Raw genomic sequence first — 288,358 nt, forward strand, 5'->3', positions numbered from 1 at the left:
TTCAGTAGTGAATAATGTGGTCCCTGACTCTAATACGGGGAAACGAGCAAATACAATCAAGAGAACAAACAAATGAAATAATGACAAGCCATTTTAAGTGCTCCATTAAAAATGAACAGTGATAAGGTAGAGAGTAATTGCCACTGGGAAGGTGTGTGATTGAGTGGAACACTTCTAGATAATGGGACTAAAGACTACCTCACTGATGAGGTGATATTAAACTGAGACCAGCATGAGGGACAGTCAAGCCTTGCAAAAAGCAACAGCCTCTGCTATGGACCAGAGACTGGAATGAGCCTGGAAAGTGTCATAGAAACTGACAGAAAGTCAGTGTGGTCAGAGGATGAGAGGGATGTAGATGGAAAGAATGACAGGTCATTTTAAGCAGGGCAGTGGCAGGATTAGATTTACGATTTAAGAAGTGCATCCTGGCTGCCCTGTTTTTCCAGGCTACCCATCTTAATCCTAAGAAGGGTGGGAAATGGACTTTGATCAGGGAATTCTGTGATTACATTTGCGTTTTAAAGCTCCCACTATCAGTGTGTGAAGAATGGATTGGAAGGGCTAAGAGTAACAGGGAGGAGACCACTATCATCTAGGAGAGAGGTGATAGTGGCCTAGTCCTGAGTGAGATGGAGAGAAGTGGGAGGCTTCGAGATGCATTTAGAAGGTTAAATTAACAGGTGATGGATAGTATTCAGTCCCCGGTTTCGTGTGACAGTGGTTACGGGTGAGTGGGGACTTCGTGTTCCGCACCCGGGAGCCGGCCTGGTTCCCGCGCGTCAGGACGGTGGGCGTGGCCCGCGCGGGCCGTGGCGACGGTGATCGGGCGGGGCGAAGGGCGGGGCAGCTGGGCCGCTGCGTCATTTGGTGGTGGCGATGGTGCGTGTATGTGGGGGGCGGGGGATACGCTGGGCGCGTCCCAGGGTCACGTGGTGCGCAGCACGCAGAGTCCTTCTGGCGGTTGGTCCTGGAGCGGCGCAGCCGGAGCGGGGCCGTGAGGTGAGCTCGCGGCTAGGCGCGGCGAGGCGAAGCCGCCTAACTGGGGCCGGGTCGGGCCGGGCCCGCGCCGCGCGCGTGCCGTGCGGACGGGAAACCGTGACGGACTTCACTACTGCTCGGGTCCCCTGCCCGGCCCCGCTCCCTGCCTGGCCCCGCTTACCCAGCCGGGAGGGAGGCCCGGGGACCGCTGCTGAGAGCGTGGCGGGCGTGCGAGCGGTGCCCAATCCCTGGTGCTGCCCGCAGGAGTGACGGCAGCTGCGGCCAATCAGGGCCGCCCGAGGGGGCTGGGCCGCGGGGTGCAGGCCCTGGGCGCGGAGCTGGGCCGTGTTGGGGGTGGGGGATAAGAGCTAGGACACCAAGGTGGGCTGTGCGGACCTTGAAGAGCCCCACCACTGGTCGTTTCTCTTGCCTTGTGCTTTGCGAACGCGTTTTCTTTTATTGACTGTTTTGTTCTATTTTGGGGCGCACACCCCTTTCTCAAATCCCCTAATATAAGAGTGCCCCCTTTTTGTAGAGCTTGTATGGGCGGCGCAACCCTTTTCTTAAGCTCCAGCCCTTGGTGTTTTATCTCAATTTGGAAAGCTCCCCCAAATTGAGAGTATACCCTCTTCCCCCTGACCTGAAAGGGAGCTTACTGCCTTTTTTTGTTTCCAATCTGGATAGCATTCCCTTTCAAATTTGGGGGTTCGCTTAATTAACGAGTCCCTCTAATCTGGGGTCCAATAGCCAGTTTGGGGGTATTTTATATTCTAAGAAATCCAAGCAAGAATTAACGTTTTCCAGGCCCTGAAATCTGGAGACATGCTTTCCCGAGTTTCTTAAATTTGGAGGCCACGTCCTTCTGCCCTTGAAATTTAGGGGTGCACCCCGTTTTTAGAGTCTTCCAAAAATGTCCAAATCTTGAAGTTTAGGTGCACATGTTTCCAGTTCTACAGGTCTGGGAATTCACTGCCTTTTCCAGCCACTCCATTCTTGGGGTTGCGTTCTTTTCAATAGTTCTCCAAATCAAACTACCTTATTTCATGGGAAGACTTCTCATTGTCACACTTGAGTGTGTATATGCTTCCTGAGCTCCTACAGTGTACGAAATGCACCTCTCTGGGTTGCTCAGTTCTTGAGGTGCAGCCACCTTCCTGAGGCTTTTTAAATCTGGGGAACGCACCTTATTCCTGAGTCTTCTCATTTCTGGGCTGTGGTCCGTGATTCTTGAGCATGCCTCCATTCCATAATTCCCCATCTTTTTTTTTTAGCTTTTCTGCCATCCAAGGAAGACATTTTCTTTTGCATTCTCTTCCTCTGCAGAACCGTATTTCCTTTTAGATGTTCTGCCTGTGTGGTCCAGTGCACCCCATTTTCTCTCCTCTGGTGAGTGCATATCTTTGTTCAGTACACCACTTTCTCTGCTTCTTTGGCCTTTTTTCCAGAGCATACTTCCTGTAGTCACACCTCTTGAATTCCCCTCCCTCCTTCCCAGTGAGGTGTTAGCACCTTGTCTTTTGTTTGTCTGATTTATCTTTTATCTTTCTGCTTTTTGCAAAGAGGAACAAACTCTTCTCTCTTGGCTTGCCCTTACCCCGAGCGTTTTTCTGGTTTCTAACTCCGTTTGGGCACTATTCTGCTTACACGGTGGCTGTAGAGATTTTCCCCTTCCCTTTCCTTCTGCTTCAAATCCAGGACTGTCTTCCCTCTCCCTTCCACCTCCAGCTTTAGATTCATAATGGAAAGGAATCCCCCTGCATTTCTTTGGTTATCCACAGGACTCTTAATACTCCTGGTGGTTTGTTTCCTGTAGGATTCTGGTTAGGTGGGTTCTATTTTCTCCTTTGCTTTATTTCTCTGTACTGGAAAAAAACTCAAGAGATTTTTGTAGTCCTGCTCCCAGCCCATAAACTTCTTCCTACATTGCTTTTTTCCTTCTTTTTATTAAGAAAAGAGGACATTTGAAATCTTGTGGTCACTCTTTATTCTTGTCCCTGGGGTGGTGGGGTGGTGGGATATATGTCCCCAAACATCCTCTCCCAAATCTGTCAAGCCTCCTACTTAATCTTCTTCCCCCCCACTTTAAAATCTACAAATCAGGGGCCCCTTGATTCTTAAGTGCTTCTTAGTAGGTTCTTTTGTATTTCCTTCTGCTTTTCCAGATCTTATTCAGGGCTTCTCAGCCTGAACCCCCAACCAGATTAATTTCTCCACAGCTGGGTTCCCAAGTGTTTATGGGATAGTGATGCCTCTGACCTTTCTCCCTTTTGGGAAGTGCTTGAGTATGCAGCTGTATGAGGCCTCCGTGGGGGAGAGATTGTGGGTCTGAGAAGCGACATAGGCAGGACAGGACTGCATTTTCAGGACCCAGTCCCTCTGAATCTCATTTGAAGATTGGATGTTTGTCAAGGATCTGCTTCTTAGGGATGCTGGGAGATTTAATGATACTCCTAGGAACCCTAGGAATTAATGGAGCTTGTGGAGAAGCGCTCTGAACTCAGTGTTGTAACTTGAATAAAATTAACCATTATTGTATTTTCAGAACAACTAAGCTGTTTTATATTTTATGTGCATGAAAGCCCTAGAGCTACGTTGTGTTATTTCAGGAGGTGAAATAGATCCCACTTTTAGATCCTGTGGACATTAGTAAATAACAAATTCTCAAAAATATTGGAGGACTGTCTGAACGGTACCTAATAAAATATGGTATACAGAAAGTTAAGAAGTACTTTGTCTCTTTTTTCGCCTATTTGGTACTTTCTCTCTGTACTGCTGAACAGTGCAGCCTTAAAGTATTCTACAGCAGTACTTCTGGAACTTGCATATGCATACAAATCAACTGGGGGATCTTGTTAAAATACTGATTCTGAATTGGTAAGTCTAGGGTGGGGCCCTAGTGGTATCCCAGGTAATGCTAATGTTGCTGAACTACTCTTTTAAGTAGTGGGGTTCTAAACACAGAACCAAAGTTTTCTCTGTAGAAAACAGGAAGGTAGGGGTAGGCCTTATTCCTGGGTGTTGCTTTCTATTTTCACTTTATCCAGATACACATTCCTTAATGTTTCTATGTGGCCATCGTCCCCTTTTAATTTTTCTCAACTAGATTTAGTTTAGCATTTAGCTCTTTAAATCATAATGAAAACTTCTCCAGGAACTTGGCTTCTGTTTGTATTGTCAAATTTGAATGCTTGAATATTTCTTGCTTACATGTGAACATAATTCTTGACAGAATTATTCTAGTAAGCACTACATAGTTGATGCAGTAATCAGCCAGCTTGTCTCTCTGGTTCCTCACCTGTCATCTTCCTCTGGGTAGGGAGTCTAAGATACTCCAAAGCAGCAGGGTTACAGGTGTTGGAATTTCCAGAGAGTCCTTGGTTTTCTAGGTTCTGGAGTTGGCCTGGGAAAGGGTAAAGGTAGGTGTTTGAACCCTGAATGGAAGCTGCTGGCTTGTCTCTATGTGGGTACTCCAGAAAGGCAAATGCTGGTGGGAAGATGGTGTTCTTTGATGGGGATCGTGGCTTGCTGTGTCCGCTCCTTTTGTAACCACATGTCTAATCTGTTCCAAAATCTTAATGAGACTTGGTCATCTGTTACCTGTTTCCCTGGCTGTCACCTGTCACGGCCCTTTCCCAGCATGATCCTATTCCAGGCCCTAATCAGGATAAACCGGAATGGCTAGACTATGTTGTGCCCCTTACCACTTCCCCCTCCATCCCGCACATGAATATCAGATCCTCTTCAGTAACTGATTTGATCTGGATTTGGCTCTAGTCCCAGCTCTCCCACTCACTGTCTCTGAGACCTCTGACAAATCACATAATGCTGCTGGGCCTGGTTCTCCCCATTTGTAAAATGAGGGGCTGATTATCTCCAAGATCTACCCTGCTCTGAGTCTTTGTTAGGACCTTGCTTAGAAACTCAGTGTCTGTGGGAGCCTCCTGTAGCAGATCTGATTTCCTCCTTCACATGCTTCTCTGGGCAGTCTGCCAGTCATTCCCTTGTCCGCGTCACTTCTGCCATTCTTTTTTTTTTTTTTCCTAGTAGAGGCAGCCAGCTTGTCCTCACACCCAACTTCAGCATTCTTCTGCCTCCATGTTTTCTGTCAGTTCCGTGCTGTATATTCATTCAAAACTGCCTAAAATTCTCAAAGAAATTTTCTCTGAATTCTCCATTCATGTTAGCTGCTTTCCCCAGCCACTAAGAGAGAGGCTATAGTTTACATATACCATGTTTATTTGTAAGTTCTCTGACTGGCTATAGTTTATGTACACCATGTTTACTTGTAAGTTCACTGACGTATATTTTAAAAATATTTTCTTCTCTTCCCCACCCCAGCTTTCCTTTTTGCTTTTAATTAGCAGGGCAGGTAGCATGGAATTTAAAGGTGAAGCAGGTAGTTTGCCTTTGGCTGAAGTTTGGAGAAAGTTAGGGGTAATGGTTTTAGTGTCCTTCCCCCACGGTCTCCCATATTTGTGGGGAACCACCTATCTGGTACTTCTTCCTGATTTTAAAGGTGCTTACACTTCTTTTCTGAAATTTGAAAGTATGTCCTAAGTACAAACACTGTTTAAGAATTATTTCCAAGTGTTGTTCTTCCTAGAAACACAGTCATTGTCCCAAAACCCCAGAAAATTAATTGAAGACTGATAAGAAATCTGGATTTCAAATAACTTCACCAATAAGTAAATTAACAGTTCTTTGAGAATACCTTGTTTTTCTTAAAGTCAGTTTCCATGTTACCTGGAAATCAGGGCCCAAAGGTGTACATAATCTCCTGACCGCTTCCTTCTTTATCTTCCTAGGAAGTAATATGGGGGAAGTTTACATTTTTCTTGATAAGCACTCTTTAAACCAAAATGCTTAGTCTGTTTGATTAGGTTGAAAGCTTGGAGAAAGGGTGCTGTCCCTGTCTAATCCTTCTCTTAGCAACTGTCTCTTTACAGGTTGTTGATTAATGGGGTAACCTAATGGAAATTCAAACCCTGATTTTTAATCCTGCTTTGATTGTCTCCTTTGCTAGATCTGGGATTAAGTTTCCAGCCATACCTTGCTTTGGCTAAATAATGGAAGTATTAAACTTGCAGAAATCCTGTAAAATTTTAGGGACTTGGTATGAAGTCACCAAATATAAATAGGGAGGTTGTATGAAAGGGAGGTGGAGCCTGAATGAGTGGACTTTGGGGAAGGAGGGAGAGGAGAGTCCTGGGGAAGGATATGATGACATTTTATCCCATGACAAGAACATAATACCAGGATTTTAAAGACTGACTCTCAGGCATGTTAGATGGATATATAGACTCTCTATCCTATTTTTCAAGAGGAGCTAATACCTGTTTTTCACGAGGAGCTAATACCTATTTTTCTCATGGAAAAGGTGTATGGCTAGGTAGATTGACATGCCTTTCTTGGTTCTATAGGTGCACAGATGTTGAGATTTTTAGGTTGTGGAAACCTGGCCTGGAAGTGTGGGCTTGTTAAAATAATAATTGCTAGCATCTTCTGGAGCACTCTATTAGATGTTATTGAAGCCTCACAATTGATCTGTTATCCTCATTTAACAGATGAGGAAACTGAGACTAAGTAACTTTTTCAAGGTCATCTAGCTAATAAGCAGAGCCTGGACTGGAGTCCAGGTGTCTTTGCCTCCAACCTTGGTGCTCTTACACCCTTCTCTCTAGCTTTGCCTTTTCCCCCAGAGGTTTAAATAGTTCATTTTAATCACAATATCCAATGAGTGGCAGCCTGGAATTGTGGCCTGAGGCATTGCTGAGAAAGGAATGACCTTGCCACCCTTCACCCAGATTCCATTCCCAACCATGCAAACATCCCTTAATTGTAGAAGCCCAACTTTCCCTGCTCAGGTTGCTTTTCTTGAGGCTCCTGGGCATGGCTATGTGGCTGTCCATTGGTCCTATGGAGTGGTGAATACTTTCCAGTGTGCTTTAACATGAAGTTAAGTCCATCATGCTGTGACCTGTTTGGGAATTAGATATCTACAGTTCTGGAAGGCAATACATATCTTCTACCTTTCACTTCCGGGCTGCGCAGTGTGGTGGCAAGGACCCAGGATTTTGAGGTAGAAGGCTTGAGTTCAAGTTCTAGCATCTGCCACTCTTGGGGACACATGTAACTTGGGCATGTGGCTTAATAAACTTGGGCCTCTCATTGTGGTGTGGAAATTGACGGCAGACTTTTCAAACATGGCTTGTTACTTAACCTATCTGGACCTGTGTTTCCTCACTCAAGTATCATAACCATCTCACATGGATTATTGGGAGTATCGGTAATTGTTAGCCTTTCCCTCTATTTCCTCATCTGTCAAATGGGAATAAGAAAATCTAATTTATTGGGTTAATAAAAGTTGGTGAACTGTGAAGAGTTGAAAATATGTTACCATTATTACTTTTGTTTTGTTCCTCTCAAAATGTTTTTAAAATCCCTCATGGGCCTTGTTTGCTAGTTTTTATTTCATCCATAGCTACATTAGTAGTATATATAAGAGATAAAGATTCTCAAAATTATTTTTCTTTTTTCACACGCACAAATTTTAAGTATTCCCTTAGTTTCATTAATGTTCAACTATCCCAAAGGCCTTTTTTTTTTTTTTTTTTGTTAGAGCAGTTGCTAATGTATAGAGAAATGATGCAGAAAGTACAGACTTCCCCTATACACCCCCTCCCAATCCCTATTACTAATACTTTGCATTTGTATGGTCCTTTTGTTACAATTGATAAACCAGTAGTATTGTGATTAGTCTATTAATTATTATTCATAGTTTACATTAGGGTTTGCTGTGTTGTACACATCTTTTTTTTTTTAATTTTTATTCTGGTAACATAGACAACCTAAAAATTCCCATTTTAACTACTTTCAAATGTAAAATTCAGTGGTATAATTTTCACAATGTTGCGCTCCCATCACTGTCATCCAATACCAGAATTTTTCCGTCACCCCAAACAGAAATTCTGTACTACTTAATCATTAACTCCCCATTCTCTTCCCCAACCCCTGCCCCTGATAACCTGTATTCTAGTTTCTACTCAATAAATTTTCATATTCTAATTATTTCATATAAGTGATATCTTTCTCCTTTTGTGTCTGGCTTATTTTATTAAATATGATGTTTTCAGGGTTCATCTATGATGTCACATGTATCAGAACTTCATTCCTTTTTTATGACTAAATAATATTCCATTGTATGTATATACTACATTTTATTTATCCAGTCATCTGTTGATGGATACCTGGGTTGCTTCCATCTTTTGGCAATTGTGAATAATGATGCTGTGAACATCAATGTACAAGTATTTGTTCAAGTCTCTGCTTTCAGTTCTTTTGGGTATATACCTAGAGGGGAATTGATGGGTCATATGGTAATTCTATACTTAACCTTTTGAGGAACCGCCAAATTTTTCCAAAGTGGCTACACCATTTGACATTCCTGCCAGCAATATACATGGCTTCGAATTTCCAGGCTCTCCAACACTTGATATTTTTCATTTTTTAATTACTAGCCATTCTAATAGGTGTGAAATGGTATCTCATGGTTTTGATTTGCATTTCCCTTTTGGCTAATGATGTTGAGCATCTTCACATGCTTATTGGCTCTAAGCCTTTTCCTCCTTTGTAAGATGGGGATGATATTGCTAACTCCTCTGAATTGTTGGGAGTGAGATATTTGTCAAGGACTTAGCAACAATAAATACTCAGTGTTAGCCATTTTCTGGTGTTGGTAATAAAGGCCAGGAATAAAAGGTAATTTATTAGTTGACTGTTAAATAATTTATGTATCTTTAAAACTCCATAAGCACCAAAATGGTTTGGGGTTTTTTACATTGTAATTCAGGAAAAGTCTTTGAAGGCCCCATTTGTAGAGTAATGACTCTATCTTCAAATTGTTTTCCTTTGTAATACAGTGATATCTTAATTAAGGAACCCTATTAAGAATGGCTTAGTCAGATGTGTTTTAAAAAAGAACCCTTCATTCCTCCCGAGAAAGCCCACATAGAATCTGCTTCAGAGTTACTGACATTTGCAGACCGGAGCCTCCAGTAACTGACAAAGCGATACAGATTTTCTTAGGCCCCAGGGGCAAAATTGTCCTCAATCTTTTGGTCCCTTATTCCTTAGGCTTTGCCTTCATCCCCCTGCCCCCAAGGAACAATAACAGCTCCTGCATTTACCTGTGGATAGAAATTTTCAAAGAGCCTCCACCTGATTCTCTTTTTGAATCCCTTCAACCCTTGAGGTGGGTCATATTTGTCTCTTTCCTGTTTTCAGTCTCATTTTGCCAGTGAGGAAGCTGAGGTTATCTCATTTAACAACCATCTGATTGGCCACCTAAGTGCATTGCTTGCTGAAGCTGGGGCTGCATATGAGGAGTTTATGTCTCACCAGAGAGAGGAACTTAGAAACAGGCAATTTCAGTGTAAAGTGGTAAATGCTGTGTCTTAGAGGGCCGGCCAGGCTGTAATGAGAGAATAGAGGAGTGGGATGCTGGCTCTTCAGGGAAGTGCCGATGGCTGCGCCCAGTCCTAAAGGACCAGGCAGAGGAAGCAGTTTGTATAAAAGTCTTGGAGGTTGGAAATGCAAGGAAGTTTGGGTGTGACTGGAGTGTGAGGTGCAAGAGTGGTGGTAACCTTGAGAGCTTGTTGTGTGCCAGGCTCTGTGCTGAGTAACTTATCTTCACACCTGTATGAAGTAGGTACTTGTGCAAGGTTGTCTGGAAAATGGTGGAGCTGGCTCATAATCACTCTGCACCACCATCCCTCTGCAAGCTTGTCTGCTTCCCTCCCTTTAAGCTCCCATTTTCAGAGACTGTAGGTTTGGTTTGGTATGGTCTGGTAATGGCTAACTTACAGATGGCCTTACTGCTGCACTGGGTAGCTTGAACTCTGCTCTGTACCTGTGCCATTGAACTGTTTTAAACAGAGGAGTTTTATGATCAGATTTGCATTTTAGAAATACCCCTGTAGTAGCCGTGTGGAAGATGAACAACCATGTGGTAGTTGATTCAGACTACCTGCGCTCGATTCCTTGTCCCACTACTTGTTAGCTTCATGATTTGGGCAGCTTACTCTCTGGACCTCAGTTTTCTCATCTGTAAAGTGGAATAATAACAATCCTCATCACAAATCTATGAGATGATGCTTGTAAAGCACTTAGAATAGTATCTGTCATAAAGTAGGCACTCAACAGATGTCAGCTCATAAGGCAGTATAGATTTGGATCTGGGGAGGGTGTGGCTGGAGGCTTGAAGTGCCCTGGAGAGCTGTCTCAGTAAAGGGATTGCAACTGATGAATCCTGAACCTGGCAACCACTTGGCAGTGGGAGTGACCTAGAAGTAGTGCTATAAAATGGGACCAAGAGTGTGAGATGAGGAAGGGAGGTGAAGTAGGTAAGAGCAGTGCTTAGGTTTCTACCTTGGCACACTGGCCAATCTGGGGGCCTTAAACTGTGATGGGAAGAAAAGGAGAAGGAACTTGTGAGGATAAGATGATTAGCTCAGTAAGACTGAGTAATGTGCTAAAGGTCATTCAGCAGATGTGTTCTAGAACCAAGCCTGGGCTCCAGGCCCTTCCAGCTGCTTTTGGGAAGATCTACTGATTTAACCAACTCATTCTAAGTAATTTCAAGTGAATAAGCTCAAGGCATGTTCATTGTCTGTCTGAATTTTAATTGTGGAAGGGAAAGCTTGGCTCTGGAGAAAGCATTTCAAGTATTTGGGAAGAGGGAAGGGAATTTTGGGGGTCTTATTTCTTCCCTCCTCTTTTCCCCTCCCTTCTTTACTCACCCCCCCTTCCTTCTTGTCCTCCTTTCCTCTTTCCTTCTCTCTTCCCTTCCCTCCTCCCTTCTTTTCCTCTTTCTCTCCTTCCCTCTCTTCCTCTCCTCACCCCCTCCCCCCATGAAGTAAAAGGGACTAATTAAGCTCTTTTAGGGAGACCTGGAAAAGGGCCTGAAGGAATGGAAATTGGCCTTTTGCCTTAGACCCCTTCCGTGTCTTGTCAGTTTAGACTTATTTCTGTGTCCTTGAGGAAACTTAAGGATGATGGTGGAGGGACCCTTTCCCCTACTTAAACCAACTTGTTACTCTGTATGACTAAAGATATACCCTTTATGTTCTTCAGCAAATTGGATACTATTTGTTAATATTTTCTAGTCTCTCGGGTCCAATGTCTTTTTTTTTGTTTGTTTCTTTTTCTTAAATGCAATTTTATTGAGTTGTAATCACATAACATACAGTCATTCAAAGTGTACAATCAGTTGTTCACAGTATCATCATATGGTTGTGCTTTCATCATCACAGTCAAACTTTGCACATTTTAATTACCCCAAAAAATAAAATAAAAATTAAAATAAAAAAGAGCATCCAAAACATCCCATTCCGCTCCTCCCCCCATTGTTCATTTACCTTTTTTAAAAATACAGTTTGAAATATATTCATACACCCTACAGTCATCCACAGTGTACAATCGATTATGAGTCTAATGCCTTTTTGCTGGTACTAGTACAGTGCCATTACCATCACCAATACTGAATATTTAGCATTTATTTTGCTAAACATTTGATATCCATTAGTTCACTTATTCCTTACAACAACCCCAGAAGGTGGGGGTTATTAATCCTGTTTTATAGATGGACAAACTGAGGCTTAGTGTTTTTTCTCATCACACTCAGCTATCAATGAATTGGAGCTAGAAGCAGCACCCTCTAAGGCAGAACATTTGGCAGAGAATCCCCTTGGAAGCTTCCTCCCAGGAGAACTAGGTGTCATTGTACCTGCTGATATTTTTTATGTTCTTCTGAAACAGCAGGATGGGCTGCAGGGAGAGTCTACCTCTTGGGCTCCAGGCTCTCTTGGGGAAAGTTCATTCCTGCCTGAGGATCTCGGCATCTAGAATTCTCTTCCCCCAGTCTCCTTGTCATTTAGGTCTCTGCTCAGATGTCAGATCCTCAGAGACCTTTCTGATGGCCTGATCTAAAGTGATCCTTCCAAGTCTGTGGTTCCACATTATTTTGTTGTTGTTTTCCTCCACCGTACTTATCACTGTCAGAAATGTCTTCTTTAAGTTTATGTTTATCTTGGTTATTACCTGCCTTCTCTAGAGAATAGGGTTCTTGTCCTTCCCTTATCTATTGCTAGCATCTGGCAGGCACAGAGCAGGCACTTAGTAAATATTTACTGAATAAATGAGACGTAGAGATTTAAGCTGGTCTTTCATTTGAAGTGTCCCTCACTTGAAAAGGGGTTGCATTGGGTTTAAAAGGCACCATCACCCTTTAATGAAGGTTGAATGCAAGCCTGGTAGTAAGCGCTATTTGGTTAACTGAAAGCCTGTTCTGTTGTTTGTGGTGACTGGCAGTCTTTCCTTGAGCATCCCAGAGCTTATTTTCCCCTAAACCTGTCCCAGAACTGACTCATGGAAAGGTCTTGTTCCACACCTATCTATCATTTTCAATTCTCTATTGCTTTGAACCCTCACTTCTTTCTCCCAGAGCACAATGGGATTGCTGAGGGCAGGATCACCAATTACTATGGTGACTGTATTCTTTGACCTCTCCCTAAATAAAACCCAGAGTCCTTTTCAATACAACATTAACTGTAAATGTATTATGAATTCAGACAATTCTGCTCCCATTTATTGAGTATCTTTTTTGTGCTAGACATTTTAATAGGGGCTTTGCAAACCTATTCTCCTGTAATCCTTATAGCATACAGGTTAGGGGCCATTTTCCCCATTTGCTGAGTGAAGAAAGAGAACTCAAAGATGTAGCTCATTATAAACAAGTATGGGGTAGTGATTAAGCATTTGGACTTGAGCCACTGTGTAGTCTCACTATACTGAGTTTTGCTTAAATATTCTTTTGTTCTTAAACATGTGAACTATTTCCAGTTTCCCCAGAATCATATGTAAAGAGCTATTGTCTTTTTTCTCATTTTCACAAATGATTTATTTTTATCTTGGCTGTATTCTTTAGACCGAAATTACTCAGTCCAAGTGTACAAGTAATTATACAGCTTGTTCCTTGCTTCCAGATTGAGGTATAAAAAGATGGCCATGGTCAGAAACCCAGGCAGTGTCCCAGTGTTCCAGTTTCCCCACTGCCAGGCCAGTGTTGGATTGTCCTTTCTGAAAGATTAAGAATTTAATTTTTTTAAATTTTTCTTTAAGAAATATTTAATTATTTCGGTTTGTTATATAATGGAGTGATAATTCTTACACAACATTTTGAAAAGTCTCCAATTACTTTATCTTCTTGCATCCAGATTAAATCTGTTTATGTCTGAAGGCATGAATATAAGCATAGCAAGACTTTGATAGGGAAAAGAGCAGGAAAGATTGTGGGCCTTCGAGAAGTGGTTTGTCTACCTATAGGAAAATCCTGTTACCTTTGATAAGAGGGACCTCTCCTGCCTTGAAGGACCTTGAAAGCTGCTAGTGCCTTTGTACCCCAGTTTCCTCTCTGCACTTCACTTTCCTGTCTGTACCAAGTGAACATTGCAGCTAGTCCTAATATTATCACCTAGCAGTTGTGACAATCCAGTGAGATGGTATAAGAATGATGGTATGAGAATTGCATTTTTAAATAAAGTTTAAAAAAATGCAAGGAAATATAAAGAAGTAATGCACAGTAAAATTTACTACCTAGATAATCCCTGTTGACAATTTTTAAAAAAAGATTGCTTTCATAAGATTAGATAATTTTAACAATACAGAAAGGTAAAAATTAAAAGGTAAATTTTCATGCCCTATTCCTCTCAATATGGACATTACTTAAACAGTTTTTCAGTTCCTTCCAAAAAAATAATTTTTTGCATATGCTATAATAGATCTATGTCTCTATTTATGTCTTTGTTTACATTAAAGGGATAATACCAGGCACATGCTTTTTTAAATTTTTAATTTTAAATTCAGTTTTATTGAGATATATTTACATATCGTATAGTCATCTGTGGTGTATAATCAACTGTTCACAGCACCATCATATAGTTGTGCATTCATCACCCCAATCTATTTTTTGAACATTTTCCTTATACCAGAAAAAGCAGGAATAAGAATAAAGAATGGAAGTAAAAAAGAACACCCAAATCACCTCCCCACCCTGTTTTTCACCCAGTTTTTGTCCTCATTTTTTTACTCATCCGTCCATACAGTGGTTAAGGGGAGTGTGATTGACAAGGCTTTCACAATCACACTGTCACCCCTTGTAAGCTACATTGCCATACAAATCGCCAGACACATGCTTTTTTACTTAACATGCAGATGGCTTCATATCAGCATGTACAGATTTCCATTATTCCTTTTAATGGTTGTACAGCATTCTCTTGTATAGATGAAACATGATTCATTTCTCTAGGCCTCTTTTTTTTTGAATATTTCTTGTAACAGTTTTATTGAGATATAATTCATATACACAGTTGACTATCTTGTAGTGATACATGTAATAAAATTACATAGAGCTATACACACAATGAGTGCATGTATAACTGATGAAATCTGAATAATCTCTAAGGATTGTACCAATGTCAATTCCTTGGTTTTGATATTGCATTCTAATTGTACAAAATGTGAACATTGGGAGAGGTTGGAAGGTACATTGGACTTCCCTGTACATTTCTTTGCAGACTCCTATGAATCTATAATTATTTCAAAATAAAAGGTTTTTAAAAAATTTTAAAAGCAATTTTAACTGCCTCATCCAAAATACCACCCTTTCCACCACTTTGTCTTCTTAGCCTGCTTTATTTTTCTTCAAAGCGTGTATCGCTACCTGACATTATAGTTATATAATGGAATATATAAATAGTATTAAGTGTAAGTAATACATAACAAGAGATAGCATATATTTGTATAAATCTGTCTCCACCGATAGAATCTAAACTTAGGAGGGCAGGAACTGTTTTATTTCTCTACTATATCCCAGTGCTAGGACGGCATCTGGCATGTTGTATTTACTGAGTGAATGCATAAGTTTACCTGGCTTCCTGTAATAAATTGGCTTTTACAACCCCCTGCCAAAAACATCTTTATCAAGGTATTCACCTCATGCTTTCAGTTCAGAGATTTCAATTGTCTTCTCCAGTAATTACATTTTAATAAATGCAGTTTTTTAATGTGAATATTCATTTTATCCCATTCTGTCCATTCCTCTTTGGCTCCAATCAGACAGGCCTTTTGGAAATATGACATCCTTCAGTGTCTTTCTGGTAAAGCTAAAGCTTCAACTAGGAGAAGGCATCTCAATAAAGTCCTTGAATCTGACAGGGTTGACTCTTGTTCCAGCTGCCATTATGCAAAATACCAGAATGGATTGGCTCTCATAAAGGGGATTTGTTAGGTTACAGATTTACAGTTCTAAGGCCATAAAAGTGTCCAAACTAAGACACCAACAAGAGGATACCTTCAGTGAAGAATGGCCAATGGCATCTGGAACACTTCTGTCAGCTGGGAAGGCATGTGGCTGGCGTTTGCTTGTCCTTTGCTCCAAGGTTGCATTTCAAAATGGCTTTCTTCAAAATGTTTCTGGGCTTGTCTCTTTTAGCTTCTTCAGCTCCCATGCATCTAAGTGTTAGGGGTCCTCTTTTAGCTTCTCTGGAGCAAACTCTGGGCTCCAAGCGTCTCCAAGCATCTCAAAGCGTCATCAAGCATTTCTCTAAAATCTAGGCCTCTTTTGATGGTCACTTTGGTTGGTTTCCAATTTTTGCTGCAGAAACTGCAAAGCTGCATTGATCATACTTACAGATAATTTGGTAAACTTTGTGGGGGGCAGGGCATATTTATAGGATAAGTTCCTGGCAGTGGGACATTGGACAGAATATATATATTTTGTAGTAAGTGCCAAGTAGTCTCTAGAAAGGACTTTACAGTTTATGCTTTTACCAACAGTGTATGAGTATGCCCCTTTCTCCTCATCCCTGCCAACACTGGGTATCCTCCACCTTTGAATGTTTTTGCCAGTCTGAAAAGTGAAAAATTATTATTTTGATTTGCATTTCTTTTAATTTAGAGTGAGGTTACATGGCTACACATGCTTATTAATTAGACCTTTGTTATCCACCCCCCCGCCCCCGTAATCTGTCAATTCTTGTACTTTGCCATTTTTGAGTTGTTTTACTTACTTGTTTTTGGTTTGTATGAGCTCTTTGTTAATAAATAAAGATAGTTCTTTGTTGTATGTGTTGCAGTTATTTTTCCCAGTTTGTTGTGAAAGTGCCCTTTAAACTGTACTATACAATGTACATTTAAAGCTTTCATTATCACTGATACAGGGAGCATTAACTGTCAATACTGCATTTAAAGAAATAAACTAGGCTTTCTGTCTCCTGGGTAGCAGAGAGCACCCAGTGTAGGGAAATTTGAATGTAAAGGAGTAATTTGAATTCCTGCCAAGGTCTTTAAAATGGAATCCTATGTAAATATAGATTGCATCAGATTTTTCTCTCTTAGTTTTCCCTGGTGTCCTTATTGAACATATTCCCTTTTTCTCTTATTTTGGAAGTTGGAGATTTTTGGAAGGAAAGGCTAAGGCCCTGAAGAATGGATAAGTTAAAAGCTACAGAATATTAGTTCTTTTGCATATTCAGAAAAATGATTTGCATTTAAAACTAAATGCAAGAAGGAAAAATATACTTTTTATGTGACCTTTTTTCTTTTGAAAATTCTTTTTCTGTCTTGAACTCCTTTTGTATTTTTAATTTTTTTATAGATGTCTTCAAATTAAATTGAGATTTTCAGATGATTTCCCCCAGTGCCCCTCCCTTTCGCCCTTTGTTAGAGGTAATTCATCTCAGTTTTGTTTTTGTCTGTCTTCCTGGGTGGACTAGAGCAAGGACTGGGTTGGATTTCTTATCTCTCATTTTCAGCACAGTGTCTTGGTGACAGCAGGTACTCACTAATGGTTTGTTGAATGAATTAATATGAAATTAAAAAAATGAACTCTGCTACTCCAAAGGGTAGAGGGAGAAATGGTGAATGGGCTGAGAAAACCATATTAGCCCTTAGTCTTTTTCTGTGTGATACCAGAGAAGGAAATGTCAAACAGGTGCGTCAGAGTTACAGGGGTTCATGATTAGGAAGAGCTTTTTGACAGTTCAGCCTCAAGAGCAATTGATTTTCTTGAGCCATTGGGAATAATTCATTCAATACCTTGCTCCCTCAGCCCTGTATTTTAATGGAAGGCCTAGAGTGTTTGGTGGGTAGGCATGCGGTGGAAAAAATGGATTCTGCAATCTGGCATATCTGGGGTTTTTGTTCTGGGGCCTGCCACTTAGCAGCTGAACTATAGTCAAAATACTTTAATCCTAGTTTCCTTACCCGTGATACTACAATTATGAGTAGCTTCTATTTATATAGTTCTTACTTTGTACTGGCCCTGTACTAAACACTTTAAATGGATTATCTCATTTAATCCTCACAGTCACTGCTTGCAGATAGGTACTGTTATCCTCATCATCCTCATTTTGCAGAGAAACAGGTTCTGAGTAGTTAAATAACTTGCCCAAATTCATTCAGGTAATGAACTGAGGGGTGGAGCTGGGGATTCAAGCCAAGCATTTAACCCCATTACATTATCCTATCTCTGTAAAAGGGGGCGTTTCCCTGAATAGAGCCTGACAAATAACAGCAGCTTGGTGAGTGTTCAGTTCCACTCTGCCTTTCTTCTTGTCGAGCATCACCTTTTCATACAATCTGGGAAGCCAGAATACTCATCAGAATATTACATGGTGAACACAGGGCCAGAGATGAAAGGGTATATAATTTGACTTGATATTCAGGCAGTCCAAAATGAAGACTTTTTCACTGATTGGGTTATACTTATCTGTCAGATTTGATATCTCATTTTCCTGAAGAGTGGTAGGTAAACCCAGTCAAATCTCTTTGACTCCTCCTTTCCTAGTGTCCATGTCTTAGCAGTGTCCTGCTATCACAGCTTTTCAATTTGTTAGGGTTCATCTTTCTTAGTTATAAGTGCCTGCCCTTCCTGCTTCAGTTTGATTTGCTTTGTATGTTTTCTAATATTGTCATATCAGTCTCTCAGAATGTGTTATTCAATGGGTCGCTCATCCATTATATTACATGTGTGTTTTTTTTTCCCTTATGGAAAATTTCCATTGTGAAAAATATTGTAAATTTAGGAAACTATTTAAGAGGAAAATGGTGCACATACAACCTTTTTTTCCCTTCTAGTGTCTCTTTTAAATGTATGTGAGTTAAGTGAGCTCAAAGTGGTGCAGTTTTGCAGCCTGCAAATTCTTCATAAGATGTGATGCTTTTATTACTTATCAGATATGAGGACCTACTTCTGTGAATTTTAATGTATTCATTAATTGCAAAGATAGTACTCATGGTATGTGGCAGGTGTTGCCCTGGCAGTGCTCTGGCATTGCTTGGGCAGTCTAAGCTGTCAAGAGGCAAAGTTTAGTGGGAGAGACAGAGTCTGTCTATATCCTGCTATATGGAAGTGGCCTTTTTGAGTTCCCTGAGAGCTCAGAGGGGCTGGGATCTCTACCAGAACTACCACTAGCCCCTCTGATTGCATTTAAGCCTTCACAGATTACTTCAGTGATCCCAGGAACTTTTGTTTTGTGTGGGCTACTTTTCAGATACATGGCCTCATCCAATTTTTTTTTTTCTCAAATGGAAAATAGCTTTACTGTTTAATTCTGGTCATAAAAATAAATTTTACTTATATAGAAAATCACCACTAAACCTGGTACCCAAAGGCCTGATACAAGAAAAAAGGGAAGAGAGCACAAATACACAAGACAGGATTGAGAATGGGGAGATGACTTCAGATTCAGACAGTTAGAGGAATGAAAAGAGACTATTTTCTCCTATTCTTTTGCTCCATGCTAATAAAATTGAAAATGTAGATAAAATGGACAATTATTTGGGAAAATATAAAATGCCAGAATTGACTCAAGAAGTGGAAAATATAGATAAAAGAAAATGGACTCTTCAAAATTGAATACTGCTGTGCTTCAGAGGACTTTGTCAAAAGATTGAAAAGGCAGCTAGCTGACTCAGTGGGGGAAAATATTTGAATATCAGATAAGGGTTTGATATCCAGAATATATAAAGAAATCCTACAACTTAACAATAAAAAGACAAACAACCTGATTAAAAAATGGGCAAAATACATGAATAGACATTTTTCCAAAAAGGAAATACAGATGACTAAAAAACACATGAAAATATCCTCATATTCTCTAGCTATTAGGAAATAGTATGAATAACTATTAGGGAATAGCTATTAGGGAAGTGCAAATCAAAACCATAAATGAGATATCATTTCACACCTACTAGAATGGCCACTATTAAACAAACAGGAAACCACAAGTGTTGGAGAGGATGTGGAGAAATAGGAACACTTATTTCCTGCTTATGAGAATGTAAAATGATACAGCCACTGTGAAAGACGTTTGGCAGTTCTTCAGAAAGCTAAATATGGAGTTGCCTTATGATCCAGCAATCCCACTACTCAGGATATACCCAGAAGATTTGAAAGCAGGAATGTGGACAGACACTTGCACACTGATGTTCATAGCAGCATTGTTCACAATTGCCAAAAGAAGGAAACAACCCAAGTGTCCATCAACCGATGAATGGATAAACAAAATGTAGTCTATACATATGATGGAATGTTATTCAGCAGTAAGAAGGAATGAAGTCCTGAAGCATGCAACAATGTGGATGAACCCTGAGGGCATTATGTTGAATGAAATAAGTCAGACACAAAATGACAAATATTGTATGATCCCACTAATATGAACTAATTATAGTATGTAAATTCATAGACATAAAATCCAGACTGTAGGTTTCCTGGAGATAGAATGAGGCTAGAGAATGCAGAGCAGTTGCTTAATATGTACAGAATTTTTAACCAGATTGAACTTAAACGTTTGGAAATAGATAGAGGTGATGGTAGTACCTTATTGTGAATATAATTAACAGTGCTGTATTGTGTGTAAATGTGGCTGAAAGGGGAAGTTTAGAGTTATGTATGTCACCAGAAGGAAAGCTAGAGGTTAAAACATGGGAATGTGTAATACAGTGAATCTTGCAGTGGATGATGACTGTGATTAACAGTACAAATATAAGAAAGTTCTTTAATGAACTAGAACAGTTGTTCAACCGTATTTACAAGAAGTTAATAAAAGAGTGGTATATGGGAAAAAATGTACCTATTGCAAACTATGGACTGTAGTTAACTGTACTATCTTAAAATTCTTTCATCAGCAGTAACAAATGTACCCCAGCAATACTAGGGGTCAATAATGGGGAGGGGGATAAGCAGTATGGGATGTTTTGAGTTTTCTTTTTCTCTTTTCTTTTTCCTTTTTTTTGGAGTAATGAAAATGTTCTAAAATCGATTGTGGTAATGAATGCACAACTATGTGATGATACCTGTGAACCATTGATTGTATACTTTGGATGGATTATATGGTGTGTGAATATATCTCAATGTAATTGCATTTAAACAAAAGAAAAAAAATGTGACTAGATCTTTTTGTCCAGCCTTCCTAAATTGTAACATTTAAAATTCATAGCAATTACAGTTTGCAGTTAGTTCTTTTATCTGTTTATTGGCTAAATTTTTATCTTTCCTAGCAGACTGAAGGCTTCATGAGGGCAGGAGCTATGTCTCTTTTGGTTTGGCCGCTAGCCCTGTTGCCAGACCCTTAATAGGCTCTCAGCAAATATTTGTTGAACACATCGGCAAATGATTGAATTGAACCATGAGAATAATTGTATTTTGAAGTTCTAAGGGTGCCCTTGTTCATGAGTCTTTGGTAAGCATTGTTGAGGGATGGTCTTCTGACAGCTCCAAAGACTACGGGGTGCTGAGTAATAGAGGAGGAGCAGCCAGTGGAAGGCGCCCCTATGTTAGAATGAAGACAGGCATGAAACAGGGTATTGACAAGGTTTCTTGTAGCTTTGGGTTTTGAATAATGCCTGTTTGTCTTTATGTGTAGTGAGTGATGCTACACTCTGGGCATACTTTGCCTAAATTTCATAAATATTTAATTGGCTTTTTCAGGAAAATAAAGGCAACCCCATTGATGACTGAAAATGACAAAGCATCCACCTAACAGACGAGGAATCAGCTTTGAAGTGGGAGCCCAGTTGGAAGCCCGGGACCGATTAAAAAACTGGTATTTTACATTTTTCTGTTAATTAAAGCCCTTCAGTAAAGGACCTTTGCCAGCAGTGATAGCAGTGATAGCCTAGGTTTTTCTGTGGTGGTTTCCTGCTTGCTGATTCTTCGAAGATGGAAGGAGACAAGTCTAGAACCATGGAGATGTCTTTTCTGTTTGGTTCAGGGATCCCTGTGTCAGGGGGATCATTGTAGATCCTTTGTTCATACTTATTTCCCCTTTTTGCCTGTTCATCTGAAGGCATTACAGGAAAAAGAAACATGAGTGGCTAGAAGGAATGGAAGAGTTAATAGTGGCGGCTCTCTTGCTCTTGGTTGTCTGTCAGGAAGAAAAGAAGAGAGAAAGATCAGGGATAGAAGAATAAAGAGAAGGGGTTAGATAGAAATAGCTCCTTTTCTATCTCTTCTCTTTTCTGGGTGTGGTATAACATGGTAAAAATATAGTCATCACACAGGGACCCTGTAGGGGTGATTGGATTCAGAAGTGGAGGGGTTGCATTCCTAACTTTGTAATTGACCTGTGACTCTGGCTAGTAATTAGCCGCTTCAGCATCAGCTTCATTTATAAATGTGGGCCCTAGTAACATCGATCTCATGTTCTGAGAATCAAATAACAATATATGGGCAAAGGCCGTATAAACTGTAAAATAATAGTCACCGAGGATATTCTAGAATTTGCTCATTTGTTAGTGCTCAAGGTGACGGTGGGGGTTTTAGAAGTCAAACTTTTTTTAGTTTTCATAAGGAAAGTTTAGCCCTTTTGGGGGTTATCTCAAAATAGACTGACCAATTCCTGGGGTGTAGAAAGAAGACAGGGAAAAAGCACATTCTTACAGTGTGCATCTGAATTCCTAATCAAGAGGGCTGGACATTTAAGAGGGCCTTATTGTTTTGTTATAGCTTTGACTTTGAATCTTCAGCCAAAAATAACGGAAGGTTTCTTTTATTATCTCTAGAATGAAAGTGGTTGTGTTTTCACTTTGATAAGTAATTCATTTACATTACAATAAATAAAATTGTATTTTTACAGGGGGAGTCATATTGTATGTGAGTGTGTGTGTTTTCAGTCCATGAGATGAAATGGGTCCAGCTCTTCGCCATCTATTTCTTTGTGATTTTTCACCTCTGAATCTTTAGGTTATTTATTCTTACTTTTGGGATTCTAAAGTAAATGATTTCTAGCTTTTTATTATGAAAATTTTAAACCTAAAAATTTGAAAGAATGTTATAATGAACAGCATACCAAATGCCTATATTCACTAATGGTTAATATGTTTACCCCATTTGCTTTATATACGTATTGTAATAGAATCATAGTTGACAATAGTTCCATGATATCTAATATCTGGACCATATTCAGATTTTTCTGTTGTCCCAAGAATATCTTTAATACCTTTTTAAATTTCCAAACCAGGATACAATCAAGGTTCACACATTACATTTTTATGTCTTTTTGGTTGCTTTCATTCCACAACAATTCCCCTCCCCTTCCCACTCCCCCGCATGACATTTATTATTTATCTAATTGTTTTTAAGAGTTTCAAACAGTTGTCTTATAAAATGTTCCACATTCTGGTTTGGTCCCATTGTTTTCTCATTGTGAGCTTAACTTGATTCTTATATTCCCTTATATATCCTGTAAACTGGAACTTAGGTCTGCACTTCAGTTGTTTTTTTTTTTTTCCCCCCTAATATCTGTATGATGGAAAGATTATATAATGATGTGCTACTGAGCATCTCTGTATTCAGTGTCAGTGTGTCAGTCGTTTGAAAGCAGCCAGAATAAGAATATTTTCACCACATAAATTGACCACCAGTACAAATCAGTGCCCTATTTGTTTGTTTTTGATTGCCTAAACTTAAGAAAGTTCTTTGGTGGTGATGTTATGTATCACATCATGGGGCACATAAAGTTTGTCCCACTATTTAATGTGATCACTTGGATGAGGTAATGACTGCTAATTCTTGCCATTAAGTAGGCATATTTTTCCTTGTGTAAGTTGTAAATAGTCTGTGGGGATACTTTGGTATGTGTCAAAATTCTGTTACCCACCCCTTCTCCCGACTTACCTAATGATTATAGCATCCATTGATAATCCTGGCTGATCTTCCCTAAGAAGAGCTTTTTTTTTCTTTTCTTTCTCCCTTTTTTGAGGTCACTGAGCACTCAGATTATTCAGCATCTTGTTACAGTCAATTACATTCATTATTCTCTTTGGTACTAAAGTTATCCCAAATTTGGCTGGTGGGAGGCCTTTTAAACTGTCTTCTTTTTTCTTTTAACTCACAACTGTTATTCCTTGAACATTTTCTTCCTTTCTGGCACTACTAGAAGACCTAGATTTATCTTGCACTTGTCCTGCCCCAGACCCTAGAGTCAGCTATTTCTCCAAGATTCCTTTTAGTAGGAAGTGGTATTTAGAAATAAAACTTTAAGCATTAGCTATTTTTATTGCTACTGGAATGTCGTTGATTACAGGCCCTTTCAATGAATGGAACTAAGAAATACATTTTCTAAAAATTGTGAGTTCATTTTGATATTTCCAATTCAAATTTTACAGTTTGAAATTTGTATTTTGATTATTTTTGTCTTTTTTTTTCTTATTCTGAAAATCTGTTCCTAATCACATTTGTAAATTTACCTATTTATGCCTTATCCTATATCAAATATAAAATAATTTCAAAGTTACAATACCGGTATTACTACTGACAAATCTGCATGAAGTTTAAAACTTTCTGGACATTTTTAAAAGTAGGTAGCTCACTAAGGATAAATTGTATTTAACTTATATCATAAGTAGAATTCCAAATTAAATGAATTCTTTTCTAATACCGTTACAGTTTATAATTTTATTTCTGCATCTTTAAAAATTATTTTTTAATATACATAAAGTAAACTTCACTTTCTTTTGTGTTGGAGAGGATGTGGAGAACTAGGAACAATCATTCATTGCTGGTGGGAATGTAAAGTGGAAGACAGTTTGGCAGTTCCTCAGAAAGCTAAGTATAGAATTCCATATGACCTGGCAATTCCTCTACTAGGTTTATACCCCAAAAAATTGAAAGCAGGGATTCAAACAGATATTTGCACCCCGATGTTCATAGTGACATTATTCACAATTTCCAAAAGATGGAAGCAACTCAAGTGTCCATCAGCTGATGACTGGATAAATACAATGTAGCATATACATACAGTGGAATATTTTTCAGCCATAAAAAGGAATGGAGTCCTAATACATGCAATGACATGGATAAATCTTGAAGACATTATGCTAAGTGAAATAAGCAAGACATAAAAGGACAAATATTGTATGATCTCATTGATATTAAATAATTAGAATAAGCAAACCATAGAGGTAGAATCTAGAATATAGGTTATTAGGGGCTGGGTTGGGGGTAGAGAATGCGGAGTTAATGCTTAATTTGTACAGAATTTCTGTTTAGGTTGGTTGTAAAGTTTTGGAAATGGATGGTGGTGATAGTAGCACAGTATTGTGAATGTAATTAACAGTATTGAGTTGTATATGTGAATGTGGTTAAAGGGGAAAATTTTAGCATGTATATATATGACTAGAGTAAAAATTAAAAGGTAAAACATAGGACTTTTTTTTTTTTTTTTTGGGTGTACAGTCCTATGAGTTATAACACATGTGTAGATTCTTCTAAACATGGCCATTAATAGGATTAGGAACAATATCAACACCCCAAAGGGTTCTCTAGTGGTACACCTTTGTTATTATTTGATTTGATTATTTTGTTTACTTGTTTGTCTGTCTTCTCTACTAGAATGCAAGCTCCTTGAAGGCTCGTGTTAGTTTGGGTACTGCAAGAAGCAATGGAGGAGATTTATTGGGGGAAAATGCCTGTAGGGGGAAATGGGGAGGGAGCCAGAAGAGGCTGGGAGAACTGCCAGACTTTCATATAAGTCTGAATCTTGTGGAGGAGAGAAAAAGAAGGAAGGCAGGTTGGGGAGAAAAAAGCTTTAGACTGCAATACAGTGCTAAGGAAATTTTGGTAAAGCAGATAGGATGTCCTCAAGCCAGAGTTGCTATCAGAAGAGTCTCCTCTCCTAGGAATGCTCTTGCCTTAGTCTCCCTGTGCGCAGTCATTGGCTGGGAGTGGCCTGTGGGAAGCATGGCCTTGGCACAGAGGTGGTGATGGATTTAGAACATTGCAGCTGGGTTGAGTTATCTGCCCTGCACTTAGGGATATGATAGGCACATTTTTATGACCACCACAACTGGGCTGTCAGTTTTGTTCATTGGTATATCCTGAGTGTTTCAAAATTGCACTTGGCATGTAGTAAGTATGCAATAAAATATTTGTGGAATGGGTTCCAAATGACTGTAGGAAAAGATTTTCCTAGGTTGTTTTTTGCTTACCTCCTAATCCTGAGGGAAAATATTTTTAGTACAGCAAAGATAGGTAGCAGTTATCTAAAGGACCTACCAGTTTTCAAGGGCTGACTCTTTGCCAGGCTCTCCACATGCAGCTTATCCATTAAATCTCCACAAGTTATGAGGTTGTTCATTGTTCCAGTTTTTAAATTGAGGAAAGAAACTGAGGCTCAGAGAGGTGAGTCCCAAATTATGGAGTTAGCGAATGATAGAGCTGGGATCCGTTGATCTGATCCAAAGGCATGTCATGCCTCCTAGTTGATTCCTTTCCTTGGTGATATTTTTCTGGATGCTCTTACATATTTTCTGGATTTGCTGTTAGTTGCCAAAACAAAAACCAAAAATGCATGAAAAGGGTTAAGTACATTTCAAAACTCATGTAACAGTAGAAGTACGTGGAGACACAAATGTGACCTAGAGTGGGTGCTTGGGTCCCTCTGGATTAATGCTTCATATTTAAAATAAGATTATGTTGTTGATTTATTTTGTTTATATTGCTCATACAGAAGTCTGTCTTTTTCCTCATCCTTTTATACTGCACATACCGTACTCCTGTTATACTAACAGTGGCAATGACAGCTAACATTTATCAGGTATTTGCTATGTGCTGATATGTTGCCGATTGCTTTAGTTGCTTTACATGGGCTATCTCATTTAATCCCTAAAGCAATGTCCATTTGGAACTTTGGCTCAGAGATAAAATGACTTGCCCAAGGTCACAAACTAATAAGTGGTGAATCTGAGACTCACCCAGTTCTGTTTAACTACAGCGTTCTGTGTTCCTTACCAGAATTTATTTGTAAATCAACAAAACCAGCCTTTCTCAAAGTATAAGCTCCCATAGAAATCATGAAATTAGGGTTTTGATTTTTTTAGAGAGGGGAATTTGCTAAATACAGATTTAGATCGTCCATGGAGATTGTTAGTTCTGAAAGCAGTTTTTCTCCTGTCATCTCACCAAGCTGGTTGTGGAATATTGTTAAGAATTCAGGTTTTAAATTTGGATCTCTCACTTTGGGCTGAACTTTTCTCATATCCATTTCCTGCTCTGTAGAGAGGGTAATCCTGCCTGCCCTGTTTACCTCCAGGGCTGGGTAGATGAACTCAAAATCTAATATGTGAGAGGCTGTGGTTTTCTCTTAATGATGCTTGGTGGTAGAACGGAAGCTGCTTGTTCTCCCTTGTTTCGCCTTCTCCCTGTCATCTGTCAGGAGTGCACCATCTGTCCTGAGCAGTAGGCCTGGACCTGGCCTTCCCTGTTCTTGCTCTGAACATAGTGAAAAAACTCCTTCTGTCTGTTGCTTTCCTGATTATTTGGCACACTTCTGCCACTGTGTTTCCACTTGAGTCGATCATAGATTCCTTCCGTTTCTTGCACAAAGAATTTTGAAATCTGAGATTTGTAATTTCCTTAGATCTCTCTTTCCTGTTTCTTTTTCTTTAGAATTTTTTGCACTGGTCAAATCTGAGTTTCTAATTCAGATCTCTTCACTCCTTGGATGACTTTTATTTTTTTCTTCCAAGTAAACTTTCTTTTCTGGCATTCTACAAATGTGTATTGCATCTCTTCTGTGAAGTCTGGCATTACTCTAGGTGATGTGGAATTAAGAAGGTCCCTCAAGAAGAATATTCTGTGTCCATGGATTGGAAGACTAAATACTATTAAGATGTCAATACTACCCAAAGCAATTTACAGATACAATGCAATCTCAATCAAAATTCCAACAACCTTCTTTGCAGAAATGAAATTTCATCAAATTCATGTGGAGGAGTAAGGGGTTCCGAGGGGTTCAAGCCACCTTGAAAACGAAGAATGAAGTTGAAGGACTCATAACTTCCTGATCTTAAAAATCATTACAAAACCATAGTAATCAAACTAACATGGGACTGGCACAAGGACAGACATATGGACCAATGGCATAGAATAGAGACCTCAGAAATCATCTTCACACATTTATGGCCAACTGATTTCTGACAAAGTGGAAAAGACCCCTCAATTTTTATTTTGAGTGGTCTTTTTATGTCTTCTTATGTTGAATAGTCTCTTCAACAGATGGTGCTGGGGAAATTGGATCTCCATTTGCAAAATAAAGGAGGACCTCTACCTCACACCATATACAAAAATCTACTCAAAATGGATCCAGACCTAAATATAAGAGCTAGATCTATCAAACTCCTGGAAGAAAATATAAGGAAGCATCTTCAGGACGTTGTGGTAGGCAGTGGTCTCTTAGACTTCACACCCAAAGCCAAAAATCCCAAAGTACAAGCAACAGAAAAAAAAATAGATAAATGGGATCTCATCAAAATTAGAAACTTTTGTGCCTCAAAGGACTTTAACATGAAAGTAAAATGACAACCTACATAATGGGAGAAAATACTTGGAAACCACATCTCTGATAAAGGATTAAGTATCCAGAATATGTAAGAAATCCTTCAGTTTAACAACAAAAAGACAACTACCCTATTAAAAAATAAGCTAAAGACTTGAACAGATATCTCTCCAAAGAGAATATACAGATGGCCAGAAAGCATATGAAAAGATGCTCATTATCATTAGCCATCAGATAAATAGAAATCAAAACCACAGTGAGATGCCATTTCACACCCATTAGAATGGCTGCTATTAAGAAAATGGAAAATAACAAGGGTTGGAGAGAATGCAGAGAAACAGAAATACTCCTTCATTTCTGGAGGTAAAGTAAAATGGTGCTGCTGCTCTGGGAGACAGTTTGGCAGTACCTCAAAAAGTTAAGTATGGAACTACCATATGACCTGGCAATCCTATTACTGGGTATATACCCAAAATAATTGAAAGCAGGAACTCAGATATTTGTGCATCGAACTTCATAGTGGCATTATTCACAGTTGTCAAAGATGGAAGCAATCCAATTGTCTAATAACTGATGAATGGATAAATAAAATGAGGTATATACATATAATGTAATATTATTCAGCTGTAAGAACGAATGAAGTCCTGATATATGCGACAACATCTTGATGCCAGGGTCAGGCTCATTCCTGGAATCCAAGTTCCACGTCTCCAGGAAGGCCATTCATCTTGGGGGTCCTGTCCTATGTCAAGGGGAGGTGATGAATTTATGAGTTGGCCTTAGAGAGAGAAAGTCCACATTTGAAAAACAAAAGAGGTTCTCTGGATGTGACTCCTAGGCATAATTATAGGTGGGCTTAGCCTCCCTTTACAACCATAAATTTCACCCAAGCAAACCTCAATATTGAGGGCTTGACAAAAAGTAGGAGGTTCCTAGGTTCACATAGCATATGTTCTGTGGGCTTTCATATAGTCCCTTATTCATTGAGAAAGTTTTCTGTTGTTCCTTGTATTCTAACTAGTTTTAACAAGAAAGGGTGCTGTATTTTGTCAAATGCCTTTTCTGCATCTATTTAAGATGATCATGTGTTTTTTTCCCTATTCATTCTGTTAATGTGGTATAATATATTAATTGATTTTCTTATATTGAACCAACCATGCATACCAGGGATAAACCCCACTTGATCATGGTGTATAATTCTTTTTTTAATATGCTGTTGGATTCAGTTTGCTAGTATTTTGCTGAGGATTTTTTGCATCTGTATTCATGAGATATTGGTCTTTAGTTTTCTTTTCTTGTGGTATCTTTATCTGGCTTTGGTTTGTTTGCCTTATAGAATGAGTTAGGGAGTGTTCCCTCCTCTTCGATTTTTTGGAAGAGTTTGAGCAGAATTGGAGTTAAGTCTTCTTGAAATGTGTTCCAGTTTGCTAATGCTGCTGTTATGCAAAATACCAGAAGTGGATTGGCTTTTATAAAAGAGGTTTATTTGGTTACAAATTTACAGTCTGAAGGCCAGGAAAAGGTCCAAATTAAGATATCAACATGAGTATACCCTCACCGAAGGAAGGTCAATGGCGTCTGGAAGACCTCTGTTAGTTGGGAAGGCACATGGCTGGCATTTGCTGATCCCGGGTTGTGTTCCAGCACCTCTCTCATTTCCTGTGTGTTCTTCAAAATGTTGCTCTTGGGGTGTTTTGTCCTCTCTTACCTTCTCCGGAGCAAAGTATAAGCAAAAGTCTGCTTTCAGTGGCTGTCTCAAATGTCTCTCTTAGTTGCTCTCCAAAATGTCATCCTCCGCTGCTCTGAGGTCCTTCTGTTTGTGAGCTCTTTTATAGGACTCCAGTGATTAAATCAAGACCCTCCCTGAATGGGCAGGGTCCATATAGCCATGAAAATTATCCAGTCAAATGTTTCACTCACAATTGATTGAGTCACATCTCCATGGAAACATTCAATCAAAGGATTCCAACCTAATCAACACTAATACGTCTGCCCCCACAAAACTTCATTAAAGAACCTGTTATTTTGAGGGGGCATAATACATCCAAACCAGCACAGAATGTTTCAGAGAATTCCCCTGGAAAGCCATCTGGTCCTGAGCTTTTCTTTGTTGGGAGGTTTTTGATTACTGATTTTTGATTATCAATCTCTTTACTTCTGATGGTTTGTTGAGATCATTTGTTTCTTCTTGAGTCAATGTAGGTAGTTTGTGTGTTTCTAAGAATTTGTCCATCTAGGTTATCTAACTTATTGGCAAACAGAAGTTCATAGTATCCCCTTATAGTCCTTTTTATCTCAGCAGGGTCAGTGGTCATGTTCCCCTTTTCATTTCTGATGTTTTCTTTATTCTTATCTTCTCTTTTTGTTTGTCAGTATAGGTAAAGATTTGTCAATTTTATTGATCTTTTCAAAGAACCAACTTTTGGTTTTGTTGATTATTGTTTTTTGTTTGTTTGTTTGTTTTCTATTTTTGTTAATCTCCTCTCTGGTCTTGTTGATTTCCCTCCTTCTGCTCATTTTAGTTTAGTTTGCTCTTCTTTTTCTAGTTCTTCCAGTTTTGAGGTTAGGTCTCTGATTTAAAGTCTTCCTTCTTTTTTAATGTAAACATTTAGAGCTATACATTTCCCTGTCAGCACTGTCTTTGCTGCATCCATAAGTTTTGGAATGTCATATGTTCATTTTCATCCACCTTAAGATATTTCCTAATTTCACTTCTGATATTCTCTTTAACCACATTGGTTGTTTAAGAGTATGTTGTTTACTTTATGCATATTTGTGAATTTTCCGTTTCTCTCTGTTATTGATTTCTAGCTTCATTCCATTGTGATCAGAGAGTATACATTGTATTATTTCAATATTTTTGAATTTATTGAGACTTGTTTTGTGACCTGATGTGTATTGTGTCCTGGAGAATGATCCATGTGCATTTGAGAAGAATGTATATTCTGTTGTTGTTGAGTGTAGTGTTCTATATCTGTCTGTTAGATCTAGTTTGTTTAGTGTATCATTCTTTACTAAGTCCTGTACTTAATTGTCTTCTGAGTAAATGTTCTATCCATTATTGACAGTGGATAATATTAAAGTCCCCTAATATTAATGTAGAACTGTCACTTTCTCCCTTCAACTCTGTCAGTATTTTCCTCATACATTTTGAGGCTCTGCTTTTAGGTGCTTATATATTTACAATTGTTACATCTTTCTGTTGAATTGTCCCCTTTATCAGTATGTGATGATCATCCTTGCTCCTCATAACTGTTTTTGACTTAATGTCCATTTTATTTGATATTAGTTTGGCCAACCCCAGCTCTCTTTTGGTTATTACTTGCATGGTATTTTTTTTTCCTCCCTGTCACTTTCAACCTATTTTTACTTTAAGGTGAGTCTCTTGTAGACAGCCTATAGTTGGATCATGTTTTTTTTATCCATTCTGACAATCTCTGCCTTTTGACTGGAGAGTTTAATCTGTTTACATTTAAAGTCACTGCTGATAATATAGGAGTTTCTGCTGCCATTTTGTTATTCAGCCTCTGTAAATCTTACACCTTTTTTGACCCTCACTTCCATTAAAGCCTCCTTTATATATACATGTGTGTGTGTGTGTGTGTGTGTGTGTATATATTTTTTTTTTTGTTTTACCGTATTGAGTACCTTCTCAATTCTTTCTGGATATTTTTTCATCTGTTTTCAACAGAAAGATGTAACAATTGTAAATATATAACAGCCATATTTGGTTTGATCCCAACTTAACTTCAGTAATATGCACATATACTTTTCCTCTACCCCTCTGTCTCCACAGCATGTTTTGTACCGTTATCACTTGTGTCTTGTACATTGTATATTCAAAATCACAGATTTATCATTAGTTTTTATGCATTTGCATTTTAATACCTATAGGAAGTGAGAAGTGGAGTTACATACCAAACAATGCAATACAATACAATACAATACAATACAATACAATACCACTGGCATTTGTTATTACCCAGATGGTTACTTTTACTGCAGGTCTTTATTTCTTTATGCTGCTTTTAACCACTGCCTAGTGTCCTTTCCTTTCAATCTGAAGAATGTCTTTTAGCATTGCTTGTAGGGCATGACTAGTGGTGATGAACTCCCTCAAGCTTTTGTTTATCTGAGAATCTTAATCTCTCTCTCTTTTTTGTAAGAGATTCTTGCTGGATATAAAATTCTTGGCTGGCAGTTGTTTTCCTTCAGCGATTGAAGTATTTCAACCCACTTCCTTCTTCCATAGTTTCTGATGAGAAATCGGCATTCAATCTAATTAGGACTTCCTTGTATGTAACATATTGCTTTTCTCTTGCAGCTTTTGGAACTCTCTCCTTGTCCTCTGCATTTGGTAGTATAATCAGTAATTGACAGGGTATATTTTTCTTCATGTTTATTCTGCTAATTGTTTTTTGAGCTTCTTGGATGTGCACATTTCCTTCTGTTGCTAAGTTTGGGAAGTTCTCTGTTATTATTTCTTTGACATTCTTCTGCCCCTTTCTCTCTTTCTTCTCCTTCTGGAACTCCCATAATGTGTATATTGGTGCACTTGATGGTGTCCCAGAGGTGTCTTAGGCTGTTTTTGCCTTTAATATGTCTTTTTTCTTTCTCTTCCCCAGTTTGACTCATTTCAAGTATCTGATTCTTTCTTCTGCCAGCTCTAATCTGCTCTTGAAACTCTCCTAGGCATTTTTTATTTCAGTAATTGTGGTCTTCAACCCAAGTAGTTCTGTTTGGTTCCTTTTAAAAATTTCTCTCTTTAGTAGTTTCTCATATTGCTTGTTTGTTTTTTTCCTGATATCCTTTAGTTCTTTCTCTGTACTTTCCTTCATCTCCTTGAGCATTTTAAGATGATTTTTTTTTAAAGGCTTTGTTTAGTATGTCCACATTCTTTTCGTCTTTGTTGGTGTCTTCTGGATTTTTATCCTCTTCCTTTGGATGGGCCGTTTCCTGTTTCTTTGTTTGTCTTGTACTCTTTTGTTGTGCACTGTACATTTTAATATTTTAAAATATTACTCCCTGGGGTGTCTGTTTCTTGGTTTTGTAACAAGTTGGTGATAAGACACATGTTTTCTTGAGCTTCAACCCTCCTGTCAGGAAAGTTTGCCCATGGAAAATGCAGTGTGCAGGGTTTTCTCTGCCTTTCTGGGCCTGTCTTGTCCTGGGCTTTTGCTGGTTGGTTGTTTTGGCTATCCCTCATTTACAGGGGTTTCGTTGTCCCCTCTGCTTCCAGGAGACAGACCTCCCTCTTCCACATATTTGAAGCTGACAGTCCTTTATCCCAGACTGTCCACCTCTATAGTTTTTTAATACTCCTTTTGTTGTCTCATGTTGGGCTTTTGACTGGGGGGCAAATTCTGGGAGAGGGTCAACCTGGTGAAGACTTTCCCAAGTTGGTCATTCCCAGCCAGTCTAGGGCCAGGTACCCACAAAGAGGGCACAGACTTTCTCCAGAGTGCCCTGGGGAGGGGATCAGGTAGGGTGCCAAAATCTTCTCCTATGGCTTCCCAAAGCTGAGCTTTCCTGACCTGTCCAGCAAATGCAGCCCCTCAGCTAACTGTCCCCTGCAGTCCTGAGGAAGTACTGTATCTCTAAATCTCCACTGCTTCCTCCCCTGTCCAGGGAGGGTTGAAGCAATGGTTGCTGCCACCCCTGTCAGGGTTGAATTGAAATAATGACTCCCACTGCCTTTGTCTTGGCAGGTTAAAACAATAGCTGCCCTCAGAGCCAGGACCCAGCAATCTATATTCACTAATCAAAAGCCATGGTCAGTGATTGGCCCATCCCTGTACTTGGGGAAGAGGAATTTTACATCCTTTTCTGACACGAGTAGCTAGCCAGTGACTGGACCTTGTGGCGGCCTGCCATACGGGTAGGGGATGGATTCCAATAGCTCTGCATGGAGAGAGCAGTTTACAGTTTTTTTCAGTAATTTATCAGTCTCTTCTTCCTACTCTTCCCTGGATGTGGTACAGTGTTCTTCTGACCACTGGGCTTTCAAAATAGTTGTTCCAGACAGTTCTTGTCTGTTTAATAGTTGTTTTGGTGGAAGGACTGAGTCCTGGCACTCTCTACCCTGCCATCTTCCCCAGAAGTCTCTTCATTGTGCCTTTGATTTGCATTTCTCTAATGGCTAATGATGTTGAGCATCTTTTCATGTGTTTATTGGGTGTTTGTATATCTCTTGGGAGCAATGTCTGTTCAAGATTTTTGCCCATTTTTTAAATTGGTTTGTATGTCTTTTTGTTGCTGAATTGTAGGAGTTCTAATTTTATATATTCTGGATATCCTGCTTATTGTCTTTGCTGATAGTTAACATTTATTCAGTAGTTACTCTGTTCCAGGCACAAGTCTAAAGACTTTAAATGTTTTACCTCATTTAGTACTCATGACACTATAAGGTAGATATTTGTATTATTCCCATTTCAAACATGAGGAAACAGAGGCATAGAGTGGTTAAGAAGCCCCAAATTACACAGGTAGTAAGTGGTGGAGTCTGGCTTTTGAGCGTGCATGGGTATAGCTTTGATCCCTGTGCTGTGTCCTATACCCAGCACAGAAAGTAAAATGCCTGAAATTAATTATATCATGAAGAGATATTTACCCTGTACAAAGTTCAAGTATACATTTCTGGGGAAAAACAATTAGTTTCACTTATGGAAATTTCAGAAGACTTCATAAAGATGACTTTTGATGAATGCCATTCATTCAGTGCTAGATGCTGGAGATATGGTGGTGACTAGAACCAGCATAGTCCGTCATCTTTTGGAGCTGACATTGCACTGGAGAGAGGCAGGCCATAAGCAAACAGATGACTACATATAGAAAATGCTAGGTTATGAGACATGCTAGGGAGAGGAATGAGTACTGGAAAGTGGATAGACTATGACACTGTGTGTGGGAGGTGCTGTTTTATAGAGGATTGGCAGGGGAAAGTCTCTGTGACGGAGAGACATTTAAGCAGAGCTCTGAAGTGAGAGCGTGAGGATTCCAGGCAGAGGCAACTGAGGCACAGGGAACAAACTGGTCTGTTTAAGCAACACAAAGAAGGAACATACATGCAGCTGAAGGGTAGAAAGAGGGGCCAGAGGTAGGAGGTGGGCCCAGAAAGATCAGCAAGGGCCAAATTGGCCATAAGAGGGAGTTTGGATTTTATTCTGAATATAATAGGAAGTCACTGAAAGGTTTCAAACAAGAAAGTAACATTATCTGATTTCAGTTATAAAATGTGGCTATGGTTATTGTGTAGAATATGCTGTAGGCAGTCATGAGTAGAAGCAGGAAGAACAAGTAAAGGAGTCTCTTGTAGTAGTCTGCATTAAAAAAGTGATAGTTTCTTGAACTGAAGAGCAGTGGTGGAAGGGATGAGAAGTGATCAGAGTTGGGTATTTTTTGAAGGTACGTCTGACAGAGTTACTGATGATGTTGTGAAGAAGAGAATAGTTGAGGATGACTCCAAGGACTTTTGATCTGAGGACTAGTAGAATGGAATTACCGTTTACTGAAATGAGATAGCCTGCAGTAGAACCAGATTTTAAGGGTAAGATCGGCAGTTTGGTTTTGGACCTGTTAATTATGGGATTCCTTTCAGAAGACCAAGAGGAGGTGTTAAGTGAATGATTAAATAGATGAGTCAAGAATTCAGGTGTGAGCTCTGGTTTAGTGATAGGAATTGGGCAGTTAGCAGTTAGTATATGGGATTTAAGACCATGAGACTGGATGAGCTTATGTAGGGCAGCACTCTCCAAAATGGCAGCTACTAACCACATTAAATTAATTAAATTAAATTAAAATAAATTAAAATAAAATAAAATCTTGAAAAATTCAATTCCATAGCTGCACTAGCCACATTTCTAGTACTCAATAGCCATATGTGGTTAGTAACTACCATATTGGACAGCACAGCTATAGAGCATTTCTATCGTCACAGAGTTTCTATTGGACAGTGCTGATCTGGGGAATGAATGTAGATAAGTGAGTCTAGTTGCTAGGTCTCCAGCATTTAGATGTTGAGCAGATGAAGAGAAACCAGCAGAAGAAACTGAGAAGGGGTGACCACTGAGGTAGGAGATCTAAGAGGAGTGGTATTCAGAGGCCAAGTGGAAAAAGTATGTCAAGGAAGCGGGAATAATCACTTGCATCTTGTGATGCTGGTAGATCAAGTAAGATGAGGATTGGCTGACTATTGATTTGGAAACATCAAGGTTATGGATGACCTTGACAAGGGTTGTTTAAATGGAGCACTGGGGACAAAAACCTATTGGAGTGTGTTCAGTTTGCTAAAGGTGATGAAGTGTATGCAGTATACCAGAAATGGACTGGCTTTTAACAGTGGCTTACAAGTTTACGATTCTAAGTCCATGAAAATGTCCAAATTAAAGTTCAGTAGAGTGATACCTACTCTGAAGAAAGGCTGCCGGCAATACAGACTCCTCTGTGCCATGGCCAGGCACGTGGCGAAGTCTTGTGATCCTTCTTTCCCAGGTTTCATTGCCTTCAACTTCTGGCTTCTTTGTCTGTGGCTTCCTTCCTCAGCTTCTGTTTGTGTGTTCTTGTCTCTCAGTTTCTCTTAGGCCTCTCTGAGCTCTCTGGACTTTTACTGTGAGTCCTTTATCCTCTTATAAAGGACTCCAGTAAGGGGGTTAAGACCCACCTTGAATGAGGTGTGTCATATCTCAATTGAAGTAACTTAATCAAGGTTCCCACCTACAATAGGTCTGCACCCACAGGAGTGGATTAAAAAAATATGGCCTTTTCTGGGATACATAACAGCTTCCAACTACCACACTCCACCCCCTGGACCCCAGAAAGACCTGTTTTTTTTTTCCATATGCAAAATACATTTATTCCATCACAATATTACAAAAGGCTTAAATCATTTCAGTAGCAGTATTAAGTACACAGTCTCCTCAAAATCATTTACAGGTATGGGCTGTCCAAGGGCAAAACCCCTCCGGCTGTGGACCTGTGAGACTTTCTTGTGAGACTTTCTTCTAGTTATCATGCTTCTAGTGTAAAAGGAGGGACAGTCATAGAGTGAATGTTCCCATTTCCATAGGGAGAAATTGGAAGGAAAACAGGGATCACTGGACCCAAACAGTTTTGAAAAACAGGAGGGCATGCATCATTAGATTTCCAGGTCTGAAAGTCATCCATAGAATGACGTTTTTTCCTCAGGGCTTGACAGACAAGGGCTTGTGCAGCAGCTCTGCTCTCTCCAAACACTGGAATGAGGGTTCCAGTATCTCCAAACAATGGGGAGATGGCTAAGCTCTTGGCTACACCCTCTTCAAGCATCTGGGAAGCTGCCAACCTCTAGGCCCCACCGTCCTCAATCATTGGGGTGGCAGCCGAACTCTCTACCATCTGGAGGACACAGTAGGATGGTGGCCAGACTTTCCCCAATCCCTGGGGAATGTGCTCCACCCTCTCTGAAGCTTGTAGCACTCTTCCTGAACAAAGGGGTGGAAGACCTGCCCTCTGCAAGCTCTGGGACACACTCACTCTTCCCCTATACAAGGATGGGTTCACTCTCCTGGCCCAAGGTGTGTTGGCTCTGGACATTAGCCTGCATGGTTCTTCTGCCTTTGAAGTCATTTTTCCTTCTATCTTTCCCTTTTCTTGTCCCTTATAGTCCGGGCTGGCAGTTACAGATCTCACAAAAAATGTGGCAGTTTTGCATGCAGCACACAGGGGTCCCAACCATCAGACAATAGGAGTTTCCACAAACCCTTTCTGGATAACTCCATCTCCATTCCTTTTGTGCACTGAAATAACTGACTGGTTCTGTGTTCAGTTAAATTCTCACATGGGGCACTATTCTCTGGGGACTTACTTTCTGGAAGCCCAGGATTTTCCAAACCATCAATTTCTGGTTTCTTTGTACCCAAGACTTCTGTTCTCAGCTTATCCCTTTCCTCCTGCATTTTACTATATGCTGCAAGGAGAAGCCAGGCTGCACATTCCACATTTAATTTGGAAATCTCTTCAGCTAAGTATCTGTGCCAGTTTGAATGTATTATGTCCCCCCAAACGCCATTATCTTTGATGTAATCTTGTGTGGGCAGACTATCAGTGTTAAATAGATTGTAGTTCTTTGAGTGTTTCCATGGAGATGCGCCCCACCCAACTGATTGGATAATTTCCATGGAGGTGTTGGCCTGCCCATTGGGTAAGTCTGAATTAAATTACTGGCACACTATATAAGATCAGACAGAAGAAGAAAACACAGGAGCTGCAGATGAAAGACAGTTTGAAGATGCCCATTGAAAGCAGGCTCTTGCTCCGGAGAAGCTGAGAGAGGACAAATATCCCAAGTGCAACTAAGAATGATATTTTTGAGGAACTGCGGCCTAGAGAGGAACGTCCTGGGAGAGACATTTTGAAACCAGAACTTTGGAGCAGATGCCAGCCATGTGCCTTCCCAGCTAACAGAGGTTTTCCAGACACCACTGGCCATCCTCCTGTGAAGGTACCCAATTGCTGATGTATTACCTTGGATGCTTTATGGCCTTAAGACTGTAACTGTGTAACCAAATAAACCCCTTTTATAAAGGCCAATCCTTCTCTGGTGTTTTGCATTCCGGCAGCATTAGTAAACTAGAACAGTATCCAAGCTCATCACTTCCAAATTCTGTCTTCCATCTGACCTCAGGACACAATTTTGCTGATTTCTCTGCCACTTTAAAACAAGGATCACCTTTCTTCCAGTTTGCAATGACACATTCATCATTTCTGACTAAGCCCTTTTTGAAAGTACCTTTAGCATCTATATTTCTAGCAACAGTCTCTTCAAAACAATCTAGGCCTTTTTATCATGTTCCTCACAATTCTTCCAGAATCTTCCCCTTACCCATTTATAAAGCCATTTTAGTATTTCTAGTATTTGCATATAGTAGCACTCTTCTCGGCACCAAAATCTGTTACAAGTGGGTTCAAGAGAGATTGGAAGAAAAGAGACTATGATGTGGTGTGCAAGTGGGAGGCTTGCAGCTTCTTCACTGTAACTGCAGGCAGCTTCTTCACTGTAACTGGGGAGCAGGGAGACAGGGTATATAGATAGAGATGAAGGTTGACTGATAGATTTGGTGATGCTAGTGTATGGGTTGTTGTGCTTTTTTTTTTTTTTTGGTTTAAAATTGAGGTTTTATCTACATACAGTAAAATTCAGACTTTTCAAAGTTCAATTCTGTGAATTGTTAACAAACTCATAGTGTCATGCACCCACTACCACAATCATGATAAAAGCACTTTTATCACTCCTCAAAATTTCCTCATGTCCCTTTGTAATCAACCTCTCTTGCAACTTCCAGCTCCTGGCAATTTCTTTTGTCTGTCTAGTTTTGCCTTTTCCAGAATGTCAAAAAAATGGAATTATACAGTATGTAGCCTTTTAAGTCTGGCTCCTTTCAACTAGTATAATGTATTTGTAGTTCATCCATGGGTTTTTGCATGGATGTACCATAGTTTATCCATTTCCTATTGAAAGACCTATGTGTTTCCAGTTTTTGATGATTATGAATATACATTCATGTATAAATTTTTGGGAGAAAATAAGTTTTCATTTTTCTTGAGTAAATACCTAGGAATGAGACTGCTTGATCATTTGGTAAGTATAATTTTGTGATAAACTGCCAAGCTGTTTTCCAGAGGGGCTGTATCATTTTGCATTTCCACCAGCTATGTATGAGTGTTCATTTGCTCCATGTCTTCCTCAGCTCTTGAAGGGATTCTACCCCCCTCCCCAGTTTTTTATTATTGTTAATTTTTTTTAATCGAGGTAGAATTCACATGCCATAAAATTCAATGTTTTAAAGTGTACATTTGGAGAACCTAAGATGGTGGCTAGGTGAGACAGGGCAAAAAAACACCTCGGTGAAAAATACTAGATAAAAACCAGAAAGTGGCCCAGAACACCACTTCCAGCGATGCACCAGCCAGACAAGGTCTGTTAAATCCACAGGGAACATGCATTTGGTGAAACCAGGAGCCTGCATTCTGAAACGAGTGAGTGAGCCGGCTGAAAGTCCCGCTGCCGCACTGCGGTGTGGGGAAATGGTGGGCTGGAGGTTGGAGACGGACTAGTTTTTTAATAAAAAAAAAAGCCCAGGAATGGCTACAGATATGACGGGGAGAGCTGCGCAGTGAAGCACGGCGGGAGCGGGCTGGGCTAACGCCTCGGTGTCTGGCGTGGAGGATACCCCTTCGCACACCTGCTGCTGATTGTCTCAAGACCAGAGGAGCAGAGGGGAGCCAAAAGGAGAAAAAAACCGCATTCCTTGCAGCCATCTCCCCAGTGGGCGGGGGATGCTCCTGCCTGGGGCCAGACCCACAGCCCAGAGCCGCACCAAGAAACCCAGTGTGACGGGGAATCTTTTCCGCAGCACTACACACAAGCCACAATATCGGCCATGGACAGAGGCCTTTAATACACCCACGGCTGATTGTCCTGGAGCTGGGAGGGCAGAGCTGTGCGAAAAGGGAGAAGTCAACGCGTCCCATTCAACCATCTTTGAAGCGGGCTGGGAGCACCCCTGCATGGCCCAGCGACCCAGGGCTTCCCTGGCGGGCCGGCGTGCACTAGTGACGTGGTGTGGCCCTCCCTCAGCAGAGGTCCTGGAAGAGCACAGCTGGTAAGGAGGAACCACTTGGAAATCCCAGGGACCCATGCGAATACCAAGGACTTGTGGGTCAGTGGCAGAGACAGTCGGTGGAAAGACTGACATGAAGGCTTAGGCTCCTGCAACAGCCTTAAATCTCTGGGAACACGTGGGAGGTTTGATTATTAAAGCTGCCCTGCCTGCCTAACGACCCAGACACACGCCCCACATTCAGGGCGGACAGCACCAGCAACATACTCAAACTTGGTGCACCAATTGGACCCCACAAGAATCAGACCCCCACACACCACAAAGACAAAGTGGGGGAGAACTGACTTGAGGGGAATAGGTGACTCACAGACGCCATCTGCTGGTTAGTTAGAGAAAGTGTATGCCACCAAGCTGCAGTTCTGTCAAATTAGGGATCAAGTAAAGCAAATGCCAAGAGGCCAAAAAAACCCAGAAAATCTTAAAGCATATGATAAAACCAGACGATATGGAGAACCCAAACCAAAACACCCAAATCAAAAGATCAGAAGACACACAGTACTTGGCACAATTAATCAAAGAATTAGAGACACGCAACAAGAGCATGGCTCAGGATATAAAGGACATGAAGAAGAACATGGCACAGAATATAAAGGACATAAAGAAGACCCTAGAAGAGCATAAAGAAGAAATTGCAAGAGTAAATAGAAAAATAGAAGCTCTTGTGGAAATAAAAGGAACTGTTGGCCAAATTAAAAAGACTCTGGATACTCATAATACAAGATTAGAGGAAGTTGAACAAACAACGACTCAGCCTCCTCGAGGACCACAGAACAGAAAATGAAAGAACAAAAGAAAGAATGGGGAAAAAAAATCGAAAAAATCGAAATGGATCTCAGGGATATGATAGATAAAATAAAACATCCAAATTTAAGACTCATTGGTGTCCCAGAAGGGGAAGGGAAGGGTAAAGGTCTAGAAAGACTATTCAAAGAAATTGTTGGGGAAAACTTCCCAAACCTTCTACACAAAATAAATACACAAAGCATAAATGCCCAGCAAACCCCAAATAGAATAAATCCAAATAAACCCACTCCGAGACATATTCTGATCAGACTGTCAAATACTGAAGAGAAGGAGCAAGTTCTGAAAGCAGCAAGAGAAAAGCAATTCACCACATACAAAGGAAACAACATAAGACTAAGTAGTGACTACTCAGCAGCCACCATGGAGGCGAGAAGGCAGTGGCATGACATATTTAAAACTCCGAGAGAGAAAAATTTCCAACCAAGAATACTTTATCCAGCAAAACTCTCCTTCAAATTTGAGGGAGAGCTTAAATTTTTCACAGACAAACAAATGCTGAAAGATTTTCCTAATAAAAGACCTGCCCTACTTCAGATACTAAAGGGAGCCCTACCGACAGAGAGAAAAGCTGAGGGACTTCACCACCAGTAGATCAGTCCTATAAGAAATGCTAAAGGGAGTTGAGCAGTCTGAAAGGAAGGGACACTAAACAATTGACTGAAACTACATGAAGAAATAAAGGGTATCACTAAAGATCACATGGTGAATATAAATACCAGTACTACTGTATTTTTGATTTATAACTTCACTATTTACTTCCTACAGGATCTAAAATACATAACCTGTAATGATAAATCAGTGGTTTTGGACTCAGTGTAAAATATGTAATTTTTGACAAGAGCTACATAAAAGTGGGGGAATGATGGAGTATAGGAACATAGTTTATGTGTCATATTGAAGTTGAGTTGTTATCAAAGAAAAACAAGATTGTTATAGATTTAAGATGTTAAATTTAAGCCCCACGGTAAACACAAAGAAAGTATCAGAGAATATGACCATAGAGATGAAAAGTAGAATAGGGGTTCTGAGAAGTGGGGGAAGGGGCAATGGGGAGTTAAGAAATGAGTGTAGGGTTTCTGTATGGGGTGAAGGGAAACTTCTAGAAATGGATGGTGGGAAGGTGATAGCATTGCAACATTCTAAATGTGATTAATTCCGCTAATGGAATGGTAGGGAGGGGGTGGAATGGGAAGATTTAGGCTGTATATTTATTTCCATAATTGAAAAAAAAAAAAAGTCTAAATAGATGACAATTAAATGCCAAGGATGATCCTGGATGGGATCTGAGGATGGAGGAGAGGAGGCTCAAAGGGACACAGATGGGACATTGAAAAAAAAAAAAAGGAAATATAGAATGTAAGCTTTGTATGAAGGTTGAATTTCTTGAACTTGTTAGCTGTGTTTAATGGGATTGCATAAAAGACTGTTCTTGTTCATGGGAAATGTGTATGTGAATTTTGTTTTTTCAACGATGTGTGCAGCTTACTCTCATATGTTCAGAAGACAGAGCAATAGATGAGGGATGATAGGGAGGGAGAGAGGGAGGGAGGGAGGGAGAGAGGGAAAGAAAGAAAGAAATGGTGTGACAGGATGTTAAAGGTGGTGGATTGGGGTATCGGGGGAGGGGTTCAGGGTATGCTGGAGTTCTATGTGTGGGGTTTGTACTGTTTTTGCAACTGTTCCTGTAAGTTTGACTTTATCTCAAAATAAAATTTCTTATTAAAAAAAATAAAGCGTACGTTCATTGATTTTTATTATATTCATAAAGTTATGCAACCATCACCACCATGTAATTCCAGTACATTCTCATCCCCTCCCGTATGAAATCCCAGACCCATTAGCAGTCTTTCCCAGTCTCCCTTTCCCCCAGCCCCTGACAACTACTAATCTATTTTCTGTCTCTATTCTGGATACTCTATATAAATGGAATCATATAATAAATGGCCTTTTGTGCCTGCCTTCTTTCACTTGGCATAATAGTTTCAAGGTTCATACACATCGTAGCATGAATCAGTACTTCATTCCTTTTTATGACTGTTATAAACAATGCTGCTGTGAATATTATGTACAACCTTGTGTGTGGACACGTCTTCATTTCTCTTGGGCAAATAAATATCTAGAAGTGGAATCACTGGGTCATATGGGAATTCTATGTTTAACTTTTTGAGCAGTTGCCATTCTGTTTTCCACAGCAAACGCATCATTTTACATTCTCACCATCAATGGGGATTATGTTTTGTTTTATTTTCTTAGTGAAATAATAAATAAAAATCTAGCTGAGAGTGAAGATCAGGAAGAGGAGGGTTTGGGCTTGAGAAGAGAGGATATGATATGAAATATTCATTTCAGAGAATAGGAAAGGGATTGGAAGTGAGAAATGGGTAGAGCTGCTTGTGCCATGAAGTGCTATTAAGGGCCCACTGGAGGTTGATGGTCTGGGATTTTTTTTTCCCAATACATTTTAAAATTTTAGAATACTTTTAGATTTACAGGAAAATTGTGAAGACAATACAGAAAATTCCATGTATCTCACACTGCTTTCCCTACTGTTAGCATCTTAAATTAGTGAGATACAAATGTAAGGTACATTTGTTAAAATTAATAAAGAAATATAATGAACTAATCTGTAATGTACCCATATAGTATTATTAACTGAAGCCCATATTTTATTCAGATTTCCTTAGTTTTTATCTGATGTCCTTCTATTGTTCCAGGATCCCATGAGGGATACCACATGGCATTTAGTCATCATGTCTCCTTAGGCACCCCTTGGTTGTGACAGTTTTTCAAACTTTTCTTGAGGAGTGCTGGTCAGGTATTTCGTAAAATGTCCCTTAATTAGGATTTGATGTTTTTCTCATGATTAGACTAGGGTTATTGGTTTTGGGAGGAGGACCACAGAGGTAAAGTTCCATTCTCATCACATCATATCAAGGGTATTTACTATCAGCATGGCTTATTACCGTTGATGTTGACCTTGATCACCAAACTTGGGTAGTGTTTGTTGGGATTCTCCCCTGTAAAGTTAACTCTTTTTTTCCCCACTTCCCACACTGTATTCTTTGGAAGGAAGTCATTATGGGCAGCCAACATATATGCATTGGAGAGTTTTGGTCTGTCTCTTTGAGGGAGGAGTCTCTACATTAATTGCTATTCTTTTGCACAGGAGATTTGTAAACTCTTCCACATTTATTTAAGTATACAGTCATTGAAATATATCAGTATGGATGCATATGTATTTATTTTTTGCTTTGGATTCTAATCCAATACCACTTGATTTATTTTGTTTCTCAAATTGTTCCAGTTTTGGCCATTGGAGGCTCTTTCAGTTGCCTGCTGTATACTTTTGACATACCCTCATCATCGTTGTTTTTTCTTTTTCTTTTTTTTTTTGTAAAGCACTTCCGATTTTTGGCACCATAAAATACTCTATATATGCTATACTTTATAGTATACTAGAAAATATCTTGTATATTTCCAGTCTCAGTCCTGAAATCGGCCATTTCTCAAGGAGGCCTGGTTCCTTTTATTGGAGACTGGTATTCGAAACAGATCTAGGTATGCCTGTTGCTACTGGGGTATTTTTGCTTTTAGGCCTTAGATTTAAAAACAGAACAAACTAATTTTCATGCAGTTTAAGAAAGGTAGGACATTGAATTGGGGAAAAAGCAAAAACGCTTTTTAAAACTTAACTAAAAAACTTTATTGAGGTGTAATTTACAGTAGAGGACACAAGTCTTAAGTATGTAGCTTGATGGATTTTTACGTATGTTTCCACCTGTGTAATGACTACCCAGATCAAGATACAGAACATTTTGAGCACCCTAGAAACCCTTTTTTCCCTCACCTATTCAACAAGCCCATTCCAAAGGGAACCACTATTGATGATTTAAAGTGAGACCCGCCAGCATGAGGAGTGTTTTCTCCAGCCACATTCGGCTGCCTTGATACAGATATGGAGAATGTGGAGTCTAATTTAATCAGGGCTGGTATTTACCCAGGAAGAGACAGAGGGGCTGGAGAGCTGATGGTACTCGTAAGGAAGTGGGCTTAAGGGGTGGAAAGATTTCCAGGATGAGAGTGAGGGTGGAGTAGGTGGAAGAAATAGCGTGAGCAAAGGTATTCAGGGCTGAAAGGACATGGTGTGTCTGAGAATCCAGAGAAGGAACAGATCAGGAGTGGTGGGAGATTCTACTGAAAAGAGATTTTAAGCAAGGGAATGACAAAGTGAGATCTCTCTTAGGAACAGAAAAGTGGTGGTGTTCATTCAGTCAGCAAATGTTTACTGAGTGTTTCTGTGACAGGCCTTCTGCTGAGTATTGATAGGAGGGTGTGGGTGTGTGTGGATGAACTGGTTGTACAGTTGTTGCTGGTGTGAAATAATTGGAATAGAGAGGAGAGAGGAATTCCAACGTTTCCTGAGTAGAAGTATCAGATGTTGATTAAAGGAAGTAGTGGGGTGGTGAGGAAAGAGTTAAGGCATCCAAACAGCACAGTTTTTCCGCAGCTTTATGGTCATCCTTCTGTTTTCTACCAAATACATCTTCTTTCCCAGCCCTTCTCCTGCAAAGACTGGGAATGGCCTAGAATGTTAACTTTTGTGCATAGAAGTCTTTTGCTTCTCATGTGTGCCCTAAACCAGAAATAGAGCCATGCTGAGTCTTGCTGTATGTTCACAGAAAGGCTATTCAGGGAAGAATCAGGAAGTTGCCTGAATGCTCAACCTCTGGGGTAAAGTTTAGGCAAATTCTGGGCTACCAGCCAGGTGGACTGTTAGTTGGCTAAGACAAAAGACATCTCTGTGGATTTGTGTCACTTCAAGGACATTTACGTGCGAAGTCAAATTAAGGGCAGAAGGCTCTCTACTGGGTTTAGAGTCAGAAGATTTGGATACTAATTATGATTACGTCTCTTATTAGTCATTCTTTTTGAGCTGCCATTTCCTCAAATGTAAAATGCATATAATAACTCCCTTTGGGAGATACCTTATGTAAAGGTAGTTTATAAGCCTTAGAGTGAGATATATACTTGCTGGATATCAATGGCCATGTGAGTGAACACTGACTGGTGGATGGGAATTCAGAGGGAAATGGTTCTTCTTGTTTTTTTTCCTAAAAAATTTCTTTGGTTCACAGTTTTGGGATGTGTGTGTGGGTGACCAAACAGATTTCTGCCAAGCCCTGTCTGACTGCTCTAATTTAAGCATGTGCAGTGTGTGCCATGTTAGGCAGCTTAATTTTAATCTGAAGAATTTGAGCAGCAACCCTTCCTGGGACTTGGTGGTCATATACTGTGGACAAGTCAACATGTATCCACTGCATTATGCCTGGACTGTTCTCTACCTTTCTGGACATGCAGGTGGAGTCATTCTCTCCCATTTGTTGGGAATGCCAATCTCCCACAGCCCTCTTCTTTCCTTGGTGGGCCTCTAGGGTAGGGTGGCTTCTCTGGGAGCTTAGAACAGTGTTTCTCAAACTTGAGAATATAAGGACTGGTTCCTCTAGCGCCACACTTCCATTTTGAGAAACCACAGCACTGGAGCAAAATGCTTCTCTGTTAGTTCTCCAAAATTTAATGGCGTAAAACAGTAAATATTTATTAATCTTTTAGTGTCTGTGGGTCAGGAATTCAGGGACAGCCTAACTGGGGAGTTCTGGCTTGGGATCTCTCATGAGATTGCAGTCCAAGGTGGCTCATTCAAGTGGCTGGTAAGTTGGTCTGCTTGCTGGCAGAGGGCCTCAATTTCTTGTCATGTTGACCTGTACATGACATCTTGGGTATCCTCATGGCATTGCAACACCTGGCTTCTTCCACAGCAGGGAATCCTAGAGAGTGAAGTTGGAAGCAGCAGTGCCTTTTATGACTCAGCTTTGGAGTCCCATACTTTCATTTCCTCCACATTCTATTTTTTAGAAGCAATTCACTAAATCTGGCCACATAAAAGGGGAGGAGAATTGGGCTCCGCTTTTTGAAGGAAGAAGTGTCAAATTTGCTGACATGTATTAAAACCACACAGCTACTGTTTGGACCCATTTGTGACACTCCCCCTCTCCCCAACCCAGATGGGAAGCTCTGAACAGATGACCCCGATTATGGAAAAGCCTTAATAAAACATTCCTAATGGAGACCTTGGTGGACACCCAGTTCTGTGTGTACCATTGCACTATCTTTGGAATCACTCATTTAGGGCCCAGCTGCCCATCCATATAAGGTTCCTGCTCAGCTCTCTACGCAGAGTTGCTGTTTCCTTCCCTACCTTCAGTTTCCTGCACTCCCTTGCCCTCTTTAGTGCTTTCCTTCTTCTGTACCTATGTTGATTTACTCTGTACCTATGTTGATTTACTCATACTGCACCCCCTTCCAGAAATATTCCCTAACCTCACTGCCTCTTTGATCACCTGGAAAATGCCCACTCATCTTTCAGAATTGGGATAAAGTGTCTCCTCTTCATGAGAGTCACTCTTGTTCCTCTCCCTTACTCTCCTCGCTCTGCCCCAGAACTGGCCTTTTGCTCCTCTGTACCCTATTCTAAGCAGTCGTCCATTATTGCACTTGTGATACTTTATTACAAGTATTTGTGCTTACAGACACGTGTGTTAGGCCCTGGGGATACTGTAGTGAAAAAGAGAGACAGAAATCTTGCCTTTAGAGGCACCTGTGATCTCCTGGGTAAGCAGCCATGAACATTAACAATGAGAAACAAATGAAATAGTTACAAATTGGAGGAAATGCTATGAAGGAAGCTAGGGAGAAATTGACACAGAATGGAAGGGGATTCCTTGGGGTGGTGTACCCAGGGAGCCTGAGCTACAGGAGGATAATAATGTTGCCTGGGAAGAGGGTAGTGGTAGTGCAAATGTTTCAGATAAAGGGAGCAGCCCAGTTATGGAAAGAAGGTGTATTGTGTATCTGAGGAATTGAAAGGCCAGAGTGGCTTGTAGCGTGGTGTCTTCCTCTCTATGCTGCTGTGATTGGACATCTTAACAGATTTGATTCTGTATTTTCAACATCTACCACACTTTCTGGTTCCCAGAGTAAGACACTCAGAAAATATCTATGGAATCAGTGATTTCTTTTCCTCTATTTTTGTGCATTTTCCTTGTCCCATTCCATTTGACACTGGCCACACTGGCCTTCTGTGGCTCCTTGGTTGGCTTAGCAATGAGTCATACCACTTGCTTAAAAATAAGGTCCTCATAGTAACCTAGTTTACTGTGAAGTTTTCATCATTTGTCCTTTCCAAGTGGAATTTTTTATAAATATGAGTTTTTGATAGTTTTTGGCCTTTGGAAGAAAGCTGTTTTGTGACTAACTTAATTTTCTCATAGTGATCACAGAAGAGGTGCATATATCCTCTCAAAGTTGACAAGTTTCATCTTCAAGTCTGTTTGTCGTCTTGACACCTACGAGATAGATATCATTTGTTTATTTTGATGATTCAGCTTGGTTCGTGGGTCTGTTTCTATTACTGTACTCGGGATTAAATCCTTTTAAAAAGTGTATTTGGTGAACATTTATTGTATGCCTTATATGTACAGGACACTCTGGGAGAAACTTAAAAATTTGGCAGACCCCTCTCATCATCTAAGTCTAAATGCAAGTTTTCACTAAAAGCTGCTTCCCCAACCCTCCAGTACCCTACATTTGTGAAAATGGAACTTCAGTGAAAAAGTTTAAAGTAGGCTTCTCCTCTGAGGAAGTGAAGCAGAGAAAGTGGGATAGGTTAACAAAGGAAGAGGTTCGGAAGTGAGTGGTAGGAAACATGCTTTAGAAAGAAGAAGAGCCATTCAGGTACTTTAACAGGGGGTAAGAGAAAGCATGCAGAGACCCAGATTCTTGAAGGTCCTGGAAAGACCATCCCTCTCTTCCATCTGATCCTGGTTATGGGGTGTATAGGCAGGCTGGGTAATTCTAGAGGTATACTCTCTTATTCACTTTTTTTTTTTTTAATTAGAGAAGTTGTGGGTTTATAGAACAATCATATGTAAAAATACAGGATTCCCATATACCACCTTATTATTAAACCTTGCATTGGTGTGGTACATGGTACCATTGATGAAAGCACATTTTTATAATTGTAGTATTAACTATAGTCCATGGTATACATTAGGGTTCACTGTGTTGTGCAGTTCATGGATTTTTTTAAAATTGAGATTGTTCACAAACCATACAATTATCCAAAGATCCAAAGTGCACAATCAGTTGTGCATGGTACCATCATACAGCTGTGCATCCATCACCACAATTATTTTCTTCAATTTTTAGAACATTTTCATTACTCTGGAAAAGAAATAAAGACAAAAAAAGGAAACTCAAATCCTCCCATAACCCTAACAACCCCTCCTCCATTACTGATTCATAGTTTTGGTATAGTACATTTGTTACAATTGATGAAAGAATGTTAAAATACTACTATCTGTAGTATATAGTTTGCAATAGGTGTATATTTTTTTCACTATATGCCCCTCTATTATTAACTTCTAGTTACAGTGTCTTACATTTGTTCTAGTTCATGAGAGAGATTTCTGGTATTTGTACAGTTAATCATGGACATTGTCCACCACAAGATTTACTATTTTATACATTCCCATGTTTTAACCTCCAACTTTCCTTCTGGTGACACACGTGACTCTGAGCTTACCCTTTCCACCACCTTCACACACCATTCAGCACTGTTAGTTATTCTTACCATGTGCTACCATCTCCTCTGTCCATTTCCAAACATTTAAGTTCTCTTTGAACATTCTGCTTGTAATAAGCAACTGCTCCCCATTCTTTAACCTCGTTCCATATCCTGGTAATTTTCGTTTTGTCCTTAAGTTCCCGGAGACATTGCTCATATTTTTCCATTCTTTTCTCTATCTGTTCTTTTGTGTGTAGTCTTTCAGGTGCCAGTTCCTGAGTGTTTTCTTCTGCCTCTTGATATCTGCTGTTGTATGTTTCCATTGTGTCTTTCATCTCTTGTGGTGTGCCTTTCATTTCCATAGATTCTGCCAGTTGTTTTTTCAAACTTTCGATTTCTACCTTATGTATGCCCAGTGTTTCCATTATACGCTTCATCTCTTTTGCCATATCTTCCCTAAACTTTTTGAAATGATTTTTAGTATTAGTTGTTTAAATTTCTGTATCTCAGTTGAAGTGTAAGTTTGTTCCTTTGACTGGGCCATATCTTCGTTTTTCCTAGTGTGATTTGTAATTTTGGTTGTGTAGGAATCTGGTTTTCTTGATTACCCCAATCATATTTTCCCAGTCCAGACGGCCCCCGGTCTCAGGAGGAGGCTGTGTTCAGTATTACGTTTCCTTGAGGGCGAGACCCATTAGATTGTCAGACTTCCCTGTAAGGCCTCTAGGCTCTGTGCTTTTCCTGTCCTGTCCAGCAGGGGGTGCTAGTCAGTCTGCAGCTCCCCACCGGTGTAAAGAGATGCAGTCCCTTTAATTCTTAGAGGGCCCTGTCCTGGCCAGGGGTGGAGGGTGTCAGAAGCCAAGCTTAAGTTGTTTCTGGTTCTGCCTCCCCACCCCACCCCAGTCCTGGGGTCTGAATTCTCTGAGGGAGAGCAGACATTTGAGCTGCCCCCCCCCCCCCCCTTTTCTAGGGAAGATATACCCTTTAGGGAGTTAGCTTCTACACTGGAATTCCTCGTTTGTCTCTCTGACTCTGTTAACTCCACCCTTGCCTTAGTCAGTGCTGACTATTGAAAATGCCTGAGGCTTTCTCTAATGAGCTACTTAGAATGAGAGAAAAATAAGGAGAAAGAGAGAAGGCTCCTTTTCAGAGCCAGCCCCCAGCCCCCCAGTTTATCCGGTTGACCAGTGTTGATACCCAGTTCTCTGTGCCCCCTTTCTTGGGACACAGCCGTTTTCCCGTATTCTGAGCTCAGCCATCTCCAAAAGTCTCTGTTTCTGTTTATTTATGTATTTTTTTCCCCATCAGTCCAGCCTCCCTACCCAGAGGAACCTCAGGTTCCTTTCCTGTTTGCTCAGGGTTTATGTGTGCTTATTGCTTGTATTCAGTAGTCCAAATTTTTAAATTAAAACTGCAATTGGAGCTTCCCCCCCCCACCCCCGTAGTGCTCCTGGGGCTACCGGTCTGTGGAAAGCCGCAGACGCTGGTCTCTGATCCTCAGGATGGGGTTTGTTAAAGTTGTCAAGAATAAGGCCTATTTCAAGAGGTACCAAGTGAAATTTAGAAGAAGATGAGAGGGTAAAACTGATTACTATGCTCGGAAATGTTTGGTAATTCAGGATAAAAATAAGTACAACACACCCAAATACAGGATGATAGTTCGTGTAACTAACAGGGATATCATTTGTCAGATTGCTTATGCCCGTATAGAAGGGGATGTGATAGTCTGCGCAGCTTATGCTCACGAACTCCCAAAGTATGGTGTGAAGGTTGGTCTGACAAATTATGCTGCAGCATGTTGTGCTGGCCTGCTGCTGGCCCGCAGGCTTCTCAACAGGTTTGGCATAGACAAGATCTATGAAGGCCAAGTAGAGGTAATAGGAGATGAATACAATGTGGAAAGTATTGATGGTCAACCTGGTGCCTTCATCTGCTATTTGGATGCAGGGCTTGCCAGAACTACCACGGGAAATAAAGTTTTTGGGGCTCTGAAAGGAGCTGTGGATGGAGGCTTGTCTATTCCTCACAGTACCAAACGATTCCCTGGTTATGATTCAGAAAGCAAGGAATTCAATGCAGAAGTACATTGGAAGCACATCATGGGTCAGAATGTTGCAGATTATATGCGTTACCTAATGGAGGAAGATGAAGATGCTTACAAGAAACAATTCTCTCAGTACATAAAGAACAGCGTAACTCCAGACATGATGGAGGAGATGTACAAGAAAGCCCATGCTGCTATACGAGAGAATCCAGTCTATGAGAAAAAGCCTAAGAAAGAAGTTAAAAAGAAGAGGTGGAACCGTCCCAAAATGTCTCTTGGCCAAAAGAAAGATTGGGTAGCTCAGAAGAAGGCTAGTTTCCTCAGAGCTCAGGAGTGGGCTGCTGACAGCTAAACCAAACTGCAATTTTTTATGAAGATTTTTGAGATGAAGACAATAAATTTAACAGCCTTCTAAAAAAAAAAACAAAAAAAAACAAAACTGCAATTGGAGTTTGGTTGAGTTACTTTCCCTCACTCCAGGTAACCAGTTTCTTTTTTTTCCAGAGGAAAGTGTTCCAGCTCAGCCTGCCATTCTGGTGGGGGAGGGACGCCAGCTCTGCAGTTTGGGGAGCTTTACTTATGGTTCTTATACTGAGATATCAGCCGTTTCACCCATTCCAGACTGATGTACAATGTTTGTTTGCTCACATATGTCCCCCAACAGTTGTTCCAGACTATTTACTAATTGTTCCTATTTACTAGTTGCTCGAGAGAACTAACTAAATTTTACACCTCTCTAAGTTGCCATCTTTCCCAGCTTCCTATAATTCTTTAAATGTGCTGTTGGATTTGTTTTGCTTTTATTTTAATTATTAATTATGTAGTTATTGGTTGCTGTTGGCTCACTAAATAATTTTTTAACTTTTAATTTACAAGTATTCCTCATAAAAATCCTCATAAAAATTCAAACTATGAGTAAACATTTTTTGATCATTTCCAATCCCTCCCCGCTCCCCAGAGCTTTTATTATCAGTATGGTGTTTTAGATCTCTTCCTACTGGCTAATACTCCCATTGGTTAGAAATGTGACTCCCAGCTGCAATATTTGTTTGGAAGGTAAAGTCACTTGTGGCTGTAACTGCATGTCAGAGCTGGAAATTCTCTCTCCCCTTTGCTGCATATACAAATTCAGTTCATATCTCTGTATCTTCTTAGCTCCCCCCTTATAGCTTGTCCAAATATTTGGGTTGAACTGGGTAATACTGCTATTTTAAGGCTAAAAAGCAGTTTAATATCCGCAGTTACATGTGTTTCAACTTAGCTTAATCGGTTTATGTGTCTAGTTCTCAAGGGCAAGGGCCAGAGAACATATGTCTTTATAATCCTTCTAAGGCCTGGAATTGACTGACCGGACCAAAAGTATTTAATAAAGTCCTGTTGATTGACGAAGCTGAGCTGTCTCCAAGGCAGCCAGCAGTTGTGATCCATCAAGTCTTACATGTTGATCTCAAGATGGTGTTTATTGCCTCCCTTTTCTCTGAAATGCAGTGGGATACCTACCTTCTCTCCCATGAGTGTCTTGCATCCTTGTCTCACTTTAGGGAAGTGGGGAGGATCACCTCCTCCTTAGGAAGCCTTTCTGACTCATTACTGTTGAGCCTCCTAGAGAGGTTTGTTTGGGTCTGCAGACAGTGGGACACCCATGGCCAGAGAAGTTTTTTGAGCAGGGGAGATGCGTCAGGCCAGTTGAGGATGCAGAAGTCCCACAGAACCTTAGTGTATAGTGTAGTCTTTTGCCAAGGATTCTGGCGTTGATTCTGTGGATCCGGACTTTCCAGACTGTTTGAAGGCACTGACCAGTAAAAATTTCTGAAGAATTTTGGGATTTATCCTGAGTTTGCCAACTTTTTATTTTACCAAATAAGGATATTTAACACAATTATCTAGTTATATAGTTTTTATATGCTCATGGTACAACATGCAAACCATATGGAAAGGTATACATTGAATAAAATAAGTCTCATACTTCCTCTCCAGTTCCCTAATTATCCAGTTCCCTTCCCAAGAGGCAAACTGGGTTGCTTGATCATCCTTCCAGGGATAGCCCATGAATTTCCTATCAGGTATGAATGTATTGGTTCTATCCCCTTCGTAACATAAATGTTAGTGCATTCAAATACCGTTCTGCACCTTGATTTTTGTTCCCCCCTGACCCCATTACCTTAGAGATCTTTTTATATCAGTATATAGAGAGTTGCCTCATTCTTTTTAATAGCTGCATAATATTAGTAAGGGTATTAAAAACAATTACTATTGTTTTAAATTAAAAAGTATATTTAAACCCCCAAAAGTTAGGAAGAGTGTGATTTCAGTATCAAGAACAGTTCTATAAATTAAATAAATTTAGCTCTGTGAAAAATCAGTTCTGTGCTTTGACCCAAAGATCTGAGTTTGAAAACTATTGATGGGGATAGCCATTAAAGAAAGGGCTTTGAATAGTAGTGTTAGAACAGATTGTGCTATTTAGGGAAGTTCACTAGTTTCTGGTAGGCTGAATGAATGAGAGGGGACAAGAAACATTGTAATTGAGATATCTGCATCCTTCTCTCCATTTTATGGAGATGAATGGATTTTGGGATTCGTTTTTTGAATCCTACTATTGTACTACTCATTCTTCAGATTGCATAATTAGCCAGTCTGCTGTCAAGACATCTTTTTTTTTTTTTTTTTTTTAAATAGCAGCTGTATTTCAGTTGGATTGGAGCAGGGAGACTAATTTCACTGCTGTTTATTTCTTCTGTTAATATCTTCTGGGTAATTCCTCTATTCCTAACACCATGAGGAATTTTGGAGAATACTGTGTGGAGAATGTCTACATGAAGTGATGGGGGCCTGAACTTGCCTAAAATTGGAAACAGTAGCTGGGGTCTGATTGCTGTGGAATTGAAGAATTGCCAGGATATGTGACCTACTACCTTTGGGAAGAATAGGGAGAGCAGAATTCATTTAGTGAACATTTATTGGGTGACCACTTTGTGCAAAGGTAGGTTAATGCCAAGCTACTATGTAGAAACTGTTCATTTAGGTAGCACATATTTATTAGGACAGCCCTGTACTAGATGCTGGATACATGAAAGCAAAGAAATAGTGTAAATCCAAGTTGAAGGGAGAAAATATAGGCAGAACCCAAACGTTCTCAATTTAAAATAGCATTCTGATCAATACAAGTATATTTAAAGAAACAATTGCGTACAATATTAGTTGTCTTTATTTTTAACCTTTGATTAATTTTTGGAGTGAATAATACCTTTACATGGCTGAAAAAAGTTTTTTAAAGGTATATTAAAAAAAGTCTCTGTCCCATTTTTTTTTGATACCCAGTTCCCCTCTTGTATCAGTCATGTTTCAATGCCTGAAACAGAAAACAATTTGGGTATTTTTACCACAAAGGGATTTAACACAGAGAATTGGGTACTCAAAATTGTCGGAAGGGCTGGAGGAGTACTGGAGTCTTGGAGCAGGTATTGTTCCTAGACTGTCAGTTTGAATGGCCTACCATTGGAGCTGTCATCTGGAGGTCAGGAAGTTCATTGCTGCCACTGCCACTGCTACCACTCTGCTGATACCCACTAATAAAATGACTAGACATTGGACCCTTGCTATTGCTGACTAGTATCATCAGCATTACCTGAGAGCTAGTTAAAAATTTAGAGTCTTAGGTCCTAGCTCAACCTACTGAATCAGAATCTGCATTTTATCAAGATCCCCTGGTGATTTGCATGTATGTAGAAGTTTGAGAAACCCTGCATTGGAGCTCTGCTTCTGGTTGGCCACCACAGTTGCCTCTAAACCTTTGGTCTCCATGACCTTGGTTGCCACTTGTAAGGGAGTCATGGAAATATAGTTGTTGGTTTTCCTACCTGTTAGTCTGGGAGGGTGGAATGGAGATTGCAAGAACCCGTCTACTGAAGTGACCGCACTTTCTCCTGAATAACCATTGTTGCTAGTTTCTCATGTATCCTTCCAGATATTTTATATTTAAGCAAATATGAATGTCTTCTTTTTTATCTTTTAAAAAGTAAACAGTTGCTTACCACACATAATGTTCTGCTCCTTGCTCTGTTCATTTTTCAGTACGTTATGGGAGAGCTTTCCATATCATGACATGTAGAACTATCTTGTTCTTTTTAACAACTGCATACTATTCCACTCGATGGATTACAGAAATTGCAGTCAGTTTAATTTATTGGCACTGTGAAATCTATTGTAGTACATGTTGAATGTTTGCTTTCTGCCTTCTCTGTGTTTGGGTCTTGTGTGTACATTACTTCATTAACCCACACTGTAACCCAGTGTGCTGAGTATTCTACCCCTACTTTGCTTGAGGGAACTCAGGCTCTGAAAGGTTAATTTAAGAGTTCATAACCTAAGGAATAGCCCAGTTGGGATTTGAACCCCACGTCTGTTAGCCTTCATAACTGTAATTTGACAGTATACCATGGAGTCTCTAAATGGCAGACCATTACTTAGTACTTTGATAACCTGCTCCTGTGGAAAGAGGCTTGGAAATGTACCATTTTAGGTATTTTGGGTGGGATATTAAAGGCATTTTAATTTTTTTTTTCTGACTCAGGTATCCAGCTCATATAGAAGACATTGACTACGAAGAAGGAAAAGTACTTATCCATTTCAAGCGCTGGAACCATCGTTATGATGAGTGGTTCTGTTGGGATAGCCCTTATTTACGCCCTTTAGAGAAAATACAGCTGAGGAAAGAGGGCTTACAGGAAGAGGAAGGGTCTTCTGTAAGTATCAAATCTGAGAAGTTCTTTAATGAGCTGGATAAACCATTGGGCAATTTGTTTTCTAGCCTTTGATCTCAGTGTGCAGTAGCATTTAGAGACCAATCCTCATTTAGGCCTGTAATTTCAACCCTGAAATCTCTATAGCACCTGGGGCTCTTGAAGAATCCCTGTTTTCATCTGTTCAGATGATGTGATTGATGTGACAGTTCATAAACTAACTTAGTTGAAACTGCATTGATGGTGGATGGGGACCTTGTGTCACTTTTATCCCTATATCCCCAGCTTCTAGAACCGTGCATGATAGGCGGTAGGTCTTCAGTAAATATTTGTTGAATAAATGAATGAATGATTGAATTCTAGCTATCCACAGTATCACGAACTTGCCATTGTTGATGTCTGATCATTTATTTAAATAGTCATTCCATGTGAGGCACTGTGCTAGCCTCATATTCAAGATCTTTTATAAGTCCTCAAAGAGCTTGGAATTGATTGTGTGCATTTCTGTTTTCTAAATTTCAGCACTCTGCCTGGATCTTTTATAGACTTCAGAATGAAATATAAAGTCTTAGTTTTGAGTTTTTTAAAGAGGCATTGAGACATCTGTAGTAGACCTGTTGTCTTTAGAACGGACTGTGTTCTTGAGTCTGTTTTCCAGTTCTAACCCAGATCAGGGAACTTGAACTCCTGCTAGCCTCCCCCTACCCCCACCCCATTTAGGATGAGGTTTAAGATATTTGTCTCTTCTCAACTTTGATTGTTTAACATTCATTCTACAAAATTTATCAATGCAAACTGTGTTCTGGATATTCTACAGGGTGCTGGGAAAACAGTATAAAATATTAAAGGTTAGTGGATGCTTCCCTGGGAGAAAGGCCTTTTACAAGTGTGGGAAGCACTAGGTGGCATTAATTCTGCTTTCCTCAAGATGATGTAGCCTCATTCCTTTCAGTTTATATACCGGGTGCTCCTGGTGGTCCTGGGCTCTTAGACTTGCTTTCAGTGCATATCCTGGACAGAGTAGGGTTATTATTAGTGCTGTGCTTTACCTGTCCAGACCTCCCTGGCCAGTGGGGCCTGTGACCCAGCCCTGTTGTTTTGACTCCCAGTGCTCAACAGCAGAAACATTTCTTCATCCCAGTAGCCTCCTCCTCTTCCTACTCTCTCTCAGCCTCCTTAATGAATTATGGTATAGTGTGTGTCTTGTGAAATTGGATTTGTAACAGGAGTTTTTTTTTATGTTTTTTAGGAATTTCAAATAAACGAGCAGGTCCTTGCTTGCTGGTCTGATTGTCGTTTTTACCCAGCCAAAGTTACTGCTGTTAACAAGGATGGTAAGGCATTTGAGTTGTTTTTACTCATGACTTACAGGGGAGATGGTCATATTATAGTTTGATGGTATAGTTTCAGAATGTATTTATTGCATAGGAATCCTCTTTCTTCAAATTTATCACTGTGTTAGGACTTAGGAAAAGATTATAAATGGAGAGAAAGCTGGATAAAGAGGAGGGTTTGGCTATTTTCCCCCTTAGTTTCAGTCACTGTCTTCTAAAACAATCACCATTCATCTGTCATTCTGCTTGGGAGTATGCAGGTTCTTGCTATTTAGGAGTTCTAATATAATTGGTGAAATAAACTCCTAATATTCCTTTTACCTAATTGTGAATAACTTAGAAATGAAATGAACACCAATAAGCATTTCTTAAAACTGTGCTTTGCGGATGCAAAGTAATTGAGGGTGGTTTTATCAGAGTTGCTAGTGAAAATTGGGGTGCTAGAATTTAGAACATGTATCGGGGATGCCTTTGCCAGATTTTAGAATATGCAGAGACAGGACAGGGAGGTTGATCAAAAAAGAGGCTCATTTTGCTGTTACTAGGGCTGGAGAAGGTTATAAAGATAGTATGTGTGGTCAGAATCCTGACACTCAGAAAACGGACTCTGGGACCAAGTGATACATTTTTTAACATTTTCTACCAGGATAATTTTTTTTTTTTTTTAATTTTTATCACAGCTTTATTCATATATACTTCACATACCATAAAATTTACCCCATTGAAGTGTACAATTTGGTGGTTTTCAGTATATTCACAGAGTTGTACAACCATCACAACTATCATAATTCCAGAATATTTTCATCACTCTTCAAAGAAACTCCATACCCATTAGCAGTCACTCCCCACCGAATTGGTTTTTTTTTTTAATTCAGTTTTATTGAGATATATTCACATACCATACAGTCATCCATGGTGTACAATCACCTGTTCACAGTACCATCATATAGTTGTGTATTCATCACCCCAATCTATTTTTGAACATTTTCCTTACACCAGAAAGAATCAGAATCAGAATAAAAAATAAAAATAAAAATAAAAAAAGAACATCCAAATCACCCCCCCCATTCCCACCCTATTTTTCATTTAGGTTTTGTCCCCATTTTTCTACTCATCCATCCATACACTGGATAAAGGGAGTGTGATCCACAGGGTTTTCACAATCATACTGTCACCCCTTGTAAGCTACATTGTTATATAATCGTCTTCAGGAGTCAAGGCTACTGGATGGGAGTTTGATAGTTTCAGGTATTTAATTCTAGCTATTCCAATAAATTAAAACCTAAAAAGTGTTGTCAAATAGTGCATAAGAATGTCCATCAGAGTGACCTCTCGACTCCATTTCAAATCTCCAGCCACTGAAGCTTTATTTCGTTTCATTTCATATACTAGGATAATTTTTGGTATGTCCATGATCTCTGAAGTGGATGTTTAGGACAATCAGACTTCTTGATGATACTGTTAGGGGTGACTTTGAGGCCAAATTGACTTTTCATTCAGTAAAGTCATTCAAGTTTTAGCACTGTGCTAAGTGCTGGATCTTGGGCTGACCATGAAGTTTTGTCTGAAATGGTCAAAAATGAACATACATTTGCATGTAGCAGAAATTTCATTTTTTCTGTTGCTACATTTATCCCACCCCACCAGCTGTTAGACTGGTGAGACGGTAAGATACACCAGATGAGGGTTATCCTTGAAAAAGTCCTTTTGCCTCAGTCCTCCAAAGCAAGTTTATATCTTCTAAGTTATCTAAGCAGTTACAGTTCCTGCAATATATGGTTGATTAAGTCTTTTTGGATAACCCCTTGTTTCCCTAAATTACTTTTAGAAGCTTGGGCTCCAATGAATATCCTATGTTATTTCTTTTCATATGTATCACAGTAACCTAAAAATCTTACTTTAAAGGAAAACTTGCCTGTTATTAAATTGCCTCATCCTTTTAGTAGAAGACTTAGTTTATTTTTTCAGAATCTTATTTTCATTAATCTTATTAATCATTTTTTTCTGCTTTGATTGGCTTTTGAAATGTAATATGAAATACAGGGTTCTTCATGCACATAGCTACATCCCGAAAAGTCTGTTAGGTTGATTTATTCTGATTGAGTCATATTTTCCCCTTGAATAATATCCGTTGGAGGTGTGCTCCCTTAATGAAATGACTGTCCTTTAGATCAGATGAAAGTTACACAGAGTAACATGGGTTAACTGTATAGATAAAGGAGGAGATAGCAGAAAGTAAGGAACATTTCTCTTGTTTCACTGTGGTTCCAAGGTCCCATAGGAGGAGGGGAGGAGAAAGGGGAGGCAGGAGATTGGGTGGAGTGGCAAAGGAGGGGCAGATTGAGTAAAAGGCATTTTGGGAGCCCAGGGAGCTGTCTTTAGAGGGGTGGAGAGTGTCTTGATGGAGGCAGTGAAGGCTTAGGAACCTACTGTTTGCATCTAATATGTGCAGAGTCCAAAGCTTGGCATCATAGATTAAAACAAACAAAAACCAAAAAACCAACCCTAGTTCAGGACTTAAATAGAGCTACTACATCCAACCACCAGGAGGAGGCAGGGCAGGGACAGGATGGTGCAGATAAATCATTAGGGGGCTGGGGAGGCCCTCACTGCAGTTACTGGGATATATGTGTTGGATGAATTCTGAAAACTTTGAAATCATTGTTTAAGGACTAAAAGTCATTGGCCACAATACTGGCCATAGTTAATTAGGGTTTTAAATGTCTTTTTAAAATGGGGCAACTAGAGCTTTGCAAGATGTTCCAAAAGTTTTTTTGATTGTGTTTCCCCCATGAGCTAAAATTAGAGAGGGGAGAGTCTTGTAGGCAATGGTTGTTCCTAAAGTTGTTCATTGCTGCCCTTATCATTTGGTTCTATAAGCTCAGATTCTGCCCAGAGAAGCTAAATTTTAGTTAATTGAAGGACATTGAAAATGAATGGAGATTTCTGCTAAAAACCTATTTCCCCAAAGTTCTTGAGTTTGAAGTTCTGTATCATGCTGCTACCCTTACTAGTTTTTGAGATTAATTGGAAGAGGGAGGAGAAAATTTGAGGGAGGAGAAATCCTGAAATGGAAAGTTAGTAGAACAGGCTGTTAGTGGAACCGGCTGGGTGCTGTCATTGCCACATTGTAGATTGGGAAGGAGAGCTAGCCTTTGTGAGAGCGCAGACCTGTGCCTGATTTTGAGATGAAGATACTCTTAGCTCTGACTTTGGGGTAAGATTTATCCGTAGGGGCCGGTTAGCAGTTTCATTGTGATTCATTTCAGTATTTGCAGGATTGGACTCTCCTTTCGCTCTTCTCCTGCTATTTTTCTGCCCTGCCTTTTCATCTGCAACTGGGACTAACACAACTTGAGAGTGCTCTGGGGAGGAGCTCTGCTGGCAAGATGTCCCCTTTATTTCCTGTGAAATTCACTTCTGTCTTGTTAGCACTGCTTGGAGGAGGCTAAGGATATAGCGAAATCACACTCTATAGATTCTTCTTCAGGATGCTTGGTCTGATTTTCTTTCCACTCTTAACCTCCTTGATGGTTAGCTAAGGCTGAGCATTGACTGAGCAGGCTGGTGGGTGGGGGCTCTAGCTGGAGTGGGGAAATAGTGGCTGCTGGCACTGGGGAGTCTGCATGATTGATTCAAAACTAAACAGGAACTTTAAAGTCTCTTAAGGGAGTTAACACTTGGAGAATGCAGAGGGCAATGTCTTTGTTATTTAGCCCTTTTCACCTGGAATGGCTTTCTGTCAATGGGAATTAAACATCACTTAATGTAAAGGCAATCACACCTGGTGGTCTTGTTAGACTTCCTCTGTCTCTGTTCTCTTTCAGGAATCTTTGTTCAGAAGCCGGCTCCTTTGAGTTGACCTTAGCCCTTTACTGGGGCTGCTCAGCTCCCCTTTTTTACACAGGGGATGGCAGAGCCTCTTGTCTGGCAGGACTTTGTATTTCCAGGAGCCAACCATTCTGTTCTGCATTGCATTCTTTCTGGGGAAACTAAAAGTAGTTTAGTTTTTACAACAGAGTGAGGAATTGTTCCTTTCTGGTGACCTGTGGTTCTTAAACTTGAGTGAGCAGGTGAGTTAGGTGGGCCAAGTCCCTTCTCCTTAAAAATATGCATATTCTTTGTTCTCATGTTCCTCCCCCATTCCTGTGCACCCCCATATCCCCACTTTGTCTCTTTTGGCCAGTTCCAGAAGTCTGCATTTATCCAGGGGATTCTGTGGAAATGGTTTTATTTCTAGAGTCTGGTTGAAACAGTTCCTATTTTTTCATTTTCTTCATGCTGTAACTGATCCTACTTTTGAAATGTGGGCAGGTTTGGCACTATGTGAACAGCTTTGCACAGGGATAAAAGGAAGAGTCCGGCCCACACAGAGGTGCTTGATGCTTATCTTCTAGTCTGGGGGAAGGGGTTGGTGCTTCTCTTTTATAATGACTTGGTGGATAATAATAATTAAAATCACTTATTGATCTTTTGCTCTGTGACAGGCCCTATGGTAGGCAATTTCCTTATCTTATCTCATTTAGTTTTCATACAAACATGTAAAGGTTATTGCCATCAACCACATCCTCATTTTACAGATGAAGAACTTAGCTCACAGGGAAATCTAACATGTTTGAGGTTACAGGACACATAAATGGTAGAGCTGGGATCTCAACAAAGGTTAGTGGGCCTCCAAAGCTCCAGAACTGCAGGCAGGGTTTTCTTCAGACAGCAAGAGTTATGAATTAGGTCCAGGTGTTTACCAGTGGGGAGGAAGAGTACCTGATATGATGTGTGGGTATAGGTGGTCTGCACTTTCTGGAGCCTGGGGATGTGTTGAGAATCCTGACTGGCATACAGGTTCTGGCCCTAGCTGCTGCTTGGTGATTGCTAGCAGTTGACTGCCCTTGCTCTGAACTCATTTAGGTGATTAGAAGTCAAAGAAGGTATTGGAATAGGTGAGCGTTTTTGGAAAATGTTGGCCACAGAACCTATGCCCAATATGTAAGATTGCTAAGAAGGAAAGACTTACGGGGGAGGTATGCCTGTCCTGCTACTCACTCCCTGAGGCACATCCATGGAAACCTGGACTTTGAGAAACCACATTTGAAAACTTTTGAGTCTCTCATCTGTGGCATTTTGGAATTCTCCCTGGAGAATGAGTTGGATAAAGAAGGGGCCCTGGAGTTTTATTTGTGATAAATTTCAGAGCAACAGAAATCTGTTCTATACAGAGTCATCTGTGTATTCCTGTTTCCTCAGTCCTAGAGAAGATGCACTTGCTAGCCCCTCTTATTCTGTTCCTACATCCCTTCTGCTATTGCAGTCTGACATGCTGAGTTCTTAACCCTCAGAGGGGCAAGGCCAGGAAGCTTTGTTTCACCTGGCATGTGTAAGGATTAGGTTTTTCAGGGAGCTTGAGGCAGGTAGCCCTTGGGTCAAGTTAGAAGAGATACAACAGGATGAACTTATTTTGAGCTCTGTCATTCACATATTATTTAGTAGATTAGTTATATATATTTTTGTGACCATGGGAGATCTCTGTTAGCCACATATGGGAGGATTCTATGGGAAGATATTCTTTTAGTTATACATGAAACCATTAAAGTAGATTTGGGGGCCTCTCTCCAGAAGTGGATCTAGGCCACTGTTGTGGGGTCTGTCTTGTTCCCTCTTAATTAATTGAAGCCCAAGTTAGGCTGCAATTAGCATGATCAAGGGAGAAAGTTTAAAGGTGATCCCTTGCAGTCCTTTGGAAATAAAAAGAATCAGACACAGGATAATGCTATATAAGGTCAGTGGTCTTTAAGTTATTGTTTGGGTCATTTCATAGTGGGCAGTGGTGCTCTGGGTCTGTGGTTTGGACCTAGGCTGAGGGGTTTGGGAAATATGTTGTGTGGGGTGGCGATAGAAGAATTGATTGGAAGTTAGCAGACAGGCTTGGGTTCTAATCCTGGCTGTCTTAGACTTACCAGGGAACTGAGGTTCACCCCTTCATCTACAGACGTGTTTTTTGGACCTGCCCTCCAGGATACCCTTCAAAATTTACTTTAAATAGCTGAAAATGTTTGACTGTTGGATAGCATTATTTAATGTTGTCCTTTTGGATGTTGGATAATGTCTTTTTAAATGACCATTTTTGTTTTGGTTTAACTGATGCTGAATTTTTCTTTGTTGATAAGATAATTAAAAGTATATACTTGTAGCTTATGGGTCTACTTTAATACTTAAGATTCTATGAAAACTGGATTGTGGCCAGAGCTGCTCCATGGTTGCTTGAAAAGGGTCTGTTTAGAATTCCATAGCATTGCTTATCGTTACTCCTTTTTGGTGTCACCCTCACAATAGAGGGAGGGGAGGGAAGGACAGGAACCTGGGCCTTTGTTGTAACTACTTGTAAGTTGTTGCTGAGCTGCCTTATGCAGAATTACATTCATCCCTGGGCTTCCCTTGTCATAGCATGTCATTAATTGCTGATGTTTTAACCAACCAAGAATAACTATATATGCTTATATTTTGTTTGCTAGCCAATTTCTTTCCACTTTGGTAACACCTGTGACAATTACCTTTATTTTGTAATTACAGGAGTAAAGGTCAGTAGGTAATTACTAGTTGTCCATGACAGTGGTTCTCGGACTTCAGTGTGCATCACAATCACCTGGAAAGCTTGTTAAAAAACATTTCTGGGCCCCATTCCCATGGTTTCTGATTCAGCATATCTAGAGTAGGGCTGGTAACCTGCATTTCTAACGAGTTCCCAGGAACTTGCTGCTGTTCTGTAGTGAGTCAGGTACTGTGTGTGAGAGAAACTGGCATGAGGCATGGTTTCTGGCATTGAGGAGCCTGCCTTTGAGTTGTGGTCTATACTTAAATGAAGGTAGACCTAAATGTGTGAGGTTTTGCTGGACAGGTGCCAAATGAGTCTTAGCGGTTCGGAGCTGAGAGAAGTCTCCGGTAGCTGGAAAGTCAGTAAGCTTTTAAAAAAAACTTTTATGGTCATTTGATCTGGGCATTTTAGGATCAGTAAGATTTGGGTAAATCAAGTGGATGAGAGGCACATTCCAAGTAGGAAAACACTTTGATGAAGATGTGGAGGTAGAAGTGTTCAAAGGCAGCTTCCGGGGGTGGCATGTAACTAGTCACTTAGAGTTGGTGGGTGTTGTATGGTGGTAATGAGAAATAAGATTTGGAAAATAATTGGGCACAGATTGTGTTGGATTTTGAATATAGAGAAGGGAGTCTTTTGGACTTTAATCAGTAGAGGTGGCAGGCCATTGACAGGGGTCCCATTTAGGACTGAGGAGTGCTGGGCTGGGGGAGAGAAGGAGGATGAGGTAGCCAGCTAGCAGGTCTTGGCTTCTTGCATCATTCTTCTGCTCCCAGCCCTCAGGGATTTTTCTTTTTCCTTCCATGTTGGGTGGGAAGTTGATACTGAAAACTGAACATCTCTTCACTGGTAATCTTGACAAGATTAACTTTGATTCTGCTTTACTAATCCTTGGGACCAAAGGTATACATACATATTTATTTATTTATGGAACATGGATGGGTTCTAAGGTGCAAAACTTTGGAAAGTGTTCATTTGGGTGCAACTAATGAGAATTTTTGTTGTTGGATGCCTTATTAGATTCACAGTTTCAGTTTTCCAGCAGGGAGTGATCCTTGTTGAACATTTTTTTCTAGTGGAATAAAACTGATGTTGTAGAAGGAAGCATTTCTAGTGTTTTGGCAAAGTCTCTAATTTTAAATATTGTAACATTTGAACATAATTCATATGAATATTGAGATTAATGTTACTGTTTTCTAAAAAGATACCTTTTGTAATACGGTAATGTTTTGGTTAGAGGTTGAATGATATTATTAACAGCACTGAAATATAGATCTGAATGTGATTACAAGGGGAAATGTTAGATTTTATACATGGTAACAGAATTAAAAAAAAAAAATCCGTGGAACTACAATACTCAGTGAACCCTAAGTTAAACCATGGACTTTAGTTAATAGTATAGTTATTAAAACATGCTATCATCAGTTGTAACAAATGTTCCACACCATTGCAAGCTGTTGGTGATAGGGTGGTATATGGGAATCCTGTGTTTTATGTATGATTGTTCCACATGATTGTTCCATAAACCCACGTCTCTTATAAAGGAAAAAAAAATGTTATTACTACCCCCAAACCCAGAAAATAAGGGTTAAATTATGAAAATTAATAATTCACCAAGGAATAAATAAATCTGTATTTTCCTCACATTCTTAATTGTTTACTGCCCTTTGCTCTTGGTCTAAATTCAGTGCAAGTTTTTTTATTTTAATAAAGCATCATAAAAAATGAGGGTTTTTTAAAAATAGATTTGATCCATATAGATAAAAAGAAAAATTAATGTAATGTTGACTAAGAAAGGAAGGCAAGCCTTCCTTGAACAAAAATAAGATGTGATTCTTAAATATTTTTTAATTCCCATAAATTTATTATGTGGTTGGAGTTCCCTTGTATTTATAGTTTGAAAAGTTGCTGCTGTCATGTAACTGCAAGTTGAAATCATGATGTCTTCTTGAATTTTAGGTACTTACACTGTGAAATTTTATGATGGAGTAGTTCAGACTGTCAAACATATTCATGTCAAAGCTTTTTCCAAAGATCAGGTGAGAAACATGGTTTTGTATTTTGTGGTATAATTAATGCTAACATTGTAGTTTTGTTTCTCAAATAAAGACATTACATTTGTTTTTGATGGCAAAAGTCTTATTTCCTCCATCTTACACAATTTCACCAGAAAGAAAGACCCAAGTTTTCAGAATTTGTAAATATTTGTCTCTCTCTGCCATTTCCTTTTAATACAAATTCTTTTAATTCAGAAGCGCCAAATACTTGAATACCATTGCCTGTTATCTGTTTTTCTCATCTTTTTTCCAAAAATGTATGGTTATTATTTTTCTGTCTCTCTGCACCCTGCCCCCAGGACAGTCAACCATTACAGAGAACTTGTTGAAAAGTTTGAGGACACCTAGAACAGGTGTTTCTCTTCATCTAGCTTTGTCCTCCAGCTTAGGACCATGACTAGGTGGTTTATAGACCTACTGTGTGGTGTGTACTTGGGTTGAAAATATTTTATCTTGTTGCCCCAGTATAGACCTACTGTGTGGTGTGTACTTGGGTTGAAAATATTTTATCCTGTTGCTCCAGTCACCATGCATGTACTTGCCCAAGCTTGTGGTCTGATTTTTGGTACTGGAAATATGGTCCACACAGATATGCAACATCTAGAAGTGTTGCCAACTTTCTTCATTATTTTTTTCCCCTCTAATCATTTTCATGTTTATATTTTAATGAGCTAGTTGAGGGGAAAGTAGAGAACAAAAATTTGAGTATTGGTGTTTTTAAAAATTTTGATTGATACTAGTTTTAGCTGTTGACAGCTGAAACAAGTTAAAAGATTTTATCACTGAGGCATCATAACTGATTTCTTACCTCTTTGGGTAGTTGTTGATATGACAGTATTTGGTGATCCTGTAACCTGTTTTTCTTTTCATGTGTTGATCAAGTTTGCTTCTATTTAACACAGATTTTAGTAAATTCTTATGTATACGTGTTTAGCAGTTTCAAAGGATCTTGATGCACAATACCTTGAAAAGCAGCCTCAAGAATGTGTTTGCCTTTTGCAGTTTTTACTCTTCAGAAAATTGACAAAAGTACAAATCTTTGGTCCTGAAGGTGTTTTCTCTTTGATCATTTGCCTCTCAGGCATCTAAGGAACTATACAGAACTCTAAAATGTTATTTTGGCATTAAATTTGGAAATTTTTGATAGGCATGTGAAATAAGTTAATATAGCTGGAGACCTGTATTATGAACTTGTCCTGAGCTGTCAGATTATTTCCAGAGTCTTCCCAAATGGAATTCTAGGGCTCCAGATGACAAACATTCAACTATTTACTTATGTTCTGCACTCAGTAAATTGATCGATAGCACTCGTGGTGCTTTACTTGGTGGGAGCATCTTCCATGGGAGTTTCAGTTCTCAATTCCCAGCTGCTTCTGAGAGTCTCACCTCATCGCAGGCTTGGCTGGTTGTCAAGCCCAGGCCCACAGCTCCTGGACTTTTTTTTTCTTCTTCCTTCTAAGGGGGTGTGGTGGTTTGGCCAACTGACTTCTCAAGTCTTTCCAACCCTAAGAATCTAGGGTTCAGTAATGGCCACTCACAAAGGATAATTTCTTAAAAATATCTGACTTGGACAGTTTTTAAACTTTTTTATATAGTGTCAAAATAAATTGAGCCTTTTTTCCCTTTAGGACCACACTACCCTAAATGTTTTGATAATCTTGTATTTTGGTAACATTTATCTTTTTTTTTCACTTATCTTTTTTAAAAGTTATAAAAATAATACTTTTTACTGTAGAAAATTTAGGAAGTATAGAAAAACACAAAGAAAGTAAAAATTATAATTCTGTCATCCAGATACAATTGTGTGCACATTCTTCTGTGTTTCTTGTTAAACGTGTGTATGTGTGTATATATATATATATTTCTTTTCAAAACTGGGGCCATGGGGTGTATTACTATTCTATAATTTGTTCTTTTCTTTAAACAAAATAGCATTTTTCCAAGTTCCTTTATATTCTTTGAGAATATGGCTTTTAATGACTATGTTGTGTTCTGTAATATATATTTAATCATACTTTGTGTAATGAGTCCTCTAATGGTCATCAAAACTATTTGTAAATCTGGGTGCACAAGTCAGATTATTCTGTTAGCAAATTTCACTTTAGTTCAAGGTCTAAACTTTTAAGTCTTTTAACCCAAATTGCTAAGGCACCCCCACCCCAACCCTCTGCTTCCAGAAAGATGGTTTCAGTTTGTATTTCTAGCAGCAGTGTCTGAGAGTGACTATTCTCAAACCTGGCTGCTTTCAGAATAATTTTGGGGACTTGAAAAAGTAATTTTTTCTGGGTTCTAAACCCAAAGACTCTCCTTGTTTATTATTTTTCCCTGTGGGACAAATTAAACTTGCACTTGCTGTATTTAGGCATTCCTCCCTGCTTCTGGCAAAAATCTTTGTATGTACCTATTCTGTGGTAAGTACTAGGGATCCCGTATGAATATGATATGGTGGCTCCTGTTCTTCTGTAGAGGTCTTGAAGGAGATGCATATACAAATAAACTTAATTGTAGTTTTGGAAATTCCAGAGCTTTCAGAGCTGGCTTTGTTATGAGTTAGTCACAATAGAACATGTGATTTTTAGATTGAGTTTCAAAGAAAGTAATTTAGGAGGAAAGAAACTGAGACGTAATACTTCTTTCCAGTGGGAGAAGATTCAGATTTGCTGAGGGACAAAGTAGGTAGACTTGTTGGACTAAGGACAGTCTTTACCCAGTAGAGAAAGGAGAGGCCCTGGTTCTAGATTGGAGAGTCTTTACAGCATCCTGTTCAGCCTCCAGTTACTAGTTTGGGTCCTCTTTTACTTAGGGTATCAGGATACTTGCGCAAACTTGGCCAGGCCTTCGAAAGGCCCTGAGACAGTATAGTCCTGGGGGCAATGAAAAGGATGCAGCATGAATACATTTTCTTAGGACACCTTTGTCAGAAAGATTGCCTTCCAGAAAAGGTAGTTATTTATCTGTCCCCTTAATTATTTCCTAGTGATTTACTAAGGGAAGTTGCTTTGTTTCAGAAGGAATTGAACATGGCAGTTGTTTTCTTTAAGCATAGAATGGTTCTCGAACCTTAGCGTATGGGTGGTTGTGATCAGTGGTACTTTGCATTATATGACCTGGTGTATGTCCTCTTTTACTTTGTTTGTCTTCATAAGTTTGCAAAAATCCTCCTGATTTTATATTTGCAAGTAATCACAAAGTGTGTTTCATCGCTATTTTGCTCATTTTAGAATATTGTGGGTAATGCTAGGCCTAAAGAAACAGATCACAAAAGTCTTTCATCGCCTCCTGATAAACGAGAGAAGTTTAAAGAACAGAGAAAAGCCACAGTCATTGTGAAAAAAGGCAAAGAGGACAAAGCCTTAAAGACGGAAAAGCGCCCCAAGCAGCCTGATAAAGAAGGAAAGTTAATGGGCTTGGAAAAGGGGAAGGTGTCAGAGAAAAGCCTTCCCAAGAACGAGAAAGAAGACAAGGAGAACATTTCAGAAAATGACAGGGAGTATTCTGGAGATGGCCAAGTGGATAAGAAATCCGAGAATGACATTGTGAAGAGTCCACAAGAAAACTTGAGGGAGCCTAAAAGAAAACGAGGCAGACCCCCTTCCGTAGCTCCTACTGGTGAGTTTCCTAAGTGGGCTCTGCAATGGGCAATGCCAGAATGTTCTTCCGTGGCCCTTTGTGGTTCTTTATAACTTCTGTACTGCAGCCCTTCATTTTTGTGACTGATTTTGAATCATCTTGTGATCTGAAAACAAGTCATGTCCATGGAGCTGAATTTTAAGTGAGGCGTGTCACCAGATGAACATAAGTCGGGAAGTGTGTCCATGCCTGAGCTTCTGGGTGGGAGATAACTTTCCATTAGATACTTCAACTTATATGGTAAAATATAACCTCTTGGTTTTTTGATTTTAATAAGCTAAGTACTTTTGCTTCTGCCTGTTCAAATGATCTCAGTTGAAGTAAGCTTAATAGAACTGAAGGAAATGTGGTTTTAATAAAATAGACATAAAAGAAGAAAGGAGAAGTAAACAGGGCATGGGCATCCACACTGAAGGAGTCAGGGCCAATAGAACACTGGCTCTAGGGAGGCTTGGGCACATTCTGAAATTGAGCTTTCTGTAATTGTTGATCAGAAGTGTTTATAGTTCAAATAAAACACCGAGATGGCTAATTGGTGAGAGTCAAGGGTAGAGGGTATAGATTTAGGGAAGAATGCTCAAGTTATTTAAAAAAATTAAAATTCTTCTAGAATACTCCTAGAATAATCAAGAACGAAACAAATCCTGAATTCTTTCCTAAGCCAAACACTCATTCTCCACCTGGGTTCCAGGACATGAAGAGCCCCGGGGTGTCTGAACTGAACTCTGCCCATGGCTGTATTACAGTAGTCTTCAGATATTTTGCTTGCATGTTCTCTTAAATGTAATGAATATTGAAAAATTATGAATTCCTTAGCACATTTTAAAGTATTGTATAATTTTTTTTTCTTAAGTTTACTGCAAAAGATATATTTAAAATATAAAATATATTTTCATCCAAACTGTGGGGCTAAAGATTTAGCTCATTCACTGTTGCCTTAAAATGTAGAATGCCGAGCCAGTCCTCTCTATCAAACCAATCAGCTACCTTAAACTTAATTTCTGTGGAATCAAGCCTATCTTAATTTACTTCAAATAATTGTATTAGTACTCACTCCCAACAGACAACCTTCTTTCATTTTAATTCTAATTTTAAGATAAGAGAATTAGATAGTAGACTTATTTTTCCCTGGATGAAATAAGACACCTCCCCCTTCAGAGGCTGTAACTCGATTTTGCCCTCAAGAGGTGAGCATGCTGGAATTGTCCCTTTATTTAGGGTCTAGACCTGCACTGTTCAGTGCTGTAGCCACAAGCCCGTTGTGGCTACTGAGCGCTTGAAATGTGGCTAGTCTGACTTGAGATATATTGTAAATGTAAAAAACACACTGGATCTCAAATACTTAGTACAAAAAAGAACTTAAAATATATTAGTTTTTTATATTGATCACATGTCAAAATTATGTTTTTGGATGTATTGGGTTAAATAAAATATATTCTTAAAGTTAATTTCACTTTTTTTCTTTCTTAACATGACTACAAAAATTTTTAAATTACACATGTAGCTCAAACTGTGGCCCTCATAATATTTCTGTTGGATAGCACTGGCCTAAATTCACTGGCTTTCCAGTGGTGTTCTGGAGAAAATGAAGCTCCAGTGGCCAAGGCAGCCACAATCTGGGATGAACTGACTTCTCTTCTGTGCATCAAACTGGTTCTGGTTATTTACCATCCTTTGGAGAGTTGAGAAAATAACTTCTGTGTTCAAATGAGAAATCCCAGTTGAGAAAGGCTGGCGGTTTTAACTCCCTGGGCAGTGTGCAATGTTGAGATGTAGGATAAGTAGGAGGTGTGCCTTTTTATGTAAAGTAGGAGAAAGGCAGTTATGAATGGAGAGGTGGAAAATAAGGACTGGCAGAATTCTGATGTGTCCTCAGCTCAGTTTAGGAAATGGTATGTATGGGTATTGAATGTTTAGAAACTGATTCCCTTTAACTATTCATGCCCTGGTCTGTACCCTCTGGAAAATGTGTTCTTGGGGTGGTTGTACCCAGTTTGCAGATTGTTCCTATGAGGGTCACATGACTTTGCTCAGATTTTTAAAGGGGAGCTTTCAATTTATTGCTTTTATTTTGTAAGTGTAGGATTTCACACCAGATAGGATAAACTAATAGAGAAAGGGTATTTTCCAAGCTTATTGTTAACTCTTGCCTGAAGTATTTGTTAATAATACAGATTCCAGCGCTACCTCAGTCTTTCCAAATCAGTGTCTCTGGGGCAGGGCCTGAGCATGCAAATTAACAAGTTTCCCACATGATTCTTGCTCAGAAACACTCCGTAGTCTGTTTTGATTTGTATATGGTATTAAAGGGAAGATAACCCGTATATCGTTCAAATCCCCTTAAGAATTTGCTTGGAATAAATTCATTGACATGGTAGAGCCTTGAGCTCCCAGATTAAACAGACCTGATTAGAGGAGGAGCTGAGCTATTTAGAGAGGGCTGTTTGTGTTTGCATTAATTTGGAATGTATGTGATCTCCAAGTTCCCACACTTGGAACAAAATAATGTTGGCACATTGGGAAGACTGAATTTAGGAAGAGCCAAGAAAAAGGATTTAGGCTTCTGATCAGGCTTACCTCCTCAGAACTTAGCCCTCTCACTTGTTCTGCATTTGACCTGGCACATGTGAAGCTACTGGTCTTAGATGAGTCTTACCTCTCTCCCTTCCCGTCTCTTATTCCCTTCCATTCCCTGCTCTTCTCTTTCTCCACTTTCTCACTCCTTTCTCTCCTCCTCCCCTCTTTCCTTAGACTGCTTACCCTTGCCCTCTTCCCATGCTTCTTGGTTTCTTTTCCTTTGTTCTTTCTGCTTTTTGAATTCTCATCTTTTCTGATTGGGGAGGGCTTCTTAAGTTTAGGTTTAAAGATGAAGAATGAGTACTGTGCAGGAGTTTAGCACATACACTGCTAGATTATGTTGGAGCTGGATTTGTTAGGGATCAGCAGCTGTGCCTGGAACATTGTCAAACACTGAGGTTTTTCTGGAATTGTTTTTATGAAGAGACTAAATATTGATATCTTTAAGGGTCCCTCAAAACTAGGACCAGTGTCAGGATATATAATTTGACTAGTAGAGATTGAGACCAGAAATCATGTCCTAGTCCCAGAGCATACATACATTCAGGAATTAACCTACATGGAGGATTTCCTGAGTCCTGGATAGGTAAAGTTTTGATAAGATTTGATGATGATAAAATGACTTCAAGGTTTTTTGTTTCATTCTTGATATTGCCTTTGCACCTTCATATTTTAGAGCAGTCATATTGGGGCATGATGTTTTAAAGAGAGTTTTGGGAGAGAAGTGTATAACTAGAATTGGGTCATAAGAGAGACCAATAAAAGAGATTCAGGAAGTTGATCTATAGGATATGCGCATCTCTCATAAAAAAGTGGTTTCTTATTCATTTTTTTTTCCCTTAAGTAAGAAAGGCCTTTTGAGGGTCTGTTTATCACTAAAGATGTCTGCATATATGTATGTTTTTTTAATGTATAAAAATGAGAGATTGGACCACCACTAAGAAATTACATATTTTTGTGTGTGCGATTTCATATCCATTGTAGCTGTGGATTCAAACTCTCAAACTTTGCAACCAATAACACTGGAATTGAGAAGACGGAAAATATCAAAAGGAACCGAAGTCCCATTAAAACGTCCTCGGCTTGCCAAAAATTCATGTGAGTCTTCAGTTTGTGTATGTGTGGTTAGAGCTTGACATTGGTTTTTTTTTTTTTTTTTAATACCCTGTTGGCTCTGAAAAGGATTTGTGATGGCTCTAAGTAAGGATTTATAAACCTTATTGACTTTGGAAATTAGTACATAAACTTTTATGTTGGGAAGCCCCAAAATAGAACTTAGTTGCCAAAATTGGGACATGACTTTGGCACAAATTTTCAGACCATGAATCAATCCTTAAAGATTAAAATGCTATCCTAACAAGAGATTGTGCCCTTACTTAAAACGATAAACTAGGAAAGGATGTTTCCATTTGTCAGTGACCCAACATTCCAAAAATCTTTCTGTAAAGCCCTTATAGAGGCAACTAGCCCCGAAATCTGTAGTTGTAGAGTTATTTCTTGTTGGTCTCTTGACTACAACTCTCTTAATGGTTTATAGCCCAGGAAAAGACAAAAACCTATTCGGAAAACACTGACAAAGACTTATTGAGGAGACGGTCTTCCAGGCTGTCCACTAATGGGACCCATGAGATCCTAGATCCTGACTTGGTTGTATCTGATTTGGTTGGTACAGTTAATACGGATCCTTTGCAAGACACATCATCTAGTGCCAAGGAATCTGAAGAAGGTGAGTCAGAGTCTGTCTGGAGTTGTCTTGCCAGTCTGGTGCCTGTCTAGTGTACTGCCTTCTACAAGTATGAAATGGTCTTAAAAATCAAGTAATTGAATAGGCTACAGTGTTTTCATAATATATTGTACTTCACGATTAAACAGATAAACTTTCTGTATGTATTTATTTGTGGTTGGTTTTGCTTATATACCTCTGAATGTTGGTTTGGAGATGCAGTGCTTAAAAGTACTGCTACTTCGTCTCTTTCTGGTGCCATCTCATTTCAGTGCCTCTCCCTTTTTGTCAACACTTAACAGAACTTCCTCCCTTTAGTTAGCCTCTTATTAGCTTCTTTCTTTGAGATTCTCACAGCCCTGGCCGTATGTGCTAGAACTTATGAATGTATTCTTGTATATGGTGCGATGAATGGCTTCCCCAAAAAGCCCTTGGCTTTCTTAGTCTGTTGTGCGACTCTTGGTTCCCAGACTATATACATGGATATGTTCCCCAAGCTTTTTTTTTTTCTTCTAGGCCAGTTGAAATCTCCTTTGGAAGCTGGCCAGGTCTCATCTGCACTAACTTGCCACTCCTTCGGGGATGGATTGGGGGCTGCAGGCTTGGAGTTGAACTACAAGTCGATGGGTGAAAACGCTATGAAAACGGAACCGGCCTCTCCCCTTGCTGAATTACAAGAGATTTCGACTGTGTCAGGTTCATATTTAGAGTTAACATAGTCCTCTTCTATTATATATTTTTGTTTCTGCTTTGATTGTAAACCTAAAAAAATGACTTAATTTTTCAAATGATATTTTTTTCGTCTTTTATTAATAATATTCACTTACTTTAATGCCTGAAGTCCTCTACCATTCATTTCTGATATTGGTAATTTATGTTCTTTCTCTTTGATCAGTATGGCTAGAGATTCATCAATTTTGTTGATAGTGTCAAAGAATCAACTTTTTACTTTAATTTCCTATTAAAAAATTTTTTTTATTAATTTCTGTTCTTAATTATTTTCTTCAACTTTTTCTAGCTTCATAAGGAACCTCAGGCCTTTGATTTTTAGATCTTTTGTCTTTTCTAATATGGGTGTTTAAAGTTAAAGATTTCCCTCTAATGTTTAGAGGATGCTTAGCTGCATCCTACCAATTTTGATATGTTATTGTTTCCCAAAATATCTTGTGATTTATTTCTTGACCCTGGGTTACTTAGTGTGCTGTTTCATTTCTAAATATTTGGAGATTTTATTGATACCTTATTATTGATTTCTAATGTAAATTTATTGTTGTCAGAGTATATCCTTTGTAGGATTTCAGTCTACTAAATTTTGTCAGGACTATTTTATGGCCCACCAAGTGATCTATCTTGGTGAATGTTCTATAAGCACTTGAAAAGAATTTTATTCTGCCATTGTTGATGTATCATTCTGTATCTGTCAGTTAGGTCAAGGTTGGTTGATAGTGTTTTCTGATCTATATCTTAATGGTTTTGCTTTTTACTTAGTTCTATCGGTTACCTAAAGAAAGGTATTAAAATCTCTAACCATGATTGTGGATTTGTCTATTTCTTTCTTTAATTAAGTCACTTTTCCTTAATGTATTTTGAAGTTCTGTTATTAGGTGCATACACATTCATAGTTATGTCTTCCTGATGAATTTCCTCTTTTATAATATGAAGTGTGACTCTATCTTTGGTAATAATATTCTGACTGAATTCTGCTTTATCTGTTGTTCATGCAGGTACTCTAGCTTTCTTTTGTTTACCATTAGTATGGAGTATCTTTCTCTTTTTTCTTTCAACCTAACTGTATCTTTAAATTTACTTGTCTTTTATAGACAGCATATAGTTGGCTCTCGCTTTTAACTGGTATGCTTAGTTTAATTTTATTAAATGTAGTTATTGATATGGTTGGTTTTAGGTGTACCATTTTGCTATTTGTTTTCTTTTTATCCTGTGTTTTGTTTCTCTTTTCCTCTTTTCTTGTTTGTTAGGTTGATTGCATTTTTTTTCTGGAGTTCTGTCTTAATTCATTTGTTGGTTTTAAGCTATACTTAGAATTTTTTAAAAATATTATTCTAGGGACTATGATACATATTCTTAACTTTTCACAGTTTATTTGAAAATAATAATATTGAACCACTTTATGTAAAGTGTTTACTTCCATTTACCCCTCTGCTATCCTTTATGGTCTAGTTGTCATACGAATTATATCTACATATGCTATAAACCCTACAATACAGTATTATAATTTTTGCTTTAAACAATTATTTTATAGAAAATAATACAAATAAAAGATAGAGTCTTATTTATGCACATATTTACCATTTCCATTGCTCTTCATTCCTTCCTGAAGATTTCCCTTCAGCCTGAAGAATTTCCTTTAGCTTTTCATGTAATGTACATATCCAGTGACAAGTTCCCTAAGTTTCTGATTATCTGACCATGTCTTCATTTAACTTTCATACTAGAAGGATGTTTTCACTGGATGTAGAATTGTGGGTTTACGGTTTTTTTTTTTTTTCCTTTAAGTACTTTAAAGATGTTGTTCATGGTCTTCTGGCTTCTATTATTTGTGATGAAAAGTCGGTGGTCATTCATATCCTTGTTCCCTTGCTTGCAATGGGTTATGTTCTCTTTCTGCATGCTTTCAAGATTTTACTCTTTGTCTTTGATTTTCAGCAGTTTGACTATTATGCGTTTAGGTTTTGTTTTATTTTCTCTTTATCCTGCTTGGGGTTCACTGAACCTGAATATGAAAATTGAAGTCTTTTTCTCCCCTATTCTGTCTGTTTTCTACTTTGGGGATTTGAATTATATTTATGTTAGACCTTTTGATACTGTCCCACACACAGGTTACTGAGACTCTGTTCACCTTTTTTCCAGTCTTTTCCCCGTTTTAAGATTGAATAATTTCTTTTGATCTGTTATCAAATTCTCTTATACTTTATTCTCTTAACTCCTATCTGTTATTAAGCTCATCCAGTGAATTTTTTATTTCTGATATTTTTATTTTAGCTTTAGAAGTTCCATTTGGTACATTTTTGTCAATTTTTTCTGCTGAGATTTTCTATTTATTATAAGGATAGTTTTTAATACCTGCTTTAAAATCTTTGTCTACCAGTTCAAACATCTAGATTATTTTGGAGTTAGTCCATTGATTGACTTTTCTCTTGAATATGTGTCACATTTCCCCTTTTCTTCCTATGTCTAATGATTGGATTAAACATTGTGAATGATATGGTGCAGAGTCTGGATTATGTTATGTTCTTCTGAAGAATACTGATTTGCTTTAAAAGGCATTTTATGTGGCTGATTCTGTATTTTGTTCCTCTCCAATGGGCAGCAGCTGAAATCTGTTCAGTTATTTTAGTTGTTGTTGGGCTGCTTGGAACTCTGTGCTTTTGGAGGGCAGCTAGATTTGAGCAGATTTTATTTGAAGAATTGGGACCCTCTGCCTGTGACTCTCTTCTTTCTGGGATTTTCTGTCTCACTTACCAGCTGTTTTAGTTGCGCTGAACTTTGTCTTCTATTTCTTCAACTACTAAGACTAAAGTTTTCTAAGTTTTAGCCACCTGGTGGTACTGATGGGAGCCTGCTTTCAGATGAAAATCCTTAAAATAATGACAAACTCATCTGGTACCCTTCAGTTCTGCCTACTTTTTGTTGCTCTCCAGTGCCTTTAGATATTTGTTTTTTTAATGGTTTTATGTGGAAGGGTTGTTCTTACATGAGCTGTATCTACCATTATAGAGAGAAGAAACCTCCACTGTATGTTTATAGACAGCATTAGAAAGTTGTGTACGTTATGATCACACAGAAGGGGTTTTTCCTCTGAAGTAGTGATTACTAGTTATATTGATAGTTATTTGGATATTACTGATGATGCAAACTCTTAGTTTTAATAGTGTAATGTTGTTAATGATCTGAATCCAGGATGGTTCTGATCATGAATAAATCTTGATTTTTATTTTAAAGTAAGGAACATTGAAACAACTTTTTTTGTGTGTATCTATGCATTTTGTTTTCCTTTTTAAAAAGGAGTATATAAATAATACATACTGATCATAAAAAATTCAAACAGTGTAGAGGTATTGGAAGTAAAAGTGAAAGGCTTTCTCCGTCTCACTCCATTCTCCTTGGGTAATTTCTATTATTTGTGATTTTTCCAGATGCTTTTCTATGCATTTATATAGGTAGGGAGGCAATTAAGGTTATTGAATTTAAATGTAATTGGGATAATTCTAAGCTTATTGCTCTCTTGATTTATTTTTACAGTATTTCTTGGAGATCTTTTCAGTTACATTTGCCTTTTTTTTACACTGAATATTAGTCTCTAGTAAGAATGTGCCAACATATATTTAACCATTTCCTTTTTGAAGGACAATTAGATTGTTTCTAGCTACTTAGTATTTCAAACAGTGATGGGGTGGTCTTCCTTGAATGTATATTTTTGACCACTTGGTAAATAGTTCTAGAGGATAAGTTTCTACAAGTGTAATTGACTGGATTCAAAGGATTGCATGTTTTGAATTGCGTTGCTAAATAACCCGCCACACAGGCCATTCCGCTTTATATTTTCACTGAGAGTTAGGTTTTTCCTAATATATGTTACCATTACAAACAAGATTTTATTTTCTATTTCTGTTTATTTTAATGAGGTCAAACAGTTCTTTCACGTGTTTATTGGATATTTTTACCTATTTTTCTGTGAATTGTTTTTTCATATTCTTTACCCATTTCCTGTTGAGGTTATTTGTTTTTATTAATGATTTGCAGATGTTTTTTGTACATTATTGATATAATTTCTTTGTCTTTTTTATAGATCGTACTATATTGTTTATTGGTCTATTACTTGTCTTTTATTTAGCGTATTCCACAGTACTGGAATTTTAAAAATTAACTACATTTCCCCTAGTATTTAAAAAATATAGTATGTGTACAATTAATTTAACATTATTACTTAGGCATTTTCCTGTGCTATTATAAACTTTGTTAAAAATCATTTTAATTGTAGAATAAGCCACCTTTGGAAATTTGATGAAATCAAAATATATCTCTAACCCATATCTCACACGCTGAAGACCATTTATCTTTAAAAAGTTGATTTTGATATGTCATAAATTGAAAGGGGTGAAGGAATTGGTGTAGGTAAATTCTGGCATTTCCAAAATATTTGTAAAGTCGTAAAGGTTTGTAGATAGCCCACTTCTGGACTCATCTGGTTTCTGGATTAAGGCAGATATAATGGGGGTGGGAGTAAGGAGACATGACCTTATTGTAGAATTTAGCCAGAAATGAGCCGTGGAATCACGTCGTGTGAGAGTCTATTGATGACGTCTCTGGACCTGGGAAGCATCATTTGGTGAACGTTGGTAGTCTGTGAAGAACTTCCTTCCCAGGCTGTGATATTGTGGCAAGTTTGGACTCTGTAGTTCCCAAAGCAGAGCTTTTTGGCTGCATATGAGTCCAGAGGTAGAATGGAGAAGCTTGCTTTGTTTCTTGTGTGTTGTTTATTGTTCCCTGGTGAAGAATATGCTAAAGCATTCTTTTAGAGATGAACTCAGGGAAAATGTAAAGGTTGAATGAAACTGTCTTCCTGCAGTTAGGGGATGAAAGGTGATTTTATTAAAAAAAAAATGCTGCAAACATGGATGTGGAGACTCTGGTTGCTTATCTGTTTTTGTTCAGTTCATTGACACCAGACGATAAACCTGTTGCCTATGAGGTACTGTGCTAAGCGTCATTGATAACAAAGATCAGTCAGACACAGTGCCTTCCCAGAGACCATCTTGGGGGAGGTGACATTTAAGTCAAGTATTCAGGGATGCATAGTACTCTCCCACGAGTAATAGATAGTGCAAGGTATTCCAGCCGAGGGAACAGCATGAGCAGAGGCATAGCACGTCTCCTGTTAGGCTGTTTCACATGGGGAGAAGGTAGTCAGTCAAATTTTTTTTAGTGATTCTTATTTTGACACTAACATACTTGTGACTTTAATATTACCTGTCATGAAATCTGTACATTTATATCTCATTTGTTTTATACTAAGTAGAAATCTAGTTTATGTATTTAACAATGAATATATGATTTGAAATTCTTTGCCCTTCTTCTGGAAAGGCAAATTACAAACATCAAAATTATAAATAGAAAATTTTACATGGTCAAAACTTTAATGACATTTAAATAGTTTTGTTTTTGGAACCATTTATAATGCTTTCATACCAGAATGATTATATGCCTACATAATTGCATACTTGTTTTTGTAGATAATTTCTTTTTTCTTTTTCTTTTTTGATAATTTCAATTTTTGTTTTTGGTCTTGACAGATGCTATGACGTAAACAAATGATATACCAGAGCAGCTGTTTGAAAACAGTGAACTGAAAGTACCCAAGTATTCACTCCTGGTTTGTCTGTGGTGCCATTGGGTTGGTCCTTTGCCCAGCAGAGCCCAGAGTGTTGTCCTTAACCTTGTTGGTGCAAGGGAGCTCCCTTTTCCTGCTGAGTCTTCTCTCAAGAGGCAGGTCTCCTTTTCTCCCGGTCTGCTTTGCTGTCGTGTGGGGAAAATTATTAAAGTTGATGAACAAATTAAGTAGAATTTTAATCTCAGAACCTCATTGTCTGTTTTGGCAGGGAGATCTCTATGTGTCCCTTATATGTCAGAAAACTAAGCTCTTAATTATGTTTTCTTAAGGATGGGGTTATAATAGACATTACTTGAAATTGGCAATTAGTTGTTCCCATACCACTAGGAAATATGCCATGCACATGAGATAAGTAAGGAGACTAGGTCAGAGAACAAATCCAGTGCCCGTTTTAAAGTTTATATATTTTGTTGGGTCTGGGGCTACTTCTTTCCAAAATAAACACGCACAAACAGTTTCTATTTTGTGTTGGTAATTTGCATGTGATTCTGGTTTGCAGAGAGGACAGAAACAAGGTAAAGTATGGATGGGACACATGAATCTTGGGGAAGTATTATGGTAAGATTTTATGTCTTCCTTTGCATCTTTGGGCCACACAGAGACGTTTATGCCTGGTCTAAATTCTAGGGAGTAATTTTGAAACTGCTGCAACTAACTGAAGTACTTGCCAGTTTTCCAAGAGAGCTTATAGTAATGGTAGAAATCAGGTTATCTTCACCTTGAACTGGAGGAGTCAGATGCAGCATGGAATCCATTGCTGTGTTCTTTAGAAATAGGCTCCAGGCTTTTTGCTTTGATGACTTAAAATCCAGAGGAGAATGCAGTTAAAATTGTTCTGCTTGGGCAGTCTTTTGTTTATGTGGTAAAACAGAAAGAATAGATTCCCTAGATATTCACATGCCTCAGATTATTCTCTATATCTGAGCCCAGCCTATTTGGCCATTCATATATATCCAGGCCTATTTGAAAATGGGCTGCTGTCTTTTAATTCATTTTGTTCAGCAAATACTTAGTGCCTTGTAGGTGCCAGACCCCATCCTAGGCTGTCTCATTTGGGAATATTCTACATGATACATACAAAAAAACAAAAACAACAACAGTAAAACAAGAGACAAAACAAACAAGAGAGAAGACTGGATAGAAGCACAGACTCATTCAGCTAGTCTTTTATACCTGTTAGGAATGGGACTCTTTGAAAGATGGTCTAGATCAGTGATCCTAACCTATGGAGTCTTGATGTGTTGTCAGTTATAAAGTGAATAGGAAGTGATTTGTCACTAAAGTATCAAAAATTTATGGATGATTTACTTATAAATTAACCAGGTCAGATTTGGAGTAATGCCTATGATAATTTAGCTTTCATGCAATTGTTTTCTTGAGTTGGAGAGTCACAGAGTATAGCCATTTCAGGTTGGGAAGTTGTGGGTGTCTGTGGTGTCATTGTGGTGCCATTTTATCATTCATATGTTGTGGTGGAAAATTTGTTGAGAATTCATTGCTGTAGGAGCTAGGGAGATGAATAAGACATCTGGTTGTCCAGACAGATAAGACTCCAAGTACCTATAATAAAAGGGAGAGACTAGGATGTGTCATGAGAAGTACTTAGAATAAAACTGTTGGAGTAGAGAGAATACTGACAGGGATAATGTGTGCTTGCCACATAGAAGTTGAACTGAGGACTCTTACTTGTTGAGCCTTTATTAAATGCCCAGAGCTCTGCTAATTATTGAGTATCCGATGACCAGTGGAGCAGTTTTGGTTGTAGAGTTCATTAAATACTCTTTGGCTCTGACCCTGGAAGAGGGATGATGTTTAGGTTTGTGGTTTGGGGTAGGGAATGGAAGAAGATGGTACTTACACAGGGCCTTGATGGATGGATAGGAGTTGGGCATTTGGAGATGGGAGGCAGAGCAGTGTGAACAGCATAACTACAGTTTCTTTTCTGAGACTGTCAGGTGTGCTTTCTGATGTAATTGCAGGCTTCTAAAGTGGGTTAAGGCACTTTAACTTACCTGAGTGTTGCAGCCAAACTGAGATCAGACAATTGAGGAGTTTATGGAGCTGCTGAAAATGCTTCATTCCCAGGAAAGAGATTTAGTTAGTACCTCTATCACTACATTTATGGCAGGTGATCTTGTCTTCATTCAGATTACTTTCTTTTGGTAGCTTGGTTTTTTGGGGAGTATATGATTTTTAAAATTTTTATTCTAAAAAATTAGACATGTATACAATATAAAATTTCCCCTTTTAACCACTTTCAAGTACATAACTTTAACTTGCTTTTTTTTATTCTTAAATTTGAAAAGAAATCCAGAAAATTATAGGAATAATAAAACTAACATCCATTTCTCCCACTGCCCAGAACTGTTAATATTTGGTCATAAGTGCCTCAGGTCCTTACACTGGCCTGCAGGACCCTGCTTCCTCTGGCCACCTGTTGTCTTTCTGACCTCAGGATCCAATCCCCCCAATCCCAAATAACTGACTTTGCTCCAGCCACATGGACCTCCTTCCCACCCTGCAAGCACAGCAGGTACATTTCCACCCCGGGGCCTTCATACAGCATATTTTTATTGAATTCTTTTTTATTTCCAATCAGAGGAAATAGATCCATTGGAAAACTAATTAATTTAGAAAAGCATTAGATGATAGTTATTCATTGGGTCATTTACTCAGCAGTTACCTGAGAATTCCTGTGTACCAGAACTTTGAGGGAGGTAAGGGGTAAAAGAGGGCTCGAGGAGGTTGGGGGAATGCACAAAGACTCAGGGAGGTGCTTATTTGTAGGAATTGATTGTCCTGGATACTTCTAGTTGATAGATTGTGAATAATGATAGTGGTTGACATTGCCCAACTTAAATATTTATAGATTTGCGATAATGTTGACAACTCTTTTCCAAATGAAGTTTCAAGCAAGTCCTATTTTTTGGTGTAGTGAATCTTCTTCCAGGATTCTTGTTGGATATGGGGATTTTAAGACTATCTCTTGAAAATTAATGTGAAAAGATATTTTAATATGTTTACAGCGTTTTAAAAGTTAAATTACATCACTCAGTTTCTTTTTTTATTGAAAAGCATAACATGAGATGAACTTAAGATGCTCCCAGACTGTGTGGACTTTATGTGGTCATCGTTTTTGAGTCACAAGGATAAAGCAATGAAATATTTTGTTTAATGTTGATTTTGTAAAATGAAATTTTATTTTTCATAATCAAAACATTCGTTAAGGAATAGTAATTCCTTATTTTTATAGATACTAGTTTTTTTTTATCTTCATTTTATTGAGATATATTCACATACCACGCAGTCATACAAAACAAATCGTACTTTCGATTGTTTACAGTACCATTACATAGTTGTACATTCATCACCTAAATCAATCCCTGACACCTTCATTAGCACACACACAAAAATAACAAGAATAATAATTAGAGTGAAAAAGAGCAATTGAAGTAAAAAAGAACACTGGGTACCTTTGTCTGTTTGTTTCCTTCCCCTATTTTTCTACTCATCCATCCATAAACTAGACAAAGTGGAGTGTGGTCCTTATGGCTTTCCCAATCCCATTGTCACCCCTCATAAGCTACATTTATATACAGCTGTCTTCGAGATTCATGGGTTCTGGGTTGTAGTTTGATCTCCACATCCCCTCCAGCATTTGTACTCTCCTGTTTGTTTAATGGCAGCCATTCTAACCGGTGTTAGATGGTATCTCATTGTGGTCTTAATTTGCATCTCTCTAATAGCTAGTGAAGCTGAACATTTTTTCATGTGTTTCTTGGCCATTTGTATTTCCTCTTCAGAGAACTGTCTTTTCATATCTTTTGCCCATTTTATAATTGGGCTGTCTGTACTATTGTCATTGAGTTGTAGGATTTCTTTATATATGCAAGATATCAGTCTTTTGTCAGATACATGGTTTCCAAAAATTTTTTCCCATTGAGTTGGCTGCCTCTTTACCTTTTTGAGAAATTCCTTTGAGGTGCAGAAACTTCTAAGCTTGAGGAGTTCCCATTTATCTATTTTCTCTTTTGTTGCTTGTGCTTTGGGTGTAAAGTCTAGGAAGTGGCCGCCTAATACAAGGTCTTGAAGATGTTTCCCTACATTATCTTCTAGGAGTTTTATGGTACTTTCTTTTATATTGAGATCTTTGGTCCATTTTGAGTTAATTTTTGTGTAGGGGGTGAGGTAGGGGTCCTCTTTCATTCTTTTGGATATGGATATCCAACTCTCCCAGCCCCATTTGTTGAAAAGACCATTATGACTCAGTTCAGTGACTTTGGGGGCCTTATCAAAGATCAGTCAGCCATAGATCTGAGGGTCTGTCTCTGAATTCTCAATTCGATTCCATTGATCTATATGTCTATCTTTGTGCCAGTACCATGCTGTTTTGGCAACTGTGGCTTTATAATAAGCTTCAAAGTCAGGGAGTGTAAGTCCTCCCACTTCGTTTTTCTTTTTTAGAGTGTCTTTAGCAATTCGAGGCATCTTCCCTTTCCAAATAAATTTGATAACTAGCTTTTCCAAGTCTGCAAAGTAGGTTGTTGGAATTTTGATTGGGATTACATTGAATCTGTAGATGAGTTTGGGTAGAATTGACATCTTAATGACACGTAGCCTTCCTATCCATGAACATGGAATATTTTTCCATCTTTTAAGGTCCCCTTCTATTTCTTTTACTAGAGTTATGTAGTTTTCTTTGTATAGGTCTTTTACATCTTTGGTTAAGTTGATTCCTAGGTACTTGATTTTTTTAGTTGCTATTGAAAGTGGTATCTTTTTCTTGAGTGTCTCTTCAGTTTGTTCATTTCTAGCATATAGAAACATTACTGACTTATGTGCATTAATCTTGTATCCCGCTACTTTGCTAAATTTGTTTATTAGCTCTAGTAGCTGTATTGTTGATTTCTCAGGGTTTTCTAGATATAAGATCATATCATCTGCAAACAATGACAGTTTTACTTCTTCTTTTCCAATTTGGATGCCTTTTATTTCTTTGTCTTGCCGGATTGCCCTGGCTAGCACTTCCAGCACAATGTTGAATAACAGTGGTGACAGCGGGCATCCTTGTCTTGTTCCTGATCTTAGAGGGAAGGCTTTCAGTCTCTCACCATTGAGTACTATGCTGGCTGTGGGTTTTTCATATATGCTCTTTATCATGTTGAGGAAGTTTCCTTCAATTCCTACCTTTTGAAGTGTTTTTATCAAAAAGGGATGTTGGATTTTGTCAAATGCTTTTTCAGCATCTATTGAGATGATCAATTGATTTTGCCCTTTTGACTTGTTAATGTGTTGTAATACATTGATTGTTTTTCTTATGTTGAACCATCCTTGCATGCCTGGAATGAACCCCACTTGGTCATGGTGTATGATTTTTTTAATGTGTCTTTGGATTCGATTTGCAAGTATTTTGTTGAGGATTTTTGCATCTATATTCATTAGGGAGATTGGCCGGTAGTTTTCCTTTTTTGTAGCATCTTTGCCTGGTTTTGGTATTAGATTGATGTTAGCTTCATAAAATGAGTTAGGTAGTGTTCCATTTTCTTCAATGTTTTGGAAGAGTTTGAGTAAGATTGGTGTCAGTTCTTTCTGGAAAGTTTGGTAGAATTCCCCTGTGAAGCCATCTGGCCCTGGGCATTTATTTGTGGGAAGCTTTTTGATGACTGATTGGATCTCTTTGCTTGTGATGGGTTGGTTGAGGTCTTCTATTTCTTCTCTGGTCAGTCTAGGTTGTTCATATGTTTCCAGGAAATTGTCCATTTCTTCTACATTATCCAGTTTGTTGCCGTACAGTTGTTCATAATATCCTCTTATAATTTTTTAAATTTCTTCAGGATCTGCAGTTATGTCACCTTTTTCATTCATTATTTTGTTTATATGGGTCTTCTCTCTTTTTGATTTTGTCAGTGTAGCTAGGGGCTTGTCAATCTTGTTGATCTTCTCAAAGAACCAACTTTTGGTGATATTTATCCTCTCTATTGTTTTTTTGTTCTCTATGTCATTTATTTCTGCTTTAATCCTTGTTATTTCTTTTCTTCTACTTGGTTTAGGATTGGTTTGCTGTTCATTTTTTTTTTTTTTTAATCTTCATTTTATTGAGCTATATTCACATACCACGCAATCATACAAAACAAATCGTACTTTCGATTGTTTACAGTACCATTACATAGTTGTACATTCATCACCCAAATCAATCCCTGACACCTTCATTAGCACACACACAAAAATAACAAGAATAATAATTAGAGTGAAAAAGAGCAATTGAAGTAAAAAAGAACACTGGGTGCCTTTGTCTGTTTGTTTCCTTCCCCTATTTTTCTACTCATCCATCCATAAACTAGACAAAGTGGAGTGTGGTCCTTATGGCTTTCCCAATCCCATTGTCACCCCTCATAAGCTACATTTTTATACAACTGTCTTCGAGATTCATGGGTTCTGGGTTGTAGTTTGATAGTTTCAGGTATCCACCACCAGCTACCCCAATTCTTTAGAACCTAAAAAGGGTTGTCTAAAGTGTGCATAAGAGTGCCCACCAGAGTGACCTCTCGGCTCCTTTTGGAATCTCTCTGCCACTGAAGCTTATTTCATTTCCTTTCACATCCCCCTTTTGGTCAAGAAGATGTTCTCCGTCCCACGATGCCAGGTCTACGTTCCTCCCCGGGAGTCATATTCCACGTTGCCAGGGAGATTCACTCCCCTGGGTGTCTGATCCCACGTAGTGGGGAGGGCAGTGATTTCACCTTTCAAGTTGGCTTAGTTAGAGAGACAGGGCCACATCTGAGCAACAAAGAGGCATTCGGGAGGAGGCTCTTAGGCACAACCATAGGGAGGCCTAGCCTCTCCTTTGCAGCAACTGTCTTCCCAAGGGTAAAACCTATGGTAGAGGGCTCAACCCATCAAACCACCAGTCCCCTATGTCTGTGGTCATGGTCAGGATTGGTTTGCTGTTCATTTTCTAGCTTCTTCAGTTGATCCATTAGTTCTTTGATTTTGGCTCTTTCTTCCTTTTTAATATATGCGTTTAGTGCTATAAATTTCCCCCTCAGCACTGCTTTTGCTGCATCCCATAGGTTTTGGTATGTTGTGTTCTCATTTTCATTCGTCTCTATATATTTAGCAATTTCCCTTGCTATTTCTTCTTTAACCCACTGATTGTTTAGGAGTGTGTTGTTTAACCTCCAGGTATTTGTGAATTTTCTAAGTCTCTGATGGTTATTGACTTCTAATTGTATTCCATTGTGGTCAGAGAATGTGCTTTGAATAATTTCAATCTTTTTAAATTTATTGAGGCTTGTTTTATGTCCCAGCATATGATCTATTCTGGAGAAAGTTCCGTGAGCACTAGAAAAGTATGTGTATCCTGGTGATTTGGGATGTAATGTCCTGTATATGTCTGTTAAATCTAATTCATTTATCAGATTGTTTAGGTTTTCAGTTTCCTTATTGGTCTTCTTTCTGGTTGATCTATCTGTAGGAGAGAGTGATGTGTTGAAGTCTCCCACAATTATTGTGGAAACATCGATTGCTTCCTTTAGTTTTGCCAGTGTTTCTGTCATGTATTTTGTGGCACCTTGATTGGGTGCATAGACATTTATGATTGTTATTTCTTCTTGTTGAATTGCCCCTTTTATTAGTACATAGTGGCCTTCTTTGTCTCTCAAAACATCCCTGCATTTGAAGTCTATTTTATCTGGGATTAATATTGCTACACCTGCTTTCTTTTGGCTGTAGCTTGCATGAAATATTTTTTTCCATCCTTTCACTTTCAGTTTCTTTGTGTCCCTGTGTCTAAGATGAGTCTCTTGTATGCAACATATTGATAGTTCATTTTTTTTGATCCATTCTGCGAATCTATATCTTTTAATTGGGGAGTTTAATCCATTTACATTCACCGTTATAACCGTGAAGGCATTTCTTGAATCAGCCATCTTATCCTTTGGTTTATGTTTGTCATATATATTTTTCCCCTCTCTCTATTAATATCCTTTATTGTACCCATACCGAATCTCTTTAGTGCTGAACCTTTCTCCAAGTCTCTCTGTCCTTTCTTTGTTTCTCTGTCTGTAGGGCTCCCTTTAGTATCTCCAGTAGGGCAGGTCTCTTGTTAGCAAATTCTCTCAGCATTTGTTTGTCTGTGAAAAATTTAAGTTCTCCCTCAAATTTGAAGGAGAGCTTTGCTGGATAAAGTATTCTTGGCTGGAAATTTTTCTCACTCAGAATTTTAAATATATGGTGCCACTGCCTTCTTGCCTCCATGGTGGCTGCTGAGTAGTCACTACTTAGTCTTATGCTGTTTCCTTTGTATGTGGTCAATTGCTTTTCTCTTGCTGCTTTCAGAACTTGCTCCTTCTCTTCTGTGTTTGACAGTGTGATCAGTATATGTCTCGGAGTGGGTTTATTTGGATTTATTCTATTTGGAGTTCGCTGAGCGTTTATGATTTGTGTATATATGTTGTTTAGAAGATTTGGGAAGTTTTCCCCAACAATTTCTTTGAATACTCTTCCTAGACCTTTACCCTTTTCTTCCCCTTCTGGGACCCCAATGAGTCTTATATTCGGACGTTTCATATTATCTATCATATCCCTGAGGTCCATTTCGATTTTTTCAATTTTTTTCCCCATTCTTTCTTTTATGCTTTCATTTTCCATTCTGTCATCTTCCAGGTCACTGATTCGTTGTTCAGCTTCCTGTAGTCTTGTACTATGAGTGTCCAGAATCTTTTTAATTTGGTCAACAGTTTCTTTAATTTCCATAAGATCATCCATTTTTTTATTTAGTCTTGCAATGTCTTCTTTATGCTCTTCTAGGGTCTTCTTGATTTCCTTTGTATCCCGTACTATGGTCTCATTGTTCATCTTTAGTTCTTTGAGTAGCTGCTCTAGGTGCTGTGTGTCTTCTGATCTTTTGATTTGGGTGCTTGGGCTTGGGTTATCCATATCGTCTGGTTTTTTCATATGCTTTAGAATTTTCTGTTGTTTTTGGCCTCTTGGCATTTGCTGAACTTGATAGGGTTCTTTTAGGATTTGTAGACAATTGAAGTCCTTATCTCTAATTTATCAGATCTACAGCTCCGTGGAGTACACTTTTCTCTAACTAACCAGCAGGTGGCATCCACGAGCCACCTGTTCTCCACAAGCCAGTTCTCTCCTGCTTAGCCTTTGTGGTGAGTGGGGGAGTGAGTCTTGTGGGGTCCAATTGGTGTACCAAGCTTGCGTGTGTAGTTGGTGTTGCCCACCCTGTATATGGGGCGTGTTTCTGGGCAGTCAGGGAGGGGGGGTGGCCCTAACAATCAAATCTCCCTGATGATCCTAGAGTTTTAAAGCTACTGCAATAGTCTAATCCTTCAGTTCAGTCCTGCCACAGTTTGTCTCTGCCACTGACCCACAAGTCCTTGGTATTGGCGTATGGCTCCTGAGACTTGCAAGTGGGCCCCTCTTCCAGGCTGTGCACCCCGGGTCCTCTGTTGAGGGATGACTGTGCTATGTCACAGGTGAGTGCCCTCCCCCCAGGGCAGTTCTGGGCTGCTGGGCTGTGTAGGGAGGCTCCCAGTCTGCTGAAATGATGGCTGAATGGGGCTTTGTTAATTCACACTACTCCACCTTCCCAACTCTGGGACAATCAGCTGAGGTTGCAGGGAAGGCTAATGTCCACGCCCAGTTTTGTGGTGTGTGCCTGTTATTTGAAGCACTTCCGTCACACTGGGTTGTGTGGGGCAGCTCTGGGCTATGGGGCTGGCGATGGGCAGGAGTGTTTCCTGTCCACCAGGATGATGGCTGTGAGCGGACACCCCCGTTTTCTTGGGAAGTTGTGGTGTTTAGTGAATTTTCTCAGCCACTGGATTATTGCCTTTTGTCTCAGAGCTCTCTTAGTTCTGCTCTTGACTTGACGTGCCCAAATTGCAAGTCTTTGAAGCTTTCTGCATTGGGCTTCTTAGAGTAATTGTTTTAGAAAAAGAAAAAAGTATTAAAAAAAAAAAAAAAAAAGGGCCCTCCTCACAGATCTAATGGGTTATTGAAATGCTAAGAGAGAAAGCAACCAGGGCCATTAAGGAAAGGTCCACAGGGCACAGAGATCAGCTTTTCTTCGGGATTTGCATATGAGCCTGAGGGCCTGAGCTCTGCCCTTCCCCTTTCTATGTTCACCAGAACTCCAAAAATCCTCCGCTTTTATTTTGGAGTTTTTCGTGTTGTTTTTTTTCTATGCCTGTCTACTCTCTGCTGGGCTGGCTGCTCTCAGATTCTCTGGTGTCTGGTCTCAGTGTATCTATGGTTGGAGTTTGGATCAGTAGAATGAGTTTCCGATAAGGGCTGCCACTGCAGTTCTCCCTTCTCCTTCCCGGAGCTGACAGCCCCTCCTCCCACGGGACTGAGCCTGGCAGGGAGGGGCGCGGGTCCCCTGGCCGCAAAAACTTACAGATTTCGCTGATCTCAGCAGTTCCACGTTTTCATGAGTGTTGTATGAAGTATGCCGAAAGTCAGATTGCTCTGTGGTGTCCAGTCCACGCAGTTCCTGGCTTTCTACCTACTTTCCTGGAGGAGTAACTAAAACATACAGCTCACCAGTCCGCCATCTTGCCCCGCCTCCTCTAGATACTAGGTTTTGATGAACTTTCACAAGTGTTCTCTGAATTAAGGCAACTGAGACCCCTCTTTAAAAAAATATTTCATAGAGAGTCATTTTGCTGTGTTTTCTTTGAATTTCAAAACCAGTTCATTTTGAGAAAAACTAAAACTAAGTGAAAGAAAAAAAAAGAAACGTCCTCTCTCATATACCTTCTCATTCTCTTGAAGGAACTACGGAACATTTTGGTGTGTGGCCTTCCATCCTCCCAGACATGGTTCTGTGCATATATAAACATACATGTTATGGTGGATTGAATTGTGTATCCCAGTTTAGACATGTTCTTGGTCTTTGTTCACATTCTGGTTGGTGTGGACCCATTGTAAATAAGACCTCTTTAAGATGTTGCTTCAGTTGAATCAGGTTGGGCTTTAGACCAAATTATTGGAGTCCTTTTAGAAGCAGAGCGAAAGTCAGCTGGACAGAGAAGCCTTGAGGAGCAGCCAGAAGCTGGAAGTCGGCAGAACCAAGAAGAGAAAGTAGAAGATGCTGCCATATGCATTGCCGTGTGACGGAAAAGTCAAGGGCTAAGGATCACCTGCAGCCGGCCCCAGAATGCCACATTCTTTCGGGAGAAAGCATTCGCTTGACATGGCGATTTTGGACTTCTTCTAGCCTCAAAACCATGCACCAATAAATTCCCATTGTTTAAGCCAACCCATTGAATGGTATTTGTTTTAGCAGTTAGGAAACTAAAACAGGTTTTGGTACTAGAAAGTGGCATTCTGCTATTGCAAATACCTAAAAATGTGGAAACGGCTTTGGAATTGGATAATGTCAAGACTAGAATTGTGAGGGCTCAAAAAGGAGTGAGAGCTGTAGAAACAGTTTGTTTTATCTTAGAGAAAATATAATTCATCATGAACAGAATGTTGGTAGAAATATGGATGTTAAAGGTACTTCTGTTGAGGCCTTAGAAGGAAATGATGAGTGCATCATTGAACATTGAAAGAAAAGTAATCCTTATTATAAACTGTCAGAGAACTTGGCAAAATTGTGTTTGAATGTTGCATGTAAGGCAGAACTTGAAAGCAGTGAACTGGATGGTTAGCTGAGGAGATTTCCAAGCTAAGTGTAGAAGGTGCAACCTGGTTTTTCCTTGCAATTTATAGTAAAAAGTGTCAGAGGATAAGGATAAGCTGAGAACTGAACTCTTGAACAGAGAGAAACCAGGAATTGATTGTTTGGAAAACTGAGCCTATCCAGGTAGTATGCTCTGAGTTTAGGGCCAGAAGTGGCTCTGTCAGGGACTTCCCTTAGACTTAGGGAACTGAGTCCCCAGAGGACAGGATTCCACATGAGGGTTTAACTGAATAATGCTTTATTAAAGAAGGTGTGGTTGAACACCTTCAGTGGAAGTCAAGATTGGAAATGCAGTTTTCCAGGAAGAATCTGTGGCAAGTTATATTGTATGATGGTTTGGACTTGATTGAACTTGCATGCAAAGCCGACAACGTTTTTGCAAAATGTGTATGAGCAGAACCACTTCTAGCCTGGTTTAAAAGGGACAGAGAAGGGATGAATTGAAGGAAGAATGACTTCTAGGACAAAAACCACAGAAGCAAAGGTCTGGTCCGAAAAGACTCTTCTTACTAGGAGGGTGAGCCCACCCACGTGTGTAGAAAGAGCAGATTGCCCCCACGCTTGGAGGGATCAGGCCATCTACCCAGTGCTTAGAGGGAGCGGGCCTTGCACCCTGTTTTTCAGGGAGAGTTCCACCACCCCAGTGCTCGGAAATGGTGGACTCTGGCATTGTCAGAGGGCCTGGCTGCCACCAGAATGCCCAGATATGGTGTGGCCTTCACCCTCGTGTTTGGGCAAGAGTGTGATTGTTGCAGAAGTGCTTGGAAGGGGTGGGACTACAGCTCCATCAGGCCCAGAAGACAAAACATTGATCCATAGATGACTTTCAGACCTTGAAATCTGATGGAGATTGCCCTGCTGGATTTTGGACTTGCTTGGGACCCGTGACTCCTGTTTTCCTTTCATTTTCTCCCTTCTAGAATGGGAGTGTCTATCCATTGCTTGTCCACCATTGTATGTTGGAAGCAGGTAAACTTATTTTCTAGGTTTCATGGGTCCATCAAACAGAGGAATTTTGCCCCAGGACAGACCACACTCATGACTGACTTTGAGACACCCATAAATGTATTTAGCATTGTTACTGAAATGACGATGGTCATTGTCATCCCATAAATAATGGGATTTTGTGATGGAATGAATGTATTTTGCACGTGTGAATAACATGTCTTTTTGAGATCCAAAGGTTGGATTGTGGTGGATTGAACTGTGTACCCCAGTTTGGACATGTTCTTGGTCTTGGTTTACATTGTGATGCATGTAGACCCATCGTAAACAAGATCTCTTCACGATTTTACTTCGATTGAGGTGTGGCCCAATGGAATCAGGTTGGACTTAGTCTGGATTACTGGAGTCCTTTATACGCAGAGTGAAAATCAGATGGAGAGAGTAGTCATGGAGAGCACCCAGAAGCTGGAAGTTAGCAGAACCTGGAAGAGAAAACAGAAGATGCTGCCATGTGTACTGCCATATGATGGAAAAGCCAAGGACTAAGGGGACTAAGGATTACCTGCAGGCTGCCTCAGAATGCCACAGTCTTTGAGAGAAGAGAGCATCGCTTTGCTGATGTCTCAATTTTGGGCTTCTAGCTTCAAAACTGTGTGAGCCAATAAATTCCCGTTGTTTAAGCCAACCCACTGTATGTTATTTGTTTTAGCAGCTAGGAGACTAAAACACGTTTACACATATGGCTTTTTGAAAGCATAATAATGGCTTGCCTTTTTTTATATATGGTGTTTTCCCATGTTAGTTCATATTCCCTTTTACAATTACATAAAATTTATTTCATTGTATGGCTATTCCATAATTTAACTAGCTACCCCCTGCTGAAAGATATTTAAGTTGTTTCTAATTTTTCACTACTAATTCTCCCCATTTTATAGGTGAAGAGCCTAATACTTGGAAAGGAGTAACTTAGCCAGAATCGCATGGTTCTAATTAATGGTAATCCAGTGTCTGTAACTCGCATCTTCCAACTGAGAACCTAACTCCATCTGATGAGATCCTTTCCTGTGTAAATCAAGTGGCGTGAAAATAGTTACTGCCTTTACGGAAGTTGCACAGTTAAATAATTCTTAACTACATTGCTGTCAAGGGCATTCGTTAAAGCTATGTGTGTGTTCAGAGTAAGACTCATTAGGTTGGTAAAGTTTGAAGAGCAGTGTGTGGTGCAAGTGATGTAAGTACTCTGGGGCAGGGTGGTACCTTTGAAATTCTTTAACTTGTGTGGTAGATGTGGTAGATCTGGAAACTAAATGGTGTTCCTGGTGGTTTTTGTTTGTTTTGTTTTTTGTTTTTTTGGTGTCGGTGGTTGGTGGCGGACAAGGGCTTAGTGGTGAGTGTGGGATGATCTAGAAAGATTGCTGGGGGTTGGTGGGGTAGTTGAGAACTCATTCACCAGGAATGTATTATGTACATAAGCAGGAAGGAGGGCGGTATCGACATCTTCACCAGAAACATTCAGCAAGGCCCCTGGAGGCCAGCCTGCTGTGTTAGTCACTGTTCAGTGATTGCTTCCTCCAAGCTGGTGTCACAGTCTTGGAGTTACCAATCTGAGAGTATGTCACTTTTTCAAGAATCGATGTCATACTTTTTGAGAAATCAGTATAAAGGAGGCATGTGGGAAGCAGCAGGAGGAACTGGAGAAGGCAGTAAATTCAGCCCACAGCACAGAGGAATAGCTGCTCCAAACCCAGCTCTGTCATTTGAGGCAGCTCTGCCATCTTGTGGAATAAATGTTTAGTGAGTTTTGTTGGGGCAGAGTGTGAGCTGCATTTTAGGGCAGAATACTGAAAAGTTAACCATTAACTGGGATCTTTCTATTGGCACGGTTGCTTTTCTCCCTTTTTAGCTATTTTGGGGCCTTAACATATTTCTCCTGCATATATTTTTTTAAGCACTTAGAACAGTAACTGGCACTTCTTCTTTTTTTTTTTTTTAATATTCATTTTATTGAGATATATTCACATACCATGCAGTCGTACAAAACAAATCGTACATTCGATTGTTCACAGTACCATTACATAGTTCTACATTCATCACCAAAATCAATCCCTGACACCCTCATTACCACAGACACAAAAATAACCAGAATAATAATTAAAGTGAAAAAGAGCAACTAAAGTGAAAAAGAACACTGTGTGCTCTTGTCTGTTTGTTTGTTTGTTTGTTTCCTTCCCCCACCTTTCCACTCATCCATCCACAAACTAGACAACAGAGAGTGTAATCCCCATGGCCCCCCCAATCCCACTGTCCCCCCTCATAAGCCACATTTTTATTCAATTGTCTTCAAGATTCATGGGTTCTGGGTTGTAGTTTGATAGTTTCAGGTATCCACCACCAGCTACCCCAATTCATTAGAACCTAAAAAGGGTTGTCTATATTGTGCTTAAGAGTGCCCACCAGAGTGACCTCTCGGCTCCTTTTGGAATCTCTCTGCCACTGAAGCTTATTTCATTTCCTTTCACATCCCCCTTTTGGTCAAGAAGATGTTCTCCATCCCACGATGCCGGGTCTACATTCCTCCCCAGGAGTCATATTCCACATTGCCAGGGAGATTCACTCCCCTGGATGTCTGATCCCACGTAGTGGGGAGGGCAGTGATTTCACCTTTCAAGTTGGCTTAGCTAGAGAGACAGGGCCACATCTGAGCAACAAAGAGGCATTTGGGAGGAGGCTCTTAGACACAATTATAGGGACGCCTAGCCTTTCCTTTCCTGCATGTATTTTTAAGAAGTTTTTGTTTTGAAATAATTTTGTATTTAAAAAAAGTTACAAAAATAACAGTGACTCCCCATATACCTTCACCTGGATTCCCCAGTTGTTAACAACTTACCATGTTTGCTTTCTTGTTCTCTCTCTATATATTTTTAAAATTATTTTTTTCTTAATTGTTTGGAAATAAGTTTCAGACCTTTACTCTTTTTTTTTTTTTTTTTTTTTGTTGCTGAGTTTCTTTTATTGATTTTGTACTGGATTCTTTCACACATGGATTTCTAGTATGCGAAATTGTCATTAATACCATCGTTTATTCTGAGCAAGTATTAATACTTCTAACATTATCATAACAGCAAAAGACTTTCTGATATGTGCAAACATACTAAGATCAATTTTCATTCCTATCTGATCCCTGTCAAATATTCAACCTTGTTTCAAACATCAACAGCCAGAAGGTGAGCCTAATGTCTTTATATTGCCATTTTACAAACCTCTGTGACTATTACTTTTATCATTATTAAATCTCTATTGTTAGTAAAATCGGAATTCTCTTTCCTCCAATGGAGAAAGAAAAGGTTAAATGCAGAGCAGGAATCATTATATTTTTAGGCAGAGCCTTGATATTCCAGCTGAGAAACAGGCAGAGATGAATGTTCAATTCAACACAGGAGCAACTCTTTGCTGACCCCAAAATAAGTCCAAATGGTTTTGTATGGCAGTCAAGGCCACCAACAATTTGCACCCTTCTTCAGCATATTTACTCCTCCCATGTGCTTTCTTTTTTTTTTTTTTTTTTTTTTTAATCATCATTTTATTGAGATATATTCACATACCACGCAGTCATACAAAACAAATTGTACTTTCGATTGTTTACAGTACCATTACATAGTTGTACATTCATCACCTAAATCAATCCCTGACACCTTCATTAGCACACACACAAAAATAACAAGAATAATAATTAGAGTGAAAAAGAGCAATTGAAGTAAAAAAGAACACTGGGTACCTTTGTCTGTTTGTTTCCTTCCCCTACTTTTCTACACATCCATCCATAAACTAGACAAAGTGGTGTTTGGTCCTTATGGCTTTCCCAATCCCATTGTCACCCCTCATAAGCTACATTTTTATACAACTGTCTTCGAGATTCATGGGTTCTGGGTTGTAGTTTGATAGTTTCAGGTATCCACCACCAGCTACCCCAATTCTTTAGAACCTAAAAAGGGTTGTCTAAAGTGTGCATAAGAGTGCCCACCAGAGTGACCTCTCGGCACCTTTTGGAATCTCTCTGCCACTGAAGCTTATTTCATTTCCTTTCACATCCCCCTTTTGGTCAAGAAGATGTTCTCCGTCCCACGGTGCCAGGTCTACATTCCTCCCTGGGAGTCATATTCCACGTTGCCAGGGAGATTCACTTCCCTGGGTGTCTGATCCCACGTAGGGGGGAGGGCAGTGATTTCACCTTTCAAGTTGGCTTAGCCAGAGAGAGAGGGCCACATCTGAGCAACAAAGAGGCATTCAGGAGGAGACTCTTAGGCACAAATACAGGGAGGCCTAGCCTCTCCTTTGCAGCAACCGTCTTCCCAAGGGTAAAACTTATGGTAGAGGGCTCAACCCATCAAACCACCCGTCCCCTATGTCTGTGGTCATGTTAGCAACCATGGAGGTGGGGTAGGCGAATACCCCTGCATTCTCCACAGGCTCCTCAAGGGGGCACTACATCTTTTTTTTTTTTTTTTTTTTTTCCCTTGTTTGTCTTTTTCTTTTTTCTTTTTTTTTTTTTTTTAACTTTCCATTCTTTTTTCAAATCACCTGTATGAAAAAAAAAGTTAAAAAGAAAACAAACATACAATAAAAGAGCATTTCAAAGAGACCATAGCAAGGGAGTAAGAAAAAGACAACTAACCTAAGATAACTGCTTAACTTCCAACATGTTCCTACTTTACCCCAAGAAAGTTACATAATATAGCAACATTTCAGTGAACTTGTTCCTACTACAACCATCAGAAATTAACAGACCATAGTCATTTCTGGGCATCCCCAGAACGTTAAATAGCTTATCTGTTCTTCTTGGATTATTGTTCCCCCTTCCTTAATTGCTCTCTACTGCTAGTTCCCCTACATTCTACATTATAAACCATTTGTTTTACATTTTTCAAAGTTCACATTAGTGGTAGCATATAATATTTCTCTTTTTGTGCCTGGCTTATTTCGCTCAGCATTATGTCTTCAAGGTTCATCCATGTTGTCATATGTTTCACCAGATCGTTCCTTCTTACTGCCGCGTAGTATTCCATAGTGTGTATATACCACATTTTATTTATCCACTCATCTGTTGAAGGACATTTGGGTTGTTTCCATCTCTTGGCAATTGTGAATAATGCTGCTATGAACATTGGCGTGCAGATATCTGTTCGTGTCACTGCTTTCTGATCTTCCGGGTATATACCGAGGAGTGCAATCGCTGGATCGAATGGTAGCTCTATATCTAGTTTTCTAAGGAACTGCCAGACTGACTTCCAGAGTGGCTGAACCATTATACAGTCCCACCAACAATGAATAAGAGTTCCAATTTCTCCACATCCCCTCCAGCATTTGTAGTTTCCTGTTTGTTTAATGGCAGCCATTCTAACCGGTGTTAGATGGTATCTCATTGTGGTCTTAATTTGCATCTCTCTAATAGCTAGTGAAGCTGAACATTTTTTCATGTGTTTCTTGGTCATTTGTATTTCCTCTTCAGAGAACTGTCTTTTCATATCTTTTGCCCACTTTATAATTGGGCTGTCTGTACTATTGTCATTGAGTTGTAGGATTTCTTTGTATATGCAAGATATCAGTCTTTTGTCAGATACATGGTTTCCAAAAATTTTTTCCCATTGAGTTGGCTGCCTCTTTACCTTTTTGAGAAATTCCTTTGAGGTGCAGAAACTTCTAAGCTTGAGGAGTTCCCATTTATCTATTTTCTCTTTTGTTGCTTGTGCTTTGGGTGTAAAGTCTAGGAAGTGGCCGCCTAATACAAGGTCTTGAAGATGTTTTCCTACATTATCTTCTAGGAGTTTTATGGTACTTTCTTTTATATTGAGATCTTTGGTCCATTTTGAGTTAATTTTTGTGTAGGGGGTGAGGTAGGGGTCCTCTTTCATTCTTTTGGATATGGATATCCAACTCTCCCAGCCCCATTTGTTGAAAAGACCATTATGGCTCAGTTCGGTGACTTTGGGGGCCTTATCAAAGATCAGTCGGCCATAGATCTGAGGGTCTATCTCTGAATTCTCAATTCGATTCCATTGATCTATATGTCTATCTTTGTGCCAGTACCATGCTGTTTTGGCAACTGTGGCTTTATAATAAGCTTCAAAGTCAGGGAGTGTAAGTCCTCCCACTTCGTTTTTCTTTTTTAGAGTGTCTTTAGCAATTCGAGGCATCTTCCCTTTCCAAATAAATTTGATAACTATCTTTTCCAAGTCTGCAAAGTAGGTTGTTGGAATTTTGATTGGGATTGCATTGAATCTGTAGATGAGTTTGGGTAGAATTGACATCTTAATGACATTTAGCCTTCCTATCCATGAACATGGAATATTTTTCCATCTTTTAAGGTCCCCTTCTATTTCTTTTAGTAGAGTTATGTAGTTTTCTTTGTATAGGTCTTTTACATCTTTGGTTAAGTTGATTCCTAGGTACTTGATTTTTTTAGTTGCTATTGAAAATGGTATCTTTTTCTTGAGTGTCTCTTCAGTTTGTTCATTTCTAGCATATAGAAACATTACTGACTTATGTGCATTAATCTTGTATCCCGCTACTTTGCTAAATTTGTTTATTAGCTCTAGTAGGTGTATCGTTGATTTCTCAGGGTTTTCTAGATATAAGATCATATCATCTGCAAACAATGACAGTTTTACTTCTTCTTTTCCAATTTGGATGCCTTTTATTTCTTTGTCTTGCCGGATTGCCCTGGCTAGCACTTCCAGCACAATGTTGAATAACAGTGGTGACAGCGGGCATCCTTGTCTTGTTCCTGATCTTAGAGGGAAGGCTTTCAGTCTCTCACCATTGAGTACTATGCTGGCTGTGGGTTTTTCATATATGCTCTTTATCATGTTGAGGAAGTTTCCTTCAATTCCTACCTTTTGAAGTGTTTTTATCAAAAAGGGATGTTGGATTTTGTCAAATGCTTTTTCAGCATCTATTGAGATGATCAATTGATTTTTCCCTTTCGAGTTTTTAATGTGTTGTAATACATTGATTGTTTTTCTGATGTTGAACCATCCTTGCATGCCTGGAATGAACCCTACTTGGTCATGGTGTATGATTTTTTTAATGTGTCTTTGGATTCGATTTGCAAGTATTTTGTTGAGGATTTTTGCATCTATATTCATTAGGGAGATTGGCCGGTAGTTTTCCTTTTTTGTAGCATCTTTGCCTGGTTTTGGTATTAGATTGATGTTAGCTTCATAAAATGAGTTAGGTAGTGTTCCATTTTTTTCAATGTTTTGAAAGAGTTTGAGTAAGATTGGTGTCAGTTCTTTTTGGAAAGTTTGGTAGAATTCCCCTGTGAAGCCATCTGGCCCTGGGCATTTATTTGTGGGAAGATTTTTGATGACTGATTGGATCTCTTTGCTTGTGATGGGTTGGTTGAGGTCTTCTATTTCTTCTCTGGTCAGTCTAGGTTGTTCATATGTTTCCAGGAAATTGTCCATTTCTTCTACATTATCCAGTTTGTTGCCGTACAGTTGTTCATAATATCCTCTTATAATTTTTTAAATTTCTTCAGGATCTGCAGTTATGTCACCTTTTTCATTCATTATTTTGTTTATATGGGTCTTCTCTCTTTTTGATTTTGTCAGTCTAGCTAGGGGCTTGTCAATCTTGTTGATCTTCTCAAAGAACCAACTTTTGGTGATATTTATCCTTTCTATTGTTTTTTTGTTCTCTATGTCATTTATTTCTGCTTTAATCCTTGTTATTTCTTTTCTTCTACTTGGTTTAGGATTGGTTTGCTGTTCATTTTCTAGCTTCTTCAGTTGATCCATTAGTTCTTTGATTTTGGCTCTTTCTTCCTTTTTAATATATGCGTTTAGTGCTATAAATTTCCCCCTTAGCACTGCTTTTGCTGCATCCCATAGGTTTTGGTATGTTGTGTTCTCATTTTCATTCGTCTCTATATATTTAGCAATTTCTCTTGCTATTTCTTCTTTAACCCACTGATTGTTTAGGAGTGTGTTGTTTAACCTCCAGGTATTTGTGAATTTTCTAAGTCTCTGATGGTTATTGACTTCTAATTGTATTCCATTGTGGTCAGAGAATGTGCTTTGAATAATTTCAATCTTTTTAAATTTATTGAGGCTTGTTTTATGTCCCAGCATATGATCTATTCTGGAGAAAGTTCCGTGAGCACTAGAAAAGTATGTGTATCCTGGTGATTTGGGATGTAATGTCCTGTAGATGTCTGTTAAATCTAATTCATTTATCAGATTGTTTAGGTTTTCAATTTCCTTATTGGTCTTCTGTCTGGTTGATCTATCTATAGGAGAGAGTGATGTGTTGAAGTCTCCCACAATTATTGTGGAAACATCAATTGCTTCCTTTAGTTTTGCCAATGTTTCTCTCATGTATTTTGTGGCACCTTGATTGGGTGCATAGACATTTACGATTGTTATTTCTTCTTGCTGAATTGCCCCTTTTATTAGTATGTAGTGGCCTTCTTTGTCTCTCAAAACATCCCTGCATTTGAAGTCTATTTTATCTGAGATTAATATTGCTACACCTGCTTTCTTTTGGCTGTAGCTTGCATGAAATATTTTTTTCCATCCTTTCACTTTCAATTTCTTTGTGTCCCTGTGTCTAAGATGAGTCTCTTGTATGCAACATATTGATGGTTCATTTTTTTTGATCCATTCTGCGAATCTATATCTTTTAATTGGGGAGTTTAGTCCATTTACATTCAACGTTAAAACCGTGAAGGCATTTCTTGAATCGGCCATCTTATCCTTTGGATTATGTTTGCCATATTTTTCCCTCTCTCTATTAATATCCTTTATTGTACCCATACCGAATCTCTTTAGTACTGAACCTTTCTCCAAGTCTCTCTGTCCTGTCTTTGTTTCTCTGTCTGTAGGGCTCCCTTTAGTATTTCCAGTAGGGCAGGTCTCTTGTTAGCAAATTCTCTCAGCATTTCTTTGTCTGTGAAAAATTTAAGCTCTCCCTCAAATTTGAAGGAGAGCTTTGCTGGATAAAGTATTCTTGGCTGGAAATTCCTCTCTCTCAGAATTTTAAATATATGGTGCCACTGCCTTCTTGCCTCCATGGTGGCTGCTGAGTAGTCACTACTTAGTCTTATGCTGTTTCCTTTGTATGTGGTGAATTGCTTTTCTCTTGCTGCTTTCAGAACTTGCTCCTTCTCTTCTATGTTTGACAGTGTGATCAGTATATGTCTCGGAGTGGGTTTTTTTGGATTTATTCTATTTGGAGTTCGCTGAGCATTTATGATTTGTGTATTTATGTTGTTTAGAAGATTTGGGAAGTTTTCCCCAACAATTTCTTTGAATACTCTTCCTAGACCTTTACCCTTTTCTTCCCCTTCTGGGACACCAATGAGTCTTATATTCGGACGTTTCATATTATCTATCATGTCCCTGAGGTCCATTTCGAGTTTTTCAATTTTTTTCCCCATTCTTTCTTTTATGCTTTCATTTTCCATTCTGTCATCTTCCAGGTCACTGATTCGTTGTTCAACTTCCTCTAGTCTTGTACTATGAGTGTCCAGAATCTTTTTAATTTGGTCAACAGTTTCTTTAATTTCCATAAGATCATCCATTTTTTTATTTAGTCTTGCAATGTCTTCTTTATGCTCTTCTAGGGTCTTCTTGATTTCCTTCATATCCCGTACTAGGGTCTCATTGTTCATCTTTAGTTCTTTGAGTAGCTGCTCTAGGTGTGTCTCTTCTGGTCTTTTGATTTGGGTGCTTGGACTTGGGTTATCCATATCGTCTGGTTTTTTCATATGCTTTATAATTTTCTGTTGTTTTTGGCCTCGTGGCATTTGCTGTCCTTGATAGGGTTCTTTTAGGGTTTGTAGACCAGTTGAAGTCCTTATCTCTAATTTATCAGATCTACAGCTTCGTGGAGTACACTTTCTCTAACTAACCAGCAGGTGGCGTCCACGAGCCACCTGTTCTCCACAAGCCAGATCTCCCCTGCTTAGCCTTTTTGGTGAGTGGGGGAGTGAGTCTTGTGGGGCCCAATTGGTGTCCCAAGCTTGCGTGTGTAGTTGGTGTTGCCTGCCCTGTATGTGGGGCGTGTTTCTGGGCAGTCGGGGAGGGGGGGTGGCCCTAACAATCAAATCTCCCTGATGATCCTAGAGTTTTAAAGCTACTGCAATAGTCTAATCCTTCAGTTCAGTCCTGCCACAGTTTGTCTCTGCCACTGACCCACAAGTCTTTGGTATTGGCGTATGGCTCCTGAGACTTGCAAGTGGGCCCCTCTTCCAGGCTGTGCACCCCGGGTCCTCTGTTGAGGGATGACTGTGCTATGTCACAGGTGAGTGCCGTCCCCCCAGGGCAGTTCTGGGCTGCTGGGCTGTGTTGGGAGGCTCCCAGTCTGCTCAAATGATGGCTGAATGGGGCTCTGTTAATTCACACTGCTCCCCCTTCCCAGCTCTGGGACATTCAGCTGAGGTTGCAGGGAAGGCTAATGTCCACGCCCAGTTTTGTGGTGTGTGCCTGTTATTTGAAGCACTTCCGTCACACTGGGTTGTCTGGGGCAGCTCTGGGCTATGGGGCTGGCGATGGGCAGGAGTGTTTCCTGTCCACCAGGATGGTGGCTGTGAGCGGACACCCCCCTTTTCTTGGGAAGTTGTGTTGTTTAGTGAATTTTCTCAGCCACTGGATTATTGCCTTTTGTCTCAGAGCTCTCTTAGTTCTGCTCTTGACTTGACGTGCCCAAATTTCAATTCTTTGAAGCTTTCTGTATTGAGCTTCTTAGAGTAATTGTTTTAGAAAAAGCAAAAAGGATTTAAAAAAAAAAAAAAAAAAAAAAAAAACGGCCCTCCTCAGAGATCTAATGGGTTATTGAAATGCTAATAGACAAAGCAACCAGGGCCATTAAGGAAAGATGCCCAGGGCAGAGAGATCAGCCTTGCTTCGGGATTTGCATATGCGCCTCAAGGCCTGATCTCCGCCCTTCCCCTTTCTGTGTTCACCAGAACTCCAAAAATCCTCTGCTTTTACTTTGGAGCTTCTCGTGTTGTTTTCCTTCTATGCCCGTCTCCTCTCTGCTGGGCTGGCTGCTCTCAGAGTCTCTGGTGTCTGGCCTCAGTCTATCTATGGTTGGAGTTTGAATCAGTAGAATGAGTTTCCGATAAGAGCAGCCACTGCAATTCTCCCTTCTCCTTCCTGGAGCTGACAGCCCCTCCTCCCCCGGGACTGAGCCTGGCAGGGAGGGGCGCGGGTCCCCTGGCCGCAAAAACTTACAGATTTCGCTGATCTCAGCAGTTCCACGTTTTCATGAGTGTTGTATGAAGTATGCCCAAAGACAGATTGCTCTGTGGTGTCCAGTCCACGCAGTTCCTGGCTTTTTTTTTCCAGACCTTTACTCTTAAATACTTCAGTGTCTATTTCTTAAAAACAAGTACTTTTTTTACATTACCCTGATATAATTATGAAAATCAGGACTTATTAAAAATTTTGCTGGTTCTAGTAAAAAGCACAAGCAGGGAAAAAAAATTTTTTTTTCTGTTCAGGATCCAATCCAGGATTACACATTGCATTTCATTGTTATATTTTTTTAGTTTCTTTTGATGTGAAAAATTCTTGAGTCTTTCTTTGTCTTTCATGATCTTGATACATCTGAAGAATATAATGTTCCTCAATTTGGATTTTTCTGATGCATCCTCATGATTAGATTTAGGTTATTTGGTCATTCACTTTTAGCAGAAATACCACATAAGTGATGTTGTGCCCTTTTCAAGTGCATTCTATCAGGAGTCATATGATACCTCTTTGTCCCATGTACTGGTGATGCTAACTTTGGTTTACTTGTCTAAGGTAGTATCTCCCAGGCTTCTCTAGTGTAAAGCCATTATTTTCCCCTTTATAATTAATAAGTTTCTTATGAGAGGACACTTTAAGAACATATAAATATTTTGGTTTACTTAAACTCTCACCCACTATTTTAGCATCCATCATTAATTCTTGCTGGAATTAATGGTTGCCCAAAGGTGATTTCTAACTCCAACATTCCTTCTACATTTATTAGTTTATACTGTATTTGGCTGTGAGGAAGGGCTTTCCCTTCTCCTTATTTATTTGTTTATTTTATTTATTTACATCCACAGGAACTCATGAATTCTTATTTTGTTCTATGGGTTATATAATCTGTTTCTATCATTATTTTAATACTCATATTTCCAGATTTGGCCAGTGGGAGCTCTTCAAACTGACCCTATGTCCTTTTGACATCCTCATCATTCTTTGAGCACCTTTGTACTTTCTGACATGATGAAATGTTTCAGTTTCAACTTCTACTCAGCCTTTTCTGCAAGAAGCCCTCATTTCTTTTAGTGTAGAATTGTATTTAGAAGCGAAGATCTGGGTGAGGGGTGTGCTCATTGCTTCCTTAATATACACAAAAGATGTAGACATTCCTCTTTACCACCTGCCTTCCTATTCCGTGCTTCTCCTTGGAAATTATACCATCAGTTTGATTTTTATCCTTCTAGTTCCCTTTCTAGGCATTTTGTATAATACATATTTTTTTTCACCTTTAATATAAATAGGGTCATATGGTATGTATTGGACAAGTTGTCACTGAACAGTTTATCTTGAGATTATCCATAGCATTAAATATAAAGCGACTTCATTCTTTTTAATAGCTGATTAGAATTGCATAATATATAATTTGTCACAACTTTACTACTCCCCCCATTTTGAACATTTTCATTGTTTTTCTATTCTAAGTGTTTAACTGGACTTGCTGTGAATATTTGAATCTGTTCGTGTTTCCCTTTGATTATTCTTTGTTGCTTTAAAGCTAAGAAAGTTATTCCTTCTCACACCTGAAAAATATTTTATCATAGTATTTGAAGTACATGTCAAAAAGGAATTGAACTATTGAGGTCATCTGGTGTCATTGCTGACAAGAATGCCCTCTGTGTTGGGGCTTGGTGCTGAGGCTATGCAAGGCATGAGAAATGGCCTTGGCTTTTCTCCTCTGACTGGAGAAGTGACAAATAACAGGATCTAGGAACAGATGCTGTGCTAAACATGGATGCAGCAGATAGTCATTTGTTCCAGGAGTTGATGGCATGTGGTCCCTGAGAGCCAAGGCCCTCTGGATATCTTTCTGCACATGGAGCAAGCTGATTCTTCACTGGTGGAAGTGAAGAATTGGCTGAGCCAGGAAGGAATGGGAGGCAAAGGGCACTACATTAGCAGAAGTGCAAGTTGTGAGAGTATGAAGTAGTTGCTGGGGCCAGCAGTTGGCTGGGGCAGGAGCTGAAGCCTCATTGTGGGTTAATGGAGGATGAGTTTAGAAAGGAATGTAGCATTTAGATTGACATGGGACATGAATGCCAGACTGAATAATATTACCATCTTAGTCATCTTAATTGTGAGGTTTTGAGATATTGCTAATAGATACACAAAGAAAAAGTTAAACGAGACATTTGTTTCTAAGGCATGCTTCAGAAAACATAGTTAAAAAACTTTTTTTTTTAGTATAAAAGTAATGTATCCTTTTTGTAAATGGGAAAAAAAGCATTACCCAGGTATATGGAAAATGAGAGGGCTGCTGATCCTACTCTATATTGGTTATCTATTGCTATGTAAAATATAACCACAAACAATAGTTTAAAACAATACATTTATTTTCTCATAGGTTTTGTTGGTCAGGACTCCAGGCACAGTTTAATTGGGTCCTCTGTAAGGGTGCAGACCAGGGGTCCTCCAAGGCTGGGTTCTCTTCTGAAGGCTTGACCCAAGAAGGATTTGCTTCCAAGCTCACATGGTTGTTGGCAGCATTTAGTTCCTTGTAGGCTGAAGGCCTCGTGAGACCCACCATGGGATAGCTTACTGTGTAGCAGCTTGCTTCATCAAGCCAGCAAGGGAGAGTTATCTACTACTAAGTCGGACATTATGATCTTAGGTAACATAATCATGAAAGTGACGTCCTGTCACCTTTGCCATATTCTATTTCTTAGACGCAGGTTACAATTCCTGCCCCCATCAAGGGGAAGGGTACACAAGGACATTAGTACTAGGAGACAGGGATTATCAGGAGACATTTTAGGGTCTATCACCTGTCCCCTACCCCACCCCACCCCCTCAAAAGGGAAAAGAAAACTCCTTAGAGTCACCATTATTAAAACCAAATTCTGCCGACCATTATTCTCTGTATATACCAATGTATACTTAGGAGAGGTGAACAAAGGGTGACTTGTGATTTTGAACCTGGGAGCCCGGGAGAGAGCTTTATGCTTTGCCCTAATGCCTCCAGACAAAAATCTGTTATATAGTAGGAAGAGCATAGATTATTTAAATGACCTGTATAGATTTCCATACTGCTTTTTAAAATAGGAATACATTGCTTTCAGTAGTTTACCTTCTACTCTAAAGGTAACTTGATTAGCCCTAACTTTTTTTTTTTTTTTGGTATTTATGCCTCTCTGTCTCTTTCTCTCTGCACCCCCCACCCTCCTCCATATATATATCTAGGAGAAGTTGTAGATTTACAAAAAAATCATGCAGAAAATACCGAGTTCCTGTATATACCCCCATACTCCTAATTTTTGAATCAGGCTTCCTTGAGGATTCAATTTACTCTATGTCGTTTTGTTTTAGTAACTGCTCCCATGTTGGCAAGGACCACAGTATCCCAAGAGTGGATGATATCACTTAGCTGTTGCCATCAGCAACATATGTCCCAAATGAACAGTGTTCCCGCTGGGAAGTATACACCAGTGTCTGAGAGTTGGGATTTGTGTAGACTGTGGCCCAGCAGGTCCTTTCAGCAAGCAGTGGCTCTCCTAGTTTCTTGATGGGTTTCCATCACCGTGTTTCTTTTGCTATGGAACACTGTCCTGGGGAGGAGTATAATGTAAAAATATTAAAAAAAAAAAAAAAAGTTCTTTCTACTGCAAAAATTAAGATGGCTGTTATTCTAGAAAGCATGGAAAAGTAGAAAAATTTGTTTTTGGAAGACTTGAAATCCCATAGCTAAAAGACGGCCATTGTTTACATTCTTACAATTCTAAAAATATGTACTATTATATTTTATATATTATATATAATTTTATATTTTGTTTATGATATTTGCTTTGAGGGGTTTCTTTAGATAGTTATGCTGTGCATATTTTATTTCTTAATTCTTCCTTTGTAAATGTAGACTGTTTTTGCTGATTGCATCATTTTACTGTTCCTATTGTGCTTTTATTCATTATCATTAGTACTTCAGTATTAGATTAATAAAGTAGGGCTATTAGAAGTTAGAATTCTGCAGATTGTGTCACTGATACATGGACCCCCTGGCTGGGATTATGTACAAACTTTGTCTTAAGCAAACAACTGTGGGATTAGTGACAGCAATGATAAAAACTAATGTTCCTGTAACCTATTGTAATTAATAATGGGTTTTCTCTGCTATTACCTTATAGAAGCATGTATGAAGAGCCTTTAGAAATAAATCTTTTTATTCCCATTTAATGAAGAGAAGTCTTAGAGAACCTAACTCCCTTGTTTGATGTATTGGCAATTGCTGGAGTTGGCGCTGATCTAGACCCTGAATCCCAGGATGCCCTTCTTGGTGGGAATGGTCCCCAGGAGCAATTCCACAGTCTGTTCCTCTGCTGACGAGGCTCTCTCTCAGCTCTGTGAACATCCTGGAGTCTGTCTAGGGTCTAAATGTTGCAGAGGAGATTTGCGGACTGGATGTTTGTGCCTAACCCTGAGAGAACTTCTTTATAATCTCATCTTTTAGACTAGACTCTGTCATGGAATTAGTTTTATGAAGAGAACCTGTTAATTCTAGAAAACCGCTAACATCAAAATATTGGGCAATTTTCTTACAGCTCTAATAATACCTTGTAGAAGTCTATTCAGCATCTGGATAAATTTAATAGAAGCATTGCATTCTTAGAAAAGACTGGTTAGCACATTTCTTGAGAGGTTTCATTTGCCACATATCATCTTACTCTGAATTGCTGTGTCATTGTCTTAATATTGTGGGTGATTCTTAGGGTAACTGTTAATAATCCCTTTCTGTCCCAGCTAGCTCCCTTCATATGGGCAGGGCTAGGAGGGACAGGCTCTCTGTTTAGGAGAAGAGGTGGAACCATGGTTGTGCGTTGGGCACCAGTAGATGTGATGAAAACAAGTATATTTCTTTTACAAAGGACAATATAGAAGTGTGTAGGGTAAAATACTTCCCCACCCCCTGCCTCATACCACTTCTTAGAGATAACTACTCTTAACCCTTGGGGTGTGTCATTCTGGACTTATGTTTTTGTGTGTTTATAAATATAACGCAAACCTCTGTGGTTAGTTTTTACCTTGATGGCAGTTTATCATAGATAATGTACTGGAATGTGTTTTTTTTCTCTTAAAAATATGTGATAGACCTTTTTCCTTGTGATGAACCATTGTCATCTGTTTAATGGCTACATAATATCCCATCATCTGGAAGTACCATAATGGATTAACTAGGCTCCCAATGATGGAAGTTTGTTTTCCTAATTTTTTATTTTTATGTTTGCACATTCTTATACTTTGTGCACTAATGTTATTGTTTCGTATCACAGTTTAAGTGCTGAAAGACAGTATCTATTCTTTAATATTTATGTTTCAGTTTCACTACTGAGGCTCTGAAGTTAAGTGCCTTCCCAGTAGCACATGACTAACAAATGGTGAAGCTGGGATTTAAATGCTGCCCTCTTAACAACGTGACTCTCCCACCTCTCTGCTGCTCTGGGCTAATCTGCATAGTCGGAGATAGTTTGAAAGACAGTTTCTCAGGGTTTGTGGAGATTTTGATAGGCTGCTTCTGAAGTCCTTCCTCCATTTTAATAAGCAAATATTGGGCTTGGAAACTCTTTTTATAAAGGACCTATGTTTGTGACTCAGAAACTCTCTTGTCTTTGATGACATTTGGTAAATTTTTGTGATGAATGAGATATTATAAACATAGGCAGCTAGGACATTTTGCATAGTGTGGCTTGGGGATTACCTGCTTTGTCAGAAAGACAGGAAGTCATTTTTTTGCTCAGTCCCCTTTATAGTCTGAATTAGGTAAGATATCTGTGTGTAATAAATACCTCTAATTTTGCTGTTATCCCATGTAAAGTTCTTCTTTATGTTATTGGATATAATTTGCTGAAAGAAACGGATAGAGGTACACTGATAATAATGTGTTTTTCTGTTATAATACTTGGTTAATTTTCCAGTTTAATTATCTTTTCAAGAAAACCCTAAATTATGTTGTGATACTGTTTGACCAGTATGAATTTGTATGTCCTCCAGGTCACACTGTTTGCATATGGAACAGTTGCCTGAAAGAGGGTAGATAGCTGTCCCCCCTAGTTAAACACTTGTTTCTTTCCAAATTTTGAGGTTGTACAAGTCAGTGATATATTTGGAATAGGTCATTCCTTCAGGAAGGCAGGGCTAGGTGGAAATTCAAAGGAGGTGGGTTTCAGGTATTGGCCACTCCAGCAATGGACTGGGCTGTCAGGAGAGAACAGCCTCTCTGTTAATGCACCTGTCCTGGTAGTGTGGGCAGAGCAGACTATAGGAGAGGGTCAGAGGTCAGACCAGATGGCCTTTAAATTCTCAAATCTTAAGATTTTGAGAAAATCTAAGATAGAGTGCTGTTTGTCGACCTGAAAGGCAGGCTTAAACATGTTGTCGAACGTCTTGGATTGGTTGTTCCCAGAAGCAGACTCCAAGGCAAACCTTCCAGGACATGTAATTTTTTTGTGATGTGCAGGAAACACCAATTAGGGATACGGAGAAGTGAGGTGGGAAGGGCAGCCATACAGGGTGTGTTACAAAGACACTGGGTGACTGGAGCTTAAACCTGTGGGGAAAGTTTAGAAAATGATATGAAGCACGTTTTAATTTATCAGCGCTTCTGATCTGCCCTGCTTCTGAGGTTTAGAAGTTTCTGAAAAGAACATTTTGGCAACAGAGATGCAGATACTGGCCATTGGAAGTTGGCTTCACTGTTCAGAAAATAAGTAAGGCCTGATGGATATGGGTGAGGCTCTGACAGTACCTACTCTGCCTCATGAAAAAGCCTTACTCACCTGAGCCTCAGTAGTGAACTGAGACATGAAAAATACATAAGTGCTAAAGAATATATTTTGTCATTCAGTATCACTGCTAGAATTGCCAAATATATTACAGATATATTACATATATATTATATATATATATATATATGTATTAACTTTGGACTGGACACATTTATATACATTAGTAGTATATTATGTCACAGTAGTAAAAAAAAAAAAAATCAATGAGATGCTTTATCCCCCAAATATTGTAATATGCTATGTTTGGGGGGGTAAAAAAAAAAATACATGTTAGCATATGAATTGAAAAAAAATATGAAGGCACCAGACACCAGACCACTAGCCATGGTTATCTCCAGGATGTGTTAAAAGGGGTATTCATTATTTATAGTATGTTTGAGTTTTTTATAATAAACATATTTCTGAAATAAATAAGAACTGAAAGGATATTAATTCCTCTTTTTAAAAAATCAGTCATAGAGTGTTTAATTGTTCGATTCCATTTCAGATAAGCTGGTAAACATAACCTTTTTAAATAAATTACCTGTTCCTAATTTTTCTCTGATTTATAACAGCTTTTTATAAGTTAAGGATTGTATTAGGGTTCTCAAGAAAAACAGAACCTAAAGGACATATATGTATATGTAAATGTTATGATATTTATGATAGGAGTTGGCAAGTCCGAATTCCATAGGGCAGGCTGCAAGTTGGGAACTTTGATGAAGGTTTCATTGATTTTCCCAGGAGAAGCTGGCTGGCCAAAGTAGAGACAGAAATTCTTCTTTCTGACTGCTGAAATAATCCGTTCTCCCTTTAAGGCCTTCAGCTGATTAGTTGAGACTTCTTTCATTGCTGAAGGCAATCTCCTTTGTTCATTGAAGATGTAATCAGCCAATGATGCAATCAACTGACTGATGACTTAAATTCACACAATACCTTCATACTGACAATCAGGCCAGTGCTTGCTTAACCAAACAACTGGATGGCTATAACCTAGCCAAGTTGACACATGAATCTAACAACACAGGGATTTCTACCTTTTTATTTGTTTTTAAATTTGAGTTGGTTTTTTTTTTTTTTTTTGACTTTTTTTGTATGATCAAATCTATTAGTCATAACCTTTTTTCTTTTAACATTTGATGTAATTCTTTGCAAGGCCTTTCTGCCCAAGTTTAGGTAGTTACCCATATTGTCTTTGGTACTATATTGCTTTATTATTAATGTTTTGCTGTCTAATCCAACTGGAATTTTATTTTGGTGTATGCCATGATATAGAGATCTAACATTATTGTTTTGACCTAGTTCACCACCTATTTAAGCACAATCTCTTTTCCACTCAGTTGAATTGTTGCCTTTGTTACTTGGATCTTTTTTGTTTTTCTAGAATATTTTTTTCTTGAAGTCTTTAACCTGAGTATTTGTGTGTATCCCATCACCTTCCTCTAAAACTTGTCTTTCCTTCATGATTTCTGATCCCTCCTAGCTTAAGCTAGTTCATGACCAACTGTGATCTCCACAGTCTCTCCCTGTCATGACCCTTTGATTCCCTCTCCCACTTGTATCTATTCTGTTCTCAGTTTATAATCTGAAGGCCCAAGGCCATTTTCTGCACTAGGCCCTGGCTTGGTTTGCAGATTGACCTATAGACTGCAATAGGAACTAGTGCTCATCTTTGGGTGGGAGACAAGCAGCATGGGTAAGGTTTCTGTGTGGCAGGCACTGTGATTGGCATATCTTGTACAGGGGCCTGGGATGGGAGCGGCTAGATGAATATTTTTCTAAAGAAACCCAGAAGTAGCTATTTGAGAGTTGGGAGATTTTGAATTTTTTTGGACTGGCTGATTATTAGAAATGTCTCATGTCCATCTTTTCTGTCATCAGCCCAGTCATCCACTAAATGGTTATGGGGAATGGAGTGGCTCAGTGAATTTGAGTGATAGGGTTTCCTTAGTGGTTGAATCAAGAGCCAAGGTCTGCATTTGGTGGTAGCAATCACATCTAACACTGGTAGATGATCTGTAAACTGCTGCAGCTTTCTGACTGCTGAAATAATTCTTCTCTGGAATTTCCTGATGAGGTCTTGAGGGACCTGGTTGCAGCGTTCCACATTTCAGACCTGAGGGCAGGGAACATTGCTGAACAAATGGGAAGAAAAATTGTTCCTCTCTTCACTTTTTCCTGAAAGTGTCTGAATCATTCTCCAGCATGAAATAATCATTATGTATCTTTTAATTGCAGGAAACTACTCATACTTTCCTAATATTTTTATGTTTCCTTGTCAACTTCATTTTTTGTGTCTTTAATTGTGCTTTCACAGCTTTATTCCTCTTCCTCCTCCAGTCTCCTCCTAGACCTCGGGGACACCAGCCCACCTCAGTGATGACAAATGATGCCCTTAGACTCTACACTGAGCCATGGAGTGCTTTCCTCCTATCCTGATTTGTTGAGGACAGAAGGTTCTGAAACCTTCTAAGAATACCCTTAAAGCCCTCTCAGTGACATGTTAGTGAGTCCCTCTGGAAAGCCTGGTGATTGGTCAGCTGCCCTGTAATGCTGAGGAAGAGCTTGTGCTCTCACATAGGGGAATTTTGTGCTGTGTGAGAGGTAAATAATTTCAGCAAGTATTTATGTACTGCTTGCCTTGATCAGTGGGGAGACCAAGATGAATAAGGCTGTTGCCATACAAACATGGGTAATCTTCCTGATGTGCTCAATGACCAATCCTGAGACACTGGGATTTCAAAGAGCGAAAGAGTCTTTATTGCAGTTCTGCAAAGTGGGAGACCAGGAGATAAAAATCTCAAATCTGTTCTCTGTAAATTGGACAAACTTTGGGTTTTTATGAAATGCAAACAAAGGGAGGTGGAGATAGTGACGTTGGGAGGTTAGGAAATATTGGTTGATTTGTTCATTTGGAAGCATGTAAGCTCTGCTCTTGTGGATAGACAAAAGCTGGCTAGGGCAAGCATGTGGTTACAGGTTAAAAAACTGGATTGTAAATTGTTTAAACATTCATTAGGAACTCACAAAGTGTGGCTGGAGTAATACATAAAGTTGTAAATAGTTCAATCTGTATAAGATAATAAGTAAGGAGGCTAAGCTAAACAAAGTGGGCCATTAAGGGCTGTTAAGAATTGACAGAATCCAGCTGGGGCAGGTATGGTAGGATATGGGAATACAAGCAAGGCCAGTCACAAATTAACCCTTCATTGTCCAATTTTTTAAATCATATTTTTTATTGTGAAATATGACATATATATATATGTGATAACTTCCCAAGTGCAATTTAACAAGTAGTTAGAGAGCAAATTTCAAAGAATGTTATGGATTACAGTTCCACAGTTTCAGTTGTTTCCTTATTGCAAAATATAACATACACAAAAACATACTTGCAGAGTACGACTTAACAAGTAGTTATATAGGAAATTTCCAAAAATGTTATGAGTTACAGTACCGTAATTTTGGTTACTTCCTTATTGTGGATTATAATGTATATACAAAAAGGAGATAACTTTCTCAAATTACGATTTAACAAGTAGCTATAGAGCAAATTTCAGAGAATGCTATGGGTTACAGTTTCCCCATTTCAGTAGATGCTGTGTCCCCTGTTCCCTCACGGGAGATCCCAGGTATGGCTATGGAGGATCACCTCTCCAGCTAACTGCCGCAGTGGGTGCACGGAAGTGGAGAGCCGCTGCTCACCACCTTGCCCAGCAGCTGTCTTGCCACTGCCAGCCTCGGGAGGTGGTCCCAGCTGAACAAATTCACCCCATCCCTCAAGGCATAGTCTCACTGTGTTTTTGTCCACATCCCCACCAGGTACCGTAGAGGTTCCTCTGTGGCCAGTCATACCCCAAAACCGCGGTTCCGGTCATCCTCCAGCCCCTCTATAGTTTCCTTCACAGAGGGGAAGCCCGCTCTGTTTCACCCACTCTACCATCTTCCTGGAAGCGTCTCTATTGTCCAATTTTATGCAGTTATAAAACAGCATCAGCATTAAAGAAACAAGTGAGTTATGACTCTTACAAATATTTACCTCTAGCTACTGCAAAAAGCTAACTTACTGATATTTGCCTTTAGCTACTTGCTGTCCAGCTACTTTAAAAGGCTACCATATATTAAGGCTGCCAGTTATTTGTTAATTCTCAATACTCGGTTTCAAGGCAGTCACCCAGTTGTCTAAGAGGTGGAGGAGAGCAAGTCCACAATAATCATAATTCATAATGCACTAAGATAAGTACTCTAGGAGAAGTAAATAGTGGGGCACATCTCCCATGTCAACATTTTAGAATAAGGAATGAGTAGAACCAACCATAATACAAATAGAAAGTGGCAGAGACTGCAAGATTTATTTTCCGTGAAGAACTCATGGAATCCAGAGAAGGCATGCAGAATCCAAGGAAAGCAGTGTTCAAGGAGGTGGTGGTCAAAAGAGAGCAGGATTTGGTGTGCATGTGGGAGGGGCATGCCTGGACTTGGTGAACTGGAATCATTCATTGTGCATGCAGAAATCTCAGTTTGGCTGCAGCATGGGAAAATGAGGATAAAATTATGACAATTGGAAATTATAATTTTTTGTGTCGTAAAAATTTGTTAGGTACAAGAATGAAGTAGTTCAGTGTGCAAGACCTTTATAGAAAAGAAACAGTTAATTTAAGTCTTGGGATATATATATATATATCTTTTTTGTTGTTTTGTTTTAATTTGGCACATTTTATATTTCTCGTCATTAAAATATTAATGTAAACATAATATTTTACTCCGTAATATTTTTAAGTGTTTTTTGATTTGTGGACCTGAAATTGTAGTTAATTTAAGACATCTCCTGACAGGCTAGTACCCATAACTGATTTATGTATACCTGCTTGCTGATTGCCTCACCCTGAGGTTTGTGTTATTTTTCCCCCAGCAGTGCAGGGTAGATTACAGGCAGGCCTCACAATCAGAAGGGCTTGTCTATCAGTGAGTTATATTTCACTGAATTGAATTTATTGGGGAAGTTTACTTCCTGGATCACCATGGTTAAAGGCTCACAATGCTGCTTTTAATGTTTACTCCTTCAAACAAAAACCAGCAACTCATTTTGTCTTGTTAGCATTGCCATCTTGAAAAAAGCTCTTGGTTTCTTCAGGGGCCACGGGCTTTGTGATGCTGACACCTGGCAGCATCTTCTTTCCTGGGGAGATTCTCTGCACTTCTGAGCCTCTGTCATCCTGGTAACTGCCTCTCAGTGCCCGAGGCAGCTTGTCCACCCATGTGCCAAGCTTGCTCACCTTTGGGGTTCCAGCTGTACCTGCCTTCTGCTTAGCTGTGAGAAATCAAGGGTTTTGATTTTTGGAGGTAGAGTTTTTATCATGCCCAGCTAGATTTACTTCCTTTTAAGAGGCTTACTGGATTTGTGCTATCTTTGGAATATCTTTATTTTAGCATATAACTTGACCATCTCTCTTGAAAATCTGTTGGTGGACAAGAAGGAGCAATATGAGCACAATGGTAGTCTGCACAGATGAAATTAAATTGGCTTGAGCAGCTCCATCTAGAGAGTGTAGATTGATGTCAGCATGAAGGCTGTCCTCAGTTCTACTTTTATGGGATATCTTTACCAACAACTTGGATAAAAACCTAAGAATACATAGGATTACAGAATCAAGAGTTAGAAAATTCATGGACTGCAGTGATCAAATAGAGTTTATTAGGGATAAATGTAACCTCCAGCATTGAGTTTCAAAAAATTATTTGGTGAAAAAGGAGATACATTTTAATTTATGTTTTAAAGAGACAAAACAAAATTCAAGGTTTTGGTGAACCAAGCTAGGTACTGTCAACTCTGTATAATGGGAGTGTTAAGAAAATCTTTGTAAGATTGCAGTTAATGGCTAGACTAGGAATCTTGTGGTTGGTTTTGTATTTCACATTTTTAGAAGGATACAGACAAAATAGAGTGCTCACAGGATGATCTGTCTCACTGCCAGGGCATATGAAAGCTGGGGGGAGTGATTCACTTTGGATGATAATTATAATAGTTTTGTCCAGCCTTGTTCCAGAAATGACATAAACCTGCTTATGAAAGATGTATTTTCTATTTAAAATGATAATGGCTTCCATTTATTCATTGATCACTATTCTGTGTCAAGCACATATTTTTTTTCAAGTGATTTTAAAATATAATTTATTTCACTTTTTGTAAGAAACAAAAAAATAAACCCAAGGCATTTGATGATGCACTCATAGGCTCATTTTTTTTTTAAACATCTGCATACTGCTTCTGCAAACAAATGGAGAAATAATCAAAGAAGGCTAAAATTACCCAAAACTGAGGAACAGCGATCTGAAAAATTAGGGCAAAAACACTATTTAATTACCATCTGAATAATTACAATGATATATAGGACAATATGGCCAGATTATAGAGAAAACAGATTATCACTGTAAATATAATATCCATATTCTGATTTGTTTTGAGAACAAAGATGCCTTTTTATAAAATGCCCTTGTTTTTATGAATATGTATTGTATCTCTTACCTAGATTATGTGCTACACAACAAATGAATACACCCTGTGTAACAACTTTCTGAACCTTAGTAATGTAAATCCTGATTCCAATATTCATGACCTGTCTCTTGGAATTGAGTGAAAAAAGTTTTTTTTTCCAAACACAAATTTCAATTCAGAATTTTCACAAAGGAAGAAGGATCTCACTTATGCCTACTTAGTATCACAAAAAATGAGCATATATATTAGCTATAATCATCTCTACAGCTCTTTGAAATAGATGGTGTTACTCCTTTTTATAGATGAGAAAACTGGATAATCAGAATAGTTAAAAAATTTGCTCAGCTTATTTATGCAACTTATAAAGGGTAGAGCTGGGATCTAAATTCTTCCATGTTGCCTCGGGCACAAACATGCCAGGTAAGGCTGGAGTGGTAGGGAAGATTTCTCTTCTGCTTATGAGCAGGTTAATTTCTGAAAGGCTCTTCATAAGTCCCATTTATTCCCTAGTCCAGAAAGAGAACATATAATTAATAGTGGCCAACATTTACTGAGCACTTACTATGTGCAGACACGCTTCTAGACTCTTTTACATGTAATTTATTTCCCAAAACTCAGTGAAGTAGTTATCATTATTGTCTCTAACAAGCACATGAGGAAACTGAGGCAAGCTGAGTAAGTAAAGGAGCCAGGATATGAATCAGACTGTCTAGCTGTAGGGCACCCTTTTGGCCACTGTGCTTTGTACATATGGATGCAAAATTTTTGAATAGAGAAAATGGCAGTTCTTTGTGGCATTGGTTCAAATTCTTCAGTATTTTCAACTCCCCAATTTTTTAAAAGTTCAAAGATGTTTGTATTATTTTGGCATTCTTTTTTTCATTATAAATAAGTTTATCACAAATACAGGACTTCAAACAGAAGCCAAAGGATGGCTGAGATTATTGGGGCTGGATGTGACTGTTGATGGACTCTGACTTCGGATCTTAGCTTTGTTCACACCTGTGGTGTTGTCTGCAGTGATTTTTGAATGACTGTCTTTCATATGGAAAAGGAATTATTAGGTTGAACTGTATAAAATGGCTAGTAGTTAACCTTTTTTTGCCTTCAAAATTGATAAATTCATATAGTTCAACCTAATAAGCCCCAGAGGAGGAAGCTCCAGAGAAATTTTATGTTTTGTTTTAAGAAAGAATTTTGGGATATTGGATGTTTGTCTTTTGAATTTTTTCTACTGACATGTCTTTCCCTATATACAGCTATTTGTCTGGGAAGTAGGTTTTCATTTCATTTCATGTTACTTTTTCTTCTCTTATCTTTATCTAACTGTTTTGGAGTCTCTTTTTTACATCTCTTGCTATGGATAGAAAGTAAGGTTTTAAGTTGTACTGCTTTGGGATACGCATGGATAACGTGTGTGTGTGTGTGTGTGTGTGTGTGTAATTTTTATTTGTTTAATTTGGCTATATAATAATATTCATTATATAATCAAACCTACAGGGTTTTTGCAATCAGTTCCCTAGTTCTGATTCTGAAATGTATCCTTAGAGTGTCATTTAGATTGAGTTTAAGAAGTCTTTGTTGCTTCTGATTATGGGATGGTGCTTGAAAAAGTAATCATATTATTTACCAAAGATTTAGTATGCTGCCTGCTTCTAATGAAAATTGTACCATTGCATTTAGGAAAAATTTGATTCACTCAAGTAAGAATCAGTCCCTTCAGGATATTTTTGGGTGACCTAATCTGTAGGGTAGGCGTGAGTTGAATTTAAGGTGATTGCTCTTGCTGGAGTGAGGGCATTGCGAACGCAATCTTTAATAAACTACATTTCTAATATGGACTCCTTGGGACAGCTTTACTTTTTGGTGCATGGCCTATCATTACCTTTTGTTTATTTGGTTTTTTTGGGGGGGAGGTGGTCAAACTTTTTTTGTCTCTTTGAATTTGATCATTGGGTCCTCAGAATTTTCCTCGTGCCTTCCAGACCAGGTTACTGGTGATTTCTGAATTTTTCCACCTCATGAATAACAAATTCTGGCTTGGGGTCCCTGGATTTCTTTAGGATTTTCCTCTGTTCTTCCCCCAGTCTGTGAAACCATGAGAACTTACATAACTGCTTAAAAAACTTGATCTCTTCTTTACAAAGATGAATCATGGTGTATCTCTACTACTTTTATCTGAAATTGTATTCATTCTCACAAAACAACCATTTTGGGAGGTTATGGCAGTCTGTTTGATGTCTCAGGTTGCATATTTAAGCTGTTCTTTTTATGTTCTATTGCTATGTATTGCATGTTTTATAATAACCGAGATAAGCACAAAGGATCTTTGTGTTATTGTTTTTGTGGTTTTTTTTCAGTAACAAGTACATTTAAGAAAACAGATGATCTTGTGACATCTAAAGCCCCAGCTGTTGATCTAGACCACAAGTTTAGATGCAAGGTTGTGGACTGTTTAAAATTTTTCCGCAAAGCCAAACTATTGCACTATCACATGAAGTATTTCCACGGAATGGAGAAGTCACCAGAGCCAGAGGAAAGCCCAGGAAAGAGGCATGTCCAGACAAGGGGCTCTTCAGCTTCAGACAAGGCCAGCCAGGATAGTCTGACTAGGAAGCGGGTCTCGGCAAGTTCCCCAAGTAAGTAATTTGGTTCTGTGTTCTGTCATAGAGGGCTCTTCTGCTCAGGTCACATTGCCTACTTACATTTCTGTTGTAAGTTGGTCTGGACCAGTTGATCTGGTCCAGTTGAATCCCAAAAGATTCAAAATGACAAGGGATCCCAGGAGTTGGATCATGGAGCTGTGGCACTCCTGGAGGAAGCAGCAATGCATGAGTCTCATTCTTGCTGCCCAGGTTACCTTGAGAAAGTCACTTGGTGTCTGAAGGTCTCAGTTCTCCTGGGATGTGGAATCCTGGGAAATCTGAAAGTGCTCCCGGAGGAGTGTAAAATCAGTTTCAGGACAGTAGGGCAGGGCCTTGCAGATTAATTGATCTCTGACCCTCTGAGGGGGTCAGTGAAGACTTAATGTGTTAAGGTCAAGGTGGAGTTTTGCCATATGTGCTGCATTATCCATTAGAAATAAAATGTGAGCCACATGTGTAATTTTAAACTTTTTATAGTAACTACATTTAAAACCGTGAAAAGAAGCAGGTGAAATTAATTTTAATAATACAGTTTATTTAACCCAGAATATCCAAAGTACTATCATTTCAGCATTCAAGTTATTAGTGAGCTGTTTTATACTCTTTTACCTGTACTACGTCTTTAAATCTTTTGTGTATTTTACACTTACTGCACATCTCAGTTCAGACAAGCCATATCTCAGGTGCTCAATAGCTTCTATGTGGCTAGTGACCACATGTATTGGAGTGCATAGTTCTGTTACCCTCAGCTGTAGGCAGTTTAGCTATACACTGGGTGAAACCAAGCACTGAGCTAGAAGGAGCAGCCTGAGGAAGACCAAGCTGACCAGTGGAGACTCTGGGTGGGGCCTGCCCTGTAGTGACTTCACCACAATCCAGTGTCCAACTCAGAAACCCACTAGGGGATGGATGAACCAGACTGCAGAAGACTGATACCCAAGGCAGGCCTAGTGCCAGTTATTTATTTAAAATGAAGCTTCTGTTTTTTTCCTCTTTCCAGCTCAGACCATCTCTGGGAAGGGATCAGAGCACGAGAGTTAGAATTGTCTCAGGCTAAAATTGTTCATTTAACAATTATTTACTGCCTGCCTGCTATGTGCTAGGCTCTGTTCTGGGCTCTTTATGAGAATCCCATTCTGCCTGATGCTCATGGATGTGGATATTCCTGGCACAAAGAAAGAACTGGCTGATTTCCAAGGCAAGGGCATCCTCATGCCTGGGCATTAGCTAGTCCTGCTGGCTTTGGTGGCCATTCTGTGTCTTTTTTTTTTTTAATTGTGGAATATAACATATTTGCATAGAAGTGGTAACTTTCCAAGTGCAATTTAACAAGTAGTAGAGAGCAAATTTCAAAGAATGCTATAGGTTACGGTTCCACAGTTTCAATTATTTCCTTATTGTGAGATATAACATGTAAGCAAAAAGGTGATAACTTTCAATGTACAATTTAACAGTAGTTATATAGGAAATTTCCGGGAATGTTATGGGTTATAGTACCATAGTTTCAGTTATTTCATTATTATGAAATATAGCATATATTAAAAAAAGGTGATAACTTTCAAATTACAATTTAATAAGTAGCTATAGAGCAAATTTCAAAGAATGTTAGGATTACAGTTCCACATTTCAGTTCTTTCCTTCTAGCTATTCTAATACCCTAGCAACCAAGAAAAAGAAAATTATATAGAGATTCAGTATTCGTAATCCTTTGTTAATTTCTGTCTTGTCTGTTGCTACCCCTTCCTCTATTTTTATCACTTTCCCAGTCTTCAGGGATGTGTAGGCAGTGACCACCCTAACCTGTTCATATTGAAAAGGGGTGTCGACATAATGGGAAAAGGAGACGCAACTGGTTGATGTTCTGGAAGAGGCTGTTGCCTCTCGGTTTCAGGACTTAGCTGGCATACGAGTTCTCTGGAAGATTTAAGTTTCTGAGGAATGAACTTAGTGATTGAAACTCTTATGGAGTCTCAGTGATCCAGGTATTCTTTAGGATTTTAGGGACTACTGTTGACTTTGGCTTATCATACTATGGGCATTTGGCATATCTAGGTGAAGCTTGCATAGGAGTAACCTCGAGGACAGCCTCTCAACTCTATTTGAAATCTCTTAGCCACTAAAGTCATATTTTGTTGCCTTTGTTTTCTCCCTTTTGGTCAAAAAGGCATTCTCAACCCCCCGATGCCGGGGTCAGGATCATTTCTGGAATCTGTGTCCCACGTTGCCAGGGAGACTAACTCACCCGGGGGGGGTCCTATCCCATGTCAGACGGAGGGTGATGAATCTGTTTGCAGAGTTGGGCCCGTCCCTTGAGGCACAGTCCCTTCACCTTTCCATCCATGTCCCCACCACATACTATAGGAATCCCTCTATGACCACTCACACCCTGAAACTGTGGTCTCGGGTATCCTCCAGCCCCTCTCTAGTTTCCTTCACAGAGGAAAAGCCTACTCCACTGCACCCACTCCACCACCTTCCTGAAAGTCTCTCTGTGTCTTTTTAGTGGGTTTATTTTCTCTGCTGTTTATCACAGAGTTAATTCTGGAGGCAAGCTTATTTCCTACAGTATTTACCTGGCCCAGGTTTCGTTTGGAACAGTGACAAACCTGGCTGCATGAGAATCACTGGGTGACTTGTTAAAAATTAGATTTCTGTTCCCTGCTTTCCAGACATTTTGATTCATTGACTCCGAGATTGGATCTATGCTTTTTTTTACTTTTATCCCTAAATATAAAAGTGGCATGTGATTGCTATAAAATCAATACAAAAGGAAAGTAGGTTTCCCTCCCATGACACCACTACTCCCTTAAAGATGTAACTTTTTAACAACTCTTTTTTTACCTTTTCAGATATCCAAACACTTGGATGTCAAAATATAAAACTTCTTTTACATAGTTGATATCATAGGCAGCTTTCTTTTTTATTAAAGATATTTTGACTCTTGTTCCATATATATATATACAAATACATACACACACACACACCTCATTCTGACAGTTGTGTACCATACTTTAATTAGCCATTCCTCCTACCAAAAACTTACGGTTTACCCATTTTTTTTTTTTCCCACTCCTACCAAGTGTTGAAGCAAAGTGAATCTCCCCAACTCAAACTCCAAGCCACACATTATAGCTCTAGGAAGCTCCAGGGCCCAGCTTTCTCCTCATTGTTCTACCAGGCCTAAGGAGTTGCTCTCCTATGCGTAGTTCAAGATGACTCCTCACCTGTCCTGTCTTCCAGCCATTAGATGGGAAGGATATGCCTCTTTCTTTAAAGTCACAACCCAAAAGTGCCACATATCACTTCTGTTCATATCCCTTAGGCCAGAACATCCATACATGGCCACATGTAGCTTAGAGAAAGCTGGAAAATACAGTCTTTTTCCTATGGAAGAAGTAGAGCAGTGGGTATTGGGGCTGCGTAGCAGTTTCTGCCACATGAACTAAGGATGAAAAATGCAGGGCTTGAGGGAGGGGCTTAGTGGAGAGCCCTTGGGCTGATGTCTGGGTGGGACCCATGGTGGGGTACTACTGATGGAGAATGAGGCTTGGAAGGTAGACATGGTAAAATGGTGGTGTCACTTCCTCTAATAGGCAGTGGGAATCCCTCCCAAGAGCATGCTCACTCCCATTCTGCCCTTGAGCTGCCATCCCCTTGTGCGGGTCAGAACATGCTCTTGGTCACTGCTTGTCCTAGCTGCATGGCGGTGCTCTGTGTTATAGAAGTATTTCTGCCTGAGGTGGTGGTGGTGGTGTTTATTCTTTCCTTTACTCTCTTGGAAGCAGCAGTCTGATGATAGTCGACCTCCTGCTCTCATAAGTTGGTGATGATCTGATGGAAGAATAGGGGTCAGGCTGTAGAGAGGCAGCTAAAAGGGCTTTGGTATTTGTTCTGATGGGGACCTGCAGCCTGGAGAGAGGGCAAATGGCTGTCTTAGAGCATAGCCTAAGACCCTTCTCTGGCATCAAGTTGCTCTGGCAACTGACAAGAAGCTGCTTCTTGTCCAACCCTGTTTGGGCAGTCTGGAGGAAGGTCTGCAGCCAACTACATGCTCAGTGGGTCATGGAACCATTGGTCAGGCTGTCTGAAGAGAGCCAGTAGCAGACCAGTACCAGTTTCCAGGGAGAAGAGAATATTGTAAGCAAGTACTAACAGCTAGCATTTGAGTACTTGCTGTGAGCTGGGCACTGTTCCAAGTTCTTGTATCATTTTATTTAATCCTCAAAACAAACCTTATGAGATGGTTAAGGAGGAGTGATCTAAAAGTAGAGTGTTGGCAAACATTTTCTATAAAGGATCAGTTAATAAATGTTTTTGGTTTTGAGGATTTTATGATCTCTGTTGCAACTCCTCAGCTGTCATTGAAATGGGAAAGCAGCCATTGACAACATGTAAATGAATGAGCATGACTGTGTTCCAATAAAACTTTATTTACAAAAAACAGGTGTAGGCTATAGTTTGCAGATTTTTGATCTAAAGTGATTGAGGAGTGGTTTTGACTCAGGGCAGCCTGCTCTGGAACCTTCAGAGGGAAGGAAAGTGACTGCTCAGGCAGAGCCAGTCCAAGGAGCCTGCTCTACCACCCATTTTGGTTGTTTGCTTTGGGCATGCTTAAATACCTGAGGAAAGTAAACATCCCAGTGTCCAAAAAAAAAAAGAAATTAAAATGTTAATACTTGTGTTTAATTCTAGCAACAAAAGACAAGGAAAAGAATAAAGAGAAGAAATTCAGAGAGTTTGTGAGAGTGAAGCCAAAGAAAAAAAAGAAAAAGAAAAAGAAAGTCAAACCTGGTAATTTTTCCGCCTGGGAAGGTGTATCACTTGGGTGGCCTTACCATGGGTGGAGAGGGATTGCTTTCTCCCCAGTGCTGGCCTCTGAGCCAACACTGAGGAGAGGAGGAGCCAGCAGGCTTTTACACAGCTCATGCTGGAGTAGGCCCTGCAGGGGAAGAGCCCACACTCCCCTGGTGTTTCAAGGCCTGGTTGGCATGTATAAAACCCTTCCCGCTTGCTGCCTTGGCCATTGTGCCCTGTTACAGGGTGATATGCATGAAAGCATCAACGTAAGAGAAGATATGCAGATGAATGGCTGTATTTGTTTGCATGCATCTCTGAACCATTTTGATAAGTGTATGTGTGCCTATCCTCTACAAAAAAAGTATAATTTTTAGAAAAATCAGCATTCCAATCTCTGGAGTCAAAGAGATTGCCACATTTTATTTTCACCCTATCTTCTGGTTTAGAAAAACGGGGTGTGGGGGCGATGGTGAGGAGGAAGCATTTGGTTTTGAAGTCCTTGGAGATAGTGGAAGTATTAATCCCTAATTCTGTTCTCCACACCCCTTTGTGGTTGAATTGCCCCTGAGTCTTCGACCTATTTGAACAGCAGGGCTGTTGGTTGGATGGGATTGATTCTGGCATGCCCTGATGATGCCTGGGATTGTTCATTCCTTTCTGATTCTGTTCTTGCAGAATGCCCCTGCAGTGAGGAGGTCAGTGACACATCCCAGGAACCTTCTCCACCCAAGGCATTTGCTGTCACCAGGTGCGGGTCCTCACACAAGCTTGGGGCCCACATGAGCCCACAACTCCATGGCTCAGAATCTGGAAACCACAAAAAGAAAGTGAAAATATCTGGTAAGGAGGCTCTCTGCTGGCCTGGTCATTTGTAGAGAGCTGTATAGTCTGAGAAGGCTGGATTTATGTTGATATTATAATCTACTCCCAGGCCCTCTGCCAACTATGGTCCGTCATAGTTTTAAAATAAGAAATACATCAAATAAAACAAAGGCCATTAGGTGAGCCTTCCCTGAGTTTCCCTTCTGTGCTGGTTTCAATGTATTATGTCCCCCAAACTCCATTATCTTTGATGTAATCTTGTGTGGGTAGACATATTAGTGTTGATTAGACTGTAATTCTTTGAGTGTTTCCGTGGAGGTACGCCTCACCCAACTGTGGGTGATGACTCTGATTGGATAATTTCCATGGAGGTGTTACCCCACCCATTCAGGGTAGGTCTAAATTAAATCACTGGAGGCATATAAATGAGCTGACAAACAGAAGGAATTCGGTGCAGCTGAGAGTGACATTCTGAAGAGGAGCTACAGCCAAGAGGGACACTTTGAAGAATGTGCAGAAGCTGAGAGAGGACCTACAAATGAGAGATAGTTTGAAGGTGGCTGTTGAAAGCAGACTCTTGCTCCAAAGAAGCTAAAAGAGGACAAATACCCCAAGAGCAACTAAGAGTGACATTTTTGAGGAACTGTAGCCTAGAGAGGAACTTCCTGGGAGAAAGCCATTTTGAAACCAGAACTTTGGAGCAGACGCCAACCACGTGCCTTCCCAGCTAACAGAGGTTTTCCGGACACCATTGGCCATCCTCCAGTGAAGGTACCCAATTGCTGATATGTTACCTTGGACACTTTATGGCCTTAAGACTGTAACTGTGTAACCAAATAAACCCCCTTTTATTAAAAGCCAATCCATTTCTGGTGTTTTGCATTCCGGCAGCATTAGCAAACTAGAACACCTTCTTTACAGTTTTGGACTTAGTAGAATGTTCCTTACTGTTCTGGTTTTCTAATGCTGCTGTTATACAAAATACCAGGAATGGATTGGCTTTTATAAAGGGGGTTTATTTGGTTGCAAAGTTACAGTCTTATGGTCATACAAATGTCCAAACAAAGGCATCAACAGTAGGGTACCTTCACTGGAGAAAGGCCATTGGCATCCGGAACATTGGCTTTGGATATAGAGTGACTATAAGCCAAGTCTTGTCTGACTGGGGTGAGGCTGAGGAATACTTCTGAGTTATTAGAAATGGTCTGATGATTCATGGGAAATTGTAGCTCCTCTTTTTTTGTAGTCAAAGAGCTCTGACCTTGAGCAGCCACTTATTTGGGGCTTCCTCCTCTCACTGAAATGAGGAACTAGAGTGCAGTTCATCGCTAGGCAGCATACATCATTTGGACCATTATTAGATGACAGGCCCAAGGTACGGTTTGGAGTTCCCATTTCTCAGCTCTGTGAAATTTCATAGATCGGTTGGTATGTTAGGTTATTTTCCACTCTTGACAGTTCAGGGTTTTAAAAATTTTATGGCTATAATTTAAAATAGTGACTGTTGTTTCCCTGTCTTCCAGAGGAGGATAATCTGAGTGAGTCCTCTTCAGAAAGCTTTCTTTGGAGTGAAGAGGAGTATGGCCAAGACATCGATGTAACCACCAACCCAGATGAGGAACTTGATAGAGATGACCGCTATGATTTTGAGGTGGTCCGCTGCATCTGTGAGGTCCAAGAGGAAAATGACTTCATGATTCAGGTAGGTAGACTTCTAGGAGTCAGGTCTGGAGAACACACTGGTCCTTGGAGGGAATTTTGAGGGATTATACTTTGAGGTCAGCAAAATTGGTGAGTCATGTCAGAAGTCCCTGATACACAGTATCATCAGCAGCAGACTGAGCTTTGCTTTTTGGTTAGTCTTCCTCTAAGTTACAGGCTGGTGTTAAAAGCCCTTTAATAGAATAAGTGGGGACTTGAGGAGTTGTTGAGTCTAAACCTCTCATGCACTGTTTGAGGCTTGGGACTCACAGTGGAGAGGGCCTTGTTTATGGTAACAGAATAAGAGACCCAAATTTCTGGAATGGCAGTTCAATCTTCTTCTGGTGGATCCATACCATTTCTTTGAGGCAAATTTTCTTTATGGCCTAGAGAAATGGAGGCTAGCTTTTTAAATTCTGTGTTTGTTCTTTGTATTCCTGCCATTTGTATCTGTCAGCTCCGTCTCTGGGATGTGCCTCTGGGTGGGCCCTCCCTGCTTGCTTGGGGAGCCCATCACTGGCCAGCACCTGCTTTCCTCTGGCCCTTGTCTTGCTGTCAAGCACAGTTCTGGTGGAGATGACTACTGTCTGGCTGACTCGGGGGCTGTAAGAAATACCCTAAGTATCTTGGCAGCTGTCTGGCCTGGCCTCGTCCAGAGAATCTGATTTTTTTAGGTTAGGCATGGTTATGTTGGCTTAAATTCTTTTGCAGACCGGTGCAGATGCTGTTGGAAAAATGTGTCAGGTCCTGGAATCCTGGGGCAGGAGTGCAGCCTGGCTCAGGAGCCTAAAATTCCATATTGAATGGCTTGGTCAACCTCTTTTCCTGCTTCTCCTTGAAGGAGTCCACTTGGTTCTTTTTCTTTTGGCTATTATAGGCCTACTTTCTTAGAAAATGCAGTATGGTCTCCTATATGCAGCACCCCCCCGCCCCCAACACACACACACACCATTTTATGTATGTTTTTGCATGCAAGAGACTAGCCAGGCTGAGATTGGAATCTCAGTTCCAATTCTAAATTACTGGGGAGGGAATTCCAGCCAAGTTTGGGTGAGGTATTGTGCCGGTTTGAATGTACTGTGTCCCCCAAATGCCATTATCTTTGTGGTCTTGTGGGACAGACGTTTTGGTGCTGGTTCGATTTGCTTGGAATGTGCCCCACCCAGCTGTGGGTGGTGACTTTGGTGGGATACTCCCATGGAGGTGTGACCCCACCCATTCAGGGTGGGCCTTGATCAGTGGAGCCATATAAAACATGCTGACTCAAAGAGACTGAAGGAGTGCAGCTATGAGTGACGTTTTTAAGAGGAGCAAGCTTGCTAGAGAGGAACATCCCGGGAGAAAGCCATTTTGAAACCAGAACTTTGGAGCAGACGCCAGCCATGTGCCTTCCCAGCTAACAGAGGTTTTCCGGACGCCATTGGCCATCTCCAGTGAAGGTACCCGATTACTGATGTGTTACCTTGGACGTTTTGTGGCCTTAAGACTGTAACTGTGTAGTGAAATAAACCCCCATTTTATAAAAGCCTATCCATCTCTGGTGTTTTGCATTCTGCAGCATTAGCAAACTAGAACAGGTATTAATTAGCCTTTGAATCAGTCACCTGTGGCCATAGTGTAGGGTTGAGGGAAGAGGTTCATCATGGTTCAAATGCCCACCCTTGGTGTAGTCATCTGGGCTGGTGGTGGTGGAGGTTGGGGAGTATGGGCAGGATCACACTGAACAAAGTAGCTGCCTGGGGCCTACTTCTTTTATCATATGGGTGGCAGGTGGGATTGTCCCCAGAAAAGAGGGTGGGCTGCCCACCACCTAGTAAAAGTCCACTTAGCCTGTTGAAATCATGAGAAAAAGGCCCAGCTTTCTTGGCCTGCTCTCTGTTACAGTTTTGCTGGCCCTTAAAGTGCTGTAGGTCTGCATGGCATCCATTTTGCATCTTGACTTCATATACAATTGGATTTATGCCCTTTATCTTTGAATTTGTCTTATTTATACCCAACAATTCCTTTTCCTTTGATTTTTCGAAACATTGGGACTTTACTAGAGTTCTATAAAATTTCAAAAGGACCAGAGAGTAAGTTGGCCCACTTGCTTTTTCTTTTCGGGTTTTTTGTTGTTGTTGTTGTTTGTTTGCTTTTTAAACTTTCAGTTCGAAATAATTATAGATGCACAGTAGGTTGCAAAGATATATACAGGGAAGTCCCATGAACCTCTCTTGCAGGCCCTTTCCCACACCAGCATCCTACACAAATACAGTGCAATATCAAAACCAAGAAATTGACATTGGCACTATCTGTAGAGTTCATTCCGATTTCACCAGTAATAAATGCACCCATTTGTGCATGTGTATTTGTGTATAGCTGTGCAGTTTTCACATATGTAACCTTGTATAACTACCACCTGTAATCAAGATAGTGTATCATTACCACAGGATTTCTTACCTCTTTGTAGCCGTACCCGGCCTCTCCTCTCATCCTTAAACTCCGGCAACCACAAATATGTTCTCTGTTCTTCACCTCTGTAATTATGTTATTTCATGATTGTTACATAAATGGAGCTGTACATTTTTTTCAGAGTGGCGTTTTTCACTCAACATTATATATAAGGTCTTTGAGGTCCCATTATATATATAGGAAAACAAATTTACAGAGATATTAATGATTTGTCCATGGTTGCAGAACCACCAAATAAATTATCTAGTTCTGATGTGAACCCAGAACTCCCAGTGAAGTATCCTTTCCCCTCTGCTGCCATTAGCTCTAGGGATCCGCATTTACACTTGAGAAGTGAAACAAAATTTGCTTTTGAAAAGTAATGTCATTGCCTACGGGCTCACAAACTCCTTCACACACACACACCCCATTAGTATGCACACACAGATACGCTCTTTAGGTTAAGAAAGTTTCTTTTCTTTTTGAATAGTCTCCATAGTAAACTGGGAATTTAAGGTTACATGAATGGTCTCAAATAGTTCTAAATATTTATGTTCTTAGGTCAGTGATTTTCAAACGTTTTTCAGCATCAGAACCCTTTGTTCTAATGGAATCTTTATCAAAACCCCAGAGCATGTAATAGGTAAAAGCAGTGGTTTTGAAGTTCAAAATGTGTAATCATTTCTCAGCTCAGGAATGTGAATTTTGGGTATGTTCCCATGAAGTCTGATAAGAGAGTGACAGTTGCTGACCTGGAGCAGCTTCAGCAGCTCATTTGTTTTCTTTTTTTGGTTATACTTCAGTGAGACAAGCTTGATGCACATGACTGTTGCAGTGGTGACTTTTACTAAGCACTGTAGTTACTTTGATTAATCAGAGATGGAGGAAAAGCTTTGTCCGAGGACAACATAATACTGAGCCAATCTAGCAGTACAAGATGATGTGTCCTAGTAGGCTTTGCACCATTGTGTCAGCATTTGATCATGCATGTTTTGTTTTGTTTCATTTTGAATAGTCCCATTTTTTAAAAACACATGGGCAGCTGTTCACAGTACCATCATATAGTTGTGCATTTATCACCCCAGTCTATTTTGTTGATTGTACACCATGGATGACTGTATGGTATGTGAATATAGCTCAATAAAACGGAATTTAAAAAAAAAAAATGTGGGCAGAACCTCTTAGAAAAACTTATATAACATGAAAACTATTAGAAAAAAAAATTTTTTTTTTGCATTTGGCTTTTAAATGGCTGTTGGAGATCCTGAGTATCCACCCTGTCTCTCTGGGTGTCTTCTCAGCTCAGGGCCTTGGTAGACTGATTGGATTTGGGCTTCATTTGTCCATAGAACTCTTCAGTTGGTGAGTAATGAAGGTCTCTGCCTGCAGGGCTGTTATACAGCCTTAGCAGTCTGAGACCCAGTTTTGTTCTATAGTGGTACTTTTTCCATGGATTTTTCTGTGACCTTGATGTGCCATTAAGTGCTATTTGAGGAAAAATGTTTGGAGCTGTTGGAGCCACTCCAGTTTTTGTATGGCAGAGTCAGGAACTGACATTCCATCTCCTGCTTCAACAATTCTGCAGGGTCTGCCCTGCAGCCCAGCTCAGCACTTGTGGCTTCCTGTCTGACCTTGTCGTGAAGAGTACCTTTCTGTTCTAGACGTCATCTCTGCTTGTCCACTTGAGAAAAATATGTCCAGTTGGTTTTGAGTTGTGGAGGAATGGTTTCTGACTGTCCTTGACATTATAAGCAATGTACTTTTTCCATTCAGTAACTTTAGCAAAAGGCAGAAATTTACAGGGAGCTAAATGGAACAAATATAATGTCAACTTTTTAAAATTCAATTTTATTGAGATATATTCACAAACCACACAGTCATCCACAGTTTACAATCAGTTGTTTACAGTACCATATAGTTGTGTACATTCAGCACCACAACCAATTTTTGAAGATCTTCATTGCCACAAAAAAAAGAATAAGAATAAAAATTGAAGTGAAAACACTCAAAACATCCCAAATCCCACATCGCTCCCTATTATTCATTTACTTTTTGTCCTCATTTTTCTACTCATTTGTCCGTACACTGGATCAAGGGATTGGGAGCCACAAGGTTTTCACAATCACATGGTAACACAGTGTAAGCTATATATAGTTACACAGTCGTTTTCAAGAATTAAGGCTACCGGGTTGCAGTTCAACAGTTTCAGGTATTTCTTCCTAGCTATTCCAATACCCTAAACACTAAAAAGGGATATTTATCTAACGCATAAGAGTAACCTCCAGAATGACCTCTCGACTCCATTTGAAATCTCTCAGCCACTGAAACTTTACTTTGTTTCATTTCTCTTCCCCATTTTTGTCCAAGAAGGCTTTCTCAATCCCAGGATGCCAGGGCCAGGCTCATCCCCATGAGTCATGTCCCATGTTGCCAGAGAGATTTACACTCTTGGGAGTCATGTCCCATGTAGTGGGGAGGGCAGTGAGTTTACCTGCAGCATTGGCTTAGAGAGAGAGGCCACATCTGAGCAACAAAAGAAGTTCTCTGAGGGTGACTCTTAGGCACTATTTTAAGTAGGCTTAGCCTCTCCTTTGCAGTAACAAACTCCATAAGGGCAAGCCCCAAGATCGTGGGCTCAGCCTTCTAAATTGGTAGTCCCCATTGTTTGTGAGAATATCAGTAATTCCCCAGTTGGGGAAGTCCAGTGTTTCCACATTTTCCCCCAGTCCCTCAAGGGGGCTTTGGCAAATATGTTTTTATTCTCTGCTCAAATTACTCTGGGTTGTATTGGGGCTTCACACTAACCTGTACAAACCAACCAGATTTTATTCCCTATTCAAAGTTCCATGTAATTATTGTGTTTGAATAAACTGACCATACAAGTTATATTATATAGTGTGCTACAAAAAATGTAGATTTTGCAGCTAATAAACATCTCTTCCTTTGGTCTCACACAGAAGTTGAAGTTTTAAAACAGTCAGTATCATCCTTTACCCTTTAGTCTGACTTACCTTAATCCTAACCAAGTCCGTTTTGTTCGTATCTCTAATTGAAGTCTGATCTCTTTTTTTCAGACTTCTTAACATTTGCTGTATGGGTAATGCTGACATTCATAGCTACTGGACTCTGGCTCATAGTCTCAGGTGTCACACAGATACCCAAAGTTCCAGGGACCCGATCAGGTTATACACAGAGAGCTCAGGCTCAGAATTTAGAAATAGCCCTTACAACTCAGAAATAGATGTAACTGCTGTAAGAGCTTACAATCTATGAACCTTTACTTAACAACCTGTGCCATCAGATTCAATTTTCGGGTTTTACACATTATAGTTAGTCCATATTGGTGAGACATTATAACGTTTGTCTTTTCATTTCGGCTTTATTTCACTAAACATACTGTCCTCAATGTCTGTGCACCTAGCTGCATACCTCACAACTTCACTCCTTCATGTAGCAGCTCAGTATTCCATTGTATGTTTACACCACAGTTTGCCATTCCATTCACCAGTCGATGTACCCTTAGGCCACTTCTATCCACTGGGAATCATGAATACTGCCACCATAAACCCCACTGTGCAAATGTCCATTTATGTCCCTCTTTTCAGTTCTTCCAGTTAAATACCCAGTAACAGGGTTGCAGGACCACGTGGCAACCCATGCTTAGCTTCCCGTGGAACCACCGCACTACCTGCCGGATGGGCTGCACCATTCTACTTCCCACCAATGGTGATTAGGTACATCCCTATCTCCATGTTTTCTCCAGGACTTGTATCCCTCTGTTTATTTTTTTAGACAGCTTTATTCTCCTAAGTAAGCAATCAGTGGTTCCTTGTATAATCATAGTTATGTATTTCGCTACCAGTATCTATATAAGGACATTTCCATTTCTTCCACAAAGAAAGAGGAAGAGGTGAAAAAAGAAAAAAGTAAAGAAAAGAATATCACAACTAAAAAGCAAGAAAAGAAAAAAATAAAATACAATAAAAAGGTCAGACAACAACATCAATGCCAAGAATCCCATACCCCTCCCTTATATACGCCTCTTATAGACATTTAGCTTTTGTATATTGTCTTTGTTACAATTAATGGAAACATATTACAATGTTATTGTTAACTATAGACTCTAGTTTGCATTGATTGTATTTTTTCCCTAATGCCTTCCCATTTTCAACGCCTTACAAAGTTGACATTTATTTGTTCTCCCTCATGTAAAAACATATTTATACATTTAATCACAATCATTAACAACTCTAGGTTTCACTAAGTTATACCATTCCAGTCTTTATCTTTCCTTTTAGTGTCCTACATGCCCCTAACCTTCCTCTTTCAACCATACTCACAGTCGTCTTTGTTCAGTGTACTTATAGTGTCATGCTACTATCACCCAGTATTGTGCTATCCATTTGTGGATCTATACAATCAATCCTATTGAACATTCTGTACTCCTTCAGGATCAAATGCCTGGTCTTTACCCTCTTTCTGTCTCCTGGTATCTTCATTTCTACACTCTTCTCCAAACCTCTCTCTCCTGTCTTTTCCTATCTGTCTGTAGCACTCCCTTTACTATTTCTTTTAGAGGAGTTCTCCTGTTCACAAACTCTCTCAGTGTCTGTTTATCTGTAAATATTTTAAACGCACCCTCATTTTTGAAGGACAGTTTTGCCAGATACAGGATTCTTGGTTGGCAGTTTTTCTCTTTCAGTATTTTGAAGCTATCATAGCACTGCCTTCTTGCCTCCACGGTTTGTACTGAGAAATCTGCACTTAGTCTTATTGACTGTCCTTTGTATGTGATGGATTGATTTTTTCTTGCTGCTTTCAGAATTTCCTCTTTGTCTCGGACATTTGACAATCTGATTTGTAAGTGTCCTAGAGTAGGTCTATTTGGATCAGTTCCGTTTGGGGTATGCTGCACTTCTTGGACCTGTGATTTTATGTCTTTCATAAGAGTTGGGAAATTTTCATTGATTATTTCCTCTATTAATCTTTCTGCCCCTTTTCCCTTCTTTTGGAACACCTATAACACATATATTCATGCTCTTCATGTTGTCATTCAGTTCCCTGAGACCCTGCTCATATTTTTCCATTCTTTTCCCTATCCTTTTATGTGTAGGATTTTATGTGTCCTGTGTAGTTCAGTAATCCTTTCTTTTGCTTCTTCAGGTCTGCTGTTGTATGTCTCCATTGTGTTTTTCATCTCCTCTATTGTGCCTTTCATTCCTGTAAGTTCTGCCATTTGTTTCTTCAAGCTTACGAATTCTTCCTTAGGTCACCCAGTGTCTTCTTTATATCTTTCATCTCTTTTGTCACATTTTCTTTCAACTCAGTTATTTGATTTAGAAGATTTGTTTGAACATTTTTAATTCGTTGTTTCAACTCCTGAATCTCAGTTGAGGTGATAGTTTGTTCATGTTTCCTGGTGTGGCTCATGATTTTTTGTTGTCTAGGCATCTGATTTTCTTAACTAGTTTATTCTAGAGGCTGTTTTCTCTCTTTTGCCTTGGGTTTTCTTGTTGGTTTTCTTTGTTCTCTGTATTTCTTTGTTTCTCTTGCTGGACAGTTGTCATATTGGCTCTGGCCCCCTGTCTTCCCCCAAAATCAGGCACCCACTGTGGCCTGCCACAGGGATGGGAGGTAGGCACTGGGCACCCCAGCAAGTTCACTGTGTATGGTAATATAGATCTGCTGACTTCAGTGGTGCTCTGTTTTCCACTGGTTAGCAAGGTTTGAGTTTGTTTTAGAGCCATGCTTTGACAGTTGGGTTGTCCGTATTTCTCAGCCAAAACAGGGCCTGATTTCTGTATAGGGCATGTAGACCAGCTCCTGTGGTCCTAATAAAGGGTCTGGGTCCCTTGCACTTTCCAGACTGTCCAACAGATGGCACTATTTGGTAACTTAATCATCTTCGGAGTCTGCTTTGACTCCAAGCACAGGCTGTGTCTACACAGGAGGCTGAACTGTGGGATTCCTATGCCCTCACTTTGCCTACCAAAATCTGGCTCGATGTGGGCTCCATCTGTGGCAGAGTACTCCCTCAGCTGCCCCAGTACTCCAGCCCTCCCCAAGGCAGGGAAATGGCCACTGGCTGCTGTTCCCTCAAGAGTCGGGGAAGGGTTTTTGGACCCAGGGCTGGAAATGCAGTCTCTGACCACGTTTTCTCAGTCTCTTTATCCCTCACTGACCTGGGCCTTGAATTGTCCTCCCTGTCCCTCGGGTCTTCAGACAGTGAGGGTATGTGTCACTGCTGTGAGAGATTTAAAAATTATGTCCCTTGTGAGAAGGGTCCCGTCTTTGCCTTTCCCACGTGGAGACTGAGTGAGGGGGAGGGGAGAAGACCAGCTGGTCTGGAACGGAAGAGTCCTACCTGATGTTTCTTCTCTTTCTTCAATTCAGTATTTGCAGGGTCCTTCTCCAGTCTGTATCCTCAACCAGAGTTTCAAACAATTCAGAATTGTCCTTTTTTTAGGTTGAATTTCTGGAGAGAAGTTTTCAGTAGTTGTTTACGTCACCATGTTGATGATGTCACTGGATCTAAATACAATATAAACTTTTAAAATTTATTCATCGTTTAGTTGGGAAGGCAGGAATAATTTTTATTAAAATAAATGTTTAATCTAAAATGATATTCTACACATCCTTAGAATACATTTAGGGTTTGTTTTCTAGAAGATGCATGCATTACCTTTATAGAAATAATTTTCTTTGATCATTTTCATTATTTGGTTGGTACCTACATTACTGAAATATATTATTATTTGATTTTATTTACCATTGCTAATTACAGTCACTCGAAGTTTAAAGTACTACTTAATAATCATGGATATTTGAGAAATCTGGCATCACATAAACAACTAACATCAGGAAAACCATTAGAAATTTAAATTATTTTAATTGCTCTAGAGCAGGATTCTGCAGATTTTTCTTAAAGGGGCAGATAAGATGATCTCTGTTGCAACTGCTCAACTCTGTTTCTGTAGTCTGAAAGCAGCTGTAAGCAGCCTGTAGAAAGTGAGTGTGGCTGTTCTCATGTAATACTTTATTTACATGATTTGTCCTCTGGGCTGTTAGTTTGCCAACGCCCTAGAATAACAATATATGTTGGGTACCCAGCCTCAGTAAAATTGTAAGAAACATATATTGGGTACCCAGCCTCAATAAAATTGTATATTGGTTTTAAGAAGCCCATTTAAAAGCTTTTGTTTGTCTTTAAATTTATATTTGTTCTTAGCTAATGCATTCACATGGTTCAAAAATCCAAAAGGTCCCCAGCTTTACCCTTTTCTTCTATCCTCCAACTACCCAATCTCTGGAGGCAGCCCTTATCAGTTTATTGTGTATCCTTCCCAAACCATTCTATGGCTAAACAAGCAATAACAAATATATTCACCCATTATTTTTTTAAATGCAAATGTTAGTGTTCTATAGGTAGCATTTAACCTATTTTCCTTTTTTCATTTAAAATATATAATTTCACTGATCCACTTTCAGATATTAAAAAAAGCTTCCCCGTTCTTTTTTATGGCTGCACAATGGATGAATCATCATTCGTTTAGCCCTTTCCCTGTTGTTGGACATTTAGATTGTTTTTTATGTTAACAGTGATGCAATAAATAACTTTTTCATAAATTATTTTGTATTTGTGTAAGTATACCTGTGGGATCAGGTTTTCAGAGTGGAATTCTGAACCAAAGGGTATATGCATTTATAATTTGACAGATATTGCTGTTTCTCTCCTTAGAGGTTGTACCAAAGAACAGTCTCACCAGCAATATTATGAGAGGGCCTGTTCCCCATACTCTTTTTCAGTACAAGGTATTATCAAACTGTTTTGTCTTTGCTGGTCAGAAGAGTGAAAAAAAAAATAGTCTGTCGAACCATTTTGTAATTTATTTTTTAATAACCTTTAAAATTTTTTCATAATTTTAGCATTTGAAAAATGCAGAAAATCACATAAAAGAAAATAAGAATTATACAGATTATTTTTCCCCCAGAGAAAATCAGTTAACATTTTGGAATACACACATTAAAATTGTACTCTTTGGAAACGTAGAAAAAGACCTAATGATAATTGGCTCTTTGGAAACCTAGAAAAAGACCTAATGATAAGAGTAAAATTTCATCATCACAAGAAATAAAAACGATAGTGATTCTTAATTCTTAGTTTGTAGAGGTTGTTTTACTGGCACTAATTATTAGATTTATATTTCAATATATGTGTATGAATTTCAATATGAATTGCACTCCCAAAATTAGATTTCTGCTTCAGTAGGTTTGTTTGCTGTAAAATTACTTCTCAAAAGACAAATGTTCATATTAGCTTAATTTTTGGTTTAAATATGTTGTAAATGATACAATATATTTCTTTTGACTAAGCATGGAAAATAATGAAAAATTTTTAAAGGCTTTGGCTGGAGGTCTTTGCAGAGAAGGTATTTTATATGCTTCCAGTATTTGGAAAAGAAGTAGTCAAAAGAAATTCACATAGTTTAATTAAATATTGAAGAAATTAATATCCAAATAATGCACTTGTCTGATTTCTTACTAAGCTCGGGGAGGTGGGTGGGTGGGAATTGTAATGTGCAAATTAGTAATGAACTCTATATTCATTTTCAACTCTTTAACATAAAGCTGTTAAATTGTAACACATTTTTACTTTAAATATATGTATTAAGAAGTATTACTGTTTGTTAAGCTGCTGTTTGTTTAAAACAACAACAAAAAAACCAACCCTGTCATGTAAGTATGTTCTGTACATTGTGCCAACAGGTTAGAATATTAATTTAATGAATGTTAAAAATTAATTCTCTTGTACTGATTTAAATTTTTTTCTGTGAAATGATTTATTTACGAACATCTTCTTCCACCCTTACCCCATCGAACCGTCACATACATACAGAATCAACCAAAATGTTTCCCTATCTGAAATCTGAATCCAAGTCAGTGATAAAAATTTAAACTTTGTTGGCAAATCACTTCTTAAAGTATTTGCATTATTTTGTGATTTAATTTCTAAATATTCCACATAAATTTATAATTTAATGTCTCAGTTTTAATGCTCTAATAAAAAGCTAGCAAAAAGTAATGAATTATAACATGAAGGGATTTTCATTTTGTTCTTTTGCTGTATGAAGGATAATTATATTACATGTTGGGGGTAATAACAGCTTTTTTGCACTATGTAAATACTAGTGGGGATTCTTCTGTAACTAATAAAATGATTATTGAATGTAAAAAAAAAAAAGTTTTCCAGTTAGAGTGACACTTTTAGGTTGAAAATAATAAGTACTTATTATAAAAAACTTCAGGTAATACATAAAGGAGAAATACATAAGGAAGAAAGAAATTTACCTGTAATTCTAAAACCTAGTCTGGTTTTATTTCACATTCATTTATGTTAATTCAAGTTACTTGCATTAATTTACATTACTCTTTTTCTAGTTGATTTGAATATCTTTTTATTTATCTAAGAATTTTTTTTTTTACCACTCTGTTTATAACCTTTTTTTCTGTTGGGTTGTGAGTATTTTTCATATTAATTTGTACAGAGTTTTTATAGAGTAGGGAAAATTTTTGACTGTGATAAGTGTTACAACTATTTTAACCTTAGCCTTTCGGCTTATTCTCCTCAAGCCATGCCAATGTTTGTCACCTGTTTTTTGACTTTGTTTTGGTAATTCTTGTCTTGTGGATTTTTTGATGCCAAATGTATCAAACTTTTCTTTAATGGCTTCTGAGATTTTAATCATAGTTGCTTCCTCGTTGGAAGTTTATTAAAAAATTGTCTCCTGGTTTCTTCTAGTCCTTTGAGTCTTCGCTTATTTTTTTTTTAATCCTTATAAATATTTGATGCACTTGGAATTTATCCTGGTATTAAGAGAGAGAGCTCCGGGTGCCCAGTTGTTCCAACACCATGCCATGTTTGAAATACCACCTTTATTTACTCTTTCCATATGTATTTGGATTTATTTCTGGATTCTCTCTTCTTTTTCATTGATCCATCTCTCTATATTTGCTTGTACAATTCTAACTATTGGACCTTTATAATATTTTTTAAGTATAAATAGGGATAGTATTCTCTTATTGCTTCCCCTCCTTGGCCCCAAAAATAATCCTGATTTTCTGTGTCTCCAGTAATATTTTAAAGTTTTACTTCATAAAGATCTTGCATATTCATTAGGCTTATTCTTAGGTATTTCATCTTTTTTGTTATTCATATCCATTTCTTCCTTTAAACTATTAAAAATATATAATGTATTTAAGCCAGTTTCACATCAAAAAGTTAACATTTTTAGTTTTGCAACTTAGTGGCATTTGATTCATTTTTAAATCCTAACTCTCAAGAAGCAGAGTCCTTGGTGAGACAGATTTTCATTCTTAATTATGTCAGTTTTCTGCTACTAACTGTCTTTGTTGTCTTACACACATTACTTTCCCTCTCTGTGCCTCAGTTTTCCTAACTGTAACATGAAGAATCTGGATCATATCTTATCTGAAGTCTCTTCCATTTCTGCTCCCCTTGATTCTGATATGATTAGTTTTCTAGAGAGTTTATTTCTCCCTTGGACGACCTCTTGATGCCAGGCCCATTCTCATTTCAAGTGGCCAAGGACCATCCCTTGTGACCAGGCTAGTGCCCACCCTTAAGGCCATGTCTAGGAAGCTCATTGTCCACCTTTCAGTCTAATTTGTTTGGTTGGGTAGTTAAAGGTTTAGGACCCTGGTTTGGAATTACTCGCTTTGAAGTGTCCTGATGTTTCCTTGGAGCCTGTGTTTCCTCTTCATTCTTTCCTCCAGAACCTTAGCCCTTAGGCTTACTCTCCTCAGGCCATCCCAACATGCTCCCCTTGTTGTCAGCTCCTTCCCTTCCCTTTCCCCATCCTCCCACACACACTCTGGGAAGGCAGAAAACTAGGCATTAAAAGAACTAGCTTTGAAATTAATGAGGCTTGTTTTCTGATCCACTTTTTCTTCCCATCACCTGTGTGACTTTTGGTAATATTTAGAGAATAAATGCAAAGTGTTGGTGCATTATTATTCTAGAAGGCATCAAAGTGAGTTGGCTTGACCTGTAGTAGTAACAGGTGCTTGATACACACATAAAAACTGTGTGCTGAGCTCTGTCCAGTGATCTTTTGTACATGATCCAGTGATTCTTCACACACAGACACATGGGGAGGGTAGGAGAAGTATCCCTTTATGCAGATGAGGAAATTGAAGCCCCAGAAAGAGAAGTGACCTGTTCAAAGTCACATAGCTAATGAACAAATGAACCAGACTTTAAGGTTTGTCAAGTTTATCAGCTTCAAGTTAGCCTTTCTCTAAAGACTTGAACAACATCCTCTTTGTCCCCGTAAAGTGATCAGAAATGTAAAATAAAACTTCTAGAAATTATACTGCATCAGCACTGTTTTATAGAACTAATGTTCTTTATCTGTTCTGTCCACTAGCCTCATGTGAAATGTGGCAAGTGGGACTAAGTAACTGATTTTTTAATTTAACTTGTTAACTTTAATTTAGATAGCCACATGTAGCTAGTGGCTGCCATATTAGACGGTACATTAGACAGTGTGCTGGTTGTAGTTCACGTCCTGTCTAAGCCAGTAGTGGATGCTCCTCCTTCCCCTCTCCTTTTACTCCCCCCTCACACTCAGGTAGGTCTTACTTCTGGATCAAGGATACTCTCTGAGTTTAATTTTTGTTGCTTCTTTAATTCTAACAGTGTGAAGAGTGCCAGTGCTGGCAGCATGGGGTCTGCATGGGATTACTGGAAGAAAATGTACCTGAGAAATACACCTGTTATGTTTGCCAAGACCCTCCAGGTAGAGAATCTGGAGTCAGGGATATTAACAGTATGTAGCTTTTTCCTTAGCACAGGTGGCTGTGAATCATTCTAAGTGTCTGTGGTCTTGACACTAATTTCTTCAGCATTGGTCAGACTCCTCCTCCTTCTCACCTTTGTTTCAAGCCTGCCTGGTGGCCAGCTATTCTGAACTTAGTAGTAAGAGAACCTTTATGAAGAGGTCCACCTAGTGGATGTCCTGGCCTTGAGCTAGAACTTTCCCTTTTCTTGAGAGCAAATGAGGATGGGCATATGGGCTCTGTCCTTGGCTTTTTGGGGCTGTTGGAGAGTTGGAAACTTCCTTCTGCTCCCTTTGGTGGCTTCACTGCTACCATGTAGGAAGATATGCCTTTGAGGGGAAGGGGAAAGGTGTGGCTGCATAGAGCCTGTCACCAGAGGGCACAGAGTAGTTAATTAACTAATTCTTTATAAGGTTCCTTAGTTTCACAGTTCCATGGCCACATGGGTGGCCTGTGTACTTAGTACCTCTTTCCAGAATCTCAGGGTAGCTTGTAGAGCTGTGAGTTCTTGTCTTACTGTCAGTGAGATGGTGACATTATCTCCCTTTACCACTGGCAGGGTATCTTCTCTCAGCTCTAGTCCCACAATTCCAAATGGCTAAACAATGCTTTAGAGCTTCCACTTATTTTTGGTCCTTTGAGGTGGGCCTGGTAGGAGTTCCTAGTCCCATTTTGCTTATGAGGAAGAATTTGATGCTCAAATTGGAAAACAAATTGGAATTAGAACTGGCTTGTGGGACCAAATCTCTTGATTTTGATTTTGCTGCTTGTTTAGGGAAAGGCTGGCTACCACAGTTGATTCTCCAGCAGACAGGGCCCTTCTAGGCCTGATGACCTCTATTGTGACACTGAGTTTTCTTGTCCTAGATTAGTCTACAGGCAAAGAGGTATCTGCCTCTACTTATCCTTTTATCCCAAGGAAAGAGCACGGTCAGAAGATTAGTCCATGAGTCATAGAATATTATTGATGGGCAGGATCTCAGAGACCACTTAGTTCAGTCCCCATATTTGACAGGCAAGCAAGCATAGGCCCAAAAGGGCCATATCTGGCCCAAGATCACTCAGCCAGTTAGTGCCAGACCAGAGATGGGAATCGGGGTCTCTGACTGTTGTTTTGTAAAACAGATTGTTCTGCTCTGAATTTGCTGCTTAGTCCCCTGCCTACAGCAGTTGCCTCTAATGTTCCCCTACATAACCCCTAGGGCTCCTTAGGTTACCATTTAAAAATCTCTTTTTGTCTACCTTATTGTCTCTCACTCTTCCCCTCCTCTTTTCCCTTTTTAGAAATTACATACATCATCTTCATCAAGTCCTTTTGCCTTTCCAAACTTTTGTAACTCTAATCCCCAAGACTGGTTTTAGACACCTCCTTGAACTGAGCCCTGACTATCTGTCACAGAGTCTGCATTTATAGCCTATGTTTGACTCTGCAGTGTCTTGGGTCAAAAGTTTAACCTAACAGATTGATTCTTGAAAGGTTACTTTTTAAAGATATTATTTAACAGAATCAAGGTACATCCCCACCACGTGCATTAATAAAGCCAGAAAGAGCCAAAGGATCTTGATGGGGATTCAGGGTTTTTTATAAGTATTGAAATGTGAATAACAGTCTCGTTAAAGGCTGTTCCCTGGGCTTTTGGAGTAGGAGACACTTATGGTCATGTGCAGTTGTGTTTTGAGACCTTCTTCAAGAGCCCTGTAATGAACGAGACCATTGAAGCCATCTAGTTCATCTGTCAATGTAATAAATATGTAAATGGAGGTCCAGAGAAGGGAAGGGGCCTGGCCCCATCTTAGTTAGGGGTACAATTGGAGAGGAACCTGGGGCTTCTTTCCAATCATTTAATAAATCCATCCAAGATGACTTTTGTCAGGCACTGGGGATACAACCATGAACAAGGTGGTCCCTACTCTTCTGGCTCTTAGCAGGGTGGGGGCTGGAAACAGATGTCAGAATAAGTCAAGCGAACAAGAATATGTTAGGTAGTGATCAGTACTGTGAGGGGGAAGAAAGTAATTAGATAGTGAATGTCTAGGAGGCACTGAAGGGGCCCCGTTACTTTGGGAGGTAACAAAAGGCCTCTCTGAGGAAGAGGTGGTGAGGAGCAAAGACCTTGGAAAGTAGTTCTCTAGAGAGGATGCTACAGCACAGATCCAAAGACCAGAAACTGAAAGGAGGCCAGTGTGTGGTTGGGGAGAGGAAGGCAGGAAAGAGCCAGGTCCTGTAGGCCTCATTAGACCAGAGTTAGGGCTTTGGGTTTTCTGTGAGCAGTAGGCAGCCGTTGTAGGTTTTTAAGTAGGGGAGGAAATGATATTTAAATTTAAAGAGATATCCAGGTTCCCAAGGCACCTCTAGCCAAGAGGTCAGAAAAACACATGCCATATTCACTTCTCTGTCACCAACACCTAGCAGAGACCCTAGCATTTAATGGGTACCAAGTAAATGTATGTGGGATGAATAAATGAATACATCAATCCATCTTTCTAGTAGTTTTTGTGATAATTGTATGATAATGATAAAATGGGTAGGTTTTCTTAAGGCCACGTACTAACCCTCTCATTGTCACTGCTTTAGGTCAGAGGCCTGGCTTTAAGTACTGGTATGACAAGGAATGGTTGAGCAGGGGACATATGCATGGCTTGGCATTTCTAGAAGAGAACTACTCCCACCAGAATGCCAAGAAGATTGTGGCCACCCACCAGCTCCTTGGCGATGTGCAGAGAGTGATTGAGGTTCTCCACGGCTTACAACTCAAGATGAGCATCTTGCAGTAAGTATGACACTTGCAGCTTTGGGGAGGAGTCTAATTTGGCACATTCTGGGGCAGGATAAATTTGAGAAATAGGAGAGCCACAAGCTTAATAGACAGTTGAGTTTGAGACCTTTACTAAAAATTATCAGGTACATGGTAAACATTCTTGATTCATAAACAAAGTAAAATTAAAAGCTGCTGAAAGGGATATTTTTGACAGGCCTGCTCTATAGTATAGTTGTTGTTCAGTAAGTGTGTCTCTTGGTGGTTTGCTCATACAAAAAACCTTAGGACTTTTGGAGCTGGACTTTTTGGCTTTTAGCGGCCATAAGTGAAATTGAGGGTGCATTTCCTTCTGTGATCGCATTCTACTTGTTAGATGACCTAGGTTCGTGTAGGCTCCAATAAAGACGTGGTTCTTATATGAGGTCTGTTTGCTTTTATGACGTATCCCCACTTTACCAAATAGGTCAACTCTCCCCTGGTTCCCCAGGAAATTGGTGACAGAGCTGGGATTAGAACCTGAGTCCTGACTCAGTTCCCCAAGTGAGTAAAGACATGCTAGGCCACACCCTGACAAGGTTTCCTGCATGCTTATCAGTCCTAGAAGCTTCCTGGTGTTAGGTAGAGTACAGCAGCAGAGCCCTGAGATGGCAGAATAGGGAGCTGATTCCTTTCCCACTTGCTGGCACATAGCAGGATCTTATTCAGCAAGTGTCTATATAGTTTGGATAAAATCTAAGCTTCTATAACAAAAGACCCCAAAAGAAAGTGCAAACAAAATGGAATTTTCTTTCTCTCTCACGTAATGGCTTGGGGTAGGCAGGGGTTCAGGCCAGGTAGGTAGATGGGTTTCTCATTCTGTCTCTTGCTCTGGTGTTCCCTCAGGGCTACCTGCATCTGCATGGTTGAAGTAGTCTCACCTGCACCACAGCTATGCCCCGGTTCCCAGGAGGGGAAAAGAGAAAAAGGGGGAGAAAAGTTGAAAAGGGGAAGGCAAGCAATTTCATAGACAGACCTAACTGCTGGGATGACTAGCCAGAAGGCCATGTACCCTGCTAAAACTCAGGAGTGGGTGGGGTGGGTATAAGAGAAGAGAAGGACTCTGGTCACAGAGGCAATTAGTAGTCACTGTGACAGTGTCTGTTGAGTTGAACTGAATCAAACACCAACCCTGGATAGCATGTCAGAGACTAGCTAGTCCCCTCACATTTTGTAAAAGTGGAAGCTACACTCTGTATACCAAATGAATTTCTTATTGTGATGCCACGAATTGGCTGAGGCAGACAGAAAGTGGTTGGTGTGAAGGCCTGGTGGTGCCACTAATTGTAAACTTTGCTGTGTTTCTTTTCATTGAAAAATCATTCAGATGTTGTTCTCTTTGTTTTCACTGGCCCATATTCTGGAGCCTTGGCCCTTCCAGAGCCCTGTTTAGATTCCTGGTCTTTATAGCAGTGACTTTGTACTGGAATTAAATTTGGTTAATCCTATTCAAGCAATTCAGAAGAGGATATAGGGAGACCTTGTTAGGCATTTTAAATGGAGAAAAGATCCTGGGAAAGGAGGAACAGGTCTTAGTAAGTCTGTATGTGTGGGTAGTCTCTGCTGTCGTGGTCTCTGGGTCTTTACTCTCAGAAATATTGTTCCTAAGTGACCTGGTGAATTTATTTTCAAAGCAAAATAAAAGTGGTAGAGACTACAGAGTACCTGTTGTCATAAAAAAAAAAAATGTGGCAAGTATGGCTGTGTATACTTGCTTCATGATTGACAGAGCTTACAAGGAAAGGCCAGGGTCATTCTTGTGGGGAGTGGGAGCTGGGGCCTCAGATCTTAGCTGGGCAGAGGAAATTGAGGAGGGAGGAAGCAAAGACTTCCTTATTTGAAAAGAACGTCTGTACTGTGGCTCATGTGCTCCACGTTACCAGATTTCAGACTACAGGTGGACCAGAAAGTTAGCGGTTACTCCCATTTTCCCTGATGCAATTATGATTTCAGAGGAGTGTCCCAGGATCTTGCATATAGGTTCCTGGTACAGGGAGCTCAGGCTCTTATACCCTACCTAGAGGTCCCAGGGACCCAGGCTGCCTTGATGCCTGTTTTTTCCTCTCCTACCTAAGTAGGTAAGAGTGGTATGGGGATTGCTGGAGTTGAAGGGCTCAGAATAGGATAGTTGCAGGCCTTTGAGAGCAGAATTTTAGGTTCCGTAAACTCACTGTGCCTTCCTTCATGTTTGTGACATATTCCATTCTTGCAGGAAGGCTTCAGTTAAGTGGGGGGTACCTACGTATGGGAGGTGCTGGTGAGTTAAGCTTGAGTTTTCCCACTGATCTAGTTTCTGTGTTTCCCTGGGAACACAGAAGGTACTGTTGGGAAGGTACTGTTGGCAGTTATACTGTGGGATAATTCTTTTCGTCTGCAGAGAGGAAGGTTGAGACACATCATAGCCATACCCCTAATTAATGGCTAAATTGAAATACAAATCTAGGTTTTTGACTGCAAGTCCAGTCCTACTCTGAGTGTGTATACAGTGGGAACTTGCCTGGAAGTGGTCTCCTGAGAGACTGAGGTTTACATTCCCCTTTGCTTGGTGGCCCAGGTGGTAGTTGTTCATTCTTCGAGAAGAGTTTTGGGAATTGAGAAGACTTTGTAGTAGTCCCAGTTATTCCAAAGCCCTTTTCCCTATTTATCCTCCTAACAGAAGCAGGGAGCATCCTGATTTGCAGCTGTGGTGTCAGCCTTGGAAACAGCGCTCAGGGGAGGGGAGATCTCATTCCAAACATATCCACATCACGGAAGCCAAGACCAAGGAGGAAGCCCCAAGCTATAGAACTTTGAACGGGGCAATGGAGAAGCCCCTGCCCCTGCCCCTGCCCCTGCCTCGGTCTGTGGAGGAATCCTATATCACCAGCGAGCACTGCTACCAGAAGCCCCGCGCTTATTACCCTGCTGTGGAGCAGAAGCTGGTGGTGGAGACCCGGGGCTCTGCCCTTGATGATGCAGTCAATCCTCTCCATGAGAACAGTGACGATTCCCTCTCCCCACGCCTGGGCTGGCCTCTAGACCAAGACAGGAGCAGGGGGGATAGTGACCCCAAACCCAGCTCCCCAAAGGTATGTGGCTTGCTTGCACTTGTTCTTTATTTGGCATTTGAGTGAGTGTTTGTAGGTTCTCCTGAGCTAAATGTTCTCTAGAAGACATATTTATTATAAAATTATATTTAAATTTTCTTATCATGGATGTTTCTTTGGTCTGTTAAAGTGGGTGCAAAGTCAGGAGAGCCACTCAAGGCAAAGATCCTTGATTCCAGGAAATGCCCACAAAATGGCATGGTCAGTGGGGAGCAGTAGGGAGGGTGGAGAGGTGGAAGGCGACAAAGAGAAGGAAGGTTGATTGGACTTGGAAAATGGAATTAACTTAGGAAAATGAGTTTGCTTTTTTAAAAACACAGTTTATATTATAATATCATCTAGGTGCTGAGTCTTAGCATGATAGCTTTACTTAGACTTTTATATTTTTATTTTTTTGTTAGAGAAGTCCTGAGTTTTCAGAAGAATCATGCATAAGATACAGGATTCCCATACACCACCCCACTAACACTTTGCATTGGGGTGGAACATTTGTTACAATTGGTAGCACTTTTCAAAAAAGTTGTACTCTCTCTCTATATATTTTAATAATAGTAAGCATTTCTTGAGAGAATCTATGTTCTAGGCACTGTGTGAAGCATTTACAAAGATTACCTCATTTAACACACCCAATACACAAGCCTGTGAAATATGTCCTATCATTATTATATATGTGTGTGTGTATATATATATATTTTTTTAATTAGAGAAGTTGTAGGTTTACAGAAAAATGATGTAAAAAATATTGTGTTCTCATATGCTGCCCTGTTATTGACACTGTGCATTAGTGTGGTACCTTTGCTATGATTGATGGAAGAATATTAAAACAGCTCTACTAAGTATAGTCCATAGTTTACATTGGGTATATTTGTTCTCCATATACTACCCTATTATTAACACCTCATATTAGTGTCAAACATTTGCTGTAATTCATGAAAGAACATTCTTATACTTGTACTATCAACCCCAGTCCATTGTTTAAAAAATTGGGTCCACTCTGTTATACAATCCCATAGTTTATCTTCTACCTTTCATTCTGTTAACATACAGAACCTAAAACTTCTTCCTTCAACCACATTCATAATTCGGTGCTGTTAATTACACTCATAATAATGTGTTGCCATCATCACCATCCATTTCCAAACCTTTACAATCAACCTAAATAGAAATTCTGTACAAATTAAGCATCAGCTCCCCGTATTCTACCCCTAGTCTATCCCCTGGTTACCTATATTGGATATTCTAACTCAGTGAGTTTGCTAATTATAATTAGTTCATATCAGTGAGCTCATACGGTATTTGCCCTTTTCATTCTAGATTATTTCACTCAGTATAGTGTCCTCAAGTTTCATCCATGTTGTCACATGCATCAGAACTTCGTTCCTTTTTATGGCCAAATAATATTCCATTGAATGTGTATACTACATTTTGTTTATCCATTCATCAGTTGATGGACACTTGGGTTGCTTCCATCTTTTGACAATTGTGAATAATTCCAGTATGAGTATTGGTGTGCAAATGTCCTGCTTTCAGTAAACCTAGAAGCGGGATTGATGGGTCATATGGTAATTCTAAAGTTAGCTTACTGAGGAACTGCCAAACTGTCTTCCACAGCAGCTGCATTCTTCTACATTCCCAGTAGCAGTGAATGTGTGTTCCTGTTTCTCTACATCCTCTCCAACAAATTGTAGTTTTCTGTGTTTTTTGTTGTTGTTTTTAATAGTAGCCATTCTAGTGAGTGAGAAGAAATGCTATCTCATTGTGGTTTGATTTGTATTTCCCTAATAGCTAATGATGTTGTTCTAGTTTGCTAATGCTGCCAGAATGCAAAACACCACAGATGGATTGGCTTTTTTTTTTCCCCATTTTATTTATTTATTTATTTATTTATTTATTTTGAAATTTATTTAAAAATTTTATATACAAGCTAGGATGATCTGTTGTAATTAAATGATTCAGCTATTTTTTTTTTTTTTACAAAACAAATCGTACATTCGATTGTTCACAGTACCATTATATAGTTGTACATTCATCACCTAAATCAATCCCTGACACCTTCATTAGCACACACACAAAAATAACAAGAATAATAATTAAAGTGAAAAAGAGCAATTGAAGTAAAAAAGAACACTGGGTACCTTTGTCTGTTTGTTTCCTTCTCCTATTTTTCTACTCATCCATCCATAAACTAGACAAAGTGGAGTGTGGTCCTTATGGCTTTCCCAATCCCATTGTCACCCCTCATAAGCTACATTTTTATACAACTGTCTTCGAGATTCATGGGTTCTGGGTTGTAGTTTGATAGTTTCAGGTATCCACCACCAGCTACCCCAATTCTTTAGAACCTAAAAAGGGTTGTCTAAAGTGTGCGTAAGAGTGCCCACCAGAGTGACCTCTCGGCTCCTTTTGGAATCTCTCTGCCACTGAAGCTTATTTCATTTCCTTTCACATCCCCCTTTTGGTCAAGAAGATGTTCTCCGTCCTACAATGCCAGGTCTACATTCCTCTCCAGGAGTCATATTCCACGTTGCCAGGGAGATTCACTCCCCTGGGTGTCTGATCCCACGTAGAGGGGAGGGCAGTGATTTCACCTTTCAAGTTGGCTTAGCTAGAGAGAGAGGGCCACATCTGAGCAACAAAGAGGCATTCGGGAGGAGGCTCTTAGGCACAATTATAGGGAGGCCTAGCCTCTCCTTTGCAGCAACCGTCTTCCCAAGGGTAAAACCTATGGTAGAGGGCTCAACCCATCAAACCACCAGTCCCCTATGTCTGTGGTCATGTTAGCAACCATCGAGGTGGGGTAGGCCAATACCCCTGCATTCTCCACAGGCTCCTCAAGGGGGCACTACATATTTTTTTCCTTGTTTTTCTTTTTTTTTTTTTTTTTAACTTTCCTTTCTTTTTTAAATCAACTGTATGAAAAAAAATTAAAAAAAAAAAACATACAGTAAAAGAACATTTCAAAGAGACCATAACAAGGGAGTAAGAAAAAGACAACTAACCTAAGATAACTGCTTAACTTCCAACCTATTCCTACTTTACCCCAAGAAAGTTACCTAATATAGCAACATTTCTGTGAACTTGTTCCTACTATATCCATCAGAAATTAACAGACCATAGTCATTCCTGGACATCCCCAGAATGTTAAATAGCTTATCTGTTCTTCTTGGATTATTGTTCCCCCTTCCTTAATTGCTCTCTATTGCTAGTTCCCCTACATTCTACATTATAAACCATTTGTTTTACATTTTTCAAAGTTCACATTAGTGGTAGCATATAATATTTCTCTTTTTGTGCCTGGCTTATTTCGCTCAGCATTATGTCTTGAAGGTTCATCCATGTTGTCATATGTTTCACTACATCGTTCCTTCTTACTGCCGTCTAGTATTCCATCGTGTGTATATACCACATTTTATTTATCCACTCATCTGTTGAAGGACATTTGGGTTGTTTCCATCTCTTGGCAATTGTGAATAATGCTGCTATGAACATTGGCGTGCAGATATCTGTTCGTGTCACTGCTTTCCGATCTTCCGGGTATATACCGAGAAGTGCAATCACTGGATCGAATGGTAACTCTATATCTAGTTTTCTAAGGAAGTGCCAGACTGACTTCCAGAGTGGCTGAACCATTATACAGTCCCACCAACAATGAATGAGAGTTCCAATTTCTCGACATCCCCTCCAGCATTTGTAGTTTCCTGTTTGTTTAATGGCAGCCATTCTAACCGGTGTTAGATGGTATCTCATTGTGGTCTTAATTTGCATCTCTCTAATAGCTAGTGAAGCTGAACATTTTTTCATGTGTTTCTTGGCCATTTGTATTTCCTCTTCAGAGAACTGTCTTTTCATATCTTTTGCCCATTTTATAATTGGGCTGTCTGTACTGTTGTCATTGAGTTGTAGGATTTCTTTATATATGCAAGATATCAGTCTTTTGTCAGATACATGGTTTCCAAAAATTTTTTCACATTGAGTTGGCTGCCTCTTTACCTTTTTGAGAAATTCCTTGGAGGTGCAGAAACTTCTAAGCTTGAGGAGTTCCCATTTATCTATTTTTTCTTTTGTTGCTTGTGCTTTGGGTGTAAAGTCTAGGAAGTGGCCGCCTAATACAAGGTCTTGAAGATGTTTCCCTACATTATCTTCTAGGAGTTTTATGGTACTTTCTTTTATATTGAGATCTTTGGTCCATTTTGAGTTAATTTTTGTGTAGGGGGTGAGGTAGGGGTCCTCTTTCATTCTTTTGGATATGGATATCCAACTCTCCCAGCCCCATTTGTTGAAAAGACCATTATGACTCAGTTCAGTGACTTTGGGGGCCTTATCAAAGATCAGTCGGCCATAGATCTGAGGGTCTATCTCTGAATTTATTTCTGCTTTAATCCTTGTTATTTCTTTTCTTCTACTTGGTTTACAATTGGTTTGCTGTTCCTTTTCTAGCTTCTTCAGTTGATCCATTAGTTCTTTGATTTTGGCTCTTTCTTCCTTTTTAATATATGCGTTTAGTGCTATAAATTTCCCTCTTAGCACTGCTTTTGCTGCATCCCATGGGTTTTGATATGTTGTGTTCTTATTTTCATTTGTCTCTATATATTTAGCAATTTCTCTTCCTATTTCTTCTTTAACCCACTGATTGTTTAGGAGTGTGTTGTTTAACCTCCAGGTATTTGTGAATTTTCTAAGTCTCTGATGGTTATTGACTTCTAATTGTATTCCATTGTGGTCAGAGAATGTGCTTTGAATAATTTCAGTCTTTTTAAATTTATTGAGGCTTGTTTTGTGTCCCAGCATATGATCTATTCTGGAGAAAGTTCCGTGAGCACTAGAAAAGTATGTGTATCCTGGTGATTTGGGACGTAATGTCCTGTATATGTCTGTTAAATCTAATTCATTTATCAGATTGTTTAGGTTTTCAGTTTCCTTATTGGTATTCTGTCTGGTTGATCTATCTGTAGGAGAGAGTGATGTGTTGAAGTCTCCCACAATTATTGTGGAAACATCAATTGCTTCCTTTTTTTTATTTTATTTTATTTTATTTTATTTTTTTATCTTCATTTTATTGAGATATATTCACATACCACGCAATCATACAAAACAAATCGTACTTTCGATTGTTCACAGTACCATTACATAGTTGTACATTCATCACCTAAGTCAATCCCTGACACCTTCATTAGCACACACACAAAAATAACAAGAATAATAATTAGAGTGAAAAAGAGCAATTGAAGTAAAAAAGAACACTGGGTACCTTTGTCTGTTTGTCTGTTTGTTTCCTTCCCCTATTTTTCTACTCATTCATCCATAAACTGGACAAAGTGGAGTGTGGTCCTTATGGCTTTCCCAATCCCATTGTCACCCCTCACAATGGAATACAATTAGAAGTCAATAACCATCAGAGACTTAGAAAATTCACAAATACCTGGAGGTTAAACAACACACTCCTAAACAATCAGTGGGTTAAAGAAGAAATAGCAAGAGAAATTGCTAAATGTATAGAGACGAATGAAAATGAGAACACAACATACCAAAACCTATGGGATGCAGCAAAAGCAGTGCTAAGAGGGAAATTTATAGCACTAAACGCATATATTAAAAAGGAAGAAAGAGCCAAAATCAAAGAACTAATGGATCAACTGAAGAAGCTAGAAAATGAACAGCAAACCAGTCGTAAACCAAGTAGAAGAAAAGAAATAACAAGGATTAAAGCAGAAATAAATTCAGAGATAGACCCTCAGATCTATGGCTGACTGATCTTTGATAAGGCCCCCAAAGTCACCCCTTCCTTTAGTTATGCCAGTGTTTGTCTCATGTATTTTGTGGCACCTTGATTGGATGCGTAGACATTTACGATTGTTATTTCTTCTTTTTTAATTGCCCCTTTTATTAGTATATAGTGGCCTTCTTTGTCTCTCAAAACATCCCTGCATTTAAAGTCTATTTTATCTGAGATTAATATTGCTACACCTGCTTTCTTTTGGCTGTAGCTTGCATGAAATATTTTTTTCCATCCTTTCACTTTCAATTTCTTTGTGTCCCTGTGTCTAAGATGAGTCTCTTGTATGCAACATATCGATGGTTCATTTTTTTTGATCCATTCTGCGAATCTATATCTTTTAATTGGGGAGTTTAATCCATTTACCTTCAACGTTATAACCGTGAAGGCATTTCTTGAATCAGCCATCTTATCCTTTGGTATATGTTTGTCATATTTTTCCCCTCTCTCTATGAATATCCTTTATTTTACCCATACCGAATCTCTTTAGTACTGAACCTTTCTCCAAGTCTCTCTGTCCTTTCTTTGTTTCTCTGTCTGTAGGGCTCCCTTTAGTATCTCCAGTAGGGCAGGTCTCTTGTTAGCAAATTGTCTCAGCATTTGTTTGTCTGAAAAATTTAAGGTCTCCCTCAAATTTGAAGGAGAGCTTTGCTGGATAAAGTATTCTTGGTTGGAAATTTTTCTCACTCAGAATTTTAAATATATGGTGCCACTGCCTTCTTGCCTCCATGGTGGCTGCTGAGTAGTCACTACTTAGTCTTATGCTGTTTCCTTTGTATGTGGTGAATTGCTTTTCTCTTGCTGCTTTCAGAACTTGCTCCTTCTCTTCCGTGTTTGACAGTGTGATCAGAATATGTCTTGGAGTGGGTTTATTTGGATTTATTCTATTTGGAGTTTGCTGAGCATTTATGATTTGTGTATTTATGTTGTTTAGAAGATTTGGGAAGTTTTCCCCAACAATTTCTTTGAATACTCTTCCTAGACCTTTACCCTTTTCTTCCCCTTCTGGAAGAGCAATGAGTCTTATATTCGGACGTTTTATATTATCTATCATATCCCTGAGGTCCATTTCAATTTTTTCAATTTTTTCCCCCATTCTTTCTTTTATGCTTTCATTTTCCATTCTGTCATCTTCCAGGTCACTGATTCGTTGTTCAACTTCCTCTAGTCTTATACTATGAGTGTCCAGAATCTTTTTAATTTGGTCAACAGTTTCTTTAATTTCCATAAGATCATCTATTTTTTTATTTAGTCTTGCAATGTCTTCTTTATGCTCTTCTAGGGTCTTCCTGATATCCTTTGTATCTCGTACTATGGTCTCATTGTTCATCTTTAGTTCTTTGAGTAGCTGCTCTAGGTGCTGTGTGTCTTCTGATCTTTTGATTTGGGTGCTTGGGCTTGGGTTATCCATATCGTCTGGTTTTTTCATATGCTTTAGAATTTTCTGTTGTTTTTGGCCTCTTGGCATTTGCTGAACTTGATAGGGTTCTTTTAGGATTTGTAGACCAATTGAAGTCCTTATCTCTAATTTATCAGATCTACTGCTTCGTGGAGTACACTTTCTCTAACTAACCAGCAGGTGGTGTCCACGAGCCACCTGTTCTCCACAAGCCAGTTCTCCCCTGCTTAGCCTTTGTGGTGAGTGGGGGAGTGAGCCTTGTGGGGTCCAATTGGTGTACCAAGCTTGCGTGTGTAGTTGGTGTTGCCCACCCTGTATATGGGGCGTGTTTCTGGGCAGTCGGGGGGGTTGGCTCTAACAATCAAATCTCCCTGGTGATCCTAGAGTTTTAAAGCTGCTGCAATAGTCTAATCCTTCAGTTCAGTCCTGCCACAGTTTGTCTCTGCCACTGACCCACAAGCCCTTGGTATTGGCATATGGCTCCTGAGACTTGCAAGTTGGCCCCTCTTCCGGGCTGTGCACCCCCTGGTCCTCTGTTGAGGGATGACTGTGCTATGTCACAGGTGAGTGCCGTCCCCCCAGGGCGGTTCTGGGCTGCTGGGCTGTGTAGGGAGGCTCCCAGTCTGCTCAAATGATGACTGAATGGGGCTTTGTTAATTCACACTGCTCCACCTTCCCAACTCTGGGACAATCAGCTGAGGTTGCAGGGAAGGCTAATGTCCACACCCAGTTTTGTGGTGTGTGCCTGTTATTTGAAGCACTTCTGTCACACTGGGTTGTGTGGGGCAGCTCTGGGCTATGGGGCTGGCGATGGGCAGGAGTGTTTCCTGTCCACCAGGATGATGGCTGTGAGTGGACACCCCCCTTTTCTTGGGAAGTTGTGGTGTTTAGTGAATTTTCTCAGCCACTGGATTATTGCCTTTTGTCTCAGAGCTCTCTTAGTTCTGCTCTTGTCTTGACCTGCCCAAATTGCAAGTCTTTGAAGCTTTCTGTATTGGGCTTCTTAGAATAATTGTTTTAGAAAAAGAAAAAAGGATTAAAAAAAAAAAAAAAGGGCCCTCCTCAGAGATCTAATGGGTTATTGAAATGCTAAGAGAGAAAGCAATTAGGGCCATTAAGGAAAGGTCCACAGAGCAGAGAGATCAGCTTTTCTTCGGGATTTGCATATGAGCCTGAGGGCCTGAGCTCTGCCCTTCCCCTTTCTATGTTCACCAGGACTCCAAAAATCCTCTGCTTTTATTTTGGAGTTTTTCCTGTTGTTTTTTTCTATGCCTGTCTCCTCTCTGCTGGGCTGGCTGCTCTCAGATTCTCTGGTGTCTGGTCTCAGTCTATCTATGGTTGGAGTTTGGATCAGTAGAATGAGTTTCCGATAAGGGCTGCCACTGCAGTTCTCCCTTCTCCTTCCCGGAGCTGACAGCCCCTCCTCCCACGGGACTGAGCCTGGCAGGGAGGGGTGCGGGTCCCCTGGCCACAAAAACTTACAGATTTCGCTGATCTCAGCAGTTCCACGTTTTCATGAGTGTTGTATGAAGTATGCCCAAAGTCAGATTGCTCTGTGGTGTCCAGTCCATGCAGTTCCTGGCTTTCTATCTACTTTCCTGGAGGAGTAACTAAAACATACAGCTCACCAGTCCGCCATCTTGCTCCGCCTCCAGATTGGCTTTTATAAAAGGGGGTTTATTTGGTTACACAGTTACAGTCTTAAGGCCATAAAGTGTCCAAGGTAACAGAGCAGCAATCGGGTACCTTCACTGGAGGATGGCCAATGGTGTCCAGAAAACATCTGTTAGTGGGGAAGGCATGTGGCTGGCATCTGTTCCAAAGTTCTGGTTTCAAAATGGCTTTCTCCCAGGATGTTCCTCTCTAGGCTGAAGTTCCTCAAAAATGTCACTCTTAGTTGCGCTTGGGATATTTGTCCTCTCTCAGCTTCTCTGGAGCAGGAGTCTGCTTTCAATGGCCGTCTCTGGACTGTCTCTCATCTTCAGCTTCTGTGCTTTCTTCAAAGTGTCAATCTTGGCCGTAGCTCCTCTTCAAAACATCACTCACAACTGCGCTGACTTGCCCCTGCCCATCAGCTCATTTATATGGTTCCACTGATCAAGGCCCACCCTAAATGAGTGGGGCCACGCCTCCATGGAAATTATCTCATCAGAGTTATCACCTACAGTTGGGTGGGGCGCGTCTCCAAGGAAACACTCAAAGAAATCTAATCAAAACTGATAACATCTGCCCACACAAGATTACATCAAAGATAATGGCGTTTGGGGGACACAATACATTCAAACTGGCACAGATATTGATCATCTTTTCTTGTGCTTTTTAGCCTTCTGTATATCTTCTTTGGAGAAATGTCTATTCAAGTCTTTTGCCCATTTTTAAATTGGATTGTTTGTCTTTTTATTGTTGACTTGTAGGATTTCTTTATATATATATATTAAACCCTTACTGAATATGTGGTTTCCAAATATTTTCTTCCATTGAGTGTAAGTCGTCTTTTCACTTTCATGACTAAGTCCTTTGATGCACAAAACTTTTTAAATTTGAGGTCCCATTTATCTGTTTTTTTCTTTCATTACTTATGCTTTGATTGTAATGTATAAAAAGAACCTTTGCCTAACATAAGATCCTGAATATGCTTCCCTACATTTTCTTCTAGGAGTTTCATAGTCCTGCCTCTTATATTTAGATCTTTGATCCATTTTTAATTTTTTATATGGTGTGAGATAGGGGTCCTCCTTAATGCTTTTGCATATGGATATCCAGTTCTCCCAACACCATTTGTTGAAGAGGCTATTCTTTCCCAGTTGAGTGGACTTGGCAGCTTTGTCAAAAATCAGTTGGCCATATTGAGTCCTCAGTCTAAAGGCTTTCCCTTGTGAGGGTTGTTGCTGCAAGGGAGAAGCTAAACCTACTTACAGTTGTGCCTAGGAGTTCCCCCCAGAGAGCCTCTTTGTTGCTCAGATGTGGCGCCTCTCTCTCTAAGCCCACTTGGCGGGTGAACTCACTGCCTTCCCCCCTACATGAGACATGACACCCAGGGGTGTGAATCCCCCTGGCAATGCGGGAAACGACTCCTGGGGATGAGCCTGGACCCAGCACTGTGGGATTGAGAGTATCTTCTTGACCAAAAGGAGGAAGAGAGATGAAACAAAATAAGGTTCCAATGGCTGAGAGATTTCAAATGGAGTAGACAGGTCACTCTGGAGGGTATTCTTATGTGCTATGTAGATATCAGTTTTTAGTTTGTAGTATGGTGGAATGGCTAGAGGGAAATACCTGAAGCTTTCAAACTGCAACCCAGTGACCTTGATTCTTGAAGATAATTGTATAACGATGTTGCTTGCACATTGTGACTGTGTGAATGTGAAGACCTTGTGGCTTGCACTCCCTTTATCCAGTGTATGGAAAGATGAGTAGAAAAATGGAGACAAAAAGTAATGGGAGGAGGGGGGTATGAGATGTTTTGAATGTTCTGTTTTTGCTTTTATTTTTATTTTTATTCTTATCTTCTTATCTTCCCTTTTCTTAGGGAAGATAAGCCCTTTAGGGAATTATCTCCTTCATTTGACTTCTTCCTTTGTTTCTCTAACTATCTTAACTCTACCCTTGCCTGAGTCAGGGTTTACAATTGTAAATGCCTGAGGCTTTCTCTAATGAGCTACTTAGAATGAGAGGAAAAAAAAAAAAAAAGAAATCCCCTTTTCAGAGCCAGTCCCTAGCCCCCTGCTGGTTCACCAGAGTTGGTACCTGGTTCTTTGTGCCCCTTTACTTGGGGCATATTCCTTTTCCAGTATTTTGTGCTCAGCCAACTCCAAAAGCCTCTGTATGTATGTATATATGTATTTACGTATGTATGTAATTAATTAGTTTATTTATTTATTTATTTTCCTGTCAGCCCCACCTCCTTTCTGCCGGGAGAGTCCTCTGGGTTCCTTTCCTGCTTGCTCTAGGTTTATCTTGTGCTGGTAGCTTGTATTTAGTAGTCCAAATTTGTTAATTAAAATTGCGATTGGAGCTTGATTGAGCCACCTTCCCTTGCTCCCAGCAGAAATCGCTTCTTTTTTCCCAAAGGGAAGTATTCCAACTCAGCCTGCCTTGCCGGTGGGGGAGGGGCACCAGTTCCACATAGCTCCACGTTTGGGGAACTTTATTTACAGTTCTGGGCTGTGATCTCAGCCATTCCACTCATTCCAGACTGGTGTACAATGTGTGTCCAGTCATGGATGTCCCCCCACACAGTTGTTCCAGACTATTTTCTAGTTATTCCTGGCTATTTATTTGTTGCCTAGGAGACTAACTAAATTCCACACCTCCCTGTGCCACTATCTTTCTCCTCCTCCTCTCCCTCTATTTTGAAGGAGAGTTTTGCTAGATAAAGAATTTTTGACTGGCAGTTTTTCTCTTTCAGTGCCTTAAATATACCGTACTAGTGCTGTCTCACCTCCTTGGTTTCTGATGAGAAATATGCACTTAGTTTTATTGATGATCCCTTGCATGTAATGAATTGCTTTTCTCTTGCTGCTTTCAGAATTCTCTCTTTATCTTTAGCATTTGACATTCTGTTCACTATGTGTCTTGGAGCAGGTCTATTAGGATTTATTTTATTTGGAGTATGTTGTGCTTCTTGGACCTGTGTATTTATGTCTTACTTAAGATCAGGGAAATTTTCAGACATTATTTCCTCAGATATTCTTTGGGCCCTGTTTCCCTTCTCTTCCTCTCCTGGGACGCCCATGATGCATATGTTTGTGTGCTTCGTCCTGACCCTCAAATCCATGAGATACTACTCAAATTTTTCTGTTCTTTTCTCTATTTTTTCTGACTGGATGATTTCAATTGTCCTGTTTTCTAGTTTGCCAATTCTTTCTTCTGCCTGTTCGAATCTGCTGTTGTATGCCTCTCATGTATTTTTAATCTCTACTGTTGTGCCTTTCATTCCCTCAATTTCTGTTATGTTTCTTTTTATACTTTAAAATTCTTCTTTATGCTCATACAATGTCTTATTAATATCCTTTAGCTCTTCATCCATAGTTTTCTTCATCTCCTTGAAATGATTTAGGAGATTTGTTTGGACATTTTTGATCAGTTGTTCCAACTTCTGTGTCTACACTGAAGTTTTAATGTGTTCTCTTGACTGATCCATTTCTTCCTGATTCTTAGTATGGCTTGTAATTTTTTGCTGATGTCTAAGCATCTGATTATCTTGATGATTTAACTCTGAAGGTCCATTTCTCCCTCTTGTCTAGGGTTTTATTGTTTTGTTTTGCTTTTTATCATTATTGTTTTAGTATCAGCACTATTTTATTGATGAAAAAGCACAGAAACAATCTGAATAAAAAAGTAATGGACATTCTCTGTATTGACGATTGGCTTTTGTATAGTTCCTTTGTTACAACTGATGTGAGAATATTACAGTGTCGCTGTTGACTGTAGTCCCTAGTTTGCATTGATTGTACTTATTCACATATACAACCCTATCATTAACACCTTGTTGTAGCGATGTACATTTATTCTAGTTCATGTGGGAACTTTCTAGTATTTGTGCAATTTACCATGGTCACTGTCCATTATAGATTTTGCTATGTTGTACAGTCCCATTTTTAATCCTTCAGCTTTCCTTCTGGTGACATACATGATTCTAGACTTCCCCTTTCAACCATACTGACACTCAGCATTGTTAGTTACACGTGGAGTATTGTGCTGCCATCACATGGTATTGTGCTATCCATTTCCGAACATTTGCAATCAACTTTATTAAACATTCTTTATAAAATTAAAAAAAAAGTAATGGTAAGAAAATTTAAGTATAATGCATGAGCACAAATTAGTGAAAATATTTTTAGACTTGGAAAGGAAAGAAACCTTGATGGCATGACAAAGAGGAACTAAAAGTAGAAAAGACTGACAAATTCAAGACTCAAATTTTTACAAAATGTTTTATAGACAAGATGGACCAAAAACAGTGAAAATTATTGGCAACAATTCAATAGAAAAATTGGTAGAGTAAGAGCCAGAAGGTCACCAAATTCAGGTAGGCAAGAAGAGAGATGTTCAAAACCACTAGTAACTAAAGAAGGTCCAGAGAAGAAAGAAATACATTTTATTAATTATAGATTGGCTAAGTTGATACACTTAACCCTCTTTTCAATGCTGGATAGAGTATAATGGGAAAAAAATACCCTCAGACCTTGTTGTTGGAAGTTAAGTTGGAATAACCATATTGAAGGGCAAGACAAAAACATGTGTCAAAATATCCAAAATTTATTGTCTTTTGCCCAGTAATTATCTATTCAAGAATTTATTATGTGACAAAAAATTATATATATAAATTATGTATAAACAAATTCAGGGCTTCCAATCATTTTTTAATACTTCAAACTTAAATATGAAGAGATGGCCAAAAAGTGTCCAGACATTTGAGTAAAGGTTCTAAACCCAAGGGATAAGTCCAAAGCAGGCACACAAAACGTGTGCTTGGAAGAAAGAAAGACTGACAAAAACAGTGAACAGACTGACCGAAACATACTTGATATCCCAGCAGTGTTATACTAATTGTGGCTTCTGATGCAGTTCCAGTATGTGAGGAATGAGGGAAGTGGCTTCAAAATACCTATCAAGTGGATCATTAAACATAATGCACAGTGCTTAATGGAGCAGCTATTTTAAGTAGCTTTGGGTGAGGGAAGACATTATATCCTTAAACAAGGAGAAGATATTATAGTCTAGGAACAATCCCATAGCAAGAAAGAACTCTTGCAAATTAAATACATGCAGCAGAAATACAAATGTCAGTAAAGTTGAAGAAATTTCCCAGAAGGTTATTACAAAGAAATATATAAGATAAAAGGATAAATGTAACTATATATGTTTCAAAATAGGAATGGACATCACAGAGGATGGGGAAGCTAGCATATGGAACTACAATGTCTTGAGTCTTCACTAGCTACGTGCGGTTGTTTTAATTTAAATCTGACTTAAATACTTAAAATAAACTTATGATCTAGGTTTTGGTTTTAGTTTTCTGGTCTACTTAAACATATACCATGACATGGGTCAGGTTCAATAATAGGAATATATTTAGCTTATAGTTTTGAGGCTAAAAGAAAGTCCAAATCAAGGCATCATCAAAGCCCTGCTTTCTTCCAAAAGACCAGTGTTCTAAGGCTGGCTGCCGGTGATTCTTGGCTCTTCTATCATATAGGGCATCTCTGGATCTCTCCCTTCTTTCCTGGATTTTGTTGATTTCCAGCTTCTGGCTACTCCCTCTGTGACTTTTGCTCCCTCTCCCTCTCCCTCTGTCTGAATTTCATTCCACTTATAAAGGACTACAGTAATAAGATTAAGACCCATCCAGATTGAGTGGGCCACACCTTCTTAACTGAAGTGACTTTTCATCAAAAGGTTCTCTTATAATGGTTCAGACCCATGGGAATGGATTAAATTTATGAACATGTTTTTCTAGGGTACATACAGATTGAAACCAACACAGTTCCTATTAGTGATATTAAAGTGATCTAAGTCATATTTATCTAGTGGATATCATATAAGACAGTGCATTATATAGTACATTACCACATTAAGAAAAGTTCTGTAGGACAGTGCTGAGTTAGAAATTATGAAAAGATGCAGTCTTGACAGTTTTTCCTGGCATTGACTGCCTGGGTCATCAGGATTATTATTTCAGTTTTGCTATGCATCCTTTTAGTTTCCTAAATATGAAATGAAATATCCTTTAGTACTTAATATTAAGAGTCATGTCACTCATATTCTGAAAGGATCATGTTTGTAAAATTATAGCATAATTTCTGTCTCTGGTTTTTGCCTCTTAATTTTATCTAGAAGTGTCTGACTCAGAGCCTTGCTCATAAAGGGGTCTCAGTAAATATTTGGTGAAATAAATATGTCAATCCTACTTTACCCAGACTGTTCTGTCAAATGTATGTTACTTTGAGTAACATATTTATTGTCTCTAAGCCTTAGCTGGCTCAACCATAAGCACATAGACACAGGTTGTGAGGATTAAATAAATTCCATATTTTAGGGGTAATTCCATATTTTAGGGGTATTTTAGTTTCCTTGGCTGATCAAGCAAGTACCATGCAATTGTTCGTCTCAAACAGTGGGAATTTATTTACTCGTGGTCATGAGGCTAAGAGAAAGTCCAAATCAAGGTATCATCAAGGTGACACTTTCTCCCCAAAGACTATGGCGTTCGGGGCTAAATGCTGGAGATCCTTGGTCCTTAGCTTGTCACATGGCAAGGCACAAGGCAGCATCTCCTGATCTCTCGCTTGTCTTCCAGGTTTCGTTAATGTTCTGCTTCTGGCTGCTCCCTCTAGGGATTTCTCTCTTATTTCATTCTCTTATAAAGGAATCCAGTAATAGGATTAAGACTCTTCCTGGGCCACACCTTAACTGAAGTTTTCCAGTTTGCTAATGCTGCTGGAATGCAAAACACCAGAAATGGATTGGCTTTTATAAAGGAGGTTTATTTGGTTACACAGTTAACAGTCTTAAGGCCATAAACTGTCCAAGGTAACACATCAACAATTGGGTACCTTCACTGGACGATGGCCAAAGGTGTCTGGAAAACCTCTGTTAGCTGGGAAGGCACATGGCTGGTGTCTGCTCCAAAATTCTGATTTCTAAATGGCTTTCTCCCAGGATGTTCCCCTCTAGGCCGCAGCTTCTCTTCAAAATGTCATTCTCAGTTGATCTTGGGGCATTTGTCCTCTCTTAGCTTCTCCAGAGCAAGAGTCTGCTTTCAACAGCCATCTTGAAACTGTCTCTCATCTGCAGCTGCTCTCTCAGCTTCTGTACATTCTTCAAAGTGTCCCTCTTGGCTGTAGTAAGCTTGCTTCTTCTGCCTGAGCTTATATAGTGGCTCTGGTAAACTAATCAAGGCCCATGTTGAATGGACAGGGCCACACATCCATGGAAACTATTGAATTAGAGTCGTCACCCCCAGTTGGGTGGATCGCATCTCCATGGAGACACTCAAAGAATTATGATCTAATCAACACTGATAAATCTGCCCACACAAGATTACATCAAACCTAATGGCATTGTGGGGGATATAACACATTCAAACCGGCACATTCCACCCCCTGGACCCCAAAATGACATGATCTTTCCGTATACAAATACATTCATCCTATTGCAATATCACAGAAATTTAAATCATTTCAGTAATAATAGGTAAGTACAAGATCCCATCAAAATCAATTACACGCATGGTCAGTCCTAAGGCATAATTCTCCTTTAGCTATGGATCTGTGAACTTAGAACAAGTTATGTACTGCCAATATACAAAGAAGGAATAATCATAGGATAAACATTCCTATTGCCATAAGGAGAAACAGTAAGGAAAGCAGGGTTTAAGGGACCAAAACAGTTCCTGAAACCTGCAGGGCAAACTCCGTTAGATTTCAAAGTCAGAACGAAGTTGTATCCTTGGGGCTTGAGAGAGAGGGAGTCTAACTCTTCCTAAGGGCGTTTGTGGCAGCCCTTTGCTCTCCAAATGCTGGGGTGAGTGCTCCAACATATCCACACATTGGGGAGACCACCTTCTCAGCCCCACCCTCCTCAAACATTGGGGCAGCACCCGGATTCGCTTCCATCTCCAGTGCACATGCTCAACCCCTTCAGAACAGTGGAGTCATGGCCAGGTTCTCCCCAGTCCCCAGGGAATGTGCTCCACCCTCTTTGAGGCCTGAGGTGGCAGCACCTTTTCTGAACATTGAGGTGGAAGGCCCACCCTCGACCTCCGGGGCAAACTCACCCTTTCCTTGCATGTGGGCCACTCCGCTCCCCCAGCCTCAGACCTCTTGACCCCAGATCTCAACTTCCATGGCTCTGTCTTTGAAGAAATGTTTCCTTCAATATGTTCCTTGTCTGTCTCCTCCAGTCCAGACTGGCAGCGGCTCCATCTATAAATATCTCGCAGAAATTCTGTTGGCTTTGCCTGAAGCACACGGGTCAAAGCTGTCAGACAATAGGACTTCCCACAGATCCTTTCTGGATAACTCCTTCTCCAATTTTGGGTTGTTCTGGAGTGGCGACCGGGTTCCATATTTGGTTAAATCCCCACATTGGGCTGTAGCTTCTGGGGTTCCACCCCCTGGAAGCCCAGAATTTTCCAAACCATCAGTTTCTGGTTTCTTTGTACCCAAGAGTTCAGTTTTAAGTTTATTTCTCTCCACTCCCATTTTACTATAAGCTGCAAGGAGAAGCCATGCTATATCTACAACTTCTAGTTTCAAAATCTTATCAGCCAGGTATCCCAGCTCATCACTTTCAAATTCTGTCTTCCATCTGATACCAGGATACAGTTTTGCCAAATTCTCTGCCACTTCAAAACAAGGATCGCCTTTCTTCCAATTGGCAATGACACATTCATCATTTCCGCTCAAGGCCTCATCAGAAGTATCTTTAGAGTCCATATTTCCACAGTCTCTTCAAAGCAGTTTAGGCCTTTTCTATCAAGCTCCTCACAGTTCTTCCAGAATCTTCCCCTTATCCATTTAAAAAAGCCACTCCAACATGTTTGGTATTTATAAACAGCAGCACCCACTTCTCTGGTACCAAAATTTGTTCCAGGTTGCTAATGCTGCCAGAATGCAAAACACCAGAAATGGATTGACTTTTATAAAGGGGGCTTATTTGGTTACAAAGTTACAGTCTTAAGACCATAAAATGTCCAAAATAAGTCATCAACAGTCGGGTACCTTCACTGGAGGATGGCCAATGGTGTCCGGAAAACCTCTTTTAGCTGTGAAGGTATGTGGCTGGTGTCTGCTCCAGAGTTCTGGTTTCAAAGTGGCTTTCTCCCAGGACGTTCCTCTCTAGGCCGCAGTTCCTCAAAAATGTCACTCTTAGTTGCTCTTGGGGTATTTTTCCTCTTTTAGCTTCTCCAGAGCAAAAGTCTGCTTTCAATGGCCATCTTCAAACTGTCTCTCATCCACAGCTCCTCTCTTCTCAGCTCCTGTGCATTCTTCAAAGTGTCCCTCTAGATTCTGGGAAGATGGCAGCATAGAGAGGAGTGGAAGACTTAGTCCCTCTCAGAACAATTCATAAATCACCAAAAAACCAGTAAATAACCTGGAATAACAGCAGGGAGACAAACGTGACTGTCCACTCATCACCCACCAACCTGAATTGGGAGGAATGCCCGAGATCACAGCATAAAATCTGTAAGTAAAACTGCGGACCTGCGCTGAGAGCCAAGAGCTGTGAGCCCCTCCCTCATGGAAGCCGCGCCGTGCACTCTCTCAGCCCAGCTCCAAGTAAGGTTTTAATATTAACTGCTCAATACAGACAGCAAATCCTCAACAAGCAGACAGAGGCTTTTGGTGACAACTGACCTTGAGAGAGTCGGGGGACATATCTGTCTCAAGATAGGGACCCCAGAGGATCGGGTGCTATCTCTGGCTGACGGGTGAACCTGGGAGTTTTTCTGTCCCTCTCTCTCTCTCTGTGGAGAAAACCTCAGCTGTTCTCAGCCTGCACGGTGTTGCAGTAAAGACAACCTCAGATATTCTGCATTCTGAAACGAGCTGAGAGCGCGCCGCGGCACGGCCCAAGGCTTCCCTTGAGGGATGGCGTGCACTGGTGACGTAGCATGACATTCCCTCGGCTGAGCTACTGGAGGATCGCAGCTGGGAGGGGGGACCCACTCAGAGAACCCAGGGATACTACGCCAAGTCCGGTGGTTTGTGGATCAGCGAGAGAGAGGGTCTGGGGCTGAACTGAAATGAAGGCTTAGACCCTTGCGGCGGCCTTGAAACCCCTGGAACCTGGGGGATTTGAACATTAAAACTGCCCTTCTGCCCTGGCCACCCGTACACATGCCCCACATTCAGGGCGGATGGATCCAGCAACACACCCAAACTGAGTTCTCCAACTGAACCCACAAGAATCATTTCCCCACACACCGTGGGAACAAGGTTGAGAACTGTCTTGAGGGATATAGGTGACTCACAGACGCCATCTGCTGGTTAGTTAGAGAAAGTGTATGTCACCAAACTGTGTTTCTGAAAAATTAGATCGATATCCTTTTTTTGTTACAACTTGAAAGAACCCTGTCAAACAAAACAAATGCCAAGAGGCCAAAAACAACAGAAAATCTTAATGCATATGATAAAACCAGACGATATGGAGAATCCAACTCCAAACACACAATTGAAGATATCGGAAGAAACACAATACCTCGCAAAATTAATCAAAGAACTACAGTCGAGGAACGAAAACATGGCAAAGGATTTAAAGGACATCAAGAAGACCATGGCCCAGGATATAAGTGACATAAAGAAGACCCTAGAAGAGCATAAAGAAGACATTGCAAGACTAAATAAAAAAATAGAAGATCTTATGGAAATAAAAGAAACTGTTGGCCAAATTAAAAAGACTGGATATTCACAATACAAGACTAGAGGAAGCTGAACAACATCTCAGTGTCCTAGAAGCCCACGGAACAGAAAATGAAAGAACAAAAGAAAGAATGGAGAAAAAAATCGAAAAAATCGAAATGGATCTCAGGGATATGATAGATAAAACATCCAAATTTAAGACTCATTGGTGTCCCAGAAGGGGAAGAGAAGGGTAAAGGTCTAGAAAGAGTATTCAAAGAAATTGTGGGGGTAAACTTCCCCAACCTTCTACACAATATAAATACACAAAGCATAAATGCCCAGCGAACTCCAAATAGAATAAATCCAAATAAACCCACCCCAAGGCATATTCTGATCAGACTTTCAAATACTGAAGAGAAGGAGCAAGTTCTGAAAGCAGCAAGAGAAAAGCAATTCACCACATACAAAGGAAACAACATAAGTCTAAGTAGTGACTACTCAGCAGCCACCATGGAGGCGAGAAGGCAGTGGCATGACATATTAAAAATTCTGAGAGAGAAAAATTTCCAGCCAAGAATACTTTATCCAGCAAAACTCTCCTTCAAATTTGAGGGACAGCTTAATTTTTCACAGACAAACAAATGCTGAGAGGGTTTGCCAATAAAAGACCTGCCCTACTTCAGATTCTAAAGGGAGCCCTACCAACAGAGAAACAAAGAAAGGAGAAAGAGATATAGAGAATTTTACCTTACATCCCAAATCACCAGGACACTCATTTTTCTCTAGTGATCACAGATCTTCCTCCAGAAGGGACCATAAGCTGGGACATAAAACAAGCTTCACGAAATTAAAAAAAAAAATTTTTGAATATTCTCAAAACACATTCTCCAACCACAATGGAATACAAATAGAAGTCAATAATTTTTGAACTGTAACTCCACTATTTACTTCCTACATGATATAAAATACACAAACTCTAAGGACAAATCAGTGGTTTTGAACTTAATGTAAAATATGTAATTTTAGACAACTATATAAAGGTGGGGGAATGAAGGAGTATAGGAACATAGTTTATGTGTCCTATTGAAGTGAAGGTGGTATCAAAGAAAAACAAGATTGATATGGATTTAAGAGGTTAATTTTAAGCCCAACAGTAAACACAAAGAAATTATCAGAGAACATAACAATAGAGATGAAAAGTAGAGTTTGGGTTAAGAGAAATGGGGGAAGGGGCAATGGGGAGTTAAGAAATGAATGTAGGGTTGCTGTTTGAGGTGAAGGGAAATTTCTAGTAATGGATGGTGGGAAAGAGCATTACAACATTCTAAATATGATTAATCCCACTAATGGAAGGCTAGGAAGGGGGTGGAATGGGAAGATTCAGGCTGTATATATGTTTCCACAACTGAAAAAAAAAAAAAAAAGACAGTCTAACTAGATGACAATTGAATGCTAAGGATGAACTTGGAGGGGATTGGAGGATAGAGGACAGGTGGCTCAAAGGGACACAGTTGAGACATAAGGAAAAGGAACTATAGAATGTAAGCTTTGTATCATTGTTGAATCTCTTGTACTTCTTAGCTGCGCTTAATGGAATTGCATAAAAGAATGTTCTTGTTCATGGGAAGTGTATACGTGAATTATAGTGTATATTCAAGGATGTGTGCAGCTAACTCTCATATGTTCAGAAGACAGAGCAACAGATGATGGATGATAGGGAGGGAGGAGGGAGGGAAGGAAATAGCGATGTGACAGCATGTTAAAGTTGGTGGATTGAGCTATCGGGGGAGGGGGTCAGGGTATGATGGAATTCTGTGTATGGGGCTAGTATTGTTTTTGCAACTGTTCATATAACTTTGAATTTATTTCAAAAAAAAAAAAAAAGTGTCCCTCTTGGCTGTAGCAAAGCTCGCCTCTTCTGTCTGAGCTTATATAGTGGCTCCAGTAAACTAATCAATGCCCATGCTGAATGAGTGGGGCCACACTTCCATAGAAATTATCCAGTGAAAGATCTTGCCCACAATTCAGTGATCATATCTCCCCAGAAACATCCAATCAAAATTCTGCAACCCAATCAACACCAATATGTTTCCTGCCCACACAAGACTGCATCAAAATAATGGCATTTGGGGGTACATAATACATTCAAACTGGCACATGAAGTAACCTCATCAGAAGGTCCTATTCACAATGGGTTCACACCCACAGGAATGGATTAAGTTTAAGAACATGCCTCTCTGGGGTACATGTAGCTCAACCCACCATAAAGTGGTTGAGTCCCAGTTACTGAATAGACTTTCAGAAGCTCTTATTTCCTCCTTGACAGTCCAGTACACAAAACTCCAGATTCCTAAGATATCCTGATAAGATTTCCAGACTTGATATAAGATCGTATTCCTGTGGGAGATTTGTCAAATTTATCTCCCAATTTGTTCAGACACCTGAGGTCTAGGGTGATTTCTGGATCTCTATATTTTGGGTGGATTCTGAACATATCAAGCCTCTTGAGTAATAATAAAAGGTACAGGCTTTGAATAGGATATAGGAGACAATTCCACTAATAGAATTTCTGATCACTTTCATTTCTTGTTCTTAACACACATTTTAAACTTCTAGGATTGCTCACTCTGGAGGAGGCTCTGGATCCCTAAGGGTTATAATCAAGATGTCAGCTGGGACTGCAGTTATCTGAACATATGACTTAGGCTAGCCACTTCCGGGTGGCTTACCCCAGACTGACAAGATGGTGCAGGTTGTTGTCAAAAGTCCTTGGTTTCTCCCAGTGTGTGACTAGCCACAGGCTGTGTCCTCCCTTCCTTTGTTCTTTTCTCTTCTGTCCCCAGCTCCATCCTTTCCTTCAAAGAATGTAGTAGCCAGCTTCTAAAAATGGACCCCAATGACTCCAACCAACTTGCAAATAGGTGGAACTATGTCACTAGTTCTGGAGCAGGTGGGCTTTGTGGAGGGTCATTAAGGCAGGTCTCCCAGACTGGTCTCCACAGACAGTCTTACATTTGATGGTCTGGAGTTTTATTGTTGATTGGCTTTGTGTTAAGGCTTTTCTTTGGTGCTTGGTCCAACAGTAGCCTGTGTTTAACTGTTCAGATTTTCTCAGCTCTTCTTCTTGATTCTTGTCCTGGTTGTACAATGCAGTTTTTATGGTTGCCTTTTTTGTGCAATTGTTTCACCTCCAGGAGAAAGTTTCCTTTCCTCTTTTCCTTCTCTGGGAATCTTGATCTGTTCTGTTTTTATGCAGAATTTTCTTCCCCCCTCCTATGATTTTTAAAAATTCTCTCCCTCTCTCAGTGCCCTGTTTTCCTTTCACTGTTCAGTTCTGGGGCCTGTCCTGTTTTACAGCTTACGGTTTGGCTTAATCCCACACACACACACACACACACACACACACACACACCCCGCTTTTTTTTTCTGTGAGGCTTTTCTGCCTCTGGTTTCTTCCCCTTTAGGATATCCTGCCCTGGGAGTCAAATGGAGTCAATCCAGAAAGGTGGGTCACTCGGGAAAAGCCCATTTTGGGGGTTTAGGTGGTCCAGCCTACAGAATTAATCTCTCTCTGTCTCTCTTCCTCCCTCCCTTTTTCCTTTTCCCCCTCCCTGGGAGACCTTTCTATGCACACTCCTCAGCAGCTTGTGTTCTGCTCTGGATCTCTGCAGACTTGGATTCCTGTATCTGACTAGGCATGGAGTTCTAACTTGCCGCTGCAAGTGGTTCTACAGTCTCTGTCGCAGTGGGATGATCCGGGCATCTATCTCTGTGAGACCCCCAAGCTGTGTGGGACCGAGTGAGGGGGAGGGGAACAGGAACAGACTGGCAGGTTTGTGATAGAAATTTTCTACCTAATATTTTTCTTTGATTCAACGCTTGTGGAGTTCTTTTCCAGTCTCTACTGACCTCCCAAGTTCTAAGCAAGTGGGATTTGTCCTTTGATTCACTGGATCTCTGGGAAGCTTTTGCAGGGCATGTCTTACATTGCCATGTTGATGATGGCACTGTCTTTACTTTGACTTTTACTTTATAGTCCTGTCAAAAGAAGGGTCCATTTTGCCAAAATACTGCTTGTTTCATCAGTTTTCCCAAAAGCCATTCTCAGTTTTATGTTATTCAAGTTATTTTCTTCTGGAGCCTTTTGTGTCATTCTCCTTGCTGATAGTTTCATCTTAAACTGTACACAGGTCTCATTCTGCCTTGTCCTCAGTTGTTAGTGAGGCTGTGTGTGATTCGAGAGCTTCTTCATCCTTGACGTCCTTACTTTCACAGACTTCATCCTGTGTCTTGGTGTCACAGCACTAAATACATTGCTGTTATTATCTGAACAGAGTACCCTAAATTGTAAGCCTTTCAAGGGAACAGCTTGTGCCTCATTCATCCTTGTGCCCTTCCAGTGTCTCAACAGTTTTGAGCTAAAGGTGGTAAATGACTGTCTCTTGAGACAGACTCACTTTCAATTCTCGGCTCTGTCACTTACTGTGTTTCTGAATAGTTCACTTCCCCTCTTCAGATCTGCCTTCCTCTCTATAGAATGGGGCCTCTCAGTGATTGTCGCATTGATTTGTGAAAAGCTTTCAGCTCACTGCTTTACACATAGTCAACTCTAAATAAATACAATTAGAATCTATTTTCATTTCAAATTAATGGATGGAAGGTTGGAATCCCAAACCCCAGACAAGGTCTGTGGTCCGGTGGACTGCGTGTTGGCCCCAGATTTCCGACAGGTGTCTGGCACATAACCAAAAATTAGGAAGTACTGGGCTTAAGCTAGGTAACTAGGATAAAAAAATCTGCTCCGTCAATGGTAAACTGACTGTAGCTAGGCACAGTTTATTTATATACCTTGTCTTTTTTTATCCTCTTGAAACTTCAGAGTAGATTTTACTACCTCTAACTTTCCAATGAAGGAGCAGAAGTTCAGAGAGTTGAAGTAACTTATGCAGTGTCACACATTGAGCAAGAGATGGAGCTAGCACTTAAATCTATTTTGTGTGATGTCCAGATACTAACCCTTGTCTACACTAGCCCTGCTGTAGTCAGATCTCAGGGCTCTGGAAGCCATTTTTTGAGGCCTTCTGAGGCTGACGTAGGGACCTGGGCAATGCGTGTGTCAGTGGGAAGCAGCTGTGGTGCTCTGGGCAGAGGTCAGTGCTGCCCAGATGTGGTTGGGATTGCTAGAGCAGGCTATACGCCTGCCCAGGGGCTAAGAGGGAAGGAAGAAAGGGTGATAGAGAGATGCATTGAGACCTCAACTGGGTTTGAGATGTTGCAAAACACTGGCTGGTTTGCAACATCTGAAAATGAGAAGCGGCTCTGAGCTGCCTTCCACTTAGTAACATAAATGGCATTGCATCCCCAGGTGAGGGAATATATGTCCAAAAAGGTCCCACCAGAGGAAGCCCCTGCTCGGAAGCTGCTGGACAGAGGTGGAGAGGGGCTGCTGAGCTCCCAGCACCAGTGGCAGTTTAACCTGCTGACCCATGTGGAATCTCTTCAGGACGAAGTCACGCATAGGATGGACTCCATTGAGAAGGAGCTGGATGGTAGGTCTTTTTCTTTGGCTTCCTGCCCATTGAATGCACTTTGAGCCATCCAGATGAGCTGTTTACACACACACACACACACACACACACACACACACACACACACATACATACACACACACACACACACACACACATACACCACCTGGCTCTGAGTTGGCCCTGGTCTGCTTCCTGCCCATTGAATACACTTTGAGCCATCCAGATGAGCTGTTTACACACACACACACACACACACACACACACACACCACTGGCTCTGAGTTGGCCCTGGTCTGCTTCCTGCCCATTGAATACACTTTGAGCCATCCAGATGAGCTGTTTACACACACACACACACACACACACACACACACACACATACACCACCTGGCTCTGAGTTGGCCCTGGTCTGCTTCCTGCCCATTGAATACACTTTGAGCCATCCAGATGAGCTGTTTACACACACACACACACACACACACACACACACACACACACCACCTGGCTCTGAGTTGGCCCTGGTCTGCTTTCCAGGGACAGCTGTATTCTTTGACTCCACTCTCTCCTCAAAATGGGTAAGCCTTACTTTTATAGTATTTATTGGGCCCTTATAAGAGCTGCAAAATGTAAGGGGTCCTGCCTTCCTTGCCCAAACCTGTCTCCAGAGGCTGTGTGCAGAAGAAGAGCACTTCAGCACTGCGCTCCGCCTGCAGGATGTGTGCAATCTGAGCAAATGCTTCAGTAACAAAATTCACTGGGGAATTGAAATTTTGACTTGAGTTTTTAGGATATCCAAAGATTAATCTGAAAATCCTTTTATTGCAGTTTTTGATAGAATCTAAAATGAAGTTTTCTCTTCCTTAGCCAGAAGAGATTTAAGAACTTACCTGAATCATTTATGTGGCCCCTGTGTCGCAGGTCTAAGGGCTTGCTGATGAGCTGGAGGACTGAACTTGTGGTAATGAATACAGTCAAGTTCAGTCTCTTTTGACCCCTAGGAAACTGCTGGTTTTGCTTTCTGAGGACCAAATTCCTTTTTGATTATTCAGTTATTTTCTGGTTATTTGTTTTTTAAAAGTGGCGCTCAATTAAGAAACAAGTGTTCTGTTTGAAAATTCTGGATATGTTAACTACTGGATTCAGGCTATTATTACTGTAACTGGGGATATAAAACTTAAATAACTCGGGAAAAAATGCAGTATGTTAAACAAGCAAGGGTCCTGAGGTTTGGCCAGGACTCATGGATGGCTTGAGGCCATGCCAGGGGAGGAGAGCCATTGTTTTGAGTGGAAGCAGTAACAGGAAGGCTTCCTGGAACACTTGGGACTGAAGCTGGGCCTTGAAGAGAGTTGATATTTCCTGCTAGACTGAGGGTGACTCAGGGTGGATGATAAGAGGACTGGCTCAACTGGAAAAGGTGTTACCCTGTGGGAGGAGAGTGACAGTGAGAAAGATCTACACATCCTCACCTGCATGTTCTGCCCTTCAGGCAAACCTGAGGAACTGAGAATTGGAGGCCAATCCAGGGCTTATGGGAAGGGCAATTCCAGAAGGGAGAGTGTTTCCATCTCTCTTTGACTCTAAAGGCTTCCTTGGACTCCTTAGAATTGAAACTGATGCCATTGTCTTTTAAAAGCCTGATATTAGAGAGCCAAGAGAGCATCATATGCCAAACTGAATATTGTTGATTTTTGAGAGAAAGGCAATAGGAGTGGCTCAGGGTCCCTGAGAGGAGACTTAGCACCATGGAAGCTGGGTGACTGTTTCGTTGCTGCCAAAGGAACTTGCCCTTAGGAGAGAAGCCAGAGCCTATGTCTGTCTTACATCTTTCCACTCCACAGCCTTGGTCTCACTGGTTGGGCAGTGTGCTGAGGAGGACAAGTTTGGACTCTTCTCTGGCTTCCATAGGACCTCATGGTTTGGGGCCACATACTTTGTGTTCTTAAACTCCTGGCCCAGTACAAAAGAAGCATGAAAATTAGTTATAAAGTTTAAAGATTTTACTTAGGTAAATGAAATTTTGCATTGTATTTAATTGAGTCATCAGAATCCCTTTTTATTTCTACTGCAATAGGGACTCAACTCTTCAATTTCTCTGAACGCTACTGAGCTTTTATAGGAATTTGGATGTAATATACCTTTAAGAAAAGTTTATTTAGTTAGCTGTTGTATCTACTGATACATACTTTTTAAAATTCATTTTAATATTAACTACTAATTAACAGTTTATGTAGTTACATGAGGAGTACTTTAAAAGTCAAAGACAAGGTATAATTAGGGATCATGAAGAGAAAAGTAAAATATTAAATTTTTAAGCATTAGAAATATTCTTCTTAAAGAATCTTACTGAACCCAGGCCTCGTATACAGATAATCTGGGAGTGTATTTGAAATGAAACTTTCCCTTTAGCCTTCTGTCCTGCTGGCAATCACTATTATCAGAAGCTGCTGAACATCCGTAAAAGAGTGATCCCTGAAAGAGTGATGGTATAGCATGCAGTGAAAGAGAAGGCTGGTTTGGTCTGCAAGAGGCTGAGGTCCAGAGGAGATGCAGTTAACCTTGGTGAATTCCCTACAGCAGTTCTGGGTCTGGTCTGAAGTCCTGTGGCCCTAGAGAGAAGGCTTCCATCTTAGGAGTTCCAAACACTCCTGCTAACCAAGCTCAGGCACTGCTGAGTGGCTTAGACTCTGCCCTTTCTCCCTATGGTGTCCTTTGGTTAGCCTGGAACCAGATCCAAGGAAGGTACAATGATCTCAAGAGGCACCTCTTAGCAATTGTAGGATTGTCTTCCCAAGAACTGACTTACTCTGTTGGAATCAAACCCACCAGCCCTGATTGTCTCTTTTCCACTCACCCACATGGGCTCTGCCAGCATCAACCGCAAGCCTTTTTTCCATCTTTTCTTGTGCCCTTTTGCTGAGCAATCCATTCTCCTTCTAATATTTAAGACTTACTGATATATTGAAATTGGTCATTGTGGAGTTTTTTTAGGTTAGGAGGCCACTCATCTCTCTCCTGTGACTTTGATCCTTTACTCTTGGTTTTCAAGATTAGGTCCAAAAGGGCAGTCTTTTATTTCTTACATCCAAGTCCTTTTACTAAATGGGCTCAGAAGTGGGGAATTTGAGCTTTTGCAGAGCCCAGGGCAGTCGGTGGGCCACTTTGCAAAGACCGTTTACTTATTCTCTCCCTCTGTTTGTTGCCTGTTAGGGATATAATGGTAAGCAAGGCTGACTCTTCCTGTGCCCTCAGGGAGCTTGCTCTATTGGGAGAAATGTTTATTACTGAAATCATCCTATTTGTAAATATACATAATTGCATAAGTGTTCCAAGGGAAGAACGTGATATCAAAGCACCTGTAACACAGGGACCAGATTCAGGGTGAGGAGTTGGGAAAGGCTTCCTTAAGAAGTAATCTTCAGGGAACAAAGGATTTAGAAAGGTCTGAAGAGGAAGGTGGAAGGCTTGGTCTGAGATGGGGAGAGGACTGTGGGCAAGGCTGCATGCTGCTGCTTGAGGGCAGGTACTGGATAGGTCTTCCTCCTCCTGCACCCCTGGGTCCACTGTCCAGAAGGTACAGTTTGGTACATGGACTAGAAAGGCTGTGGCACGCTGGGGTGAGCATAGGGCCTGCCTGGAGGCAGGGCTGCGGGATGGTCTCCTCTCACATGCCAGAGCTTCAGGGCATGGCTTGGGGGAAGAGCAGAAATCTTTCTATAGAGCAATCTTGGCTCTCACAGGCAAGAGACAGCTTTTTAGATACTGAACCAATTATAATCAAGTGTGTTAGGTTGTCTTAACATTAAATACTTCAAGGAAGAAAATAAAACCAGTATTCTGTGTCACTGCTGATGATGTATCGATCAATAATTAATATGAAGCAAATCAGAATTTATGGTGATAAAAGTAGACTTTTTCAAGTCCCTCAGATTTTCATTTTCCTAGACAGGAGGCTAAAATGCCAGTGCGCTCTGATTTCCAAGATGGGAAAGCTTTATAACGAGTGGATAGTAATACTGAAAAAGGTGGGGCCTGCAAAGCCCTCTAGACTCTAAAGCTTCACTAATACAGTAGCCGCTAGCTATTGTAGCTATTTAAATTTAAGCTAATTAAAATTGAATAAAATTAAAAATTCATTTACTTAGTTGCACTAGCCACATTTCAGGTAGTCAGTAGCTACAAATGGCTAGTGGCTACCGTATTGGACAACATACATACAGAACATTTCCATCACCACAGAAGTTCTATTGGACTGCACTACTCTCAAGCATGAGCTTTATCCCAGGAGTAATATTTCACAGAGCAGGTGTTGAGTTAATGTTGGCTGAAAGGCTACCCCCCTGCCCCATGAGTGGTCAGAGGGGATGAGGTGCTGAAACTTGCTGATGTTTTTGGATATCACGTGTTGGAAGCTCATTGGGTCTTTTCTCTCTTCTGTGACAGTGTTGGAGAGCTGGCTGGACTACACTGGGGAACTGGAGCCCCCAGAGCCACTGGCCAGGCTCCCACAGCTCAAGCATTGCATCAAGCAGCTGCTGACTGACCTGGGGAAGGTGCAGCAGATCACCCTTTGCTGCTCAACGTGAAACTGGGCACCCAAAACTAATGGGGGCATAATCCTGGGGCACCTGCAGGAGGAGCTTTCCTATTTAAATAAACAAACATAGCATGCCGAATGCATGTGACACCAACTGACTTCAGGGATCTGAGCAGGGGTGTGATGGTCACTGGACAAGGAGGCAATTTTGGTTGCTGGAGGGCAGGGCACTCTGATCTTGAAGCCTACCAAGAAGGTAGCAAATAAGACTTTTGGAATTCCTTCTTTTTTGTACATCGTTGAATGAAGAGCGAGTCTTTTTGCACAAACTTCACTTGAAATCGTGCCACTGATGATAAATGGAATGAGAGCCAAAAAAGTTTAGTTGGAAACAGTTGTAAATTCAATTTGCAGTTTATTTAATTGACTATTCTATCAGGTTGGAGTATAAACCAACCCTTCCGATTTCTGCCTGGCATAGTGTTTAGGCAGCAGGCAGCATTTTCTTTTTTCCAGCTTCATGGGGATATTGTAACTTCACCATTCTGTGGATGTTGGGAAGGAGCAGAGAGGCCTTGGCTGCCTCCTTGTTAGACTGTTCACTTTTCTCACCACACCTCTTGCATGACTTCATGGTACCAGGGACAAGTTTTGTATGCTTCATCCCAGAGTTGGCTGGGTTGTCTTTTGTAGCAGAGCCCATACAGCCTGTGGAGAACTAGAATCTCATTTTAATAAGAATCTAGAAGGAATTCCGAGCTGAAGCAGGCGGGGCTTGGAACCCAAAGGACAGCATTTTCTACCCAATTCTTAATATTGACAGCTCCCCAGTTCTATTTAATGTCCAAAAAACGTTTCCCAGAATTTCGAACTCTTTTAATGTAAAGATTCATTACAAAGGATGTGGTTTGGGGAATTATCCTATTTTATATTGTTGTAAACAACTTCAGATTCAACTTGTGCCGCTTTTTTCCTTCCCTGAAGGGTGTGTTCAGTAGTTAGTGTTTTCAGAATTGTTTTAATATACTTTAACACTTTAAATTTCCTGTTTATTTGATGATATCAAGGTGATTATGCTGCTTAAGGTCCAGGTACAACCTGTTTGTACCTTTTGAGACAATATTTGTGTTACTTTTGCAGGTTCCGGTTTCATCTGTAATTGCTGTACTTTGTTTTGTTCTTCCTTAATAGTCAAAGTGAAAGAAAATGTTCTATACTTTGAAGAGTGACCAGTTTCACTACTTTTCTTATCGATAAACTAAAGGCAGAAATCAAAGCACAGTTGTCAAATTAACAGTCACAAGTTAAATGTCAGTTTATGAATCTGTAATGTTAAATGCTGCACATATTTACTATGTAAACATGAAGTAGCCAATATCTCAATAGCAATGACAGTATCTCCAGCAACCTTTGGAATGGTTAGGCTTTAAGTCACAGGTGATTGTTGTTGTTAAAGCCTCTGTACTAAGATTATTCAGAGAATGCTCTATCTAAGGATCATTCACAATTTGGTATAAATTGACCTGCTGTAGCTTATCCTTCAGAAGGAATACATGTGGCTGTAACATCTGGAATAAAGCTGACACAATTCCTCTACCAGAAGCTGTTTCCCATTGCTAACAGTGTTTGTGGTATGGGAAGAAATGCCTAAGGAGTGTGCATGGCATCTGCATTTTGGATAATGAGCCACATCAGAATTCTGACACTTGTCCAAAAAGGGAAGAAACCAGATGATTTTCTGTAGCCACAACTGTGAGGTATGATGATTTTTATTATTAGATTACTGATTTTTCTTTTATGGAAGTACATTTGAGTATCTCATCTGGGGAAGCTGTAACTTTTAAGGTAATCAATGTTTTTGTCACAGACTGAAGAAGAAACAGAATTGCCCTAATTTTGCCAACTGACCATTATGGGTTTATTGCTTAAGTCTTATAAAGGAAATAATCCCATTTCACCTGTTGTTACTTTTGTCCTTAGGGAAGCAAGGAGGTCTGGGGGCAGGGGAGCAGGGAAGATTCTCAAAGTACTGACTTCCGTGTGCTTCCCTATTTTAAAGCCATGTTGAGGGGCTCTATCCCCAGTTCCTGGGTCAAGCTGAATTAACCCAAGTTGGAGCACTGGAAATTATTTGCAAACGTTACTGTTACCATTACTTGTGCACTACCGAAGTTTTGTCTTTTGAGAAAAACTATCCACCTACAAAAATTGCCTTGACAAAAACAGTTTTGGTTTTACTAATCATTTTGTTTCTTTAAGTAATGAGTGTATGCAAGGTGGACCCTTGATGAGCCAACATTGCACTGTGGATACATACCTATGTTTACGCGCTATTAGAACAGAAGGCACTGTATATAGAAATGTTGCTTTGAAGCAATATTTGCAAAACATGCAAACTTCTGTATCTGAATTTGGAAAAAATAAAACAGATTTTCATTGCTATGTTTCAGTTGCATGTTATTGAATTATAGAGTTCTTTCCCTTTTTAATATGCATTACTTAACTTTCTGTAAACATTACCTTTGGAAGGAAGTCTGCTTTTACATTCTGAACAGTTATCTTTTGCAGGGGCGCAATTGCAAGCTCCAGATTTTCAATCCCAAGAATTTTGCAAAAAATCTGAATTCATTTCAGTGGCTTGAATATTCAAAAGGGAAATGCCCCATACTGACTTCTAGCTCAGTCTGGTTCATGTTTTTTGATGAGCTGTGATGATTCATTAGGTTTTAGTTGTTGAAAACAGTGCAGGAAAGACTGGTCTGGCCTTCCTGATATTAAAAGATGGCACACACTGCAACTAGGACCCTTCTGGGACCAATCCAAGCAGCCTATATGACCTTAGTTAGTTAGCCAACCCTCTGGGTAGGCAGAAACCTCAAGGAATAGAGTAGGCTTTCATTAAAATTTCATAGTAGAGATTACCCAGGACTTGTCAAATTCCTCCCTTCTTTTCTAAACGACTACCTTACTGCTAAAAAGGAAAAAAGACCCAGTGGAAGAGACACTCATTAAAATGAGTAGCACCAACACTGTAAATGACCCATTAGTTAATGCTAGTTCTGCTTCTTGAATTCTACCAGAGGCCTAAAATTTGGCAAGGAAGGTGAGGTACTCTGGAGGCATAAACCCAAAGCTAACAGCGTTTAGTCTTCATATGGGCTTGCAGTAAAACACTTCACATTAAAACAGTCCAAAAACTTGGGCCTCTTGGGAAGCTCGTGGCCCAAAGGGTGGCCTGGAGCAAATTGGTGGCTATGTTGGTAGCCAGTTATCATTTAATGGATTCAAACCACTTTGCCTGCAGGATCTCACAATCGTTTATGCAGCAGGACCTATTCCTATGACCTATCTTTTCAGGTGGAATTCTAGTTAGTAAGAGGTAGAGGTGGAATGGAACCCCAGAGCCTGTTCTTAATCCTCATTACACAACCTCCCACTAAACAAAGAAAGCCCAAGTGGGGCCCTGGAGAGTGCAGGGAAAAAACTTCCCAGGTCTAGCCAACACGTAGGTGCACCACAAAAGCCAACAGTGGTCCCGTGGGTAGGAAACAAAGGCTGTCTCATGGGCTCCCAACTTGTTTTCACCATTAGCCAAAAAAGGAGGTAGGAAGTAGGCTCGCGAAAATAAAACCTGTAAAGGACGAACGAAAACCAGACACACCAGACCACAAGAACTGTCAAAACTCGTTTTTCATTAACGCGGGATGGAAAGACAGGGCCAGGCGCCCGGGCCTGAGCGTGGCTCCAGCCCAGGGAGCTCCCGGGTCGGGCCGCCCCCAGTACAGTCGCTCAGCCGGTGATGCGCACATCAGTGCGGCGGCTTTGCCGCCGGGCCCGCGCCGCCTCCGGCAAGATGGCGAGAAGCTGCTCCTGTACCAGCATCTCCACGATCTGCTCCTTGGTGCGGATGTCGGGCCGCAGCCACTGGCGGGAGAGCTCCCGCAGCTGCCGGAATGCCTCGCGCGGGCCCGCCGCATCGTGGTAGCGGAACTGCCGGAAGCGCTGGCGGAAGGTCTCGGGGCCGAGATTGCCGATGCCTGGCAGGGAGCGCGGTGCGGCTTCGGCAGGCGACGCCAAGCCCAGGGGCGGAGGCGCGAAGGGTAGCTCCGGAGCCGCGGAGGCCGCCGCGGGAGGCCTAGGAATCGCTTCGGAGGCTGCGGCGTTGGGGCTGGAGGGCTCGGGGGCAGGCGGAGAGGCCTCTAGAATCGGAGAGGAAACCGCAGAGTTTTGTTCCGTGACCAAGCTCGGACCGGCTCCTTGTTTCTCCGACGGTGCCGCCATGACTCCGGCCCTGGGCGTCACTCTTTGTGCGGCAACTGTGGGCTCTGCACTGTGTCGGCACGGGCGCGGGGCGAAGACAGATGTTTCCGGGTAAAGAGACGAACCTCGGGAGAGGCGGAGACGGAACCTCCCCAGAGCGCGAGGTGCCCACCTGGAATGGCGACGCGCAGGGCGACAGGAAGCAGAAGGATTCTTCTGCTTCTCTATGGTCATGTCAGCGCTCAAGCGCTCGAGCGCCGCGTCTCTGCTCCTGTGTGTGGCGCCCCCTCGTGTTCGCAAGTCGACGCTGGAGGCTGCTGCGACCGCGGTGCACAAGCCCAGTCGAAGCGTGGGGTGGGCTCCGCAGTATGTTTCCTCTGAGGAAGAGGAGGAATTGGTGCAGAAGGTAGAAGAAGAGGTGGAGGGAGAGAAAGTGGAAGAGGAAGTGGAAAAGGAGGTGGGAGACGAGGTGGAAGGGGAAGTGGAAGAGGAGGTGGAAGAGGAGGTGGAGGAAGAACAGCCTAAAGGTGACGATGTAGACGTCGCGTTCGGGATCTTGAGCCGTGCTGAGCTCTTGGGCGTGCAGAGGACCCGCGCCTATCCCGGCATGCACGCCTCCTTACTTGGCTACCAGCGGGTGAGCCGGACCGGACGGCGGTCGGGTCTTGAGGGAAGGGAGTTCGAATCCTGTCCCCGCCTCCCACCCGCAGGAGGCTCAGGAAAGTCCCCTCGCTCCTAAGTCCCCCATCCTTCAAACGAGGACAGCATTATTACGATCCACATTATTTTTTGCGTGTCCTCTAAATCAGTAAGTTTCAGACTAGTAAATGGATTAGTAAGTGCGCTGTAAATGCGTTGCCCCATAGAGTGACTACATGTGTTTACTGAGCCCTTAAAATGTGGTTAGTCCAAACTGAGTTGTGCTGTATTGTAAAATACACACTGGATTTCAAAAATTTAATTTAAAAAAATGTAAAAGACAGTAATAATTTTTATATTGATTACTTGTCAGAATGGTAATAGTTTGCGTGTATTGGGTTAAATAAAATGTTTTATTAAAATTAAGCTCATCTGTTCAGTTTTACTTTTTTAATGTGGCTACTACAAAATTAGGAATTCTATGTATGGCTTGCATTCTAATTCTGTTGAACAGCGCAGGGCTAGAATTGGAGTCAGGCTGCCTTGTTGAATTCCCTTTGGGGGGTTTATTTGCCTTATGACCCCAGACAATAATAGTACCTCCTTCACAGAGTTGTTGAGAGATTAAATGACTAAAGCCCTTGGAAAGCAAGAACTTTTTAAGTGTTTGTTGTTTTCATTGTTTGCTATCTCTGTGCTGCAGTTTCCTTATCTGTAAGAATGTGGATGTAATACAACTTTCCTCTTAGAGGTAACTGAGAATTCAATGAAATGATCCAGGTAAAAGCACATAGTTTTCACAGCTCTTTGGTAAATGATACCATATTCTGTTTGATAACTGACTCACATTTTACAGATAGGGAAACTGAGGCCAAGAAAGGGACAGAGGTCCTGAATGAAAGGTTTTGTATGACCCATACAGTGCCTTTGAACTCTGCAGGATGAGCAGGCATGTTTAACAACCAGTTGCCCTGACAAAAACTTGCCCCTTGCACAGAATGTGCTCCTGCTGATAGAAGTGAGTCCTCATGGAACGGCCCCCAAACCTTGAAAGTCATCTTTAACTTTTTAAAAACCCTCCTAACATTTTAAAAATTGGGAGATTTCACATACAAATCTGGACTTCCAACTTTTCTTGAAAAAGTGGAAGAGCTGGCCACAGTGGACCCACATTCTTTCCAGTCAACAACCGGATGAAGTTGAGTAGAGGCTCCTTTAGACCTAGACACTCGGTTCCAGTTGGCTTTAGTCCCCACAACTTGCTATTGTTTCTTGAAACAGAATGCTGTTTGTATTAGTAAATGCAGTAGTAATTGTTTTCCATAGAGCTGATGTTTCTCTCTTCTCAGAGGTGGGAAAATATGGGCATAGTGTTAGTTACGCCTGTTGGCTTAAACCCTGCCTAGCCTTAGGCAGTGGGCCTTTAGTAGACTGCACCAAGTAAACCAACAGTCCTATTTGCTGTGTAGTAACAGTCAATCCCTATGCAGTACTAAGAGAGCACGCCAAACTGGAGGGGTCACTGGAGGCCTCACTAGGGAGGAGAACTTCGAGGTGAGACTCAAGAACATTCCAGAACATTCCAGGTAGAAGACATTGTCTGTACAAAGGCACAGAGTGAGTGGGAATAGAACTGTGGAAACTGCAGGTTAGACTGGGAGTGTTTGGAGTCTGGGGAAGGGCATGAGAGATGAGATTAGAAGGTCGGTAGAGATCAAATCATAAAGAGCCTTGAATTTGATATTGAAAAAAATTGAGTCCTAGTCCTCTTGAGAAAGGGATGAACTCTTGTGGTATTTGGAATCATGGAATGTTAGATCTCTAGTCCATTTCTTCCATCCCTATTGGAATCATGGTTTGTTAGAGATCTATTAGAATCATGGAATGTTAGTTGGAATGGAAGGGGCCTTAAAGATGGAATCCAAAAAACCAATTCAGTTATTCTTAACCCTTTGTGGGTTAGTAAGTCCCAGAATCTGAAAAAAGTTATTATTACTCTCCCTAGAAGAGGATGCACTTATTTCTGTATACAATCTTGGGTAATTTATAGATATCCTTGTAACCCCACCCCCTCCCAGAGGCTCCTGGATTAAGTTTAAAATATATTTTTATATATTCCATTCTCCTGAATTTTGCAGATTAAGAAATCAAGACTCCGAATGGTGAAGAACTGGTTCAAATTTAAAGACTCAGTAAGTGGTTCATGAAAACAGAATTCTTTGACTCCTAGTCCAGCTCTCTCATCATATTAGGCCTTTTTATGACTAGATTGGGAGTTCACTTGGGAAGGGATCATGGCGCGTTTATTTCATATCACAAGACTCAGTGGGTGTTGATTAAAGGGAAAAAGAGAAGCAGTAGATTGCAGATCATCCCTGTGAAGGGACAATCTTATTTTTATTTTGAGAAGATATACATAATTTAAAAATTACCCTTTTAACCGTTTTTAAGTGTACAATTCAGTGGCATTAAGTACATTCACAGTGTTGTGCTTTCATCAGCATTATTTCAAGAACTTTTAAAACAACCCAAACTGAAACTCTTTTCCCATTAAGCAATAACTTCCCTTTCTCCCATTCCCCTATCCCTGGTAACCTCTATTCTACCTTCTGACTGTATGAATTTGTTTATTCTAGGTATTTCATATAAGTGAGATCATACAATAGTTGTCCTTTGGTGTCTGGCTTACTTCACTCAACATGATATCTTCAGGGTTCATCAGTGAACCTTGTAGCACATATCAGAACCTCATTCCTTTTTATGACTAAATAATATTGCATTGTATGGATTTAGGACATTTTGTTTATCCATTCATCTGTTCATGGACACTTGGTTTGCTTCCACCTTTTGGCTATTGTGAATAATGCGTCTTTGGACATTGGTTTACAGATAACTGAGTCTCTGTTTTTAAATTCTTTGGGGTATATACATAGAAGCGGGATTGCTGGGTCATATGATAATTCTATGTTTAACTTTCTGAGGAATCTCCAGACTGTTTCCCACAACAGCTCTGCCATTTTACGTTCTCACCAGAGATGTATAAGAGTTCCTATTTGTCTGCATCCTTGCCAACAATTGTTATTTTCCATTTTTTAAAATTCAGTTTTATTGAGATATATTCACATACCATACAGTCATCCATGGTATACAATCAGCTGTTCACAGTACCATCTTATAGTTGTGCATTCATCACTCCAATCTATTTTTGAACATTTTCCTTACACAAGAAAGAATCAGAATCAAAATAAAAAATAAAAATGAAAAAAGAACACCCACATCACCCCCCCATCCCACCCTATTTTCCATTTAGTTTTTGTATATTCCATTGGTGTATATGTCTATCCTTATGCCAGTACCATGTTGTTTTGATTATTGTAGCTTTATAGTAAGTTTTGAAATTGGGAAGTGTGAGTCCTCCAACTTTGTTCTTTTTCAAGATTTTTTGCCTATCTGGGGTCCCTTGAAGTCCCATATGAATTTTAGGATGACATTTTCTTTTTGTGCAAAAAATGCCATTGAGATTTTAATAGGGATTGTGTTGAATACAGATAACTTTGGGTAGAATTGACATCTTAACAATAGTAAGCCATAAATATAGGATGTCTTTCTGTTATTTAGGTCTTCTTTAATTTCTTTCATAATGTTTTGTAGTTTTCAGTGTTCAAGTTTTCCATCTCCTTGGTTAAATTTATTCCCATGTATATTTTATTCTTTTAGATGCTATTGTAAATGGTATTGTTTTCTTGATTTCTTTTTCAGGTTGTTCATTGCTAGCGTAGAAAAGTACAAATGATTTTTTGTATGTTGATTTTGTATCCTGCAACTTTGATGAATTCATGTATTAGCCTCTGTGTGTGTTGTGTGTTGTTGTTGTTGTTTGGTGTGGATTCTTAGGGTTTTCTACGTATCTATGCAAACAGATAATTTTCTTCTTTTCCAATTTGGATGCCTTTTTTTTTTTTTCTTGCCTATTTGCTCTGGCTGAACTTCCAGGACTATGTTAAATAGAAATCATAAAAGAGGTCTTCCTTGTCTTGTTTCTGATCTTAGGGGGAAAGCTTTAGTCTTTCACTAAATGAATATGGTATTAGCAGTGTGTTTTTCACATATAACCATTATCATGTTGAGGTAATTCTCTTCTATTTCTAGTTTATTGGGTGTTTTTTATTGTGAAAGTATGTTGGATTTTTTCAACTGCTTTTCCTGCACCAGTTCAAATGATCATGTGGTTTTCTTCCTTCATTCTATTAATGCGGTGGTGTATATTGATTGATTTTAATATTTTAATCACCCTTGCATTTCAGGGATAAATCCCACTTGATCATGATATATAATCCTTTTAGTATGCTGCTATATGTGGCTGGCTAGTATTTGTTGATGATTTTTATACTTTTATTCATAAGGGATATTTGTTGGTAGTTTTCTTTTCTTTTAGTGTCTTTGTTTGGCTTTGGTATCAGGGTTACATTGGCCTTGTAGAATGATTCAGTAAGTCTTCCCTTCTCTTAAATTTTTTGAAATTTAATTCTTCTCTGAATGCTTCTGTTTGATAGGAAGTTTTTGATTACTGGTTCAATCTCCTTAGTTGTTATAGGTCTAACCAACTTTTCTATTTCTTCTTGAGTTAGTGTTCTAGTTTGCTAATGCTGCTGGAATGCAAAACACCTGAAATGGATTGGCTTTTATAAAGGGAGTTTATTTGGTTACACAGTTACAGTCTTAAGGCCATAAAGTGTCCAAGGTAATGCATCAACAATTGGGTACCTTCACTGGAGGATGGCCAATGTCACGTGGCCGGTGTCTGCTCCAAAGTTCTGGTTTCAAAATGGCTTTCTCCGAGGACGTTCCTCTCTAGACTTCATCTCCTCAAAAATGTCACTCTTAGTTGCTCTTGGGGCATTTGTCCTCGCTCAGCTTCTCCGGAGCAAAAGTCTGCTTTCAAAGGCTATCTCCAAAATGTCTCTGTAAGCTGAAGCTCCTCTCTCAGTTCCTGTGCATTCTTCAAAGTGTCCCTCTTGGCTGTAGCAAGCTCACTCCTTCTGTCTGAGCTTATATACTGCTCCAGTAATCAAGGCCCACGCTGAATGAGTGGGGCCATGCCTCCACGGAAATTATCTCATCAGAGTTATCACCTACAGTTGGGTGGGTCACATCTCCATGGAAACACTCAAAGGATTCCAATCTAAACAGTACTAAAAACATCTGCCCCACAAGATTGCATCAAAGAACATGGCTTTTTCTGAGGGACATGTTACATTCAAATCGGCACAGTTAGTTTTGGTAGTTTGTGTTTCTAGGTATTTTTCCTTTTCATCTGGTTATCTAATTTGTTGGGTGCTGTTATCATAATATTCTCTTACAATCTTTCTTATTTCTGTAAAATCAGTAGTAATGCCCCCAGTAATTTGAGTCTTTTCTCTTTTTTCCTTAGCCAGGCTAGCTATAAGTGTGTCAATTAATGGATCTTTTCAAAGAACCAACTTTTGCTTTCATTGATTTTCTTGTTATTTTTCTTTTCTCTATTTGTTTATATCCACTCTAATCTTTATTGTTTGCCTCCTTTTTCTCTTAGCTTTGTTTTGAGTTTGCTCCTTTTTTGTAGTTCCTTAAGTGTGTAGTTATTGATTTGAGGTCTTCTTTTTTATATAGCCATTTGCAGCTATAAATTTCCCTCTTAGTACTGCTTTGATTGCATCCTATAAGTTTTGTTATGTTGTATTTTCATTTTTATTATTCTCTAAATATTTCCTAATTTCCTTTGTGATTTCTTCTTTGAACCATTGGTTGCTTAAGAGTTTGTTGTTTAGGAGGAGGAGCAAGATGGCAGCATAGAGAGGTGTGGAATTTATTTAGTCCTCTAGACCAGCTAGTAAATAGTCAGGAACAACTAGTAAATAGTCTGGAACAACTGTTGGGGGACTTCCGTTACTGAACACACATTGTACACCAGCCTGGAATGGGTGGAACAGTTGAGATCTCAGCATAGAACTTTAAGTAAAGCTCCCTAAACTGTGGAGCTGGTGCCCCTCCCCAACCAGCATGGCAGAATGAGTTGGAAAACTTCACTGTGGGGAAAAAGAAGCAGTCCCAGCTGGGAGCAAGGGAATATAGCTCAACCAAGCTCCAATTGTGGTTTTAATTAACAGATTTGGACTACTGAATACAAGCTACAAGCACAGATAAGCCTGGAGCAAGCAGGAAAGTACCCTAAGGTCTCTCCCAGCAGAGAGGAGGTGGGGCTAATGGAAAAAAATAAATAAAAACAGAGGCTTTTAGAGATGGCTGAGCTCAGAATACTGGAAATAGCTGAATCCCAAGAAAAGGGGCACAGAGAACCAGGTACCAACATTGGTCGACTGGTTGAAACTGGGTGCTGGGGACTGACTCTGAAAAAGAGCTTTCTCTCTTTTTCCTTTTTTTTTTTCCTCCGATTCTAAGTAGCTTATTACAGAAAGCCTCAGGCATTTTCAGTTGTCAGTGCTGACCCAGGCAAGGCTGGAGTTAAGAAGGTCAGAGAGACAAAGGAGGAATTCAAGTGTATGAGATAACTCCCTAAAGGGTATATCTTCCGTAAGAAAAGGCAGAGTGGGGTCCAGCTCAAGTGGCTGCCCTCAGAGATTCAGGCCCCAGGGCCTTGGGGTGAGGGGGCAGGAAGAACTTAAGCTTGGCTTCTGACACTATCTGCCCTTGGCCAGGACAGGGTCAACTGAGAATTAAAGGGGCCACACCTCTTTACACCAGTGGGGAGTTGCAAGCTGTCAAATGTCACCTGCTGTGCAGGATAGGAAAAGCAGAGTCGAGGCCTCACAGGAAAGTCTGACAATCTGTTGGGTCTCACTCTCCGGGAAACCTGATACTGAATATAGCCTCCTCCTAAGACCTGGGCCCGTCTGGTCTGGGAAAATCTGATTGGGGGTAATCAAGGAAACCAGATGCTTAGACAACAAAAAAATTGTGAGTCTCATTAGGAAAAACAAAGATACGGCCCAGTCAAAGGAACAAACTAGCACTTCAGCTGAGATACAGGAACTGAAACAGCTAATTAAAGATATTCAAACAAATATGCTAAATCAATTCAAAAACTGAATCAACGAGTTGAGAGAAGATATGGCAAAAGAGATGAAGGATATAAAGAAGACATTTGGCAAACATAAGGAAGAACTCGAAAGTTTGAAAAAAACAATTGGCAGAACTTATGGGAATGAAAGGCACAATAGAAGAGATGAAAAATGCAATGGAGACTTACAACAGGCAATTTGAAGAGGCAGAAGAAAGGATTCATTAACTGGGGCAGGGCGGCTGAAATGCTACACACAAAAGAACAGATAGGGGAAATAATGGGAAAATATGAGCAGGGTCTCAAGAGAACTGAATGACAACATGAAACACACAAATATACATGTCCCAGAAGGAGAAGAGAAGGGAAAGGGGGCAGAAAGAATAATGGAGGAAATAATCACTGAAAATTTCCCATCTGTTATGAAAGACATAAAATTAAGATCCAAGAAGCACAGCTTCCCCCAAACAGAATAGATCCAAGTAGACTGACTCCAAGACACTTATTGATCAGATTATCAAATGTCAAAGACAAAGAGAGAATTCTGAAAGCAGCAAGAGAAAAGTGATTCATTACATACAAAGGAAGCTCAATAAAACTATGTACAGATTTCTCAGTACAAGCCATGGAGGCAAAAAGGCAGTGGTATGATAGATGTAAGATACTGAAAGAGAAAAACTGCCAATCAAGAATTCTATATCTGGCAAAACTGTCCTTCAGAAATGAGGGAGAGTTTAAAATATTTTCAGACAACACAGACAGTTTGAGAGAGTTTGTGAAGATACCTGCTCTACAAGAAATACTAAAGGGAGCACTATAGGCAGACAGGAAGAGACGGGACAGAGAGGTTTGGAGAAGAGTGTAGAAATGAAGATATCAGGAGATAGAGGATAGAGATCAGGCATTTGATGTTGGAGTATAGAATGTTCTAGAGGATTGATTGTATGGATCCAGCAATGGACAGCACAATACTGTGTGATGGTAGCACAATATTGTAAGTATGCTGAAAAAAGATGATTGTGAATACAGTTGAGAGAGGAAGGTTGGGGTTGTGTATGACAACAGAGGGAAGGATAGAAGATGAAGACTGGGACTGTATAACGTAGTGAAACCTAGAGTGGTCAATGAGTGTGATTGGATGTACAAATATAAGAATGTTTTTGCATGAGGGAACAGCAAGAAGGAATGAAGTTGTGAAGTATACAACTAGGTGAATAGACTATGAGGACTGTAGGTGGAGTGAAATAAGCCAGAAATGAAAAGACAAACATTGTAATGCCTCACTAATATGGACTAACAATAATGTGTAAACTCTGAGAATTGAATCTGGGAGCATGGGTTATCAGGGGAAGGCTTATGTAAAGGTTCATGATTTGTAACAGTTATTTCTAAATTTGGAGATGCTGAGCTGTTTGTGTGTGATGTGGTAGGTCCGTGGAGCTTTGGGGGGTGGGGGGTGTGTGGCATCAGGGACTTATAGCCAGAGTTCAGCAGCTGTGAGTGTCGGCATTGCCCCATGCAGCAACTGTTAAAGAAATATGAATGAAATGGACTTAGTTGAGATTGAGGTAGATCAGACTAAAGGGTAGAGGGTAGAGGATGATATTAACTGTGTTTTAAAACTTTGGCTTCTGTGTGGCACCAAAGGAAAAGATGTTTATTTGGTGCAAAATCTATATTTTCTGTAGAACACTATATAATTTAACTTGTATAGTCAGTTGTATAGTCCATAATTACATGGAACCTTGACTTGGGAGTGAGATCTTGTTGGTTTGTACAGGTTAGCATGAAGCCCCGATACAAACCAGAGTAATTTGGGCGGAGAATAAAAACTATTTGCAATACTGGGGAAAAGTGTGTAAATATTAAACTTCCCCAGCTGGGGAATTCCTAATGTCCTCAGTCATTGGGATCTACCAGCTTGGTAGGCCAAGTCCTTGATCCTTGGGGCTTGCCCTTATGAAGCTTGTTAACTGCAAAGGAGAGGCTAAACCTACTCATAATTGTGCCTAAGAGTCACCCCCAAAGAACCTCTTTTGTAGCTCAGATGTGGCCTCCCTCTTGAAGCCAACTCTGCAGGTAAACTCACTGCTCTCCCCACTACGTGGGACCTGACTCCCAGGGGTATAAATCTCCCTGGCAACATGGGACGTGGCTCCCAGGGATGAGCCTGGACCCTGCACCATGTGATTGAGAAAGACTTCTGGACCAAAAGGGGGAAGAGAAATGAAACAAAGTTTCAGTGGCTGAGAGATTTCAAATGGAGTCTAGAGGTCATTCTGGAGGTAACTCTTATGCATTATATAGATACCCTTTTTATTTTTTAGTTTATTAGAATAATTAGAAGGAAATATCTGAAACTGTTGAACTGCAATTCAATATCCTTGATTCTTGAAGGTAAGCGCATAACTATATAGCTTATATGGTGTGACCATGTGATTGTGAAAACCTTATGGCTCACACTCCCTTTACCCAGTGTATGGACAAAAGAGTAGAAAAATGGGGACAAAAAGTAAATGAATAACATGGGGGAGGAGAGGTATGGGATGTTTTGGGTTTTCTTTTTACTTTTCTTTTTACTCTTATTTTTATTTTTCGGAGTAATGAAAATATTCAAAAATTGATTGTGGTGATGAATGCAGAACTGTATGATGATACTGTGAACAATTGTTTTACACTTTTCTGTGATTGTATGGTATGTGAATATATTTCAATAAAAACAAATTGAAAAAAAAAGATTTAAAAAATATATCTTTTGAGACCGGCTTTTTTAAATCAGCGAGTTCCCTGTTGATTCTTCCAGGTTGTTGCATGAGTGTTGCATGAATATTAGTTTACCCATTCCTCTGTTGAGGAACATTTGGGTTGTTTCCAATTTGGAACTATTACAAATAAAGCTGCTATGAATTATTTTTTAATATGGCATTGGGTAAATCATATCATCTTTCTGAGCCTAGGGATAATAACTACCACACAGGATGGCTCTGAAGAGTCAATGAGGAAACATATGTAAAGGAATAGGTACAGGATCTAGCTTTGTATGCATGTAATAATTTTTGAAATGATAATTATGAAGGAATAAGAACTTATTTGAATATGTAAGTTCTAGTATGTGATTTTTTTTTTTTCAAAGAAAGAGTTTATTGCTAGGTGCGAAGCAGGAGAGCAGACGGTCTATCGGCCCCAAAATCTGTCTCAGTATGTGATATTTTAAAAAGGCACAGGCATTGCTATTATCATAGTAGCCATTTTTAAACATCTGCATATGTATATGACTCTTGATTTACAGATAAAAAGTAAGTCTAAAGAGATTAATTAACTTTCCCAAGTTCAACCAGTAGATGGGATTCAAATCCAGATTTAACCTAGAGACAATAGGAGGCCATGGAAGGGTTTTAAGCAGGGAGGAATATGATCAGATTTGTGTTTTAGACTCACTCCAGACTCACTCTGGATGCACAGTAAAAATTATTTTCTTTACTGCTGAATATTTATATTATTTAATAGTTTTTTGTTATTATAATATTATACCAACCATCTAGTGCTTTTTTTTTTTTTTCTGTGTTTTGGATTATGAGTGTCTGTTGTGATCAAATCTGATTGGTTTCTGAATTTGGAAAGCAAATGTTCTGATAGGAAGAGTTTGGGTAGCAAGGGATACCTGTAGTTCCTTAGGCTGTATTCCCAGAAAAGAAATGAATATATCAAATCTTTTGATATATATTACCACCTTGCTTTTTATATGGATATGTTGGATTCATACAACCTTAGAACAACCCCTTTACTTCACAGATGTGCAAACTAAAGGTCAGAGAGGAGAAGTACTAAGCAGGGTAGAATCCACGGCTCAGCACTTGGACATCATCAGAACTTGGTTTTCTTGTACTTTTCAAAGCCATTCTAATGGGTGTGTAGTGGTGTCTCAGCATGGTTTTAATTTGAATTTTCCTAATAACTAATGCTGCTGAGAATCTTTCCATATGCTTATTTGCCATCCGAATATCTTCTTTGGTAAAGTATTTGTTCTTATATTTTGCACCTTTTAAAATTGGGTTGTTTGTCTTGTCTTTTGAGAGTTTTTTATATTTTTTAGATATGACTCCTTTTTCAGAAATGAGATCTGCAAAAATTTTCTCCCAATGTGTGGCTTATCTTTTCATTCTCTTAAAGGTGTCTTTCTCAGAGCAAAGTTTTAGATTTGATGAAGTCCAATTTATCAGTTCTTTTCTTTTACGAATCATGCTTTGATGTCATATACAAAACTCTGTTTCAAATAAATTCGTTGACCTCCCCGCTACGTGGGACATGACTCCCAGGGAGTGAATCTCCCTGGCAACATGGGACAAGACTCCCAGGAATGAGCCTGGCTCTGGCATCAAGGGATTGAAAATACCTTCTTGACCAAAAAGGGGAAAAAGAAAGGGAACAAAATAAGTTTACAGTGGCTGGGAGATTTCAAAGAGAGTCGAGAGGCTATCCTGGAGGTTTCTCTTATGCAAGCTCAAGCTAGGTACCCAAATGGCCATAGTGTGCCATGCCCCAACCAACAGTAGTCCCAAAATACCTAGGTCCCTATCTGAGATTCTAAAAAAGTTTCACTCACTAAGTTTATCACTCAGAAACTTAAAGCCACCAGAGTATTCCTATGCCAGACAAGGCCTAAAACCCAGAGGCAAGAGCCTCTTCAAGAACAACAATCAGGTGCAGCCCCCTTCCCCATAATGTTGACACCCCTTTTCAATATGAACAAGTTAGGGCGATCACTGACTAGACACCCCTGAAGATCCAGAAAGTGATTAAACAAGAGGAAGGGGTAGCAACAGACAAGATAGGATTTAACAAAGGATTAGGATACTGAATCTTTATATAAATTGGTTTTTATTTTTTAGATGCTAGGGTATTAGAATAGCTAGAAGAAAATAACTGAAAACGTGGAACTGTAACCCATAACTTTCTTTGAAATTTGCTGTATAGCTACTGGTTAAATTGTACTTTGAAAGTTATCAGCTTTCTGTATGTATCTTATATTTCACAATAAAGAAAGAACAACTGTGGAACTGTAACCCATAACATTCTTTGAAACTACCTATATAATTATTTTAAAAAATGTATTTAAAAAAAGAACACTGCTTAGTGCAAGGTCACAAGGATTTTGTCCTATGCTTTCTTCTAGAAGTTTTATAGTATTAGGTTTTACATTTAGGTCTCTGATGGATTTTGAGTTAATTTTTGTATAAGTGTGAGGTATGGGTTGAGGTACGTTTTTTCTGCATATATCCAGTTGTTCAAGCACTGCTTGTTAAAAAGATTACCCTTTCTCCATTGAAGTGTCTTTGCACCTTTGTCAAATCAATTGGCCACATTTGTGTGGTTCTATTTTTGGGCTCTCTATTCTTTTCCATTTATTTCTGAATCTTTTGTTTCAAGAATACCACATGGCCTTGATTACTATAACTTTATACTGTCTTGAAATCAGGTAGTATAAATCTTCCAGCTTTGTTCTTTCAAAATTGCTTTGGCTTTACTGGTTTCTTTGTCTTTCTCTAGTTTTCTTCAGTTTTTCAGATAGGTCTTTGGTTTTAGCTCTTTCTTCCTTTTTATTGTAGGTATTTAAGGCTATAAATTTCCCTCTTAGCATTGCTGTCACTGCATCCTGTAAGTTTGGATATGTTGTATTCTCGTTTTCATTCATCTCAAGATATTTACTGATTTCTCACTATTTCTTCTTTGACCCACTGTTCAAGAGTGTGTTGTTTAACCTCCATGTATTTGTGAAAGTTCTGGATCTCTGGTGGTTATTGATTTCCAGCTTCATTCCATTATGATCAGAGAAAGTGCTTTGAATAATTTCAGTCTTTTAAAATTTGTTAAGACCTGCTTTGTGCCCCTGCATATGGTCTATCCTGGAGAATGTTTCATGAGCACTTGAGAAGAATATATATCCTGCTGTTTTGGGTTGCAATGATCTATATATGTCTGTTAAGTCTTGATTAATTTATCACATTATTTAGGTTCCCTATTTTCTTATGGATCCTCTGTCTAGATTTTCTATCTATTGAAGAGAGTGGTGTGTTGAATTCTCCCTCTATTATTGTAGGAATGTCTGTTACTCCCTTCGGTTTTGCCAGTGTTTGCCTCATGTACTTTGGAGCATCTTGAATAAGTGCATAAATATTTATGATTGTTTTTTCTTCTTGGTGAATTGTCCCTTTTTTTAAATATATAGTCCTTCTTTGTCTCATAATATTTTTGCATTTAAAGTGTATTTTGTCTGATATTAGTACAGCTATCCCATCTTTTTTTTTTTTTTTTTTTGGTTATTGCTTGTGTGGAATATCTTTTTCATCCATTCACTTTCAACCTATTTGTATCTTTGGGCCTAAAATGAATCTCTTGTAAACAGCATATAAAGCAATCTGCAAGCTCGGTTTGGCCCATGGGCAACCAGCATGTGGCCTCTGACGGCCTAGCCTCATTTCCTACCATGCCTCTGGAGCACCTCACATTCTAGCCACATCCCATGCTCCCTGAATATTCATATATCCTTTCTTCAGAAAACAGGTTTTCCTAGCCTTGTTATAGACAGACTTTCTCTTATGGCCATGGAAGCATTTTTCTTCCCCACCATATTGTGAACTCCTTGCTGGCCCAGACCATGTCTTATAATGTCATAACTCTATTATCGTTCCTTGCATAACTTTTATAATCAGCAAAACAATAAGGATCTTCCAATCTTAAAAATAAATTTGTTGTAGAACTGAATCTAACTCCATTTTACAGAGGAGGAAAATGAGGCCCAAGGTAGTTGAGTGACTTGCCCAAGATCATCTAGGAATAGGCCTAGGTTCTCTACTCTATGAGTTTTCAATCATAAAATCTGGAACCTTCTTAATTTCTAGAACTGATTTTAATGACTGACTATGGGTTCCCAGCCTACCTCCTTGCAGACAACTTAATTTGGATGTCTTCGGGTAAATTGAGATCCAATTCAGCGATTTTGAGGGGATGTAATTCCACACTTATTGACTCATCTCAGGCCAGTTCAGAGCTCTGCAGACTTCCTGTCTCTTCTTCCCAGATACTTGTTTAATTCCCAGGGAAATTTTACAATGACAACTGTCAAGAGGTAGGGTTGGAGGTGTCTACTTTCGGGGTCTCATCAGGTTCTTGGTCCTACTTATTGGCATTCTCTGAGGGCACTGTTAGTCTGCATCTTCTCTTTGTCACCCTTGGGCCCTCAGGCAACTCAAGGCTGTTCATAGTCACTTTCCACCATCCCTCTAGCTTTCCCCATATCCAGTAGTTTCTCCCAAAAGCTCCCTAAACTTTTGTAGGGGATCCTCTTGTATTTCCATCCCCCAGGAACTGTCTCTGGTGGGAAGGCAAAAACTCCACACTTCTGCTCTCTCTTTTTCTGAAACTCTCTCTGAGCTCTTTATATCTCTTTACCGGGGGGAAATTTTATAGGGGGAAATCCTTAGGAATGGTATACTTTGAATTTCAGTAATTCAGAGGCTAAGTCTCTCCCCTGATTGTACAATTGTTCACATGCATTCAGTGCCCTTCTATGTAGCCAATTGGGGGAGGGCTGGCAGATCTGCCTAGTAGGATAGGGATGACACATCAGGCAATGCTTTTAATTGTAGTTTCTCACTGAGGATTCTGGTGCGAGAACAAATTGAGAGTATCTGTTGCAAATTTTAACCTAGCAAAAAAAAGTATATTCCTGACTTTTAGAAGGACCTTGGAGTCACTGAGTTCTAGTCACCAATTGTTTCCCACCCCTGGCACTCCATTTGGTTGAGGTCATCCAATTTCCTGAGTTTTCCAAATGATGCTGATTTAACAAAACATGAGACGGGGTCATGCACCCCGTCACCAGGGTCTTTGTCCAAGTCCTCGGCCTCAGAGTGGCCCCTGGAATGAGGTGCTGCCCCTGCCCCCAGCCCACAGGGCTCCTCCTTTCTTTACGTTGGCCCCATGGCTCTGGCACCTGGAACCTCAGTCTCCTCCTGCCTACAATGGGTGTGAGGCCCTTGCCAGGGGATTGTGAGGAGTAACTGAGAGAATGCCTGTGACTGCCCGACAAATGCTGGTTTCCCAGATTCCAATTCCTTCCCATTGCACCCTCCTCCTTCCAGAATCCTCCACTGTGATGTAAATAGACCCTGAGAATGAGATTTTTTCAGAACGAGGCTTCCAGCAGCAGTTGGTAAGGTATGAAGAGTGGAGAGGAGCTCTTACCTTACCACTGAAGGAAGCTATTTGTTTCTAATATAACTGTACTCTTGGGGAAGGATTTGCAGTGCTGCCCTTTAAAGGCAAAGGCCTCGTTGTGTTGTTCGCTAACTAACTCAGGAACCATGAGGAGACATATGGTATCTCATGCCTGGCTGCTTCTGAAGAAGGAAATGGTGAGAAGTATCAAGGGTCCTGGAAGGGAAGAGCAGAAGATTGACTAGCGAGGTATTTTCAAGAAGGAAGAGGCAGGTGGAGGAGGGGGCTCAGACGCACGGTGGCCACCTGTGTGTCTTTTGGAGTCACAGCCTGGCTCCAGACTAGGCTGGAGGAGGACTGGATGCTGACTCCTGCCCATGGACACTGGGCAAATCACAGGCCACACTGAGCCTGATTCCTGTTCCATACCCACCCTTCCTGCACCGAGATCCAAAGAGAACAAAGCAGGGTGGCAGGGTAGGGAAATGGCTAAGCTTACGGACTCTGGAGCTGGAGTGCCAGTTCAAACCCCTATCACTGCCTAGTCCTGTGATCCTAGGCAAGTGGCTTGATTTTCTGTATTGATCCACTCCCCTTCTGATGGATACTTAAATTGTTTTCAGCTCTTCACTATTACAGATGATGCTGCTGTGATCTTCACCATGGCCATCTCCTTTTGTGCATATGTGAGTTTCTCTAAGATGCATCCCTAAAGTGTAGACAGTTCCTTCTTTGTAAACTGTGTACACCCACGACTTTACAAAATGTTGCCAGATTGCTCTCCAACATGATTGTGCCATGTTTCCCCTCTCCCCACATCATTGCCAATCTAGTGAATGTATCTCATTATTAGTTTAGTTTACAATCTCATTATTTCTAGTGATGTTAAGAATCTTTTTCATACATTTATAGGTGATTTGGGTTTCCCTCTTGAATTGTTTCTGGTTGTATCCTTTGCTCATTTTTCTATTGAGTTATTTGTATTTTTCTCTTGATTTGTAGGATTAAAAAATATTCTGGATAGTAATCCTCTGTTGATTATATGCAAGGCAAATGTAGTCTTCAAGTCAGCAGCTTGACTTTTCAGTTTGTTTATGACATCTTTATAACTGAAGTTAATAAACAAGTATTTATTTAGTTTTTTCAATTTTTTAATTATAACAATTTTCAGACATAGAAGTGGAAATGGATTTAGTGATCAACCTTTAGATATGACAGCTAACATTTTACCCTATTGGCTCTGTCTATGTACGTGTGTGTATACATGCTGAATCATCTGAAAGCAAGTTTCGGACATGATGAAACCTCTCTTAAAAAAAGGATATCATCCTACAGAACCACAATACTACTATAACACTAGGAAAATTAATACCAATTCCCTAATAGCATCTAATGTCCACTCATATTTAATTTTCTCATTTGTCCCCCAAAAGTCTTTTATAGCTGGTTGTTATGAACCAGGATCCAATTGAGGTTCATACTTTGCATTTGCATATCTCTCTAGTCTTTCTTAATCAAGAACAACCTTCCTACTTTTTTTTCCCCTTGTGAAATTAACTTTGAAGAAACTGGGTTAGTTGACTTATAGATTGTTCACATTCTGGATTTTTCTGTTGCTTCCTCATGTTCATCTTGAACTTGTTTCCCTATCCCCTGTATTTCCTGCAAACTCCAAGTTCAGTCTCGAGGCGTCACCGTAGGACAGATAAGTGTACCTGGCAAGAATACTTAATGGACAATGCTTTGTACACCAAGTATGTGATGTCAGGTTGTCCTGTAATTAGCAAGTTGGTTAAGGTTGTGTCCACCAGATCTCTCCATTGTGAAGACACAGGTTTCCCTTTGCAATTTGCAAGTGATATATGAGGTTATTTTGCCACCTCTTGAGTATCCTTTTCTCGAATAAACTTATCCTAATGTGGTTGCAGAAAGGGGATTTCTAATCATTACTTCTACATTCATTAGCTGGCATTCATCTCAAAGAAAGGCATTTTCTTATCCACCGAGAATAAACCACAATTATTCTTTAAGAGGCTGGGTAAATACTCAATTTTCCTTTAACTGCTAATTTTTGGAGTAAGGAGTTAATGTGTAATATTTACCTCCAATGGAGGCAGATTGGTTTCTTTTAGGTTTTAGACTCTCCCTCTCTCCCCCTCCTTCCCCACTTCCTCTTTCTCTCTCTCTCTAACTCTCTTTTGAGTATTAATATGGACTCATGAATTTTCTATTCATTCGATGTTTTCTAATCATTTACATTTATTCTTTTTGATGTTCAAATTGTTCCATCTTTGGCCACTGGAAACACTTTTCTTTTTGACACACCCTCAATTAGTCTTTGAGTGCTTCCTTGGTTTCTTGCACAAGATGAAGTGAGCTTACCCGGTGCTCTTCCTGTCTCAGACCCAGAATCCAGGGATCCTTGGTTGCTTTTGGTGGGGAATCCTAGTTAGAAACCAAGCTCTCAGTTCTGGGTGTGCATATCGCTACTGAGGTGTCATTTATTCTGGGTCCATTCAGCAAGAGAGCTGTGAAATAGCTTTTTTTAAAGATCGTGGGCTCATATTGTTATTTAGAATTTAAATGTATCATTTCCTAGTTTTTAAGTAACATCTTTGATATTTTTAGTTGTAGCTCTCTTCCATTGAGCTTCTTAGTTTCTAATAATATTAACATTTATTTCTTTTACCTTATGGTACGCATAAAATATTTTCAAAATTATAATACTAATATTACTACAAAAGATAAAAATACCGAATATTAAAGATTTCTTTGCAATTCTTCTTCTCCGTAGAATATACCTCATTAAGGATATACAGAGTCCTGTGATTGAAAGGGATTTAGAATAATTCTTTTCTCTGAGGCATTGTGTACCCAGTATAATATACAATTAGGTTCATTTGTTTCCATTTATTTATAACCTCTGAGTTTGCTTTTTCCCTTTTTGATTTAATGTTATTTTTTGACTAATAAAATATTTACATGTTTAAAAATTCAAAACTATATAAAAAGGTTTACTCAGAAAAGCCTCACTTCTTTCCTTAGCCCCGCCACTCTACCCACCCCACAAGAAGTAACCATTTTTATTAGTTTGGGTTTATTCTTCTAGTATTTCCTTTATATATAAACTATACATTAAAAATAAAAAATATATAATATATATAATTTCCCCTAATTCTTGCATAAAGGAAGTAGCATACTATATATACTCCTCTATACCTTGCTTTTTTTCTTATCCCATTTTTATAATTGTACTATTAATTACAGTCCACGTTTTACCTTGCTTTTTAAACTTAAAATCTATCAAATATCAGAGAGATCCAAATCAGTACATAAAGATCTTCATGATTTTTTACAGCTGTATAGTATTCCATTGTATGGTTGTACCACGGTTTATTCAGTTACTGCTCTATTGAAGGACATTTGGATTGTTTACAGTCATTTTTGATAACAAATAATTCTGCAATCAACAATTTTGTGTGTGCATGTTGTTTTTTATTTATGGCAGTTAATCTTCAGAGTAGATTCCTAGAAGTTTTATTGCTGAGTCAAAGTCAGTGTTTTTATAATTTTGTTAAATATTGCCAAATGCAATTCCATAGGGGTTGTACCATATAATACAACCCTATCAGCAATAATTGAGAATGCCAATTTTTTTTCATATCAATCTGATAGTGACAAATGATGTACAAGTGTCATAGTTATAATTTAATAATGCACTTTTAAACTGCAAAGTGTTCTGTGAGTTCATCCACTCTGCCTGTACTTATTGGACACTCAGTTTTATGCCAGGCACTGAGCCACATGCTGAGGATACAGGGGTAATTAAGACCCGCTTTTGAATAGGTCACAGTCCTGGGATGCCTTAGTTAGGATTAGATTCAGTGGTAGGTAACAAAGACTTGAAAAAAAGTGCTTAAAGAAGATAGGCTTTTATTTCTCTCTCCAGTGAATTAAGTCCATCGCTTGGTTCAGGGCTTGTATGATGGCCCCACAGGATCAAGTTGTCCAGGCTTCTTCCCTCTTGTTTCTCAACTATGCCTGCCTTCTGTTCCCAAGGCAGAATTCTAATTCCCAATAGAATTCCTTCTATTCATGGTTCAGGTTCACGATGGCCTCTGGGGTGCCTGCCTTGATGTCTGCATTCGAGCAGCCAGAAGAAGGAGAAAAAGGAAGCACACGTCCTGCCTTTAAAGAATTTTTTTAAGCAAAACTTTAAAAAAATTTTACATTTTTGCAAGTAATGATATATTGAATTGAACTTATTCCTTATTACTTATGAAATCCCATATTCAATATGCCGGATCATTTAATAATACTACATTTTAATGCTATACATATTTTAATAATAGGAATTTTGTCAAAAGGCTGAATTCTTTGCTGAATTGTGTGTGCTCAAGGGTTCTTTCAGTGTTTTTCTCCCAGTCTGAGATTTCTGGTATGAAATCCAGCTGAAGGATTTTCCACTTTGACTTTAGGATTGTTTTCTCTACAGTGTAAGAAAGCTGCTGTTAACTAAGGAATAAGTGATCACTGAAGATTTTCCTTCATTCGTGACAATGAATGTTTTATTCAGCATGAATCTTCACGTATACTACAAGTATTTCTTTATGAATAAACAATTTCTCATGATTTTTCATTGAAAATCCTCTCCAGCTTGTGTTATCTGTTTTCACTAAAAGGCTTTCTTCTCCTAGTAGATGGGCAGCAACATACCAAGCTTCTTTTACCAAGGAAGGATGGAGATGGGAAGCAACCATGGTTATTACCGTATTTATGGGAGGACATTTGTATGTTGATATTTGAGAGTTTTTCAAACACGTATATTAGTGGTACAACTATTTCACCTTGGTTTCAAGTAACAATGGCCCACTAGAGCTAGCTTACACAAGAAATGATTATTATAAACAGAGCTTAAGTTTCAGGGCCCCTCACTTGCATGGGCCTTTTCCCAGGCCCTATATCTAATTTTTTATTCAGCATTTTACTCTTTTTTTTCCTTAAAGACAGATCCCTAAATTACACAAGTCTTAGGTACCTTAAAATTGGGATCTGCTTCTGCTTTTAAGGCTAAAGTTTGTCTGATAGAATCCAAATGCAAAATTCAGCTAGGCAGGCTTGTCTTCTTTCCGAGCAGCTTGAGTTTCTGTTTTCAGTCTCTTTGGCAATTAGAGGATGATTCGTCTTTCAAGTTCTTATGGGATAGAAAGACTGATTTGTTTTTGGTCCCAATTCCAAGTTCCCAGGGAAAAGATAGATGAACTATCTTGGAGTAAGCATATTAGCTTTCTATTGCTGCTATAAAAATAAATTACCACAAATTTAATGGCTTAAAACAACAGAAGTTTAACGGCTTACAGTTCTGTAGGTTAGAAATCTGCAGGGGTCTCACTGGGCTGACATCAAGGTGCCGGCAGGGCTGCATTCCCTCCTGGAGACTCGGGGAGAATCTGTTTCCTTGCTTTTTCTAGCTTCTAGACGCTACCCACAGTCCTTGGCTTGTGGCTCCCTGTCTCCATCTTCAAAGCTGGCGAGGTTGTATCTCTCTGACCATTCTACTCTAGTCACATCTTCCTCTGACTCTTCTTTTCAGTCTCCTTCTTCCACTTTTAAGACCCTTGTGATTACACTGGGCCTACCTGAATAATCCAGGATGCCCTTCCCATCTTGAAGTCAGTTCATTAGCAATCTTTATTCTGTCTGCAACTTTAATTCCCTTGCATTTAACCTAACACATTCCTGGGTTTTGAGGTTTAGGATGTGGACACCTTGAGGGGTGGTTGTTCTGCCTACCCTGGTGTCCATGCCAGTCCAGTCAAACATGGCCTAGGGTTGGGGTCACACAATCATGAATCTATTGCTATGAATTGGGAGGCAGTTTACAGGTTTTTATAAACTGGCTGGATATCCCAGAGATTCTCTGCTACTTCTCTGACGTGTAGAAAGGCACTGGGATGGGAGCAGGCTGTGACCAAGCCTGGAGATTCCCAAGTGGAACATGGGTTTTCCTCTCATCTGACTCAGGAAGGACTGAGAGCACAAAGGGGACAAGGATGGAGAATAGAGTAAGGGTCTTTGGAAGAGGCTAGGCCTTCTGGACCACAGATTCCCCCTCTTTGTCCAAATAATAATAACTAATGGAGGCCAACAAGTACATGAAAATATGCTCAACATCATTAGTCACTAAGGAAATGCAAATCAAAACCATAATGAGATAGCACTTCACGCCTACTGGGATGGCTATAATAATAATAATTTTTTAAAAATCGTGGAAAATAACAGGTGTTGGCGTACATGTGGAGAAATTGGAACCCTCGTCCATTGCTGGGAGGAATGTATGTGAAAATGGTGCAGCCACTGTGGAAAACACTTGGTGGTTAAACATAGAGTTACTATATGACCCAAAAATCCCACTTCCAGGATATACCTAAAAAGAATTGAAAACAGGTATTCAAACACATACTTACACACACATTTTCATAGCAGCATTATCCACAGTTGCCAAAAGGTGGAAACAACCCATGTGTCCATTAATGGATGAATGGATTAAACAATATGGTATATACATGTTACTGGAATATGGAATTATAATATATATATTATGTATATATTACTCATATATATCATTCATTAGAAGGAATGATGTTCTGATACATGTTATAGTGTAAATGAACCTTAAAAACAGTATGCTGATGGAAGAAGCCAGACACAAAAGGTCACATATCATATAATTTCGTTTGTGTTAAATGTCTAGATCAGGTAAATTCAAAGAAACAGAAAGAATATTGATGGTTGCCAGGGGCTGGGGAAGGACAGAATGGGGAGGAACTGCTTAATGGGTATGGGGTTTTATTTTGGGGTGATGACGAAGTTTTGGAACTTGGTAGAGGTGGTGGTTTCACCATCTGGTGAATGTACTAAATGCCACTGAATTGTTCACTTAAAAATCATTCATTTTATGTTATGTGAATTTCACCTCAATTTTAAAAGTCATTGTATTATTTTAAAAAAGAAGTAATGGAATTGCCACAATCAGTCCACATTTTGTCCTCTACCTTAAGTGGAGCACAGTTCTAGATCATGTTTGGGAATCATGTTCTGTCACAGGCAAAGACTTTCTAGGAAGAAACAAACACAGTCACAGCTTTCAAGTAGCAGTTGGTTTCTTCCTTGATTTACATCTTTATTTACCTTTACTGTGCCTATATAAGCTTATAAGAAAGACAAATCACAGAAAATAACATAAAAGTTTAAAAGTAATAGGAAGGAGCAGGAGGAAAACATATCAGAATAGGAGTTGTAGACAAAGTAGAAAAAGAAAATGCAGATATACGATCCTCACTGTGGCAACACTTGAACCACAAATTTGGCTATGAGCTTCCACTCAACCAAAGCAAAAAGGGAAACTTGGCTGACAAAGTAGTATCTTCAACTAGTTCTTCAGATGACATTTTTCTCGAATATCACAGTCCTGATTGCCTCCCCCATGTACAGACCCTAAATTGAGTGCAGTATTCTTGAGAGTGGTCTAAGGGGAGAAGATTAGCCTGGGACTCTCATGTTCTTTGTTTTGGACAGTGTTTCAATTGATATATGACTTGAGATTGCATTCTTTTCTTTTTTTTTTTTTGTCAGAAGCCACATCTCATTCTGAATTCTTATTGAGTTTCATCACCTAAATTACCTTATTTCTCTTTCACATGTAAAGCTATTAAGGCAGATTTCCCCTACCCTTATAACTGGAGAACTAAATAGCACTGGCTAGGGCCAGACGCTGTTCTGGGAGTTTTATAAACATTTTCTCAGTAATATTCATAACAACCTAAGAGGGAAAGATGACAAAACTAAAAGCTCAGAGAGGCTCTGAGATCACATAACTAGTGAGTGGTGTCTGGGATTTGAACTCAAATCCACCTGATTCCAAAATCCAGGCTTTTTGCATAACCCACACAGACTGCAGAAACTTGTGTTCTTTATTTTTGAACTGAAGTGAAGGAGTTGACATTTAACTAGTAGTGTGGTAGGGGGTGTTTAACAACTGACTCTTGGGGAGGGGATGCCCAGGTATGTTGTAGTTGCCAATTTCTGTGGTGTAAATACTCCGTCTGTGGCCAATTTCAGTTTACCAAGATGATTTCAACAGGCTTGAAAATGTCCCGAAAATGCAACCATGGTTCCAGCACACACCTGCTGCATTTTAACTCTGTTAAATTTCATCTTGTTCAGCACCATCCGGTCTGCTGTTAATGGTTGGAAACAGATGGTTTGCACTGATCTTGTTTGCTTTGTTTCCACAGGGGCTATACCAGCTCATCTTGGATATCATTGTGATGATCCGAGTGTGCAAAATGTTCCGCCAAGGCCTCAGGGGATTCCGGGAATATCAGATCATTGAAACTGCTCACAGAAAGCACCCTATCTTCTCCTTCTGGGATGTAAGCAGCTGGGCTCAGCAGGATTATGAGGCTTTGAGGGGTCCAATAAATAGCACCCCACTTCCCAGCCCAAGCTGTGAACGAACTAATAGAGAAGACAAAGGGTAAAGCAGATGGGAGACCCAACTGCCACCTTCATTAATGGTCAGATGTACATTGGATACTATGACTTGTATCATCAGGCAAGAGGGTTGCCTAATACTGAGCCCCAATACACAATCACAAGCAGTGCTGGACCAAGGCAAAGAAGGGTGGAGCAGAATGTGGCTCTGAGGGAAGGACAAGGGACAATCATGCCCAGTTTTTCCTTCCAAACTCCTCAAGGAGTTTAAGCCACTGCTTGTTGTGGAAGGAGAGAGGCTAGTAGTGTGTTCCACTAATACAACTTCCGCATAGAAAGAAGCATCAGGAGTGGAGAAGATGCATTCCCCATTCCAACAGGGATCAAAGGAACTAGTAGGAATCCGGGAGTTATGATGTAGTCAGGGTTTTCAGAATGCCCACAAATTGGACATCTACCCTACCTTTTATCCTGCCGCCCCACCCCCTCCCCATCATTCTTAAATATGAAGGGAACATTTTCAGGGCGCTGTTAACTGTGGCGATCATGCTTTCTAGATTTTATAGAAGGTCCCGATTTCAAACACTGTATCCCAATGGTAGATCATGTGCCCTTTTATGGCTCAGAAAAATTGATTGCCATTCTGTCAACTTGCTCTTGTTCCCCAAAGATGTCTTCATTACCACTCTGTGATTTACCCAGGACTCCAAAGTTTCCCCAGCCAATACCTGGACAAACCCTACCCACAGAGCCAAGAGTGACTAGATCCAGCCCCAGAACCTGAGAGACTGATGTTGGATCTCAGGGAGGACATTCCGACTCTCAGGGTGTCGTGGAGATGGTGAAGCCACGGGCCCTGGAGACCAGGAGCCTTTGTTTACTGGGAGACTCTGGCTGATGTGGGGATAGTTGGAAGCTGTAGCCCCAGAGTCAGGTGCTCAGGTAGCGAGAAGCTAAACCCACTCACATTGCTCAGCCAGGGAGGCCTTGGAGGCCATATGGCTGTGGGGTATAGGGCTGGGGGCCCATCCTGGGCCAGGCTCCCCGGAGACCCCTCAGAATCCTGCCACCACCCCCACGCCACCTCCATTTATAGATTGTGTTTCCATGTGGTGTTTCTCAGGGAGGCCCCTGGAGGATGGCTTGATGCCATGCCCAAACCTAGTGCAGAGGTGGGGCTTTTAAGCAGAAGTGGACATGAGGGGGCAGCTGGTAAGAGGTTTCCCGTGGCTTCCTGCCCACCATGGTGATCCAAGTACTATAGGATGGTTTGGGATGCAAAATTCTAGGGGAGACCTGGCTGATCCTCCCTCCTGCCTTCTCCTCTTTTCAGAATAAGAGACAAGGCCGAATCACATTTGATACCATGGACTTCGTTGCAGAGGAGGTATGCACAGCCCTGGGCTTGCTGTTGGGGATCTTCTGTCTACTGTGTCCTGGAGGATGCACTGGGCTGGGCATCAGGGAAGCTGGTTTCAGTCCAGGCTCTGCCCAGGGTGTCACCCTGAGCTAGCCATTTAGTTTTCTCTACCACCACCACCCCTCCCCCAGCCCTGGCATTCCAAGACTGTGAGCTCCCCTTAACCAGTTGTCACTTCATAGTCAAGCACGGAGAGCTCCCTGAGTTTGGACCTGTGGGAAAATAGTGGGAGGCAAAGCAGAAGATGTGAGAGCCCCAGACACAGGAGAAAAAAGATTGAGGGGTGGGAGGCAGGGGGGAAAGTCCTGCTCTAGGACTCAAGAATTGGCCTGTGTGTGAATTCTGGTGCCCTATGAGACCCTGGGAATACCATCCTCCACCTGGGTGTTGGAGGAGGTGGTTGGTTCATATGTCCTTAAGGCATCTTCCTGCCCTGATACCTGTGTGAAGCTTTGGATCGTTTTCGGGTCTTGGCATTTCAGGAGTCATTGTTATCTTCCTGGCTTCTCCCCACCAAACCGAGGAAATTTTTTAATTAATTTTAAAAATGTAAAGAGCCTACTTATTGATAGGGAAGATCCAGTGTGCCCTCAGTCGGCCTGGAGCAGCAGCCATGCTGGTTTTCCTCTCAAGGAAACATGGGGAGAACAGAACTTTTTAATTGGCGCCAGGACCACCTGTGCTTAACCCCTGCCCACCCCTTTCCCCACATGGGGCCAAGGTGTGGCTTCGGGTGCCTTTCTCTCCTGGGCATAATCTGATTTCTTGGGTCCTATCTGGTATGATGCACAACCAGTTGTCAGTCTAATTCGGGTTTCTGCAGTTTTCCAGACCAGCTAGTGTCAGACACTGGGCTTGAAGATTACCCAAATCTTACCCTTCAGACAGGTAAAATTAGGGGCCTGTCTGAGAGTACAGAACTTAAGAGATGAAGGCAATTCTGCACGAGGTGGGAGAGGGAAAGAAGAGGGCACAAAGGAAGAAGCCATTGTGTAGGCGAGGTTTCGCAGGCTCTTGAGTGAGTTGTGTTTAACTCTGGCTCCAATGCAGAGAAAGACAAGTAGACACCTGAGTTAAAAACCTGCCCTGCATGACAATGGGATTGGGAAAGCCATAAGGACCACACTGCATTTTGTCTAGTTTATGGATGGATGAGTAGAAAAATAGGGGAAGGAAACAAACAAACAGACAAAGGTACCCAGTGTTCTTTTTTACTTCAATTGCTCTTTTTCACTTTAATTATTATTCTTGTTATTTTTGTGTGTGTGCTAATGAAGGTGTCAGAGATTGATTTAGGTGATGAATGTCCAACTATGTAATGGTACTGTGAACAATCGAATATATGATTTGTTTTGTATGACTGCGTGGTATGTGAATATATCTCAATAAAATGAAGATTAAAAAAAAAAGCTACCCTGCAGAGTGACAAGTTTTCTTTTTGGAGTGACAAAAATGTTTTAAAATTGATTGTGTTGATGGTTGCACAACTCTGTGAATATACTGAAAACCATTGAATTGTACACTTTAAATGGGTACATTATATCTCAAAAAAGCTGGTGTTGGTATGTGTATATCCACACACTTCACATGCACGCACACACACACACACATATATATACCTGCCCATTGGCACAGTGCACTTAGACTGATAACTAAGCTTCAGTATAATTCACCTTGGGCCTCTAATATTGCTGAACTTCTCAAGGAGAACCCTTAGCGTTACAGAGGCTTAGAGTTGTGGAATCATTTACTGCAACAATTGTGAAGAATTGGAAACCATGGGTAGATATCAAAAATATTGTTTGTTTGTTTTTAATTTGATTTTGAAATAAATTCAAAGTTATAGGAACAGTTGCAACAACAATACAAACCCCATACACAGAATTCCAGCATACCCTGACCCCCCTCCCCCGATACTCCGATCCACCAACTTTAACATGCGTTCAGACCGCCATTTCTCTTTCCCTCCCTCCCTCCCTCCGTATCTATCATCCATCATCTATTACTCTGTCTTCTGAACATATGAGAGCAAGCTGCACACATCCTTGAACAAACACTATAATTCACATATACAATTCCCATGAACAAGAACATTCTTTTATGCAATCCCATTAAGTGCAGCTAAGAAGTTCAAGAAATTCAACATTGCTACAAAGTTTACAATCTATATTTCCTTTTTTTTTTTTTTTTTTCCTTATGTCTCAACTGTGTCCCTTTGAGCCTCCTGTCCTCCATCCTCAGTTCCCATCCAGGATCATTCTTGGCATTCAATTGTCGTCAATTTAGACTGTTTTTTTCAATTGTGGGAGCATATATACAACCTAAATCTTCCCATTCCACCCCCTTCCTAGCATTCCATTAGTGGGATTAATCACATTTAGAATGTTGTAATGCTATCACCTTCCCACCATCCATTATTAGAAATTTCCCTTCACCTCAAACAGCAACCCTACACTCATTTCTTAACTCCCCATTGCCCCTTCCCCCACTTCTTGTAACCCATACTCTACTTTTCATCTCTATGGTCATATTCTCTGATAATTTCTTTGTGTTTACTGTGGGGTTTAAAATTAACCTCTTAAATCCATAACAATCTTGTTTTTCTTTGATACCAACTTAACTTCAATAGGACACATAAACTATGTTCCTATACTTCTCCATTCCCCCACCTTTATATAGTTCTTGTCAAAAATTACATATTTTACATTGAGTTCAAAACCACTGATTTGTCATTAGAGTTTGTGTATTTTATATCATGTAGGAAGTAATTAGTGGAGTTACAAATCAAAAATTATTGACTTCTATTTGTATTCCATTGTGGTCAGAGAATGTGCTTTGAATATATTCAATTTTTTTTTTTTTTTAATGTATTGAGGCTTTTTTTATGTCCCAGCATATGGTCAATTCTGGAGAAAGATCCATGATCACTAGAGAAAAATGTGTGTCCTGGTGATTTGGGATGTAAGGTTCTATATATGTCTGTTAAAATTCTCTATATCTCTCTCTCCTTTCTTTGTTTCTCTATCGGTAGGGTCCCCTTTAGTATCTGAAGTAGGGCAGGTCTTTTATTGGCAAAGTCTCTCAGCATTTGTTTGTCTGCGAAAAATTTAAGCTCTCTCTCAAATTTGAAGGAGAGTTTTGCTGGATAAAGTATTCTTGGTTGGAAATTTTTCTCTCTCAGAATTTTTAATATGTCATGCCACTAACTTCTCGCCTCCATGGTGGCCGCTGAGTAGTCACTACTTAGTCTTATGTTGTTTCCTTTGTATGTGGTGAATTGCTTTTCTCTTGCTGCTTTCAGAACTTGCTCCTTCTCTTCAGTATTTGACAGTCTGATCAGAATATGTCTCGGAGTGGCTTTATTTGGATTTATTCTATTTGGAGTTCACTGGGCATTTAAGCTTTGTGTATTTCTATTGTGTAGAAGGTTTGGGAAGTTTTCCCCAACAATTTCTTTGAATACTCTTTTTAGACCTTTACCCTTTTCTTCCCCTTCTGGGACACCAATGAGTCTTAAATTTGGACGTTTTATTTTATCTATCGTATCCCTGAGATCCATTTCTATTTTTTCAATTTTTTTCTCCATTCTTTCTTTTGTTCTTTCATTTTCTGTTCTGTGGTCCTCTAGGACACTGAGTCGTTGTTCAACTTCCTCTAATCTTGTTTTATGAGTACCCAGAGTCTTTTTAATTTGGCCAACAGTTTATTTCCATAAGATCTTCTATTTTTTTATTTACTCTTGCTATTTCTTCTTTATGCTCTTCTAGGGTCTTTTTTATGTCCTTTATATCCTGTGCCATGTTCTTCTTCATGTCCTTTATATCCTGTGCCATGCTCTTGTTCTTTGATTGTAGTCCTTTGATTAATTGTGCCAAGTACTGTGTCTCTTCTGATATTTTGATTTGGGTGTTTGGGACTGGGTTCTCCATATCATCTGGTTTTATCATATGCTTTAAGATTTTCTGTTGTTTTTGGTCTCTTGGCATTTGCTTTGCTTGATAGGGTTCTTTCAAGTTGTAAAAAATACCAGTCTAATTTTCAGAACTACAAGTTGGTGGCATACACTTTCTCTAACTAACCAGCAGATGGTGTCTGTGAGTCACCTATTCCCCTCAAGCCAGTTCTCCTCGACTTTGTCTTTGTGGTGTGTGGGGAAACGATTCTTGTGGGGTTCAATTGGTGAATTCAGTTTGGGTGTGTTTTTGGTGCTGTCCGCCCTGAATGTGGGGCATGTGTCTGGGTGGTTAGTGAGGCAGGGCATCTTTAATAATCAAACCTCCCAGGTGTTCCTGGAGATTCAAGGCTGTTGCAAGAGTCTAAGCCTTCATTTCAGTTTTGCCCCAGATTTTCTCTGCCGCTGACACACAAGTCACCAGCATTGACATAGCGTCCCTGGGTTTTCCAAGTGGGCCCTTTTCTCAGCTGTGATCTTCCAGAACCTCTGCTAAGGGAAGGCTGGGCTACATCACAAGTGAGTGCCGTTCCTCAAGGGAAGCCTCGGGCCACCGGGCCATACAGGGGCGCTCCCAGCCTGATGCAAAGATGGCTGAATGGGGCTTCTCACCGCCCCCCCCCCCTTTACTCACAGCTCTGCCTTCCCAGCTCCGTGGGACGACTAGCTGTGTATACACCCAAGGCCACTGTCCATGGCCAACATTGTGGCATGTGCACGGTGCCGTGGGATACACTCCCCATCACACTGGGTTTCCTGGTGCAGCTCTGGGCTGTGGGTATGGCCCCGGGCAGGAGTATCTCCAGCCCGCCAGGGAGCCGGCTGCAAGCAGCGTGTTTTCCTTCTCCTTTTGGCTCTCCCCTCTGGCCCCCTGGCCCTGAGGGAATCAGCAGCGGTCCGTCCTCCATGCCAGACACCAAGAGGTTGGCATAGCCCACTCCTGCTGTGCTTCACTGCATGGTTCTCACTGTTGTAACTGCAGCCGCTCCTGGATTTTTTTTTTTTTTTTTAAAGAACTAGTCCGTCTCCAAATGCCAACCCCCGGTTTCCCCACACCGCAGCATGACTGTGGGGCTTTCAGCTGGCTTCCTCACTTGTTTTAGAATGCAGACTCCCGGTTTCACCAAGTGCATGGTCCCTGTGGATTTAGCAGACCGTGTCCAGCTGGTGCATCGCTGAAACTGGTGTTCTGGGTCACTTTCTGATTTTTATCTAGTATTTTTCACGGAGGCATTTTTTTGCCCTGTCTCACTTAGCTGCCATCTTAGGTTCTCCCAAAAATATTGTTTTAAAAAACAATATTGTTCAGTGAAAAAAAGTTACAAAAATGATGTGTATAGCCTAATGTTTATACAAATAAAAACCAAAATAATGCTGTACATATTCCATGGGTACATGTATATGTACAAGTATAAAAAGGCTTGAAAGGCAGATAAAAATGGCAAACCCTGGTGGTGGGGAGCAGATGTAGATTAGGGGTTCTATGGTACAAGGGGATTTTAAACATTTGTATTGTTCTGATTTTTAAATATAGTCATGTATTACAGGAATTATTTTCAACTAAAAGTTGATACATAAGTAAGAAAGAGAAAAGAAGCAGACAGGCCGTGTGTTCGTGGCTGATTGTGGTGATGGGATTGTGGACAGTCACTCTTTTATCTTTTCCTGCTGGAAAAGCCCACTAGAGCTAGCTTACACAAGAAATGAGTTATTATAAGCAGAGCTTAAATTTCAGGGCCCCTCACTGTTCTGGCAGGGGGTGGGAGAGGTGAGAAGTGGGCCCTGAGAAGCAGGCAGGGGTCTGCTTCTATGGTAGGTCTGCATCCTGTCAGATTTAGGGAATTCCTGGGTGTGTAACATCCCCACCATTCCCAGGAGCTACTTAGGAGTTAAGGTGATAAAACTTACCCAGAAAAACAAGTAACAGAGTCAGTTCTGTAGGAATCCAGAGAAGAGAGTCTTTAAGTGTTGGGGTCGTGAGAGAGACTTTGTGGAGGAATTAGGAATTAGGCCCAAAGGATCTGTTTAATTTATAGAGACCAGGGGTATCTGTATTTTGTCATAAAATGGCTCTGCAATAGAAATCCCAATAGGTTATTGATAGCAAGAGAGTGTAGGAAAGCAGGAAGATTGAACTTGACAGATTCTGTGTGCCCTGGCTGTGTGCCAGGTGCTGTTGTAAGCCCTTTACACTTGTTAACTCTGTTAGTTATACACATGGGTTCTGCGGTTATCAGATAGGGAAACCGAGGCACAGGGAGGAGATGTGACTTGCCCCAGAACACACATTTAGGAAGTGGCAGGGGTGAGATTCAAACCCAGGCAGTAGGCTCCAGAGCCCATGAGCTTTTAATCCCTAGGCTACACTTCCTTTCTGGGTGAATATGTGAGGCTTCTTAGCTGTTTTCTGATGCCCAGAATTCTTCATGTCCCATTTTCATTTTGCTTCTGTGAAAATGACTGTTATGTAAGACTGCCAGCATTCGTTCATTCTTTCCATAATATTTTATTGAGTGCTGACTACACGTGAGTCATTGTTTTGGAGTAGCACACAAGACAGATAAGGTCACTGCCATGTTTACATCGGGGCTTATATTCTAGAGCACCTTTGCCCAATGGAAGTGTTCTTTAATCTGCGTGGTTCAGTACAGGAGCCACCAGGCACATGTGGTTATTGAGCACTTGAATTGTGGCGAGTGAGACTGGGGAACTTAATATTTAATTAATTGAATTTAATTTAAATTTTAATAGCCACATGTGGCTAGTGGCACCCAAAGGGGGACAGTGTAGTTCACGTGTGTATATGTGTGAGCACAGGGTGGGGAAACGACAGATAATATACATGTTAACAAAAAAGGAATAAAATCATTTCAGAAACTATTAACTGCCTTGAAGACAATGATACGGGGTCTACCCAGTGCTGGGTAGTGGGGCTGGTGCTTTAGCTCAGGTGATCCAGGAGGGCTCAGATGATCCAGGAGGGACTTGCTGAGGAGGTAGCAGCATCTCAGCTGAGACCACAAGGATGGGGAAGAGTCAGCCATGTGAAAATCTAGGGAAAGAACATTCCTGCCATGGAAACAGCCCCAGCAAAGACCTCAGGGCAGAACCAAACAAGGCACATGCAAGGGGGGTAGGAAGGAAGCTGGAGAATAGGGGATGAAGGCAAGAGGTTGGAGATGAGGTCAGAGTGTGTGGGTTTGGCTGAAAGTCTCTGGCAGTTTCTCTTAGGCTGAGGCAAGGGGGAAGGTCGCCCCCGAAGGGAGTTGCATGTGTGCCAAGGGGAGACTAAAGGGCTCCTGGGGCCAGGGGAGCCCTGGATTACCTGGGAGGGTCAATGAATGCAAGGGCAGTGTGGTCGAACAGCTGGGGATATTGGCCTGGGGATGTGGCAGCTCTGGGATATAATTCTGCCTGAGTCCCATGAGCAGGAATAATAATAGTGCCTTGCTTCTCGTCTGGGAGAGGATGCAGGGAAGTGGTGCATGCAAGATGCTTCTGGCGATGCCAGACTCGCAGGGGCACTCACCACCTGCCAGCCGCTTCCACGTGGAGAAGGGAGAGCAGGAGTGTGGGGAGTGGCCTGCTGGTGCATGGGGGAGCTGCTTGCTGTGTCCCATGTGTCACTCTGGCCCTCTCTCCCCAGGGTCACTTTCCTCCAAGGGCCATTCAGATCACCCGGAAGAAGCCTTCTTGGAGGCTGGAGAGCGAGATTCATGCCCTTTGGAACCTCTTGCAGATTCTGGATAGCTACCGGAATTACACCAAGACCCTGCAGCTGCTCCTGGCCAAAGTCATGCGCTTTGAAAGGTCAGTGAGGGACATGCCCCCTCAGCTCCTGGGCTGGGCTGGGCAGGGCTGAGCAGGAAGAGCCTGGCTGAGAAGGCCACACCAGGCCCTGTGGCCTGCTCTGTGGGGGACAAGCTGTGAAAGGCCTCCTCTCAGTTCACCTTGGTGTCACTCCAATGGAAGGAGCTCACTTGATCTCAGTCGTTAATTGACAGCCTGCCCAGAATTCAAAAGTCATTGAACTTGAGATCTGGTGAGGACTCAAAAAGGATTTGGTCCAGTTCCCTCATCCAGATGAGGAAACTGAGGCTCAGAGGGTAAAAACAACTTGTCCAAGGAAGTCACATAATCAGAAGCAGAGCTGAGACTCAAATCCAGACCCCTTGCAGGGCACCAGGCTGCCTTCTAGGACCCGCAGAATTATGCTATGCCATGTGGATACAAAGGAGGAGGGGTCATATTTCCCTTCAAGCCAGAATGGGTCACTGGTGACTGTGCAGCCTCCAGGTGGTACAAAAGAAGAGGTCTGGGAACTTGGATGAGAAAAAAATTGCCTCTCTATTTTCATTAACCTTTTACTGAAGTTTAGCATTTCTTTCAATCATGAATGTGGGCAACAGAGCACTGTATATTAGCCATGCCTGTAACTTTTTCACCAAAAGAAATCATATCATATTTTCATGTTGTATTGAAGTCACTGCAGATAGCTCAAAAAATGATTCACATTCATTACATCTTTGAAAGCATGGTAGTTATAAGATCTGCTGCTAGATCTTGTTATTCAGTGCCTTAATAAAGAAGCACATAAGGAAACACATATATTGCTACATTACAAATTTGTTTTTTTTTTTAAAATTCAATAACTATAATTTTGCTGTCTTTTATTTTATGCATTTAAAACATTAGTCTGTGAAGGCTTCACCAGATTATTAAAGGGTCCATGGACCTAACAGAGTAAATATCCTGTATTGGAGAAAGTCTAAGAGTTGTGTGTTGAAATACTGCCCATTTCTAGGACATCGCAATGGTTGAAGGAAGAGACAGCCTAGCAGAATATTTGAGGTAAGGCTTGTCTTGAAAATCCAGGATGGAAGGTCGCTGTATGTTTGTGCCCTGGTACCTTCCTTCATGGAGATCTCAGTCTCTCTGGACAGACAAGACATAAACACAACCAACTACAGATTAAGGCCCTTTGTTACCTGTGCAGGATCTGTTTCACAGGTAATAACACGAGGGAAGAGAGAACCCTCCAGCTGGATTGGTCAAGGCAGTTTCACAGAAAAGGTGGCATTTGAACAGGTAGATTTGACAGTTGGAGATGCAGACAAGGACATTCCAGGCAGAGGGAACCATCTGCTATGTTCTGTCCAGTGAAGAAGAGCAAGTCTTCACTGTGTAAAGGAAGATTCCATGGCAGGCAGTGTGGTGTGGAAAAAAAAAGAATCACAGAGCTAGAAGCGCTGAAATTTAACACTGCCCCTGCCCCTATGTGACTTATAAGTATAGCGTGTGACATCAGACAAGTCATTTAACTCTTTAGAGCCTCAGCATTCTCTTCAGTGAAATGAGGATCATAATTTGGATTTCACAGGGTTTTCTGTGACAATCAAGTGAGGTGGTGATTCTTAAAGCCCTCTCATAATTGTTGATATTTCCAGGCCTGGGAATTAGCAGATTGGACAGTATCCTTTCAGTTGCAAGTGACAGAAAACCCACCCCAACCTGACAATCAGAGGGGAATGCTCTGGCAGCTCACATTTTGAAAGGTCCTGGGAGACATCTCTAGCTTCAGGCTCAGCGGGATTCAGGGACTTGGAGTCACCAGGACCCAATGTCCAGCTGTCTGTCTTTCTCCATCTCCTGGCACTTCAGTTATGTATGTTTCCTTCTCATTGTGACAGCCACAACTCCAAACTTCTCTTTCCAGTTTCAGTCCCTTAGGAAAGAGAGATCCCTTTTCCCAATCATTCATGTCGAAGTCCTAGGGTTAGTTCTTTCTGAACCAGATCAGCTTTTCCCGCATCATCACCACAGTCACTGATGCTCTGGTGGTCCAAGAGTTGAGGAAGAGTGGTTTCACCAGAGCAGAATTGGGGTGCAGTTGTTGGAGTAAGGTGACCAGATGCTTGGCAGCCAAAGGAACAGATGTCTGTTCCAGGAGATTCGGGGTCTGTGCTGATGGTTGTGACTCGCTGTGTGACCTTCAGCAAGCCATGGGCTCCAGGGGCCTCACTTTCCTCATCCCCCAGATGGAGGTTGATCTCGAATGGTCTCAGTGTCTTTCTGGCTCCAGCTATAGGAGTCCTAGCCTGTGCTCCCTCGCCCCTGAAGTCTCATTTCCTGATTGAATACTCCTGCTGCTTCTGGCCCTGGTCAGCTGAGCCGTCTCCTCTTTCCTGCATTATTAAAGAGCCCAGGCTGGTACCAGCCCCTGGTTTGTACCTGAGCAATTAATTCACAGCCAGAGCGGGGAGGCCTGACAGCCACTGGCTTCAGCCTAATGTGGTTCTTCATCCATTTGTCTCCAGAGCTTTCTGTCCTCCCAGCACCCCCCTGAGGAGTTTGCTGCTGGGTCGTGAGCCCAGTGGGGGACTCCAGGAGCTCAGAAGAGGGGACCCACCATGGGCTGGGTCAGGGAAGGCTTCCCAGATCCGAGCTGGTCCTTGAGCCCCTGAAGGAATTTGAATCGATGGAGAACAGAGGGAGGGTCAGTCCAGGCATAGGGAACAGTGGGACCCAACTGATGGAAAAGGGAGCATCTGCCCTGAGCAGAGGGTTGGTCCTCCTGTGGCTGGGGGGCCAGCGAGTTGGGAAGGAGGAAGAGGGGGGCCTGCTGAGGCAGTGCCCTGAGCTCCAAGTTGGGGGAGATGACGGCAGTTTGGAAAACATAATGCTCCCATTGGGGCACTTCTGCTAAGGCCACAGGCTCGGCAGACCTTGGTAGAGGCTGAAGGACAGACTTCGGGGCTCCCTGCAGCCTTCTGGGTAAATTCCAAACTTGGCCCAACTTTTGAGACCCTTTATGATTGGAACCATCCAAACTTCTCCCCCATCTCTCCCCCAGCACCGCCCCCCGTGCCTTTCCAACCTAAGTGAAAGGCCCGTCTCTGTGCTCCTGAACTAGCCTGTGTGTTACCTCTCCTAAAGCGTCTTTTACCCTCACTACCTTCTGCACTTGATCATAAATTTGAGAATAAAACCTGTGTCCTTTATCACTGTACCTGACAGACACAATTGGTATTTAATTTATTGAAGGAAGAAGGGAAATGAACAAATATTTAAATGGTAAGATTTGAATTTGCGGGTGAAATACAGAAACTTCCCTCTGAGCTTAAGAACTAAATCCCAGGTTGCTCTGGGCCCCGACCCTCTACCCTAAGGGTGCCCCGTGGAGCAGTGAGCCACTGGGGATCATAAGACCATTTATCCATCTCTTTCTGGGCACGCTCATCTGCATTTTACAGATAAAGGAAACTGAGGCTCGGAAAGGGCATTTGAGTCTCCCAGCTAAGTGGCAAAACTGGGGTTAGGACCCTGATCTGACTCTAAAGCCATATAATCATTTAGCTAGTCTTCTAACCCATGCATTATTTTCAGTGTTCATCCATTCCTTTATTCAACAGACGTTCATTGAGCATTTCCTATGTGCCTAAGCACATGGGACAGTGAACCTGACCAGCAGAGTCGCTGCCCTCAGGACACTTCATTCCAACAGGCAATGACTAGATGGGTGTTAGTGAGGGGGTCAAGCCTCGATGGGGCTCAGGCTGGGGTGAGCTGTCCTGTGTGAGGTCCCTTCTAGTCCAAGTCTGTGATTTGTACCCCCAAGCAAAGGGCACACCAGTTCGTATCTCTTCCCAGCATGGACCGGGCTCTGCGTTGCTCCCAGATCAACTGGCCATGGTCTTTTCCCAGGTTTGGTCGCAGACGTGTGATCATCAAGAAGGGGCAGAGGGGAAACAGCTTTTATTTCATCTACCTGGGCACGGTCGCGGTGACCGAGGATGAGGATGGCAGCAGCGCCTTCCTGGACCCCCACCCGAGGTTGCTGCAAAAGGGCAGCTCTTTTGGGGTGAGCACAGGGGGAAGGGCCTGGCTTCCTGGGGTGGGGTTGGGGTGTGATGGGATGCCTCGTCCTGCTGTACGTTCTGAAAGTCACTGCCCCATCATGGGCCCCAGCACCTCCCCCTGCCCCTGCCCCTGCCCCTGCCCCTGCCGAGGGAGTGGAGCCAGGTGCTGTCCCAGACTGACCTCTTTGTCTGGGATGTTTGAGGATTATGTCCCCTGAATAACCCTTTAGAGATGCGGTGACTCCACAGCGAGGTCTCTCCAGTCTCCTCTCCTCTGGCACATTCCATTCAGGTCTGTTGTCTCTTTTTCCACCATCAGTCTTCTAAGAGGGAGGCACGTGGGCCTAGTTGGAGGGAATGAGCGGGCAGCACAGAGGGTCCAGGGAACCTGCAGTCTGGCAGGAGAGATTTCAGGGGGACAAAGAAGCAAAGCTGAGAGCAGGAAACCGGGAGTGGCCTCTCACTTGCCCTTGCCCTTGTCCACCCAACAGGAAATGGCCATTCTGAATTCTTCACTAAGGAGGGCCACTGTGGTTTGTATGGAAGAAACGGAACTCTTGGTTGTTGACAAGGAGGATTTCTTTGATAACAAGCTGGACCAGGAAGTCCAAAAGAGTGCTCAGTATCGGTTTGACTTTTTTAGGTAACTCCATTGTCCCCCAATGTGTTTATTAGGTACTTGACTTTGTCCTAGTCGCTGTGGGAAACATACTAAGTGCTGTGCTCTTTGCCTGGGATGCCCTTCTGCGCCCACTGCACTCCCCACCTTTTCTGTCTGCCAACTCCTGCTTTTGCTTGAGTCTCAGCTCAAATATCACTTCCTTGTGGGATAATAGTAAGAAGAATAGCTAACATTTACTGAGCACTTGCTGGGCCAGGCAGGGTGCTAAGAGCCTTCTAAGACTCATCTCATCTAATCTCACATTAAGTCCCCTGAAGTTGTTTCTCTTATTTTTCCCCAATTTATAGGTGAGGAAACCAAGGCTTAGGGATGATGAGTGCCCAGAATGTCTGGTTCAGAAGCCCCTGGGTGTTGCCACCTTACCTCACTAACCAGCCTCACCTACCCTCACCTACCATAGGCTTCTGCCCCTCTGTTTCTTTAGAAACAGCTAAACTGCAATTCTTGATTCCATCACCATTTCTTGACTGTTTATTTCTCCATCAGACAGTAAGCAATATGGTGGCAGGGACCAGATCTTTTTCACCAGTGTAATCCCCCTGTTGTCACAGTGCCTGGCAAATGTAGAAGCTCAACAGATGCATATTGAATATATGAATAGCAGGGTCTAAATAATTGCAACCATGTGTGGGTCAGGAAGCAAGCCCCTTAATTATGAGCACCTGATTTAACGATCTGCAAAGCAAAACTGATGGTTAGCAAAAGATTTCTTGTAGTTATTTTGAGTACTTACTTACATGAAAGGCTGTATCAAGGGTATACAAACTAATTTTTCTTTACTTATTTGCCTTTATGAAAAAGAGTAAAAATCAAAGGCAATATCTGCACTGGCACTGAAAGGACAGATTGTAGGGTGCACAGTGATAGAATGAGAGAAGCACGATGGGCAGGCACTCTGGCCCCTGTGGGCTAGAGCAGAGAGGAAATGCTTCAGAAAGGAGACGGAACCTGGAGAGGGGTGGATTTTATCCCAACGGGAAGAGCAGATCCTTTTTTTCATACTGTGGGAAACAGATCTGGGCTCCAGGCTTAGGTCTTGGGCTTCCCAGCAGTGGGTTCCGAGACAGGTCACTTCCCTTCTTGGAGCCTCAGTCTCCTGCTCTGTAAAAAGTGGCTAGTGATACCTATCTCCAAGGATGGAGGATCAAAGGAGGTGATCGTGGGGAGCTTGTGGCCCGGTGCTTGGCAAGAGTAGGTCCTCCTGTGGTCACCTGCTTTCCTTCCTGAGTCTCCAGACCCTTCTCCTCCTCTGGGCACTGTGCCGACCCTGTTCCCCTTTGGTGCCCGAGGTTCACAGTCCCTTGGAGCAGCCCGTGAGGGACAGCCAACCCAGGATTGGTGGTGATCGAGTTCAGAGGAAGGGGTGGATCCTGCAGGGCGGGCCTCCAGCCACCCTGGGCAAAAGGCCAAAAGGGGAGAGGCTGGACTTGCCCCCACGCCCCAGGCCCAGAGCTGAGAATTTGGAGCCAATAGGCTAGAGGAAGGCAGGCCTGGGAGTGAGCTGCCCAAACCCAAAGGTCGGGTCAGGACAGCCCAGCTGAGGAACAGAAGAGCCAGTGAACAGCAGTGAGGGGCTCTCAGCACCTTTCCTTGGAACGGGACCAGCATAGTGAGCCTCAAGGTGCAAGGGGGGGTGGGGAGAAGAGGAGAAGCTTTCTAGTTGGAGGAGGGATGAGAAAAGCCCAGAGGCTGGATTACTCCAGGTGGATCTGAGGAACTGCAGAGGGGAGCTTGGCTGGAGGGGAGGGCCTGGAGAAAAGGCTAGAGGGAGTGATGGATGGTGCTAATGTGATCGGAGACGGGCTACAGCCTAGGGTAGGGAAATCTTCCACTCCAGGCATTTTCAAGAGTAGAAGAGCATATTTCCCATCTGGAAATTGCTAGCCAGGCAGCCTATGCTATGCCATGGAGGGCCATGAATACTAATTGTCTTTTCCCTTCAGGAAGATGGATCTATTTCAGTCCTGGTCCAAAGAGAAGCTCTGGAAACTGGTAACTCTGGGGAAGTTGGAGAAGTTCTCCTACGGGCAGCTGATAACAAAAGACTTTGTAGAGTCGTCCTTCATCATGTTTGTCTGCAAGGTGAGAGGTCTCCAGGGACAGGCAGGGGTGAAGCTGAGGAGAGCACACCTAATATAATGTCCTGTGGCCAGCCAGCCAGTTCAAGCTCTGTGCGCAACACAGGCTTCCATGTCCTAGATGCAAGATGCAACAACACACCGGCCTGCCTCCCTTGCAGGTGGCTGTGAACTTTTATACAGCTATTAATGTAGAAAGAGGGTCAAGGCTTCCCTCCATGAGTTTATATGCATGTTTATTTACTTACAGATGCTTATTTCAATGATGCTTTTGTTTCTTGAATCATGTTTAAAAAATGTTTTTTTTAAATGGTAAACTGATATGACCACATTGTAAAACTTTCCGGAGAGAAGGAAGAAATCACCCATAAGCTGATCACCTCAAAACAGATTTTCAAAAGTGAACTTGCTCACTGTCATCACTTTTATGGCTCTTGAAACAAGTTGTTTTCCAGAAAGAGGGATCCACTTATCTTGCTTCCAGCAGTGCACAACTTTGCCAGTGCCACCATACTGCTGCCCATCTTGCAAGACATTTTTTAAAAAGTTTTCTAATTTAATAGGTGGCAATTGCAACCTCACTGAGGGCTTACTTTATTTTTTTATTGCTACTGAGATTAATCATGTTTACTATCTAAATTTTGTCTTTGTGAATTGCTTAATGTTTTTTGCCAGCTTCTCTGTTGGTTGATAAGGAAAAGAAAAGCTCACATTTTTTGAGTGCTTACCATATACCAGGCTCTGTGTATGTGTGTGTGTGTGTGTGTGTGTGCACGCATGTGCGTGTGTGTGTTTTATTATTTGGTTTAGTCCCAGAGAACAGAAGCAATTCTAGCTAATTGTAAGTAGAGAAGGATTTATTACAGGGTATCAAATGGCAAACAGATTTACTTGTCAGGGAGGTCTGAAGAAACAGACCCGAGGCTGAAAATGGCTCTCAGATGACTCCAAATCAGAATCCAGAACTGGGCTGCCACAGGTGCTGCATCCCCTGCCATGTTCAGGAAGCTGCCTGCCAAAGTGGAAGTCACTTCTACAGCCACTGTGCCCAGCAGCTGAGGGGATGCCTGGCAGATCCAAAGCCAAGGTTCGCCCAAGTGCATCAGATTGGTGGAACCCAAATCACATCCAGAACCTGAGCTGCAAGGGAGCTTGGGAAATGTAGTGTTTTACATCCAGCCTCTACACACTAAACGGGGATTGGATGCCCAGCATCTGACCCAGAGGAGGGTGGGGAGTAGGATCATTGCCAGCTGAGGGGAATAGTGAGAAGTCAAGTGTGCAAGGGGGTTTTTACCTGATAAGTTTGGAGAATCTGATTGGTCCTGTGAGGAATGGTTGGGGATGGGTCAGAGGAGGAACTATTGGTGGAGAACCCTAAACACCTGGCTAAACAATTTGCAATTCCTTCTCCTCCCTGGTGGCTGCTCCCTCTTTCCTAAAATTTTGGGGGTGATCACCTCCAAATCCATGAAATGCCATGTGTTCCCAAATTTAACTCTAAGCTGTTTTTTAGAGTCAGGAAAGTTTGAGGTGGGGGGTGAGGGATAGAAACTCAAGGCCTCCTTTAATCAGCATGATGATTAAATTCTGACCAGCAGAAAGTGGGAGATGGCTCTTAATCTGTGTTTTAGCCTCCGTTTCTTCTGTACAATGGAACCACTCACCCCATAAAGTCTGGTAAGGATGAGAGTGTAGCACATACTTACTCAATTAACATTAATTCTCTAATCTAGTGATTCTGAATGTGGCAGAGTCAATATCACCTGGAAATCATTAAAAATGAAAATCCTCAGGCCCAGTTGAGCCCTATTGAATCCAAAACTCTGGGAGGAGGGCTCAGTAATGTGGTGTAGCAGATTCTCCAGGTGATTCTGATGTGCGCTCAAATTAAGAGAACCCCAGATCTAAGAGAGGGGTCGTCAAACTTTGGTGAACATAAAAAACACCTAGGGTGCTTCTTAAAAAGGCACCTGTCTCAGTCCGGAGAGTATAATTCATTAGTTCTGGAATCTGCAGTTGCATAAGTGCCCTAGGTGATTCTAATACAGGGGTGCTTGGACTTGATTCTGAGAAAAACAACACAGATGTCACAAAATGATAGCAGGTAGTGGGCTTCATCAGGCCTGCAGATGGATTTGGTTGTCCCTCATTGTGTTTTATTAAAAGCTGATTTAGTCATTCATGTGAAGATTTTACATAAAAATTCAGATTTCTGGCTTCTTTTGAAAATTTTGAAAATTCAGAGGATCAGGCAAGCTCAGGTTTGTTCTGATGTGGCTCTTTCTGACTGGAGTTGAAGAGAACCTGCCCCCTCTAGAGGGACTGTTCTCTCTCTCTCTTTTTTTTCCCCTTCCATTTTATTCCCTGCTTGGCCAGCGCCTGTGAGTGTTCCTCCTCTGGTGGAGTCCTGACTCCTGTTGTTTACTTGTATTGCCACGAGAGGGCAAAAGCAGCAGCGGGTGGCTCAGTGTCTGCGAGACTCCGGAGGGTTGGAAAACATGATTCCTGCTGGCATCATAAATAAATAATTAATGCTCATAATCTACTCATTTTGAATACTTTATCGTTTGGAGACACCTAGTGAAATTTTTTTCTGGCCAGATTCAGATGCGATTAAAGACCACAAGAGAATTTCCAAGGGAAAACTGTGTTAGGGTGGGTTTCTCTAGCACCTGCCTCTTTTCCAGCTGATAAATACTTGTTGAATGAATGTTGAATAAAGCTTGAAGCTCAATGCCTGGCATATAATAAGGCCTTGTTAAATGTTTGTTCTCTCCCCTTTTTCCCTTCTTCTTCCAGTTCAACAGTAATCGATCTTGCACCCTAACCCTTTATAATATCTTTTAGAATGCCTCCTAAAAAGGGAAAGAGTTTATAAAGATATGAAATAAAAAGCAAAATGATACATCTTTCTTGCCTATCAGATTAGCAAGATTAAAAGGATTCTGCAAACCCAGTGTTGGCAAGGATGTATTATAACGGGCTCTGTTATGCCCTGTTGGAGAGTATAAATTGAGATAACGTTTCTGGAAGGCAGTTTGGCAATGTGTATCAAAATTTAAAACATGCATACCCTTGGAATTAATCCCAAGGAGATAATCAAACATGGGTGTTAGATTAGGATAAATTAGGTTATGCTGCAATTATAAACGAACCTCAAATCTCAAGAGTTACAGATTTAGTCCTTGTTCACACAACTTTTCCATGTCAGGTCAGCAGGGGCCTTTGCTCCTTGCCACTTGGGGACTCTGGCACTGGTGACTCTTTCTTGACCTACACTTCCGTGGTCAACATAGCAGAGAAGGGGAATGTTGAGAATCAAGCACTGGCTTTTAAAGTTTCCACCCAGAGCATCACAAGTCACTTTCCTAAGATTGGCCAAAGCACGTAGGGAGGCCATCCCTAATTAAAAGGTGGAAAAGTACATTCCTGCCGTGTACCTGGGAGGAGAACTTGAATATTTGAGAACTGCTTTTATGACCACTATAGGCATTAAAAAATGTGTACAAAAATATTAGTTAGCAATGCTTTCCACTACAGATCACAGAAATCAACTGCAGTGGTTTATGAATAGTGATTTATTTCTCTAGTGCCATAGCCTAGAATTAAGCAGCCCAGGACTAGAATAGCTGATCTAGGAAGTCATCAAGTACCCAGGCCCCTTCTGGCTTCTTCCCTCATCATCTGTAGTTTACGGTTTTTATCCTGATGGTCACAATATGACTGCTCCACCTCCAGCCGTCACATGTGAGTTTCAGGCAGAGGGAAGAGGGAAGGACAAAAGACACATATCAGCCATGTTTTATCCAGCCATCTTCCATTTACATCTCATTGGCCAGAACTGGGTAACTACCACCCCCACTGCAGGAGAGTGTGGGAAAGTGGTGAGGTTTTGTTTTTTTTTTTAACTGTATACCTTGCTGTCCTGAACAAAATAAGCATTATATGTAATACTGATAAATCAGAAACAAGTAAATATTAATCTTGAAAAATATTTTCTTGAGGATAACATATGCAGTAAAGAACTCTTATATCTAAACTTTACATCTTAATAAATTTTTACATACGGATACACCTGTGTAGCCATCATCCAAATCAAGACACACAACATTTGCAGCACCCAGAAGGTCCCCTTGTGCCCCTTCCCAAACAAAATCCATAGAGGTAACCACTATTCTGACTTCTCTGGCCACAGTTTACTTTTGTCTATTCTTGAACTTCATATAAATGGAATCACACAGTATGTGCTCTTTGTGTCTGACTTTTTTTTGCCCAACTGATTGTTATTTTTAACTTTAAATAAAATATGATGAAATTATTTAGATTTATTTAAATAAATGGCTGAACATAAGCTGAGATGCAAACATTAAAAATGATGATGTAGAACCTTATTGACATGAAAATATGTCTTTGATATATTATTGAGTTAACAAAGTTAAAAGTCTTTTTTACATACATTGACTCATTTATGAAAAATTATATATACATACATTTTATCTATTCATAGAGAAAAGTCTGACATAATACTCACCAAAATGTAACTACTAGTTGTTTTGGGGGGTTAGGATTAATGCAGTTTTAATGTTCTCTATGTTCTTATGTTCAGTTTGAATATTTTTTTTAGCTTTTAATTTTGGAATAATTTCAAGCATATAGAAAAGTTGCAAAAACAGTACAAAGAACTCCTATATATCCTCTTCCGAAATTCACCAATTGTTCATATTTTGCCACATTTGCTTTTATATATAAGTCTTGCCTGAATGATGTGACAGTACATAGCATTCATCAGACTCATTTAACCCATATACTTGAGTGATCATTTTCTAAGATCAGAAATTAACCAAAGAATAATTGTCAAAATCAGGGAATTTAACATTGATACCATAATCTATAGTCCATAATCAGTTTCACCAATTGTTCTAATAATGTCCTGTCTGGTGGATTTTTTTTCCAGTTCCAACATTATTATTTAGTTCTCATGCCTCTTTAGCTAATTGAATTTTTTATTATGAGTAGATGTCATTTTCATAAGGGAAAATAAAAGAACCTAAAACCACTCTCATTAAGCAAGTAAAATAAAATGGGCTAAGATGCAATCAAGAGAGCTCGTCTTTAAAACCTGGGCTGGGTTAACCCTCCTGTTCCTGTCCTTTGCTGTATCCAGGGCAGCTGTGAAGTCCTGCGGCTGATAGACCTCGGGTCCTCCCCTTCCTACTACAAGTGGATCCAGCAGCATCTGGAGTTTCTAGACCACAAGTCTCCAAAGACTCCCCTCAATGGTAAGCCAGACATCCGTATCTGACAGCCAGCAACATGGCAGGGGTACTGGTCCTGTCTGGTTTCCCGTTACCAGCCCAGAGATTCTTAAAATCTAGAGCTACAGAGTCTGGCAGCGTGTCTGATTTGATCCCTTCTACCAGCTGTGGAAACCTGGTCCACAAAGCCCTGCAAGGTTAGGTGTCTGTCCCCCTCTCCCCTTCCTTTTTTTTTTTTTTTTTTAAATTAGAGAAGTTGTGGGTTTGCAGAACAATCATGAATAAAATACAGGACTCCCATATACCACCCTATTATTAACATTGGTGTGGGAATTTGTTACAACTGATGAAAAAACATTTTTATAACTATACCATTAACTATAGCCCATGGTTTAACTTAGGGTACACTGTGTAATGTAGTTCCATGGATTTTTTTTTTCCAATTTTTACTCCACCTCCTTTTGTGCCTTTTCTCCTCCCATGTGGCCACCTCCTCCTTGCCTCGTTGCTTTCACTCATGCTTCCCCCACCTCCTTTTTTTTTTTTTCAATAGCACCTCTCTTCTGCTTTCAGATCTAAGACCAAATGTCCCTTTTGCAGAAAAGTCTTCCTGATTTCTCATGTTGGATTAGTGTCCTCCATCCCCCATCTATCCTATCTAAGTATCCCGTACTTCCCTTCTGTGGTATTTAACCCCACTGAAATCAGATAATTGAATCTGAAATAGTTACTGAATGTCTGTCCCCCCTGCTAGAATATAACCTCTATAAAGTTTTGTATTCCCAGGGCCTACCTGGCATATTAAGGAGCCATACTCATAGCAGCTGGGTGTGGTTATGGACATACCCCAGGCTGTCAGCCGGGGCACCTTCTCTCCAGGCCCTTATCCAAAGTCGTGTGTCTAGTAATAAGTATGAATAACAATGTATCAATCAGAGTTTCCCAGAGAAACAGAACCAACATATATGTGTGTGTGTTTATGTATTTTTACATGTGTTTATTTTAAGGAATTGACTACACAATTGTAGGGGCTGGCAAGTATGAAATTCACATGGATTAATTAACCCAGAAGTTAATGCATTCCTGAGGCAGAATTTCTTCCTTGAGAAACCTTGGTTTTTGCTCTTAAGGCCTTCAATTTAGGCTTTAAGATTGGTTAAGGCCCACCCACATTTTTGAGGATAATCTTTACTTAAGTCAACTTATTTGTAGATGTGAATCACCTCTACAAAATACCTTCACAGCAATAATCTAATTAGTGTTTGGCCAATCAACTAGGCACCATAGCCAAGACAAATTGGCACATAAAATTAAACATCAAGAACAATTATCATTTATTGAATTCTGATTATATGCTAAGCATTGAGGCTGACTGTTTATACATATTATATAATCCTCACAACAGCCCTTCGAGAAGGTACTATTGTATCTCCATTTTACAGATAAGGAAACCGAGGCTCAGAGAGGTGAGCCACTTCTCTAAAGGTCATAGTGATAGTGAATAGCAATGGAGGGATAGTAAACAGCAGCAGCAATGGATAATAAATACAGTTCAGAGTAGGTATTCTAACCTAGGCTCTGACTCTATTCTCTTCATGAACGTCTCCAGCCTTCCCCAGTGTGTATTTCCTGTTGTTGGACATAGACATTGTCAGATGAGCCTCTAGAACTGGCCACAGTGACAACCAAGCCGTTCTGATTCTAGGGCAATGCTGTTTCCATTCACAGCTCAGGGCATTTTCCTTCTTCTTGCGTATCCTTCCTCCAGAGATCTTTTGGACTCATCCACTTGGGTCAAGAACTCCCGCCCTCAATAAACATTATCTGTTTGCTCAAGCGTCTAACTCCATACTGAGTACTGGGAGGCAGTGTTGATCCCCTTATGAGCTGGGTGTCTGGATGAGTCTGAGGTCTTGGGCTTGGTTTCTTCTTATCCATCATGGGTAGTCACCATTAGGAGCATAGGCTCAGGAGCCAAACAGCTTGTGTCTGAACCCAGGCTCCTCCCCTTACTGACTGTGGGATCCTGGATAAGTGACTATATTTCTGTGCATCAGCGCCCTCACTCTGTCAAAGGTGAGTAAGGGATCCCACCTCATTGGCTTGCTAGGAAACTAAGCACATGCATACCTAAAGTACTTAGTGCACTCCCTGGATGTGTTAGTGTAGTGGATGGCAGGGCTGGATGAGACTATGTAGGTTTGGCACCTGGTAAGGGCACAGTAGATGTCAGTTCTCTTCTCTTGAGAATTCTTTTTCTCTCTTTTTCACTGCCAAAGCTGCGTCCCCAAAATGTTGTTTTTTTTTTCCTTTTCTCTGATTCTTTTTCCCCCCATATTTTTTTATTGAGGTAAAAGTCACGTAACATGAAATTAATCATTAGCCATTTTAAAATGTACAATTCAGTGGCATTTAGTACATTTGCAATATTGTGCAATCACCACTATCTTATCAATGGATTTAAATCTATCGTCTTGCTGTTTGTTTTCTATTTGTCCTATCTCTCCTTTGTTTCCCGTTTTCTCTTTACTTTTTTCTGCCTTCTTTTGGATTAATAATTTTAAGTGATCCCAATATTTTCTTTAATGGTTTATTAGCTATCACTCTTTGTTGTATGATTTTAGTGGTTGCTATAGATTTGTTGTATACATCTTTAACTTATTCACAGTCTACCTTCAAATGATATTTACTATGTCATGTATAGAATAACCTCAGAACCTTACAACAGTATACTTACATTTCTCCTCTCCTAGAGGAAACTTTTGCATATGTTAAAACCCTAGAAGATATGGGTATTACTTTTGCTTTAAACAATTATATTTTTAGTAATTTATATAATAATGAGAGTCTTTTATGTTTACCTGTATAGTTACCATTTCTTGTGCTCTTCATTCTCTTGAGTAGATCCAGGCTTCCATCTAGTACTATTTACCTCTGTTTGAAGTACTTACTTTAACATTTCTTGCAGTGAAGGTCTGCTGGTGATGAATTCTCAGTTATTCTGTCTGAAAACTCTTTGTTTTGTTATGTATTTGAAGTACATTTTCACTGGATAGAGAATTCTAGGTTGGCAGGTGTTTGTTTTTTTTTTTTTCCTGTACTTTAAAGATGTTGCTTTAAATTCTGTCTTCTGGCTTGCATAGTTTTCAACAAGAAGTCTGCTGGAAATCTTTATGTCTTTATATCATTACATAAATAATGTACCTTTTGGTTCTTGCTGCCCTTAACATTTTCTTTTTATCAGTGGTTTTAAGCTATTTGATGGTCTCGTGCTTTGGCGTAGATTTCTATTTGTTTCTGTGCTTGGGGCTAATTTAGTTTTGGAATCTATGGGTTTATATATTTCATCACACTTAGAAATTTTTTGGCCTTTATCTTTTCAAAACTTTTTTTGTCTCTCCACACCCTGGGCTGCTTGAAATTGTTCCACAGCTCACTGATGTTTTTTTTTCCCCAGTATTTTTTCTCTCTGTCATTTTTGATAGTTTCTATTGCTATGTATTCAAGTTCACTATTTCTTCTGCATTGTCTTATCGGATGTTAATCCTACACAGTATATTTTTCATCTCAGACATTGTAATTTCCATCTCTACACATTTGAATTGAGTCTTTTATATATATATAACTTCCATGTTTCTAATTAACATTCATAATATTTCCTCTGTGAAATAAAGTTATAATTACTCTTTTAATGTCCTTATCTGCTAGTTCTATCTTCCATGTCATTTCTGGGTCAGTTTTGATCCACTGATTTTTTTCTCATTATGGTTCATATTTTCCTACTTTTTGCATACTTGATAATTTTTAATAGGATGCCAGACACTGAATTATATCTTGCTAGGTGCTGGATATTTTTATGCTCCTATAAAATGTTTAGCTTTGCTCTAAAATACTGTTAGCTTCCCTGGAAATATTTAGATCTTTTCAAATTTTGCTTTTAACTTTGTTAGGTGGGCTCAAAGCAATGTTTAGTCTGGGACTAATTTTGAGGCAGAAGCACTCTTGAGTTCTCCACAAGGTGCCCCGTGACTTACAAGGTTTCCCACTCCAACTGTTGGGAACAGGAACTATTTCTGGTCCTGTGTGAGCTCTGGTGATTTATCCCTCTAGTCCTTTGGGGTTTCCCCAGCTATGGGAGGTATATTAGTTATCTATTCCTTGTGGAACAGAGTACCCTAAAACTTACCAGGCATGGCTTAGTTGGGTCCTTTGTCTCAGGATCTCCTGAGAGGCTGCAGTCAAGCTCTCTGCCAGGACCGTGGTCTCATTTGAAGGCTCAACTGGGAGGCAGCCACTTCCAAGCTCACACACACAGCCATTGGCAGGCCTTGTCCGCAGGGCTGCTCCACGACACAGCAATTTGCTTCCTAAGAGTGAGAGAGAGTAGGAGAGAGCATGGCCAAGATGGATGCCCATCTTTTCATGACCTAATCTCAAAAAGGACATCCTATCACTTCTGTATTCTCTATGTTGGAAGCAAGTCAGTAAGTCCAGCCCACCCTTAATGGGGAGACATTACACAAGTGTGTGAATACCAGGAGGCAGGGATCACTGGGGGCCATCTCAGTAGCTGCCTACCACTGGTAGTTTCCTAACACACACACACTGATCAAGACTCAGCTGAAGACTCAAGGGAGACCTCTGCAGATCTTTGGAACTCTCTGCATCTCTCTCTTCTCCGGTACTCTGCTCTGTGAACTCTAGCTGCTTTGGCCTCCCCTGACTCTCAATTCTGTTTCATCAAATCAGAGAGATTGCTAAGCTCCTCCAAGGTTCCTCTCACCCTGCACCATGGCCAGAAACTCTCCAGGCAGTAAGTTGGGGCAGTTGTAAGGCTCTTCTCATTTGCTGGGATGACTGTCCATTGCCTGGTGCCCAGTGTCTTAAAAAACCACTTTTCCATATATTTCATCCAGTATTTTAGTAGTTTCAGGCAGAAGGGTAAACCCACTCCCTGTTTCTCCATGTTGGCTGGAAGCAGAAATCTAGATCTATGTTTTTAATAGCTGAATTGTATTCTATCATATGGATATACTATAATTAATTTAACCAGTTACCTTTTACAGAGATATTTTGGGTTGTTTCTAATTTTTCACTATTATATTACTGTGGTGAGTTTCCTGATCTGTTTATCTTTGCATACGTGTGCAAGGAAACCTATTGGATAAATTCTTAGAATTAGATCAAGTAATAGATCCAGTGCATGTTGGATATGCACATTTGAAATAATGATATTGCCAAAATGCCTTCTAAAAAGATTGTATCTAGGGCTTTTTATATGTTCTCTGTTGAGTCAGGCCTACTGCTTGTGGAGTTTGGATTTATTTCTATTAAAATTACTTGTAATAGATGATTCTAACACTGAAGATCTATTTTGTAAGTTATTAAAGTATAATTTTCAAGCAACAAAATGCACACATTTTGAATGTATAGCTTGATAACCCTGTATAACTACTACCACCAAATCAAGTTATAGAACATTTCCATCATTCCACAGGGTTCCCTTGTACCCCTTCCCAGTCAATCCCCACCCTTCACTGCTGATTCCAGGCAACCACTATAGGTTAGATTTGTCTTTGCTGGTGTTTCATATGAATGGAATCATACAGTTTGTACTCTTTTGTATGTGGCTTCTTTCACACATCATAGTGCTTTTTGAGTAGTTTATTTGCTCCTTTTTACTTCTGAGTAGTATTGCCTTGGAGATCTTCTAAATAACTAAGATAGAGGACCTATTATGTGCCAGGGGCTGTGCTAGGCATATGATACATTTTATCTGTAATTCTTACAAAGTCCTATGAAGGCTCCAAGAAATCCCATGACTCCAAGGTTCTGTGTCTGGTCATCAATTTATCTTTTATTGCTGCTTCCCCCATCCCTGTTTGAAAGCCCAAATTAATGGGATCTGTTAATGGAAAGACACGAGCTTTGAATCAAATACACCTAAATTCAAGTACACGCTTCAGTCCTTTCCTGGATAATTTAAACTCTCTGCTGCTCATCTTATCTCTTAAATGAGGCAAAGCACCTTGTCTGGATGTAACGGATGTAAAAGCTCTAGCACAGGGCCTGACACAGAGGGACAATGCATGGAGGCCACAATGTTTTTCTTTTTTCTTTTCCTTTTCTTTATTCCTTTGTGTACCTTCACCAGACCAGCCAGACTAGGTTATAATATACCTCCACCATTGCCACCACCCCTTCCCCTCATATATGCAGAGACCCATTAATGTATTTTTCCCATGCTTTCTCTAACAGAACCCTCTCCTGTGGAGAGATATAAGGATTTCCAGTTCAAATCATATCCTGTACAGGACTTTAGCACTTTGAAACTTCTGCATCTTCAGAAAGCCCAGAAGCATCAAAGGACCCGCTTCAGTGACACAAGTAAAACCTCAAGGATTGATCTCCCAAAAACTTTGGGCCCAAAGATCAAGTAAGATTCTGGTTGTGAAGGGGGATGCAACTTACAGTACAGAATGTCAGGGATGCTGGGGAAAGGGTGGAGGTAGCAAACACAAGTCGGCTCCAAGGGTGGGTATTTTAGTTTCCTATCGGCTAAAACAAATATCATACAATGAGTTGTCTTAACAACAGAAATTAATTGGCTCATGGTTTCAGAGGCTAGAAGGCTTACTTCCTCCCAGGGTCAATATATTCTGACTGGCCAACAATATTTGGGGTTTCTTGGTGTGCCGGTTTGAAACTGCTATGTACCCCAGGAAAGGCCATGTTCTTTTTATCCAGTCTTATGGATGTGGATTTATTGTGGGTAGGACTTTTTGATTAGGCTGTTTCAATGGAGATATGACCCACCCAACTGTGGGTGAAGCCTTTTGATTAGATTATTTCCATGGAGGTGTGACCCCACCTGTTCTAGTTTGCTAATGCTGCCGGAATGCAAAACACCAGAAATGGATTGGCTTTTATAAAGGGGGTTTATTTGGTTACACAGTTACAGTCTTAAGGCCATAAAATGTCCAACGTAAGTTATCAACAATCAGGTACCTTCACTGGAGGATGGCCAATGGTGTCCAGAAAACCTCTGTTAGCTGCGAAGGCACGTGTCTGGTGTCTGCTCCAAAGTTCTGGTTTCAAAATGGCTTTCTCCCAGGAAGTTCCTCTTTAGGCTGCAGTTCCTCAAAAATGTCACTCTTAGTTGCTCTTGGAGTGTTTTTCCTCTCTTAGCTTCTCTGGAGCAAAAGTCTGCTTTCAACAGCCATCTTCAAAATGTCTCTCATCTGCAGATCCTGTGCTTTCTTCAAAGTGTCCCTCTTGGCTGTAGCTCCTCTTCAAAATGTCACTCACAGCTGCACACTGAGTTCCCTCTGCCCGTCAGCTCATTTATATGGCTCCACTGATCAAGGCCCACCCTGAATGGGTGGGGCCACACCTCCATGGAAACATCTCATCAGTGTTATCACCTACAGTTGGGTGAGGCGCATTTCCATGCAAATCTAATCAGCACCAAAACCTCTGCCCCACAAGACTGCATCAAAGAATATGGCTTTTTCTGGGGGACACAATACATTCAAACCGGCACACCACCCATTCAGGGTTGGTCTTAATTAGATCACTGGAGTCTTTAAGAGAAGCTAAGAGCTGACACAGACCCAGATGCTTGGAGACACTGGGAGATGGAGACAGAAGGATGTTGGGAGATGCTAAGCTGAGAGATGAAGCCCAGTTTGCCCCGGAGAAGCTAAGAGAGGACTCCCAGATGCTTAGAGAGAAATGCTCCAGGAGAACCAAACAGATAGCTGACAGAAGCTAAGAGAGACCAAAGCCCAGAGACATTCTGGAGAAAGCTGTTTTGAAATGCAGCCCAGGAGCAAAGGACTGGCAGATGCCAGCCACATGCCTTCCCAGCTGGCAGAGGTGTTCCAGATGCCATTGGCCTTCCTTTGGTGAAGGTATCCTCTTGCTGATGCCTTAGTTTGGACACTTTTATGGCCTTAGAGCTATAAATCTATGGCCTAATAAATCGCCTTTATAAAAGCCAATCCATTTCTGGTATTTTGCTTAACGGCAGCATTAGCAAACTGGAACACTTGGCTTTCCATCACATGGCAATCCATATAGTGGTGCCTTTTTCTTTCTCTTCCTGGAGCCATTAATTTCCAGCTTCTGGCTGTTCCCAGTGGCTTCTTTCTCCATCTGACTTTCTCTCTGCTTATAAAGGACTCCCGTAATCTGGATTAAAGCCCAATCTCATTCAGCTGGGCCACACCTTAACTGAAGTAACATCTTGAAGAGATCCTATTCACAATGGTCCACACCCACCAGAATGAGGGCCAAGAACAAGAACATGTCCAAACTGGGGTACACAGTTCCATCCACCTCAGTGGGCAGCACATGAGGCAACCCACAGAGGTTCTAGATTTGACATCAGGGACCTGCATTCTTCACCACTAACTCACAAGACCACTTTAGATGGTCATCTACTTCTTTTCTCAGGGCCTTGATGTAACCCAGTTGAGGAAGGGGCTGGATGGATCTTCTGGCTCTGACATTCTGTCTGCGTGTTGCTGGGCCGAAAATTCTAACATCTAGGAGAGGCATTATAGCACAATGGATAAGAGCCTGGGCTTTGTAGTCTGTCCAACCCAGGTCCAAATCCTGGCTTATTAGCTCTATATCTGTGGGCAAAGGACTTGACTGGTCTAAGCCTTAGTTTCTTCTTCTGTAAAGAATAGCTAGTTTCTAAATCTCAGGCTTATTGTAAGCCAGTGATTGAGCTAATGATAATTATGGCCAATACTCGTGGAATATTTCCTCGGTGCCTGGTATTAAATTCTCTAATTTAATCATCACAATAACCCTATGAGTTAAGTACTATTATTATCCCTCCCGTTTTTCAGGTGAAAAAACCAAGCACAGTGAGAGATTAAGTACTAGTTCAAGGTTACACAGGTAAGAAGTGGCAGAGCCAGGCCCCAGGCCCCAGCGGCCTGTCAGTGCTCAGTCGTGCTGTCTGGCACAACTGTCAGGACAGATGGGAGGCAGATGCACACTGAGGACCACCTGTGTAAAATTAACTTCAACATGAACAAAGTACAGGGTCTGCAGGCAGCCTAGGCGGGGAGAAAGTCATCACTTCTATGCCTTTTTGTGAAGAAGAAGAGCCCAGGGATGCAGAAGTCACTGTTTCACAAAGCAGCCTGGTCCAATTTCAGACAGCTCTGACTATGAGAAGATCTCCAGCCATTTCCTCCACCTAAGAGCCCTTCAGGTGTTTAAGGGGGCTGTCTCTCCTTCCTCTCCCAAGTCTCCTCCCTGTTATACTTCTCCAATTCCTGACACAGTCAGTCTCTCCCAGGGCTTGATTTTGAGTTTCTTCACTTTTGGTGGAGGTACAAACTCTTTAAGGAGGGGAGATGGCTGTATGCAGTACCTAGAACTAATAAGCCATCAGAGGAAGGCTGCAGGATATGGGATGGGGGCTGATTAGCCAGAACCTCATGAGCTGGCTGTTCGCTTTAACAAGCTGTCACATTTCAGATCCAAGCATGCTGATTCAACCGAACATTCCCTGATCAATACGAAGTTCGGCGAGCTCCCCAAGGAGGCTGCTGTGGGGGCCTACATCAAGATCCATACCGTGGAGCAAGGAGAAATCATGGTGCGTGCTCAGATGGCCTTGTTCACCACATGGTATGAAATATGATGGGCTGGGAGTGTCAAGTACCCCTCCCTCAATATTTGGTGACTGTTAGGGTTTGCTAAAGCTGCTGGAATGCAATATACCACAAACAGATTGGCTTTTACAATGGGCCTTTATTAGTTCACAAAGTTATAGTTCTAAGGCCATTTGATGTCCGAATTAAGGCATCAAGAGGAGGATACCTTATTTGAGGAAAGGCAGCTGGCATTTGGGGTCCCTCTGTCACATAAGGCACATGGTGACATCTGCTGATCTCCCAGCTTCTGGTTTCACAATGGCTCTCTCAGCTCCTGTGGGTCCTCCTTGCTTTTCCCAGGGGCAAACTCTGGATTACATCTCTTAGCTTCTCTGAGCTCTCTCCAAAATGTCTCTGCCTTTTATCCTCTCTTAGAGGACTCCGGCAAGGGGATTAAGACCCACCTTGAATGGGCCGGGTCACATCTCCATGGAAACAACCTAATCAAAAGGTCCCACCCACAATTGTCTGCCCGCACAAGATTGGATTAAAAGAACATAGACTTTTCTGGGGTACATAATAGATCCGAACCAGCACAATGACATTAAAGATATGATAATGGTACTGTGGTTATGTTTTTAAAAAGAATCCTTATATTTAGGAGATACACACCAAAATATTTACAGATGAAGTGATATGACATCTGGGACTTGTGTTAAAATAATCCAGGAGCAAGGCAAGGGTGTTCCCTTTCACCACTACTGTTCATCATGATGCTCAAAGTCCTAGCTAGTGCATTAATCCAAATACAGGAATAAAGGTATACAGGTTGGGAAAGAAGAAATAAAGCTGTCTTTGTTCACAGATGACATGATTGTCTATTTAGATAATTTCAAAGAATCAACAAAAAACTCCTGGAACTAAAAAATGATTATAAGAAAGTCTCAGGATACGAAGTTAATATACAAAAGTCAATTGAGAGGGAAATTAAGATGGAGGCTAGCTGAGACAGGGCAAAAAAATGCCTCCGTGAAAAACACTAGCTAAAAACCAGAAAGTGACCCAGAATACTGGTTACAGCAATGTGCCAGCTGGACGAGGGCTCCTAGCTCCAGGGGGGCCGTATACTTGGTGAAACCAGGAGTCGGCATTCTGAAACGAGTGAGTAAGCTGGCTGGAAGATCCGCAGCCACATGGTGGTCTGGGGAAGCCAGGGTTCAGCATTTGGAGACCGGCTGGCTCTTTTAAAAAAAAAAAAAAAAAAAGGAAAAAACCCAGGAGCAGCTCCAGCTGCGATTGTGGGAACCACACAATAAAACACAGCAAGAGGGGGCTGGGCCGGCCTCTCGGTGTCTGGCCTGGAAGATAGCCCACTGCAGATACCCTTGGGTCCAGGGGAATGGAGGGGAGAGCCGGAAGCAGAAAGAAACCCCATGGCTAGCAGCTGGCACCCTGGAGGGCTGGATAAACTCCTGCCCGGGGCCGTGCCCACAGCCCAGAGCCCTGCCAGTTGTCCCAGAGCTAGGAAGGAGGAACTGTGCGAGGAGGAGGGGGCTGAGATGCCCCGTCTGGCCATTTTTGCTTCAGGCTGAGAGCGCGCCACCTCATGGCCTGGCGGCCCGGGGCTTCCCTTGAGGGACGGTGCGCACTGGTGACGTAACATGGCATTCCCTTGGCTGAGCTCCTGGAGGATCGCAGCTGGGAGGGGGGACCCGCTTGGAGAACGCAGGGACGCTACGCCAAGTCCGGTGGTTTGTGGATCAGCGAGAGAGAGGGTCTAGGGCTGAACTGAAATGAAGGCTTAGACTCTTGCGGCGGCCTTGAATCTCCGGGAACCTGGGGAATTTGAACATTAAAACTGCCCTTCCTCCCTGGCCACCCGTACACACTCCCCACATTCAGGGCGGACAGCTCCAGCAACACACCCAAACTGAGTTCTCCAACTGAACCCACAAGAATCATTTCCCCACACACCACGGGAACAAGGTTGAGAACTGACTTGAGGGATATAGGTGACTCACAGATGCCATCTGCTGGTTAGTTAGAGAAAGTGTACCTCACCAAACTGTGTTTCTGAAAAATTAGATTGATATCCCTTTTTTTTTCACAACTTGAAAGAACCCTATCAAGCAAAACAAATGCCAAGAGGCCAAAAACAGCAGAAAATCTTAATGCATATGATAAAACCAGATGATATGGAGAATCCAACTCCAAACACACAAATCAAGATATCGGAAGATACACAGTACCTGGCAAAATTAATCAAAGAACTACAATCGAGGAACGAAAACATGGCAAAGGATTTAAAGGACATCAAGAAGACCATGGCCCAGGATATAAGTGACATAATGAAGACCCTAGAAGAGCATAAAGAAAACATTGCAAGAGTAAATAAAAAAATAGAAGATCTTATGAAAATAAAAGAAACTGTTGGCCAAATTAAAAAGACTCTGGATATTCACAATACAAGAGTAGAGGAAGCTGAACAATATCTCAGCGTCCTAGAAGCCCACAGAACAGAAAATGAAAGAACAAAAGAAAGAATGGAGAAAAAAATCGAAAAAATCAAAATGGATCTCAGGGATATGATAGATAAAATAAAACGTCTAAACTTAAGACTCATTGGTGTCCCAGAAGGGGAAGAGAAGGGTAAAGGTCTAGAAAGAGTATTCAAAGAAATTGTTGGAGAAAACTTCCCCAACCTTCTACACAATATAAATACACAAAGCATAAATGCCCAGCAAACTCCAAATAGAATAAATCCAAAGAAACCCACTCCAAGACATATTCTGATCAGAGTCAAATACTGAAGAGAAGGAACAAGTTCTGAAAGCAGCAAGAGAAAAGCAATTCACCACATACAAAGGAAACAACATAACACTAAGTAGTGACTACTCAGCGGCCACCATGGAGGCGAGAAGGCAGTGGCATGACATATTTAAAATTCTGAGAGAGAAAAATTTCCAACCAAGAATACTTTATCCAGCAAAACCCTCCTTCAAATTTGAGGTACAGCTTAAATTTTTCACAGACAAACAAATGCTGAGAGAGTTTGCCAATAAAAGACCTGCCCTACTTCAGATTCTAAAGGGAGCCCTACCAACAGAGAAACAAAGAAAGGAGAAAGAGATAGAGAGAATTTTAACAGACATATATAGTACCTTACATTCCAAATCACCAGGACACTCATTTTTCTCTAGTGATCACAGATCTTTCTCCATAAGGGACCATAAGCTAGGACATAAAACAAGCCTCAAGAAATTAAAAAAAAAAAAAATTGAATATACTCAAAGTACATTCTCCAGCCACAATGGAATACAAATAGAAGTCAATAATTTTTTAACTATAACTCCAGTATTTACTTCCTACATGATATAAAATACACAAACTCTAAGGACAAATCAGTGGTTTTGAACTCAATGTGAAATATGTAATTTTAGACAACTATATAAAGCTGGGGGAATGAAGGAGTATAGGAACATAGTTTATGTGTCCTATTGAAGTGAAGGTGGTATCAAAGAAAAACAAGATTGATATGGATTTAAGAGGTTAATTTTAAGCCCAACAGTAAACACAAAGAAATTATCAGAGAATATAACCATAGAAATGAAAAGTAGAGTTTGGGTTAAGAGAAATGGGGGAAAGGGCAATGGGGAGTTAAGAAATGAGTGTAGGGTTGCTGTTTGAGGTGAAGGGAAATTTCTAGTAATGGATGGTGGGAATGAGCATTACAACATTCTAAATGTGATTAATCGCACTAATGGAAGGCTAGGGAGGGGGTGGAATGGGAAGATTTAGGCTGTATATATGTTTCCACAACTGAAAAAAAAAAAAAAAAAGACAGTCTAACTAGATGACAATTGAATGCTAAGGATGAACTTGGATGGGATTGGAGGATAGAGGACAGGTGGCTCAAAGGGACACAATTGAGACATAAGGAAAAGGAACTATAGAATGTAAGCTTTGTATCATTGTTGAATCTCTTGTACTTCTTAGCTGCACTTAATGGAATTGCATAAAAGAATGTTCTTGTTCATGGAAAGTGTATACGTGAATTATAATGTATGTTCAAGGATGTGTGCAGCTAACTCTCATATGTTCAGAAGACAGAGCAATAGATGATGGATGATAGATAGGGAGGGAGGGAAAGAAATAGCGATGTGACAGCATGTTAAAGTTGGTTGATTGAGCTATTGGGGGAGGGGGTCAGGGTATGATGGAATTCTGTGTATGGGGCTAGTATTGTTTTTGCAACTGTTCATATAACTTTGAATTTATTTCAAAATAAAAAAAATGGAAAAAAAAAAGTCAATTGATTTCCTATATACCGGCAATGAACCATTGAAATTTGAAATTTATGACACAATGCCATTTACAGTAGCACCAAAAAATGAAATACTTGGGTATTAGGTATAAATCTAACAAATATGTTCAGGATCTATTTGCAGAAAACTATAAAACTCTAATGAAAGAATTCAAGGATCTAAATAATGGAAAAATATTCAATGTTCATGAATTGGGAGATTCACTATGGTTAAGATGTCAGTTCTTCCCAACTTGATCCAAAGATTCAATGCAATTCCAACCAAAATTGCAATAATCTATTTTTTTTTATTAAATTCAGTTTTATTGAAATACATTCACACACCATACAATCATCCATGATATACAATCCACTGTGCAATAATCTATTTGTGGCTATCAGCAAAGTCATTCTAATGTTTATATGGAAAGGTGAATGAATAAACAAACTGTGGTAAATCTATACAATGGAATATTACTTGATGATAAAAAGAATCGGGCTATCAAGCCATGAAAAGAGATGGAAGAACTTTAAATGAATATTGCTAAGTAAAAGAAGCCAATATGAAAAGGCTAAATATATATGATTCCAATTATATGACACTCTGGTAAAGGCAAAACTATATGAGAATAAAATGGTCAGTGATTGCCAGAGGTTCACGTTTCAGGGGGAGAGATGGATAGGTGAAGCACAGAGAGTTTTTAGAGTAGTAAAATTATTTTGTATACTGTTGTAATGGGGATACAAGGCATTATGCATTTGTCAAAACCCATAGAATTTTACTGTACAACAAGAGAACCCCAATGATGCAATTCATTTAAAAACAAAAAAAAAAAAGTCATTTAGGATGTCGGAGAATACCAGGAAGGAATGCAGACTGGGACAAAAGAATCTACCTCTATCACCAATATATGAAACAACCTCAGTGAAGGGGATGGGGGGACATGGAACAGAACTAAGTAATTTTGGAAATGACTGGAGTCTGTAAGACTAAAGGCAAAAGTTGCTGCCACAGAAACACAGGACTCTAGTTGATAATGTTTCCCATGGGGTACAGGTTGAAAATTCTGATACTGCTATACATGAATACTAGAATGGATCAGTTAAGTAAATCAAGGGCAGATGTTGAGAGCCATTTTTTCACTGTTGGAGTGAGAATTTACAGATAAACAAAGGGAGGAGGCTAGAATGATCTGTGTGGTAATGGGCTAGAGTTGGAAACATCAGTAGGAACTCATGTTAAGCTTGATATAGATATGGATGGTGCCATATAAAAATATGGCCCACTTGGGCGATTGTAAACACATCTAGTTTTTACTCAGTCAGCTGAGAAAGCCTATAAGAAATGACACCCCAGTAGCGACGAGCACATCTAGCACCCAGATCGTAGTTTCTAATACCATTCTCCATTAAAAGGAACCAGGACTCATTGGAGAAATAGCTAGTTCTAGGGCTAGGGCAGGAAGTAAATATAATGAGCCTGGAGGCTTTTGTGGTGCCAGAAAGAACAGGAAGTGTTAAAATAAATAAATAAACCACCACCAATAACTACATTGATACGGTACATCAAGGAGACACAGGAGCCACCTGAAAGAGCTCCTGATGGCCAAGGCTGGGACAATTTGAGCAACAAAATAAAGTAATATTAGATTATGACCCAACGTATAAAATAACTATGGGTGCTTGTTGATAAAATATGTGATTAAATAAATTAATAAAAGAGGAAGAAGAGATAAATCTCCCTTGCAGAAGAACTCCAAATAATTTATCTGGATAATCTGCCTTCAAGATTATCTAGATAATGTTTCCACTCTTTAAGTGTGGTCTGTACACAGTGACTTCCTTCCAAAGAAATAATGTATGGAAAGGAGGGAAAGAGAGTAATTTACAGTGGAGAAATTTAACAAACACTACCTCGGCCAGGCGATCAAGGCCAACATCATCAGTCACAAATCATGTTGATAGGATGGGGTGAGAAGGGGCCTTTACCTCTTTGGTCTTCTTCCCAATGGCCCCTAATTCAAGTCTCATCATGAGAAAAATATCAAACAAATTCCAGTAGTGGCGAATCCTACAAAATCCCTCACCAGTGCTCCTCAAAACTGTTGAGGTCATCAGACACAAGGAAATACTGAGACTGTGACAGTCAAGAGGAGCCTAAAGACACATGACGAGTAAATGTCATGTGGAATCCTGGATGGGATCCTGGAACAGAAAAGGGGCATTAGATAAAACCATAAAATTAAAAAAAAAAAAACTTTCAATTTAGTTAATAATAATTTATCAATATTGTTGATAAATTACATTTATAAATATATATATTGTTGATAAATATATATATAACAATATATATATTGTTGATAAATTGTATTTATCAATATCATTCTAATGAAGGTATCACACTAATGTTATGATGTTAATGATGGGGGAAACTGTGTGTGGGGTAGATAGGAACTCCTTACTAGCTTCTCAATTTTTCTGTAAATCTACAACTGTTCTAAAATATAAAGTCTATTTTTTAAAAAGTCCAGTAGTGGAGGCGGAAGTGTGGATGAGACGGGTCTAGCCATGAGGTGATCACTGAAGTGGGTGATAAGCCCTGGGACTGAGTGGCGGGTGGTGGCTGGCGGTGGGCAGGAGGGCCTCCTGAGGAGTCAGAGTGGCCTCAGCTGCCCAGGGCGGGGCCGTCCTCCTTTGAAGCCTTGTGTGGTCATCCTACCAATGGGAACCTGCTCCTTCATACCGCCCTTTCCACTGTCCCTCAGGTATGGTGTCTCCAGGGTCCCTCTTGCCCTTCTCACCCTGTGTTATGGTCAGTTGATAATGCTCCTGCCCACTGGGCTGGATGTCTTTGTGCCTTCAGAGGCAGGAAGATCTGTGCAGGGGTCATCTGGGAGCCCCAACACCTAGCATGGCCCTCAGTCAAGCCTGGGTGAATGTTTTCAAGCTCTTAGAAAATTCTTCCCTTTGTTCGGTAAAAGTCTCCTGCTATTTTTGACCAGCTCCCATACCATCCTCATCCACCCAACCACCCATCTAAGAACAAAACAGAAGAAATCGGCTTCCTTACCATGTGATATTTGCAGAATGCTGTTTTGTCTTTCATTGAACATTTAAGGAGCCAGGCAGAGTGCCACTACCCCATTAATTATTTTCTAGTTCAGACAAAACATCCTCTGTGCCTTCAGCCACTCTTCATGTGCTGTAGTTTCCAGCCTTCTCACTCTCTACTTCATTCCACTTTGTCAGTGCTTTGCTGAGGGTGGGCTGCTCAGAACTGCACACAGGGTGCCACAGGATAGCCTGGGACATTGCACAGTGGCGGGGCTGGGGACTCTCGGGCACCCTGGGCGGGGTTGAAGCACAAAAGGGCCGGAAGGAATTTCACCTTGGTCGATGCTGGCGGGAATGGGAGGCTGTATGGATGGAACAGGAATGCAGGGCCTGGAATGCCAGAATAGGGACTCAGGGCAAGAAACTGGCTTTCTGGTTCACCCCACAGGGCCCAGCATATAGAAGGCCCTCAGCAAATATTTGTTGACATGACTCCCTTAGAGAAAATGTCTGTGGATGTCTCCATGATGTGCCTGGGATAAGACCGCACTCTCCCTGCTTTCTAGGCCCGGGCTCCATTTGTAGGAGAATGAACAGTAACAGCTGTGACATGTTCACCTCCCATTAGGTAGGAGATCACATTTTCCTTGTCCTTGGGAGCTGAAGAGTAGAGCTGGGTCAGTCCTGGAAGCAGCAGAGGTAGGTGCCTGAAATATAGAGGCCCAGGTTTTGAGCCAGGAGGTGTGGCTAGACTTCTCCAGGGAGTGTGCAGCAGTAGACAGGTGGGGCGGTGGTGACAGGTGTCCAGGCCAGAGCCATGAGCAGGACAGAAGGAAGGTCACAGATGGGGGTTGTGTTCTCATTTTGCTTCTCATTAGCTGGCTGTGTGGCCTTGGGCAGATCACCTCACCTCTCTGAATCTGTCTTCTTCCAAAAATGAGGAAACTCACTTGGATGAGCTGCCAACTCTAAAATTCTGCGACTCTGAAATATAAGCAGATATTTCTTGAACATCTACGTGTTCCTAGCATGGCCAGGGTGTCAGTATGGGTGAGTAAACTCCATCATTCCTGCCCTCATGGAGCTTACCATCTAGTCAGAGGCCAAGAATAAGCAGATAAACCAACAAATACATAGGAAGAGGCAAATGGCTGTTAGGAATGGACTAGAAAGCAGGGCTGGGAGCTTCTTAAGTGGGATGAGCAAAGAAGGCTGCTCTGAGGAGGTGATATTAAGCTGAGACCTTAATAGTGAAAAGAATAAACCACAGACTGACCCGGGGGATGCATATTCCAGCCACAGGAACAGCAGCTTCAAAGCCTGAGGTGGGCAGGGGCCTGGCAGGTTCAGGGGATGGGAGGGGACAGCAGGGGTGGCACGAGGCCCAGGCCTTGGCAGCCAGTCCAGGAGTTTTATTTTATCCTGGTTGCTGTGGGAAGCTATTTGAAGAGTCTAGGCAGTGAAGTAACATGATCTGACTTCCATTTTTTTAAAATTCAAACAGTTGTAGATTTACTGAAAGATCATGAATAAAATACAGAGTTCCCATATATCACCCTATTATTAACACCTTGCTTTAGTGTGGTACATTTGTTACAATTCATGAAAGAGCATTTTTATAATTGTACTATTAGCTACAGGCCATTGTTTACGACTGCGTTTACCATTTGTGTTGTAAGGCCTGTTTTTTGTTTTTTTTTTTTAATTTTTATTCTATTAACATATACACAACCTAAAATCTCCCCTTTTAACCACATTCAGCTATATAATACTATGCTGTTAATTATGTTCACACTGTTTTTGTACCATTACCACCATCCATTACCAAAAGTTTTCCATCAACCCAAATAGAAACTCGATAAAATTTAAGCATTGACTCCCCATTCCGTACTCCCACCCTTGGCCCTGGTAATCTATATTCTAGTTTCTGACTCTATAGGTTTGCTTATTCTAATTATTTCATATCAGTAAGATCGTTTAATATTGCACTCAACACGATGTCGTCAGTGTTCATCCATGTCGTCACATGTATCAGAGCCTCATTCCTTTTTATGGCTGAATAATATTCCATTGTATGGATAGACCACATTTATTTATCCATACATTAGTTGAAGGGCACTTGGATTGCTTCCATCTTTTGGCAATTGTGAATAACTCCACTATGAATATTGGTGTGCAAATGTCTGTTGAGTCCCTGCTTTCAGTCCTTTTTTTAAAAGATCCCTCTGGCTGGTGTGTGGAGGGTGGTTTGGAGATGGATGGCAGGGAAAGCAGGACGGCTCCACCCACAGCGAGGCTCCCTAACAGTCCCCTGGGTTCAAGTCCTGGCTTCTTCTGACTGTTACCTTGGGCAAGTTACTTAACCTCTTTGTGTCTCCACTATGGACTGTGCAGTGGTAAAAGCATGGACTCTGAAGACAAACCCCTCTGGTTCAAGCTCTAGCTCTTCTATTTCCATACTATGTGATGTTCGGCGAGTTGAGTTCCTTAACCTCAGTGGCATCTTCTGTAAAATGATAACAATAGTTCCCACCTCATGGGGTGGTTGTGAGGGTTAAATGAGTTACTACACACAGAGGCTGCTAACTAAGTGTTATCTGGTGCTATTTTTATTATCATTGTTATAATATTGATAAGTGACCTTGGATAAGTAAATTTCCTTTTCTGAACCTTGTTTCCCACATGAGGATGATAATCCCTATCCCTTAGGGTGGTTGTGAGGAGTGGGTGTGTGTGTGTGTGTTTCTGTGCAAAGCCAGGCCATGGTTAGACAGCCTCCGTGCCCAGTGTCCTGAGCACAGCTAACTCGTGAGGTGCCTCAAGTCTCTAACTGCATCTTTATGCAAACCAACTTGTTTAGACCTTCCACAGTTTCCTAAGAAAGGTAACAGCTCCATCCCAGTCTTGCCAAGGAGGGGAACAGTCAGGCCTTGAAGCCCTGCAGGGTTTCTAGATGGTCATGCTTCAGGGTCTAGAACCCAAACAGGGGAGGTAGGGGCTGGAGGGAGACAGCTCCAAATCCACTTCACATCTCCTTTCAAACTCAGAATTCCTACAGACCTGTGGGGCAGCTATTCTCACCTGCCCATCACAGGTGAGCAAACAGTGGTCCAGGGAGGTTCTTAACTTGCCCAAAGCCACATGACAAGTAAGCACTGGGATCTAACTTCTGAAGCCAGGATTATTCCCAACCCCACGAGGCCTCCGTAGAGCAGACCTCTTGGTTCATGGCCCGCTCTCCTCTTCAGGTCAGGACAGCCGGGCATTGGAGGCTGTCCCCTCTTTGCCTGAGTCTCAATTAAGAGGCTGAAGCAAGAGCACTGGATTGGGAGTCTGGCAACAAGGATTCTAGGCCCAGCTCTGCCCCTTCTCAGAGTGTCTCCTTAAAAAGCAGTTTAACCTCTCTGTAAACTAAGCAGGTGTGCCTGCTGGTCTCCAAGTCCCTTACACTTATAACTAAGTATGAGTACAAGCCAAGGAGCAGGAGGAACAGTGTGAGCGGCAGAGGGAAGGGCTGGTGGGTGTGAAAGTCTGTGAGGGATAGAGAAAGATCTGAGGCTCAGTGGAGAGACATGTTTCTGAGTAAAAGCCTGCAGAAAAGGATGCGGTGGGAGGTGGGGGAACTTGAAAAGGGGAAAAGTCTTCTAGAAGAGGAAGACTTTGATTTTTGTCCTCAGTCCCAAGAAAGAGAAAATGGGCTTATGTGGCCAAAAGAAAGGTTGAGGTGGACAGTGGGGGAACTTCTCTGGAGAGCATGCGTAGTGGGTGCAGTTCTTAGAGATGGAGGTAGGACAATGAATGAAGGGCCATAGGAGCTCTTCTAATTTGAGGAGCCTGAGCTGCAATGTCACAGTGCAAAAGGAACCCTGGGCTTTTCCTGCCTGGGACTTGCTGGGTGGCCCCAGATGGATTCATCTTGCACTTGGGGCCTCCTTCCCATCTCAATAGTCTGATGGTCGAACTGCATGGTCTTTGAGTCTGACTTTCTGTGCCCTCCTTCCTCCAGGGCCTTCAGCAGGCCCTCCTGGCTGAGACCCAATATGACAAGCGACCCCTGATCCTGGTGAGCCATGGAGCTGAGGTGATACGAGTGAGGAGAGAAAAATTTGTTGCATTGTTGGACAGCGAGACAAGAGAGAAGTTGTCGAAGCTGATGATTGAATACCCCAGGTCAGTGCTGGAAATGTGCATAAATTCTGTCAGATCAAAAGAAAAACTTTACAGCTGTTATTTTAGTAAAATAAGAATAAAACAATACCTAATGCTGACAAGGGTAAGATGTAACTGGTAATTATTGATACACTATAAATTGGCTCAACACTTTTGATAATTTTAGTATTGTTTCAAGGGCCATAAAACTGTCCCTGTTCTTTGAGGCAAAGCTCTACCTTCTGAGAATTTATCTTTATATGGCCAAAATATAGGAAAGCTACATGCTTTAAGATGCTCATAGCAGCCATATTCATAATTGAGAGGAAATAAAAAACAACCTACACATGCCACATGAAGGGAATAGTTTGAAAAATTATGGTACATTCCCTTGATAAAATATAACTTTTATTTTACAAATTGTAAGTTTAATGGCTCCATAGCATCAGAATAAAGTGGGTGATATAATGATACATGAAAAGGGCAGGGTACAAAATTGTATATATACTATGATTATGCCTTTATAAAACACATGAGGAAAACCTAGAAGGAAATAAGCAAAAATGATAACAGCCACTGTATTGCCAAATTTGTAATTGTCATTCTCCCTGGAAGGGGGAACTAAAGAGGATCTTCTTGTTATATAATAAATCTTCCTCCCATGTTTAATTATTTTTGCAATAGTTGTGCATTGCTTTTGTAATAAGGGGAAAAAAAAGATATACTTTTAAAAAGTGTGTCAGGGTAGTGACATTCCAAGTGGGGTTTTTTTCCTTTTCTCTATTCTCCAAATTTTTGGTGGTAACATATTACTTTTATAATTTTAAAAAATAAATTCTGTCTTGAAAGATGTGAGTGCTTCTTTTTCTTTTTGCTTTTTTATGGTTTCCAGCATTTCCAGAGTGAATGTTACTACTATTATAATCAGAAAATAAATATTTTTATGTGAAAATTAATTTATTGCCCAAGGCAGTGTTCTCAAAACTGTTTTGATCTCATAACTCCTATTATTAAAAAGCGTTTGCACATTAACCCTAACATATATATAATGTATATAGTGTATATTAATTATGTTTGTTATATCCATAAATTGCTGTTCTGATACATCATATACATTATAAAGCATGCAAAAATAGATTTTTAAAAAGAATGAGACAAAGAATAATATTTTCTTCCCAGACTCCAGTGATCTCATACACCCCCCTAAGTGACATCATGTCCCCAGCACTGCTTTGGGATTTGCAGCCTAGACTCCTCTCTTACAACAGCGTTACCCCTGGCCCCCTGCCTCAGTCTCCTCCCCACCAGATCCGTTCTGCCCACTGTACTCTTGCTAAAACCCAAAATCCAACACTGTTAAACCCCTGCTTGAAACCTTTCAGTTGTGTCTCACTGCCTATAGGAAGAAGTCCAAGTTCAATGCCATATAAAAGGCCCTTCATACTCTAGCCCCCACTCAGCTCCACTGCAGCACCTCCTGCCATGTCTGACCCACTCCAGCAACCCAGGCAGATTGCCTCTGGACCCTGCACACTCCTTGCCTTTGTCAGTGCTGGCCCTTCTACCCGGAACACCATCCCCCAACCCTACACCTTTTGCTTCTGGTTAACTTCTATTCATTCTTCAGGATTCACCTCCTCGAGGAAGCCTTTGCTGACTGACCCCAGGTTGGGATAAGTACCCCTTTTTTTGTACACATAACACTGCCTGCACAGCTCTATCAATGACCGTACCGTGTTGTATTTTAGGTAACTGCTTATGCAGCTCTTTCCCCACCAGTTGACTAATTGCTATGTGAAGGCAGAGATTGTGCTTTATCCATCTTCCATCTGTAGCATGTTGTAGTTGCTGGCATGTGGTGGGCGTTCAATAAATGCTCAATGAATGAATGGGGCATACTCTTTGCAGAAAACTGGAAAATGTTAAACATTAAAAAGGGAAAAAACCAAAATCATTTGCAATCCTCCAACAATCCCAGATAGCACGTATTTCCTTTAAGTATGTTTTTCTCTGCATCATCTGTGTAAATAAGCTTGTATCATTCATGCACTATGATACTCATAGTGGAGACCATACTGATTATACAGTTTTTCATCTTCCTTTCTTTACTTGAGTGATCAGATATGGTTCTGCTGGCAGGTGTAGGAAGAAAGTGATTCCAGAGTGGAGACATCAGGGGTGTGAAGGCAGGCAGATCTAGAGGTTATTTGATGTAAGATCTGCAGGACCTTGGACAAGTCACTGCCTCTCCCTGGGCTTCAGACTCCAATCTGTGAAATAAGAAAATTAGACTAGATGAGTGTTTCCCAAAGTATAGAACATATTCCACAGAAGGGTTACAAGATGATTTTAGGTGGTACACAGACTCATATCTTTAATTTTGAGAGTTAAGTATTCATTTGTGTGAATGAGAAAAAACACATGACTAGCTTTACCAAATCCATCATTTGATAGATCTTTTTTTGCCTAAGACAAAGCTAAAGTAAGCTCTTAAGTAAAAGAAACTGATTAGACTTCAAGAAAACTCATTAGTAAATTAAAGAACAGATGGTGTGTGGATATGGCCAAAACTGGGACACAATTATGTGTGAATGTTTTTCTCACCCTGCTTGGTTGAGAGACACTGGTGGTTCCTTCCAGTTCAAAGAGCCACAATTCTCTGATCCCTGTATACTGCCAATACAGAAAAGGGCTATTTATACCCATGTCCTCAAAAAAGGAATTAAGGGACCTTAGCTCCTCACATAATATCTGGCATGTAGTGTGGTTATCAGTTGATGTTGTTGAATTGAAATTCAGAAAAGGTTTACTTAGATTTGAGGGTGGCAGATGTTTGGGCACTTGGCGTCTGAGCCGCGCAGTCAGCACTTTGCTGCAATCATATATAATGCTGACAGATCGAATTCTGTCTTATTCATTAATTGTTGATCTCATACATTTCTAGACTGCTAAAGCAGGCAGAAAACATAGCTATCATTTAGTCCAAATCCCTCCTGCTTCAAATGAGGACTCTGAGATCTGGAGAAGAAGTGACATCTGAAGAATTCACAGTCAATAGCAAAGACATTTGTCCTGCAATACCATTGGCTAAATAACCTAAAAACTCACCCCCTACAAAACACAGGCAATGCCACATAAAATCGTGAATGGCTGAGTTCACAAGAAGTAACGGAAATCCCCAAGAGCCAGAATTGAAGAGGATCCTAAAAACCAGAGGACAAAGTGTGCTCTGTTGCTAGGATGGCCCGGTGGGGAGGGGTTAAGAGTGTTCATAGGCTGTAGTTTTAAAGCCTGGAGGACAGATGAAACTTTCAGCCTAAATGAAGCAGGGGTTTGGAACTGAACGCCCTTCATGAAGCTGGAGACCTAGAAGAGATACTCCGTTTAGTGAAAAAGTAGACTAGAAATGAATATGACCATCTGCATCAAACTTGGGCTCTGGGTCCAAAAATAAAGTATCCCCTAAGAATTTTTTTAACTTTTTTTTTGAAATAATTTGAAACTTAGAGGATGATTGCAAAAATAAATCAAAACATATATAGACACATTCAGTGAACTCCAACATAACCTTTACCCAAATATGCAGATTCACCAACTTTTAACATTTTGCCAGATTTGCTGTATCGTTCTATCCATCCATCCATCCATCACCTATCTATAACTATACCTATATATCTAGCTATCATCTATTTTCTAAACATTTGAGAGTAGGTTGTATATGCCACGTTCCTTGAAAACAATACTTCCATATACATATTCTAAGAACTTATATAACTACCTTAAATACAGTGATCAAGTTTAAGAATTCTAACATTCATATAAAGCTTACAGTCTGTACTCTGATTTTTTCATATGTCCCAATAATGTCCTTCTGGGCATTTTCTCCTGCATTATTAGATCCAGTCTAGGATTATGTATTGCATTTAGATGTTACTGTCTCTTTAGTCTCTCTCCCCCTAAGAATTTGTAATCACCTCCTTGCCCCCTCATGGGTTTTGGTGAGTCACTTAGCATCTTTGAGCCCCAGTTTCTATGTTTGTGAAATGGGGTGGTTGTGAAAATTAAATAACTTAGCAAATGTAAAGTGCTTAGCACATAGTAAATGCTAAGTTGTTATGTATTAGGTAAGAAATTGGGAGGCGATGGAACTTGTTAAGTGGAGACTATCCACTTGTATGCTGGTAAATGTTTAACAACTAACTCTCCAGGGAGTGGGAGGTAACCCTGATTTATAGTGTTTGCTGATTTCTGTGGTATAAATTCTCCCACCATGGCCAATTTCAACCTCCAACCTGATGTCATGGCACATGGTGTTGAGAAGAGATGCTCACAGTCAGCTCTCATGGGCTGGTAGGAGCTGGCTTCAGCATACCACTGGTACTAAAGTACTAACTCGTGGTCCATTCTGACCTCTGGATTTTTTTCTTAAATTGTTCTCTGTGGATCAAAGTTGACTTTGTCCTGATCAATACAACCTAATCAGAAAAATACTCTGATTTGTTAATGATTTATTAGGTCTGGTTCCTTAGAAAAGTGACTATAGGCAAGCCAATGGAAGTAACACCCCCTTCCCTTGCTGTGGTCTCAGAAGGAAATAAACCGATGAGTGGTGGACCCATTCCACATACCTCAATTTCCCCACCCTCACATCTAAGAAAAGGCAGTGGGATAGAGTAATTGCACCATGAAAAACCCTGCACTGGTCATAGACTTGCTTACATCTGTTCTCATAGGATGATGTTTGAGGATCTAACCCCACTCCTCTGACTCTCTCCCTGGGAGAGATGGGGGCCCATTCAGCTAAGCCAAGTCCAGGAAGAGCCATTAATAATAATAGTAAAAACAACAACAAAATGCTTTTTAAGAGTTTACATAGTACCAGGCCCTATTTGTTAATGTTATAGTGGAAGTCTGTACAAAGCCTCGGGTAACCTCAGAGGGGAAATGGCCCATTTACCTGTGAGATCCTGGAAAGAGATTCCTAGAAATTTAATACACAAACTAGTTCATAAAGGACAGTAGGGATTTGCCTGGTCAGGATTTTCAAACACTGTGCCCAGACTGGTGCCAGCCAACTGCAGGCCCCCCGAGGGACCGTGTCTGTGTGTTCACACTGTCTTCCCAGCTCGGGGCACACGGTGGGTGCTCAGTACATCTCTGTTGAATCACTTAGGGCACTTGGATTCAAGGGCCCTGTGCCCAGATTTTGACTCAGTAACCCTGGGGAGGAGGAGGAGTCCTGAAATCTCTGTCAGCCAGGACCCAGAGAGGCAGTTGCTCATCCAGGCTTTTAAGTTTTAAACCTTCATGTGTATATAGGCCAGCTGGATATTTTGTTAAAATGCAGATTCTGATTCAGTAAGTTTGGGAGAAGCCTGAGTTCTGCATTGCTAATGATACCCAGGTGATGGGCCACAATTTACAATGTGTGTAATGAGGCTCCAGGGTGGATCTGTCCAAAAGAAATACAATGCAAACCACATATGTAATTTTAAAAATAGCTTTATTGAGATATAATTCATATCCCATATAATTCACTTATGTAAAGTGTACAATTCAATGGTTTTTAGTAGAATTGTACAATCATCATGACAATCAATTTTAGAACATTTTCTTGTCCCTAAAAAGAAACCCCCTATCCATTAATAGTCAATTCCCCACCCCCCACCCCCATCTCCTTCCCTAGCCCTAGGCATGCACTCAACTGCTTTGTGTCTCTATAGATTTGCTTATTCTGGACCTTTCATATAAATGGAATCTTACAATATGTGGTCTTTTGCGACTGGCTTCTTTCATGTAGCAAAATGTTTTCAAGGTTCATCCACATGGTACCATGCATCAGTACTTTATTCCTTTTTACGGTTGAATAATACTCTACTGTATAGATATACCAGAATTGTTTATCAGTTCATCAGTTGATGGGCATTTGGGTTGTTTCCACTTTGTGGCTATTATGAATAATGATGCTATGAACATTCATGTATAAGTTTTTGTGTGGACATATGTTTTCATTTCTCTTGGGTGCATACCTACAGGTGTAATTGCTGAGTCACATGGTAACTCTATGGTTAACCTTTTGAAGAACTGCCAGACTGTTTTCCAAAGTGGCTATACCATTTTACAGCCCCACCAATTTGTCCACATCCTCATTAACACTTATTATCTGCATTTTTAAATTTAGCCATCCTAGTGGGTATGAAGTGGTATCTCACTGTGGTTTGGATTTGCATTTCCCTAATGGCTAATAATCACATAGGTAATTTTAAATTTTCAGTAGCCATGTCACAAGAAGTAAAATGGGTGAAATTCATTTTAATAATATATTTTATGTAATTCAGTACATGCAAAATATCATTTCAGCTTGGAATATAAAAATTATTAAGATATTTTACATACATTCCTTTTTTGCTCTAAGTCTGTACATTTTATACTCTGCTGTATATTTTATACTCACGACATATCTCTAATTCAGACCGGCCACATTTCAGGTACTCAGGAGCCACATGTGACTCGTGGCCACCTCATGGGACAGCACAGGTCTAGGGGAAGAAAGATGTGGAAGGGTCAAGGAGGCAGAGAGAAGAGTCTGGGAAATGGCCCAGAGGCGGGAGGGAACCCAGTCTGTTTAGGAATTAGGAAGAGGGGCTGGGGGCAGGGGGCGGGGGGCAGGGGGAGCTGTCGTGGGAACCTCAGCACCTGTGTCTGCTCTCTAGTGACGAAGAGATGTGCCGGAATTTCCTCAAGGAGAACAGCTGGAACGTCTTTCGGAAGGACCTGGTGCAGCTGCTGGTGAAGCCCCGCCAGCACCCCCCGTTCACCCCGGTCCGACCCAAGAAGGAAAGCTTCTACAGCTCCAAGTCTGCGGTCCTGAATTTGTGTGTCTTCGACAAGGAGATCAAACCTGACTTCCCCATTTTTATGGCACCCCAGAAATACCTGCCCCCGTTGAGGATTGTCCAAACCATCACAGCGCCCCGGCCCAAAATCCAAGAACTCCTGCCTCAGTATAAGAACGCAGGGGTCCTTGTTTAGGACCAATGAAGGTGCTGGGATTGCCACTGCGTTTCCTGGATGACCCACCGCGGGAGTTGTGGGGCCAGAGAGGGGTTTGGGGGCAGCACCTGGGGCCTCTGTTTCTTCTGACACTTGGAGGACTTGAGGGAGTGGATGATTTCTATTGTTTTCTAAACATGTGCAACTGATTCATATTATTTAATGATACTGTATCAGACAAAGAAAGCACACAGGTGGGCTGTGCTGGGCCTACAGGCTGCTGGTCTGCGCCTGCTCATCGGGCATCTTGGTTAGACCGACACGTGGTTGCCAGAGCCTGGAGGGAGAGGGGCGACTGCCGGGGAAGGTACAAGGAGCCAGAGAGAGACATATGGGGTGGGATGACCTGAGCAGGCCTCCTGGGTCAAGGATGAGGAGCGAATGGCCTGTGGCAAGGGAGGCAGCAGCAGCAGGGGTTGAAGTTAGGCTCCTAGGTCCCTCCGGAGGTCCTGAATCTGGGACTGCCTGTCCCTGGCCTGGGCCATCTCCCCTTGTTAGCTTGTCTCTGTCCCTGCTTGGCACCACAGACTGAGGGCTGCTCTCCTTTTCTCCCTTTGGAAGTCCCATGGTTTACCTTTGAGAGCACCAAGGGAGCTGATAGAGGCCACAGCAGCACGAAAGCACGGCCTGGGCCGCCAGACAGGGACAGGAGCCTTCCCTCCATCCTGTACATGCTCACCTGCCTCACCTCTGGCAGGGAGTGGGCTCGGCAGGGAGCGGGCTTGGAGGAACACCTGAGCACTACTGAGCCGCGGGTACTCAGGAGAGCCCAGCTGTTTCCATCTTACCGCACCCCCTTGATCAGCTTTGTCCTTTACCTGCGCCTCAGATTCTCCAGTGGGAAAATGGGCAAGTTGGACTACAGCAATGGTTTTCGTGAGCGCAGGGTGAGTATGATTTGAAAAGCATATTCAACGTTATAATTTTGTTTGTTGAATTTACAAGAAAACTATTTTTATATTGCATGCCAACAGAGGAAGAATATGCAATTTTTCTATCAGGTTTTGGCGTGGATAATGGTAGAGAAGCGATGGACTTAACGATCTTGACTTCTCTGCTAGCTCCAGATGGCCAAGAAGTTGGGGATGCCTGCAGCCATCCTGGACAAGCTATTTGAGGTCTGCAAGGATAAGGTGTAACAGTTTCAAGGGCCAGGTAAGTTGGGGTGTCTGACTATATTGATGTATCTCTTTGCATTTACAACTGTGACTCCAAGATGATGATGTGGACATCTTGTTCATTCATTTGAAATTTATTTATTGAGCACTTGCTCTGTAGCAGATTCAAAGAAGGATCTCCTCCCTGTTATCCTCTAGGCCAGGGACTGGCAAATTCTGCAAAGTGCCAGAGAATAATTATTTTAGGATTTGCAGGCCATATGGTCTCTGTTACAGTGGCTGCAATCTGCAGTGCAAAAGCAGCTGTAGAAAATATGTAAATGAATGGGTGTGACTGTATTCCAAAAACTTTATTTACAAAAACAGGTGACAGCATAGTTTGCCAACCCCTGCTCCAGGCAATAGGGAGTCCTTGATGGTTGTTGAGCAATCATGACATGACTAGAAGAGGGGAGAACTAAGACATATTGAGCACTTCTGATATGACAGTCACCTTGCAGAGTCTGATGCCCTGTTGGGTTCAGGTCCTAGATCTGTGCTTAATGGCTGCTAGGGATAAAAGAGGTGATAGATGTATAACAAGGTGAAGGATTTTATTTGCTGTGATCCCTGGGTCCCGCTTCCTAGGAATTGAGAGAAACAGCTTCCAGAATAGGAGGCAGACCATGTTTTCTAGGCCAGTGATGAGTGAGAAAATGACTACAAGAGCAGCCGAGGGTGGGGGCACATGTGGAGAGAGAGGGTGGTGCTGGGCTTTGGGGAGTGTTGGGGAGGGCAGAGGACGAGCAAAGCTTTTTCTGAAGCGACTCTGTCACAGATGGAGCTTGAGGATGAGCAATGTCTAAAGAGGTCTTAAAGGAGCTTTTCTATGCTGTAAGAGTGTTTACCCACTTTGTCATTTTCTTGGGAAAAAAGGGGGGGGGGCTTCAGAAAGAGCAAGTAAACCTTTTGAATAGCTTTGGGCATGTGTGTAATAAAACATGTAACATAAAATTTGCCATTGTAATCATTTTAAAGTGTACAATTCTGTTCAGTGGCATTAAGTACATTCACAATGTTGTGCCACCATCACCTCTATCTAGTTCCAGAACATCTTCATCACCCCAAACGGAAATTCTGTGCCCATTAAGCAGTCACTCCTCATTCAAACCACCCCCAGCCCTTGGCAACTACTGATCTGCTTTTCATCTCTATAGATTTGCTTATTTGGACATTTCATTTAAATGGAGCATACAATATATAGCCTTTTCTGTCTGGCTTCTTTCACTTAGTTTAATGTTGTCAGGTTTCATCCATGTTATAGCATGAATCAGAGCTTCATTTCTTTTTATAGCTGAATAATATTCCATTGTATAGCTAGACCATCTTTTTTTTATCCATTTATCTGTTGATGGACTTTTGGGTTGTTTCCACTTTTAGGCTCTTAGGAATAGAGCTGCCATGAACATCCATGTGCAAGTTTTGGTGTATATTTATGTTTTCAAATCTTTTGAGTATGTACCTAGGAGTGAATTGCTGGATTATATGGTAAGCCTATGTTTAACTTTTTGAGGAACTGCCAAAGTGTTTTCCACACTAGCTGAACCATTTTACATTCCCACCAGCAATTTTTCTGTATCTTTGCCAACACCTTGTTTTCCTTTAAAAAAAAAAAAAATTTTAGGCATCCTGGAGGGTGTGAAGTGGTATTTTGAGATTTTATTTGCATTTCTCTAATGATTTATGATGTTGAGCATCTTTTCATGTGCTCGTTGACCATTTGTATATCTTCTTTAGAGAAATGTCAAGTGTTTTGCCCATTTTAAAACTGGTTTGTTTATCTTTTTGTTGTTGAGTTGTAAAAGATTTTCATATATTCTAGACACTAGAACCTTATCAGACATCATTTGCAAATATTTTCTCCTGTTCTGTGGGTTGTCTTTTCACTCTCTTGATAGTATTTGAGTAGTTTTTAATTACAGTTTTCTGCAGTCCTGCTGTTTCTTTGAATTCAATAACCGAGCAGAAATTGGGCAGCAGGAGGTCCAGTTATATGAGGTTATACCCGTGAAGTCCCTGGCACATGTAAGTGCTCAGTACACGGTAGATGTTGTTAGAACCTTTGGGCAAGGATCAGTTTGACCTTCTAGAGACTATCTTCCCAGTGGAATATGAAATGGAGGCTTTGGAAGGCTGAGCCCTCACAATCAGTGATAAAGGCCATCCCTGAGAGTTTTAGGGTGGGAGGGGCCTGACCGGGGCCTGGCTGAACCCTCAAACCTTCGCTAAGTAAAATCTGGTTACTGGAAACATTAAAGGGCAGCCTTGGAGGGAGTGAGCAGAGGCGGGTCATCAAAATGTTGACATGAGCTGGGGGGTGAGGGGCTGTTTGAAAGAGGAATGGGAGGGACCGTGTGGAGAGGGTTTGTGTTTGCTGGCAAGTGTGTGAGAGCCTCTGGCTCAGCTACCAGGAAGATTAACATCGTGGCTGGGAGCGTCAGGAAGAGCAGAGGTTCTCAAAGTTGGGTATCCCCAGCACCCCCCCCCCCCACGTACATACACTCTGCGACCCCCAGCAAGAACCAGAATCAGGCTATTTCAGAATCAGACAGGGGAAGACAAATTAGGATTTATTTGGGTGAAAACTAATAAAGAAACAAATATGATAGCTCTTGGCACAAGTGTTAGCAAAAAACTGGGTTATGTTTTCAGGGCTACAGATGAAATCCCTGCCCGCCTGGACACAGACCCTAGGGTCCAGGAAGCCTCAGCAAGTTGCACATTGAAGAAATGAGGGAGTAGGGATGGGGTTCACCTATTGAGTGCCAGTGTATGCCGGCACTGCGGGGGGCACTTATTAGCGGCTGTTACTTACCCTGAAAATACTTCCTGGCAACTAATGGCCTATCCCCATTTGACAAATGACAAGCCTGAGGCCAAGAATGCAAAGGCTTTGTCTAAGCCCCCTGGCTAAACCCACGTGTTTTCACTATGTCCAGGCACCCTCCTAATTAATCAGCTTCTGTGGTTTATGCTCCCTTTTGCACGTCACTCATCCGTTCCAAATGAGCCACCTATTTACAAAAAAGGAATTCTGTGCACACAATCCAGAAACTGTGCTGGAGAGAATATAATCACCCTCTGGAATTGGTTTTCCATATGTAAATAAGTGTAGTCATACTTGGAGAGGCACACCCAGGCCACTGGAGCCAAAAATATAGCCCCTTGGCACTATAAGCTCTCACTGTTTGGAGAAAATGAAGAAACTCATTTGAAAAATAAACATGGGAGACATTGCCAGAATTTGCTATAGAAAGTGATTAAGATCCCATCTTGGGGTTGGAAGCAAAAGCATTTTTTAAATCCTCTACTCCTTTCGTATAACTCTTGGGAAAAAAACTCTTTCCTTCCACCATAGCAAAACGCTTTTCAGGACATTCCATCTAGAGGCCATTTTGCCATGATGCCTTTCTGCTATTTGGGGATTTGAGGGACTTAATTACAAGGATGCTACCATTGCAGAGTTTGTAATCCCTGGTTTGAGCAGACAAGGAGGACTAGAGTAATCTTTCTGGGTGATTGGCTCCCACAGGAAATACAAGAGGCAGCATGGAAGCTGGAACAAAGGTTTTTCAGAGCCGGCTGCAGGGCAGTGGCTTTAGCCCTGGGGCAGAAACTCCTGATTGCTGGGGGAAGGGGGGCGGTGGCACGGCCTTGCAAGTGCTGCTGTCAGCCAGGCTCCTTCCCTTTCTGGAGCTTCTCTCCTGTCATCCATAAAATGTGAGGTCGAGGAGGTGTTCCTCAGGCCTTACCCCCACCCTGTGGCTGTGCAGGGTGCATGACCTTCTTTTTTGTCGGCCCCCACCATTGCTGCTTCCAAAGCCTCCCCACCTCCAACAGAAAATCACGGTCAAGAGGAAAATGGGTTATTGAGACCCTTGGCAACATTTGAAAATAAACTGTGGATGAGCTAATAGTGTTTATTAATGTTAAATGTCCTGATGTTGATGTTATACTGTGATAATTGTACCGTGGTTATGTAAGAGAATCTCCTTGTTCTAGGAAATGTACACTGAAGTATTTGGTGGTTAAGGGAGATGATGTCTTCAACTTACTTTGAAATGATTTAGAAAAATGTGTGTATTTAGCGAAAGAATGGCAAAGCAAATATAGAGAAAAGATAATTGGGGAATCTGGGTGGAAAGTATTTAGTTCTTTGAACAATTCTTTCTATTTTAAGTGTGAAATTGTTTCAAAATAAAACAGTAAAATAAAATAAAAATTACAACTAAGAAAAAAGAAAATAGGGGAAGCTAATATGGATACTCATAAGTATTATTTCTAACTGACTTTATAATTAGGTGATAATTGATTTTCAAATTTGTTAACAGGCTCCCTGATATCCATGGAAAGGGAAATGTGTTATTTTGTTAGAAATTAGACAGTTAAGACCAAGAAGAAAATATGATTTGCATAAACATTAGCCATGATGATGATGATAAAACCTGGCTTTGAGCTCCCTGATGGCCAAGACAAAAAGAGAAATATGGTATTTCATTATCAGAAAAGAGAAATCTGCTCAGTTAGTTCTTCAGGAGAATAACCTTACCCTAGGAGGTTGGGGAAGTTTGTTTTCACTCCCTTCTTTCATGGGCACCTCCTATTTAATATATTGTGCCTTTCCTTTCTTTGAGAGCACCTTAAATTAGGGGTCTGCTTGTCCCTACTTGGCCCCAGACCCCTCGGCCTCAGGTCCTTCTGACACCACAAAGTTGGTATCTAGAGTGGCTGACTGCAGGCTCCTCCCCCCTTGCTCCCTTACTGAAGGCTCATCTCGTAGAAGAAGGCAGTGGACTCGTGGCTTTTAAGCCCCAATGATAGTGATCATCTCTGATTTTCACAGTTAGAAACTGAGACCATATTTTTCCCTGAGAGCAGATTTTTATCTTGAAATAGGGAGTCCTTCTTGACATAAACACTCATGCTATTATTAAAGACAACTTGTTTTGTGTAAGGTGGGCATGGAGAGAAATTGCTCACCCCTCTTCTGGAAGCCTCCTACCGATGAAGCCAGCTCCTTCCCATCCTTCTGTATGATTTTACTGACATCCCAGAGCTGAAGATGATGGTTAAGGTCAGGACCTCTAGATTTAGGCCACTTTGCCCTAGACCAGCTGTCTGACTTTAGGCAGTTGATTTCTGTTTGCCTCAGTTTCCTAATCTTTCCCCTTATATGGGCATGATAAAAGCACCTGTTTATAAAGTCAGGAAGATTAAGTAATCCATGTAAAGCACTTAATTTAGAATTTGACTCTCAGAAAGCAGACACCAGGGTGGGAGGAAAGAGGGTGCCCAGGGATAAAATGGTAGATTTTATATGGTCTGCCCACAGAGATGAAACTGAAGGGTCTTGGGAGTGGGCATTTCTTGGTTTAACAGATCATAGCAGCTTGGGGGTTTCTACATAAAAGGCTTTTCCCCACTGTGTCATTCTGCATTTGTAGGTAGCTCCATTATTGTATACATCCTTATCAGCTTTGATGATTATCAGCTCCTGGGGGCCTCCTCCTCTTTGAGAGAAGAGCCCTGGAGCCTGTTGGCTCCCCAGCTACTCCTCCTCTCTAAAGGCCAGTGCTTGTCTTCTGTCCCTCTCTTGGGTCCCTTGGCCTCCAGGCTCCTGGGCATCTCCTTTAGATACAGGGAGGCTGAGAGGAGCAGGCAGGACTGAATCTATGATCCAGAAGAATCCAACTAACATATCTCCAACCAGCAGATATGCCCTGGAGAGAAGGAGCTGGTCAGGTTTGGAGACACGGCACTGAACCAAACAAAGTCCCTGGCCTCATGGAGCTTACATTATCAATCGGTGGTGAGAAAACATAGACAAGAAATATACAAACAAGAAAAATCAGAGTAAAGGGAATGGAGGTGGTTTGGAGGCTACTAAAGGGTAATAAGGAAGGCATCTCCAAAAATATGACATTGGTGAGTAGAGGAAGTGTGGGAGGAGGCATGCAGAATGTTCCAGGCAGCGGGAAAGCAAGAAGGCTACTGTGGCTGCAGTGGAGTGAAAGGAGACAGAAATTGAAAGGAGAGGAGGCCAGAGGCGGCCGGGGAGGCAGATCATGATCATGTGATGGGAGCCTTTGGAAGGTTCTTAGCAGAGGACTAATATGATCTGGCTACAGAATGGGGGTTAAGTGTGAGGGCAGAAGCAGTGGTGGGGGTGGGGGCCAGTTGGGACACCACTGCAGTAATCCAAGCAGAGTGATGATGGTGGAGATGTTAAGACGGAAGAGCCTGGATATATTTGGAAAGTAGAACAGAGAGGTTCTACTCTCTGTAGATGGACTGAATGTGAGAAATCAGAGAGAGGCATCAAGGATGACCCACGAGGTTTTGGTTTAAGCAAGTAGAAGGATGAAGTAGCTGTAAGAAAGGAATAAGTTTCGTTTTCACATAGAGACAGCATGGAATAAGGGAAATGGAGGCAAAACCAGTTGAAACAAGCCCCAGACAAAGAGAAGAGAGAATCTGCCTGATGTAAAGAGACATGAGGTAGTATCAGAGGCGGGAACTCACAGCAAAAAAAAAATAAAAATTTGGGGGGGGATTGGCTAATCAGTTCAAAATCTCAATAATGAGCTAGTTGGCTCTCTGGGATTGGCTGTACAAATTAAAATCTCAAAAGATGAATTAGTTAGTGTTCTCGGATAGGCTGTAACCTCTGTAGTACCCAGTCAATGGGGAAACAGGGGAGGGACTTGCGAATTAGGAGTAGGAGATTTAAAGATCGCCATTCTCTTCCTCTGGCGGGCCAGCCTTCCACGTGTTTGGCTGGACGCCCCATCTTGCAAGATCGTAAATAAATTCTTTTCTCCTCCAGAACCGAGAGAGCGTTTATTCCCTTACAGGTACCACTTTATTTCCGACAGTAGCTATGCCCTGAGACAGGGAAGGCTGTGGGAGAACCACATTTGGGGTCAGATATCAGGAGTGTGGTTTTAGACAGTTTAAAGAAAAAGGACTGAAGGATGAAGTAACAATACACGTAAAGCACTTAGAACAGTACCTGGCACTTCTTTTTTTTTTTTTTTAATCATTTTATTGAGATATATTCACATACCACACAGTCATACAAAACAAATCGTACATTCGATTGTTCACAGTACCATTACATAGTTGTACATTCATCACCAAAATCAATCCCTGACACCCTCATTACCACACACACAAAAATAACCAGAATAATAATTAAAGTGAAAAAGAGCAACTAAAGTAAAAAAGAACACTGGGCGCCCTTGCCTGTTTGTTTGTTTGTTTGTTTCCTTCCCCCACCTTTCCACTCATCCATCCACAGACTAGACAAAGGGGAGTGTGATCCCCATGGCCCCCCCAATCCCACTGTCCCCCCTCATAAGCCACATTTTTATACAATTGTCTTCAAAATTCATGGGTTCTGGGTTGTAGTTTGATAGTTTCAGGTATCCACCACCAGCTACCCCAATTCATTAGAACCTAGAAAGGGTTGTCTATATTGTGCGTAAGAGTGCCCACCAGAGTGACCTCTCGGCTCCTTTTGGAATCTCTCTGCCACTGAAGCTTATTTCATTTCCTTTCACATCCCCCTTTTGGTCAAGAAGATGTTCTCCATCCCATGATGCCGGGTCTACATTCCTCCCCGGGAGTCATAGTCCACGTTGCCAGGGAGATTCACTCCCCTGGATGTCTGATCCCACATAGCGGGGAGGGCAGTTATTTCACCTTTCAAGTTGGCTTAGCTAGAGAGAGAGGGCCACATCTGAGCAACAAAGAGGCATTCGGGAGGAGGCTCTTAGGCACAATTATAGGCAGGCCTAGCCTCTCCTTTGCAGCAACAGTCTTCCCAAGGGCAAATCCTGTGGTAGAGGGCTCAGTCCATCAAACCACCAGTCCCCTATGTCTGTAGGCATGTTAGCAACCATCGAGGTAGGGCAGGTCTGGCACTTAATGCTCGTGCAAGGTCAATATCATCCCTCTTTAAATATATATATATATATATATATATATATATATATTTATAAACATTCTATACCCATCAAGCAAAAACTCCCTCTTCCCCTGTCCACTACCCTGTGATAACCTCAAATATACTTTGTCTTTACAAATTTGCTATTTCTAGATAGTCTTTATAAGAGATGTCATACAATATTAGTCCTTACATGCCTTTGCTTATTTCACCGAGCATAATGTTTTCAAGGTTTATCCATGTATCATCCCATTTTTAAAATGAGAAGATTGAAGCTCCAAAGGGAAGTCACTTTTCCACGGTCACTGCTGGCTCAGTAGGAAAGTCAGAATTCAAACCCGGGCCTGTTTGGCTCCAAACCTGCACTTGCTTCTCTTTTTAAACATCTTCAGCCTTCCATGTTCCCTTGTCCATATAATTACAAATTGACATTGTCAAAAAGTTCAAGCATTATTGGTAGACCCTTAAAATTTAAGTTGCCCTTTTATAATTCCTGATTACAGGAAAAGGTATTCAAAACTTCACTGACAGAACATCCCAGATGGTGGCACAGAGAGGAGTGGAAGCTAATTAGTCCCCCTGGAACAACTAAAAAAAAGCCAGAAACAACTAGTGAATAACCCGGAATAACTGCAGGGGGACAAACGTGACCGTCCACTCATCATACACTAACCTGAATTGGGAGGATTGCCTGAGATCACAGCATAAAATCTGTAAGTAAGAACTGCAGATCCAAATCAGGAGACCCCTCCCCCACAGCCCGAGCTACAAAGCCTCCTGGTGCCAGAGAGAAGCTTTCTCCCAGCAAGCGAATATAGCTCAGCTGAGCTCCAACTGGGGTTTTAATTAGCGAGTGTGAACTGCTAACTACGAGGTACGAATCCCCAACAAGTAGACAGAGGCTTTGGGAGACAACTGACCTTGGAGAGCCGGAGGGTCGCCTCGAACTAGCTCTGTTCCTTTTTCGACTCAGTGGAGAAAGCCTCAGCCATTTTCAGTTCCCAGTTCTGTGACCCAGACAGGGGTATGGCACAGGCAGAGAGAGACCATTGAAATGCTAATGACCTCCCCCTAGGGCGTCTATCTTCTCCAAGAGGAAAGGGGGTGCGCCCAGCTCTACTACCTGCCTTTCATTCAGAACTTACACCAGTCAAGAATTATAGGCTAATCTTTGCATCAGGCAGAGAGCGCCCCTGCAGGGCCCGGCGGCCCGGGGCTTCCCTTGAGGGACGACGCGCACTAGTGACGTAGCACAGCCTTCCCTCAGCAGAGGTCCTGGAAGATCACAGCTGAGAAGGGGGGCCCCCTTGGAAAACCCAGGTTCGCTACATCAATGCCGGTGGTTTGTGGGTCAGCGACAGACAAAATCTGGGGCAAAACTGAAATGAAGGCTTAGACTCATGCAACAGCCTTGAATCTCCGGGAACACCCAGGAGGTCTGAATATTAAAGCTGCCCTGCCTGCCTAACCATCCAGACACACGCCCCACATTCAGAGCGGACAGCTCCAACAACAAACCCAAACTGAGTTCACCAGCTGAACCCCATAATAATCATTTCCCCACACACCACAGAGACAGAGGGGAGAACTGACTTGAGGAGTATAGGTGACTTGCAAATGCCATCTGCTGGTTAGTTGGAGAAAGTATATGCCACCTACTTGTATTTCTTAAAAATTAGATTGGTATTTTTTTTTACAACTTGAAAGAACCCTATCAAGCAAAGCAAATGCCAAGAGGCCAAAAACAACAGAAAATCTTATTGCATATGATAAAACCAGATGATATGGAGAACCCGATCCAAAATACCCAAATCAAAATATCAGAAGAGACACAGTACTTGGCACAATTAATCAAACAATTACAATCGAGGAATGAAAACATGGCACAGGATATAAAAGACATGAAGAATACCATGGAGCAGGATAAAAGGGACATAAAGAAGTAAAGAAGACCCTAGATGAGTATAAGGAAGAAATTACACAAGATTAAATAAAAAAATAGAAGATCTTATGGAAATAAAAGAAATTGTTGGCCAAATTAAAAAGACTCTGGATATTCATAATACAAGATTAGAGGAAGTTGAACAATGACTCAGTGTCCTAGAGGTCCACAGAACAGAAAATGAAAGAACAAAAGAAAGAATGGAGAAAAAAATTGAAAAAATCAAAAAGGATCTCAGGGATACGATAGATAAAATAAAACGTCCAAATTTAAGACTCATTGGTGTCCCAGAAGGGGAAGAGAAGGGTAAAGGTCTAGAAAGAGTATTCAAAGAAATTGTTGGGGAAAACTTCCCAAACCTTCTACACGATATAAATACACAAAGCATAAATGCCCAGCGAACTCCAAATAGAATAAATCCAAATAAAGCCACTCCAAGACATATTCTGATCAGACTGTCAAATACTGAAGAGAAGGAGCAAGTTCTGAAAGCAGCAAGAGAAAAGCAATTCACCACATACAAAGGAAACAACATAAGACTAAGTAGTGACTACTCAGCGGCCACTCAGAGGCAAGAAGTTAGTGGCATGACATATTAAAAATTCTGAGAGAGAAAAATTTCCAACCAAGAATACTTTATCCAGCAAAACTCTCCCTCAAATTTGAGAGAGAGCTTAAGTTTTTCACAGACAAACAAATGCTGAGAGAGTTTGCCAGTTAAAGACTTGCCCTACTTCAGATACTAAAGGAAGCCCCACCGACAGAGAAACAAAGAAAGGAGAAAGAGATATAGAGAATTTTAACCGACATATATAGAACCTTACATCCCAAATCACCAGGACACTCATTTTTCTCTAGTGATCACGGATCTTTCTCCAGAATGGACCCTATGCTGGGACATAAAACAAGCCTCAAGAAATTAAAAAAACAAAAACAAAACAAAACAAAAAAAATTGAACATATTCAAAGCACAATCTCTGACCACAATGGAATACAAATAGAAGTCAATAATTTTTGAATTGTAACTTCACTATTTACTTCCTACATGATATAAAATACACAAACTCTAATGACAAATCAGTGGTTTTGAACTCAATGTAATATATGTAATTTTTCACAAGAACTATATAAAGGTGGGGGAATGGAGGAGTATAGGTACATAGTTTATATGTCCTATTGAAATTAAGTTGGTATCAAAGAAAAACAAGATTGTTATGGATTTAAGAGTTTAATTTTAAGCCCCACAGTAAACACAAAGAAATTATCAGAGAATATGACCATAGAGATGAAAAGTAGAGTACGAGTTAAGAGAAATGGGGGAAGGGGCAATGGGGAGTTAAGAAATGAGTGTAGGGTTGCTGTTTGAGGTGAAGGGAAATTTCTAGTAATGAAAGGTGGGAAGGTGATAGCATTACAACATTCTAAATTTGATTAATCCCACTAATGGAATGCTAGGGAGGGGGTGGAATGGGAAGATTTAGGCTGTATATATACTTCCACAATTGAGAAAAAAAAAAAAAAAAAGTCTAAATAGAAGACAATTGAATGCCAAGGATGACCCTGGATGGGATCTGAGGATGGAGGACAGGAGGCTCAAAGGGACACAGTTGAGACATAAGGAAAAGGAAATATAGAATGTAAGCTTTGTATTATTGTTGAATCTCTTGTACTTCTTAGCTGCGCTTAATGGGATTGCATAAAAAAATGTTCTTGTTCCTCGGAATTGTATATGTGAATTATAGTGTTTGTTCAAGGATGTGTGCATCTAGCTCTTATATGTTCAGAAGACAGAGCAATAGATGATGGATGATAGATAGGGAGACAGGGAGGAAGGGAGGGAAAGAAATAGCAGTGTGACAACATGTTAAAGTTAGTGGATCGGGGTATCGGGGGAGGTGGGGTCAGGGAATGCTGGAGTTCTGTGTATGGGGTTTGTATTGTTTTTGCAATTGTTCCTATAACTTTGAATTTACTTCAAAATAAAATGTAAAAAAAAAAAATTCAATATCCACCCAAGAGAAAAACTCTTAGGAAAACAAATATAGAAAGGAAGATCCAACTCAATAGATGATATACTCCAAAAACTTTCGGTATTATCTCAACCTTTTTTTGTGGAATATTAACTGCACACATTTAAAGCATACAAGCTGATGAGTTTTGACATCTTATCTACCCATGAAAGCACCACCACGATCAAGATAATGGACAAATTCATCACCTACAAAATTTTCTTTGTGCTCCTTAGTAATCCTTTCCTTCCATCCCTTGTGATTTCCTCGCCAGGGGGCCACTAAGCCACTTTCTGTTACTAGAGTTTTCATTTTCTAGAGTTTTATATAAATGGGATAAAATAGTATGTATTTGTAAAAAACAAAAAACTTCACTGACAACATCGGGGAATCCCTAAAATAAGCTTTAAAATATATAGGTAGGTAGATCTATAGAAATATTTGAAAATTTCTTAAAATATTTTAATCTCAAATATATGTGAGAATTGAAAATTTTCTACTACTATGCCCATCTAATCTCATCCCCCAGGGATAACCTGCTTAACAATTTGGTGCCTATCCTTCTCAAAGTTCATATACTTATATCCACCTCTGTATTTATTATTTTTATAAAAATTAAAATGGAATTATGCCTTATCAGCACTGTCCAATAGGATTTTCTGCAGTGATCAAAATATTCTATACCTGCATGTCCAGTACAGCAGCCACTAGCCACATGTGGCTCTTGGGCACTTGTAATATGACCAGTATGACTGAGGACTCAATTTTTAATTTTAATTAATTTAAATTTAATTAGCCACATGTGGTTAGTGACTATCATAATGGACAATGTGGTGTGGTGATATATATATATATATATATATATATATATATATATATATATGCTTCCATTTTATACTTAACAGAATATCATGGATTTTGGGGGGTATAATTTTATATTTTTTAAATGATCTCTTAAACAGAAAAGTTGGGATTACAGTATACAGAACTTTTTTTTCCTGAACCATAAGTTGCAACCTGATGCACCATTACACCCAAACAATTTAGTGTTTATTTCCTTCAAACAAGAACATTCTCCTACATAACCAAAATACAAACATCAAAATCAGGAAATTAACACTGATACATTACAACCGTCTAATCCTCGACACCATTCAAATTTCACCAGTTGTCCCAAAAAGTCCTTTATAGCAGAAGAACTCAGTTCACAATCATTAATTGCATTTAACTGTCTTGACTTTTTGGTTTTCTATTATCTGAATTTTATGATCTTAATAGTTTTGAAGATTTTAGGCCAACTTGTTTTATAAAGTATCCGTCAATTTGGGTTTGTCTTAATTTTTCTCATGATTAGATTTAGGCTACGCATCTTTGGCAGGAAATTCCAGATATGATGCTGTGTTCCTCTCACTGCTTCCTACCAGTGGGTGCAAGATTTCCATTTGTCTCATTACTGGTGACATTAACTTTGATTATTGGATTAAAGTGGTGTCCCCACTGTAAAGTTATTCTTATTACTTGTTCCATTTTAACTATCTAGTGAGGAGGTATTTGGAAACTTTTTAAGTATCCCCTTCCTCAATAAACTTTCCATTTATTCACTCATTTATTTATATTAGTATTGGATTCATGGCTTCCCGTTCTATTCAACGTGTTATATTTGTACATTTAGTCACCATCTTTGACGACTCTAGGTTTCACTAAGTTACACGGTCCCAGTCTTCATCGTCTATTTTTCCTTCTGGTGTCAAACATGCCCCTAGTCCTCCTCTTTCAACTTTACTCACAGACATCTTTGTTACAATGCTGTGCTACCATCACAGAGGATTGTGCTATCCATTTCTGGATCTCTATAATCAATCCTGTTGAACATTCTATACTCCTTCAGCATCAAATGCCCAAACTCTACCCTCTTCTTTCTCCTGATAACCTGTGTTCTCAGCTTTAACTCTCAAAGTTTGCTCATTAATGTTAGTTCATAATAGTGAAACCAAATAATATTTGTCTGTTTGTTTCTGGCTAACTTTGCTCAACATAACATCCTCAGGGTTCATCCACGTTGTTATATGTTCCGTGACTTTGTTCCATCTTACAGCTGTGTAATAGTCCATCGTGTGTATTTACCACAGTTTCTTTATCCACTCATCTGTTAATGGACATTTGGACTGTTTCCATCTCTTGGCAATCATGAATAATGCCACAATAAACATCGGTTTACAAATGTCCGTTTGTGTCTTAGCTTTCAGTTCCTCTGAGTATATACCCAGTGTGATGGTTAGGTTCATGTGTCAACTTGGCCAGGTGATAGTACCCAGCTATCTGGTCAAGCAAGCACTGGCCTAACAATTGCTGCAAGGACATTTGTGGCTGGTTAATAAACCAACAGGCTGGTTTATTAAATTATCAGTCAGTTGGCTGCAGCTGTGACTGATGGAGTGTCTTCCACAGTGAGAGAATGCCATTGGCTAAATTTAATCCAATTAATCAGTTGAAGACTTATAAGCGAGACAGATAGAGGACCTTCAATTCTTCTTCCGCTGCCCAGCGAAGCGTTTCCTGAGGATATCGTCAAAGTTGCCGGTTCATTTCCTGAGGAGTCCATTGAACACATTCGTCAAAGATCCCAGTTCATTTCCTGAGGAGTTCATCGAAGTTGCCGGTTCGTTTCCTGAGAAGTTCATCGGAATCGGACATCTTCCTTGGAGTTGTTTGCTGACTGCCCTGCAGAATTTGGACTCATGCATACCCATACTTGCATGAGTCACTTTTATAAATTTTATAGTCATAGATACCTCTCATTGATTCTGTTTCCCCAGAGAACCCTAACTAATACACCCAGTAATGGAATTGCTGGATCATACAGCAATTATATACTTAGCTTCCTGAGGAACTGCCACACTGCCTTCCAGAGTGGCTGCACCACTCTACATTCCCACTACATTATTCAAGTGTGCCTCTTTCTCCACATCCTCTCCAGCACTTGTAATTTTCTGTTTTTTGGATAATGGTCATTCTAGTAGGTGTGAGATGACATCTCATTGTGGTTTTGATTTGCATTTCCCTAATAGCCAGTGAAGTTGAGCATCTTTTCATGTTTGTGTCCTGTCAGTGTCTTTTGCCCATTTTTTAATTGGGTTGTTTGTCTTTCTGTTGTTGAGTTGTAGGATTTCTTTATATATTCTGGATATTAAATCCTTATCTGATTTGTGGTTTCCAAATATTGTCTTCCATTGCGTAGGCTGCCTTTTTACTTTTCTGACAAAGTCTTTTGATGTATAAAAGTCTTTAATTTTTTTAAATTAAATTCAGTTTTATTGAAATATATTCACATACCATACAGTCATCCATGGTGCACAATCAGCTGTTCACAGCACCATCATACAGCTAGGCATTCATCACCACAATCCATTTCCGAACACTTTCCTTACATCAGAAAGAATCAGAATAAGAATAAAAAATAAAAGTAAAAAAGAACACCCAAATCATCCCCCCCAGCCCACCCTGTTTTTCATTTAGTTTTTGTCCCCATTCTTCCACTCATCCATCCACACACCAGATAAAGGGAACGCGATCCACAAGGCCCTCACACTCACACTGTCACCCCCTATAACCTACATTGCTATACAATCGTCTTTAGGAGTCCAGACCACTGGGTTGAAGTTTGATAGTTTCAGGTTATTCACTTCTAGCCATTCCAATACACCAAAACCCAAGAGGTGTTATCCATATAGTGCATAAGAACATCCACCAGAGTGACCTCTCGACTGCACCCGAAATCTCCCAGCCACTGAAACTCCATTTCGCCTCATTTTGTATCCCCCTTTTGGTCAGGAAGATATTGTCGATCCTGTGACACCAGGTCCAGACCCATCCCCTGGAGTCATATCCTGCTTTGCCAGGGAGATTTACGTCCCTGGGAATTGGGTCCCATGTAGGGGGGAGGGCAGCGAGCCCACCTGCTGAGGTGGCTCAGTTAGAGAGAGAGAGGGGGCCACATCCGAGCAACAAAGAGGAACTCAGGGGGAGACTCTTAGGCACAATTAGATGCAAGTTTAGCCTCTCCTTTGCAGTAAGGAGCTTCATAAGGGCAAGTCCCATTATAGAGGGCTTGGCACATCAAACCACCAGTCCTAATGTTTGTGACAACATCAGCATCAGTCCAGGTGAGGAAGTCCAACACCTCCGCATTTTCCCCAGCTCCTCAGGGGGGTCCTGCAAATATATTTTTATTCTCTGCCCAAATTACCCCGGGATGTGTCACTATTTCACTCTAACCTATACTAACCCGTTCTATCTCACTTCCTATTCAAAATTCCATGTAACTGTGGTGTTCGAACAAACCGACCGTAGAGTTATACTGTTTAGAGAATATAGATCCTGTACCAAATAGACATCTCTTCCCTTGGTCTCACACAGAAGCTGAAGCTATAAAATACAGTCAGTTTCGACCTCTACCCTTTGGCCCAGTTTGCCCCAGTCCTAACCAGATCTGCTTCATTCATATCATTAATTGAAGTCTGGGTTCTTTTTCAACTTTTTTTTTTTTTAACAGTTGCTGTATGCACTAATACTGACGCTCATATCTGCCGAGCTGTAGCTCTAAGTTTCAGGCATCACAGAGACACCCATTGTTCCAGAGACCAATCAGATCATACACTAAGGGATCAGCATCTCAAAGTTTGGAGACGGCCATTACAATTCAGGAATAGATTTGATTGCTGTAAGAGCTTACAATCTAGGGAGCATTACAATAATCATTCCCCTCTTAGACTGTGTTCTAAGATTCAATTCTGAGTTTACACATTGTAGTTAGTCCAAAAAGTATTTAATTTTGAGGAGATCCTATTTATCTATTTCTTCTTTCATTGCTTGCACTTTGGGTGTAAAGTCTCGGAAATCACCTCCTATCACTAGATCTTTAAGATATTTCCCTACGTTTTCTTCTAAAAGTCTTATGGTCTTAGTGCTAATGTTTAGGTCTTTGATCCATTTTGAGTTAATTTTTGTATAAGGTGTGAGGAGTCCTCTTTCAATCTTTTGGATATGGATATCCAGTTCTCCAAACACCATTTATCGAAGAGGCTGCTCTGAACCAGTTGCGTTGGCTTGACTGCCTTATCAAAGATCCATTGTCCATAGATGAGAGAGTCTATTGCTGAACACTCAATTCAATTCCATTGGTCGGTATATCTATCTTTATGCCAATACCATGCTGTTTTGACCACTGTAGCTTTGTAGTATGCTTCAAAGTCAGGTAGTGTGAGACCTCCCACTTCGATCTGCTTTCTCAAGAGAGTTCTGGCTATTTGGGGCAACTTGCCCTTCCAAATAAACTTGGTTATTGGTTTTTCTATTTCTGCACAGTAAGTTGTTGGAATTTTAATTGGTATTGCTTTATAATCAGCTTAGGTAGAATTGACATCTTAACTTTATTTAGTTTTCCAATCCATGAACACAGTATGTTCTTCTAGTTTTTAAAAAATCCTGTTTGATTTCTTCTAGCAGTTTCTTGTAGTTTTCTGTGTATAGGTCTTATGTGTCCTTGGTTAAATTTATTCCTAAATACTTGATTCTTTTTGTTGCTATTGTAAATGAAATTTTTTTCTTGTTTTCCTTCTCCTATTGCTCATTACTTGTGTATAGGAATACTACTGATTATTTGGTGTTGATCTTGTGGCCTGCCACTTTGCTGTATTCATTGATTAGCTCTAGTAGCTTTGCTGTAGATATTTCTGGATTTTCTACATATAGGATCATGTCATCTGCAAAGAGTGAAAGTTTTACTTCTTCCTCTCCAATTTGGATGCTTTTTATTTCTTTTTCTTGCCTAATTGCTCTAGCTAGGACTTCCAGCATAATGTTGAATAACAATGGTGACAGTGGGCATCCCTTCTTGTTCCTCATCTTAGAGGGAAACCTTTCAGTCTTTCCCCATTGAGTATGATGTTAGCTGTGGGTTTATTCAATGTGTTATAATGGGTTATTACCATTCTATATTTTGATGCTCAAATTTTCAGATTGGGCCAGTGGAAGCCATTTGAAGCTGGCCTCTGTGTCCTTTTGACAGGTCCCCATTATTCTTTGAGCACTTTCTGCCACAAGATATTCCAGGATCTTGTACTTTCCTTGCTCCACTCCTGAAATTAGCTGTAGCTCCAAGGACCCTGGTTACTTTTAGTAGAGAAGGGTATTTATAAGCTTTTGGCCGGCTCTGCAGCTGAAGAAACATGTGGCTTTGAAAGTCACAGTATCTGATCTGGGAAGGTGTGCTTATAAACCATCCAGAACAAACCCCTCATTTTACAGATGACAAGACTGAGGCCAGATGGGGTCAGTTGGTTCAGCCAGTGACAGAGCTTAGACTAGAATTAAAGCCTCTGGCTTCCCACCCAGGGGTCCTTCCTTAGCAATAAGTATTCCTAGCTATGTAGTGTGCTCCCAGCAGAGCTGGCCCTCTCTGGGCCTCACTTTTCTTTTTGGTCCACTGAAGAATCTCACTGTCTTGAAGAACCCAAGGAACTTTCTTTGCCCCAGGGTTCCAGAACTGCCTTTCTAAGAGCTGACCTTGTGTCTTAGGTCTTTATGAGCCTTACATCCCAGGAATCTGGGTGAACTTCTGCCTCTCCAGGGCCTGCCTCAAAATTCATACATTCTCTAAGTAACAGCTGTTTACAGAATTGAAAGAAAACAAGAATGGTCAGAGCTGGAGCCTTATGGGTGAAGCCACCTTAAATTGCACAGGTGGCCCTGCTTCACCTCTTAACTCTAGCTCTGGTGGAGCTGGGGCTTGCAGGTGGGTCCCATTCTGGGATGAATTGTCCAAGTATATGGATCTGATGGACACCTGGTCCCGTCCCCCCCCCCCCCCCCACAGGCCAGGGACTTGAGGCATATGTGACTCACTGGGTCCTTGTCAGTCAGCTAACACCTGACTCATCTCCCTAGAGCATCAACAGAAAAGATGGGGGGCCAGGGCTGCTGGGTGTTCAGGCCTATTCCTGGCTTGGGAAGGCAATTGGAAGAGCCTTCTCCACTTGCCCTCACTGGCTCCCTGCCCACCCTGGTTATACCACAAGCATCCTGGGAATCACCAGAAACACCACATCCCCACATCCTGAAGCAGTGTTTCTTATGCCTCACCTCAAAGTCAGGAATAAGGACCTCTCTGGTATTTCCTTAGAGAATGTTGCTTCAGTGCCTGATTTGGGGATGGAAAGACTACATTTGACTTGTGTCCCACTGGTTGGTCACCCACGATAGGAACTTCCAGTCTGGGAGGCCCTGGCTATTCAACCAGTGCCTGTAGGAGTGATGCAATAGAAGAAATCAGTCTGAAAAAACTGAGCTTTCATCGCCTTTGTATTTATCAAACATTTCCCAAGCACCCACTGTATATCAAGCATTGTGATGCATCTTTGCGGCTACAGAAATTATTTAAAGCAAGAGCTCAACCCAGTAGACTTTCAGGTAAAAGTTATGATACAAGTGGTTTCCATATACAAGATAACTAGGCTGCAAAGGAAAGGAACTAATTTCTGGCATTCAGTTCTGACACTTTAATTCTGGAGTGTCAAGTTCTTAAGCCCAGGATTTTGTGTAGAAATTAGAATTTGAGTTGGACCCTGAAGAATGATTTTGCTAAGTGAAAAATTGTAAGAAAGGCACTGTCAACAGAAGGTATAGCATGAGCAAAGTATGGAATCAACAAAGTGCAAGGTGACCTTAAGAAGAGCAGAACACCCAGCAGGTAGATGTGCATATAATTGTGCCTAAGAGTCTCCCCGAGTACCTCTTTGTTGCTCAGATGTGGCCCTCTCTAACTAAGCCACCTCGGCAGGTGAACTCACTGCCCTCCTCCCATGTGGGACCTGACTCCCAGAGATGTAAATCTCCCTGGCAACGCAGGATATGACTCCCGGAGATCAATTTGGACCCGGCATTGTGGGATTCAGAATATCTTCTTGACCAAAAGGGGGATGTGAAAGGAAACAAAATAAAGTTTCAGTGGCTGAGATTACAAATGGGGTTGAGAGGTCACTCTGGTGGACATTCTTATGCACTATATAGATAACACCTCTTAGGTTTTAATGTATTGGAATAGCTAGAAGTAAATACCTGAAACTATCAAACTCCAACCCAGTAGTCTGGACTCCGGAAGACAATTGTATAACAATGTAGATTACAAGGGATGATAGTGTGACTGTTAAAATCTTGTGGATCCCACTCCCTTTATCTAGTGTATGGATGGATGAGTAGAAAAATGGGGACAAAAACTGAATGAAAAATAGGATGGGATGGGGGATGATTTGGGTGCTCTTTTTTAAACTTTTTAAAATTTATTCTTTCTGATGTAAGAAAAATGTTCAAAAATAGATTGGGATGATGAATGTATGACTATATGATGGTACTGTGAACAGCTGATTGTATACCATGGATGACTGTATAGTATGTGGCTATATTTCAATAAAACTGAATTTAATTAAAAAATAAATAAATAAACAAACAACAAAAAAAAAACACCCAGCAGGGCAAGCATTCAGGTAATGGAGGAAGGTGGCGAAAGATGTGAAACTTCAATACCCCGGAACCCAGGCATGAAGGGGTGTGAATACTGTCCTTCTATGTAGTACGCTAACTTTATTCCACAAGCAAAGGGAACGCCATGAAAGTTTTAAAAATAACATTTATTTTTTTTTCAAACTTTTAATTGTGCAATATAGAAAACTGAAAAGCACAAGAAGCAAACACAAAAGTCATCCAGAATCACAAGCAGTTTACGGGTTGACATATCCTTCTAGGTGCTTTATGTGTATACATACAACTGAGCATACATTTTTATGTGTTTCATGCTTTTTCATGAATATTTACCAATTCAAAGTCCCAAAGCTGTGAGTACTGGGATATAACCAAGAATACATGACACCAACTCAATCAAGGGGGGAAAATGTATTCCTGCCTGCCTTTGGGACAATTTCATAAAAGACAAAAATGCAACAGGCCTCTATAGATATGGCAGAGTTAACAAATACTGCATTCCCTTAATGCTCAATTTAAAATTAGACATAAAGAATACAACAAGTATAATTCATCTAAGAGAATTCATGTTCAGATCTATATTGAAATAAGGTATGTTTCCACTGAATTATTTTTAGCAATGTCCTATGGTATAGCCAAGAGATGCCCAAGTACAATGGTTACATCAAAATGGAAATATGAACACAGTTGCATACATCCCTCCCCCCTGCACGTTCTTCCGCCCCTCTGCAGCCAACCTAATAAACAAGTTCTGATACCAACTGCTCAGAGGTCGTTTAACAATTCCATGTCAAAGATGCTTCTTTTCTATCAACAAAAAGATATTTATAAATTCGTTAATTCACTACTCTACTTTTTATCATACATTGTCACCTCAAGAAATCTAAAAAGCTTAGATATTGTGAAATAATGAATCTTATCCGCAATAAACACAGGTATTTTACAAAAAAAAATTCACATAGAACTATAGTTATAATCTAAAACTGTCTTCTAGATCTAGAGATACTAGCAAAGAGCCCTGCCTCTTCTTCCTCTTCCACTATTTCAATGACTAAGTACAGAAATGCATCTGGCTCCAAGAGGTGGATTAGCAAAGTCACTCCCAGAAGACAGGCCTTCCTTTAAACTAACACAAGGACATTTCTATAGGGATTATCTTTCTACTTCTATTTTTAGTATACTTTGGACATTAGGACTTGTCTTTTAATACACAGCAATAACTAAAATGCCTATACAGAACAATGGTCAAACAATCTGAACTTGTCTAACTCGCAGGCAAAGAACCCTTCCCTCTGCACTTCATTCCCTACCCCACCCCCACCCCCTCAGCACACTGCTCCAAGATATCCAGTTCAACAGTGCCATTCCCCAAATACAGCCATTCTTCTGTATTAACAGAAAAAATATTTAAAATGTTATTTTACACTCTGTACTTTTAACATATATTGTATCCTTGTAAGCATCTAGAAAAACTAGATGTTTCAAATAAGGACTTAAACTTGTCCACAATACACACAGTAGCTTTGAATAAACCATACACATGTAACAAAGGATATAATCTGAAAATGTCTTCTAAATAGGAATACTCTGGCCTAGAATCCTTCCTGTTCTCATCTCTATCAACCCAGTGGTTGCATGTGCAATGCTTAGAGGGTTTTTGTTTTTTCATTTTTTTTTTAAATGATTTTGCTTTCACAAGTAAAATTCTGTCATTTTCAAAACAAGTCTTCCCTATAAATTTTAACACAAAATGTACAAAATGTGTTAGTTTACTAACTCTACTGTCATACACTGGTCTAGAAAGACTAGATAAAAAATGAGTACTCGTTTGTCCACTGTATACACAGTGAAGTAAAACAAAATACACAGAATATATAGGATAATGGTTTATCTTGCCCAACTACAGACTTACTGGCAAAGAGCCCTTGGCACTTCCTTCTCCCTCCTCCCTGAAACAGCACAAACAGAATATGTACTGCTCTGAAGGTGGTTTGATCATTCCATCTCCAAAAAATATTTCATATGACTTTTAACAAAACAATATCTACAAAATGTGTTATTTTACTACCTCTACTTTTAACATACTTTGTGCACTTCTAAACATCTAGAAAGACTAGATGTTTCAAATAGGACTTAAATTTGTCCACTATATACACAGTAGTGTTCAATAAACTACACACACGTAACAACTGTTAAATCTGAAAGTGTCTTCTAAATAGAAACATTTTGGGGCTAGAGCCCGTCATTTCTCCTGATTCCTTTTCTCCACCACAAACCCAGTGGATGAGCTACAAGCACCTGTGTCACTTAGATGGGGTTTTCTAATTTCATTTCCAAAAGTCATTTTCAGAAGACAGCCTTTCTAGGAATTTTAACACAAAGTGTACAAAATGTGTTAGTTTACTAACTCTACTTTTGTCATACATTGGCAACCTCTTTAATATCTAGAGACTAGATATTATAAAATTAGGACTCATTTGTCCAGTATATACACAATATATACAGTACAGCAAAGTTAAATGAATACACATAACATACATGGCAATGGATGATAAGAAATGTTCTAGTACACACTAGCAAAACACCTTTTTCAATTTCTTCCCTCCCACCTCACTCAAACCAATGAACAAGTACAATGTTCAGAGGTGGTTTAACAATTCCATTCCCAAAGACAGTATTTCTCATCAATTTTTAAGAGCTATTTACAGTGCTATCCTACTACCTCTGTTTTTAAACACATCAAGTACTTCTAAACATTTAAAAAGACTAGCTATTTCAAATAAAAATTTACTTGTTCACTGCATATATAGTATTGTTCCATAAAACTGTACACACATAACAATGGTTATAATCTGAGGTGTCGCCTAAATGTGACCATCTTGTCCTTGAACCATACCCTCCTGACTTCCTTTTCTCCACCACCAGTTCAGTAGACAAGTACAGGCAAGTGTAATGGTTTGAGGTGGTTGAACAAATTCATACCCAAAAGTCATTTACAGAAGACAAGCTTTCCAATAAATTTCAACATAAAGTATACAAAACATACTAATTTTAATAACTACTGGCAACCTCTTTAACATCTACAGACTAGATGCTGCAAAATTAGGACTCATTTGTCCATTATATACACAGCCAAATGAAATGCACAGGACATACAGAAAAAGTTTTGTCTGAACACACTAACAAATTACATTTTGCTATTGCTTCTCTCCCACTTCCTCCAAACCACTGAACGAGTATATAGACAGTTGTATGCTGCTGAGAGATGGTTTAACAATCCCATTTTCCAAAAGACACTATTTCCTATGAATTTGAGCAAAACAGTATTTACAAAGTAATATTTTACTACTACTACTTTTAACATACATTGGGCACTTCTAAACATCTAGTCAGACTAGATGTTTCAAATAATGACTTAGTTCATCCACTATATACATAACAGTCTTGAATAAACTGCACACATCTAACAACAGTTAATCAGAAAGTGTCTTCTAAATATGCACATTCTACTCTAGAACCCTTCCCTTTTATCCTTCCTCCACCAACCCTGGGGGCTATACTGCTCAAAATTTCAGAAGACAATCTTTCTTAGGAATTTTAACACAAAATGTACAAGATGTATTAGTTTACTATGTTTTTGTCATACACTGGCAACCTCTTAACATCTAGAAGACTAGATGCAAATTAGGACATGTGCGTCCATTATATACACTACATACATAGCAAAGTAAAACCAAATGCACAAACATAGGGACAATGGTTAATCTTGTCTCATTATAAACATACTGGCATAGAGCCCTTTGCACTTCCTTCTCCCTCCTCCCCCAAACCAGTGTACAAAATGTGTACTATTTAGAGAGGTGGTTTGGCCATTCCAAAAAACTCCGTACTATTTCACATGAATTTTAACAAAAAGATAACTACAAAATGTGTTCTACTACCTCTACTTTTACCATATGTCAGGCACTTCAGAACATATAGGAAGAGGAGATATTTCAAAAAGTACTTAGCATTGCCAATTATATATACAGTAGTGAAGAATAAATTGCACACACAAAATAATGGTTATAATATGAAAATATCTTCTAAATATGACCAGTCTGGCATACAACCTTCTCTTCCTCTTCTTAGCCTTCTGCTTCTTGGCCTCCAACCCACAGAAAGCGTGGTTGTGTCTCTCTCCCGCTGTCGCTTCCAGAGGCAGTCTAAATTCCATTTCAAAGTCAATTCCAGAAGACATTCCTAAGATTTTTTTTTTCCCCCTAACAAATGGACAATACATGTGATTTCCTACCTCTACTTTATCATACATCGGCAACCTCTTTACATCTAGTAAGCCTAGATGTGGCACAAGTTTTCTTTAAAAAGGTTGGGGGGAAATTTGAGAGCAGCTTTTTCATATTATATACAAAGGCCTTCTTCTATAAACGGCCAGTAAATCTTCCCAAAAGGTGGTGGGCACTTCTTATTGGACAAATGTTGCAGGTTAGTCTACCATTTCTCTCTTTCAGTGTCAAGCAAGGTCTGGCAGAACGAAGACTAACCGCCCTAAGGCCCGCTAACCGTTCCACCCGTCGTCGTCCCGGGTTCCGCTCACCTTCCAGGCCCGTTAAGGCCTTTGTCCGTCGTTGTTGGGACGAGGTGGCATCTCGTCCAATTGGAATGGGGTGGTCACCCCAGGTCCCGGATCTGTGAGGCTCCGTGGCCCAAGCCGAAGAGAGGACCGAGCCTGAGTCTACACAACCCGCCTTCTGGGCGCTCGAGTCCCCTAACGGCCCTCCGCGGCATTCGGGAAGCCGCCATTTTCCTCTCCCTGCCACGCCCGCCGCCGGGCAGGTCTGGGCAGGGAAACCCGGCGGCCGGCGGGGTCCAGGCTCCGAGAGGCCGCCGCCGCCGCCGTCAAGACATCATGGGGGAAAGGGAGGACCGGGTCCTGCCGCTGCCCCAGGGCCTGGACCAAGACGGTGGACAGTCGCGGTGAAGACTCTGAGTCTCCGCAGGCAGAGACCGCAGGGCGCCCCCGGGCCCCCAGCTCACCCGCCAGCCCGGGGCCGGAGGGGTCCGAGGGCCCGGAGGAGCTGGAGAACACAGGCCGCGCTCCGCTTTCCGACGCACTCTTTCCAGCGCGCTCTCGACCGGAACTGACTTGGCAGTTCTCTCCGCAGGCGAACGAAGGGAGGGACCGGAAGTACACTCTGCTGGTGGAACCGCGAGACAGGTTCCGGGATTACAACGTTCTGGCCCTGCCTGGGGAGGGACGGAGGAGGGTATGTCACGTGGGGTCAGGACGCCCTCCTTGCTTGCGGTTGGCAACCGTAATTGTTACAGCCTGCAGAATCCCCCATGCGTTATTTCTCATGTTGGATAGAGAGGCTGTTTCCAAGCTTTCATTCCTTGTCTCGTTTGCCATCTGTTTATTGAGCACCAACTATTTATTGAGCGCGAACTATGTGCCACGAACTGTTCTAAGCACAGAGGATGGAACAGGGAAGAAAAAAAGGACGAAAGTTTCTGCCCTTCTGAAATTTACATTCTAGTACAGAAAGGAGACAATGGGATCCTCAAAACGCATAAATGGGCCAATGTGCTAAGGAGAAATAAAAAGCAAGGAAGGGGAATATGAAGCATGGGTGTGGAATTTTGTAGAGAGTGGTCAGGCGACTTTTGAGCAGAGGTCTGAAGAAGGCGGAGGAATGAGCCGGGCATGGGGCTGCCTGGTGGAAGAGCCTTCCCGGCAGAGGGGAACAGCCCAGGCCCGGGCTCTGAAGCTGAAGAATGTGGGCCTGGCCTGTACCAGCAACCGCATAGAGACTGGAACAGAGTGAGCAGGAAAAGAGTATAGTGGTCAGACCAGGTCATGTAGGGTGAAAAGCAGAGAAAGGAGTTGGGCATTTTTTTTCTGAGTGAAATGGGAGCCATTGGAGAACTTTGAAGAAGTGAGGTGAAGAGCCAAAGTGTGGCCAGGGCAGGAGCAGGGAGTCCTGTTGGTAGGCTGTTGCAGCCCGCCAGGTGACATGTCATAAAGGCCTGATGGCAGAAAGTGGCAAAAAGTGGTTGAATTCAGGATTTGCTTATGGACCAGATGTGAGGTGCAAAAGAGAGGAGGAATCAAGGATGATTCCAAGGCTTTTGTCCTAAGCAAGGGAAGGAGGGAGTCCCATTAACTGAGATGGGAGAGACCAGTTTTGGGAGGAATTATCAGGAGTTCAATTTAGGACATGTTATGTTGGAGATGCCTGTTTGAAATGTGAAGTAGAAAGTTGGGTTTATGAGGCTGGCATTCAGAGGAGAGACAGAGCTGGAAATATGTTATTTGGGAGTCATCAGTATCTAAATGTCTTTAAAATCATGAGTCTGCATTAGATTATCAAGGGACTACATAGAGAGGAGAGGCCTGCAGCCCTGTAATGTTCAGAGGTCAGAGAAATGAGAAGCTACCAGCCAAGGAGAGAGAGGAGTGATAGAACCACCAAAAGAGTGTGATATTCTGGAGGTAAATGAAGAGAGTGTTTCAAAAGAGAGTTATCAACAGAGTGAAACATTGCTGATAGGTCAAGTAAGATGGGTTGAGAATTACATGTCTAGTTTATATGATTAATGCTGTGATGAACATTCTTGTGAATTGTCATACTTTGTGGAGGCTTCTGATTGTTTCCTTTGGATACAATCCTAGAAATGGAAAGAAAGTTTAAATGGTCAGTCCGGATTAAGACACATGATGAAGACCCAGACAGAATTCCCAGGAGGGAAATCCTACAATCAGAAAGACCCCTCTGCTGGAAGGTGGACAGAAGGGATGGGCGCTAGTCCACACTGAGATGACAAGGGCCTGAGCCAGGGCAGCAGCTACAGGAGTAGAGGTGAAGGTTTCTAGCTTTTCAAAGGAAGCATCTTAGTATCTGAATGGAAAAAATCTTAGCATCTAGAAGAAAGAGGAGCTATGATCACACAAGGGTTCCAAATTCCAGGGCTGAGTGGATAGATGTGCCGGTGGCACATTAACCAAGATGAGGAGTAGGGGAGATGGAGTGTGAAACTTCTGGTCCCCCTTCTGAGCTCCCCTCCTCCTAAGCAGCCAAACAGGCTGGTATCCCTGAAACCTAGAGATGATGATGACAAGCACGTATACATCCTGCTCTCTACTGATGTCTCTACTTGGACTTTCCAACAGTATCTTAAACTTCTCTTGTGTAAAACAGAACTCTTGATAATTCCCCAAAGTCTGTTCTTCCCCAAATCAGAAAAGGACAGTATCATTCATCCAATTCCCAAGTAAAAAAATAGGCCTTGATTCCTCTCTCTCACTCCCTACATTCCAACCATTCACAGGTCCCTACATGCCTCTTAAATATGTTTCAAATACAACCACTTCTCTGTGCTGTCCAATACAGTAGTCACGAGCCACATGAGGCTATTTAAATTTTAATTAATTAAAATTGCATGTAATTTAAAATTCAGTTCCTCAGTTATACTTGCACAGGTGGCTAGTGACTCCATATTAGCAAAGATAGAGAACATTTCCAGCCTCATGGGAAGTTCTATTGGACAGTGTTGATCTAGACCCCATTCCAAACCAGTATCATCTCTCATCTCTTAATTGGTATTCTGTTTCTTCCGTTTCCCCTTCTAATCCATTCTCCTTACAGAAGCCAGAGTTAACTTTTAATCAGAAATCAGATCTTGTTACTCTCCTGTTTAAACCTTCAGTGGCTTTCCATCGCACTTGGAACAAAGTCCAAATTCCTTCCCATGGCCTACTGCCTTCCATGATCTGCCCTCTGCTTCCCTCCCAAACCTTATCTCAAACCACTCTTCTTTCTGTTATTACGTCTCAGCCACATTGGCTTCCTTGCTATTCCTTCAATTCTCCAAGGTATTCTCCACCTCAGGGCCTTTGCACATGCTGTTCCCTCTCTGTGGAATGCTCTTTTCCACCTCTTGGCAAAGCTGTTTCTTCTCATTTGCTAGGTCTATGCTCCAGTATTTTTTCTTTAGAGGGATTTTCCTGACCTCCCTGTCTCAAGGAGCACTCTTCCAGTTATCTATCATCAATCACCCTACTTATTTCCATCATTTATTCATCATGATATATTATTATATTAATAATAATGAATATTTTTGAGTACTTTTTATGTGCAAGCCCCTTACCAATGGCTTGACTTTATATGCTTCACTTTGTTCATTAATTTACTAGTTTTTTTTCCTGTTCCTGTTTGCCCCTGTAGCCCCAGCACCTAGCATAGTACTTGCTATGCTATAAGCATGAATAATTGTTGAAAACATGAAAGAATTTACTGAGTACTTACTATGGACCAGATATGTGCAAAGCACTTTACATCTATTATCTCATTTAATTTGCACACTTCTGTAAAGTAGGTGCTACCACTGTCTTCCTTTTACAGACGAGGAAATGAGGCTCAGTGAGGCTATGTACCTTGTTTTGATCTCAGTTGGAACCAGGATTATGACTTGGGTCTTGTGACTCTGCAGCTTCCTGGGAAGGGCACTAGAGGGGACTTAGAGGGCTGAGCGCACACAAGCCCACAGCCATCACAGCTCAGACAAGAAGCAGGGAAATGAAAGGACTCCTTTCTTGAAGGGCTTCCTATTTCAGATCAGGCCAGAGATTTGAGGGTGTCACTGCTCAATCAGATTCAGAGCCTGGGTCAGGTCTCAGGATTGGGCAGAGTGGGGCAGACTAAATGCTCCAATTCAATTCTGAGCATTCGTAGCTGGACTTACGGGTTGGGCCCAGAGACCCCAGACAAGACTGTGAGCCACGGTTGTGGCCAGTATGACTGCTGAATCTGCCATGTCCCTTCTGCGTGTCTCAGATCAAGGATAAGACAGGAAAAACAAGTAAAAATAATGAGGCTCCCTAGCACTTCTTCTTGGGAAACATATCAAACCTGTGACACAGAATGGTGTTTGTTAGGCCAAAGTCTCCAAGCTCATTAGCAGGAATGATGCTGAGCTGCAAGCCACCCACACAGCTTGGTCTGGAAACAAACAGTGCGGCATGTATCCCCTCCTCCCCACCAACATCAGCACACAACTGCACTGAGGCAGTTCTGGTCCTCATTGTATGATCATCCCTTTAATTTGGGACTTGGTTCTGTCCTAGAGAGTCTCCCAAATTTGAATCATTCCCAAATGACCTTAATAACTCCATCCATATCTGTGTACCACAGGTATCATTCTTTGCTTAATAACGTTCTGTGAATTGACTCAGCACAACCATAGCTTCATTAACCTTGTCTTCAGAAGTATTTGTGAAATCACTAATTTGATGTGCCTGTTTTCCTAACATTATATTTAAGTAAATATACAACTCTTTAAAAATGTTCGTCTGGTTCTACTTGAAATCATCTCAGTGCAGTCAGTGGAACCCAAGCCACACTTTGCAAAACAATTAGTATCAAAGGAACATAGGAACCAACCTAAAAAAAGCTCCCAAGGGCCAAACAGGAACAATTTGAGCAACAAAATAAATAACCTGGTATTGAAGTAGAGCCCAAAATATTAACTAAATATTCATGAGTCCATATTGATATGAATAAATGATCGAATAAACAAATAAATGAGAATAAGAGACAGATCTTCCTTAAAGAACAATTCTTAATAATTTATGTAGCTACCCTCCCACCCCCAGGATGTGGAGCTTAATCCCTGCACTCTCTTGATTGTGGGCTGCACTTACTGACTTGCTGCCAAAGAAGAGAATATGGAAAGGGGGGAAACAAATGACTTCATAGGGGAGAAACTGGGTGAAAACCACCTTGGCCAGGTGAACAAGGTGATTAAGTCACATGATGTGAGAAGAAGGGCACTTTACCTCTGTGATTCTTTCCCCAAACCCATAATTCCAGTCAAATTATGAGAAAAATGTCAGACAGTACTCCTCAAAACTGCCAAGATCACAAAAACAAGGAAAAGTCTGAGAAACTGTCAGAGACAGACTACAGAAGACTAAGGAGATATGGTGACCAAATGTAATATGATATCCTGGATGGAACCCTGGAACAGAGAAAGGACATTAGTGGAAAAGCTAGTGACATCTGAATAAGTGTGGAGTTTAGTTAATAATGATAATTAATAATAATAATAATAATAGTGTTGGATTCCTAGCTGTGACAAGTATACTGTAGTAGGATGTTAACAATAGGGGAAACTGGGTGAGGGGTATTCAGGGACTCTATGTACTCTCTTTGCAACTCTTCTGTAAATTTAAAAGTAATCTAAAATAAAAAGCTTGTTAAAAAACAGAGAGGCGCAGGTATATACTAGTGGTTTGGATCATGAATTTTGAAGTCATATAGGCCTGTATATTATTTTCCTGTGGCCATAACAAATTACCACAAACTTGGTGGCTTAAAACAACAGAAATTTAGACTCTTTACTGTCCTGAAAAGCAAGTTCAACAGCAGTGGGCCAAAATCAAAGTGTCATTAGGGCTGCAGTCCCTCTGGAGGCTATGGGGGGAACTGTTTCTTGCCTCTGCCAGCTTCTGTTGACTGCTAGCCTTCTTTGGCTTGTGGCCACATCCCTCCCATCTTTGCCTCCATAGTCACATTGCCTCCTTCTCTGTGCGTCTAATTTCCCTTTGCCTCTTTCTTATAAGGACACTTGGGATGGCATTTAGGGCCTGCTCAAATAATCCGGGATGATCTCCTCATCTCAAATTCCTTACTTCCA

The 288,358-nt window shown here is 40.6% G+C and overlaps 3 protein-coding genes, 1 long non-coding RNA gene and 1 pseudogene across 6 annotated transcripts; 3 read left to right on the top strand and 2 right to left on the bottom strand.

Annotated features, from left to right (window-relative positions):
- Positions 1–904: 904 nt before the first annotated feature.
- Positions 905–180,417, top strand: PHF20 (PHD finger protein 20). Of its 3 annotated transcripts, none has more exons than XM_037812478.1 (18): positions 905–1,002; positions 21,029–21,143; positions 56,576–56,747; positions 57,994–58,078; positions 66,627–66,706; positions 69,946–70,333; positions 73,916–74,029; positions 74,469–74,657; positions 75,171–75,350; positions 120,612–120,890; positions 125,589–125,687; positions 126,369–126,533; positions 128,039–128,217; positions 142,366–142,465; positions 145,081–145,276; positions 147,957–148,368; positions 173,274–173,457; positions 177,882–180,417. In XM_037812478.1, the coding sequence occupies exons 2-18, from the start codon at positions 21,061–21,063 to the stop codon at positions 178,022–178,024; spliced, it is 3,048 nt and encodes a 1,015-aa protein (XP_037668406.1). In that variant the 5' UTR covers positions 905–1,002; positions 21,029–21,060; the 3' UTR covers positions 178,025–180,417. The 3 variants fall into 3 exon arrangements, with proteins under 3 accessions (XP_037668406.1, XP_037668408.1, XP_037668407.1); XM_037812480.1 differs by having other exon boundaries at positions 74,604–74,657; XM_037812479.1 differs by having other exon boundaries at positions 948–2,367.
- LOC119516205 lies at positions 51,446–52,439 on the top strand (annotated as a pseudogene).
- Positions 180,418–181,647: 1,230 nt separating the features above from the next.
- On the bottom strand, positions 181,648–182,769 carry SCAND1 (SCAN domain containing 1). The gene has a single exon (XM_037811600.1). The coding sequence runs from the start codon at positions 182,467–182,469 to the stop codon at positions 181,765–181,767; it is 705 nt and encodes a 234-aa protein (XP_037667528.1). The 5' UTR covers positions 182,470–182,769; the 3' UTR covers positions 181,648–181,764.
- Positions 182,770–184,534: 1,765 nt separating this feature from the next.
- On the top strand, positions 184,535–256,051 carry CNBD2 (cyclic nucleotide binding domain containing 2). Its single transcript, XM_037811654.1, has 12 exons — positions 184,535–185,066; positions 206,446–206,583; positions 207,978–208,031; positions 215,663–215,826; positions 219,721–219,877; positions 220,367–220,518; positions 222,501–222,639; positions 227,803–227,917; positions 234,152–234,329; positions 237,395–237,515; positions 248,877–249,040; positions 255,733–256,051. The coding sequence occupies exons 1-12, from the start codon at positions 185,034–185,036 to the stop codon at positions 256,049–256,051; spliced, it is 1,734 nt and encodes a 577-aa protein (XP_037667582.1). The 5' UTR covers positions 184,535–185,033.
- Positions 256,052–277,901: 21,850 nt separating this feature from the next.
- LOC119515810 lies at positions 277,902–282,854 on the bottom strand. Its single transcript, XR_005213155.1, has 2 exons — positions 282,261–282,854; positions 277,902–281,925 (listed from the first exon to the last, which is right to left on the bottom strand). It is a non-coding gene; the product is annotated as an uncharacterized LOC119515810 (long non-coding RNA).
- Between the last annotated feature and the right edge of the window lie 5,504 nt (positions 282,855–288,358).

The sequence above is a fragment of the Choloepus didactylus genome, chromosome 19 (assembly GCF_015220235.1).
Source record: "Choloepus didactylus isolate mChoDid1 chromosome 19, mChoDid1.pri, whole genome shotgun sequence".
Lineage (NCBI taxonomy): Eukaryota > Metazoa > Chordata > Mammalia > Pilosa > Megalonychidae > Choloepus > Choloepus didactylus.

Excerpts from the sequence above, each read along its gene's own strand:
- PHF20 (XM_037812478.1), top strand. The coding sequence starts at position 21,061 with ATGACAAAGCATCCACCTAACAGACGAGGAATCAGCTTTGAAGTGGGA. Across the intron at positions 126,534-128,038 it reads AAAGAAAGTGAAAATATCTG|AGGAGGATAATCTGAGTGAG; the intron begins GTAAGGAGGCTC and ends CCTGTCTTCCAG. Across the intron at positions 173,458-177,881 it reads CATTGAGAAGGAGCTGGATG|TGTTGGAGAGCTGGCTGGAC; the intron begins GTAGGTCTTTTT and ends CTTCTGTGACAG.
- SCAND1 (XM_037811600.1), bottom strand. The coding sequence starts at position 182,469 with ATGACCATAGAGAAGCAGAAGAATCCTTCTGCTTCCTGTCGCCCTGCG.
- CNBD2 (XM_037811654.1), top strand. The coding sequence starts at position 185,034 with ATGGTGAAGAACTGGTTCAAATTTAAAGACTCA. Across the intron at positions 220,519-222,500 it reads TATCGGTTTGACTTTTTTAG|GAAGATGGATCTATTTCAGT; the intron begins GTAACTCCATTG and ends TTTTCCCTTCAG. Across the intron at positions 237,516-248,876 it reads TGGAGCAAGGAGAAATCATG|GGCCTTCAGCAGGCCCTCCT; the intron begins GTGCGTGCTCAG and ends TCCTTCCTCCAG.